General features: G+C 35.1%; 17 protein-coding genes across 35 annotated transcripts; 12 read left to right on the forward strand and 5 right to left on the reverse strand.

The window, feature by feature from the left end:
• The first annotated feature begins 36,117 nt into the window (after positions 1-36,117).
• Positions 36,118-37,240, forward strand: LOC101889445 (cytochrome c oxidase subunit 7C, mitochondrial). Its single transcript, XM_005190946.4, has 3 exons — positions 36,118-36,291; positions 36,436-36,569; positions 37,035-37,240. Exons 1-2 carry the CDS (start codon positions 36,205-36,207, stop codon positions 36,550-36,552), a joined length of 204 nt encoding a protein of 67 aa, XP_005191003.1. The 5' UTR covers positions 36,118-36,204; the 3' UTR covers positions 36,553-36,569; positions 37,035-37,240.
• Positions 37,241-37,444: 204 nt separating this feature from the next.
• LOC105262397 (cytochrome c oxidase subunit 7C, mitochondrial) lies at positions 37,445-37,860 on the forward strand. Its single transcript, XM_011297350.3, has 2 exons — positions 37,445-37,600; positions 37,663-37,860. Exons 1-2 carry the CDS (start codon positions 37,502-37,504, stop codon positions 37,789-37,791), a joined length of 228 nt encoding a protein of 75 aa, XP_011295652.1. The 5' UTR covers positions 37,445-37,501; the 3' UTR covers positions 37,792-37,860.
• A 2,432-nt stretch (positions 37,861-40,292) lies between these two features.
• On the forward strand, positions 40,293-86,804 carry LOC101889781 (paired amphipathic helix protein Sin3a). 6 transcript variants are annotated; one of them, XM_059125721.1, is made up of 13 exons: positions 40,294-41,185; positions 59,748-60,930; positions 61,000-62,198; positions 62,268-63,997; positions 65,853-66,165; positions 66,229-66,372; positions 66,438-66,672; positions 71,427-72,370; positions 74,477-75,013; positions 75,091-75,375; positions 82,739-83,146; positions 84,821-85,534; positions 85,697-86,804. In XM_059125721.1, exons 2-13 carry the CDS (start codon positions 60,429-60,431, stop codon positions 85,703-85,705), a joined length of 7,020 nt encoding a protein of 2,339 aa, XP_058981704.1. In that variant the 5' UTR covers positions 40,294-41,185; positions 59,748-60,428; the 3' UTR covers positions 85,706-86,804. The 6 variants fall into 6 exon arrangements, with proteins under 6 accessions (XP_011295651.1, XP_058981704.1, XP_011295645.1 ...); XM_011297343.3 differs by having other exon boundaries at positions 84,821-86,804; XM_011297348.3 differs by having other exon boundaries at positions 71,445-72,370; positions 84,821-86,804.
• Positions 86,805-88,082: 1,278 nt separating this feature from the next.
• LOC101889272 (H(+)/Cl(-) exchange transporter 7) lies at positions 88,083-92,228 on the reverse strand. The gene is made up of 11 exons (XM_005190945.4): positions 91,877-92,228; positions 91,627-91,815; positions 91,360-91,561; positions 90,877-91,145; positions 90,205-90,813; positions 90,052-90,145; positions 89,820-89,989; positions 89,370-89,756; positions 89,137-89,295; positions 88,983-89,066; positions 88,083-88,911 (listed from the first exon to the last, which is right to left on the reverse strand). The coding sequence occupies exons 1-11, from the start codon at positions 92,144-92,146 to the stop codon at positions 88,789-88,791; spliced, it is 2,556 nt and encodes an 851-aa protein (XP_005191002.3). The 5' UTR covers positions 92,147-92,228; the 3' UTR covers positions 88,083-88,788.
• A 716-nt stretch (positions 92,229-92,944) lies between these two features.
• Positions 92,945-97,141, reverse strand: LOC101889612 (putative uncharacterized protein DDB_G0277255). Its single transcript, XM_005190947.4, has 4 exons — positions 96,247-97,141; positions 94,580-94,900; positions 94,200-94,361; positions 92,945-94,125 (listed from the first exon to the last, which is right to left on the reverse strand). Exons 1-4 carry the CDS (start codon positions 96,838-96,840, stop codon positions 93,406-93,408), a joined length of 1,797 nt encoding a protein of 598 aa, XP_005191004.2. The 5' UTR covers positions 96,841-97,141; the 3' UTR covers positions 92,945-93,405.
• A 2,874-nt stretch (positions 97,142-100,015) lies between these two features.
• On the forward strand, positions 100,016-100,834 carry LOC101889095 (putative ATP synthase subunit f, mitochondrial). The gene is made up of 3 exons (XM_005190944.4): positions 100,016-100,158; positions 100,236-100,322; positions 100,398-100,834. Exons 2-3 carry the CDS (start codon positions 100,244-100,246, stop codon positions 100,640-100,642), a joined length of 324 nt encoding a protein of 107 aa, XP_005191001.2. The 5' UTR covers positions 100,016-100,158; positions 100,236-100,243; the 3' UTR covers positions 100,643-100,834.
• Positions 100,835-100,933: 99 nt separating this feature from the next.
• LOC101897382 (protein lethal(2)k10201) lies at positions 100,934-102,035 on the forward strand. The gene has a single exon (XM_005174933.4). The coding sequence runs from the start codon at positions 101,065-101,067 to the stop codon at positions 101,812-101,814; it is 750 nt and encodes a 249-aa protein (XP_005174990.1). The 5' UTR covers positions 100,934-101,064; the 3' UTR covers positions 101,815-102,035.
• Positions 101,861-103,911, reverse strand: LOC101897545 (dolichyl-diphosphooligosaccharide--protein glycosyltransferase subunit 4). Of its 2 annotated transcripts, none has more exons than XM_005174935.4 (3): positions 103,731-103,911; positions 103,468-103,592; positions 101,861-101,997 (listed from the first exon to the last, which is right to left on the reverse strand). In XM_005174935.4, exons 2-3 carry the CDS (start codon positions 103,569-103,571, stop codon positions 101,976-101,978), a joined length of 126 nt encoding a protein of 41 aa, XP_005174992.1. In that variant the 5' UTR covers positions 103,572-103,592; positions 103,731-103,911; the 3' UTR covers positions 101,861-101,975. The 2 variants fall into 2 exon arrangements, with proteins under 2 accessions (XP_005174992.1, XP_005174991.1); XM_005174934.4 differs by having other exon boundaries at positions 103,735-103,891.
• Positions 103,912-108,689: 4,778 nt separating this feature from the next.
• On the reverse strand, positions 108,690-126,674 carry LOC101892553 (transcription factor grauzone). Of its 2 annotated transcripts, none has more exons than XM_005179312.4 (5): positions 126,536-126,674; positions 110,592-110,751; positions 109,596-110,536; positions 109,070-109,442; positions 108,690-108,896 (listed from the first exon to the last, which is right to left on the reverse strand). In XM_005179312.4, the coding sequence occupies exons 2-5, from the start codon at positions 110,700-110,702 to the stop codon at positions 108,750-108,752; spliced, it is 1,572 nt and encodes a 523-aa protein (XP_005179369.1). In that variant the 5' UTR covers positions 110,703-110,751; positions 126,536-126,674; the 3' UTR covers positions 108,690-108,749. The 2 variants fall into 2 exon arrangements, with proteins under 2 accessions (XP_005179369.1, XP_058981779.1); XM_059125796.1 differs by lacking the exon at positions 126,536-126,674 and adding an exon at positions 110,831-110,978.
• Positions 112,599-114,726, forward strand: LOC101892381 (transcription factor grauzone). Its single transcript, XM_005179311.4, has 5 exons — positions 112,599-112,779; positions 112,839-113,560; positions 113,680-113,889; positions 113,951-114,323; positions 114,390-114,726. Exons 1-5 carry the CDS (start codon positions 112,669-112,671, stop codon positions 114,534-114,536), a joined length of 1,563 nt encoding a protein of 520 aa, XP_005179368.1. The 5' UTR covers positions 112,599-112,668; the 3' UTR covers positions 114,537-114,726.
• LOC101892214 (transcription factor grauzone) lies at positions 115,419-117,749 on the forward strand. Its single transcript, XM_005179310.4, has 5 exons — positions 115,419-115,675; positions 115,744-116,576; positions 116,805-117,014; positions 117,078-117,453; positions 117,512-117,749. Exons 1-5 carry the CDS (start codon positions 115,565-115,567, stop codon positions 117,698-117,700), a joined length of 1,719 nt encoding a protein of 572 aa, XP_005179367.1. The 5' UTR covers positions 115,419-115,564; the 3' UTR covers positions 117,701-117,749.
• Positions 118,813-120,936, forward strand: LOC101892040 (transcription factor grauzone). 2 transcript variants are annotated; one of them, XM_011292525.3, is made up of 5 exons: positions 118,813-119,013; positions 119,081-119,904; positions 119,960-120,398; positions 120,463-120,609; positions 120,678-120,936. In XM_011292525.3, exons 1-5 carry the CDS (start codon positions 118,903-118,905, stop codon positions 120,864-120,866), a joined length of 1,710 nt encoding a protein of 569 aa, XP_011290827.1. In that variant the 5' UTR covers positions 118,813-118,902; the 3' UTR covers positions 120,867-120,936. The 2 variants fall into 2 exon arrangements, with proteins under 2 accessions (XP_011290827.1, XP_019890889.1); XM_020035330.2 differs by having other exon boundaries at positions 118,875-119,013; positions 119,085-119,904.
• Positions 122,181-126,793, forward strand: LOC101891697 (WD repeat-containing protein 35). Its single transcript, XM_005179307.4, has 11 exons — positions 122,181-122,466; positions 122,537-122,648; positions 122,707-122,994; positions 123,071-123,216; positions 123,282-123,444; positions 123,545-123,915; positions 123,991-124,174; positions 124,236-124,339; positions 124,401-124,693; positions 124,762-126,471; positions 126,531-126,793. Exons 1-11 carry the CDS (start codon positions 122,443-122,445, stop codon positions 126,721-126,723), a joined length of 3,588 nt encoding a protein of 1,195 aa, XP_005179364.1. The 5' UTR covers positions 122,181-122,442; the 3' UTR covers positions 126,724-126,793.
• A 1,999-nt stretch (positions 126,794-128,792) lies between these two features.
• LOC101891393 (U2 snRNP-associated SURP motif-containing protein) lies at positions 128,793-132,679 on the forward strand. Its single transcript, XM_005179305.4, has 12 exons — positions 128,793-128,922; positions 128,987-129,103; positions 129,175-129,268; positions 129,323-129,693; positions 129,749-130,138; positions 130,200-130,243; positions 130,312-130,644; positions 130,701-130,943; positions 131,006-131,442; positions 131,513-131,898; positions 131,955-132,307; positions 132,456-132,679. Exons 1-12 carry the CDS (start codon positions 128,917-128,919, stop codon positions 132,568-132,570), a joined length of 2,889 nt encoding a protein of 962 aa, XP_005179362.1. The 5' UTR covers positions 128,793-128,916; the 3' UTR covers positions 132,571-132,679.
• Positions 132,680-132,737: 58 nt separating this feature from the next.
• Positions 132,738-134,696, reverse strand: LOC101891218 (cyclin-Q). Of its 2 annotated transcripts, XM_059125797.1 has the most exons (6): positions 134,674-134,691; positions 134,428-134,606; positions 134,211-134,355; positions 133,448-133,666; positions 133,157-133,390; positions 132,738-133,090 (listed from the first exon to the last, which is right to left on the reverse strand). In XM_059125797.1, exons 2-6 carry the CDS (start codon positions 134,511-134,513, stop codon positions 132,995-132,997), a joined length of 780 nt encoding a protein of 259 aa, XP_058981780.1. In that variant the 5' UTR covers positions 134,514-134,606; positions 134,674-134,691; the 3' UTR covers positions 132,738-132,994. The 2 variants fall into 2 exon arrangements, with proteins under 2 accessions (XP_058981780.1, XP_011290824.1); XM_011292522.3 differs by having other exon boundaries at positions 134,428-134,696.
• A 2,279-nt stretch (positions 134,697-136,975) lies between these two features.
• LOC101890476 (resistance to inhibitors of cholinesterase protein 3) lies at positions 136,976-164,811 on the forward strand. Of its 10 annotated transcripts, none has more exons than XM_059125704.1 (12): positions 136,976-136,994; positions 143,918-144,429; positions 146,930-147,070; positions 147,647-147,801; positions 151,783-151,926; positions 153,848-153,974; positions 154,224-154,244; positions 154,850-155,127; positions 160,578-160,769; positions 162,810-162,902; positions 163,701-163,850; positions 163,921-164,811. In XM_059125704.1, exons 2-12 carry the CDS (start codon positions 144,180-144,182, stop codon positions 164,053-164,055), a joined length of 1,686 nt encoding a protein of 561 aa, XP_058981687.1. In that variant the 5' UTR covers positions 136,976-136,994; positions 143,918-144,179; the 3' UTR covers positions 164,056-164,811. The 10 variants fall into 10 exon arrangements, with proteins under 10 accessions (XP_058981687.1, XP_058981689.1, XP_058981690.1 ...); XM_020035328.2 differs by lacking the exon at positions 136,976-136,994 and adding an exon at positions 140,605-140,761; XM_059125709.1 differs by lacking the exons at positions 136,976-136,994; positions 154,850-155,127 and adding exons at positions 140,605-140,761; positions 160,208-160,302.
• Positions 164,812-166,999: 2,188 nt separating this feature from the next.
• Positions 167,000-169,748, forward strand: LOC101890304 (NADH dehydrogenase [ubiquinone] 1 alpha subcomplex subunit 11). The gene is made up of 4 exons (XM_005179297.4): positions 167,000-167,129; positions 167,407-167,668; positions 169,210-169,304; positions 169,373-169,748. Exons 2-4 carry the CDS (start codon positions 167,412-167,414, stop codon positions 169,510-169,512), a joined length of 492 nt encoding a protein of 163 aa, XP_005179354.1. The 5' UTR covers positions 167,000-167,129; positions 167,407-167,411; the 3' UTR covers positions 169,513-169,748.
• Positions 169,749-288,358: the final 118,610 nt, after the last annotated feature.

The following is a 288,358-nucleotide window of genomic DNA, read 5'->3' on the forward strand; positions in this document are numbered from 1 at the left end:
AAAACGCTCATAACTCCTTAAATATTGACATTTCGGGGTTTTTAGCATCGTTCTGATTGACGATTTTTAAAGAGGAAAAATAGCCTATTTTAAAACGCTCATAACTCCTTAAATATTGACATTTCGGGGTTTTTAGCATCGTTTTGATTGACGATTTTTAAAGAGGAAAAATAGCCTATTTTAAAACCCTCATAACTCCTTAAATATTGACATTTCGGGGTTTTTAGCATCGTTTTGATTGCAGTTTCTTAAAGAGGAAAAATAGCCTATTTTAAAACGCTCATAACTCCTTAAATATTGACATTTCGGGGTTTTTAGCATCGTTTTGATTGCAGTTTCTTAAAGAGGAAAAATTGTAATGTACACTGGCCTAAATTGGCTGAGCAACTGAGATTAATGTATAAATATGTATTTTGGTCTAGATGACATAGACAAAGGATGTTAGTTGCTTTGGGTAAGATGTTATTACCACTCAGTTTGTTTCAGAAGGACTGCGGGAGCCTTTGTACGCTAACTTCAGTCGGGTGGGGGGTTCGTGTCCTTCCATTACAAATCTGCAGGAGTACAGAAAAATATTATAGACTCCCTGAATGTTGTTAAATCGAATGATATGAAGTGTATGAAAAGTCCCACAAATTTACTATCTATTGCTCATATATTTGATATTCCCCATTTTACTATATCTCAGGTGGTGTGAGATATACGCCTCTTAACCCTCCCTAACCATAGTTCTGTTAGACGGAATTTGATACAGAACCCCATAACTCGTGTTACCTAGTTACGCCTTACCACTTCATGAAAACACGTTAGCTTCCTTAGTAATCCATTTCTTTAATTAGATAAACGCTCAAATATATGACATTATGAATCAAATTTTTATGCTATAATTATATGTAGTGAATAATTAAAATATTATAGGAAACATTATACTTAATCTAGAAAACAATATATGCTTAAAAATTACATTAACAAAAAAAAAAAAAAAAAAAGGAAATCTCAAAAAAATATTAGTAAATATATACGTGACACCCTAATATATAAATGACGTAATAAGTCTTATTGAATGAAACATGAAACATTACAATTGTAATATTTGTTGTTTCTTTGTTCTACTTTTCGAGAACGTAAAAAGAGATCAATGAATGAATCAAACAATAGCTTGTGTGATAAGTAGATGACAAAAAAAAACTCAAAATAAAGAAACAAAAATCACTCAAAGTACTCACCAACTCCGTTTTACGCTGAACTTGTTGGAGGCCTCGAAGAAGTTCGTCGTTGCGGTGTTATTCGTTGTGTTGTTGTTATTATATGTGAAATTCAATTGATGATAATGATCATAGTAATGTTTTCTCTACCTCATTCACAAATTTGTTTGTTCTTCTTCATTCATTAAGATATCATTACGTGCGTATGTTTGATTATAACAGGGTGAACCTAAATTATGTCTATAAATTCAGAAACAAAATATAACTTACACTAAAAAAATATATAAAAGTGTGAATGTAAATTTAACAATTTACATAATACTTATCTAATTTTTATAAAGATTTTGATGGTCTTAGAATTGCCCTGCTTAAGGTACGGACATTCTATTTTATTGGTGGATGGGTTTTTAGTGACAGAATGGTGGTTTGTCCGGTAGAGGATTAATATGATGATTTTAGGTTTGATGTATTTTCTGCGAGATCATATTTTATCTAACTGGAACACTATTATTGTCTGGAGGCTGGTTGTGGTGGATTCGATAGAGGCTGCAAATCAATCTAACCCTAATATAATGTTTTGGGTTTCTTATGATGAATTCTGTGGTTATTTAGCAATCCAGCCGGAGAAGTATTTTGTTGGAAATTTGGTTGAATGTAGCAAGTGATCGCAGTGGATGCTGAAGCTTTCGTAGTGGCAATGGTGGTGTGATGAATGATTTTAATATTAAGGCTTCAAATTTTTTTAGTGCAATTTTTCACAATATTTGACGGAATGTTGGATTTTGTTCATTACAAATCATGCGGGGGTTAATTGGTTGATAGAAGATGGTATTAAAATGCACTGGTTATACTTGACATCGCACATGTTGGCCCCCGACATAACCAAACAAAATTCGTCTTCACAGTTTGAGCCACGTGAAGAAAAATGTCGGGGGTTATTCTTTTCTTAATTATAGTTGCCTTTGTCACTATATACCACTTTTATTGAATTTTTCCAACTGAGTAGGCTGAATTTCAATGATTATACAATTTTTTAAGAAATTGTATTCTTTGCCTAGGAAAAATACACAATTTTTTTATAAAAACGCCACTAAAACTCTTTAACATTATATTTTATTACCTTGGCAAATTTAGGTTTATTTGCTAATAATTTCCTTATTTAAAATATGGAATTTGTCAATTTTTTAATTATCAAAATTATTTATCAAGTTTTTTTCAAAATTCTTTAACTTTTCAATTTAGGTTTTTGTGTTCTGTACTTCTTGAAAGGCGAGTTGTAAAAGGCCTGTTGCAAATTCTCTTTTCTATACGAAAGCTCTGTACTAAAATTATAGTTGTATAGTAAGGGAATTGCAATTGTCGATAGAGTTGCTTTTGATCTAAGGCAAAGAACGATAGTACGTTTTTAGCGTTGCCACTTAGTTTCAATCGATAAATGTGATGAGTAATTTTGGTCGAATCGTATATTACAAACCAAGTAATATTTTCCTCATAGGAAACAATATTAATTGGAGATCATTAATTGGCAGATTTTGGTCTAAGGACGTATGTCCTTGGCATGGAAAGTGCCCACGGTCTTACCATCACTATCTTCCAGGATATAATAGTTTTGCCCTAGCTTTTCTTTGATCTTAGATTTGATAAAAAGGGGAGATAATTTGGCATTAAAAGCTTTTTCGCCGGAACTTTGAGCGAAATTTCGTCGATAAACTTCTTGGCCAATTTCAAAGGAAATTGGTCGGGCTCTCAAGTTATATTGGTTTTGATTCCTTTTATATGCCTCGGATATATGTCGACGTAAATTATTGCGAATTAAAGCTAAATTGTCATCTCTGTGCAAAATAGCAGATGGTTCACCTAAAAGTTCTAACTTCCGCAACAGTTTGTAAGACGTACCATGGGTAACCATATTAAACCCGAAAAGAGCATGATAAGGGGAATATTTGGTAGCTTGGTGCACAGAGTTTCTCAGGGCACAACTTATGAGACTTAAGTTTTCATTCCATAACCGATGATCTTTCTTCAAAAATGTGCGAATGCCTGCTATTATAGAGCGGTTTACGCGCTCAGAAGCATTCGACTGAGGCGAATATATGGCTGTATAAATATGGATTACTCCATGGGAGGTCAAAAATGCATTAAATTCATTTGATTTGAACTGGGAGCCGTTATCACTTATCAAAGTTTCAGGGACCCCATAAACGTGAAAAATTTGTTTAAGAAGATAATCTTGTATAACTGAAGTTGTAAATTTTTTTAGGGGACAGAGCCAATGAAACTTTGACATGTGATCCAGCACTATCAATAGGCCTATATTTCCATTTTTGCTCCTCGGGTACGGACCCAATATATCAATATATATCCTCTGAAATGGGCGATACGATATTGTTTCCTTACCCATTTCAGGTTTTAAAATTTGATTTGGTGCTTTGGTGCACTTACATACATCACATGACCTAATGTAATCCCTCACATCTTTTACCAAATTAGGCCAAAAGAAATGTCTTCTTATGAGTTCAATGGTTTTAAACATTCCCCCATGACAAGCGATAGCAGAGTTATGGAACCTGAAGATTATATCTTTACGGAGCTGTTGTGGTATCCACAGTTTCCATGCTCTGGATTCTTGTTCACTATCCCCTGTATAATGGTCAGTTCTAATATAGACGTAGTTATCCACTATCTTCATGTCCGGGAATTGGGATTCATTTTTTAATATTTTATCTTTCAGAAATTTGTAGTCTGAGTCGAAAAAATGAGGGGAGTCTAGATCCACTTCCGGTTCTGAGAGCTCAATGGCTGAAATTTCGTTACAATGAATTCTCGACAATGCGTCAGGGACGACATTGTCTTTACCTTTCCTGTGGCTAAATGTGAATTTATATCCTTGCAACTTAAAGACCCATCTTGCAAGGCGGCCAGTTAAATCTTGCTGTTTCATTAGCCACACCAAGCTAGAATGGTCTGTTATGATTTCGAACTCTTGAAGTTCGACATAACACCGAAATTTCTTTATGGCTTCTACAGCCGCTAAACACTCTCTTTCGGTGACACTATAATTCCGCTGTGCGGAATTTAACTTTCTAGACATATACGCGATAGGCCTCTCGTCACCATTTTCGTCCACCTGTACTAATACAGCACCGATTCCATAATCGCTTGCATCACAATGGATGTAAAACTTTTTGGAGAAATCGGGGTTGATTAGAACAGGGGCGGTCGTTAAGAGATGTTTGATGGTGTTAAACGCATCATTAGCCTCATTTGTCCAAACAAATTTCTTTTTTGTGGACAGAAGTTCAGTAATTGGGAAAACTTTTGAAGAAAAGTTGTCGATAAATCGACGATACCAGCCCGACAAGCCGAGAAAACCTCGTACTTGCTTAAGGCTTTTCGGTACTGGCCAGGAAAGAATGGAGTCTATTTTTTCAGGGTCGGTTTTAAGACCTCCATGTCCAATAACGTATCCCAAGTACTTTACTTCTGTCACACAAAATTTACTTTTTGAGACGTTTATGGTCAAATTAGCTTTTCTGAACTCATCAGAAATTCTAATTAATATAGCTAAATGAGTAGGGAAATCTTCCGACACGATGATTAGGTCATCTAAGTAACCAAAGACACATTTTTTTAGATCGGCTGGGATTAGTTCGTCCATGAGACGGCACATTGTTTGTGGGGCGTTACACAGTCCGAATGGCATTACCACAAACTGGTAAAGTGGCCTACCCGGGACTGTGAACGCCGTAAGTGCTTTTGCCTCCTCAGCCAGACCGATCTGCCAAAATGCATCCTTTAAGTCAAGCTTAGATATTATGTTGGCTTTTGGAAGGCGGGCAAAGATTCCCTCAATGCTAGGGAGCGGATACGCGTCTTTCTTTGTGACAGCGTTTAATTTACGAGCGTCTAAACATAAGCGGACTTTGTTCGGTTTCAAAACTAACCGCATGGGTGAACTCCATGGAGAAACGGACGGTTCAATAACACCAAGTGCCAACATTCTGTCAATTTCTTTGTACATAAGATCTTCCACTGCAGGGGAAACGGGATAGAATCTTTGTTTGACGGGCTTAGAATTGCAAACATCGATTTCGTGTTTTATTAGGCTGGTTCGGCCAAGACCTTGTTTCTCAAAGTCTGGGAATAAAGCTTTAACTGCTTCTAATTGTTGAAGTTGGACTGATGTTAAAGGATATTGAACTTCGGACGATTCCTTAATCGGACAAATATCGGACGTTTCTATCTTCGGACGAATATCGGACTCAAAAGCGGACAACGTAGACGCAATTTTATTAGTTTCCTCATTATCAGACGGACTTGTTAAACAAATAGAATCGAAAATATCAGGTGCTAAATTAAATGCCTTCCAAAAGTCCAAGCCTAGTATTAAGCGTTGACTTAAAGATGGTACTATAAGAATTCGGAGGTGTTGATAACGATTTCTAAACTTAATTTCCACATCGAGATAACCACGAACCTTTTGACGTTTGCCATCTGCGGTTTTAACGCATGATTTAAAATCGTGGAATTCCTTATAAGAGGAAAAATCATACAATGCCAAATCGCCGCCTAAGCAACTTACGTTTGCTCCGGTATCGAGCAAACCTCGCTCTACAAAATTTAAAAACGAAACCTTTGCATATAGTCTCTGATCCTGTGGATCATTGACGATGCTTGAAATTAAATATTTTGAACAAATTTTTCTTTGTCTATAGTATCGTCGTAGACGAATTGTAGATCGTTTAGATCTTTTGACAGGATATGTAGAAATATCCGATATTTCAAAAATAGCATTTCTTTTTTGCAAATATTCAGCCCATCGTTGATGATAGGGACGTATGGGGAAAAGTATTGGCCTGTGAACATTATAATTATCTGAACCATTTCGTTGCAAAATTTGTACATATTTATCATCATATTGTTGTGGAAATTCGTGTATATTTTGAGGTGATTCTAAAACAGTAGCGGATGTATCACTACTGTTGTGAATTAGTGGTTTTTTGAATTTGATTGTTGGACAGGAGTTTTGTGAGGATTAAGCTTTATATTAGCACATTTTTCACAGTTGGGTTTATAAGTGTTTTTCGCACCACATCCATAACAAAATATGGATCTGTCTTTAAGACAGTCAACCCATAGATGACCTGGCTCATCGCAATTCCAGCATTTTGGTACTGCAGAAGGAATTTTGATGGCATCGACAGATATGTGATTATCTATATCAGAATCTTCACATAATGGAAATTCTAATTCGGCTATATTTTTTCGTGGGTATGATGTGGTCATAGTTTTGTTTATGACATGTCTTCGACAAGCATCATCATTAAACAAATTCTCTCTCATTTGAATAAGTTTTCTCAAATGAGCCATTGAAAATATCGGTACATACAATAATTCATGCCTTATTTCAGGACGCAAATTCCTTTTAATAATCTCTATCAGTTCTAACTCCTCAATTGGAGTTGTAAGACGATCTAATATCGTGGAAACAGAATCAAAGAATAACTCAAAGCTTTCGCCTGGCTTTTGTTTTCTACTACGAAGTTCTTCACGTATATCGGCATCTGTTTTGAAATCTTTATATTGATAGCGCAATGCCGCACAAAAGTCTTCCCAAACAATAGTTTGCACTTGCTTTCTGTAGCGCCAAAACCATTCTCTGGCTTTTCCAGATAGAAGAATATGTAAGTTTTTGCATATAGCAGAGTAGTCATTATCGAAATTATCAGCTGTTAACGATTTAAGGCGATATATAAATTCTTCAACATCTAAGCCTTTTGCTGACCCATCGAATTGCAAATTCCAATTTCTTATAATGGATGTGATTTTGTCAGTACCGACATAAGAATGACTGCTGATATTTGAAGCCATATGTCTACTACTGTTGGGAACATCACTGTTATTGACATGTTGCTGAACTTGAGTAATATGGTCTATATCAGGCCTATTTTGATTTATAGCAGTATTGTTCGTGCTTAAATTCTGAAAATTCTCGTTACGCTTAATTCAATCATTTGACTAATTCTATCATAATCAACAATATTATTTTCTACATTCAGTCTTCGTTGTGGAGTATTTTGATTTCGAGTTGGTACTCTACTGGTATTTGGATTAATTGGAGTCATGTTGCCTCCAGTCTGATCATCCGCATTTTCAACGGAATCTCCTTGGTGATGTAAGTCAGGAAGTAAATTCCTAATTGTACTTCGGGTATTGTAATGTTTGGCAGTTGTACCACGCCCTCTACCACGAATAGTATTCTTGGACTTTTGATTAGCTTGGTTTGTACTTCTTACATCAATTCCTTCATGGAGGGAAATTTGCGAGTTTTCATTTTGGGTATGTAAGTTTCGTAGTTCCGATAACTCACACGGTCGTTTACATGTTGGACACTCAGAGGAAGAATAATGCTAGGAACACAATTGGAGCGAACGACGAATTTCGCCCTACGCGGCGACAAAATGAGCCACGAAAATTCGTCGTATGGAACACAATACCGATGAAATTATAAAACAGCTGATCAAGTTGTTTACTTTTTGCTCATTTGTTGACTACAATGAAAATTATACAAGAACTCATAATTCTTTATTATTTCAGTTATGTCCATCTTCTCTATTATAAATTCACTGATATCCATCTTCACTCAGGCGCAAGTGCACAAATAAATAAACAAATTATTTATGTTTTTTATACGAATAACAGATAGTAGAGTGACCATAACAAATTCTAAAGTAAAAAGTAACTTTATTTACTAAAACACATAAAATTCGTACAAGTATGGCCACCTTGTACTGTTTTGTCGCCGTTCGCCGGCGTATGAAATAGAAATAAAGCTAATTGAGTTCGCGGCGACCGACGAAATTTTCGCCGGCGCCGTGATTGTGTGCACTTCCATATACACATATGTTTTTTATTTTTGACGACGAACATACGCCGCGAAAAAATTCGTCGTTCGCTCCAATTGTGTTTCTAGCATAAAGATGTTTTTCTATGCAAGCACGATGGAACGAGTGAGCGCATTGTGAAATTATTAAGCAATCTTGATCTTCCAATAATAATTCTTTGCATATAGAACATTGTAATGATGATTCACACGCTGCTGATGCAGAAGGTGTGGGAGATCTTAACAGAGACATGTTGATTTTGAAACAAAATAAATGTATTGTTTTTAACTAAAACCTTACTCTTCAATATTCTAAACTTTTCTTTTTTTTTTTTATAAAACTGTAGTTTATTCATAACAAATTGTGTTTTCATATTCAGTGGTGGCACTAGGATTTATAGGGGAATTATCGAATATAAATGGAAACAAATCAACTGGGCTATGGAAATGTTATAAAAAAATAAGATATTTAGGATTATGGCAAACCGGATATGAAACATGCTCATTTGAATTAATGGTTTCTCTTGACGCTTAATGGACACTAACCACAATCAGCAAGATAATGTATATTCCTATTAACCGTCAAGTACCGATAACTAAGCCTCTAATCAGATATCCTAAAATTTATATAACACTATGAAACGAGTTGTTTAGAAAATTTGTAATCAAAAGTAATCTGTGGAAAGGCATTAGAGATTACTAATCGGTCAATCTACTCGATTGTTAGTCCTCAAATAGTCGAATTCCAGAAAAGTTCTGCAATGTATTCCAAAGAATTATTTTGGCTACAAAATTTTCAACAACAGCTCATTTCTTGAAATCTACATATGCTATGTTTTTAAAGTAGGGCGTAACTGAACAGTTTCCTGCACAAATTCAGCCCCACGTTGGGCGCCATTTCTGTAATGTACACTGGCCTAAATTGGCTGAGCAACTGAGATTAATGTATAAATATGTATTTTGGTCTAGATGACATAGACAAAGGATGTTAGTTGCTTTGGGTAAGATGTTATTACCACTCAGTTTGTTTCAGAAGGACTGCGGGAGCCTTTGTACGCTAACTTCAGTCGGGTGGGGGGTTCGTGTCCTTCCATTACAAATCTGCAGGAGTACAGAAAAATATTATAGACTCCCTGAATGTTGTTAAATCGAATGATATGAAGTGTATGAAAAGTCCCACAAATTTACTATCTATTGCTCATATATTTGATATTCCCCATTTTACTATATCTCAGGTGGTGTGAGATATACGCCTCTTAACCCTCCCTAACCATAGTTCTGTTAGACGGAATTTGATACAGAACCCCATAACTCGTGTTACCTAGTTACGCCTTACCACTTCATGAAAACACGTTAGCTTCCTTAGTAATCCATTTCTTTAATTAGATAAACGCTCAAATATATGACATTATGAATCAAATTTTTATGCTATAATTATATGTAGTGAATAATTAAAATATTATAGGAAACATTATACTTAATCTAGAAAACAATATATGCTTAAAAATTACATTAACAAAAAAAAAAAAAAAGGAAATCTCAAAAAATATTAGTAAATATATACGTGACACCCTAATATATAAATGACGTAATAAGTCTTATTGAATGAAACATGAAACATTACAATTGTAATATTTGTTGTTTCTTTGTTCTACTTTTCGAGAACGTAAAAAGAGATCAATGAATGAATCAAACAATAGCTTGTGTGATAAGTAGATGACAAAAAAAAAACTCAAAATAAAGAAACAAAAATCACTCAAAGTACTCACCAACTCCGTTTTACGCTGAACTTGTTGGAGGCCTCGAAGAAGTTCGTCGTTGCGGTGTTATTCGTTGTGTTGTTGTTATTATATGTGAAATTCAATTGATGATAATGATCATAGTAATGTTTTCTCTACCTCATTCACAAATTTGTTTGTTCTTCTTCATTCATTAAGATATCATTACGTGCGTATGTTTGATTATAACAGGGTGAACCTAAATTATGTCTATAAATTCAGAAACAAAATATAACTTACACTAAAAAAATATATAAAAGTGTGAATGTAAATTTAACAATTTACATAATACTTATCTAATTTTTATAAAGATTTTGATGGTCTTAGAATTGCCCTGCTTAAGGTACGGACATTCTATTTTATTGGTGGATGGGTTTTTAGTGACAGAATGGTGGTTTGTCCGGTAGAGGATTAATATGATGATTTTAGGTTTGATGTATTTTCTGCGAGATCATATTTTATCTAACTGGAACACTATTATTGTCTGGAGGCTGGTTGTGGTGGATTCGATAGAGGCTGCAAATCAATCTAACCCTAATATAATGTTTTGGGTTTCTTATGATGAATTCTGTGGTTATTTAGCAATCCAGCCGGAGAAGTATTTTGTTGGAAATTTGGTTGAATGTAGCAAGTGATCGCAGTGGATGCTGAAGCTTTCGTAGTGGCAATGGTGGTGTGATGAATGATTTTAATATTAAGGCTTCAAATTTTTTTAGTGCAATTTTTCACAATATTTGACGGAATGTTGGATTTTGTTCATTACAAATCATGCGGGGGTTAATTGGTTGATAGAAGATGGTATTAAAATGCACTGGTTATACTTGACATCGCACATGTTGGCCCCCGACATAACCAAACAAAATTCGTCTTCACAGTTTGAGCCACGTGAAGAAAAATGTCGGGGGTTATTCTTTTCTTAATTATAGTTGCCTTTGTCACTATATACCACTTTTATTGAATTTTTCCAACTGAGTAGGCTGAATTTCAATGATTATACAATTTTTTAAGAAATTGTATTCTTTGCCTAGGAAAAATACACAATTTTTTTATAAAAACGCCACTAAAACTCTTTAACATTATATTTTATTACCTTGGCAAATTTAGGTTTATTTGCTAATAATTTCCTTATTTAAAATATGGAATTTGTCAATTTTTTAATTATCAAAATTATTTATCAAGTTTTTTTCAAAATTCTTTAACTTTTCAATTTAGGTTTTTGTGTTCTGTACTTCTTGAAAGGCGAGTTGTAAAAGGCCTGTTGCAAATTCTCTTTTCTATACGAAAGCTCTGTACTAAAATTATAGTTGTATAGTAAGGGAATTGCAATTGTCGATAGAGTTGCTTTTGATCTAAGGCAAAGAACGATAGTACGTTTTTAGCGTTGCCACTTAGTTTCAATCGATAAATGTGATGAGTAATTTTGGTCGAATCGTATATTACAAACCAAGTAATATTTTCCTCATAGGAAACAATATTAATTGGAGATCATTAATTGGCAGATTTTGGTCTAAGGACGTATGTCCTTGGCATGGAAAGTGCCCACGGTCTTACCATCACTATCTTCCAGGATATAATAGTTTTGCCCTAGCTTTTCTTTGATCTTAGATTTGATAAAAAGGGGAGATAATTTGGCATTAAAAGCTTTTTCGCCGGAACTTTGAGCGAAATTTCGTCGATAAACTTCTTGGCCAATTTCAAAGGAAATTGGTCGGGCTCTCAAGTTATATTGGTTTTGATTCCTTTTATATGCCTCGGATATATGTCGACGTAAATTATTGCGAATTAAAGCTAAATTGTCATCTCTGTGCAAAATAGCAGATGGTTCACCTAAAAGTTCTAACTTCCGCAACAGTTTGTAAGACGTACCATGGGTAACCATATTAAACCCGAAAAGAGCATGATAAGGGGAATATTTGGTAGCTTGGTGCACAGAGTTTCTCAGGGCACAACTTATGAGACTTAAGTTTTCATCCCATAACCGATGATCTTTCTTCAAAAATGTGCGAATGCCTGCTATTATAGAGCGGTTTACGCGCTCAGAAGCATTCGACTGAGGCGAATATATGGCTGTATAAATATGGATTACTCCATGGGAGGTCAAAAATGCATTAAATTCATTTGATTTGAACTGGGAGCCGTTATCACTTATCAAAGTTTCAGGGACCCCATAAACGTGAAAAATTTGTTTAAGAAGATAATCTTGTATAACTGAAGTTGTAAATTTTTTTAGGGGACAGAGCCAATGAAACTTTGACATGTGATCCAGCACTATCAATAGGCCTATATTTCCATTTTTGCTCCTCGGGTACGGACCCAATATATCAATATATATCCTCTGAAATGGGCGATACGATATTGTTTCCTTACCCATTTCAGGTTTTAAAATTTGATTTGGTGCTTTGGTGCACTTACATACATCACATGACCTAATGTAATCCCTCACATCTTTTACCAAATTAGGCCAAAAGAAATGTCTTCTTATGAGTTCAATGGTTTTAAACATTCCCCCATGACAAGCGATAGCAGAGTTATGGAACCTGAAGATTATATCTTTACGGAGCTGTTGTGGTATCCACAGTTTCCATGCTCTGGATTCTTGTTCACTATCCCCTGTATAATGGTCAGTTCTAATATAGACGTAGTTATCCACTATCTTCATGTCCGGGAATTGGGATTCATTTTTTAATATTTTATCTTTCAGAAATTTGTAGTCTGAGTCGAAAAAATGAGGGGAGTCTAGATCCACTTCCGGTTCTGAGAGCTCAATGGCTGAAATTTCGTTACAATGAATTCTCGACAATGCGTCAGGGACGACATTGTCTTTACCTTTCCTGTGGCTAAATGTGAATTTATATCCTTGCAACTTAAAGACCCATCTTGCAAGGCGGCCAGTTAAATCTTGCTGTTTCATTAGCCACACCAAGCTAGAATGGTCTGTTATGATTTCGAACTCTTGAAGTTCGACATAACACCGAAATTTCTTTATGGCTTCTACAGCCGCTAAACACTCTCTTTCGGTGACACTATAATTCCGCTGTGCGGAATTTAACTTTCTAGACATATACGCGATAGGCCTCTCGTCACCATTTTCGTCCACCTGTACTAATACAGCACCGATTCCATAATCGCTTGCATCACAATGGATGTAAAACTTTTTGGAGAAATCGGGGTTGATTAGAACAGGGGCGGTCGTTAAGAGATGTTTGATGGTGTTAAACGCATCATTAGCCTCATTTGTCCAAACAAATTTCTTTTTTGTGGACAGAAGTTCAGTAATTGGGAAAACTTTTGAAGAAAAGTTGTCGATAAATCGACGATACCAGCCCGACAAGCCGAGAAAACCTCGTACTTGCTTAAGGCTTTTCGGTACTGGCCAGGAAAGAATGGAGTCTATTTTTTCAGGGTCGGTTTTAAGACCTCCATGTCCAATAACGTATCCCAAGTACTTTACTTCTGTCACACAAAATTTACTTTTTGAGACGTTTATGGTCAAATTAGCTTTTCTGAACTCATCAGAAATTCTAATTAATATAGCTAAATGAGTAGGGAAATCTTCCGACACGATGATTAGGTCATCTAAGTAACCAAAGACACATTTTTTTAGATCGGCTGGGATTAGTTCGTCCATGAGACGGCACATTGTTTGTGGGGCGTTACACAGTCCGAATGGCATTACCACAAACTGGTAAAGTGGCCTACCCGGGACTGTGAACGCCGTAAGTGCTTTTGCCTCCTCAGCCAGACCGATCTGCCAAAATGCATCCTTTAAGTCAAGCTTAGATATTATGTTGGCTTTTGGAAGGCGGGCAAAGATTCCCTCAATGCTAGGGAGCGGATACGCGTCTTTCTTTGTGACAGCGTTTAATTTACGAGCGTCTAAACATAAGCGGACTTTGTTCGGTTTCAAAACTAACCGCATGGGTGAACTCCATGGAGAAACGGACGGTTCAATAACACCAAGTGCCAACATTCTGTCAATTTCTTTGTACATAAGATCTTCCACTGCAGGGGAAACGGGATAGAATCTTTGTTTGACGGGCTTAGAATTGCAAACATCGATTTCGTGTTTTATTAGGCTGGTTCGGCCAAGACCTTGTTTCTCAAAGTCTGGGAATAAAGCTTTAACTGCTTCTAATTGTTGAAGTTGGACTGATGTTAAAGGATATTGAACTTCGGACGATTCCTTAATCGGACAAATATCGGACGTTTCTATCTTCGGACGAATATCGGACTCAAAAGCGGACAACGTAGACGCAATTTTATTAGTTTCCTCATTATCAGACGGACTTGTTAAACAAATAGAATCGAAAATATCAGGTGCTAAATTAAATGCCTTCCAAAAGTCCAAGCCTAGTATTAAGCGTTGACTTAAAGATGGTACTATAAGAATTCGGAGGTGTTGATAACGATTTCTAAACTTAATTTCCACATCGAGATAACCACGAACCTTTTGACGTTTGCCATCTGCGGTTTTAACGCATGATTTAAAATCGTGGAATTCCTTATAAGAGGAAAAATCATACAATGCCAAATCGCCGCCTAAGCAACTTACGTTTGCTCCGGTATCGAGCAAACCTCGCTCTACAAAATTTAAAAACGAAACCTTTGCATATAGTCTCTGATCCTGTGGATCATTGACGATGCTTGAAATTAAATATTTTGAACAAATTTTTCTTTGTCTATAGTATCGTCGTAGACGAATTGTAGATCGTTTAGATCTTTTGACAGGATATGTAGAAATATCCGATATTTCAAAAATAGCATTTCTTTTTTGCAAATATTCAGCCCATCGTTGATGATAGGGACGTATGGGGAAAAGTATTGGCCTGTGAACATTATAATTATCTGAACCATTTCGTTGCAAAATTTGTACATATTTATCATCATATTGTTGTGGAAATTCGTGTATATTTTGAGGTGATTCTAAAACAGTAGCGGATGTATCACTACTGTTGTGAATTAGTGGTTTTTTGAATTTGATTGTTGGACAGGAGTTTTGTGAGGATTAAGCTTTATATTAGCACATTTTTCACAGTTGGGTTTATAAGTGTTTTTCGCACCACATCCATAACAAAATATGGATCTGTCTTTAAGACAGTCAACCCATAGATGACCTGGCTCATCGCAATTCCAGCATTTTGGTACTGCAGAAGGAATTTTGATGGCATCGACAGATATGTGATTATCTATATCAGAATCTTCACATAATGGAAATTCTAATTCGGCTATATTTTTTCGTGGGTATGATGTGGTCATAGTTTTGTTTATGACATGTCTTCGACAAGCATCATCATTAAACAAATTCTCTCTCATTTGAATAAGTTTTCTCAAATGAGCCATTGAAAATATCGGTACATACAATAATTCATGCCTTATTTCAGGACGCAAATTCCTTTTAATAATCTCTATCAGTTCTAACTCCTCAATTGGAGTTGTAAGACGATCTAATATCGTGGAAACAGAATCAAAGAATAACTCAAAGCTTTCGCCTGGCTTTTGTTTTCTACTACGAAGTTCTTCACGTATATCGGCATCTGTTTTGAAATCTTTATATTGATAGCGCAATGCCGCACAAAAGTCTTCCCAAACAATAGTTTGCACTTGCTTTCTGTAGCGCCAAAACCATTCTCTGGCTTTTCCAGATAGAAGAATATGTAAGTTTTTGCATATAGCAGAGTAGTCATTATCGAAATTATCAGCTGTTAACGATTTAAGGCGATATATAAATTCTTCAACATCTAAGCCTTTTGCTGACCCATCGAATTGCAAATTCCAATTTCTTATAATGGATGTGATTTTGTCAGTACCGACATAAGAATGACTGCTGATATTTGAAGCCATATGTCTACTACTGTTGGGAACATCACTGTTATTGACATGTTGCTGAACTTGAGTAATATGGTCTATATCAGGCCTATTTTGATTTATAGCAGTATTGTTCGTGCTTAAATTCTGAAAAATTCTCGTTACGCTTAATTCAATCATTTGACTAATTCTATCATAATCAACAATATTATTTTCTACATTCAGTCTTCGTTGTGGAGTATTTTGATTTCGAGTTGGTACTCTACTGGTATTTGGATTAATTGGAGTCATGTTGCCTCCAGTCTGATCATCCGCATTTTCAACGGAATCTCCTTGGTGATGTAAGTCAGGAAGTAAATTCCTAATTGTACTTCGGGTATTGTAATGTTTGGCAGTTGTACCACGCCCTCTACCACGAATAGTATTCTTGGACTTTTGATTAGCTTGGTTTGTACTTCTTACATCAATTCCTTCATGGAGGGAAATTTGCGAGTTTTCATTTTGGGTATGTAAGTTTCGTAGTTCCGATAACTCACACGGTCGTTTACATGTTGGACACTCAGAGGAAGAATAAAGATGTTTTTCTATGCAAGCACGATGGAACGAGTGAGCGCATTGTGAAATTATTAAGCAATCTTGATCTTCCAATAATAATTCTTTGCATATAGAACATTGTAATGATGATTCACACGCTGCTGATGCAGAAGGTGTGGGAGATCTTAACAGAGACATGTTGATTTTGAAACAAAATAAATGTATTGTTTTTAACTAAAACCTTACTCTTCAATATTCTAAACTTTTCTTTTTTTTTTTATAAAACTGTAGTTTATTCATAACAAATTGTGTTTTCATATTCAGTGGTGGCACTAGGATTTATAGGGGAATTATCGAATATAAATGGAAACAAATCAACTGGGCTATGGAAATGTTATAAAAAAATAAGATATTTAGGATTATGGCAAACCGGATATGAAACATGCTCATTTGAATTAATGGTTTCTCTTGACGCTTAATGGACACTAACCACAATCAGCAAGATAATGTATATTCCTATTAACCGTCAAGTACCGATAACTAAGCCTCTAATCAGATATCCTAAAATTTATATAACACTATGAAACGAGTTGTTTAGAAAATTTGTAATCAAAAGTAATCTGTGGAAAGGCATTAGAGATTACTAATCGGTCAATCTACTCGATTGTTAGTCCTCAAATAGTCGAATTCCAGAAAAGTTCTGCAATGTATTCCAAAGAATTATTTTGGCTACAAAATTTTCAACAACAGCTCATTTCTTGAAATCTACATATGCTATGTTTTTAAAGTAGGGCGTAACTGAACAGTTTCCTGCACAAATTCAGCCCCACGTTGGGCGCCATTTCTGTAATGTACACTGGCCTAAATTGGCTGAGCAACTGAGATTAATGTATAAATATGTATTTTGGTCTAGATGACATAGACAAAGGATGTTAGTTGCTTTGGGTAAGATGTTATTACCACTCAGTTTGTTTCAGAAGGACTGCGGGAGCCTTTGTACGCTAACTTCAGTCGGGTGGGGGGTTCGTGTCCTTCCATTACAAATCTGCAGGAGTACAGAAAAATATTATAGACTCCCTGAATGTTGTTAAATCGAATGATATGAAGTGTATGAAAAGTCCCACAAATTTACTATCTATTGCTCATATATTTGATATTCCCCATTTTACTATATCTCAGGTGGTGTGAGATATACGCCTCTTAACCCTCCCTAACCATAGTTCTGTTAGACGGAATTTGATACAGAACCCCATAACTCGTGTTACCTAGTTACGCCTTACCACTTCATGAAAACACGTTAGCTTCCTTAGTAATCCATTTCTTTAATTAGATAAACGCTCAAATATATGACATTATGAATCAAATTTTTATGCTATAATTATATGTAGTGAATAATTAAAATATTATAGGAAACATTATACTTAATCTAGAAAACAATATATGCTTAAAAATTACATTAACAAAAAAAAAAAAAGGAAATCTCAAAAAATATTAGTAAATATATACGTGACACCCTAATATATAAATGACGTAATAAGTCTTATTGAATGAAACATGAAACATTACAATTGTAATATTTGTTGTTTCTTTGTTCTACTTTTCGAGAACGTAAAAAGAGATCAATGAATGAATCAAACAATAGCTTGTGTGATAAGTAGATGACAAAAAAAAAACTCAAAATAAAGAAACAAAAATCACTCAAAGTACTCACCAACTCCGTTTTACGCTGAACTTGTTGGAGGCCTCGAAGAAGTTCGTCGTTGCGGTGTTATTCGTTGTGTTGTTGTTATTATATGTGAAATTCAATTGATGATAATGATCATAGTAATGTTTTCTCTACCTCATTCACAAATTTGTTTGTTCTTCTTCATTCATTAAGATATCATTACGTGCGTATGTTTGATTATAACAGGGTGAACCTAAATTATGTCTATAAATTCAGAAACAAAATATAACTTACACTAAAAAAATATATAAAAGTGTGAATGTAAATTTAACAATTTACATAATACTTATCTAATTTTTATAAAGATTTTGATGGTCTTAGAATTGCCCTGCTTAAGGTACGGACATTCTATTTTATTGGTGGATGGGTTTTTAGTGACAGAATGGTGGTTTGTCCGGTAGAGGATTAATATGATGATTTTAGGTTTGATGTATTTTCTGCGAGATCATATTTTATCTAACTGGAACACTATTATTGTCTGGAGGCTGGTTGTGGTGGATTCGATAGAGGCTGCAAATCAATCTAACCCTAATATAATGTTTTGGGTTTCTTATGATGAATTCTGTGGTTATTTAGCAATCCAGCCGGAGAAGTATTTTGTTGGAAATTTGGTTGAATGTAGCAAGTGATCGCAGTGGATGCTGAAGCTTTCGTAGTGGCAATGGTGGTGTGATGAATGATTTTAATATTAAGGCTTCAAATTTTTTTAGTGCAATTTTTCACAATATTTGACGGAATGTTGGATTTTGTTCATTACAAATCATGCGGGGGATAATTGGTTGATAGAAGATGGTATTAAAATGCACTGGTTATACTTGACATCGCACATGTTGGCCCCCGACATAACCAAACAAAATTCGTCTTCACAGTTTGAGCCACGTGAAGAAAAATGTCGGGGGTTATTCTTTTCTTAATTATAGTTGCCTTTGTCACTATATACCACTTTTATTGAATTTTTCCAACTGAGTAGGCTGAATTTCAATGATTATACAATTTTTTAAGAAATTGTATTCTTTGCCTAGGAAAAATACACAATTTTTTTATAAAAACGCCACTAAAACTCTTTAACATTATATTTTATTACCTTGGCAAATTTAGGTTTATTTGCTAATAATTTCCTTATTTAAAATATGGAATTTGTCAATTTTTTAATTATCAAAATTATTTATCAAGTTTTTTTCAAAATTCTTTAACTTTTCAATTTAGGTTTTTGTGTTCTGTACTTCTTGAAAGGCGAGTTGTAAAAGGCCTGTTGCAAATTCTCTTTTCTATACGAAAGCTCTGTACTAAAATTATAGTTGTATAGTAAGGGAATTGCAATTGTCGATAGAGTTGCTTTTGATCTAAGGCAAAGAACGATAGTACGTTTTTAGCGTTGCCACTTAGTTTCAATCGATAAATGTGATGAGTAATTTTGGTCGAATCGTATATTACAAAATAGCCTATTTTAAAACGCTCATAACTCCTTAAATATTGACATTTCGGGGTTTTTAGCATCGTTTTGATTGACGATTTTTAAAGAGGAAAAATAGCCTATTTTAAAACCCTCATAACTCCTTAAATATTGACATTTCGGGGTTTTTAGCATCGTTTTGATTGCAGTTTCTTAAAGAGGAAAAATAGCCTATTTTAAAACGCTCATAACTCCTTAAATATTGACATTTCGGCGTTTTTAGCATCGTTTTGATTGCAGTTTCTTAAAGAGGAAAAATAGCCTATTTTAAAACGCTCATAACTCCTTAAATATTGACATTTCGGGGTTTTTAGCATCGTTTTGATTGACGATTTTTAAAGAGGAAAAATAGCCTATTTTAAAACGCTCATAACTCCTTAAATATTGACATTTCGGGGTTTTTAGCATCGTTTTGATTGCAGTTTCTTAAAGAGGAAAAATAGCCTATTTTAAAACGCTCATAACTCCTTAAATATTGACATTTCGGGGTTTTTAGCATCGTTTTGATTGACGATTTTTAAAGAGGAAAAATAGCCTATTTTAAAACGCTCATAACTCCTTAAATATTGACATTTCGGGGTTTTTAGCATCGTTTTGATTGCAGTTTCTTAAAGAGGAAAAATAGCCTATTTTAAAACGCTCATAACTCTTTAAATATTGACATTTCGGGGTTTTTAGCATCATTTTGATTGAAGATTTTTAAAGAGGAAAAATAGCCTATTTTAAAACGCTCATAACTCCTTAAATATTGACATTTCGGGGTTTTTAGCATCATTTTGATTGAAGATTTTTAAAGAGGAAAAATAGCCTATTTTAAAACGCTCATAACTCCTTAAATATTGACATTTCGGGGTTTTTAGCATCGTTTTGATTGCAGTTTCTTAAAGAGGAAAAATAGCCTATTTTAAAACGCTCATAACTCCTTAAATATTGACATCTCGGGGTTTTTAGCATCGTTTTGATTGACGATTTTTAAAGAGGAAAAATAGCCTATTTTAAAACGCTCATAACTCCTTAAATATTGACATTTCGGGGTTTTTAGCATCGTTTTGATTGCAGTTTCTTAAAGAGGAAAAATAGCCTATTTTAAAACGCTCATAACTCCTTAAATATTGACATTTCGGGGTTTTTAGCATCGTTTTGATTGCAGTTTCTTAAAGAGGAAAAATAGCCTATTTTAAAACGCTCATAACTCCTTAAATATTGACATTTCGGGGTTTTTAGCATCGTTTTGATTGCAGTTTCTTAAAGAGGAAAAATAGCCTATTTTAAAACGCTCATAACTCCTTAAATATTGACATTTCGGGGTTTTTAGCATCGTTTTGATTGCAGTTTCTTAAAGAGGAAAAATAGCCTATTTTAAAACGCTCATAACTCCTTAAATATTGACATTTCGGGGTTTTTAGCATCGTTTTGATTGACGATTTTTAAAGAGGAAAAATAGCCTATTTTAAAACGCTCATAACTCCTTAAATATTGACATTTCGGGGTTTTTAGCATCGTTTTGATTGACGATTTTTAAAGAGGAAAAATAGCCTATTTTAAAACGCTCATAACTCCTTAAATATTGACATTTCGGGGTTTTTAGCATCGTTTTGATTGCAGTTTCTTAAAGAGGAAAAATAGCCTATTTTAAAACGCTCATAACTCCTTAAATATTGACATTTCGGGGTTTTTAGCATCGTTTTGATTGACGATTTTTAAAGAGGAAAAATAGCCTATTTTAAAACGCTCATAACTCCTTAAATATTGACATTTCGGGGTTTTTAGCATCGTTTTGATTGCAGTTTCTTAAAGAGGAAAAATAGCCTATTTTAAAACGCTCATAACTCCTTAAATATTGACATTTCGGGGTTTTTAGCATCGTTTTGATTGACGATTTTTAAAGAGGAAAAATAGCCTATTTTAAAACGCTCATAACTCCTTAAATATTGACATTTCGGGGTTTTTAGCATCGTTTTGATTGACGATTTTTAAAGAGGAAAAATAGCCTATTTTAAAACGCTCATAACTCCTTAAATATTGACATTTCGGGGTTTTTAGCATCGTTTTGATTGCAGTTTCTTAAAGAGGAAAAATAGCCTATTTTAAAACGCTCATAACTCCTTAAATATTGACATTTCGGGGTTTTTAGCATCGTTTTGATTGACGATTTTTAAAGAGGAAAAATAGCCTATTTTAAAACGCTCATAACTCCTTAAATATTGACATTTCGGGGTTTTTAGCATCGTTTTGATTGCAGTTTCTTAAAGAGGAAAAATAGCCTATTTTAAAACGCTTATAACTCTTTAAATATTGACATTTCGGGGTTTTTAGCATCGTTTTGATTGCAGTTTCTTAAAGAGGAAAAATAGCCTATTTTAAAACGCTCATAACTCCTTAAATATTGACATTTCGGGGTTTTTAGCATCGTTTTGATTGACGATTTTTAAAGAGGAAAAATAGCCTATTTTAAAACGCTCTTAACTCCTTAAATATTGACATTTCGGGGTTTTTAGCATTGTTTTGATTGCAGTTTCTTAAAGAGGAAAAATAGCCTATTTTAAAACGCTCATAACTCCTTAAATATTGACATTTCGGGGTTTTTAGCATCGTTTTGATTGACGATTTTTAAAGAGGAAAAATAGCCTATTTTAAAACGCTCATAACTCCTTAAATATTGACATTTCGGGGTTTTTAGCATCGTTTTGATTGCAGTTTCTTAAAGAGGAAAAATAGCCTATTTTAAAACGCTCATAACTCCTTAAATATTGACATTTCGGGGTTTTTAGCATCGTTTTGATTGACGATTTTTAAAGAGGAAAAATAGCCTATTTTAAAACGCTCATAACTCCTTAAATATTGACATTTCGGGGTTTTTAGCATCGTTTTGATTGCAGTTTCTTAAAGAGGAAAAATAGCCTATTTTAAAACGCTTATAACTCTTTAAATATTGACATTTCGGGGTTTTTAGCATCGTTTTGATTGCAGTTTCTTAAAGAGGAAAAATAGCCTATTTTAAAACGCTCATAACTCCTTAAATATTGACATTTCGGGGTTTTTAGCATCGTTTTGATTGACGATTTTTAAAGAGGAAAAATAGCCTATTTTAAAACGCTCTTAACTCCTTAAATATTGACATTTCGGGGTTTTTAGCATTGTTTTGATTGCAGTTTCTTAAAGAGGAAAAATAGCCTATTTTAAAACGCTCATAACTCCTTAAATATTGACATTTCGGGGTTTTTAGCATCGTTTTGATTGACGATTTTTAAAGAGGAAAAATAGCCTATTTTAAAACGCTCATAACTCCTTAAATATTGACATTTCGGGGTTTTTAGCATCGTTTTGATTGCAGTTTCTTAAAGAGGAAAAATAGCCTATTTTAAAACGCTCATAACTCCTTAAATATTGACATTTCGGGGTTTTTAGCATCGTTTTGATTGACGATTTTTAAAGAGGAAAAATAGCCTATTTTAAAACGCTCATAACTCCTTAAATATTGACATTTCGGGGTTTTTAGCATCGTTTTGATTGCAGTTTCTTAAAGAGGAAAAATAGCCTATTTTAAAACGCTTATAACTCTTTAAATATTGACATTTCGGGGTTTTTAGCATCGTTTTGATTGCAGTTTCTTAAAGAGGAAAAATAGCCTATTTTAAAACGCTCATAACTCCTTAAATATTGACATTTCGGGGTTTTTAGCATCGTTTTGATTGACGATTTTTAAAGAGGAAAAATAGCCTATTTTAAAACGCTCATAACTCCTTAAATATTGACATTTCGGGGTTTTTAGCATCGTTTTGATGGACGATTTTTAAAGAGGAAAAATAGCCTATTTTAAAACGCTCATAACTCCTTAAATATTGACATTTCGGGGTTTTTAGCATCGTTTTGATTGACGATTTTTAAAGAGGAAAAATAGCCTATTTTAAAACGCTCTTAACTCCTTAAATATTGACATTTCGGGGTTTTTAGCATTGTTTTGATTGCAGTTTCTTAAAGAGGAAAAATAGCCTATTTTAAAACGCTCATAACTCCTTAAATATTGACATTTCGGGGTTTTTAGCATCGTTTTGATTGACGATTTTTAAAGAGGAAAAATAGCCTATTTTAAAACGCTCATAACTCCTTAAATATTGACATTTCGGGGTTTTTAGCATCGTTTTGATTGCAGTTTCTTAAAGAGGAAAAATAGCCTATTTTAAAACGCTCATAACTCCTTAAATATTGACATTTCGGGGTTTTTAGCATCGTTTTGATTGACGATTTTTAAAGAGGAAAAATAGCCTATTTTAAAACGCTCATAACTCCTTAAATATTGACATTTCGGGGTTTTTAGCATCGTTTTGATTGCAGTTTCTTAAAGAGGAAAAATAGCCTATTTTAAAACGCTCATAACTCTTTAAATATTGACATTTCGGGGTTTTTAGCATCATTTTGATTGAAGATTTTTAAAGAGGAAAAATAGCCTATTTTAAAACGCTCATAACTCCTTAAATATTGACATTTCGGGGTTTTTAGCATCATTTTGATTGAAGATTTTTAAAGAGGAAAAATAGCCTATTTTAAAACGCTCATAACTCCTTAAATATTGACATTTCGGGGTTTTTAGCATCGTTTTGATTGCAGTTTCTTAAAGAGGAAAAATAGCCTATTTTAAAACGCTCATAACTCCTTAAATATTGACATTTCGGGGTTTTTAGCATCGTTTTGATTGCAGTTTCTTAAAGAGGAAAAATAGCCTATTTTAAAACGCTCATAACTCCTTAAATATTGACATTTCGGGGTTTTTAGCATCGTTTTGATTGCAGTTTCTTAAAGAGGAAAAATAGCCTATTTTAAAACGCTCATAACTCCTTAAATATTGACATTTCGGGGTTTTTAGCATCGTTTTGATTGCAGTTTCTTAAAGAGGAAAAATAGCCTATTTTAAAACGCTCATAACTCCTTAAATATTGACATTTCGGGGTTTTTAGCATCGTTTTGATTGACGATTTTTAAAGAGGAAAAATAGCCTATTTTAAAACGCTCATAACTCCTTAAATATTGACATTTCGGGGTTTTTAGCATCGTTTTGATTGACGATTTTTAAAGAGGAAAAATAGCCTATTTTAAAACGCTCATAACTCCTTAAATATTGACATTTCGGGGTTTTTAGCATCGTTTTGATTGCAGTTTCTTAAAGAGGAAAAATAGCCTATTTTAAAACGCTCATAACTCCTTAAATATTGACATTTCGGGGTTTTTAGCATCGTTTTGATTGACGATTTTTAAAGAGGAAAAATAGCCTATTTTAAAACGCTCATAACTCCTTAAATATTGACATTTCGGGGTTTTTAGCATCGTTTTGATTGACGATTTTTAAAGAGGAAAAATAGCCTATTTTAAAACGCTCATAACTCCTTAAATATTGACATTTCGGGGTTTTTAGCATCGTTTTGATTGCAGTTTCTTAAAGAGGAAAAATAGCCTATTTTAAAACGCTCATAACTCCTTAAATATTGACATTTCGGGGTTTTTAGCATCGTTTTGATTGACGATTTTTAAAGAGGAAAAATAGCCTATTTTAAAACGCTCATAACTCCTTAAATATTGACATTTCGGGGTTTTTAGCATCGTTTTGATTGCAGTTTCTTAAAGAGGAAAAATAGCCTATTTTAAAACGCTCATAACTCCTTAAATATTGACATTTCGGGGTTTTTAGCATCGTTTTGATTGACGATTTTTAAAGAGGAAAAATAGCCTATTTTAAAACGCTCATAACTCCTTAAATATTGACATTTCGGGGTTTTTAGCATCGTTTTGATTGACGATTTTTAAAGAGGAAAAATAGCCTATTTTAAAACGCTCATAACTCCTTAAATATTGACATTTCGGGGTTTTTAGCATCGTTTTGATTGCAGTTTCTTAAAGAGGAAAAATAGCCTATTTTAAAACGCTCATAACTCCTTAAATATTGACATTTCGGGGTTTTTAGCATCGTTTTGATTGACGATTTTTAAAGAGGAAAAATAGCCTATTTTAAAACGCTCATAACTCCTTAAATATTGACATTTCGGGGTTTTTAGCATCGTTTTGATTGCAGTTTCTTAAAGAGGAAAAATAGCCTATTTTAAAACGCTCATAACTCCTTAAATATTGACATTTCGGGGTTTTTAGCATCGTTTTGATTGACGATTTTTAAAGAGGAAAAATAGCCTATTTTAAAACGCTCATAACTCCTTAAATATTGACATTTCGGGGTTTTTAGCATCGTTTTGATTGACGATTTTTAAAGAGGAAAAATAGCCTATTTTAAAACGCTCATAACTCCTTAAATATTGACATTTCGGGGTTTTTAGCATCGTTTTGATTGCAGTTTCTTAAAGAGGAAAAATAGCCTATTTTAAAACGCTCATAACTCCTTAAATATTGACATTTCGGGGTTTTTAGCATCGTTTTGATTGACGATTTTTAAAGAGGAAAAATAGCCTATTTTAAAACGCTCATAACTCCTTAAATATTGACATTTCGGGGTTTTTAGCATCGTTTTGATTGCAGTTTCTTAAAGAGGAAAAATAGCCTATTTTAAAACGCTCATAACTCCTTAAATATTGACATTTCGGGGTTTTTAGCATCGTTTTGATTGACGATTTTTAAAGAGGAAAAATAGCCTATTTTAAAACGCTCATAACTCCTTAAATATTGACATTTCGGGGTTTTTAGCATCGTTTTGATTGCAGTTTCTTAAAGAGGAAAAATAGCCTATTTTAAAACGCTCATAACTCCTTAAATATTGACATTTCGGGGTTTTTAGCATCGTTTTGATTGACGATTTTTAAAGAGGAAAAATAGCCTATTTTAAAACGCTCATAACTCCTTAAATATTGACATTTCGGGGTTTTTAGCATCGTTTTGATTGCAGTTTCTTAAAGAGGAAAAATAGCCTATTTTAAAACGCTCATAACTCCTTAAATATTGACATTTCGGGGTTTTTAGCATCGTTTTGATTGACGATTTTTAAAGAGGAAAAATAGCCTATTTTAAAACGCTCATAACTCCTTAAATATTGACATTTCGGGGTTTTTAGCATCGTTTTGATTGCAGTTTCTTAAAGAGGAAAAATAGCCTATTTTAAAACGCTCATAACTCCTTAAATATTGACATTTCGGGGTTTTTAGCATCGTTTTGATTGACGATTTTTAAAGAGGAAAAATAGCCTATTTTAAAACGCTCATAACTCCTTAAATATTGACATTTCGGGGTTTTTAGCATCGTTTTGATTGCAGTTTCTTAAAGAGGAAAAATAGCCTATTTTAAAACGCTCATAACTCCTTAAATATTGACATTTCGGGGTTTTTAGCATCGTTTTGATTGACGATTTTTAAAGAGGAAAAATAGCCTATTTTAAAACGCTCATAACTCCTTAAATATTGACATTTCGGGGTTTTTAGCATCGTTTTGATTGCAGTTTCTTAAAGAGGAAAAATAGCCTATTTTAAAACGCTCATAACTCCTTAAATATTGACATTTCGGGGTTTTTAGCATCGTTTTGATTGACGATTTTTAAAGAGGAAAAATAGCCTATTTTAAAACGCTCATAACTCCTTAAATATTGACATTTCGGGGTTTTTAGCATCGTTTTGATTGCAGTTTCTTAAAGAGGAAAAATAGCCTATTTTAAAACGCTCATAACTCCTTAAATATTGACATTTCGGGGTTTTTAGCATCGTTTTGATTGACGATTTTTAAAGAGGAAAAATAGCCTATTTTAAAACGCTCATAACTCCTTAAATATTGACATTTCGGGGTTTTTAGCATCGTTTTGATTGCAGTTTCTTAAAGAGGAAAAATAGCCTATTTTAAAACGCTCATAACTCCTTAAATATTGACATTTCGGGGTTTTTAGCATCGTTTTGATTGACGATTTTTAAAGAGGAAAAATAGCCTATTTTAAAACGCTCATAACTCCTTAAATATTGACATTTCGGGGTTTTTAGCATCGTTTTGATTGCAGTTTCTTAAAGAGGAAAAATAGCCTATTTTAAAACGCTCATAACTCCTTAAATATTGACATTTCGGGGTTTTTAGCATCGTTTTGATTGACGATTTTTAAAGAGGAAAAATAGCCTATTTTAAAACGCTCATAACTCCTTAAATATTGACATTTCGGGGTTTTTAGCATCGTTTTGATTGCAGTTTCTTAAAGAGGAAAAATAGCCTATTTTAAAACGCTCATAACTCCTTAAATATTGACATTTCGGGGTTTTTAGCATCGTTTTGATTGACGATTTTTAAAGAGGAAAAATAGCCTATTTTAAAACGCTCATAACTCCTTAAATATTGACATTTCGGGGTTTTTAGCATCGTTTTGATTGACGATTTTTAAAGAGGAAAAATAGCCTATTTTAAAACGCTCATAACTCCTTAAATATTGACATTTCGGGGTTTTTAGCATCGTTTTGATTGACGATTTTTAAAGAGGAAAAATAGCCTATTTTAAAACGCTCATAACTCCTTAAATATTGACATTTCGGGGTTTTTAGCATCGTTTTGATTGACGATTTTTAAAGAGGAAAAATAGCCTATTTTAAAACGCTCATAACTCCTTAAATATTGACATTTCGGGGTTTTTAGCATCGTTTTGATTGCAGTTTCTTAAAGAGGAAAAATAGCCTATTTTAAAACGCTCATAACTCCTTAAATATTGACATTTCGGGGTTTTTAGCATCGTTTTGATTGACGATTTTTAAAGAGGAAAAATAGCCTATTTTAAAACGCTCATAACTCCTTAAATATTGACATTTCGGGGTTTTTAGCATCGTTTTGATTGACGATTTTTAAAGAGGAAAAATAGCCTATTTTAAAACGCTCATAACTCCTTAAATATTGACATTTCGGGGTTTTTAGCATCGTTTTGATTGCAGTTTCTTAAAGAGGAAAAATAGCCTATTTTAAAACGCTCATAACTCCTTAAATATTGACATTTCGGGGTTTTTAGCATCGTTTTGATTGACGATTTTTAAAGAGGAAAAATAGCCTATTTTAAAACGCTCATAACTCCTTAAATATTGACATTTCGGGGTTTTTAGCATCGTTTTGATTGACGATTTTTAAAGAGGAAAAATAGCCTATTTTAAAACGCTCATAACTCCTTAAATATTGACATTTCGGGGTTTTTAGCATCGTTTTGATTGCAGTTTCTTAAAGAGGAAAAATAGCCTATTTTAAAACGCTCATAACTCCTTAAATATTGACATTTCGGGGTTTTTAGCATCGTTTTGATTGACGATTTTTAAAGAGGAAAAATAGCCTATTTTAAAACGCTCATAACTCCTTAAATATTGACATTTCGGGGTTTTTAGCATCGTTTTGATTGACGATTTTTAAAGAGGAAAAATAGCCTATTTTAAAACGCTCATAACTCCTTAAATATTGACATTTCGGGGTTTTTAGCATCGTTTTGATTGCAGTTTCTTAAAGAGGAAAAATAGCCTATTTTAAAACGCTCATAACTCCTTAAATATTGACATTTCGGGGTTTTTAGCATCGTTTTGATTGACGATTTTTAAAGAGGAAAAATAGCCTATTTTAAAACGCTCATAACTCCTTAAATATTGACATTTCGGGGTTTTTAGCATCGTTTTGATTGCAGTTTCTTAAAGAGGAAAAATAGCCTATTTTAAAACGCTTATAACTCTTTAAATATTGACATTTCGGGGTTTTTAGCATCGTTTTGATTGCAGTTTCTTAAAGAGGAAAAATAGCCTATTTTAAAACGCTCATAACTCCTTAAATATTGACATTTCGGGGTTTTTAGCATCGTTTTGATTGCAGTTTCTTAAAGAGGAAAAATAGCCTATTTTAAAACGCTCATAACTCCTTAAATATTGACATTTCGGGGTTTTTAGCATCGTTTTGATTGACGATTTTTAAAGAGGAGAAATAGTCTATTTTAAAACGCTCATAACTCCTTAAATATTGACATTTCGGGGTTTTTAGCATCGTTTTGATTGACGATTTTTAAAGAGGAAAAATAGCCTATTTTAAAACGCTCATAACTCCTTAAATATTGACATTTCGGGGTTTTTAGCATCATTTTGATTGACGATTTTTAAAGAGGAAAAATAGCCTATTTTAAAACGCTTATAACTCCTTAAATATTGACATTTCGGGGTTTTTAGCATCGTTTTGATTGACGATTTTTAAAGAGGAAAAATAGCCTTTTTTTAAACGCTCATAACTCCTTAAATATTGACATTTCGGGGTTTTTAGCATCGTTTTGATTGACGATTTTTAAAGAGGAAAAATAGCCTATTTTAAAACGCTCATAACTCCTTAAATATTGACATTTCGGGGTTTTTAGCATCGTTTTGATTGCAGTTTCTTAAAGAGGAAAAATAGCCTATTTTAAAACGCTCATAACTCCTTAAATATTGACATTTCGGGGTTTTTAGCATCGTTTTGATTGAAGATTTTTAAAGAGGAAAAATAGCCTATTTTAAAACGCTCATAACTCCTTAAATATTGACATTTCGGGGTTTTTAGCATCGTTTTGATTGACGATTTTTAAAGAGGAAAAATAGCCTATTTTAAAACGCTCATAACTCCTTAAATATTGACATTTCGGGGTTTTTAGCATCGTTTTGATTGCAGTTTCTTAAAGAGGAAAAATAGCCTATTTTAAAACGCTCATAACTCCTTAAATATTGACATTTCGGGGTTTTTAGCATCGTTTTGATTGACGATTTTTAAAGAGGAAAAATAGCCTATTTTAAAACGCTTATAACTCCTTAAATATTGACATTTCGGGGTTTTTAGCATCGTTTTGATTGACGATTTTTAAAGAGGAAAACTAGCCTATTTTAAAACGCTCATAACTCCTTAAATATTGACATTTCGGGGTTTTTAGCATCGTTTTGATTGACGATTTTTAAAGAGGAAAAATAGCCTATTTTAAAACGCTCATAACTCCTTAAATATTGACATTTCGGGGTTTTCAGCATCGTTTTGATTGCAGTTTCTTAAAGAGGAAAAATAGCCTATTTTAAAACGCTCATAACTCTTTAAATATTGACATTTCGGGGTTTTTAGCATCGTTTTGATTGCAGTTTCTTAAAGAGGAAAAATAGCCTATTTTAAAACGCTCATAACTCCTTAAATATTGACATTTCGGGGTTTTTAGCATCGTTTTGATTGAAGATTTTTAAAGAGGAAAAATAGCCTATTTTAAAACGCTCATAACTCCTTAAATATTGACATTTCGGGGTTTTTAGCATCGTTTTGATTGACGATTTTTAAAGAGGAAAAATAGCCTATTTTAAAACGCTCATAACTCCTTAAATATTGACATTTCGGGGTTTTTAGCATCGTTTTGATTGCAGTTTCTTAAAGAGGAAAAATAGCCTATTTTAAAACGCTCATAACTCCTTAAATATTGACATTTCGGGGTTTTTAGCATCGTTTTGATTGCAGTTTCTTAAAGAGGAAAAATAGCCTATTTTAAAACGCTCTTAACTCCTTAAATATTGACATTTCGGGGTTTTTAGCATCGTTTTGATTGAAGATTTTTAAAGAGGAAAAATAGCCTATTTTAAAACGCTCATAACTCCTTAATTATTGACATTTCGGGGTTTTTAGCATCGTTTTGATTGAAGATTTTTAAGGAGGAAAAATAGCCTATTTTAAAACGCTCATAACTCCTTAAATATTGACATTTCGGGGTTTTTAACATCGTTTTGATTGACGTTTTTTAAAGAGGAAAAATAGCCTATTTTAAAACGCTCATAACTCCTTAAATATTGACATTTCGGGGTTTTTAGCACCGTTTTGATTGCAGTTTCTTAAAGAGGAAAAATAGCCTATTTTAAAACGCTCATAACTCCTTAAATATTGACATTTCGGGGTTTTTAGCATCGTTTTGATTGCAGTTTCTTAAAGAGGAAAAATAGCCTATTTTAAAACGCTCATAACTCCTTAAATATTGACATTTCGGGGTTTTTAGCATCGTTTTGATTGAAGATTTTTAAGGAGGAAAAATAGCCTATTTTAAAACGCTCATAACTCCTTAAATATTGACATTTCGGGGTTTTTAGCATCGTTTTGATTGCAGTTTCTTAAAGAGGAAAAATAGCCTATTTTAAAACGCTCATAACTCCTTAAATATTGACATTTCGGGGTTTTTAGCATCGTTTTGATTGCAGTTTCTTAAAGAGGAAAAATAGCCTATTTTAAAACGCTCATAACTCCTTAAATATTGACATTTCGGGGTTTTTAGCATCGTTTTGATTGCAGTTTCTTAAAGAGGAAAACTAGCCTATTTTAAAACGCTCATAACTCCTTAAATATTGACATTTCGGGGTTTTCAGCATCGTTTTGATTGCAGTTTCTTAAAGAGGAAAAATAGCCTATTTTAAAACGCTCATAACTCCTTAAATATTGACATTTCGGGGTTTTTAGCATCGTTTTGATTGACGATTTTTAAAGAGGAAAAATAGCCTATTTTAAAACGCTCATAACTCCTTAAATATTGACATTTCGGGGTTTTTAGCATCGTTTTGATTGACGATTTTTAAAGAGGAAAAATAGCCTATTTTAAAACGCCCATAACTCCTTAAATATTGACATTTCGGGGTTTTTAGCATCGTTTTGATTGCAGTTTCTTAAAGAGGAAAAATAGCCTATTTTAAAACGCTCATAACTCCTTAAATATTGACATTTCGAGGTTTTTAGAATCGTTTTGATTTACGATTTTTAAAGAGGAAAAATAGCCTATTTTAAAACGCTCATAACTCCTTAAATATTGACATTTCGGGGTTTTTAGCATCGTTTTGATTGCAGTTTCTTAAAGAGGAAAAATAGCCTATTTTAAAACGCTCATAACTCCTTAAATATTGACATTTCGGGGTTTTTAGCATCGTTTTGATTGACGATTTTTAAAGAGGAAAAATAGCCTATTTTAAAACGCTCATAACTCCTTAAATATTGACATTTCGGGGTTTTTAGCATCGTTTTGATTGCAGTTTCTTAAAGAGGAAAAATAGCCTATTTTAAAACGCTCATAACTCTTTAAATATTGACATTTCGGGGTTTTTAGCATCGTTTTGATTGCAGTTTCATAAAGAGGAAAAATAGCCTATTTTAAAACGCTCATAAATCCTTAAATATTGACATTTCGGGGTTTGTAGCATCGTTTTGATTGCAGTTTCATAAAGAGGAAAAATAGCCTATTTTAAAACGCTCATAACTCCTTAAATATTGACATTTCGGGGTTTTTAGCATCGTTTTGATTGCAGTTTCTTAAAGAGGAAAAATAGCCTATTTTAAAACGCTCATAACTCTTTAAATATTGACATTTCCGGGTTTTTAGCATCGTTTTGATTGCAGTTTCTTAAAGAGGAAAAATAGCCTATTTAAAACGCTCATAACTCCTTAAATATTGACATTTCGGGGTTTTTAGGATCGTTTTGATTGCAGTTTCTTAAAGAGGAAAAATAGCCTATTTTAAAACGCTCATAACTCCTTAAATATTGACATTTCGAGGTTTTTAGCATCGTTTTGATTGCAGTTTCTTAAGGAGGAAAAGTAGCCTATTTTAAAACGCTCATAAATCCTTAAATATTGACATTTCGGGGTTTTTAGCATCGTTTTGATTGCAGTTTCTTAAAGAGGAAAAATAGCCTATTTTAAAACGCTCATAACTCCTTAAATATTGACATTTCGGGGTTTTTAGCATCGTTTTGATTGCAGTTTCTTAAAGAGGAAAAATAGCCTATTTTAAAACGCTCATAACTCTTTAAATATTGACATTTCGGGGTTTTTAGCATCGTTTTGATTGCAGTTTCTTAAAGAGGAAAAATAGCCTATTTTAAAACGCTCATAACTCCTTAAATATTGACATTTCGGGGTTTTTAGCATCGTTTTGATTGCAGTTTCTTAAAGAGGAAAAATAGCCTATTTTAAAACGCTCATAAGTCCTTAAATATTGACATTTCGGGGTTTTTAGCATCGTTTTGATTGCAGTTTCTTAAAGAGGAAAAATAGCCTATTTTAAAACGCTCATAACTCCTTAAATATTGACATTTCGGGGTTTTTAGCATCGTTTTGATTGCAGTTTCTTAAAGAGGAAAAATAGCCTATTTTAAAACGCTCATAACTCTTTAAATATTGACATTTCGGGGTTTTTAGCATCGTTTTGATTGCAGTTTCTTAAAGAGGAAAAATAGCCTATTTTAAAACGCTCATAACTCCTTAAATATTGACATTTCGGGGTTTTCAGAATCGTTTTGATTGCAGTTTCTTAAAGAGGAAAAATAGCCTATTTTAAAACGCTCATAACTCCTTAAATATTGACATTTCGGGGTTTTTAGCATCGTTTTGATTGCAGTTTCTTAAAGAGGAAAAATAGCCTATTTTAAAACGCTCATAACTCTTTAAATATTGACATTTCGGGGTTTTTAGCATCGTTTTGATTGAGGATTTTTAAAGAGGAAAAATAGCCTATTTTAAAACGCTCATAACTCCTTAAATATTGACATTTCGGGGTTTTTAGCATCGTTTTGATTGCAGTTTCTTAAAGAGGAAAAATAGCCTATTTTAAAACGCTCATAACTCCTTAAATATTGACATTTCGGGGTTTTTAGCATCGTTTTGATTGACGATTTTTAAAGAGGAAAAATAGCCTATTTTAAAACGCTCATAACTCCTTAAATATTGACATTTCGGGGTTTTTAGCATCGTTTTGATTGCCGATTTTTAAAGAGGAAAAATAGCCTATTTTAAAACGCTCATAACTCCTTAAATATTGACATTTCGGGGTTTTTAGCATCGTTTTGATTGCCGATTTTTAAAGAGGAAAAATAGCCTATTTTAAAACGCTCATAACTCCTTAAATATTGACATTTCGGGGTTTTTAGCATCGTTTTGATTGCAGTTTCTTAAAGAGGAAAAATAGCCTATTTTAAAACGCTTATAACTCCTTAAATATTGACATTTCGGGGTTTTTAGCATCGTTTTGATTGCAGTTTCTGAAAGAGGAAAAATAGCCTATTTTAAAACGCTCATAACTCCTTAAATATTGACATTTCGGGGTTTTTAGCATCGTTTTGATTGACGATTTTTAAAGAGGAAAAATAGCCTATTTTAAAACGCTCATAACTCCTTAAATATTGACATTTCGGGGTTTTTAGCATCGTTTTGATTGACGATTTTTAGAGAGGAAAAATAGCCTATTTTAAAACGCTCATAACTCCTTAAATATTGACATTTCGGGGTTTTTAGCATCGTTTTGATTGCAGTTTCTTAAAGAGGAAAAATAGCCTATTTTAAAACGTTCATAACTCCTTAAATATTGACATTTCGGGGTTTTTAGCATCGTTTTGATTGACGATTTTTAAAGAGGAAAAATAGCCTATTTTAAAACGCTCATAACTCCTTAAATATTGACATTTCGGGGTTTTTAGCATCGTTTTGATTGCCGATTTTTAAAGAGGAAAAATAGCCTATTTTAAAACGCTCATAACTCCTTAAATATTGACATTTCGGGGTTTTTAGTATCGTTTTGATTGCAGTTTCTTAAAGAGGAAAAATAGCCTATTTTAAAACGCTTATAACTCCTTAAATATTGACATTTCGGGGTTTTAAAAAAATGTTTACAAATTCGAAAATAATTATATACTACACCACAAGGTGGTCAGGGTATTATGTTTTTGTGCATTTGTTTGTTACAGGCAAAAGGAAACAAGATAGACCCATAGTTCCTTTTGATGATCTGCATAGAATCTTATTCTTAGTCGATTTTTACATGTCCGTCCGTCCGTCTGTCCATGTATTTTTGTAAACAAAGTACAGTTCGCATTTATTACCCTATCCAGATGAACACAAATACTTTGCTTGGCCCAAAGACGAACCCTATTGAAATTGGAGATAATCGGTCAAAATTTAGATATAGCTCCCGTATATATCTTCGTCCGATATGCCTTTTATTGTTCAGATATAGCCATAGCTCCCATATGTATAGTTCATCCGATTTGTTATTTTTGTCCTCCGCAGCCGTAATATACACTCTATAACAACAATATTTGGGGAAATATATCAAATACAGCTCAGAAAGACATTTGATAAGTTTTATCGAGGTCGGTTCAGATTTGGGTATAGCTCCCATATATAACTTCGTCCGATTTACCTTTTATTGTGCACCAAACGTCTAATATTTGTCCCAATGGGATGGAATTTGGCTCTTACTACCGAATTGAGTCTAGAAGCTTGTGTTGAAGATCGGTTCAGATATAGCTATAGCTCCCATATATACTGTTCATTCGATTTGTTATATTTGTTACCCACAGCCGTAATATGCACTCCGTAACAACATTATTTAGGGAAATATATGAAGTACAGCTCAAAAATATCTTTGCCAAATTTTATCAAGATCGGTCCCGATTTGGATATAGCTCCCATATATATCTATATCCGATTTCAAATTAATTGTGCACCAAATGGGCAATACAAGTCCGAATTTAAAAGATACAAATGTTTCTGCATATTTAGTCCATTGAACTTTGTAATTATAATCAAATTGGATTGACCACAATCATTGTTCATTGTCCCAGCAGCTGTGTCGATGCGATTGCCTGTATTCTTCTACCATGATGTGTACTCTGTCTTAAGAAGAACTCGCAAATTGTACGATATATCTTACCCTAGTTTCCAATCATGTCATAACGGCGTTAAAAACATTTCGCATAGCCCATGGCATATTTCAACGGCGTTTGAATTTGTCATCGAAATACTCTGTTTTCGTTTTGGCAACTTGAAAGGGTTTTCTCATCTGCTCGTGTTAAGAAATCTAAATTTTGTGGTGCAAAATGTTGAACGCTTCCCAATTATTGTTGGCCCGTAACATTTCCAAGGCTATGGTTAGATTCCACAGCCATGGTGGCATTCCCGGAGAGGTATGTTAATTAAAGAAAAAAAATGAATACAAAAAAATATGTTAGTACATGAGATGAGAGGTTTCATGTGGTTACATAATTTGTGAAAAATATTACCCCAAAGGAACCTGTGATTTAATTGGTGTTCTCCTTTTCTTATTCCAGAACTTGCCCTTCAGCTTGAAGAACCGCTACAAGCTTACAGCCATTTTCACCACATTCACTGTTTTGGGTTTCGGCTCACCCTTCTTGATTGTCAGACATCAATTGTTGAAGGCCTAAACGGAGAGTAATTTTAGGTTAGTATCTAGCGGGGAAAAATAGTGGAAAGTTATGATAGGCACAGGTATATGATGAAAACAATTCGATTTGAAAATTCATAAAATAGTAGTAAAATATTTCGAATATGCTTTAAATTCCTTATTGGTCTGCTCCAGAACCTGCAAGAATCTACTAGTTTTGTAATTTTCTCCGATAACATAAAGAGAAAATCGGTTATCGTAGTAAAAACTTTTACATTCTTGCAGTTCTGGAACAGACCATATATTGGGAACACAAGTCGAGTTGATTTTCATTTTATACCTGAAACGAAATAATTGTTGGAAGTGTAGACTAGGGTACACCCACTTCACAAACATGCAATAATTACTTAGAATTAAATCTTTTATTCAAGAAATTAATCGAACTACTTCATAACTTTTCTTTCGAGGAGAATATTTTATAAATGTAAAATGACCAACCATTTTTATTTCTTCCATTTACAGATTATTTGTTTGGTGTTAAGACAAAAGTGATGTCAAATCATTTTCCAAAAAAATCGAAAATGGTTTATAAGATGTAAAGTTAAATCAATTAACGTGAAATATAAGTGAAAATAAACCAAAAAATGATGTGTTTTTTATTTCAATATAATTAATCCTGGGACAAATAAATTCGACTTTAAACGCAGGCGAATTACCGAAAAATGTAATATGTACATTTTCCAAGATTTTACTAATTTTGAACCTCACTTAGAACAAAGAAAAAGTGGAGAAACCATAGAATATTTTTTTAAGAGTTGTAGCAGTTGGGGATATCACTACAGAAATTCTACTCCATATTTAGACTACCACTTAACATTCGCCATGGAATTTCTTGATAAACCAAGTAACCCTTTTGTAATATTTCATAACTACAATTTCATTTATTTTACACAAACAGTATCGATATTTGAAAATAGAAAAACTGAAAAATGTTAAATATTACAAAGAATTTTTTGCGCATCTATCCTAAACCAATTTTGGGTCAGAATTACGTTATTCGCCACTATAAAGGTGGTGTGCCGGGATGTGTAAGTACATGCCGTCATTGCTATCATAAAATCGCGCATAATTATTGCCTTTCTTCCTCAAGAATTTGCCATTTAAGTTGGACAAACCATATCGATTTACGGTGTTTTATTTGGTGGCCGGTGTCATTGGTTTTGGTGCCCCATGGTTGGTGGTCATGCATCAAATGCTGAGACCTTATGATTATGAATAAATGAATTATCTAAATGATACTTTAATACACGGTTTAATATAAAAAACGAACGACTGATTTAAAATCAAATTGATTCGTAGCTTGTTTTCGTTTCTCTTGCGCTCAGCTTATGTATGTGCTGTTTCACCAAAGTCAAGACATAAATGAAGAAAACACTGAAGTTGGTACAACTTGCGCTCGCACGCACCAACAGTTGGCCCAACTTACGAAATTATCAAAAATTTTTGATATTTCCAACCAACCTCAACCAACTTTCGAAAAAGTTGTACAACTAGCCCTCAGACGCACCAATAGTTGTACCAACTTGTCAGAAGTTGGGTCAAGTGTTGGTGTATCTAAGGGCAGCTTTATAGAAGTTGGGAAATTCTTGTTAACTCATATTTCCGAGAATACTACACCTTTGGTATAGACTATCACGCATGGTAGAAGAATACAGGTAGATGCATCAACGCTTGGGAACATTGATATGTCAAAAAAATTTAAAAGTTTTTTCTTCTACCATGCTATCACGATATTAAGCTTTATAGAGATCTGTTTTCAAAAAGATATCTACATTTACATCGAAGATCTAATGTGTGGCCGGGAGGCCTTAAAGTAGAGTACACATTATCAATATTAATTATCAGAAGAATACAGTTAGACACATCGACACAGCTGCCGGGACAATGAACTGTCAAACCAATTTTGAAATTGAAAATGTTGAATGAAAAATTATTTGAATTTGCAAAAATTGTTGAAAAATGCATATCATAACCACCTCCAAATGGCATAGTATAAGAAAACATATAAAAATCTACTTATTTTTGAAGACATTTTTTTGACATATCAATGTTCCTAAGCGTTGATGCATCCACCTGTATTCTTCTACCACGAGACAGACAAACTCAGCAAATTGTATGTATTCATTATGCATTAATTTGCTTAAAATGAATATATTCAACTAGATTTTCAATACAACAAGTAAAAAAGCAGTAAATTCGGTCTGGAGGATTTTTGAATACCCTCCACAATTTGGAACGAATTTGGCAATTTAAAAAGATCCGTTAAAAATTTTGTTAAAATCCTAAAAATACAGAATGTAGTCATTATATTAGGGTCTATACGACGTCGTGGACCTGCATAGACAATTTTTGTAATAAGACATTACAATATTCAAATGCGATACTTGAAAAAGGAAATTCAGTGAATAATGTAGTTAAAATCATCAAAATACCGAATATAGGGAGCTGCCGTTATATAAGGGCTTTACGAAGACGTGGAACTGCACAGACAATTTTCTGTCGTAGATTGTAGTATTCATTACGAACTTCAAACACCAAATTTGAAACAATTCCGGTGAATAATGAAGCTAAAAGCATCAAAATACCGAATACGAAGACCTGGACCCACATGACCCATTTTCGATACCAAAAGTCCTGCAGACATAATACACATTTGAGTAAAATTTTATCAACCTACTTCATTTCTTTCGGAAGCTAGAGTGATTTCCACAGACATCGCTAAATCGATTTAGAATTTTGTGCCGACCGACAATATATATACTTTGTGGGGTCTAAAATATATATTTCGAGGTGTTGCAAACGGAATGACAATCTTAATATACCCTCCATACTATGGTGGAGGGTATAAAAAGAGCTCATCTCACGACCGGATATATTTTAAATTCGATGCGGTATCTACATACTAGCAGAAAACATCTCTGGGCAAGGCACTACTGATGTGAATGAATACTTATTTTTCAACATCAATTGTCAGTTATTAGCCTTTTTAATCACAATTTTTGGTTATTTTTTGAATTCTTTTTTAAACAAACATAATTAGATCAGCATTTATATTCTCCTAAGTGTGTATCTAAACACACAAGTTTAACCTAACGCCCAAATGTTTGCCTTAAATACTGCATAAATTTTCTGAATTTGATGTGTGGCCCCTCTTCTTTATATTGAATATGCATCGCGCTTATATACAACTTTTATCAAGCCTGCAGTATTCAATTGTTGGATTGATGCTTGTTACAATAAGAAGTAAAACTGTGGTGTCATGGTACAATAAGAAGGTAGAACAGTTTATTTATTTGATATTTTTCCTTATTTTTAAAATATGCAAATAGCGCGAAAAATGAAGAATATACTTGGAATGACTTTCAATCTTTCGATTCCATGGCAAAACTTGTTAATATCTTTAATACACGCCCCGCAGTACACTTTTGCCCCAATCATTGATTTTGAATATATTTTGTTTATTTTTTACAAAACAATAAATATGGAAAATTGGCAGAATTTGGCACAAAAAACTGTCTCTCCGACCTTTTCTAAAATGTATATGGCAATTCGTGTCAACACTGGACATAAAGTTAGCTTGAACCAAAGAATTGGATGTGTGACTCGCAACCTTTAAAATGTATACAAAGTGAACGATTGTACTAGTTTTATCAACTCTGAAGTACGACATTATTCTTGTTTTTGTGTTGTGTTTCGTTCAGTCATACGCGCGCCATATTGCAAAAGTTCGTTCAGTCAAAGATCCGTGTCGTCAGCTGGCGTTTAATTTCTCTATTCATATCGTGTCGCTAGTTTTTCAAGTTTTTTTCAGAGGAAAAAGGAGAAAAATTAAAATTCCTTATAAAAAGAAAAATTGTTAAAAAACGAATGCAGTTGTACGGTTGAAAAGTTTGCCTCGAAAAGAAAATCTTTAAAACTTTGTAGTTCTATTGGAAAAATACATAATTTTCGAATTAAAACTCGAAAAGGTGTTGCTTAACAAAATGGCGAAAGTGACAAAAAATTCAAGTGTATTAGGAAGACGACTACATTAGTTTTTTTTTTTTGGTTTGGTTTTGGTGTATGAGAGTGCCAACACAAATATTCTTGGGAATTTGTAGTTGTCGAGGATTTTTGCACAATAAAGTAAATTAACTACACCAAACAACAATTTCCTTTCTAAAAACGTGGACGTTTTTTCTGCCACGAGTTAGAAGAAGGCAAACGGAAAAAGAAGCACGGTCCGTCCCGTCCGATTCATCCAGAGCTGTTGTGAGCGGGCCAGCAGCAGCACACGTCGAACCGCCGCCAACCAGCCATTGAATAGTAGAAGTAAATGTGAGTGACGTAGAGGACAACCCCATACGGTTTTCTTAATGAGAAAAAAATGTCTTGGTCATTGGTTTTCTGTAAGGGGATTTCGGAAATATTTCCTAAAACGTAATAGAAATTTATATTCCGTGCACAAAAAAATATATATCAAAACAAGTGGTGAAGAATCTTGAGAAAAAAAAAAACTGAAAAATTCTACATATATACGTCGGGTAAAAGTGCAGCTGTGTTGGAAAAACATACGAAAGAAGGTTGTGCTATTTGTTTGCAGATCTGCGGCATTGAATTTGTTAAACAATATGGTGAGTTTTTGTAAATATTTCTTAGACATATGGACAATAAAGCTGTGACTTTAGACGAGGCATAAAAGTCTCGATTGAAAGACAAATGTTGATGAAAAATATCATAACCTCAATTATGGGGGTTTCTATTCGAATAATGAAAATAAAATTAATTTTCCGGTATAATCATATTAATTACTTCGGTTTTTATTTGGTAAAATAAAGTTATGGGGACCAATAAAAATGTTTGCCATTTGTGGTATTTAGCTTTGTTTGATTAATTTTCATTGCATTTTTTTTTTGCTATCACTGCATTTTTACTCCTTCAATACAATTGTCTCACTATACCCTCCTCCTGTTGTGCTCCCTTGTTTGTTCGGGTTTTTGAGGTTATAATTCTCATGTCTATTTAAAAAAGTATTATCAATATATAACACTGCTTGTGTATGCTGGTCGACTGACTCTTTTTGCTAAAGAGAGGAGAAGACACCACAAGCAAGCGCCGTAAAAACATAATATTCTTTTTTGGTTTGGTTTCGTCGTTGCCGCTGTCGTCGTCGGCCGTGTCTAATGCTTGAAAATAAAGCCAAAGACGTGACCTCCTTTTGTTGTTGTTTTTCTCTATTAAAATTGCCGCAGAAATATATGATTTTTTCGAGACGATACCTACCAACATTTGTTCTTGCTTCAACTATTTGAAGATGAAAGTTTTTTTCTTTTGTTAATTAAACAACTGCAAATTTACAATCCAGTGAAAAAAGTTTTGTTAAAGCAAAATTTTCTTTGAATTATTAACAGAATTCAACAAGGTTCTTTTTGTTTTTATTCTTTTGTTGTTTTCCACCATATATATTACAATTACAATGTATACCTATTGGCCATGTATGCGTGTGAGTGTGTGTGACAAAAGCCTATCGGTGTTGTTGTTGTTTTCTCTGTGGTATTGCATAGTTCTGTCTTTGTCACTCTCCTAGCAGAACTAGGCAATGTACTCATTACACTGTAGCCACTTTTCTTTTGAATTTGTTCTCTGTTTTGTTTGTTTTTTTTTTTTCTGTCGGGTTACAATAACTAACGTCACGCCACGGAGTTGCCAATAGTTGTTAAGAATCTCTCTCTCACATAAAAGTGGAAGACAACAAATAGCAGTTATGTCAACTCTGTTATTTGAGGTAGATAAGTTTTGCAAATCATTTGTAAAATGTTCACTAAAACCTTATTTCTTTTCATTATAAATGAAGAAAAATGAAATACAGAGAATAAATCAAGAAATATTGTTTTATTATGGTAAATCAGTGAGGAGAATAATAAATTATTGAAGATTAAATGAGTGTGTAATTAATCAGTTAGTGGCGGTGGCATGTGACGGAAATCAAATTGTTTGGCTGAAGAAGAAATATTGCCAGCGGAACATGACAGCCACTTGGAATCTAGCAAACAAGGTGTAATAGAATAAAAGCAAGGATATGCAATTACCATGCAATGGTCCTTGGTATTTAGGTTTGATATAAAACAAAGTTGTCGGTGTCTGTAATTTAATAGTCCAGGATATCTGCAGATAGAATACCTATCTGAATTCCAATGAAAGGAAAAATATCAACGGGAGTTCTTATCTAAAATTTATTAAGATAATGGCGGAAATAGATTCCTTAACGTAGAGTCATTGTTCGGAGTGGTTTAGTTTGATTCAGTGCTTTGACTGTCGCATCGATCAATCTTGATCCAATCGGGGTAACTCATTCATTCCCTAAGCCAAAGACTAGGAACCCAAAATAGTTTTGCTAAGCATTGTAATATCTCTTAACTGCATGGAACTACCTCTGAATGCTTTAAGATTCGCTGACCCACCCATACTGGTACTGTCATTCTGTTTCCATGTCTCCATTCGTGTTGCTGTGGCGTTGAAATGCTTGTGCTCGGCCTTGTGAATAGAAGGATTTTTGTCTTCGTTGGGGTTTATATCACATGGTAGATATAACCATAATTTTTATTAACAAATTTTTGAATTTGTTAGTCGATGTGAGAGAGGTAAGGTAATGATACCAAAACACAATTGCTAATAATATTAACTTCTTTTGTTTTTCATAGTGCTCAGCTGGATTGCCACTGCTGTTGTGAACAATTTGAAGGCCGAGAAGATCAGCACTCGAATTGCCTTTTTTTGGAATACAAATTGTACACTTGTCTCAAGTTAAATTGATTGGTGTCAATCTGTGCGATTTCCATCCAGAATAGGTATACTCTAAAACCTGTTGTGCCAATAAACAGGTTAAAGACATGTCTTCATTCTCGCTACACGGGACCATAATTTGGCCTGAACGTAAACGTATCCTAAACATTCCATAGCAATTCAAAATTGATCAGCTTTTGTATTTTACAGGAGAACTAAACCACAGCTTTGTAGCTTGACCGTAAACGTTGTACGTATAAGCGCGCGCAATTGAAATATGTAGCTCCTTAAATACTATGACAACTTATACTAGGCACTAATTTACGACTCGGAAAACAGATCTCTGGCATAATTTCCCAAACCCTACTGATTATGTAGCTGTTGTTCAAGTTATAAGCATCTACGTAGATTGTTGTTGTTATTGAAGCAGATTCGCTGAGGTGACAGAACTTGATGGAGTAAAACTCCGATCGTTCTAGATTGTTGACGTTTTGTGAATAATCTGCATAAAATGTTTCGTGTTCCTGAGCTTCAGAGAACTTCTCGTTGCTAAAAACAGTAGAATTTTTAATTTGCTCCAGTTATAAGATCTAAATGGTTTGTATATGTTTAATCTAGGGTTAGCCACTAAACCCGATACCCATAGGTTGAGGGGGGTGGGTGCCTATCACAGCCCCATTCGATCAATATTCGATCTATTTGTGGTCAGATACCACCTACAATTATTTTGTGTTAGTACAAATACCAATCTTGAGTTCATATTAAATGTACAGGGTGAGATAAAAAAAAAACTGCAACAAAGTGCAATGGTGCTGAGTTCTGTTGGAATGTCCAAGGTCTGCGGCCCAAATGTTTGCGTGACCAGGGCTTTAATACAGAATATTTTCGAGATAACATTCGGCATTTATTCTAGTGCCACGGCCGATTAATACGAGCGGAGAGCGACCATCGGCTGTTATGGCGGCCCACACTATCACCGTGACCGGCACCTGAGGTCTGAGAGCCAAACGAAGGTGCACATTTTCAGCTGACCTCTTTGGCAAGTTAACACGATAATTTTGTTTGTTTACAAGCTGCTGGACAACTAATGTTTTCTCATCGGAGAACATTACCCCGAACACATTTTTCAATATTTGCCGAATGGAATATTGCGCTACGTTCAGCTCACGAGCCATTTTTGAACCACTGCGAGGCGGGTTTCGATCAAGTCGCTTCTTCACTTTTCGAACCATTTTTGTTGATTTTGCTGTTTTCTTCCTTGATGTCGGGCTACGCTACCTAAGAGTATCACGGTAAGGAACGATGGTACGAGAAAAAAGATTTATTCACATTTAAATACTGCAGTGCTATAACGACAGCCACTTGTGGTCTTCCAGCCAAAGAAATCACACCATCACGCTTGAATCCCATAACGAATAACTTTTTTTCTGGAAAATTCTCACCAAAATGCTTTTCAACGCTTGTAAACAATATAATGAGCTGTCACTGGAATCATTTTAACAGCTGTCGGACGAGTGGCTTAGAATTGAAATCAGTCTGAAATTGATTGCAGTTTTTTCATCTCACCCTGTATTATCTCTTTGCTACCCACATTTTTTTCTGTTGGCAATTTTCGGGTTAATTTTCTGCTAAAATTAGAAAATACTTGTCTTTAATTCAATTTAAATGTATAGAGCCGTCAGGGCACTCTTTAAATTTTATTTTTTTTTAAGACGATGTCTGCGATTCCTATCTTGTACACCATTTGTTATGGATATTGTTCGATTTTTTACATAAAATATATCTTAGGATAGGTCAGGGTCTTGTCGTAATATCCTTAGGAATTTATTCTTTTTCTATTAGATATGGGTGGTGCATTTTGACACAAGCGTTTTCAAACTTTTTAAAATACGAGTACATAGATTTTTTCTGTTCAACTCTCGTAGGCAAGATTTTTTCGTTGTGATATATTTTTAGGGATTTAATGATAATATTGCCGCATGTATAGAATTGTTTTTTTTTTATTTGCTAAAAATATACCACATTCAACTAAAATTAAACAGAGAAAAAAACATAATGACCGGCACATACCATCGAATGATGATGGCTGGCTGGTGGCTGTTCGCCTGGTTGGCTAGCAGACGTGATGAGTAACCAAAATCAATTCACATTGAAAATAGAAACCATGGCAATACAACAACAATTGCAAAATAACTTATTATTAATACTTTTATTAAGAAAATGGTGGTGGTGCTGTTTGTATCGTCTGCCTCTTGCATTCGTAGCAGCCGCAGCAACAACTTTCGAATTTTGCTGCTGTGATTTAGTTTCGTTTATTTATTTAATTTGTTTCTTGTTAAATAAAAGCCTAGCTATCTTTTTAATGCGATTGTAATACATACAATATGGGGATATCTATCAAACAATATTTGGAGAGTACCTGTAAAATAATGCACCACATTTCGACCATCTCGTAATCGAATTGAGAAGAAAGAAAAGAAAAATAACAATACACTTTTGGTTGTCCGCCGCCACAAAAAATGCGATAAAAGCGACCATACAGAGTGAGATGAAAAAACTGCAACCAACTTAGGACTGCTGTCATTTTAAGCCACTCGTCCGACAGCTCTTAAAATCATTCCGGTGACAGCTCATTATATTGTTTACAAGCGTACAAAAGCATTTTGTTGCAGTTTTTATCTCACCCTGTAATAGCGATTCTCTTTTGGTTGTCCATCGACACAACACCGCCACCAAAAAAAAAAAAAACTGCGATTAAAGCGATTCAGACCAACATACATACCTCCTCCAGCCAAGAATCACAAAAAATATTTTTTTTTTTCTGTGGCGAGGGGAACTTGTTTAACAAGTTTGACATCTTTTTTTTTTTTTTATTTTGTATGTGCGTGTGGCAGCAGCTTTGTACGTTTTGTTTGTCATTCCTCCATTTTTTATGGAGTTTTTCTTAATATTCTAATAATATCGAACTGTTGGGATTAAAACAAAAAAACATCCAACGGAATTTTAAATATTTATCTTAAAACTATTCCATTGATTTGCATGCAATCGCAAGTGCAGGATGTTAAATGCCAAACATAGCTCCACATAACAGATGTAGACTAAATTTAACACTTGCCATCGACGGACGCCTTGATTGTGGCGTTTGGCATCATTTTCAAGTGACCTGGCCACACAATATTTTTTTAAGTTTTTAAATAAAAAAATTTTTTTATTCAAAATTATAAAATATTTCTTTGTCACACGAACCCCAATGAGCAGTACCAGAGTCAGAGATCTGACTAGGATGGTTGTCAAGTGACACGTGAGGCACTATTCTTGTTTATAAAACAAATTGGAAACGCAAGCATTTTTGATTTATTTTAAATCAGGTTTGGAACCTGCATACCTAATCTAACCGTTAAATTTTTCTTGTTTCAGAGTTGCCAACTTAAAAATTAATTCTATATAACTTAGTTTACTTTGATAAAGTGACATGGCCACATAACATTTTTTGCATCTGCATGAATCAATGTGCTGTTTACAATCAGAGAATATAACTTGATATTTTTGGAGAGTTTAGCTGGAAACTCAAAGCTTGAGAATATTGATACGCCAACATTTTTAAAATATGTTGATAAAAATAAGTAAATTTTTAATGTTTTTATATATGACACAAATCGGGGGTTGGTATGATATGCATTTTTCAACAATTTTTGCAAATTTAAAAAATTATTATTCCAATTTTTAATGGCAATTTTTTTGGCAGTTTATTGTCTCTGAGGCTTTGTCGATGCAACTACCTGTATTATTCTACCATAGTTACTAGGAAACTTTTTCTTTGTTTCAGAGTTGCCAACTTAAAAATGAATTCTATCCAACTTAGTTTACTTTTGATAAAGTGATATGGCCACACAACAATTTCTTTCTTCATTTGCATGAAAAAATGTGCTGTTCACAATCAGAGAATATAAACTGATATTTTTAGGAAATTTAGCTTGCAAATCTATTTTATTGGGGGTTGGGCCACATTGAAATGGTTTCGAACAACGTTTCTGGCTACGTCGATGATCAACATATAAAAGTACCTGCCAATATGCCGTATTTTGAAGATTTTAGCTCCACTTTTTTAAAACAATATAACGGCACCTTTCCAATTCGGTATTTTGAAGATTTTAGCCACATTTTCTATGGGATTTACTTCGCAATTTGAAATTCACTATAAGGGTTTACTCCTCCTGTAACATGTTCATTTTTATATAGGTCAACGTTTTTCTATCCCCTGACTCTCTTCTAAGCTTTTTTAACTGATTCACACTGCCGAATTATTTACATTGTTTATACCCTTCGCCATACATAGTATGGAGGGTATATTATGTTCGTCATTTCCGTTTGTAACTCATCGAAATAATTTTAGACCCAACAAAGTATATATATTCTTGATCAGCGTAAAAGTCTAAGATTTAGCCCTGTCCGTCTGTCGTAATTTCGCTTGAGTCAAAAAGATAGGAAGCTAAATCTTTGCACATATCAATCTATATATGGGCTATATCAGTGCACGATATCGTATAGACCCCTTATAACCGAACCCTCTTGAAAGATATTTGTCTACATAGGTCCACAATATCGTATATCCCCCATATATCGGTACCTTCCGAAATTCGGTATTTTTACGAATTTAACAGAATTTTTAATGGATTTCATTATTATTGTTATTATTTATTTATTTATTTATTTTTTTTTTTTTTTTTGAAAATTTCCTAATTAGTTCCAAATTGTGGAGGGTATTTTTACTTTACTTGTTCAATTTTATATGTGGCCATATAGCAACAGTCACTTTTAATGTATTACTTGCCAGGACAATATATTACTTGCCATTATAATATTTTTTTTTTTTTTTTATGTGTTATTTTCTTCTGCATTCGTGTTTTCAATCGCCTCCCTTCAATGTCGTCGCGTCACTGTACAAGTTGAATGGACTTTGTAAATACTCGGTTATTTTTCATTTTTAGGTTCAGCTCTGTTCTGTTTGTTCTTCACTTTCCTTTCTCCCTTTCCGCCGATTAGTAAACGTTTTCAGTTCGATGTGTCGCCAGACCACTATGCAATTTGTGATCCCTATATAAACAGTAATTTTTTCCCTTATGGACGCTAACGAAATTACTACTGCAATTTTCTTTAATTCCCTTCACACAAAGACGAGGATTACTGAACTATGTTGTGATACCTGATGTGTGGTGTTCTGTTTTATTCGGCTTCGTCGTGTATTAAATATCGTTTCCGCATATTTAGTGTTTTTTTTTTTTTTCTTGAGATGTCCACTCTTAGATGATTGGTGCAAAAAACAAAAGTAACAATAAAACAAAAACATGCGCCTTTCTAACTTGAACTTTAAACTACACCACCTATGTTGTTGTTGTTTTTATTTCTTGCTGGAATGTTTTTGCAAATTTTTGAATTGTTGTTTTTGTTTTGTTATTACTTGTCTCTCCCGGACGAGAATATTAAGGCTAACTGAATGTTATGAATGTTTGAGGCTGTTGCTAGTTTCTCTCCAATACGTTTACTGTTCCACATCCTCTCATTTTTTTTCTCTCTCTGTGTGGGCAAATTTCATTGAACTTTTCGGAGAGTAATTACTGCCGTCAACAACGTTGTTTCAGAGTTGTCATCGTGTAAATTTACTGATGGGGGGTAATACCATGGTCAACCTGGAGTAGTACCACTAACACAACCACTGTGTTGGTAGTATGGTGACACTCTGTTTTTAGCAGGTTCTTTTCTCTTAACACCCTCAGTTTTCTTTCTTTAATTTTCTTGCAGAGAAAATCAATAACTGGGGTTAACAATTTTTTTTCTAAATGCAAATTGGTTGGTTTAGTCGGGAGACAAAAAAAGTCTCCCAGGAAAATAGGAAATTTATTTTATATCTACTACTCCACAATTTCACAATCAGATGTTAACAATTTATTAGTTGCATTTCTTTGTTGTTGGTTTCGGCAAATATTTTTGCTTTATTGTTGATATTTCTCTCCCATTCAACTCTATGGAGGTATCCATTGGCATTAGACATATGTGTGAAACTTATATTTTTATTGTTTCGACCTTATCATCATTTATCTCTCATCGATAATGGGAGATTTAACAGGATTTCCTTCGCCCCCACATTCCTTTATGCCAGGATTAATTTTACAAAGAAATATTACAATATCTTATATTTTTCTTCTTCGTTTGCACTACATGAAACCGTTTCACGTTAAATTGTCAGCAAGCTTCTGCTGGTGGTCGGGAGATTTTGCAAAAATTTGGAGCGCGCTCAATTTTTGTACTCAAATAATTTTTCAAAAGAGTAGCAGCCGTGCTGCATAATTAAGGTTGACTTTCTCTCTGTGTACATTGTCTCTCTGGTGTTTTGTGCATATCTCAGTGATGTTGTTTTTGTCATGAAATGTCAGTTCCAGTGCGGCCAATTTAGAGGTTTTTTTTGTACATTTTGGCATTTGATATCAAAAAAAAAGCTAGATCGAAACCTTATTTTGTAGTTTCAATAAAAACATTTCATTTTTTATTGCTACAAAGAGAACAAGTGAACTTTTGATACCTATACCATTGGCGGCAGACAGACAAAGTGAGGACCTGTATCAACAATTTTTGGTAAGGCCGTTAGACTTCAAATAGAAACTTCAAAGTCAAAATTTCAGACAATTGCCTCGAAAAAAACAAGGGGTATGGAATCAGAATTTGAAATGTTGAGTGGTATCGTTGCAGAGTGAGATAAAAAAAAAACCGCAACAAAGTCAAACGCCATAATTTTAACATTTTTAATTTTATTGAATGAAAGCAAAATATGTTGGAAATATCATTAAATTTTAGAATAAGTTAAGATTTGTGCGAATTTGCCTCCTTTGGCACTAATTATGGCCATCAAACGGCCAATAAAACCGTAACACGCTGCCTGAATGTTGCTCTGCGGTATTTTGGCCCATTCCCGGCGAAGCGCCTGCTTGAGATGATCGACACTATGGTATTTTTTAGTGCCAATCTTGCTTTCCAAAATACTCCAGACACATAGGCCAACGGATTGGTATCCAGAGATTTTGGTGGCCATTGTGCGCTGGAAATGAAGCGAGGAACCTCATTTTGTAACCATTCTTGGGTGGCGAGCGTGATGGTGCTGAGTCCTCTTGGAATGTCCAAGGTCTGCGGCCAAAATGTTTGGGTGCCCAAGGCTTCAATACACCCTCCAGAATATTTTCGCGATAATATTCGGCATTTATTCTGATGCCACGGTCGATTAATATTAGCGGATAGCGACCACCGGTGTTATGGCGGCCCACACCATCATCACGGCCGACGCTTGGATTCTGGTGGCCAACAGAAGGTGCACATTTTCATCTGACCTCTTTGGCATGTAAGCACGATTATTTTGTTTGTTTACAAACTGCTGGCCAACGAATGTTTTCTCATCGCAGAAAACCAAATTTGGCAGTTCACCACTTTTGGCCAAGCAACTCGGTAGTTCTTTTGAGTCTATTTTCCTTCTGTTGCGGTGTAAATTCTTGCACTTTTTGGAATTTCAATGGCTTTTCCCCGAGCTCATTTTTCAATTTATTTTTTCAAAAATTTTCAAGCCATTTTTCGGCCACTGCGACGCGGGTTTCGATCAAGACGATTCTTTACTTTTCGAACCATTTCTGCTGATGTTGCTGTTTTCCTCCGTCCACTTCGTTGACGTTGGGCTACGCTACCGATATCACGGTAACGAGCGATGGTACAAGACACAAAAAATTTATTCACATTTAAATGCTGGAGTGCCCTCACGATAGCCACTTGTGGTTTTCCAGCCAAATATAATGAAATCACACTATCACCCTTGAAATCCATCACGAATAACTTTTTTTTCTGGAAAATTCTCACCAAAATGCATTTGTAAACTTGTAAGCAATATAATGAGCTGTCACGAGTGGCTTAGAAATGACAGCCGTCTGAAGTTGGTGCTAGTTTTTTCATCTCACCCTATGGTTTTCCTGGTCGACCTTTTGTAGGTCTTGTTGCACAAGATTACGAATCTGGAGGTTAATTGGGGTTCGTGTGACAAAATAATATTTTGAAACCTTTAACAATATATATATATATCTTTGAATCTAGTCAAGAATTTGTTGGCTGGCCAGGTAATTTTTCCAGCTCTAACAAATTGTAATTTTGTAGTTTCTAGCAAAAAATGTACACTTTAAGCTGGCCATGTGTATGATATGATGATCATCATCAACCCCACAAAAAATGGCCTAAAGGTGTTAAATCGCACTATTCTATGCGGCCAATTGACCGGTCCTTAAAATACCGTTGAGATTAATAAGATTTTCTTAATCCAAACTCCGTTTAAATCCGTTTAAACTATTCTATTATTGTAACCAGTCTAACTATTTAAATGAGGCAGCATTATTTTTTCGCCATAGCAATAAATTTTGATGATAGCATGGTACAATGAAGAGAAGGTAGGTCAACTTTGAAAAAATTGCAAGTATAGAGGTCTACCTGTTTGGCTTGTAATGTCAGAAATAGTATCAAAACAATAAAAAATCAAACAACTTGTTGCATTTATTTTGAATAAATAATTGAAAACCGCGAAAACTGAATGAAAGGTCAACACTTCTTTTCAAAACCAGGTTCTATATATCTCTAAAGGATTATTTCACTACAAAAACTCTAGATTTTGTCGATGCATACGATGAAATAAACATTTTGAAAACATCCGAATTTGAATGTTTTCTGAACAATTTTTTTGTTACTGAAAAGAAAACACATACATAAACAAATAAAGATGACATATTAAGCCAAGAAAATAAAAAAATTGAAATCATATGGTATCATAGCCCTACCTTGATATCATTGTACCATGGATGATAGTAATATCATTTTCATCAATCCGCCCCTGTTTTTACTATTTTTTTTTTGTACTTCATACATTGTCAGGTATGTTAGTGGAACACGCTGTGTTCATTCATAGTGCTAGTGTCTCAACTATGCACATAGGCCATTTTAATCCTCATAAATTCCTCGATTTTCCCCCAATCGTCGTTGAACAAAATCCTTACTCTGTCAAAATCGAATTACGACAAGTTGACATCACTGTTTTGATGAGCACTAACCTGATTAAAGGAGTCCCTCGAAAATGCTTCTCGTTTAGATGCATAACAACAACATGTAAATACCTCTACGCGCGATTTATTCTCTCTCATTTCACCCATCTTTTCGCTCTATCTCAGATTTTTGCTCTTGTTTACAACAAAAAATTGTATATTCTCTTTGCTCGCTCTCCCTCTCTCTAATTGAATTGAGTATATAGTTTGTTATTGTTGCTTTGGTCTGCTGCGTATGCCTTTGTAAATGTAGTCGTCGTCGTTGTTGTTGGTGTTTTTATATATTTTCAGTAAATACATCCAAACACACATACGCTCATGTACGTCGTTCATGAATGTTGGTATTGCTTGCTCTGCTGCTTCTCTTGCTTTTGCTTGTGCCTGCCTGCTCTTGATTGTATACAACTTGGGTTGCCGAAAGTCATTTATATACACACAGAGTCGGTCGACTGTTTCTTGAATGCTTCGTGTGTATTCGTTAGTGGATTTTTAAGGTTTTGCATATGTCGTCAGCAGCAGCGGCCGTATACGTTTTTTAATCGAAATTATTAGCGGTAGTAGTCAGATGTATACGTTTGTTTCCTCTCGCTCGCCAAAATAAAAATTTAAAAAAAAATTGTGAAAAAGCCATTGGAAAATTTGTTTAAATAAAATCAAAGAAAATCATTCAAAGTCGAGAGATAACAGATGCCACAAATGAAAAATATCAAAAGTGTCAAGAAAATGTAACAAAATACAGTTTAGTTTTCTCCCTTGTGCGTTGTGAGAGTATTTTAAGCAAAACAGAAAATGTGTAATGGTCTCTGGAGAAGCTTTGAAGTGAAAGAAAAAATTGTTAAATAAATAATAAATATACCTAATAATTTTTCTGTGTAAAAGAAGAACACAAGAATCAGCAGTGTTGGCCAGTGCATTCATTCGGTGTGTCTGTCTGCCAGCCTGCCTTGCCCCGACGTCCTTCATACAGCACCACTACTCCATAGTATCTTTTTGGGAACATTATGATGGTGGGTACTGTTTGTTACTGCTGCTGCTGATGTAAGTGAAATTTTCCTGCATAAATTACAGTTTTATTGAAAATTGCAATAAATACTACTCGAGAAAATCATCGATTTTATTTTACAAAATTGTGCAATGAAATAATAAATGTTCGCGTTGTGTTTCACATTCGCGTAGAATTGTTGAAGAAGCAAAAAATAAAACTAAAATACATATTTTTAGGTTAGGTCATTTTTTTCAATTGGTTAATATACGTCGTTTCGTTTTTAGTAGTCGTTCGTCGTTGTCGTCTTTCTTTTTTCTTGTTGTCCGCAGTGGTCCCCCCCGCCCATTCCCCCGTTTTATTTCGTTGTGTGCCCAGAGCCACCTACCAATAATAAAAACACATACATGAGCACATCTCTTGTTTTGTTGTTGTTGGGTGCTTTGGTTAGCTGGCTGGCTATGGTCGTGTCGTATATAAACATTTTGGTGCATAACACTTTGAGAGAGAACAAACCCAGCCGTAACTGAGTGAATTTCAGAGAGAGAGAGAGATAGATAGAGACAACATTTACTCTCTCCAGTGCCTGCCATTGTGCTGTAAATTGTGCGCTCAGTTCATAATAATTCCCTTGCAAAGCGCAGCACCACCTCTTCAATTGTCGTTATTTTTGAACCCCAAAATACCTGATTGCTTTTCTTTTGGTGGTTAAAAAAGAGTTATATCCGTTTCATTATTAGTGTTTTTTCAAACTGTTGCAAGTCTTATATATTATATTTTTTCCTCTTAATTTGTATTATTTTCAAAGTCCTGAGTTTATAGTTATTTTTGCATATTGTTTTGTTATGGACTTGTCAGAATAATTTGAAAGTGCAATGAATTTCTTCTCTTTTGTGTTACTGCTACTTCCCCTTTACAATACCCCCTATGTAAAAACTTCTTCACGAATGGCCGTTATTAGTTGTTCTTTAGTCAAGTTTTCTCACCTTGTATCTGCAGCGCTCTCTGAATGTATTAGGGTGTTTCATTTCAAAGTGTTAAAATACAGATGTTTTTGCCAGAAATGTAAGATATTATAACAGAATATAGAGTGAAGATCAAATTTTTCATAGATAGCCATCATGCGGTTAAATATCTTCAACTTAAAAAGAGAATATCAAGAGGTCTCCAATGAGTTGTTATATTGAAAAAAATAATATTTTGAAAAAAGTGGCTATATTTATATGTTATTGGCGGAACATGAATTTATCAGAATTCTGAGAGAAACGGGTAAAATGTTCAGAAAGGTATAAAAACTCACAATATCGGAGGAATCTTGTTTCGCTACTGGCTACATCGTTGGGCTTCACTATTGTAAAGAAAAGCAATGTTAGAATATTAAACAGTTTATAGACAATTAAGTGACTCCATTGAGTTGGACACTATTAAAGTTATCTTTTTAATAAAAAAATCCCATTTTTCGTTAACCTCGACAACATTTGGTTTTAGAGCAGTTATAGTTTGGTTTCAGAGGGAACTAATATATATGAGGCATATCCAATTCTGAATCGAATCTAAATCTTTTAATAAAAAATAACAATGCTATAGAGTGCATGATATCACTTTGAAAATATATCGGAGCCGAGTTCCACAAAATGGAATCGTACGTCCTGAAATTCACTCCATATGGGCTAATATTAGCCATTATTTTGCACAATAAACCTGAAATCGGATTAAGGATATATATGGAAGCTATATCCAAGTTTTAGCCGATCTGTAGTACTGGTTTCTAGGATAAATTCAGTCGTGCACCATAAACCTTATATCAGATAAAGATATATATGGGAGCTATGTATATCTTAATCTTAACCGACTCGATAAAATTTTTCAGAGGTATTTTCGAGCAGTATCTGATGTCCGGTACCAAATATCATTCTTGCGGTGGGCATATCACGCATGTGAGGGACTTAAAACCCCAAAACGTATGAAACATATATATGGGAGCTATAGCTATATCTGAGCCGATTTTCTCCAAATTTGATGTATTTGCTTCTAGACTGAATTCGGTGGGATGTACCAAAATTCAGTTCATTTGACACAGAACAGAAAATAGACTTAAAAGAGCGAAAGAGTTGCTTCGCTTGGCCGAAAGTGGCGAACTGCCGAATTTGGTATTCTACGATGAGATAACATTCGTTGTCCATCAATTTTTAAACAAACAAAATGTGTTACTTGCTAAATAGGTCAGCTGAAAATGCGTACATTCGGTTGGCCACCAGAACTCAAGCGCCGTCCATGGTGATGGTGTGGGCCGCCATAACAGCCGATGGTCGCTCTCCGCTTGTATTAATCGACCGTGGCATCAGAATAAATGCTGAATATTATCGCGAAAATATTCTGGAGGGTGTATTAAAGCCTTGGGCACGCAAACATTTTGACCGCAGACCTTGGACATTCCATACACCATCGCACTCAGCACGCGCCACTTTACAAAACTTTATTTTTGTCAGAGATGGTTGAATTATTGCTTAATTTCTTAGATATAATGATCAGCACGTGTCTGTAAAGTTTAATCGTGACAAATAATCAATTTATGATTCTTTCGTTCACGCATAGTGTACTTTTACGATTATAGCCATGTTTTTCTGCCGCTTATCAATCACTTGAACTGATTCCTCGTCATTCCATAATATTGTTTATAAAAATTAAGGTTTTTTTTGAAGTTGTCAATTTTATTAGGTATAGCCGTATTAACACAGCTGGTGGTACAACAAACTGCCAAAATTCAAATTTGGAATTAAAATTTTTGAATGAAATTACATTTAAATTTTTCAATTTGCAGGAAAAATAATTTCTTAACAACCTCTGAGCGGCATAGTACAAAAAAAAACAATATATTTTAGCAGATTTTTTTATGTTTTTGTCACACCAGTCTTCTACCATTCCTGTAGACCCATACCTGATAAGTTAAATTACACTTTCTTACGAAGATTCGTCATATATTTAGACACGTACTCAATAGATTTGACAGTCTAAAACATTTTCGGTGTAATTTAGTTTGAAAACTCAAATGTAAATTGGTTATTAAACAGACACTTTACAAAACTATCAAATGATTTTGGCAAACTTATAATTCAAAACCTTTCTCAATTGAGTATATTAAATTCAAATTTAAGACCACCCTATTTCTTTATTATTGTTATTGTTTCTCTTTTTGCAAATCTAATTCCCTTCTCTCTTTCTCACTCTCTCTCTCTCTCTCTGTATATATATACAATCGAATAGAGAGAATCAAGTTTATTCTCACTTCTCAGCTAACTCTTGTTAGCTCTCCTTCACGTTCTTTGTTGTTGTTGCTGCTGCTGTCGTGGGCCCCGACAGACAGCCGGACTAAAAATTAACGAACGAACATAAAAATTTTCCTGCCACAGTCAGTGTACATTGCTCGCGAACGCTTAGCAGCATTATTGTGTGTAGCTGCTGCCACCCAATCAGACACAGACATACCTTTGCCGTTGGTGTGGTACAGTTTACAAAAACAAAAAACTTCTGAGAAACAACAAAAACAATATTGACAGAACGAAGTAAAAGAAAACACGACTCACGAATAAATAAAAGATAACTAACAAGATTTTCTTTTACAAAATAAAAAGCAAAAATATATATATGGGGGAGTGTGTTATAATTTTGGGGGTTTTAATGCCTAATATGCACAAATTCAATGGATGAGATGGATTCCAAGTACATTTGGTGTTTTCGTTAAATTCCCACCTATTCTCAAAATGATTTTAACGTGTAGAGAGCAGCAGGCAGATTACTGTCAAATCTAATAACAATGCACGTTTTTGTTAAATTTTTCCAATACCTTGGTATTTATTTTTTTACTGTTTTGCCTTGAATCTGAAGAGATATTTTGAACATGGTATGCTTTGTGCCTGCCTCTCCTCCCCCTCTTGCTTCTTGATTAAACCGACAAATCTTACATATCTACATATGTGTACAAATACAATCGCATCAAACCAGTTGGTCGTGTATCAGCCCGCGATTCCCAGTCAACAAGACGTGTATACGAAGGGGGCAGAGGGCATATTGAGGGAGGAGTATACCCCGATGAGGAATAAAGTCATGTAGTAGACATTTATTTAGTCATACTTTAGCGCGCTTTTTTCATTTGCTATGTATTGGTGTGGCTAAGATTTGTATTTGTGCTGCCTGCTCGCCTGTCTGACGATTTGCTGCCTTCCTTCCTGTTGTCTTTATCTCCCTTTCTCTTCCACACACCTTCAATTAAGTTCATTGGTATGGTCGTTATTTTGATTTTGTTGTTTGTTTTTGTATTGTTTTCTTAATTTATATTTTTATGTGGTTGCATTATTTCATATGTAGTGGGAGGCAGGGGCGGGGGTGTCGGGGGACCTACATGCTGCCTGTTGTTTCAATAAAAGAATGTTTAATTATTTTGGATTTGATGCTAAAAATAACTACTAAGAAGTTTTTTTTGTCACAGATACCTCGCTTATCCTCCATAGACATTGAGCCTACTAACGCACACCAACCTGTCACCCATACACCCGCGTAATACATTTTTTTTTACTGATACAGATAATCATCCCACCACTTGTAATTTACAAACCATTAAAAAAAAGCATTTTAATTACATATTGAACTAACTTATTTAATGTGAAGTTTTGCTCCTTTCATAAACCTATTGACAGTGTGCCCCCCTCCCTCACAAATATTCAGTTCTTCAATGTTCCTTGCCATAATAGATGAATCTTAGTGTGATTCTCTCATTTTATCATTGCAATAATTTTTTGTCCGGAGTTTTGTTGCTCATTCCATAGCAAGTTATTTACTTTGTTTCATTTTCTTTAATACTTCCTATTTTGAAAAGAAATAGAGCTCCACTAGTGTTCAATGCAGCCCTGCTCAAAACCGTGTTCTAGAACATGAGCCGAAAAAATATATAATTAAAGAGAAAATTAAAATTCTCTTTTTCTTTATATTTTACGATTCCATTTAATTGTTGTTTTTATAAAAATTTTTATAAATGATGACTTAACACTGTTGTGTTCTTGATTTAAATAAGCAAAGAGAAATTTGACTGGAAAGAGATATTTTTTCTTGAGTAGCGCTGGTTCGATGTAAACATGAGTATACTGCGCGAAAAATAAAGGGGGTCGCCATTGAAAGGAGAAAAACAATAGAAATGAAAATTATACTGTAACAACTCTTTATAGTTAAACATTGCTTTAATTGTGTCAATTTAAATTGTGCGTTTACATTAAATGTGTTTAAATTTAAAGACTTAAAAATGTGACGGAAACTTGTCTTGTCATTGATTTCATGTTAGTTTCTCCATTTAAATGTCATCTTGCAGTAAAAGAATAGCAAAAATGAATTTTATAGCAAAAATCAGGACCTTTTATATGATCCGGCATTAAGCCTATCAGGCTTCTTCTTAATAATTAATTAATAAAAAACATGTTACGTCGTTATTTATATAAAATGGGATGATTTATAGGTCTTTACTCCATTTATATGTATCATTTTGTAGTGAATGACAAGCAGAGGAAGAAGTTGACTTTTTTTGCATTTGGAAGCAAATTTTGTTGCTTATTAATTTAATTAACATTGAAAACTTAACATGAAATTTATAGCAAAAAGATCAGGATCTTTGTATATGTATAAATAAAAACATTACATTTTTACTTGGTTATTTATATAAAATGGTTACTTTACTCCGTTTATATGTATCATTTTGCAGTGAATGACGAAGGAGGAAGAAGTTGACTTCTTTTACATTTGGAAGCAAATAAAGTTGCTTATTAATTTATTTATTTAACATTGTTTATAAACTGATTGATTTAAATTTAAATATCAATCATATTGCAGTGAATTGTCATGCCATATTTCAAGGGAATGAAGAGACTGTTTCCTGTTGTATATTGAGGCTGGAAATGGTTTGTTCAAATCAAAGGAAATAAAAAGCTATTAACGAAAGAAGGTGATTTTTAAAATTAGTTTTAATAGTGGATTATTAGGAATATGCTGTTGGGATCAGGATGAAGTAAGGAATGCATATCTACAGATTGCATTGAATATGAACATTTTATTTAACATAGATCTACAAGCTTAAAACCCACCCATATACATATATTCCTCAGATGTAAAGAATTCTTAACAATTCTTGTCAGGTTCTGGAACAACATTTATGTCACATTAATTTTGTTTCAATTGAAACTGATAGTGGACAAATTTTTATATTTAAGAACACAGTAAATTTTATTATTCAATTTAAAAACAATTTTAATAAATTCCGTTTTTTCATTTCAGTGTTAACAAGGAGTCATTCCTTTAATATAAAACGGAGCATTCAACAAATAACCTTCTCATCATTATCGTCCATCGTTACAACAAAACATCAATTGGTGAATGCGAAACAGAGACACTCAAAACATAGTACGAGTCTCCAGCGCCCATAAATCTGCTACAGATTATTGCCAAATTCAAAGAAAGAAACTATACAAAAAATACACTAAAAAAGGTGTAAAATGCATAAAAATCCAATGAGAAAACGGCGTAATTATAATTTACACAAACTAAAAGTCTACCAGTATCAGCAGCTTCAAGAAGAGCAACTACTATTAGACGAGAAAACGTTAAAAGTAATTCGGATTAAATTTGACAAACGATACAAACGTTAGAAGAGTAGAAGAACACTTTGTGCTATATTAAGTCTTAACACTAACTTCAATAATTGGATAAACAAAACACAATATCCAAAATCAATCATTCATCGGAAATCATCAAAACTAATTTACTGACATTCATCCATCCAAAAGATTACATCGATTGGTAAAAAAAGATTACATCGATTTTTATTATTGTTGTTGCAAAGCGTCGCGCCGCCTCCCTACTGCAACAACGCTACATTGAGAAGGCAAATTTGCACACAAATTTGGTTTTCAACGTCCCCGGGTTTTAAGTAAATCTACAAAAGTGAAACCATTAAAAATGATGAAACGTACTCGCGAAGAAGTACAATATGGTGCACGTCCGGGTCCGGGTGGAGTCGGGGGTAGTGGCGGTGGAGGAGGGGGAGGTAGTGGCGTTACAGCCGTTGGCAATGTGGTTACCGGTGGCACAGCCAGTGTAACCACAGGTGCCATTAACATAGGCACCGTTGTGCCCGGCACAGGCAATATAACGACGGCCGGTTCCATTGCTCATCATCGTATCTTAACACCGCAACATGGCGGTGGCCAAACCATAACCTATTTACCCTCCAACACTCCGGTAACGGCAACCAATCTAAAGACATCTGCGGGTGGAATTGTGGCCGACAGCAGCGGTGGCAATACGGATGGTAGTGCTACCACCGTTACTGGTGGCATTGGTGGTCGCATAACACAAATTGGTGGCAATACTGTGGTCTCAACTGGCAGTGGTCCGGTGGGTACTGGGAGCGGTAATCCCAACACAGTTGTTCAACAGCAAACTGTACAATATTCAACTTGTAAGTTATTGTGAATTGTATATGGACAAAATTCCAAAACAGCTAATGGTTCTCTTTTTTTTCTTATAGCCTATAATGTAGCTTCCATACCAGCCGGTGGTACACTTAAAACTGGACCAGATGGTGCGGTACAAATTCATGTAACGGGCGGTGCAGCCGGCGCCGTACCTATTGTTGCCAATCCCACAGTGCCACAGACAACAAATTCGGTGCGGCAACGTACCATAAGTGGTACAACCCAAAGTAGTAACATCTCATCTTCGTCACAGACAATGGTGCAACAAACTTCGGCACAAAGTGGTAGTGGCGGCGGCAGCGGTTCACAAATATCAACGGGGCCATCTTCTGCACCTCAACCCGGACAACCGGGTGCACCACCGCGTCTAAAAGTAGAAGATGCTCTCAGCTATTTGGACCAAGTTAAATATCAGTATACCGATCAACCACAAATCTACAATAATTTCCTTGACATCATGAAAGAATTCAAATCACATTGCATCGATACTCCCGGCGTTATACAAAGGGTATCCACACTCTTCAAGGGTCACACCGAGTTGATATATGGATTCAATATGTTCTTGCCTCCAGGCTATAAAATTGAAATACATTCAGATGAGTTGGGCTGTTCGGTTCCGGTGGTATCGATGCCTTCACCGCCAGGTTCAGCACCTGGAAGTGGCACCACAGTGCACGCTGTTTCAGGCACCGCCATGACAATTGGTCATAAAATCGGCAGCAATGCTGCCAATCCAACAGTACATCAAATGCAAACTGCCACAACTGCTGGTGCAGTCAATCTGATGACCCACGGTGGTACGTCACTGTCGCAGACAACAATTCATGCCTTACAGCCTCCGTCAGCGACACAACAATCTCCAAATCCAGCTGCAGCTGGTGGTGGTCATACGCCCTCTCATGTTCCGCCACATGCCAGTGCATCGCCAGCACCGGCACAAGTGACCGTGGCATCAGTAAATGCCGGAGCACCACCGTCGAATATGCCACAGAACTATTCACGAGATAGAGATCGGGGTGGTGTGACAATGTCAGCAGCGAACCTACCACCCGCGGCAGGTGGCATGGTTGTTGGTGGGCCGCCTACACCGAATTCCCTAAACGATTTAAGTGTACAGGGCCATCACAATCTGCATCATATATCCCAGGCACATCAATCAATGTTGATGGGTGAAACGGCACCTACACCCGGGGCAGCGCCTCAGCAACCAGTCGAATTCAATCATGCCATAACCTATGTTAACAAGATAAAGGTATGTTTAGTTGTTGCTTTACCTCTTGGTGACAATGCTAACATTTTCTTTTTCTCTTTTCATTTTCAGAATCGTTTCCAAAACCAACCCGAAAAGTACAAAAAATTCCTCGAAATCCTACACACCTATCAGAAGGAGCAGAAAGTCATCAAAGAAGGCTCGACGGGCGTTAATCAGGGAAAAACTCTTACTGAACAAGAAGTCTACACCCAAGTGGCTAAACTCTTCGGACAAGATGAAGATTTGTTACGAGAATTTGGCCAGTTCTTACCGGATGCCACGAATCATCAAGCTCAACAGTACATGACGAAGTCGCACAATGATCATAAAAGGGCCACAACAACGGCCTTAAGTGGTGGAGCACACATAACAATGTCACCGGCCGGAGGTGGTGTACCAGCTGCTGGTTCGCCTCTACATTTGAATAGCGGTGCCACATTGTCACAAATCAGTACAACAGCCCATGCTGCCGCCCTGGCTGCTGTCAACACCAGTGTTAGCCTGAAAACTGCCTACAATAATTCCCAACAAAATCATGTATTAAGCAGCGCTGCAGGTGTTGGAGGACGTGGAATTGATCCTGGCAGTATAGGCCCAGGTAGTGTGGGTTCCAGTGCTGGGGGTGATATTCTCCTTGAGAAAGATTATCGCTCAAATGTACATGTTAATGTACATCATCAAGGTGCAGGCGGTGGTGGTGTCGGCGGTCCACATCATCTGCCCGGCGGCAATACAGCATCGTGTAATATTCGAGGAACTTACGATTCTAAAGACTCACATCGTAGCAATCATCATGCTTCAGTGGTGACGGGTTCACAGAAATATCTTTCGCACCACCATCATGGCCACAACCAGGCGGGCCAGGCAAACATGAGTGGTGGCGTCGCCGGGGGCGTTCACAATATGAGTAATATGGGCAGCAATGTGTCGAAGAAATCACCAAGTTATGGTGGTCTGGCATCGGGTATGCCGCCGGGTAGTGGCATACCTCCACATCTTCAAGGTGGCTCAACAAATGTCTCCAGTTTAAATTATGTTTCCTCACCAGGCAACACCTATCACAATCAAATGTCTCATACAGCCGGATCCCGCAGGCATGCCGACGATATGAGTGGCGGCGGTGTGGGTGGAGGTTTGGGCGTACCACCAACAAAACGTCACAAACCCATATACAGGGATATTTCATTTTCGGAGGCATCGCGCAAGTGCAGCATACAAGATGCTGCCTTCTTTGATAAAGTGCGGAAATCACTGCGCAATCCCGAAGTCTATGACAACTTTTTGCGTTGTCTCACCCTGTACACACAAGAAATTGTTTCCAAGACTGAACTCTTAACGTTGGTTACCCCGTTCCTTAGCAAATTTCCGGAACTGTTTCGTTGGTTTACGGACTTTTTGGGTCCGCCTATATCACAGGTTACTGGAGCGAATTGTGGTCTCACCGGCGGCAGTCATTCCGAAGGTATTCCTCTGCAAGCCGCCCAACGACATGGTGGTGGCACCGGTGTAAATAGTAGTTCCGGCCTGACAAAGCACGACGGCGGCAGTGGCCTAAGCGAACGTCAAAATAATTTGCAAAATACCGACCATCATCAAGAGATCGATTTGTCATCGTGTAAACGTCTGGGTGCTTCCTATTGCGCCCTGCCGCAATCGACAATACCGAAAAAATGCTCGGGCCGGACGCCTCTGTGTCGTGAAGTGCTCAATGATAAATGGGTGTCGTTCCCAACGTGGGCCAGTGAGGATTCTACATTTGTTACATCGCGTAAAACGCAATTTGAGGAGACTATTTACAGGTTTGTTAAAATTAATTTTTTATTATTTATTTTAGATTCTTCCTTTTTCCATTCTCGTTTGGTTTAAGTGATTATTGTTTTTTGCTTTTTAAACCGAGCTAATAATGGGACTAAAGTTGGGGAAGTTTTTTTTTATAGAAATGTTGAAAAGATATTATTTTCCTAGAAAATATGAGCTCAGGTAAATTATCTTAGACGAAAGTTCATACAGCAATGAATTTTCTTACGGAAAATTCCATCTGGATGGAGATGGAATGTATGAATGTCCTTAAAGAAGAGTTCATTCGGAATGAATGAAAAAAAGTTATTTAAGGAAAGGTGTGTTGATGATGAACAATACATTTGGGATGAATTTTGTAATGGAATAAATTTCCTTGTGGAATGTTTTAGAGAATGTTTTAGAGAAAAGTTATTCCAGGATAAATTTTCTTATAGAAAAATTCAAAACTTCATTTGGAATGAATTTTATAAAGGTTCATAGGGGCGAGATTTCTTATAGAAAAATTCATTGGAAAGAGTTTTCTTGGTTTCTATTCTTATAGAAAAATTAATCAAGGCAACTGTGGGATGAGAACTACGATGAATATTTTTACAGAGAAATATCTAAAGAATGCTTCTCTGGGTGATTTCTATTATACAGGGTGAGATAAAAAAACTGCAACAAAGTCAACAACCATAATTTTTACATTTTTTTTAAATTTTATTGTTGAAAGCAAAAAATTTAGGAAAAATCATCAAGTTTTAGAATAAGTCTAGATTTGTTCGAACTGGTGGACCTTTGGCACGAATTAAGGCCTTCAAACGGCAAATAAAAACGTCACACGCTGCCCAAATGTTGTTCTGCGGTGTTTTGGCCCATTCCCGGCGAAGCGCTTGCCAACCTTTTGCCTTGCTTTCTAAAATACTCCAGACGCAATAGTCCAACGGATTGGTATCCGGAGATTTTGTGTGGCCATTGTGCGCTGGAAATGAAGCGAGGAACCTGATTTTATAACAATTCTTGGGTGGCGCGTGCTGAGTGCGATGGTGCTGAGTCCTGGACATCGAATGTTTTCTCACCGGAGAAAACCAAATTCGGCAGTTCACCACTTTCGGCTAAGCGAAGCAACTCTTTAGCTCTTTTGAGTCTATTTTATTTCTGTTGCGGTGTAAGCCTTTCCACTTTTTGGAATTTCAATGGCTCACCCCGATCTCATATTTCAATATTTGCCGAATGGGATATTGCGATATGTTCAGCTCACGAGCCATTTTTTGGCCACTGCGACGCGGTTTTCGATCAAGTCGCTTCTTTACTTTTCGAACCATTTCTGCTGATGTTACAGTTTTCTTCCGTCCACTTCCTTGACGTCGGGCTACGAAGCTACCAGTATCACGGTAACGAACACAAAAGATTTATTCACATTTAAATGCTGGAGTGCTCTAACGATAGCCACTTGTGGTTTTCCAGCTTGAATTCCATCACGAATAACTTTTTTTCTGGAAAATTCTCACCAAAATGCTTTTGTACGCTTTTAAACAATATAATGATCTGTTACTGGAATTATTTTAACAGCTGGCGGACGAGTGGCTTAGAAACGACAGCAGTCTGAAGTTGATTGCAGTTTTTTCATCTCACCCTGTAGAGGAAAACTCCTTCCTGAATAAATTTAAATATTTTATTTTTTCCAAACTCTATTTTGATCAAAACCCATATTTGGTTATGTTTTTATGTAGGAAAAGAACCAAATCTAAGTAGATTCCATCCACCACCTAGCACATCTAAGTAGACAGTAGCTGCTGCTGCTATCATTTCTTATCAATAACATTTTATAATTTCTTTTAATAAATCATTAAAACCAAAAATTCTAAATGAAAGGAATATTCACAGAACTGAGGATGAACGTTTCGAACTGGATGTGGTCATCGAAACGAACAGTGCAACAATACGTGTCCTGGAAGGTGTTCAAAAGAAAATGTCACGCATGTCTCCCGAAGATTTGGCCCGCTATCATTTGGACGACTATTTGGGTGGAACTTCGCAAACCATACATCAGCGAGCCATATATCGAATATATGGCGAGAAGGCAGGCGAAATAATACAAGGTTTGAAAAAGAATCCCTCGGTTGCAGTGCCCATTGTGCTCAAGAGATTGAAAGTCAAAGAGGAAGAATGGCGGAAAGCTCAAAAGGTAGGTGGAAAAGAGAACAAGGAGAGAAAACAATTCGCTGACAATTGCTTATTTTCATTTCAGAATTTCAACATTCAGTGGCGAGAACAAAACGAAAAGTATTATCTGAAATCTTTGGATCATCAATCGATTAATTTCAAGCCGAATGACATGAAAGCTCTGCGTTCGAAAAGTCTTTTCAATGAAATTGAAACGCTTTACGATGAGGTTGGTTCTATTGAATAACGTCATTACATTTGTTATAAATTAATTTCCATTTAATTGCAATTTAGCGCCATGATCAGGAAGATGAAAATGGTGAACCCATCACAGGCCCACATTTGATCCTACCCTATAAGGATAAAACCATATTAGATGATGCAGCTAATTTGCTAATACATCATGTGAAACGTCAGACGGGCATTCAAAAACAGGAGAAAACCAAAATCAAACACATTCTGAGACAATTTGTGCCCGATTTGTTCTTTTCCACAAGACAGCCGTTAAGTGATGATGAACGTGAAGATGGTAAGTGTCGGAGATGAAATGCATTGTTTTATCCATTGTTTTTATTTTGTTTTCATATTTTTTTATTTATTAACTAACAAACAGTTGAGGTTGGGCGTATGTGTGTGTGTGTGAAAAGTGTATTCCGCCAACTGCTTTAGGGCATATTTATTACTTGGTAGAAAACCTAAAATTGCATAGTTTTATAATGGATGAATGCTGTTTTGTTAAAAAAGAAATTCACCCTTTTAGTGGGTGTTCAATGGTTCTCATTAAAGGTTTACATCTAGATAACACTTCTTTTAGTAACACGAATTTTAATGTTTTTTATACATACCTCCACCATAACAAGGAGGGTATATTAAGTTTGCCATTCCGATGTAAACATTTTAGACGGCCTTAATTCTTCCAAGCCATTTCCATCAGTTTGTCTATCCTTCTGTTGCAATCACGCTATCTTCCGAAGGAATTGAGATAGGGTAAAATTTGGTTACACAAGAGTTTTGGGTCTGAAGACGGGCTATATCGGACAACTTTTTCGTTTAGCCCTCATATAGCGGTACTACCTCATTTTTAACATTTCGACGACTTTGTGCACATTCCAATACTTTTTATCAGTTTTAGATGAAGTGTGATACCTCGGTCCACGTCTCTCACATTTTAACATTTTCTAAGAAAAATGTAACATATCTCAAATACAGGGTGAGATAAAACAACTGCAACAAAATTTTTAAATTTTATTGAATGAAAGCTAAAATGTCGGAAATAGCATCAAATTTTAGAATAAGTTTAGATTTGTTCGGATTGGCCACCTTTGGCACGAATTGTGGCCTTCAAACTGCCAATGAAACCGTCCCACGCTGCCCGAATGTTGCTCTGTTGCGGTGTAAGTTTTGAACTTTTTGGAAATTCAATGGCTTCATCCCGAGCTATTTTTCCAATTTTTGCCGAATAGAATATTGCGATATGTTTAGCTCACGAGCCATTTTTCGGCCACTGCGACGCGGGTTTCGATCAAATCACCTCTTCTTTACTTTTCGAACCATTTCTGCTGCTGCTGATATTTTCTCCCGTCCACTTCGTTGGCATCGGGCTACGCTACCAGTATCACGGTAACGAGCGATTGTACGAGACACAAATGCATTTGTACGAGACACGATAGCCACTTGTGGTTTTCCAGCCAAATATAAGGAAATCACACTATCAGGCTTGAATTGCATCACAAATAACTTTTTTTCTGGAAAATTCTCTTCAAAATGCTTTGTACGCTTGTAAACAATATACATAATTTTAACAGCAAAAATAAATATTTCTAACAGCTGTCGGACGAGTGGCTTGGAAATGACAACAGTCTGAACTTGGTTGCATTTTCTTCATCTCACCCTGTAAAGTGAAGTAAGAAGCAGTCGATCTGCCACATTATAATATTTTTTGTGTCAGTCAGATACATAGGGACAAAACGGACCTGCTCCTTCGAAACCTGTCCCAAAATGTTTGAATAATCATAGTCAAAGTATATTTATATAAGCTGGCATTGGTTGAGGGTTTGATAGAGAATTGTTTGATACTTTGTAACCTGTTTTTTTTTTTTTTTAAGAAAGATTCCTCTGCAGTAAGTTTTCTTGTAGAAAAACATCCTATGGGAATTCCTATAACATTTTTTATACCCTAAATCTATTTGTTGGGGTTATTATAATTTGGGTTGGGCCAAAAATTATGTAACACCTCGAAATATGAATGAATATGAGAATGAATATGGATCTTCCTATCTCGCCGGGCTGAGTTGATCTAGCTATGTATATCCGTCCGTCTGTCCATGTCAATTCGTAATCACGATTCAGGTCGCAATAATTGCTCGATTCTCACGAAAATTTTCATAAAGGTTTAGTGTTTTCATTTCATTTATTTCATTTCATTTATTTATTTATATGTTGCAATGAAAAAGCCATTAGGCCAATAAGTATCACAACTATCAAAACTACAAAAGTGTACTCCAAAATAAAAAAAAAACATCTTAAAAATATTACATAGTGTATCTTAAAGTAACCTAAGAAATCATATGTAAAATATGGACAAAAAGGCTCCCCAGCCAATGAAAATAAATTTAAGTCTATTGCTGGTAATAAAAAAAAAAAACAATATTTAATCAAACGATACAGTATCGTCAATATCATTAAAAAAACAAATTGTTAACCTCCATTTGCCTCTACAAAGTTTTCAAACATGCGGCGAAAAACACCGCGGGAAAACGAGAATTGTCGTAGCTCAGCTGGAAGCTGATTCCAGATTCGTGCGGAACGAACTATGAAAGATCTTTCATATAGAGACGTAGAAAAATGAGGGAAAATTATTTGCGTATTCCTAGTAGACCGAGAGAACACTAGCCGATCTCGCTGAAAACCAGGAAGATTTAAACAGATACATTTATATAGAAATGAAACCACGCGTTGTTTAACAAAAGTAGAGAATGACACTCCTAAAAAGAGGACTGCATGCGCAGAAATATGGTCAAAACGACGCAAATTATAAACATATCTTACAATGATGTTAAAAAGTTTTTCTAATTTCATTAAATACTCATGTGTTGTACCAGAAATCACTTCAATACAGTAGGAAATTACCGAAAATAACATAGAATGAGCAAGATTTCTCTTTACAAATAAGGGCAAATAGAAATCAGTTGAGTGTAATTTTCGGAGCATATTTATAACTTTGGGGTACAGTGCATCAATATGCAAAGAAAAATCAAGCTTGGCATCAAGAACAACACCTAAACAATTTATGCGGTCAACAAAATCCACCGCTACACCATTAACCTGTATATTAATACCGCTATTCAGTCGGCAAGGTGAACCAAATGTCATTGCTTTTGTCTTAGAAACATTTACTACTAGATTATTATTTCTCAACCAACGTGAAATATTACCTAATGTTGTATTTATGGTATTCTCTAGTTGAAAGTCTGATTGACCTTTAAAAAATAAATGAATGTCGTCCGCATACATAAACGGATGACAGTCGCAATTAGTTAGAATGCTACTAATGTCATTGACATATAAAACAAAAAGAAGCGGACCTAAAATTGAACCTTGAGGTACCCCGCTGTAAATATTACGTAAGCTGGATGCCTCGCCATTATATGAAACATATTGAGAACGTCCAGATAAATACGAAGCAATTAATTTACAAGAATTACTGTCAAATGCATATAATGAGAACAGTTTCTCAATCAGCATTGAATGATCCACACAATCGAATGCTTTCGAAATATCCAGCGCAACAAGAACACCACTATCACGTCCATCAATTGTCTCTCTAATCAAGTCAGTTAAGTCTACTAAAAGTGAAGTAGTGCTGAGACCACGCCTAAATCCATATTGATAATTAATCAAAAATTTATTGTCATCTATAAATGATTGAATCTGCAGCCTTATGAGATGTTCGGCAACTTTAGTGTTAGGCTATTGTTTTTAAAGATGTCCGCAATATATGGTTGGGGATGAAATGGACCAACAACTAAAAATATTCCTGTTTTTGCAGCTAATCCTGCAAATATCGTAGACAAGCAAGTCATATAGATGAGACTTAACTTGGAGATATAGAGGGGGCCTCTTGGTTTTGGAGATGATCGCAAAATATGTAGGGGTTCAAATGAACAAAAGTCAGTAAAACTTTGTTGATCACACAATTGAAACCAATCGACACGGAATTTCGCATGAGAAGAGAGTTGAAGGCATAGAAGAAGTCTAGCATATTAAATGACCCTTGGATTATATTTAGCTGTAAAATGGACCACAGCAACTAAAATATTAAATATTGGGAAAATGTCCCTGGTCAAAAAGCAAAGGGGGGTAATATCTGGACAGTGCTCCGTGACATAATTTCAAAATCGAAATCTTCCAAAACAGATTTGGACATAAGGGGGCTTCTAACATATTGTAGTGTTGTAGGGTATCACATGGTCGGCCCCGTACGACTATGCTTACTTGTTTACATATAGCGAAATTCATCCCACTTTGCAAATATAAGTACTACTTAAAACTTTTGTATGTATATGCCATTAGATTTCGATATATTTTTCAAACACAACACACACCCCCGCCAAACAAACATGCTGACTTGTATTATGATAAATTATTTACTTTCAATACATTTATTATATAATAATAAACGTTAATGTTCTTGTTAGTAATTTAGTATTTTTGTTTTTGTTCTTTTTTAATTTTTTTACAAAAAAAAAAAAACTATATCACCAACACACCATTCCCGCTTATCCTTCCAAAACCAAAAAATTACCTAAACTGGATTATGTATGGCGCTGCGCTTCTATTTTGTTTTGAAATGTGTTATACAAAATATATATGTATCAAATATAATGTGTACTACTACTACAACATACATACTCACCGTTTCGTTCGTCTCCCGTCAACCATACATACACGCACACCTTCTTTGCCCAACTGTTGGTCGGTGGGTCGGCTGTTCGTTTGTTCGGGTGCTTTTATGTTTTTATATTTTTGTTTATAATCCTGCTCCTCCTATACCCACCTACCCACCCACTGCTGCGTATTATGTGCTGCGCGCGTATGACATTTTCCTGACCTACATTCGTTTGAATTGCATGCCTGCCTGCCTGTCGTTTGCCCGCCCGTCCACCTTATCTTCATACTATCGGTCTTTTTCTCTTCCTTTCTCTTTTTCTCTCTCTCGCTATATATACCTCTTTCTCTTCTGTTTCCCTGCTGTCTGCCTGGCTTTATTTTTTATCTCTCAAGTATTCCCGTTTTTAATAGATGATAACGACAAAATGGACGTTGATTCGGCAACGCCAACTTGCAAACAAGAAAATAGGAATAAGACAAATGTTACAACGTCGTCGTCGTCGTCAACGACCATAACATCGTCAAGCTCAGTCTCGTCCGCCGCCGCCTACTCTTCCTGCACGTCAGCAGCAGCGTCTACAGGGGCAACATCTTTAACATCCACAACGGCCGCAGCAACAGCCACAACAACATCATCAGCAACACTGTCCGGTTTGCCTGCCATTAAAACTGAAACAGAAGCCATGGACACTAAAGAGAATCTTGTACCTCCTTCAACTGTAATAAATAATAATGCATTGGCCTCGACTGTGGAACCCTCTGCTGCTGCAGCAGCAACCAGTTCTTCCATTACATCGTCGTCTACGCTGGCGATATCCACAGCGGCGATTATAAGTAGTGATAAAAACCCCGAGTCCAAAGGTGGTGGTGATACATCCAAAGAGTCCAATAATGCTGCCTCCAATATGTCAGCAAGTACTGCAACTACAGCAGGAGGTGATACAATCCCAACATCCAGTACATCATCAATAAAGGCGACGACGACGCCATCAGAATTGAGTACAAATTTTGCAAATTGTGATTCCAAGACTAATACAACAACAGAAACAACATCATCAGCTGTAGCAACACCATCGGCGTCCACCAGCAGCAGCAGCAGTGGCATATCAACAATAACAACAACTGCTGCTGCATCAATGGCCACAGCAACAGCAATCACAACAAATCCTCCTCCGTCATCTTTGTCGTCACCAGCGACAACAGAGAATTTGACAAATGCCACCAACACAACTACCGTCGTCTCTGTAGACGGCATTAAAACTGAAATCAAAATGGAGGATGAGGAAATGCCCTCATCGGATATCCCAGTACCACCGCATGCAATTAGCAAACATATGGTAAGTTTATGATTCTATATTTTTATCATCAAAAAAAAAAAAAAAATCCGGAAATTAGATTTTGGTATTGAAAATCGAATATATCGATCCACTTTTGGGAGGTATACAGGCATGTCACAGAAGTTTTACGAAATCGATTTAATTCACCTTTTCCAAATCGTTACGATTTGCTTTTGCTTCTTCAGCACTCGTACGTTTTGACTAATCCGGAAAAAAATCATTTCACATTTTTGAAATAAAAATATGGTAACTCCATGAAAAAAAAGTCGTAAACAAATTATTGACAATTAAAAAAGGAGTTTAAATTGTTTTTTATAATATAAACACCAAAAGTAAAAATGCCAGGGGCTTCAATACTTGCTGTAATGGATGAAGAAATAAATCAGCGGTCTACTGAAAAAATTCGTCGCCGGACATTGAGGAACGCATCAGATCCTTTATCTCACTCAAATGCAGAGTAAGGATCCACCAGCAATGAGTTATTTTCAAATTTATTTTAATAATAAATTATCTCTACAGATTTATAACTTATTATCGACAGCAAAGCTGTCAATTCCGTCCTTTTACATAGTCCTTTACCTTTTACATAGCCCCTGGCAATATCGTGATGTTTATCCATAAAATTGATAAAAATTTTGTCCTGTTTAACGTTTCGGTGTTTGCCCCTAAAGTATAAAATAAATTAAATAAACAGTTTTTGACGAAAATTTAGAAATATGTATGTAAATACTTACATTTTTGCCCGATTGACTGAAGCGCTCTGTCTCAAACCCAACAATTAATTGTATTTTTGTTTTTCCCCTTTCTTGCTTTTTGGTCTGTCAGTTGTACATTTCTACACCTTCTTCTTCAACACATATGGCAATAATTCAACAATACAAGTCTGCCGTTCATTTCTGCATATTTTTTTGCGTTTTCATCATGGATTAGAAAAATAATAGATTTTTTGTAAAATAAATTCCAAAAACATGTTCATTCTAAGAGAATTTGGTTAATACAATATTTTCTGTTAAATGTATGTGTCTTCTGTTTATTTTTTACGTTAAAATCACTAAACATTTCAATTTCACCCTGCTTTTTGAAAGTGATATCAAAACGCAAAATGTTTGCATTTTCCGTTTTTTAGAGAAGCTAAAACCGTTTTCGTTTTCACTCTTGAACGATTTTACATTCTGTGACATGCCTGATAGTTTCCCTTTCTTCTCTTTTATATTGCCTCCTGAATTTCGATATTTTGAATGTCTTGACGGTACAACAGCCGGAGCTGAAGTTCCATCAACTGTTCTCCACGATGCCCTTATCCAAGGGTGCGACCGTGAGCGGGCCCGTCCTCTTGATAAGATCGACCAGGAGATAGGCAAGATTCTTATCAAGTGAACACTTAGGCAGTAGCGGAGTGTACTTTTCGAACTTCCTCATTGCCTTCAGGTTTGCCCTGATAAGGGTCTTTTCCCTTTCCGTCACCTGAGAGGGGTCAGGGTCAATGAATTTTTTACAATACTTCACAGATCTTTTGTAACCCCTTCCGGCCTTTGCCTACTTTGAGCCGGAGTCACTGCGGTTGATAGGGATGTTGGAGGGTGTACTATCCACTTCATCACCTTCTACAGTGGCATCCTGCATCTGGAGGTTAACCGCATCGGTGCATGCCGATGGTTCCTCCTCCTCGAGTTTTGACCTCACCGTAGAGGCAGGTTGGGTGTTTCTGGTGGATTTTAGGAATGACTCAGCTCTCTGAGTTGAGGATCTGACAGTGACGTCTAAATCCACATCAGCGAGAGGTGAGTCTTTCCCAAAGCCAGATGGAACACTTTCCTGACTGAGCCTCAGAGTTTTGGTTGTTATCGAGGAGGGCGGACATCTTTTCACTTTGTTTCTGGATGCTTTCACATACTACGTCACCAGCATTTGAGATTATGTCCGTGTTTGTTGCAATAGTCGACGCCTCCGACGAGGCGGTTGAAGAATTGTCGTTGTTTGGGTTTGTTTTTTTTATCAAGTTTTATTTCGTTTTCCATAATATGTTTAGACAGTGGGTATTTTTGGATTTTTCCCTCTGCGATTTTCTCTTGATTTTAATTTTTTTCTTTTATATTTTTTTCCCAGGACGAAGCCTACACCCTCTTTTATGCTAACAACAATTGGTATTTATTCTTCCGTCTGCATGCCATACTCTGCGAACGTTTACGCACCATGTATGAACGTGCTCAAATTATTGCCGCCGAAGAAGAGAAATACAAACAGAATCGTCGCGAAAACATCGCACAAGCCCTAAGACTGAAACCGAAATCTGAAGTAGCCGTCGAAGACTACTATCCAACGTTTCTCGACATGCTGAAGAATGTTTTGGATGGCAACATGGATTCGAATACATTTGAAGATCAGATGCGTGAAATGTTCGGCATACATGCCTACATCTCGTTTACCCTCGACAAGGTGGTATCGAATGCTGTGCGCCAACTGCAGAATTGTGTCACGGAACGTATTGCCTTGGATTGTGTTGAGTTGTTCCATCATGAACAGAAGAAGGGTGCGGCCGGTGGTCTGTGTCGCAATGCGAATAAATCGTTCAATGCTGAAATGCATTATCAGCGCAAGGCCGAAGAGATTTTGCATGAGGAGAATTGCTTTAAAATATATATTGTAAGTTGCTGTGGGATTTCCAACCATACATACATCCCGCATATATAACTAATGTTGTTTTGTTTTTTTAATTGTAGTATAAGATTGACTGTCGTGTGACAATCGAGTTATTGGACACGGACAGCGATGATGTGGCCGAACGTGAAAAACCTGTAAATAAAGTTAAATCATGGTCGAAATATGTCGATCGTCTGACCAATCCAACATCGGCCAATAGCAGCCACAGCAATACTAATGCCAATTCGCCAAATTCATCCAGCAACAACAACAATAACAACAACAATTCATCATCGAACCTAGATGCGAGCAACAATCTAACAAACAACGAAATTAAAACCGAAAGATGGGACGAAGATGGTTTGGTAAGTCTAGTTTATTGAAGTTGAAATTATTTCTACTCATATAATAAGAAAAATTCGATATCTGAGTACAGATTTGGATATAAAAAATATACATTTCCAATAAATCACAAGGAAGGAATTTTACTAACTAATCTTAAGATGTAATGGGGTTTCAAATAAAACATTTTTTTTTTACTCGGAATACATAAAATTTAAATTTGTGGTAATATAAGAAAAATATATTTTCTTGAAAGAACCTTGATTGTCCTTCAAATATTTGGAAAATATATCTAGATGCCATTACAGCTTCAGTCTAATCTTATAAATGACATATGGAATGTAGTAAATCCAAAATTATTAAATGTGTGTGTGGAATTTTTCGGTCGGAGTTGTTGGAAGAAATACACTCACTACTATCTGTGGACATATACATTATGGATGTATTTCCCATTCAAATTGGCTAGAAAACTCGAACTTAGCATGTTGGGTCCATATATGTTTGGATTTCTAAAGCTCCTTTGTTATCTTAAAATTGCTTTGCTTTAATGTCTTACAAATCTTATCCTAATAATTCACAAAGGCCGCAGGTTTAAAGAAAGAGAAGAGTAGCGTAAAGATTGTAACTCATCCGTATCCTCACGCCGAGCCATCTCTGAACTTTTCAGTGGTGTAAATAAATAGTTTATGGTCTTTTCTCGATTATTTTAATTAGGTTATGGTATTTCGGTCCTTTGTTACCTCTCCGATTCGTGTTTCAAAAAAGCGGTTCAAGTGTTAGAACATAACACATTTAAATTTCAATATTTTTCAACTATAGACAATTTTTGATTCTCTAGTTCTGTACATTCACACATAGTCTGCAGTAGTCTGGGTTAAAATCGGATGATGTACAGAAAGAAACAGCTTCGGCGTCGTGAATGTCTTGTACGTTTTTCAAACGGTTTTTAACTCTCATCTTCATTTATACAGCATCAAAGGAGGGTACTTCTTAAGACAGTCGATATTGTGTTGTTATGACTTTTTGATCAAGAACACTTAACTGGTCCACGTATCCCAAGACATGAATTCCTTTCGTAGTTTTTCAGTACATTTTTTATATAATCATGGCTCTTCCTGCGCAATTTAATTCCAGTATTTTTTGTCAACTCGATTGCATTCTCAACAGCCAAAGGACTTGAAACTATACCATATCGTTAGTATATACGATTTGTTTGTAGCCTATCAACTTGGAACTCATTCATTCTCATTATCAGATCCTGAGTACAGCGAAATTTTAAAGAAGAACATCGAACAGTTCATGAGGGCTTAGAATGCTTTAGGATAAGTAGAAATAGAAATCAAATACTTCTATAGACAATGAAAGACGTGAAGGTCTTCAAAGAAAGAAAGAATAAAATTCAGTGCCATTTGTTTGTTATAAGTTGGTGTTGTGTCAATCTAGTTCATAGTTCAGTTCACCAGTTTCTAAACGTATGATTGATATCATATATGTATTTCATATCACTCATACGGAGAACTGGATAAGGAACTAGTTGTTATTATTATTGTTGCAGCAATAGTACATGTGAGTGTTCGCATTATGCTAATCTGGTTCAAGCTCTATGTTAAAAAATTCGCTACTTGAACTGCCTGTAGGCAGAGATCTTTTGGAGTGAGTTGATAGGTAGGTTTGATTGAGACGACTACACCATCCTGAACCTAATTGCGCCAAAATTACCCTGGTTTGTCTAGACAGCTAGCGTTCTTCAGCTGCAATGGATGGGGGTTGACTCCGAGGTGTCATGAAGAGGCACCCTGTCGCAGTTCTCAGGGCAGCATTCTGGCAGGTCTGCATCTGCTTCCACTGTGTAACACCAGTATTCACAGACCACATTATAGCTACATAGCTGACCACAGCACGACATATTGCATTGTAAGAGGTCAACAAGGTTTCCTTGTACGCACCCCAAGGGCCGACGGCTAGCCCCTAGATTAGCACAATTCTGGTATTAATATCAAACAGCAGCAATTTGGTACCACCACTAGAATAAGGTTAAGAGTACCTGGATTTTAATTGTCAATTCCCTCTAAAATATCAACATGCTATAAAAATGGATAGGTACCACAATAACATCCATTAAATCTAGAGTCATTCGTGGACTGTAAGAAAGCCCTTCTTGAAATACGTGCATTTCCAAAACAAAGATTTTTTAAAATCATCGAAAAGTGAAGAAGAAGAAAGTGAAAGCTATAAGTTCGGCCCGGTCCTCCAATATTTGGAACGAATTTGGCAATTAAAAAAAAATGTTAAGAATTCTGTTAAAAGTCTTTAAAATACCAAATGAAGCCTTCATATTATGAACATAACGACGACGTCAACTTTGTCATAAGCCATTACAATTTTCAAATGAGAAACTTGAAAAAAATCGGTTAATAATGCAGCTAAAATTATCAATATAGGGAGGTACTATTATATGGGGGCTATACGAAGACATGAACCTGCACAGACAATTTTCTGCCTTAAGGCTGCAGTATCCATTACGAACTTCAAATACCAAATTTGGAACACTTCCGGTGAATAATGTCGCTTAGATCATCAAAATACCGCATATCGGGAGGTACCGATATATGGGGGCTATACGATGACTTGGACCTGCACATATAACTTTTTGTCTTAGACTGTAGTATTCATTACGAACTTCAAATACCAAATTTGAAACAATTCCGGTGAATAATGTTGCTAAAATCATCAAAATGCCGCATATCGGGAGGTACCGTTATATGGAGACTATAACGAAACGTGGACATACATCACCCATTTTCAAGACCAAAAGACCTGCAGACGTAACACACATTTGAGTAAAATTTTAAGAACTAAATTTAAGAAGCTAAATCGACATAGAATTTGATGCTGATCAAGAATATATATATATATTGTGGGGTCTAAAATGTATATTTCGAAGTGTTACAAACGGAATGACAAACATAATATACCCTCCATACTATGGTAGAGGGTATGAAAATTTACCAACAATCTTTCAATTAAATCTCTCTCTGTCTCTCTTGTGCAAAAAGTCTGTGTTAAGATACGACTTGTAGCAACAATTGTTATAAATTTTAGGGTAACACCAGGCAAATATATTATGTGCTTCAGAATATCGGCATACATCCTTCAGGAATACATGGAGAGAACAATAGTGTATTTTTTAATCCATATCTGTGTGACAGAATAACGAAAGACACGTTGTATCAAAAACAATAAATATAATTAATACAAATTTAATATTCTATCTTCTTTTGGAATTGGGAATGTTGTCTTTTTTTGTTAGATTTAGTTTCCAGCTTCTTTTTCATTCTTGTTTGTTTTGTTCTTGTTCTCTTGATCCTTATACATATCCCTATCATATTGTATTTTTTATCAAAATATAACTTGGTAATTTTGCTGCACACTTGCAATAGTTTTTTTTCTTCAATTTTTACGTTTTTTTTTTAATTATAAAATTGAATGCTTTCATCTTCTTCTACTTAGAATTGTTCTTAGTTTTGTTTTGTTGTTGTTTTGTAAGCAAATTTTATAATTCTTCAAATCCAAACGAAAATTTAAATCTCACTAATTAATGCTTTTTGTGCATTTCTCTAATATTTTTTTCTTTTTTCGATTCTTTCTCCGTACCAGGTCAAACCCAAGGCTTAAATTTAATTAAAAAAAAAAGATATTGAAAAAGAAATACTAAAATGAAAAAAGCAAATATGCAAATAAAACTAACTGCTAAAATTACAAGTAGTGAAAATCTCAATATTTTCTTAATCTCAACATCATATGTATGATATGATTTATGAGAAAGACGCAAAAAAAAAAACAAAACAGAGATTGAAGCAATTATAGAATTTTGACTCAAAATGCTCGTCTTATGCAAAAATCGAACAAAAACAAAAGCAATGACAAAACTAATCCTCGAATCATGTGCTAATATCACACACACCCACACTCACTGGTACACAGAATTGCAACTTTATATCAATAACAACCACCACCGCTACCACAACCAACACCACCACCCAATCACCATCATCCTCCATTCAAACAACACCTCCAATCCATCACCAACAACACCCCACCCTCCCATTTTTGTATTATGTATAGTTTTCTTTTACCCCTGCCCCCTGTCCACTAAGAAATTTGTTTTAATATTTTAACAAACAAAAACTACCCTCTATATGCATACTAAATTATATATTAATTAATATATACATATATCATATATATATATATAGAAATTTAATTGTAATATTGTAAAGTTTTAATTTCATTTTGTCACATAAACGTCAAACGATCTGCGGCATCATTATCTTAGAAGAACAAAACAAAAAAATAAAAAAATCGAATTTTAGTTATAGAAAAATACGCATCGCGTCGTTAGACACATTTTTTATAAAAAAAAAATAAAAAACAAAACCATAACTTAAAGGTTTTTAGTAATATTTGTAAATAAATGATTTCCCCTTAATTTTTTCTATTAAACTTTATACAAAAAGAAAATCACACAACAATCAAACTGAAATACTTTTCTAAATTAAGATGAGCGAAGAAGAAATATTTAAAGTCACACTCATTCCCTCAGTCTTTTTCTAAATAAATAAGTTGTAAAAGATGGATAGATCTATTGACAAAAAATACAACATTTTTAAACCAAACGATGATTATGAAAACCAAGTTATTTATTTATTTTTTTTTTAAACAAAAGCGAAAAGAAAAAATAATAAAATGAACAAAGTTATTTTACACATATACAAATGAACAAATGCCTTGTTGTTCAGTGTTTCGTATTGTAAATGGCGGGGGTTGAGTAGCACGATTTTTTTTAGGTATTTTCAAATTTTAGAAACTGCTAGTATTGACAACGATTAAAAAAAAAAACTAAACAATATAAATAATAACTAGAAGAGGTAAGTTGAAAATAGGAGAGAAATTTAAATTCTTCAAAACAACTTTGAGCCTTCCGCTCACACATACATGGCTTATTTCCAGGAAGGGGGCGGTACAAGCAGAGACAGACTCCAAAACCATTTGGTTTATGATTACATTGGTCAAGAGAATATATCAGCCCAAGTGTTGCTATTGACAAAGGGGAGTTCAGGTGACGGTCATTGAACGAGAGAGAAAATCTGACATATCTCGTCAAGGTTCCTTCATGATGGCTAACGGCTCTTTTTTATTTTCCTTCCCCTTTTGGGTCTTTTTATAACCACCAACATACATACCATTTTTACCATGACTCCTCGAAATAATTATACCCTCAGCCATATGGGTAGAGGAGAGGGTATATATCATTTGGTAATGTAACGGGTTTGGACAAAATCCGTTTCAGGATATTTGGATTCGATCTAGCGATGTCCGTCCGTCTGTCTGGCTGGTGCGCACGATTCATCTCGAAGGGAGTATCCGATTTGATCCAAACTTGGTACATCGTAATATTATTGCCAAACTTAGATCGAGTTCGGAGATGGGCAATATTGGTCCACTCCTTCTGGTACCTCCCACACAAAATGCCAATATTTTCGAAGAAAATAATTTACTGTACAGAAAGAGAAAGGATAAACCGATTATGCTCCAACTTTGCGAATCCTAATATTTTCATTAGTGCTAGGTCAGGTGCGAAAATTGACAATATCAGTCTACTCCATAAAGTACCTCCCCCCCCAATGGGTCAACATTTTGAATAAATATAACCTTTACAAAATGTGATGTGGTAGTCCGATTATCTAAAATTTCATTCATCACAATATTATTTTAACCCAAAGTCTGGTGTGAATATATCGGCCCACTCCTTCTGGTACTTCCCCCACAACGGGTCAATTTTTTTATTATCCATGAAGCCATTCAGATTCCATTTAGACTTGGCACATTTCAATATTTCCATAACAACAAGATCTGTTATAAAGATGGTAGAGATCGGACCATTCTTTCTGGTACCCTCCCCCCACAAAGGATTAAAGTTTTAAATAATCAAAACGATCATAAAATCCGAAAAAGCATCCGCATTCTCTTCAAAGTACACACATGAAATTGAAATTGGGATATATCAGTCCATTCCTTCTGGTACCTCTCCGCCTCTGGTACCTCTCATCCTAACCACCATATGGTGGAAAGAACTCCCCCACCCAGACGTGTCTGGAAGGACCTGCATAATCTAGAGAGAGAGGTCAAGCGATATAAGAGAGAGCACCTAGATCATGAAGCCTATTAAGCGGGTCTGAATATCATTCATACTGATGCAGTCGCTAAGGTAGTAATCAATTAAAGTATGAATGCCATCCTCGGAGTCCACCCCCATGCATGCTGCCTATGCAAACCAGGGTAGTTTTGGCCCAATTATTTTCAGGATGGTGCAGCCGTCTCAATTCATATTGGGCACGAATTGATGAAGATGTGCCCAGCGTGTGATACAGGCCCGCACAATACGCAGCCCATAAAGGTAGCAGAATTCCTAAACCTGGACATCGAGGAAAGTCCGAATTAATCAGTCAACAAACAACGGAGCACTGCTACAACAACAACCACTTCAACGGCTTGGTAAAACTATTTTAACGGCTCCAAAGCCGAACGTACACATCTTGAATGCTTAAAAGTTGAGGCTTGAATTCAGGGCAGATTCATAAGTACTCCTAGGAGTTCTGCACTGCATTTGGAAATTGGAAATTAAAAACATTTTATTTATGTTATTCTGTGGTCTTGACTTTCGACCTGTGGATTCAGATTGGAACTATGGACATTTCATGAGGGAATCGATTCCAAGGCCACTTTTTCAAAAGCTAACACTGTTGCGAGTGAGGCCTTCAACTATCTATTATCTTCTGATGTAGGCGATCTTCCTATGTAAAACAATTTAAAATAAAATATTATATAGAATATAATTTAAAAAGAAATAAATTGTCTCTCAGTCATTGAAGATCACTAAAATATACTCGATTTCACAAATCAAATCGCGCTTTCCACCACACACCAGTATGTCAATATTTTGGTAATGTCTGCCAAGCAAAAATGGATTATCTAGCTTAGAACTCAAAACAACGAGGACATTTTTTACAGACAACTTTTTTTGTTTGGTGGGAAATATTATTTTCTGTCTTGCTATGGTCATATGTATGCATTATCATCGTTTTGCTTGAAAAAAAAAAAAACATCCTTAATTCATTTATGCTGTTATCTTTTGTTAAATTTTAGTTTTAACAAATGACCTGGTACGCTTTTTAAACGAACCAATTTCATTTTCTTAATTTAATTTATCCTTAATTTTCTATTAGTTTAATAAACAAGGTTATAATTTTAGTATTTTTTTCTTAATAAGTTTATATACAATAAATATGTAATTTAAAAACCTCTCTTATTTTCTTCCATCCACAGGACATGCATGCACCACGAAAACCAAGATTTTTGAAACGTAACAAGCGTTTGGCCTATTTGAAAGCAGCAAATCATTTGAACATGTTGAGGGAAACTCCACCAAATACTGGAGCAGGAGGAGGTGGAGTGGTGGCAAGTGGCTCAAATGCTGTACCAGGTGGTGTCATTTCCTCCTCTTCCTCGTCGGCAAACGAAAATATTTCCACCAGCAATAGCAACGATGTGCTGAACAGCAGCTTCTGGAGTAAACGACCCCCCGAACGTTTGGGCAATCTGCGACTGCCAAGCGAAAAATATTTCATAAATGATCGTGATGAGATCAAATTGAATGCCTCGGGTCGTCAAGTTTTTGTCATCAATAAGAATCTCAAATTTTTCAAATTGGATTCTGTGAGAAAAGCAAAAATGGTAAGTGGCAGCGGGATATTTTGTTTTATTTGTTTGTTCTCATTGTGTCAAGTGTTATGTGGTAAACCATTGAATTGTTGTAGTTTGTTTGCAGACAGGGCTAGTTCAAAAACTGGTCGGTCGTTGCAATTCCATGTAAACAACAAGTAAAACATATATCAGTTGGTTTTACCGACAGATGTATACCCCCAGACTTCAGTTATGATTATTCAAACCCTTTATGGGAGAGAGGTCCCAAACAGTTGGACTATATTGACCAATTCGAAAATATTTAATTTGTTCTAAGACTGATAAAAAATATTAAAACGTGCCAGATTTGGACTATATCCACTACTTCCTATACTTTATGAGATATGTCGAAATTTTTGAAAAATGTGGAAGAGATAAAAACCCTGCAATAAAGTCAAACGCCATAGTTTTGACATTTTTTTTTTTTAATTTTATTAAATGAAAGAAAAAATGTCGGAAATAGCATCAAATTTTAAAATAAAATAAGATTTATTCGAATTGGTCACCTTTGGCACGAATTATGGCCTTCAAACGGCATGACACCGTCACACGCTGCTCGAATGTTGCTTTGCGGTATTTTGGCCCATTCCCGGCGAAGCGTTTGTTTGCTTGAGGTGATGACACTTTGGTCTTTTTTTGTGCCAAACTTGCTTTTCAAAATACTTCAGACACAATAGTCCAACGGATTGGTATCCGGAGATTTTGGGTGGCCATTGTACGCTGAAAATGAATCGAGGAACCTAATTTTGTAACCATTCTTGGGTGGGGCGTGCTGAGTGCGATGGTGCTGAGTCCTGTTGGAATGTCCCAGATCTGCGGCGAAAATGTTTGCGTGCCCAAGGCTTTAATATACCCTCGAGAATATTTTCGCGATAATATTCGTCATTTATTCTGATGCCACGGTCGATAATACAAGCAGAGAGCGACCATCGGCTGTTATGGCGGCTCACACATTCACCATGGCCGGTGCTTAAGTTCTGGTGGCCAACAGAAGGTGCACTGACAGCTAACATCTTTGGCAAGTAAATATATCATTTTGTTTGTTTACAAACTGCTGGACAACGAATGTTTTCTCATCAGAGACCACAGAGTTCACCACTTTCGGCCAAGCGAAGCAACTCTTTAGGGTTTTTTGAGTCTATTTTCTTTCTGTTGCGGTGTAAATTCTTGCACTTTCAATGGCTTTGCCTCGAGCTCATTTTTTAATACTTGCCGAATAGAATATTGCGATATGTTCAGGTCACGAGCCATTTTTCGGTTACTGTGACGCGGGTTTCAATCAAATCAGTTTTTGGACAGTGCTTGCATATTTCCAATGCAAGACAGATGCGCATTCTAACACATGACAGTCTAACAGGAACTCTCTGATCTAAGAATCACGGTAGGCAAACTGATAAGGATAACAGTGCGATGTGATAACATTATTCCCGACTACTGTAGACTATATACATGTCCCATGTTATCCAAAAAGAGACATTGGCGGTCTCTTACTAAAAGGCGGGAGATAGAAAACCAAACGTAGATCCCATCATCATCTACAAGTTTGCCAAAAACTTTCGCTATATATCTGGTTCTCTTGAAGAATTTATTTTTCTGCATAAACAAATTTATTATGTATCATTATTTAATAATTCTAATTTTTGTATTTTCTTGTTTTATTTTCAGTGTCACATGCGTGTCACCCAATCCAAATATAAACGTTTCCAACAGTTTGCCCAAAATTGGCTAAACACCAATGTCAGCGGAGACCAGCAGCAGCAGTGCAACGAATGGCTATTGGGCAATTCCAACAACATCAACACTTCTGCTGCTTCCAACAACAATAGCATGTCTATTCCAAAAACCCTAATGATAATACAAAACGATTTGAAAAAGACACCATATCATCCATATCATCGGTATAAGGTATTAAATGTGACAACTGGAACAACGCCGGGCAGTATTGCTGCAGCAGTGGCTGCCATTGGCGCTGCCGGTGGTATATCTACAAATATCATAACCACATCATCATCCTACAATACAACAATAACAAATGCAATTAGTGCAAATTCATCGTTGGCCCCGACAGCGGCTTCGACGGCGGCTGTGACATCAATGGCTGGTGGCAACATCATGGCTGGCAGTGCTGCAGGTGTTAATCTGACAACATTGGCCAATGTAACGACCCTTAATGTGGTGGGCACCGGCGTGCCATCAACGGTTACAATTAATGATGGTAGTGGTGGTGGGGGTGGTACCACCATTACATCCTCCTCATCTTCGACAACCCCCATTTTATTGGCAACTACAAATTACAATAGTGTGGATGGCATCATACAATCAACATCTGTGTCGGCGGCTGCCGCGGCATCAGCATCATCCCAAGAACAACCTGCCCAGGTTAGACCCTTGGAAAGCTAGAAGAAATAAATTAGTGAAATAAACACCCTATCCAAATTGTTAATGTAAACTTGTAAATAGATTGTAATTGCATTTTGAATCCCAAACATTATTTTAAGCGAAAAAAAATATTTTGAAGCTCAATATTCTGTTGTTTTTTAGAAAACCTAGCAAAATTGAAATGGGAATTTCAATCTACTATAATTTCAAACCTCAAACAACAATCGCAATAGAATCACCACACAATCTGCTGGACAAAAAGTTGTTAATAAATTAACTATGAATATAAGCGTTTTTATACCCAACACGAACTCCACCACCACCAGCTCCACCAGACACCCAAGTAGTGTGCAGGCTAGATTTACTTGTTTCTTTCGTCGTGTAAAAAGTCACTAAATAATAAAAATTATAAATAAATATTATTCAAAATGTTGTTAATGCAAAGAAAAATATTTAATTTTCTTTTCAATATGATTTTTTAGATTCCTTCCTTTGTAGATCTTAAATGTACTTGTAAAAAATTATGCATACATTCAAAAAACTTATATAATATACTAACTACCACAAGCCGAAGTGGGCCACATATGTTGATATGTACACATAGGCGGCCCCACTTTGCTCTTCTCTTCTTTTTAGCTATCATAGAAATTAGACTTAGGTGTTTTTATATGAAATGAAATTGATGAAAAACAATCAAATCCTCTGCTCCAAGAAAAACAAGAAAAGGAAAAGAACCACCACCCCACACACCCAGACAAAAAAAGTAACTATAAATAATTCTTAGCATAAGTTTTATTTAAGGAAAGATTAGGATATATGATTTCCTTTCTTTGCAAAAATAAAATTGTTAGGTATTACAAATAAATAATCGTTTATAGAGTATTTCAGAGTAATAAACACAATAACAATAAACACAAGAAAACCTTCAATCTACCACTTACTTGTAGCTATTATATTATATAGTTCTAATTACATTGTTTTTTTTTTCTTTCATTAAGTTTAATTCTTATTTGTATTGCTATTTACTATTATCATTAATCTAATTAATCTAATATATTACTCTTGTAAATGTTATCATTAATTCCTTAGAATTGAAATAAGGATATGATTATAAATTTATATATATACATATTATGTATATGTTATTTCATATATAAATATAATAAAAATATATATTGAGAAAAATGAGATAAACAACAATTATAGTTTAAAGAAATAAAAACAAAACTACACACACAAAATAAACATTTTAACATTTTTGTAAAAAAAATATGAAACTTGTTTTAATTTACAAATTGCATCAGAATTCGGAAGAAAAAATGGATTTTACTATCTGAGGATTTTACTATCTTATCAGCTTTCAAACTCTATGAAATAAGTCACCACCCCACCATCTGTAACCATGTGTCGACTATTTTGGATTTCTTGAAAGAGACATCTACTGCGGTCCCAAACTAAATATGCAGTGAACCCTTTCCCATCTTGGAGCATGGAAGCAGAGATTATCCTTTTGATATTTTTATACCCTCAGCCATATTTTTTTTAAATTTTATTGAATGAAAGCAAAAAAAAAAATAGCGGAATAGCATCAAATTTTAGAATAAGTTTAGATTTGTTCGAATTGGTCACCTTTTGCACGAATTATGGCCTTCAAACGGCCAATGAAACCGTCACACACTGCCCGAATGTTGCTCTGCGGTATTTTGGATCATTCCCGGCGAAGCGCTTGCTTGAGGTTATCGACACTTTGGTATTTTTTAGTCCCAACCTTGCTTTCCAAAATACTCCAGACACAATAGTCCAACGGATTGGTATCCTGAGATTTTGGTGGCCATTGTGCGCTGAAAATGAAGAGAGGAACCTTATTTTGTAACAATTCTTGGGTGGCTCATGCTGAGGGCGATGGTGCTGAGTCATGTTGGAATGTCCAAGGTCTGCGGCCTAAATGTTTGCGTACCCAAGGCTTTAATATACCCTCGAGAATATTTTCGCGATAATATTCGGCATTTATTGTAATGCCACCACGGTCGATTAATACGAGCGGAGAGAGACCATCGGCTGTTATAGCCGGCGCTTGAGTTCTGATGGCCAACCGAAGGGGCACGTTTTTAGCTGACCTCTTTGGCAAGTAAACACCATCATTTTGTATGTTTATAAACTGCTGGACAACGAATGTTTTCTCATCGGAGACGGAGAAAACTAAATTCGGCAGTTCACCACTTTCGGCCAAGCGAAGCAACTCTTGAGCTCTTTTGAGTCTATTTTCTTTCTGGTGCCCTTTTTGTAATTTCAATGGCTTACCCCGAGTTCATTTTTCAATATTTGCCGAATGGAATGTTGCGATATGTTCAGCTCACGAGTCATTTTTCGGGCACTGCGACGCGGGTTTCGATCAAGTCGCTTCTTAATTTTCGAACCATCTCTGCTGATGTTGCTGTTTTCTTCCGTCCACTTCCTTGACTTCGGGCTAAGATGCTACCAGTATCGCGGTAACGGGCGATACATTCTCACCAAAATGCTTTGTACGCTTTTGAACAATATAATGAGCTATCACTGGAATAATTTTAACACCTGTCGGACGAGAGGCTTAGAAATGACAGCAGTCCACGTGTTTCAAGAAGGGTTTTTTAGAGTCAAGAGTGACACTTGATCTAAAGGCCCTTTACATGCTAGCATTAAGGGCCTTCTGACTATAAACATATATTGTCACTAGTCCTCTTATGCTATTGCATAGTTCTTTTACCATCTTGACTGCCTTTTCAATTTCAAGGATCTCCGAATGAAAAACGCTGCAGTGGTCATTAAGCTTATATGAGTGTTTTCTCAATGGGTTAGGGCAGAATACGCCAGCATCGGTGACTTCGCCCATCTTGGAAACGTGGAACCGCCAGACCATACTTTCATCCTGTAGCTGCTGAATAATGGCATAAGACTGGTTATTCCTTAAAGATATTCCATCTGGGCGCCATCTGCTCAAGCTCTTAAGATGTTTCCATTCAAACAAACGTCGGTTTAATCCAAAACCCATATCCCACTAAGATATGAGTTCTTCAACGAATGCAACAAAGTATGTGTATTTATATAAAAATGAAGTTTTTAAAAATGTTTATTTATAACAAATAAAATTATATTGAAAAATCTATATACATAAATGGTTGATATTGTAAAATATTTCATGTAAAGTTAAATGAGATAAATGTATGTACTTTTGTATTAAATTTTGAATATAAAAACAAATTTAAAAATAAAAATAATCACTTATATAAAAAGTCTTTACGAGTTATAATACCGCTAACACGATTTTCCTTATCGACGACAATTAAATGACGCAAGCCGAGGGCACGAAATTTATTGAAAATTTTCTGTACAGAATCGTGCTGGAAACAAAAGAAATAAAAAAGACAAACAACATTTAGAAAACAACAAGTCAGATGTGAAAATTGCCTACCTCTCTGGAGCAAACAGGCGATGGATTCATAAATATATCCAAGTTCACTGTATAATTCACCTTATCATCATGCATTCGGACATTCTAGGAATTGCATATAGGCATTAAATAAAATTGTAAAATAACATTTATAAAGAGAAAATAAATTTCTTACATCGATGGATGGATAACGTGGATAAACATCCCGAAACGTTTGTATCGAGGTCTCATTGATCCAAAAACGTTTTTTCTCTTCATAAAGAGATTTCAGTAGAATAACAATCAATTGGGAACGTAATATAATGCCACAGACACGTCCCTTGGAGCGATCATTCTATGACACAAAAAAAAAATATATAAATTAGTTATATTGCAATATAGCCTAGATTTTGCAATACTGCTACTTACACCTTCCACATCATCGACAACTGGGAAACCATTGTGTTTGTATCTATTCAAAATGTCATAGATATATTTGGATTTATCCCTTAGTTTGATGCACACCACCGGTGAACTCATAATATTCGAGGCTTTCAAACCCATGTAATGGGGTAATGGTTCCCAGGGTAGCATTGGTACATGATTAACCTTTACCTGGATATCATAGATGCCCTCATTGAAATAATCACCCACCCATTTGGCACTGATCAAAGTTATGATGAGCGGAAAGAAGAATGAGGTTTCAATGCCGGTCGTTTCCATTAAAATAACTGTCAAACTAATTGTCATGCGTAGAACGCCACCAAGATTAGCTGCTGCTCCAATTAAGGCATACTTGCCAGGATTTAGGAAGGCCTGAAAGTGTACCCTTTATCAATTTCATACACATTCGTTATTAAAAAAAAAAGAAAAACATACTGCCGTTGGAAATACATAATACGCCACCATGGCCACCAAACGTCCCCAGGCCGCACCCACCAAGGCAGTGGGTATAAACACGCCCAGACTTACATTCAGGCCAAATGTAAAGCAGGACAACAGGAAATAAATCAGTGTAAACAACGTCAAGCTTAAGATTTTGTGGGATCCTTAATATTTTGCAAAAATAAAGGCTAAATTAATTCATTAAAAAATGTTTGATGAAAAATACCTGGAGGATCATGAAACAATGATCGCACCGTGGCCTCAGGTGTTTGGAACCACAAGGCAGCCACGGCATTATATTCATTGTCCTCGCAAAACAGCTACAATAAAAGTGGAAACAAATAAAAGAACTAGACATGCTTTACAAGTCCCCCCTTACCTGTGTTGGATAATCGGTGGGGTCATTGCCCAAGGGACGACAATCGTTTATAAAATAAATCATGGTGCAAGCCAACGATACACCTATTAAAGCAACCAGCACAGCTTCCATAACTTTACCGAATTTGAACTTGATAAATCTGGAGCGAAATTTATTAATTTTTGTGTTCAGCATATTCCATAGAGCGCCCAGCAGGCCACCGGTTATGCCAAATATCATAAAAATTGGCAGCTCATAATATTCGAATGTTAGAGGCTGTTCAAATTTGCCCAAATTGAAGAGGCCGGTGAATGTGAAATCACCCAGCCCATGATAGGCTGACAAAACAATATTCAAGGTAAACGAACTGATGATGGATGCCACCAATGTTCGCCATATGAGATTTTGATTCCAAAAGCTGGCCGCTTCCTCTAATGAGAACAGCATACCACCGATGGGTGAGCCAAAGGCAGCGGCAACACCCGCTGCTGCACCTCCCAAAACAAAGTCGCGTTTTTCGTGATCATCGCGAAATGCCTTGAAAATACGGAAATCCTTAACGAATGTTGTGCTCTTTCCCTGTGAAATGCCAGCGGCAACTACAGCGCCAGCATGTATCATTGGACCTTCCTAAATAGAAATGATGTGGGTGTCATGTAGATAGATATTATATATCATGCCAATGTCACTTACTTTTCCGCCTGCAAGTCCACCAACAACCGAAGTAATGACGCCAATACTTTTTACCGCCAACGTCTTGATGCGCACTATTCGTGGCACTTTGACGCCATTCAAATAACTTTTCACCTGGGGTATGCCACTGCCAGCAGTGATGGGTTCAATATAAGTGACCATTGCGGCACCCAGCGCCACGGGAAGCATACTCAAACCCAACCAATATAAATACGGTATGGCTAAGTCACCAACGGGATTGTCCTGATGAGGAACATTGATGTCAACAGCTGGAATTGGACAAGATGTAAATATTTATTTTCATACAATTCCACATACTTAAATATAAACCCATTAGATTGATGGATTTGGTACAATGAAGACCAGACATGGTATACGCGTCATAAAATACATGGTATACAATTGCAAATGCATTTTTATGGCACTGTCAAAATGCGTTCTAAGTGTAAATCTTATCGCAAAGAATTCAGAATTGTTACTCACAGTGTTTTAGGAATTCATATTTCAATGACGACAACTCTTCTATTACAATATCGATGGCACAGGCAATCAATGCTGTTATAATTCCAATTTGTATGAAAATGATCCAACGCAGGATATCTTTGCGAAGCGAAAATCTAGTGCTACTAATGCGTTCTTGTTCCTTTTGAAACAGGACATTTTCGCAGACATCATAATCTAAGCTCTGCAAAGAGAGGGATGTGAAACGAATAGTTAATAGCTATGATACAGGTACCTCGTGTCACTTACCTCGAAGTTTTCACTTTGGCTGGCTAAATGTTCATTAATTGCCGCCGTACGAGAACGTATGCGAAATGTAGGATTCTGCTGCTGCTGCGGCAATGAAGCGGATAAAGTGGATGCTACTGTTTGGGCAGGTGCTTGTGATGTTCCAGGTAAATTATCTGTACTTACACTTGGCTCTGCATTTTCAGAATTCTGTAAATAATGAATGGTATTGCACATAATCGTTTGATGTGACTCATTAGTTAAACATTACCCTGCTTGAACCACCGCTCGCAGCGCTGTTCTGATGAGTCTCTTCTATTGATAAGTTGTTTAGCTTTTCCTTTGTTGGATTAGTTTTATAGAAATTGTTATCCAAATTCTTATCAATGCTAACAGAGAGTAATTGCTCGTCATCATCATCATCTACAGCAGAAGCTAAAGCTCCTGTATTAGGAATATTCACATTATTTGTGGGATTTGATGCAGTATCACTACTTTCTTCCAATACGATAAGCGGTTTTTCGTCACTTTTCGGCTTCATTATCAATTAATTACATTAAAATGGTGAGCATCAAGTGATGTCTAGCTCGCAGCAGTCCCAGACCCGTAGATTTCAAAATAAAGGTAAAGTGGGACTTTACACAAGCAGACAACGAAGCGTAACGATTTTTTCGGCGACGGCGGGTTATATGAAAACCGATCGGCGGCGATGCGCTGTTCTATCTATGTAAGGAGGATGCAACACGCCGAATACGTATAGAATGTATGGAACATATGGAACATGGTAGAAAAATACAGGTAGATGCATCAACGCTTGGGAGCATTGATATGTCAAAATTTTTAAAATTTATTTTCAAATATAAGTAGCTTTTTATATGTTTTCTTATACGACGTCATTCGGAGGTTATTGTAAATTGCCATTTTCAACAATTTTTACAAATAAAAAAATTTTCATTCAACATTTTCAATTCCAAAATTGATTTGACATTTCATTGTCCCAGCAGCTGCGTCGATGCGTCTACCTATATTCTTCTACCATGGGTTATCATTTTACGATGATTAGCAAACAATTTGCTATCGATTCTTTGTGATTAGCAGAGACCACCATGCATTGTGACTTTCAAACGGTGTTCACTTAATATTTGAATTTTGTAACGGAATTTAGTAGAACAGTAGTGGAATTTTTCAATTTTTTTGCCATTACCGAAAAAAATCGGTAAATCTCAAATGACGAATTTTTTACTACGATAACCGAAAAAATTGCTAAACTAGAAGTTTTTTTGTAGGTTCTGTTACAGATTCTATCGTTTTTATCGTTTTTAACCGTAACGACTATTAGTATTTGGTTAATTACAGATATTAAAGCAAACTATAGACAAAATTGCATTCATATCGAATTCAACTATGAAGAAGCCTGTGCGAGTATTTCCAGACTTTAATAATATAACATGAAAACTCTTGAAATCGAAAAACCCGTACCAACCTTATTTTCTGTTTCCATAGACAGTTAGCTATAAAACTACAGGATTGAGATTGATTTGTCATGGCCATTGAAATTATCACCCTAATACGAATTTAAATGGTATAGTATTTAATAGCTAAGCCTTATTTCTGCAAAAATTGGTAACTGCATTACATTTTCACATATATTTTACAATTTTTAATGTATGTATGTATGTAAATTAAAAAAAAAAATTGTGAAAAATAAAACATATTCGTTTTCCAAATTATTCTACGCAATGGAGAAACAAAAATAATATGTATTAAATGTTTGTTTGTACATTTGTTGTTTGAGATCAACTACCAATTAAATTGAAAACCAGGATTCAAAAATTTAAACTTTGCTATATCCAAAAACATACGATTCGACTCAATCTGATTACGTATATTCATTTCATGTTGTATGTCACGCAGTGACGTCTCCACTTGTACAAGCAATTCCTGCCATTTTTGAGCAATAAAATCATGACCCAAAATACCTGTCGGCGGATGGTTTGTTGTTGGCGAAGCGTATGATGAAGACCTATGATTATTATGATGAGAACCAGCTCTGTTATCATGTGGTGTTCTAGTCACAGTTGAAGTAGTTTGGGATACATTTATGCTAGTACTGGAAAATATACCCGAATCTGTGTTCAATGTCAAATCAATTGCCTGCTGTTCGGGTGGGGCTATCAATAGATTTTCGGGCTTAACGATGGACAATGTTTGTTGCGGCTGAATGTATGGCTGATATGTGGATGATGGCACTGTTTCCATGATATATTGTTGATTATTGCTGCTGTTGTTGTTGTGGTTGATTGAAGAAAAAGAACTTAAAACACTTGGCGATATAGATGATGCCTGTGTATTGGTAGACGACAAATTCCCATTAGCATTGTTATAATCATTGTGCAAATTACTGTCGTAGAGGTATTCATTGTTGGTACTGATGCTTCCATAATCGTTGCCAATTTGCTGACCAGATGTAATGATATTGTTTATATCATTTGTTGGTGGTGTGGAAGTCTTTTCAGAACTCTTGGGGAAAACAATAAAGAAGAAAGAAAATGTTGATCTAAATGACTAAAAAATGCAATTTTACTAGTATTTACCGGCTGTTGTTGTAGGGATGCCACTTGAGAAGATGAATGGGTTGTTTCTGTAGTCTTCAGGCTGTAATTAATGGGACCTTCAGCCTGTTCATTTGGTGTCGATGAGGGTTTTCCACCTCCCACTCCCTCTATGGGCATTACAACATAATCCACATCATTCCACTGAGATTAGAAAAAGTTTTGAAATAAAAAGAAAGAAATATAAGGAAAAAGAGGGGGATGGTTTGAATGTGGGTTTGGATAAAACATTTAATAAATTTAAAGGAAGTCAATTTACTCGTTCTAAGGAAAATGAATGAATGTATTAAAAAATGCCGAATTTATTATTAAATATAAGTATTAATAAAAACGAATTAAAAGTGTTTTTCTCCAGAACTTACATTGCGCATTTCAGCAGCCTCCCGTTGTTGCATTTGATGTCGTTGAAACACAGTTTTGATCTTCAATTTATGTGTATGCAACATGCCAAGCTCTGAGACAGGATTCAACGAAAGTGTGGTGGCATCATGAATATTCATTTTATTCGATTCATCCTTGTTTGAGATGGGTGTTGATGACGCCACCACCAGACCTGGTGAGTGTAGTCTATTGCGATTACTGCGTGAAGTCATCTTACGATTACGCATCAAGCGATCACGTCGCTCCAATAAGGCATTGACTTTCATGTCGTGCAATTTCTCCAACAGATCCGGATGGCGGCGCTATAAAAAAATAAAATTTCAAAAATTTTTTTTCATAATAAATACTCTACCAAAGTAGGACAGGTGGACAGGAAGATGTATTTATTTGGTCAAAATTTAATTTGATTTTAATTTTTTTTTTTAATTTGAATGAATTTCAATATTATTTTGGGCTTTTGGGTTATATTTTGGAAATTAATAAAAAAACTAATATAATTAATTATTTTCAAAACGTTTCGTCGAATTTCTTTCAACTTCTTCAGGGGTCTTTATTCTAATTTCTATACAAATACAGGGCGAAAAAAAATGCAACCAACTTTAGACTGCTGTCTTTTCGAAGCCACTCGTCCGACAGCTATTGAAATTATTCCAGTGACATCTCATTATATTGTTTACAAGCGTACAAAAGCATTTTGGTTAGAATTTTCTGGAAAAAAAAAGGTATTCGAGATAGAATTCAAGCGTGTTAGTGTGATTTCTTTATATTTGGCTGGAAAACCACAGGTGACTATCGTTAGAGCACTCCAGCATTTAAATGTGAATAAATCTTTTGTGTCTCACGTGATACTGGTAGCGTAGCCCGTTGAGAAAACATTCGTAATCCAGCAGTTTGTAAACAAACAAAATTTTCGTCTTTATTTGCCAAAAGGTCCGCTGAAAATGTGCACCTTCGGTTGGCCACCAGAACTTAAGCGCTGGACATGGTGATGGTGTGGGCCGCCATAACAGCCAATGGTCACTCTCCGCTCGTATTATCGGGAAAATATTCTGGAGGCTGTATTAAAGCCTTGGGCACGCAAACATTTTGGCCGCAGAACTTAGGCATTCCAACAGGACTCACCAAAAAAATTTAAAAATTATGGCGTTTGACTTTGTTGCAGTTTTTTATCTCACCCTGTATAATTGTTATTATACATCTACAATTCATTTTTCTGTAGAAAAAGATTTTTAATTATAGGCTTACTTATTTGCAAAGAAAATTCGAATAAAGCCCCCTAAAGAAGTCGAAAGAAAATCGACGAGACGTGGTTTTAATTAGTTTTTATTCATTTCCAAGATGTGGCAAAAAATATTGAGTAAATTTTATTTTAATTTTTAATAAATTGCTCTATCCAATTGCAAAGAATTTGCAGAAAAATGTGGTTCGAATTCAAAATGGCGATAGCTTATAAAATTAATGTAGCCCCTATATTGAGGCATATAGTTTTACGTCCAGCTTTCTGCAGATAATCGGTGTCATAATCATTATGTAGGTGAAAATGTAAACTATGGCAAATTACCAAATTTATTCCGAAATGTTATTCCTCTATAAAATTTTGATCTTCCTAATTGCTAATAAAATCCATTATATTTATTTAATTAGTTACCTTAATGTGCATATGAAAATTTCCCGTTGAACGCACACTCCCGCGGTACACACGATCGGGGGGACAGTGACAACATTTTACAGTTACATTTTCACCATCCTGAGTTTGAATTTGATACAGCTCTCCATTTAATATGTACGGTATGTGAACATGACGCAATTGTGGCTGCTGCTGTTGTTGTTGTTGTTGGAGGTGGTGGTGATGCTGTTGCTGCGGTAGTTTATTGGAATCTTCCACCGTCGTTGCAATATTAGAATATCCTTGATTAAGCATAATGATGTTGCTGTTACTGCTGGATGAAGTATTATTGTTGTGGCCAATAGCAGTTAGAGGTGGTAAATCAACGGGTTGCGAATGTCGTTCATCGCTACTTGAATTCATGTGATATGATTGTTGTTGTCGATGCATTTGAATTTGCTGTTCCTTGCTCTTCAACAATCCACTGCCATTGATATTTGGGCCAACAGCAATGGATGACGAGGACGTTGTAGTAGTCATAATCTGAGACTGCTGCATTACCTCTGCCGATTTTAATAATTCCGAAATCATTGTTGTCTCATTTGAAGTTTCTTCCGACTCCTCAATGGTATCCATGTAGAACTCTAATGATGATTTGCGCCAAAATACCACACTCCTCAATGAACAATGATCTAACAACAAGTGTCATCCGAATAATAATTCAAAAGATGTGACTCGTGATCCTATGTTGCTAGGCTCCGTTGCCGAAACACGAAGAACAACAAAAATATCACTCACACACAGCGCACCATTCCCAACCTTGCTGTTGTCTAGTTAGATTGGGAGAATTGCAATTTCTTTTGTTTTCGAAATTCTCAGCCATCTCATCGATTTTTTACTCACATAGCAGCAGCAGCAACAAGAACAACATGATGTGCATCCAATAGGCACGCTAAAACCGTTAAATTGCAAAAGAATAAAAACATTAGGGGTGCTCCTGTCAACAAGAAGAAATTTATATTACATTTTAAATTCGAATTGTTTTCATTGAAATTCGAATTTATCCATTTGCTATTCGAAATAATCAATTTAAAATTTGAAACAAAAAGATTACAAAAAAAATTGTATTGACTTCATAAATGTACCAGTATTCGGAACTTTTGGGATTTTCGCTCCTTCAATCATTTGCCATTGTAATTAGAATTTTTCAGTTATAACATGGCATAATTACAGAAGGTCAAGGTCAATAAGGTAAATTCATTCAATCATACGTTTACAATTTTTTCAAAAATTATTCATTTGACAACATCTCATTGTCAAAATTTGTATTTATACATACACAAATCAGAGATGGGTACCTGTTTGTATGGAGTAAAAGTTGAGAAGGTAAATTATAGAAAATGCAGAGAAGGGTATGCTTATTTTTAAAATGAGTTATATAGCGCGAAAAATGAATGAAATGCCTGGATTTTCTTTCTCTCTCTCAAAAATATGACCCAAACTGTCCAATCATACAATTTCATGGCTAAACTGGTTAATAGCTTTAAAGCACGAGCCGCGATGTACTTCCGATCATTGGTTTTGAAAATATTTTGTTTTTATTTTTTTTAAACAATAAATACATACACAAAATTGGCAGAAGTCAGGCACACTTAGAAACAAATATATATAGAATATGATATTGAAAAGAAATTTTGACCTTTTATTCAGTTTTTGCGGTTTTCAATTATTCATTCAAAATCAACAAGTTGTTTGGTTTGTTTTTTTTTTTTTTTTTTTTGATTGTTGTTAATTGAAAACAACAAAACAGAATGAAAATTCAATATTTTTTTTTTCAAAATTATGTTTTATATAAACAAGGGAACTGATAAGGATTGGTGGCTCTTTCCCAAATCTAAGTATTCCCTGCCTTACCCCCTGGAAAACATTACCATCGTTCTCCACTAATAAACAAACGTTATTTTTATAAAAACAACAATAAAGGGATTAAGCCTGACAATTTTGCAACATTTTGAATTTGAATATTTTCTGAACATTTTTGAATTATTGAAAAGAATACACACAAAGTTTTTCAATTTTTGTTAGTTTTAATGTCCAAATGCAGGTTTTCCACCCACATGCCGACTTTTGAGCAAATCCTTACATTTTTGTGTTTCAGAAGGCGGCATCATAAAAAACTGCATAATTATCATCGCAGTAAAAACTTTAAATTCTTGCAGGTTCTAGAATAGCACTATTCTTTTCTTTAATCAAATGGAAATAAAATCCTTAAAAATCAAAACAATTGCTTTGTTTCAGAACTGCAAGAATGTGACAATTGTTAATAATAATATCTAGCTCTGCATATTTCTGTAATTTACCTTATCAAATTTAACTGGATTGAAACAGGTTCCAGTCTTTAATTTGTATACATCTCAACAAATTTACATATATTTCTCTGTTTCAGAAGTTAAAAGAATGTAAATAATGTAATTACAATAACCGATTTCTTCTTTATGATATCGAAATTATAGGTTTTGGTACAGATCATGGTAAAAGAATACAGGAAGATGCATCAACGCTCGGGAATATTGATATGTCAAAAATTTAAAAACGTTTTTTTCTAAAATAAATAGATTTTTATCTGTTTTCTTATACGACGCAAATCAGAGGTTGCTATAAAATGCATTTTTCAACAATTTTTACAAATTTCAATAATTTTTTCTTCAATATTTTCAATTTTAAAATCGGTTTGACAGTTCATTCATTTCATGGTACAATAAGGAAGTAGAACAGCTTCATAAAACTGAAGAAATACAGCCCTGAGGCTATGCCCGCTTCCTGTCAGAATTATTCAAAATTATAGGCAACAAGTTGTTTTAATTTATTTGATATTTTTCGTTCATTTCTAAAACGAGTCAAATAAGGCGAAAGATGAATGAAATACCTGGATGTTCTCCCAAAAATATGATCCTAAGTGTTCAATCTTTCAATCCCATGCTAAATCTCGGTTATATTATTAATGCGCGTCCCGCAATTTAAGTTTCTTCCAATCATTGATTTTGAAAATATTTTCTTTTTATTTTCCAAAACAACAAATACATACCCCAAATTGGCAGAAGTCGGGCACACTTAGAAAAAAAATTGTAATCAGCTGGGAGCTCTAACTTACCTTTTTATTGTACCATGATTCATTTATCTTAGCAGCTGTGTCGATGCGACTACCTATACTCTTCTACCATGGTACTGGTACTGGTAGTCGCATCGACACAGCTGCTGGGACAATGAACTGTCAACCCGGTTTTTGGAATTGAAAATGTTGAATGAAAATTATTAACATTTGTAAAAACTGTCGAAAAATGCATTTTATAATAACATTTGATTTGCGTCGAATAAAAAACATTAAAAATCCACTTATTTTTCATAAAACATTTTAAAAATTTTGACACATCAATGTTCCCAAGCGTTGATGCATCTACCTATATTCTTCTATCATGTATGGTAAAGATCATGGTAGAAGAATATAGGTAGACGCATCGACACAGCTGCTGAGACAATGAAGTGTCAAGCCAATTTTGGAATTGCAAATGTTGAATGAAAAATTATTTGAATTTGTAAAAATTGTTGAAAAACGCGAATCTTAATAACATCCGAATGACGTCTTATAAGAAAACATTTAAAAATCTACTTATATTTGAAAAAACATTTAAATTATTTTGACATATCAATGCTGCCAAGGGTTGATGCATCTACCTGTATTTTTCTGCCATGGTAAAGATCATATATAAACTGTTATTCAAAAATGATCATCTGTACCCTACTTAGCGACAATTTTCGGAGCTAATTGAATCGATTATTTGAACAAAGCAAGCAAATCGAAAAAAAGTCGACTACATGTAAACTAAAGTCAAAAGTCGATAGTCGATTTACAGATCCCTATTCGGTGCTGACAGTTTTTGGAAGAACTCGTAAAAGGTAGTGATTTTTTTACCGAAGTCTCCGAAATTATTTAGAATTTTTAATAATTAAATAAATATTGAAATATTTTTTAGATTTCAACATGGCTTTTGGTGATTATCCCGCTGAATACAACCCCAAGGTACATGGTCCTTATGACCCAGCTCGCTATTATGGCAAAGGTAAGATTATGATGGACATTTTCATTACGTAATGTATAACTAAGAGAATATATTTTTTTGATACACTTTTTGCAGCTGATGTTCCCTTCGGTCAAGTAAAATTGGGTGAATTGGGAGCCTGGTTCGGTCGTCGCAACAAGACCCCCAGTGCCATTGCTGGTGCCTTCAGTCGTGCCTGGTGGCGTTGGAATCACAAGTACGTTCAACCCAAACGTGCTGGAATTGCTCCATTCTTCCAACTCACTGCCGCCGCTATGACATTCTTCTATGCCATCAACTACGGCAAGATGAGACACCACAGAAATTACAAATACCATTAAACTGGACGTCGAGAACTTTGCAACACAACTTTTCCCACGTTTGACATGGGATAAAGTGAGTTCTGAATTCGTATTGCATTGTGTTATTCCGAATAACTGTCATCAGCTGATGTTTTTATCGTATTCAAATGTTTAAAAAATAAATCATAAAATTCTTATAGAAGAAAAATAATTAAAAAACTAAAATAAAAATGAATAGTTTTTTTGTTATATGGTGATATTTATATAAAGCCCATTACCGGACTGGGAAAATGAATTTTGCAAGAAAATATAAACATAACCTAAAAAAATTAGCAAAGATAATTAGTATTTAGCAGAAGGTTACCGGTTACTTAACCACAACGTACTTTATTTGACAAAACATTTGCGAGCTTTCTGGTGTTCAGTGAGATTTGTGCAAGATTTTTTTTGTTTAAATAAACATGTTAAAAGTTCGTGACATTGAAAATTTATTGCAAAATATTCCCAACGGGTATCTAAAGCCAGATGATAATTTGTTTGCAAAAACCAATGCCGCCATCATATTGCCGTATAAAAAACTGGGGGCAATAAACAGTGTCGACATAGACAAGAAGCTGGATGAACCCGATAAAAACCAACAGAATTCTTCCGAAATATTTTGCAATGTTTTTAATTGTAAAATGGTTTTCGATAATACTGCCTCCTACACCTTGCACTACAACAGTATGCACCGATTCATTTGCCAGGAATGTAAAAAATCCCTACCAACAGAACACTTGTTGGATTTACACTTATCGGAAATACATGATTCCTATTTTAAGGCGCGTCTGGACAGAGGTGAAAAGCTATATAAATGTTATGTAGAGGAGTGCAAGGAAATATTTGCCAATGCCATCGAGAGAAAGAAACACTGCATTGAAGAGCACAAATTTCCGGCTAATTTTAGATTTGGACAGGTTGTACCAACAAAGCACAACAAGGAAGAATCGAAAAATAATTGCGGAAGTACCGGCATGGAACTGGAGACACATACGGATACAGAGTCAGTTGCAACAACAAACGAGACTTCAATAAAAAACTTTTCCTTTGGTCATCAAAGAGAGAAAACGTTTCAGCTGAAACCCGAACCGAAAACCAAAAGCGGACAGGGCAAGGGTCTGGAGAGTTTTAGTTTATTGAAAGATGCTTTAGATATGGATGTATCTAAGTAGTGAAATCAGAATTGCCTGCCGTCTTAAACATTTAGAAGAAAATGAATTGTTTTATTGGAATTATTTATTAAATATTGGAATACATAGAAAACATGTTTTTAAAGGAGTTGTAAATAGGTTGCATTACGTTATAAGGCCCAAGAGCACTGAGCGCTTCCAGCTCATTTGTTTTTGGAAATGGATCTGAAAAGAGAATACATATGAAAAGTTATTATTGGTTATTTTCTGATTTTTCTAATTGTGATTAGGCAAATCTTAAAGTGAATGTAAAAAACGGTAATAATTCTTGTCGTTCTTTGCCAGGGACATAGAAAGGCCAAAAAAAAAGGAAATAATAATTTGGTTGAACTGTCAATCGTTGGTATTTGAATATTTGAGTCTATTTAGCCATATTCGCACTACTGCTAAATTCATGATTGGACCTGCAATATTTGGCATAGAGTCTGCAAAGATCTCGGACTGCAGACGGATAAGCTAGAGTCCTAATCAGCTACCATTGAAGTTGAACACTAGGTCAAACCAACCCTGTGTCACTTTTTACAGGTAATTCGTATACACTACTCTAAGACAAAAATGGCTGGACGAAAGGAGATGTAGCATATTCAAAAGAATCTGGCCCATTCTCTCGGAGAAGAGAACAAAGTCGCTACTGTCCTTGTCGAAACCTGATTTGAAATTGGTGGTGGTTATCATCACGGGTCACTGTAAGGTAAGGGCAATTACATCGAAATGGGGCAGCAATGATATTGACTACTGTAGAATCTGTCAAGACGAACAAGAATTTAAGAGATCGACCACTGGATCTGTCGCGGTTCAGCACTCCTTAACGTGAGACACAGGTTGGTGGGGGAACAAGTGTCACGTGATTTGTCTTCGTTTTCTAGCACTATACCTTATAACTCCATCTCCTATCAGTAATATCTTCACTCTTTCCATCAATCTTTTCTTTCTTCATTTAGGATGAACACAATGGACCAGCAGGTATCCGAGTGAAGCGGTTACCATGCGGCAACAACGAGTCCTTTCACCTAAGGCATGGCGGATATTTGGTATTGTTTGGTCTGAAATTTATTTCGTGTTCTCTTCTTTTATAATAGTTTTCTGCGAAAAAAATCAATATAACTCCCATATAGTGGATCGCAGGTATTCTGAAATATTTAGATGATTTTTGTAACCAAATCGAGTGAAGCTCCGAGAGGATATGATCACTTAATGTGGGTCCATAAGTTGGTATAGACTCCATATAGCAGTAACACCAATTTCAACTACTTCGACATCTTCAGCTTCAATTTCCATTAGAACTGGCTGTAATTCCACATTTTTCGTTCTCGGTGGACAAGATTGTTCAATAATGGCTCACAGCCATTTCCCAAGCTAAGTAACAGCGATGTTCCATGTTTCGAAGGGTAAAACACATTTACATTTCTAGATAAGATCCAAACGACCAGCACCATTTTTCAACATTAAGTTTTACAGGCAGTTCGTGATGGATAGGTATTTTGCAAAAATAGTTACTATATTGAAGATTTGCAATATGGCTCTTCAAGTCGCGGAAATGAAATATTGCTTTATTGATAAGGCAACATTCGGAGCTACTGGCAAAGCTACAAATACGACAAATACGTATATATTAGAATTGAAGTGTATACATACTTGCTGCTAGAATTTGCATTGATATAGTGATAAAGAACCACCAGAAGGAATAGGAAAACTCCTAGAACATTGGAGAATATAGCCAATTGTACATCGGTAATCATGATGCTCGCTCAACAACAGATCTGCAAAAGAATGGACACGTCATAACATTATGGAAACTTCAGTGTATTGTTTTATAAATATATTCATTGGAAACATATTGCACTCATATTGAATATTTAAAACTACATCTTCAATTATATGCAAGATATATTACTTACTTACTTTTCAGCTTTAATTTATTAGTAATTAACAAAGTTCTTGATTTCTGGCCGGCAATCAATAAAAAGGTACTTTTAGGGCGAATTCTTCATTACAATTTGTTTTGACATTTAATGGTGCTGATGCGATTACCTAGTACATGGCTGATGCGATTACCTAGTACATCTACGTTGCAAGTACGTATGTTGGGGAGCGTCTGAAAAAGAAGAAGCATATATGTCGGTTATTAATTCTGAATCCACACAGGGTCCATCGAGTGGATGCTCGAAAATTTGAAATAAAAAATATTTCCTTTATGAAAGCCCAGGAGAATCCACGAGTAAGTTTTTCGCCAGAGCCTCTTTAGCGAAAACAGGGGCCACCATGTGTGGGCGAGGTTGACATTTGGAAAGGAGAGGCTTTGTGTACAAAAGTTTTGTATTCGCTTCACTTTCCCATATAACCCCCATCTATAACTAGAAAATAAATATATGTATTAAAAACATTAAAACAGTAAAAATTCTAATTACTACAACTGCGGCTATATATACAAAAGTACAAAAAAAAATAAGTTTCAAACCATTGTTACGTTTCGTATATTTCTGATTATCTGCTCTATTGTGACTTATTTAAAAGATTTTAAAAAAAATATTCCAATAAGCCAACAGAGAGCCCCTAATCATCATTTTGTAGGTAAACGCAACTCGAAAACAAGCAGCAAAAGCTCAATATGCACGATAAACCAAATATCAGACAGACGTGAACGGAACAACCAAACCAAACGTATCAATCGGACAAATAAAGGCTAATGAGTGGCAAAAGAAGATACTATTATACGTTAGACATTTTAATGTATTAACAAGAAAAAAGCGCAAAGCGAGGCTTCTAACGTGCGTCTTGTTTTTGTATCAAATGAAAACAAATCAAGTGGCTTGTATTAATAAAAAAGACGTTACGCGTTAAAGCACTTTTCGGACCAAAATAATGTTCTGTCAATAGATCTGGTTAGTTTAATAACACAATCGGATCTAGATTTAACATTAATAAGATCATTAAAAGCAGGTCTACCACCGCAACGTTTCCTAATTTCTGCAAAGTCATACTCTATGCCATCATTGACACAGTGTTTAGGTTTAATCCCTTCATACTCCAGCAATAGAGACGTCATTGTTTCCAATGATTGCTGAAGCATAAAAGGTATGTTGCCGCACTCAACAAATTGCAAAAAAAATATGGATCTATAAGCTATTGCGCACGCCTCATTTTTATCATTATTTATGAAATTGTTCGTGCAAAGCTCTACAATTGGTATTATACCAGCAAATAATTTTTTGGTCGCCTCTACCATTACTTGCTCGGTTTCCGAAAATATATCACTGTCAAGAGCGGCAAGCACGTTTCTGTTAAAAATAGCTGTCGCTCTATCCATTGGCTTATTTTCGTATGAATACGATTTGTAGTACCTTGTTGCAAAATGAGTTTTTTGCAATTGCGAACAAGTAATATTACTAGCATCTAAATCGTTTTTAGACTCAAAAATTTTGAAAATTAGTGCGGGAGAAGCGACATCTATCTGTTTGCCCAACCTGCTTTTAATAAAAACTTGATTGTCTAAAAAGTAATTTAATAAATTAGTTAGCAAGTGGGGAATATCGAACATACAATGTAAAGTATCTTCTGAATTTGGAGGAAAGCACAGACGATTTGGTCCAAGGTAGCCGCGATATTGCTGGAAGAATTGAACATGAACACTATGTCTATCGCAAATTAGTGAAACTATTTTCAATGATAGTCCCTTTAGCCCAACGAGTACTTCTCGAAGTACACCTTCCAGTACCGAAATGCTATATTCCCGTGTTAGTAAAAAGCCCAATAGTATCCTCCACTCGTTACATAACCCACTAAGCTGCAGTCCTAAAGAATATGTAACGACATTACTGTCCGTGTCAGTAACTTTTAATGAATCAAATTGGATTGCACACGTACGTTCCTGTTCAGTCATCCCTTCAATAATAGTGTGCAAAGTTTCTTTAACATCATCGTCAAATCCCACGAGAGTTGGTTTCGTTTGCCAACTTAGAACACTTTCGGTACTGGGGAGAGCAAATTTAAACTTATCTATCATGTATTCATAATTTTCTTTTGATAGAAGTTGAAGGTGTTGTACTACATCTAACTGCTCAGGTGTGTACGGGGGTGTTGAGTCATTTGTGATGACGCGAGCAAATGCAATACTGGCTTTACTTGCCTCCTTCCCTGGGAAAATTCCATTTGCTAGGAGAAACTCAACTTTTTCTTCAAGTGCCGCCACTTTCGCAAGTAAAAGTTCATTTTCTCTTTGCAAACAGATATCTTTGTTTATACTTGATTCTTCTTCTTCTACTACACTACTTATATTATTATTAATTTCTAAATTTTCTACATTTACTTCACATTTGAACTCATCAATATCTAACCTCTCATTAGAAACGATTCCCTCAACATTGTTTCCAAAATTAACACCTATAAATTATATAAATTGTTATAACAGTTAGTACAGTTAGTGATAAATAAGAAACATGCAACGGTATACATTATTGTTAAATATAGGTGTTATATATACAATTATACATCATATGAAATATTCATAGCGTCGCACAGAGCGATGAAATCACAAAATTTAATTGAAAAATAAAATTGATTAATTGAAATAAATAAATAAATACTTTTAAAATAAATTTGGAATAAATACTTTTAAAAATTTCAAAGTCATACCAAAGACCTTAAATATGGTAAAGACTAGACAAATTGCATTGCGAGCAAATGGTTTGTGTCTACAATACAAGAGTAACAGCTCATTACAGAGGCAGGCATGTTAATATTGTTAATATATCATAACAACAGACGTATTTTTACAGGGTTATTCATATTGTCTCTGTCTTGTCCTATCTTTGGCCATACGTTGTTTAGTTTTACAGTGACAAAGTTTAGAAATATTTCACTTCATCACAAGAAGAAGTATTTTATATCGTATTTTTATTTTATTATTTTAATTGGGACGTATCATATAATTAATTTCTATACCCCCAACCATATGTATATCCTATATGATCCTACCTTTAAGACCTTAAAACATAACTTTAAATGCAAATATTTTTTGATAACCTTTCAGACATTCCTTGGCAAAGCGTTGCTTATGTTGATTGCTAGTAGTATTTTATAATTCAGTCATAATTTAGAATAGCTAGAAGAGCTAGTTATGCAACACTGTCTAAAAAGAACTTACCTTCATCAGCTATCAATGTGGGCAAATACAAAACTGGCATTGCATAAGATGAAAGCTGTACCGGATATGTTCTTCTAGAAAACATATTCTGCTCAAAATGCCTACCGCATATTCGAGACGTCTTTTTTGTTGGTATTCCATGCCTTTCTAATAACATTGTCCTCCATGAATCTTTTATGCCATGCATACTTATTTCCTGGGGGCAAAATCTAATGAGAGAGTTCTCACACCCAGGGACGCAGCACTGTCGAATTCTAGACATAATGGAACATCTAAAATGGAAAAACAAAACAACCAGTAATTTATATTAAAACCTAATAATATTTTCATTTTGGAAAATATGGAAATATGGAGATAACACATTTACAAATCGATTTGTATCAAGGTGTGCTTGCAGATCCGGGTATACACGGCAAGGATTAATTAATTAATTAAGATAATGCACTTAATTGAATCACTTCCCAGGCATAGCCTGAGTGTAAACCGAAACCGGCAGAAGAGGCAGATGGACTGGATTGGCACTGCGCAATTTCTTCCTTTTATTTTCTAACTTAATATACTTTCTTATTACACTTCCACTTCAATTGGTGGGTCTAATTGGACCTTTGACCACAAACTCCACCAATTAGATATTGGGGATATTTGGTATTGATTTAATGTCTCTGTCTCTGTCAATATACATACATACATACACGCTAGGATTATTATAATTATTATAATTATTATAATTCTAAAGACTATATATGCGGAAGCATTTGTATCTTTTAAATTCGGACTTGTATTGCCCATTTGATATATATGGGAGCTATATCCAAATCGGAACCGATCTCGATAAAATTTGAATATCGTTGTTACGGAGTGCATATTACGGCTGTGGGTAACAAATGACAAATCGGATGAACAATATATGGGAGCTAAAGCTATATCTAAATCGATCTTCACCAAATTTGACGTACTTGTTTGTGGGAGTTATTTAGTCGGAATCGGTTGAAGATATATATGGGAAGTACAACTAAATTTGCAAGATTTGGTTTTTTGGATTTGGTTTCAATAACTTAAAACTTAAACCTTTGTGCTACATTTTAAAGCTCTTGACTAAATAAAGTGGACTTTATCGCGAACATAGCTAAATCGTACAATAACTTTTTTCTGATCAGGAATATATATATGGACTGATATTACACGTTTGATGTACAATAAAAGGCAAATCGGACGAGGATATATATGGGAGCTATATCTAAATTTTGACAGATTATCTCCAACAATTTCAATAGGGTTCGTCCTTGGGTCAAACAAACGATTTGAGCAAAATTTCATCTGGATAGGGCAACAAATGCGAACTGTACTTTGTTTACAAAAATATATGAACAGACGGACGGACGGACATACATGACTCAGAATGTTGGGTATTCTCGTTTGTTCCTTTCGCCTGTTAACGCAAATTACCCTTCTCCTTCACAAATTTCCAATTTCCGATATTTGAAATCAAATGTGCTGATGGTATTGCGTATTCATGTATCCAATGCGATAGGAAATACATTTGCTCTGGAACAGAACCTGAAGATCCGGTTCTAACCCGGGACTTAAACCCGTCGTTTGGGGCGTTTGGAGTCAATATCCGTGCCCGGGAATCCGTCCCCCAAGAAAAAATACTTTCACAGTATAGACTGTGATGTACTACGGTTTAAATTTATATCATTTTTAATTAAAAATAAAACCCAAGTCTGGACTTTTTCTTTTGGTGGGAATACATTTTATTTATAGGTTCACTGATTTACTTAGAGCCTATAACTTTCAACTGTTTCCACTCTACTGGATGAGCTTTCTTTTTATGAGAATACATGTTTGCCTTGGAATTAAATTTTCTACTACAAAATGGGCAATTATACAGTGGTTCTCCCGCATGTCCAGCCATGTGTTCCTTAAAATGAAAAAGAAAAACTTCGTTTAAAATATATTTATGCATACATTTAAATAATGTAAATAAATCTCATTCTAGTTAATAATACGTAATCTTGTGTGTAACCAATTAATTGCATAACAAAAATTCATTTTTAATAAGAAAAATTATGATTTATTAAATGTTTAGAATACCCTTAGTGTTTGTTGGCTCTTAAAGTTCTTATGGCACTCTTCGCACGTGTACTCCTGGGTGTTGTGGGTAAAGTTCAAATGGCAAGTCAAGGAATGTTTATTTTTGCATATTCGTTCGCACTGCGGACATTTATATTGTTTCGTGTCGTGAAATCTTCTTAAATGCTGTCTCAAATTGTCTTTGTCCTTTAGCCATCGTTCACAGCCCTCACGCGGACATTTTATCCTTGGTCCACTGGTTTCAAAATGTGATCGAACATGTTTTTCAAATGCTTGCTTGTCGTGTATCTCCTTGGCGCACACATGGCATACATTGACAGGTTTATAGTGACGATTTTTCACATGAATTTGTAATATGTATTCGGTGGCAAAGCTGAAAAAAAGAATTTCAAATCCTAATGTAAATCAGGAAAATCTTCATATTTCATAGGCATTCTACGTGGGCAACAAACGTCATTATTAAAGCTCCGTTAATTTATATTTTAAATAATTAGTTGTTATCCAGTCAAAAGAGACCTTTACTTACGCTTTTCTGGGTACACAAATATCACAGAAATGTGACCTTTCTGTTACCGGTACATGTTTTGACTTGTGATGTTCCAATAGATGTTTACGGGCAAATTTTCTAGGACATTGGTCACATTTATGAGTGAAATTTGTCTCTGGAGCATGTTGCCTTCTATAGTGATCTTTTAGGGATGAATTGTTTTTATAGCTCCTTCCACATTCGTTGCACTTGAAATAGTTGGGATCTTCATGATAATAGGCATGTTGTAAGACATCCGAGGGACAATCCAGCTTTCGATCACAACATATAATGTGTGGTTTAGTGTCCGTATGTTTTGCTTTATAATGTGCAATAACATTTTTAAAATCATCACAGATATAATTGCATATTTGACATAGCATATGTATGTGCTTTTTAATAAGTTGCTCGTTCTGCTCAAGAAGTAGATGACACTTTCGTTGCTTGGGGGTATTCTTGCGCGTCAAACGCTTTTCCCTTATTTGTATAACTTCAGATTGTTTTGTGTTATTTTCTTGCAGTTCTCTTGATACATTTGCTAGAGGTTTTGAGTCCTCGCTGTCATCTGATTCTGTATCTGCTGCCCAGCAGTGTGTGGTGCTGTTTTCACTTTCAATGTCCTTTTCGTCCTGCTCTTGCCTTCCATTTTCAGTCAGCTGTTCTTTTACCCCGTGTGTGTCATGGCTGGGCAAATCAATGCTTAAAAAAGGATCACCCGTCAACATATCCTCCGTCCCGATAACGTTGCTAATGCTGTTATTAGGCGATATAACCTGAAACTCCTCTTTAACGATAATACTATCATGGCCATGATCTTTACTTTTCGTTGATATAGTCTCCAGTTGCTCATGCGCCGTCCTTACGTTTTCATAGTATTCATGGAAGTCAGTTAATTTATTCCAGCAATCAACACATATTTCACTACCGTCCATTGAATAGGGCTAGATTGTATCAGAACATTATTATTAGAAATTAAATATATAATGAATTTTATACCTTCAAATTTAAGTGTTTATCTATCATATCCGAAATGTTGTATTCCAAAACATCTTTTCCGTATATAGGCAGTGTCTCCTTGTTGTCCAGCAAACATACGAAACAATGCATTCTTTGAGTTTTTATTTCAGATTTCTAAGTGACTCCAGACTCTCAGACTCTAAAGGGATGAGAATGGCAATCTCTAGGGCAATTGAAGACAGAATTTTAAAAAATATATATTAGGTGTGTCTGGTTACTTTTTCTTCAAACATTGTCCAGCAACATCTATCTGAGAGAGTAAGGTTTATTCTCTTTTGCAAGGAAATGCGAAAAGTAAACAGACGGTATTCCTGCAGAAGCTAGCAACTAATCAGCTGATTTGTCAAAACAAACCAATTTGTCCCCCATAAGGAGAATTAAAACAAAGGAAGCAATACTAATTTTACAAGTTTTTTAAATAAAAATGTTGAAAATAGTGTTTTATTTTCTTATTACATATTAACATTTACGTTTCTCACATTTTGTAAAGTTGTTCTCCAAAAACTATTAGTCTTGTTAATTCCAAAATAATATTTTCAAATTAAAAACACAAAAGGAAATAAATAAGCAATAGAAAACATCTGATTGAATGTCGATGAATGAGAAGAAGAAGAGCTGCAAGAGATTGCAAGAAGAAATTTGTCCAGCAAGAATTTGCAAACTCTCACTGAAAGAACTGTCAAAATTTCTCTCTCCAACCGCTCTCTTTTGCAAAACTTTTGGGTTAACAGACGACTTCCAGTAACAATTTGTAACAATTGTTACAAACTTTAGGGTAACCAGACGCACCTATTATTTTTGTTTACATTCAATTCTATTTCTTTTGTTTATATTTTGTTCTTTGTTTTTATTTTCCAGGTCAGCTGATTGCCAGAAATGCACTATTGTGATTGAATTTACAGTACAAAAAAAATAAATAAACAAACTTTTGACATACAGACAGCAGAGTTGTCAAATGCATGGTAGAAGAATATAGGTAGACGCGTCGACACAGCTGCTGGGACAATGAACTGTCAAACCAATTATGGGATTGAAAATGTTGAATGAAAAATTATTCAAATTCGGTAAAATTGTTGAAAAACGCGAATTATAATAGCCTCCGACTAATGTAGTATAATAAAACATATAAAAATCTACTTATATTTGAAAAAAACATTAAAAATTTTTTGACATATCAATGCTCCCAAGCGTTGATGCATCTACCTGTATTCTTCTTCCATGGTCAAATGTTTAATAGCATGTTTCCATTGGAAACCGAACAACGTTGTTCGCTCTCAGAATTAGGTACACGAATTAACCCGTTCATACGGCACGATTCGTAATTCATAGTAAATAATTCCTTTTTTCAAAAATTTTGTTTCTTGATTTTAATGGGAATTTATACTAAAATACATTAAATTCTCACTAATATGAATAAAAGAAATGATTGTTTTTCTCCCAAATATGTATTATATCAATAATTTTATAATTTTCATTCACGTTTTCAACTTTTTGTGTAAATCTTGACATTTTGAACATATTTTTGTGTTTTTCCATTTTTAAATTCTACTGGAGAGACATTTGTCAAACATTTTTTCTGCCAATAGAAACATTTTGAAAATATTGCCTCTTTTGTTTGCAGTTTTCTGTGGAAATTTCATCTCGTGGACCAAATGCGTACTTCGAATGAGAGAGAAAACAAAATTTACTTTCGTTTGAATGTACATACGCCATTCAACATTGTAGTTTTCATACATAATTTTCAGTCTTCCCAAAAATTTTTTAAATTTTCATTAAATTTTTCTATTTTTAATTTTAAATGTCATAATTTATTTTTTCGATAAATGCTCTCATTTGTTAGGGATGGGACATATTTTTTCGTTGTTCTGAGAGTGATTTGAATTGAACAACGTACAAATATGAGTGTTCGCTCAGGAAATTTTGTGTGAAGAATTAGGTAGTTTTTTCATAGTTAAAGGTCAAACAACGAATAGAGAGCGAATCAAGTGCAGTGGAAACGCCACATAATTTGTTTATAATTAAAGGATTGAGGGGTAAAGATTAAACAATAACAAATATGTTATGCTGTGTATGTGTTCTGGATGTTGTTGATGCCGTCGATGTTTTTGGAGACATTGGAACTCAACTAAATATTGCAAATAAAGTCGATAAACATCTGTGGTTTAAGGTAAGTTCCAATCATCCATTACATTCCACTTCAATTAATGATTGTTTTTCCTTTACTAGCCCAAGCCCAATGATCGGATATGTGATAAATGTTGGAATATCATCAAGGAGTTTCATGAATTTTATCAAAATGCCGAAAAAGCTCATCAAAAGTTGCAGCAGGAGGCATCTGCAATAAAAGAGGAACAATCCATCGAGGTGTCACCCATCAAAGAGGAATTTCTGGACACATATGAAGAGAAGCCAACTCAGCTTGAAGTTGAGATTGAAACAAATATAAGCAGTGTAATACCGGCTGATGATTTTGAAAGGAATCCTTTAGAAGATGGTGATGACTATGATGATTCACAGCTTGATAGTGTATGTGATGTAGACGATGACTATATTGCTTCACCAGCGACTTCATCATTTTCAAGTTCAGCAGATGAAGATCAATTAACCAAAATAGCTTTGGAAAAAGAGAAGAAACCAAAAGTGAGAAGAAAGAAAAGATTGGAAAAAACATCCACACAATCCAAAAAAGACGATGAAGAGGCAGGTGTAATCCGCAAGAAACGCAAAAGATTGGATCCCAAATTAACGGAAGAAATGATACAGAAGCATATTTCAATGATATGCAACCTATGCAACGTTGATTGCAAAACCTTTATTGAGGTTGGCAAACACTTCAAAGACTGTCATCCCAAAATAAAGCCCTACATAATGTGTTGCAACAAGAGATTTACCAGGCGACATTATATAGCACAACATGCGCTGCAACATGAGGATCCCAATTGTTTTAGGTATGTGTGATAATAAAACTTGAAATATTTCTTATCTTGTCCGTTGTATTAAGTTTACGACTTTGAATATATCTCAAACTTCGTTGTAGGTAATATATTTTTATTTATTGCTTATTCAGGTGTGAGGAATGCAACAAATCTTTCAAAACCACATATAACCTACATACGCACAATCTTTCATTCCACCAACAAGAAGAAGATGGTGTACATGTCTGCGAATTTTGTCCACAAAAATTCCCCCGGCGCAAGTTGTTGGAGTTCCATAGGCCATCTCACATACCCAAGGAGCAGTGGTCATTCTTATGTATGAAATGCCCCACACCAAGACCGTATGTTGTCCTTAATCATTCAAAATTTTTGACAGTATATTATTAATAGGTTTCATTTCAGTTTCGCCAGTGAATATCTACTGAAGACCCACGAAAGTGTTCATAAGCGAGAAACAAATATATGTCATGTATGCGCCAAAGAAATAAAAGATAAGTATTTGTTTGAAAAACATGTGCGCCTACATTTCGAAGATAGTGGGCCTCGGGTAAAATGTCCCTATCCGGACTGTGAAAGTTGGCTTAAAGATGAATACAATCTAAAGGATCATTTAAGGAGGCACAACAGCGAGGGTATCATCTATAAATGTCCGGAATGTGAAAAGGTGTGTAAGAATCGCAAAGCATTATCCCAACACAAACGCAACAATCATTCCAATCGACAATATAAATGTTCACAGTGTGAAAAGGTTTTCAAAAAGGCAATAACTTTGAAGGTTGGTTGGTTGGTTATTATGCAGATTGTATTTTATATACATAGTGATTACTTTTTATTGTTTCAGGAACATATGGCTCACCATACTGGAGAAAGTCTTTATAAATGCCCCTTCTGCCCGAGAACATTTAATTCCAATGCCAATATGTATTCGCACAAAAAGAAACAGCATACGATAAATGGTAAAAATAAGAGTGAAAATACAACTTTTTGATTTTAATCATTTTTACAGTATTTAAAAGTTTTAATTTCTTGGCTTAACACTTGCCAAGCACCATGACTTTTTTTATTTAATATACATATTTCAATTATTTGAAATACCTAGTATTTATTTTAATTTAAGTGAAAAGATTTTCAACCCAAAATCCACACAAACAAATAAAGATACAACATGAAATTGGGTAGATTTTAGTATTTTATTTAACTATTTTTTAATAACAGAGGTCCCCAAAGATCTTCAATACGGCAAAGTGTTCTATAATGATTAATTAGGTAAAAATGGGCAAAGCATACGTCAATAAACCATGATAGATCAATCACTAATAAAAATTAGTTACCTCCTTACTACTTCAGTCAAAAATTGTTTACAATAGAACATATATACGGGGAGACGGGATTACCAGAATGCAACTATACAAGTAAGGGTCAGCCCAGCTGACGGAACCAAAATTAGTTGTTATAATTTTGTTGTTTGAATACAAAAGACAATTAAAAAAAAATAAAATTTAAAAATTGTTTATAACTGAAATTATGTTGAAAAAGCGGCTTAAACTTACGTTTTGACGTTTCATGATACCAAAACATTTGTAACAAATTTCTGAGCGAATACCTAATACATCAGCCTTGAGAAAGGCCATTTTTTATTACAAACCTATGTTTTTCTTATTTTATTTTATTCATATTCAGCATTTTCCTTATGTTTTACTCGCATCCTTAATGCACTCATCAATAATTTCTTTACACATTTGTGAATAACAAAACAGATATATTATAAAATAGAAAATTAAAAAAATATATATGATTTTTTTCGGAAAAATTGAAAATTAAAATAAAATATATATTTTTTTATAATGTATCTAGTTCACTTAGTTCGGTTCAGTGAATATTTGGCGTTGAACTGTGGCAGTGTAGTTAAGTTGGATCAACATACACTCACCTCCTAACAAGAAGGATATTGGAATTGGACACATTGGTTGGGCAGGATTATATAGAGAAATAAAAAAATAAGAAGGACATTTGAAAATGTTATGCTGTGTATGTCTGTTGGAAAACACCAATGCCATGGGCATTTATGAGGAAGATGGGCAGAAATTAAAGATGCCACAAATCATCCAGAAGCATTTGTGGTTTAAGGTAATCTGAGAATACAACAAGTTATTTCTGATTCAATTGGAATGACTCCTATGTTATTTTCATTGTAGCCCATGGAAAACGATGAATTGAGATCGCACATTTGTCTAGTATGTTGGGAAAGAATCCATGATTTCCATGAATTCTATGAACAGGCGGAAAGAATCCATGCCGAATATCAATCAAGCAGAAAACACAAAGTGAATATTAAACAAGAGGAATTGCCAACCAGTACAAATTCCATTAAGGAAGAAAATGAGGAAGTGTTTAGTGATATGCTGCAGTTGGAAATAGAGATTGGAGAAACGCCAAAAACACGAGATGTAGATGAAAAACCAGAAAAGAATCCTCTGGAAGATCTACAGAAGGATTTGGAGGATGAAATTGGTGCCAATTTAGAAGAGGAAGATGTCCAAGTACTGGACATTTGGCAAAGCAATCCTTTGGATGATGAACTTAAATCTCATGGAACAGATAGTGAATCTGATAATGGATCTAATTCGGAGGATTATGAACAATCCGAATACAGTGATGAAGAGTCAAACTCTCCAGAGGAGGAAGAAGTCGCCAAGGGAGAACAGAAAAATAAAGATACTGCGAAAACTGAAAGAAGAAAGAGGAAACCAAAAACTTCAACAAAGCAAACGACAGATGCTGTCAAGAAAAAACGGAAAGTGCAATATAGATTTGATCATAACCATACAGAGGAAATGATACAGAAGCATATACCAATGGGATGTAATTTATGTGTTTTTGTCGGCAAATCATTTGCCGACATTGTGGGACATTTCAAAGTATGCCACCCAAAGACGCGACCGTATATCATGTGTTGTGATAAGAAGTTCACAAAACGTTTTTATGTTGCTCAGCATGCTCTCAAACATGAGGATCCAAATTGCTTTAAGTAAGTACCAATACCAAACTTTGCAGTCAAACACAAAGAAAGGTATGGAATGATAGGAAAACTGTGTTTTCTGTAGAGACAGAGAAAGAACAAGCAACAAGTTCTTCAGATTTATTTGTTTTTATTCATAATCAAATTAACGGTGACTGCCTCTCGAGTTATGCAGGGAAATGTTTGGAATCATGTAAAAATTAGTATGTAGATTCATATTCCAATTTGACTTTTCAGATGCAACGAATGCAACAAATCGTTCACAACAACTTGTGGCTTGAGAACGCATAACTTGAATTATCATGCACCCGAAGAAGAACGTACCTATGCATGTGATTTGTGTCCCAAAAAGTTTGCAAGGCAAAATCTGCTGGAATTACACAAACCCTCACACATACCCAGGGAACAGTGGCAATTCTTCTGTGACAAATGTCCAGGACCAAAAGCGTAAACGCACACTGCAAGTAGACAACTTTAACAAATGATTAATGATTTTTTTTTTAATTTTAGATTTGCTAGTCTATACTTATTAAATGTCCACACTAGTATGCAACATAAAAGAGCTAAACATGTATGTCATGTGTGTGCCAAAGAGATACGCGATAAACATTCTTTCGAAAAGCATGTCCGTTTACATTTTGAACAGAGTGGACCTCGGGTACCATGTCCTTATCCCGATTGTGATAGTTGGTTAAAAGATGAGGATAACTTAAAGCAACATCTAAAACGCCACAATCCAGAGGGCATTATCTATAAGTGTCCAGAATGTGACAAAGTGGTTAAGAATCGTAGAGCTCTAACAAACCATAAACGTTACAGCCATTCCAATGCCACATTTCAGTGTGAACAGTGTGATAAGACTTTCAAGAAAGCAATATCACTGCGGGTTAGTATGGTCTTGTAAAATAAATAAATAAAGGTTTTCAATGATTGCATTTGTTTAGGAGCACATGACCCAACATACCGGAGAAACGCTGTACAAATGTCCATTCTGCCCACGAACTTTTAATTCTAACGCCAATATGCATGCCCATAAAAAACGAGCCCATCCCATTGAATGGGAGGAATGGCGAAGAAACAAAACGGGAAGTGCTCAAGTTTTAATAAAGAATCAACATTTAAATTCTTTGTAAATATGTTTACTGTATTTAATTAATTGCTATAATTATATATTTTATTATTAAATTATTAATTAGTTCTAATTTAGAGAATTAATAATAAATTTTTAATGGTTTTAAGGAAGTAGTGTTTACGAATTGTTTTTATTTAAAATTTTCTCCGTTCATTACAGACTTTTCATGAATTTATTTTCCGTAAGTAATCAATATTTTGCACAAAATAGTACAAAATAACACAAAAGTCCATTATATGAGAGCAAGATTGAAATCCCACTGCATTGTGGCCGATGCAAAAATGTTTACAAATTTCAGGCAAACATATACAAATTCTATTATTATTGCTTTTTTAATTTCGCGTTTTCCCATTTAATATTGTTGGACTGTTCCAGAACCTGAACGATTCTACTAGTTCTGTAATTTCTTTCGATATCATAAAGGAAAAATCGTTTATTGTAGTAAAAAGTTTTACATTCTTGCCGTTGTGTGACAGAGCATGTTTTATACCATAAAATTAAATATTTCTTAACTACCAAAATTTCAAAATTTTATTTCATTTTCTCGATAATTTAAAAGTGTAACGCATTCATTATCCGAAATAGCCGTTTTCTTGCAAGATTTTACTGAATGTTGTTCGATAACTGTTTGAAAAATTTGCAAGCGAGAATAGAATTTCTTTCAGAATAGAATTTCTTTCTTTTTTCACATTTTGTAAAGTTGTTCTCCAAAAACAATTAGTCTTGCTAATTCCAAAACAATATTTTCAAATTAAAATCACAAAAAGAAATAAATAAACAATAGAAAACATCTGATTGAATGTCGATGAATGAGAAGAAGAGTTGCAAGAGATTGCAAGAAGAAATTTGTCCAGCAAGAATTTGCAAACTCTCACTGAAAGAACTGTCAAAATTTCTCTCTCCAACCGCTCTCTTTTGCAGAACTTTCGGGTTAACAGACGGCTTCCAGTAACAATTTGTAATAATTGTTACAAATTTTAGGTTAACCAGACACACCTATTATTTACGGTGCCATGGATCCCTCATCCGGCTGATATTATTTAGGGATGTGTAATATTAATCGTCGACCTATGTATCCCTAAATTGTTTTGTTGTCAACGTACCAATCTAACTTACATTTACAAATCAACTTCTTCCTGCGCTAATTGAAATAAAACTCGTAATTTTAAATAAAGTATTCACAAAATATATTAAATTGTGAACATGTTATGCTGTGTCTGTTTGCTGGAGAACACCGGCACCATGGGCATATATGAACCAGATGGAATCGAGTTAAAAATTGAGCAAATAATCCAGCAGCATTTGTGGTTTCAGGTAATAAAATCTAAAATAACTATCCATGGAAACAGTAAATATACCATTTTTTGTTATTTTATTAAAGCCAGAAACTGATAATCCAATTAGATCACACATTTGCTTTGTATGTTGGGGAACATTGTTGGATTTTCACACATTTTATGAACAAGCCAAAAAAATACACCATCAATATGAAACAGAAGAAAAAGGGAAACTTATCAAGGAGGAGGAAACACCAATAAGTTCCAATTTCATTGATCAAGCAAATGACGAACTATTTGAAAACATACTGGAAATGAACATAGAAATAGGTGACAACTTAAAGAAAATATGTGAAGTTGAAAGTGATTCAATATCAGCAGATAATCCCTTGGAGGACACACAAAATGATTTGGTTTCTAAACCCAATTGGAGTGACACCAAAAATGAAATGCATACCCTACAAATTAATTCCCCTGGGAAACCGCAAGATGTTGAGGAGGGTTCTGACAATGAATGCTCCGAAGATTATGATCCCTCAGCCAGCAGCGATGAAAAAGAATCCATATCATCAGAAGATGATTGTCTAAGCACACTAACCAAAAAGAATAGAAAGAAGACTTATAAAACAGGCGGAACAGCAAATAAGAACCGTACACCTATCGAACAGAGCATCTACGAAATAAGAAAGAAACGAAAAGAACTGTACAAGATTGATGAGAAACATGCCGACGAAATGATATTAAAATATGTTCCAATGGGCTGTGATTTGTGTGTGTTTGTTGGTAAAACTTTTCCCGACATTGTGGAACATTTCAAAGAAGCTCATCCTAGAACCCGGCCTTATGTCACATGCTGTGATAAGCAGTTCACTAAGAGATGCCATTTAGCTCAACATGCCCTAATGCATGAAGACCCTAATTGTTTTAAGTCAGTATAGCTTCATAGCGCACAAATCATAAGAATAACTGTTATTTTCTTCTAGATGTCACGAGTGCAATAAGAAATTTACCAGTAAACGTGGTCTAAGATCACACGATCTGAATTACCACGCCACGGAGGAGGAGCGAATATTTGCCTGCGATATGTGCCCAAAAAAGTTTGCAGCACGTAATTTCTTGGAATTACACAAACCATCTCATATACCCCGCGAACAGTGGGAGTTCTTCTGTCCAAAATGTCCCTCGTCCAGGTTTGCCAGTTCATATTTATTGAAAGTGCACACAAGTATGCAACATAAGAGAAGTAAACATGTATGCCATGTGTGTGCCAAAGAGATACGTGACAAAACCACATTTGAAAAACATGTACGTTCGCATTTCGGCGAAACAGCACCTCGTGTTCCATGTCCCTATCCTGGCTGTGATAGTTGGCTGAAAGATGAAGATAATTTAAGGAAGCATATGAAAAGGCACAATTTAGAGGTAGTTCGTTGTTTTCCACAAAGATTTGAATAAATTATTTAAATTGTGTGTTCTCTTTCCCAAGGGCATAACATATCGCTGTGAAATATGTGACAAAGTCTATAAGAATCGTGTGGGCCTAACCAATCACAAACGTTATAGTCATACAATGAGCGCCAACTTCAAATGTGAACAATGTGATAGATCCTTCAAGAAAGCAATATCCTTAAGGGTATGTATAATAAAACAAATGCAGAATGAATTTAAAATTGACTTGTAATTCTTCGCTCTTTCCTCTAGGAACACATGACCCAACATACCGGAGAAACGCTTTACAAGTGTCCATTTTGTACAAGAACTTTCAATTCTAATGCCAATATGCATGCCCATAAAAAGCGCGCCCATCCCATTGAATGGGAGGAGTGGCGAAGAACTAAAACGGGGAGTGCTCAAGTTGTAATAAAACAACAAACTTCGAATTCTTTGTAAAAAAATATCTTATACAATATTCTAAAATGTGGAGAAATAAAATAATATGGCCTTTGTAGTTAATTAATAAGATTGTTTGAACTTTGTGGGGCCTTGAAGTGTATTCAATTTTAAATCGGTCGTTCTCATTGATACCATTGCTTTTTTTGCTGAAAATCGGTGTTAAGGGTTATTCTGCCATCCGAACGCAACGCTCGTAATAATTCTGCAGCAATTTTTTGAAAAGCTCCGAGATTGGAGAAAACATGAATGAAACAAATCCATAAAATATGTAACAATATCACAATTCCCTGAAAAATGGTTAACCTCATTGCTAAGAGCATTTTTGGGCAATATTTTGTTGATATTCCAACAGATCGAATAGGTTGTAAACTATGAGCACATTACAATATTAAATAAATTCTAGCCTGCTGAACATATCTTCCTCTCTGATTTGTTCTACATTTATTTTATAGTGCTTCCTGGTTGCCACTATGGCGAGGACGACAAAGCTTAGCCTTCAATTGTTCGTAAAACAAAATTTTTCTTGCTTGAATAAATTCATAACACCGTTAGATTTTTTTAAAAAAATGTAACGATATTCTCTTCTTATGTTGGCCGAAAAAAAATAAAGGGGTCGCTTAAGCAAAATCGTGTACGTGTGCTTGACGTTTTCAGCGCACACGGTTCATGCATTCGTTTTGCTGGACGATACATTTTTGGCGATGTTGGCCGGAAAATGAAAACAGTAAGAGAAATAAAGGATCACTCATGAAAAATTATTAGTTGAATTAAGAGTGTTATCGGCAAACCATTCTAAAATTTTTTTAAGAATGGATAGCTCCACTTGCGGGGAATTAATAAGCCTGATTGAGTGTCTAATAAGTTTTTCGGTATTTCGGCATCAATACTTCATATTAATATGCTGTAATAACCCGATTGTTTTTCACATTTAACAACAGCTGCCAACGACCCGTAAACTTCCAACAACTTAAAAACATTTTTGTTTTGTCAGTATCCGACATATCTATGCAACACTTCGCTTTGAAAAAATGTCACAAATGAGAACATGCATGATCTCTCCACCACACACACGTCAAAATCGAACGTCACGCACGAGAAAAATCAAAAAATTCAGCTTCATGCATCGTAAGTGTGACGCATTCCATGCATTTTGACCGTGTATGGTGCACTTAAACTTTCTGTTTTTTCTCTTAAGCAATTTCTTTTTACGAATTTGCTCAGCTCTGTTTTAATCTCTCTTCTGCTCTTTTTCAAAATCACAATGAGAAAAAAATCTCTTCTAAAGTATGATAGTTTCTCTTCATGGGATATCCAATTAGTCATGCTAAAGAAAGACCTGTTGAATTGAATTCATCTGCGACAGCTGTGTGTTTTTGTTTTGGTCAACAAGGAAAATAAGAAACACAACGCAACAATTGGTGGCAATTAAACCATGGTTAAAAAGAAAAAACTAGGCTGCTATGGAAACGAGTTTTCTTTTTTTCTCTATACAACAAATGCTTGACCACAGGAAAAAAGTAAGAACAACTACCTATTTAGTGTTGTATTTAGTGTGAAAGTAGTTGCGGAAAAAATGTTTGTTTATTTAAGCAAAAAGGTAAAAAATATAAAAAATATAAAAAATATAAAAATAAAAAATAATCGAATTTAATGTTATGTATTTATAGATTGCAATACCCAATAATGTGCAATTAAATTGCATATCCTGGAACAAGGAACATGGTTATATAGCAGTGGCTGGTACTGAGGGACTGCTAAAGGTTTTGAAATTGGAACAAGGTAAGTTATTCCATGAATTACATTTACAATAAAGTTTCCTAAGTTTATTGTATTGTAGCAACAAATGGCCAAAATAAAGGAGGCTTGGCTGCAGTCTCAAATCTATCCATGAATCAGACATTAGATGGCCACAAAAATGCCGTAAAAGTTGTTGTGTGGAATAATGCCCAACAAAAGTTAACATCTTCGGATGTAGATGGAGTCATTATGGTGTGGATGTTGTACAAGGGCTCATGGTATGAAGAAATGACAAATGATCGTAAAAAGTCCACGGTCAATGGCATGCACTGGACATCGGATGGTACGAAAATTTGTATTGTTTATGCAGATGGTGCAATTATTGTGGGTGCGTAAAAAAAGTCCGTTATCTAAAGGGACTGATATGTGATACAACTTATTTGCTCTGATTTTTACTAAAATAGGTTCCGTTGATGGTAATCGGATTTGGGGCAAAGAATTGAAAAACACCCATCTTAGTGGTGTCCAATGGAGTCCCGACAATCGTTTGATACTTTTCTCACTGGCAAATGGGGAATGTCATTTATATGATAATCAAGGGAATTTCGCTGTAAGTATGACCTTAAAATTGGACGTAATTAATTTACATCTATATTCCGTCGTTTACATTTACAGATGAAACTGAATATTAAATGCACAGCTCCGAATAACACAAGTCGCACAAATCATGTTTCAGCCTTGAATTGGTTTAGTGGAAAAACTACAGGTAACAGACCTGTTTTGGCCATATGCTATGCCAATGGAAAAGCCCAGCTGATGATAGACGAAAATGACGACAGTGAGTTAAAAAAAAGATTAATTTTATATTAAAATATGCCAAAAGCGGGTTGAAAGGAAAAACCACAATTTTTACATCTTATAAAATCCCTTTCTTTTAGATCCGATTATAATAAGAACACCAATGCATATTACCGATGCCAAATGGAATCATGATGGTTCGGTTTTGGCCATATGTGGTCGCCTTGATGATGTCTCATCCACAAAAGAGTTGAATCAAGTGAGTTTCTATTCACCGCATGGACAGCTATATCGGTCCCTTAAAGTTCCGGGTAATAAAATAACATCCATATCATGGGAGGGCAAGTCACTGCGCATTGCCATGGCCGTTGATTCGTTTATATATTTTGCAAATATAAGACCCGATTATGTGTGGTGTTATTTTGAGAAAACCGTTGTATTCATCAATTCGAATCACTCGAAAACGAATAATTTAAATGTAATTACATTTTGGAATACAACATCGAATCAGGTAAAATTTATGAAATATCCTCATTTTTTATTAAATATCCTTTTTTAAAATATTGTATTTTTTTAATATTTCTAGAGTTTTCTTAAAGAAGTCGAACCCTGTCTAGCGATGGCTGCTTGCAATGAACACTGTGTACTGGCAGTGGAATGTGTTAGTGGCAACATTAAAGATCTGGCTCTAACATCTGTGGAACGTAAAAATTCGGACGATAAATTGTATCAATTGCTCCTCTGCAACTCCATTGGGACAACTGTTGATTGTAAGCCGCACAAAGTTAACAGAATCTAAACATTTTAATTTTTTATTTTTTACTTTCTCAGCTAAATACACAGAGGTGTGTCCCGATTTTGTTGGCATTAATTCGAATTACGTGGCCATCGCCTCAAAAGATGAAATTCTATTGTGGCACTATCACACACCCAAGGTTCATTCTAAAACTCTTTACAAAAACTTAATAATACGTAGATAATTTATTTAATTTTCAGAGTGCATCACAGTTACATAATGTCAAATCGCGTAAAGAAAAGCGTTTTCATATCGATGACACACCGACAGGAGTGGATTTGGCAAAAGATTTGCAAATTCCTAAAGTAAAGCCAGAGGATAGAGATAAGAGCAATGGCGATCCCATTTGCTCGATGGCTTTGTCGGAAAAACTATTGTTGGTAGCACGTGAATCGGGCATTATAAACGAGTACAGTGTGCCAAATGTGGCGCTTAGAAATCGCCACAAAGTTGGTGTGAAAATAATTAAAATGGCCATTAATTCGAATTCAACGTAAGCAGGAAAATACTTCAGTATATAGTCAAGTTTTAAATCGTATTTTATTGAATTTCATTTGGTAGCCGTGCTGCTCTCATTGATTATAATGGTGTTATGACCCTTTTGGATTTGGATGATGCTCGTGAGACCCAACTAAATTTTAGTCGTGTCGAACGTAAAGATGTCTGGGCAATTTGCTGGGCCAAAGACAATCCCCTGCTATTGGCGTTGATGGAAAAGACACGCATGTATATTTTTCGCGGCAACGATCCTGAGGAGCCAATTGCATGTTCGGGCTACATTTGTACCTTTGAAGATTTAGAAATCACAAGTGTTCTTTTGGATGACATTATAAGCGGCGAAGAAACTCAAAATCCCATAAGTCATATACTGCAACTGAAAGTTAAATCTTTACGCGACACCGATGATCTGTTACAGCATGTTGGTCTGGAAGATGCCAAGCAATTCATAGAGGACAATCCCCATCCACGTTTGTGGCGTCTATTGGCCGAAGCTGCATTGAAAAAGCTAGAGCTTGATGTGGCCGAGAATGCATTCGTAAGGTGTGCCAATTATCAGGGTATACAACTTATAAAAAATCTACGCAACATTCCCTCAGAGTTATTGCAAAAAGCAGAAATAGCTGCATTCTATGGTGAATATGAGGAAGCTGAGAAGTTATATATTGATGGTGATCGTCGAGATTTGGCCATAAATTTACGTATTTCCCTGTGCGATTGGTTCAGAGTTGTACAGCTGTATCGCATGGGCTCCGGTATATCAGATCAACAAATGGAACTGGCTTGGCGTCAGATTGGTCACCATTTTGCCAATTTACGGTCATGGGAAAGTGCCAAAGAGTACTATGAAAAATCTCATGACATTGAGGGATTAATGAATGCCCTTTATAATTTGGAACAGTTTGAGGAGTTGGAGAAATGCATAGATAAATTGCCGGAAAAAAGTCCCCTGTTGGCAAAAATCGCTGAAATGCTCTCGTCTGTGGGCATGTGCAGTGAAGCTGTGAATGCATTTTTAAAATTTGGCGATCCCAAATCTGCCGTAAACACATGTGTAAATCTACGACAGTGGGGTCAAGCAGTGGAATTGGCCCAGAAATTCCAAATGCCACAAGTAACAACATTATTGAGCAAACATGCTGCTGAGTTGTTGAAGGAAAATCGCCTACCCGAAGCAATCGAATTACAACGAAAAGCGGGACGTTATTTGGATGCAGCACGCCTGATGTGCAAACTAGCAGAAAAAGAAACCGAAAAGGGGTCCAATATGTTGCGCATTAAGAAATTATACGTTTTGGCTGGACTTTTGGCTGAACAACACCTTAAAAGTTTAGTTGCCAAGACGGAAGACACCCCAAACTACAATCTCGATCGCATTAGCATAATGGATACATTGAGCCTGGAAGATTCGGCTACGATTGAAAGAATATGGCACTGTGCGGAGGGATATCATTTCATGCTCCTAGCACAAAGGCAATTACGTTTTGGGATTGTTCATAGTGCCGTCATAACGGCCCTACGTTTAAGGGACTACGATGATGTTTTGAAACCCGAAGATATTTACAGTCTTTTAGCTTTGGCTAGTTGTGCTGATCGTTCTTTTGGCACGTGCTCCAGGGCTTTTATTAAATTGGAATCACTCAGTGAGTTACCAGAGGAAACTCTAAAGGAATTTGAAGACTTGGCAATAAATATATTTTCTAAAAATGAGCCAATCGACAACAAGGAAGATTTTATAACATGTTATGCTTGTAAAGCATCAGTATCGGACAGGTAGGTCAATTTTCCTTTTATTAATTTCAAATAGTTTTCAATATTAAAATTTCTTATAGCTTACCCGCTTGTAACAGTTGTGGTGCTCGCTTTCCGCCCTGTATATCTTCGGGAAAACCCATAACACAACCAACAGCAAACATCTGGATCTGTGGTACATGTCATCATTGTGCAGCGCCAATGGAAATAACTCGTCATCGAACGTGTCCTCTGTGTCATGCCTTAATATTATCAATGACACTGGAAGTTTAATTGGAAATTAAATTTATACAATTTATGGTCTCATTAGCAAGTTAATAAAAATCTAATAAAACGCTTTAAACTTTGAGTATAATTTCTATAATTTCTGACGTTTTCCACAGTTCAAATTAAAGGCGTAATTCGAATTAGGAAACAATTCTCCTATTTAGTTCAATTCTTACCGTGTCTATGCCCGCTTTTTCTCAAAATTGGATGCAACAAGTTGTAGTAGAGCTTAACAATTAAAAGTTTTTATGGGAGAGTTCAATCATACACGCTATGATTATAATTATAATTTAAAGTTCAAATTATCTTTTAAATTCGGACTTGTCCATTGCCCATTTGCGATATATATGGGAGCTATATCCAAATCTGAACCGATTTTGATAAAATTTGGCAAAGATATTTCTGAGCTGCATTTGATATATTTCCCTTATTTCCCTTAATATCGTTGGTTACGGAGAGCATATTACGGCTGTGGGTAACAAATATAACAAATCGGATGAACAATATATATATATATGGGAGCTATGGCTATATCTGAATCGATCTTCACCAAATTTGACGTACTTGTTTCTAGGAGTAATTTAGTCGGAATCGGTTGAAGATATATATATGGGAACTACAACTAAATTTGAACCGATTTATATGGGGGACCTGAATCGAAGATTTCCAAGATTTGGTTGTTTGGACTTGGTTAAACTACATTTCAAAGCTCTTAACTAAATAAGGTGGACTTTATCGTGATTTCCACAGACAGATAGACAGACAGACGATCATCGCTATCGTACAATAACTTTTTTCTGATCAGGATATATATATGAGCTACTATTACACGTTTGATGCACAATAAAAGGCAAATCGGAGGAGGATATATATGAGAGCTATATCTAAATTTTGACAGATTATCTCCAACAATTTCAATAGTGTTCGTCCTTGGGTCAAACAAACGATTTGAGCAAAATTTCATCTGGATAGGGCAACAAATGCGAACTGTACTTTGTTTACGGACGGACATACATACATCGACTCAGAATGTGTGTGATTCTATGCAGATCGAATTATGGGTCTTCTCGTTTGTTCCTTTTGCCAGTTACCCTTCTCCTTCACAAATTTCCAATTTCCTATATTTGAATTCAAATGTGCGTGCCGTGCTGATGGTATTGCGTATTCATGTATCCAATGTATTGCTCTGGAAAACTCCCGTCCTTTGGGGCGTTTGGAGTCAATATCCGTGCCAGGGAATCCGTCCTCCAAGAAAAAATACTTTCCTGGAATCAGGGTACAAATAAATACAGCTGGAAAAATATTCTCGAGTTGCTGGAGACACATATATGGCTTTTCTATCCATGGACCATTAATTGGAGGTTATGTTGGCGGTCGGGTTTTGTTTATTGTTTTTTTAGTTTTTTAAATCACGCACAATCTCAAATCACACATATACACATTTGTTCTATTTGTTTCTAAATTATTTATATATAAATTTTTATACGAAATTAAATAATTAATTAATAAATTAAAATCAATTGAATGAATTACCAACCGACGCCACCGAGAAAAGAAAAAGAAGTAACGAACAAAGGACACTACAATATGGCAACACTGAAAAGAAAGACAGCACAGAGAGAAAATCGAAATAAAGATGGAATCAAAAGGGAAAGGCGGACAACACAAAAGGAATCAAAACAAAACGGCCGACAACACAAAAGGAATCAAAACAAAACGGCCGACAACACTGGAACAGATGTTTAAGATATGGGTTATCATTTTACGATGATTAGCAAACAATTTGCTATCGATTCTTTGTGATTAGCAGAGACCATCAGGCATTGATAGCACACATGAACCTCGTTTTACTAAGTGTGCGTCACTATAGTAATTTTGAAGAAATAGAACTGGTTTGAATTTGACTGTTGTCAGAATCTGTGTTATCATTTTCATGTGATTAGCATAATGTTCTTCTCCTATCTATGTTACACATCCCTATAATTTAAAATTCATAAATATTATAGAACAGCTGTTGCGGTGTGTTGCCTCTTCCACTTTCTATACAATCTCTGTATTCGACTTCTTCCTTCATTCGCAACTGTATGTTGATTGTGTTGGTGTACACTTTTGTCGCCGCCGATTGATTTACATCGTCGCCGTCGTCAGCGAAAAAAATTGATTGGTCTCGTTGTCTCCAGATGAGTTAAAAGAAAAAAAATGAAGGTAATTTAATGAATTAAAAGCCAAAAATTCTGCGAGAATTTTTAATAAATATTTTTAATTATAGCGCATTAGTGAAAAGAAGTTGGAGGCCTTCAATGTGGGCACAATGGCCAAGCGCCAGCTGTCCAAAAAGGAGATTGAGGAACAAAAGAAAAAGGACGATGAGGAAGCGGCCGCACATGTAAGTTTGGAAAAACTTATTCCGTATATAAAATTACAGGAATATATACAAATAACTTTTATTACCGACAGGTCTTCAAAGAGTTTGTGGAAACATTTCAAGAGGTGCCTTCGGCATCCTCCAAAGTTTGGGTTAAGGCCGGCACTTATGATGCTGGTTCTCGAAGTAAGTTTAATGGGTATTTTTAGAGAAAATTGTCACTAAATTGCCTTTCCACAGGGGAGGACAACCGAGAAAAGGGAAAGCTCTACAAACCATCTTCTAAAGTTGACGACAAATCCGCCACAGAAAAAGCCCAAGAATTTGCTAAATTTTTGGCTTCCGACTTAAAGAAAGATTCTCTGAAAAAGAAGAGCCAGGAGAAGAAGAAAAGTAACTTGGAGTTGTTTAAAGAGGAATTGAGGCAAATACAGGAGGAACGTGAAGAACGGCACAAATATAAACATATGGTGCAATCCAATTTAATTACTCCCAAGGAACCGAAAGATCATGGATCGTCGGATCATCATGAGGTGGTTGAACGATCAGGTTCGCATGACACTGGCGATCCAAATACCACAAACTTGTATTTGGGAAATCTATGTCCCAAGGTATGTTGGCCTTAAAGCTGTGTAAGATTTTGTTTAACCTATTTATTGTAAACAGTTGACGGAACAACAATTGATGGAGATATTTGGACGTTATGGACCATTGGCTAGTATAAAAATCATGTGGCCAAGATCGGAGGAGGAGAAATCACGAGGACGTAATTGTGGTTTTGTGGCCTATATGAGTCGTAAAGATGCTGAGCGTGCCTTGAGGACACTTAATGGACGCTTTATAATGGGTTATGAAATGCGTTTGGGTTGGGGTAAAGCTGTACCCATAATGAATCAACCCATATTTATTCCACCTCCATTGCTGGAGCTGACCATGCCTCCGCCAGCATCTGGTTTGCCATTTAATGCCCAACCGCCAACAACTGAACGGGCAAATCTACCATCTAAAAATTACAAAGAATATACAACAGATGAAGAGAAAGAAAACATGGAAAAGGTGAGAAACCTTGAAGGTGCCAAAAATAAAATAATAATACAATTTTTTTGTTTTGTTAAAGATCCTCCAAAAATCGGTGGTCAAAGTTATAATTCCAACGGAGAAGTAGGTTTTTAAATCTCACATTAAATTTGATTTCCTTACACTCAATTTTTTATACTTATTTTTTCTAGAACTGTACTTCATATCATCCATCGCATGATAGAATTTGTAATACGCGAAGGTCCAATGTTTGAGGCCTTGATTATGAGCAGAGAAATTGAAAATCCAGCATTTTCTTTTTTATTCGACAATGAGAGTCCAGCCCATATATACTATCGCTGGAAGTTATTCTCGTTGTTGCAGGGCGATACTCCAAATGAATGGAACGAAAAGGAATTTCGCATGTTTAAAGGTGGCCCCATTTGGAAACCACCAATGGTGAATTTTTATACCCAAGGTATGCCTGACGAGTTGGTTGTGGATCCAGATGCTCCAGAAGTTCACAAGGGGGCCTTGTCAACTGCGTAAGTAATGGCATAGCTATCATCTTACTCTTTTAATTTGATTGTTTCTTCATTAGGCAACGTGATCGTTTGGAGGATCTCATACATTATTTAACACCGGAACGTTCTCGCATTGGTGATGCTATGATATTTTGTATAGAACATGCCGATGCTGCTGATGAAATATGTGAATGTATTGCCGAGTCCTTGGCTAATCCATCTACTTTAGCTTCCAGAAAAATTGCACGTTTGTATTTAGTTTCGGATATCTTACACAATTGCACGGTAAAAGTGGCCAAGGCATCATTCTTCAGAAAATCGTATGTTCTTAAGTCTCTTGAAGTGAAAATCAAAATTGATAATAATTTTTCTTTTTTGGTAGCATTGAAAAACATTTGACGGATATATTTGAAAACTTGCATGCATTTTATAACAGCATAGAGAGTCGTCTTAAGGCGGAGGGTTTTAAAAACCGAGTTTTAAATGTCTTAAATGCCTGGGATGATTGGGCCGTCTATTCGAAGGAGTGTTTGTTGCAATTGAAATGCACGTTTCTGGGAAAACAAATGAGCGTCATTGAATCGCCACCACCCGAAGAGGTAAAGGAGGTGGAAGAAGAAGACATTGATGGTGCACCCCTGTCTGGCGACGAAAGAGATGACGAAGATTTGGATGGTGTGCCATTGGATGGAGCCGCTCTACTGAAGGGTGTATTAATGAGAACTTTGCCTGAAACTGCACAAAAAAGTAATTCCATCAAAAGGAGTCAAGAGGTTAGTCGGGATGCAGATTACAATGATGATATCGATGGTGTACCACGTATGTAAAAAAAAACGGATTCAAATTTTTATGGGAATTAAAAAAACTTCAATTTCAATTTTTATTTTAGTTTATGATGACATTGATGGGGTACCCTTGGAAAAAGATACATCCGATGAAATGATGTCTTCTGATGCAATGATGGGCGGTAGATCAACTTCATCCAAAGCCCCGGCATTTATATCTTCCAAATGGGAAACTATTGATCCTGAACAAGTGGCCGAACAAGCTGTGACTACTAGCAAATGGGAATCCTTGGATCCCCCCGATCCACCCAAATATGATGGAGGAGACAGTGGTGAAGACTATGATGAAATAAAGCGTATAAAACTGCGAGAACTCGAGGTTAGGACAATGCAGTATCAAGATTCCTTGGAGACAGGTGAAACCGAACTCAAACCAGGTTGGACCATAAGTGAACAAGTTGAACAATATCGTAAAAAATTATTAAAAATGGTAAGATTTTAAACGAAAGAATGTATTTTGTTTACATATTTTTTTTTCTATTTTAGTCCTCGGATTCTGTGGACTCACCACTGAGTTATATGTTTAGCAAAGATGCAAGTCCTGAACGTTCGAGAAACTATAAACGTTCTCCTTCACCGGCCCAACATTCAAGGGGCAGTTCACGTTCCAGTCCAACAAGGGGTAGCCGTAAACGTTCATTGTCACCCTATAAAAGTGGCAGCAGCAGCAGTAGGCGGGAAAAGTCACCATCATCGACCAGTCGGGACAGTAGCAAATATAGTAAACGTCATCGCTCACGTAGTATATCACCATCACCCCCACATCCTCTGGATAGAACTTCCTATCCGACAAAATCTTCACGTTATGCAAGCCCTGTTGCTTCATCCCGATCAAAAAGGTAGGCATGGAAAATATATGGTACCTTGTGCATATTTCAACGTTTTACCAAAAGTATCACATGTCTCATAAAATGTAAAGGAAATAGTCGATATATGTCGGACTTTTCAATATTTCTAAAAATAAACTTAAACTATTTTTGATTTTAGGTCGCCATCACCCTCATATTCCCGTTCATCAAAACGTGATGATCGTGATGTATATTCCAACAGTTCGACGCGAAGAGATGAAAGAAGCAAATCATCCAACAGAAGTAAATACTAACAAGAATATCTTTCTTTCGGATATTTATCAACAATTCACAAATAGTGATGTAGAGAGTTTGAAGATAAAATAAAACATTTTATTACAACAAAATTCATCTTTAAATAAAGTTTAATTCGTAAAATAGTTATGGAGTGGTGAGGAAACTATGAATAATACAATTTCAATGGTTTTATGATTTTCATGCTATGTATGGTAATATTTCACGTTGTGGTAAAAATAAAATTATAAATTCTAATTCATATTATTTTCTTTATCCTTTGTAACAGAAAATAGATTTGCATTGTTTTCAAAGTATCGCTTCAAGTTATCCATTTCGCTAATGTTTCACGACTGAGTGGCATTTTGTTGCAACACATATCACAAATTATACCGCCTGAAAAATGTCCGGATACACATTCGGCATTCGATGTGGCATCTACATTTACATGTTATTAATGTCCGATTCCTGTTTGTACACCTCGATTATATCCTCAATTATTTCCCAGTGTTTGTCCTTGGTTATGTCGGAAACAAAGGGCTAGAAAGGCAATATATTTTGTGGTTTTGAAAGAATACTATAAAATATATAATATCGCATACTCACAGTATACCACTGCGATTGATCATCCGATTCATCTGTTAGAGGTACTTGTACACCATAGGTTTGTAGGGCCAACGAGAGGCAACATACGGCAATATGTGTAGCCTTGTGATTCAAAATCTTGGAACTGTGATGGAAATCTTGTAGGAATGATGCTGCAGTCTTGGCAATTGGAACAGAGGACCAAACATCTGCACCCAACCAGTCTTGTAGAGTTTTCATGTAGTAAAGTAAATACTGAACACATCATTTTCTTATTTTTGTTGTCATGAAATTGTTTTCCTATATAAATACCTTATGTGGATGCTCCATGTTAAGATCAAATTTGAGAGTACGAGCAATTAAAAGCTCGGCTTGGACAATGGCATCACGCATAGACCAATATTCATCGCCCAATTCAAGAGGCAAAGAGCCTCTGTTTAATGTTATGTTAGCCACATTGATAACATCGCGAATTTTTACCGGATCATCTTTAATTTTTCCAGCCAAGTACAATGAGGATGCAGCTATGACCTGTGAGGGAAATAAATTTCAATTTTACAGTCAGTCACACATGCTAGGAATAACTTTCACTACATTCCCCTAGAATTATCTTTGACAGTAGTTTTAATATGTGACTGATCTAAAAATAGTGAACTTTTGCCCTAAATTAACTCAATGCCCTAAATAAACATGTCTTGGAAGTCAGACAGACCTTCTATACCGCACGAGTCGAGTTTTTGTATAATGAGCAATTTTTTAAATTTCGTTTTTTATTTTTGTATAATCCCAGTTTCCCAGTTTAAAGTTGTACGTTCATTGACTTTTTCAAATGACACACATACACAATGGACGACATCCCGTTTGGACATATTTACATTGGGGGTAATGTGCAAGCAAACACAACAAACTGCAGCTACCACGTCCCCTTAAAGCAATTTGTATAAAAAAGAAACACAATCACTTGCATGCATGTGTACAACGACGAACCGTCACCACATTTTGTGTACCCGAAAAGTCACAACACCACACCACACTTTTTGTGATTTGGGGAAATGTAGATATATTATATACTCACATATTCATCATAATCCGTTGATTCCATTTCTCGATAGAATCTGTGGAATATTATTGCGGCACTAGCCGAGGTCAATGGTTTGATTTGTAATTTTATGGCACATTCGAAAAGAAATCTCGGAACAATTCCAGGCCTTTCAATTTTTCTGCCATTAGAAAGATGGACATTAAAACAACAACAACAGTGACAAAGTGTAATGACATTAACCACAAATTACCTGTAGTCGGTTGGCTTAACCTTTTGTAATTTATTTTCCTGTGTCTTATTCTGCAGGGACAACACGTCGACAATATTGTTTTTCATCTTAGCTTTTTAATATTGTGGAGATCACGGGTCACGGGTCAAGGGATTTAAGGAATGTGCGTGTGTGTTGCAAGGCCAAATGTAACAGTGACTCTAATATACAAATTCCTATTTGAAACTTTCCTTTTTATCAGAAAAAAATTCAGACCGGTTAACTTACCTCTCCCCTATTTGTTTACTTGCAGCATAAACATTGTTGGCAACGCAACAGTGTTGACGAAGAGTTGGTAACGCAGCAGGGGATATGTCGATTTCATTTGATACAGCGATTAATCGAAGTGGGATAATAAATAATACCATGTTCAGACTAGCGATGATCACTTTCATTCTTTTGGGTTCAAGAAATAAAAAGTTGTCAATTCTTTTGCCAAAAATTATCTTTAAAGAAAAATGGCGATCTCTTCTAATATATTAATGTGTTCTTTAAAAACTTATAACACCACAAATTCAGACATTCGTCTGAAAGCACTGGAACAGAAAAGTAGCTACACTGAGCAAAACCGTCAAAATCGTGACGACACCAAACGGCCGAAGAAAATAAAATGAAAAAGTTGAAATATTTGTTTGTTTGCACATTTTTGGTTCTATTAGAAACATAAGATACCACGTGGAATTGAATGAAATGTCAATTTCGCTGTTTTTCGAGTTTACTCGCCCCAATTTTAGCGATGTCCGTCTGTCTGTTAAAATCACGCTATCTTTCGAACGAATTGCAATAGAAGGCTAAAATTTTGCATGCATATATAGTTTACCAATAGGCAGGTCCATATAACTGTACCTCCCGATGTTCGATATGTTGATGATTTCAGCAACATTATTTACCGGAATCGTTTCAAACTTCGTATTTAAAGATCTTAATGGGTACTACAACCTATGAAAAAAAAATCGTATGCAGGTCCACGTCTTCCTATAGCCCCCATATGACTGTACCTCCCGATACTTGACATTTTCATGATCTTTGCGACATTATTCACTGGAACTATTTCAAATTTCGTATTTGAAATTCGTAATGGGTACTACAGTCTATGACAAAAAAAAACGTACACGTCTTCGTATGGTCCCCATATAACGGGTTTCATTTAAGTGGTAGGTTTTGTTCCTTCCAAATGGTGGAGGGTATTAAAAGTTCGCCCCGGCCGAATTTAGCTTAATTTTTACTAGTTTTACTTTCATGCAGTTCTGAAACAGACCATGTGTGTTCCATGGCAGGAAATGTCATTTGCCAAATCACCAATGGTAACATTTTTATACCCTACACCACTTAGTGGTCAGGGTATTATGTCTTTGTGCATTTGTTTATAACAGGCAAACGGAAAAGAGATAGACCAATAGTTTCTTTTGATGATTTGCATAGAATCACATTCTGAGTCGATTTATGCATGTCCGTCCGTCTGTCCATGTATTTTTGTAAACAATGTGCAGGTCGCATTTCTTGACCGATCCGAATGAAAGTTTTCACAAATCATTTGTTTGACTCAAGGAACCCTGTTGAAATTGGAGATAATCGGTCAAAATTTATATAAGGCTCCCATATATATCTTCATCCGATTTGCCTTTTTTAGTGCACCAAACATGTAATCTCAGCTCAAATAGCATGGAATTTTGCACATACGACCAAATTAGGCATGAAAATAAGCATTTGATCGAAATTGTTGTGAATAATGCTATAGCTCCCATATATATTGTTCATCCGATTTGTTATTTTTGTCCTTCGCAGCTGTATTATGCATCAGATTCAGGTCAGAAATACCTTTGCTTAATTTTATTGAGATCGGTTCAGATTTTTTATAGCTCCTATATATATCTTCGTCCGATTTGCTTTTATTGTGAACCAAACGTGTAAAATATTATACGGCTATAACAATAGGTGGTATGATTTAATTGTCACATATTCCCCGTAAAAACTTTTATTTGTTATGTGAAACTCTACTAAATATGCAAAGTGGTGCAGGGTATCATAAAGTCGTCCCGCCCGACTTTCTTTACTGATTCGTAGTTGAATATCTTTATTATTTTATAATATATGTAACATTTATTCCAAAATTATTTTGAATACTGATAAGAATTTAGAATAACTATTTCTAACAATCAACCTATAAAAAATAAAAAATGGGGGTCGACTCCAAGAAATAATTTTTTGAATTAAAAAAATATGAGTTTATTCATGATTTTAAAACAAGTCTAAAGTCATCGTTCTATGGTTTTACCTGTGTAAATACGGTGTTAGGGCAATAACCTCTCTATCTATTTTCAATGTGTTGGCAACTCCGTTACAGGATATTCAAAACACAGAAAGGGCACAATTGGCAAATACAAATAACAGTACATTCGTTGGCTGTCTTCTATTGATTTATACAATACCGTAACAATAACAACAAAAACTGCTTTCATTTGCTGCACTACAAAGTGTTCACATAATTTTGTTCATAACTTATACAAATAAATAAATCTAAACAAATATACAAAATAAACACAAACAATGTAAGTGTAAGAAACAAAGTGGTGTATATTTCTAAAACATATTCTCTATCCAAAATCCAATAATCGTGGATAAAGCAAGTGGGCTCACGCGAAAATTGTTACATTTTATATTCTTCGTTAATGACCATGAACTTTCTTATGAAAATGAAATATTTAATTTTCTTAATTTATGTTGATGGCCAACAAAAAACAAATATATATATATATATTTTGCCAAACAAAATAGTTCGAATGTATTGGGGGTAGTTTTAAAATATGTGAATGTAACATAGCTACGTACATACATTTTGCATTGCTATATACATATTTTGTGTGTGCGACTGTTTGTGCTTGCGGCAGGGATGAGAGTTGTGATTTGACAGATTTGTGTCCAAGAGCATGCATTAATTGCTAATGGCAAACGAATGGAATAATATTTTTGCTCTCATCATTGAAAAATATTAAAAACCAAAATATTGATGTACGATAATCAATGTGCTTGAAAGATTTTCCAGAAAACGGACTAAAATATGATATGAACATTATCGGAATCGAATTTCCAGAACCTTCTGTATAAATTTGAACAATAAATAAGATGTGTAGGAGACATGGTGAGACAGGGAGACAGGGTGAGATAAAAACACTGCAACAAAGTCAAACGCCAAAATTTTTACATTTTTTTTTTTTAATTTTATCTAATGAAAGCCAAAAATGTCGGAAATAGCATAAAATTTTAGAATAAGAGTAGATTTGTTCGAATTGTTCCTTTGGCACGAATTATGGCCTTCAAACGGCCAATGAAACCGTCACACGTTGCCCGAATGTTGCTCTGCTTAATTTTGGCCAAAATTTTTACATTTTTTTTTAATTTTATCTAATGAAAGCCAACAATGTCGGAAATAGCATAAAATTTTAGAATAAGCGTAAATTTGTTCGAATTGGTCACCTTTGGCACCAGAGGGCTGCAATGAGTATGATTGAGTAGGCTTGATCACACACAGTGGAAATACAATCAAGCTCAATCAGTCGGTCAGATGCAACATGTTCATTCGAGTCACTCAAGCCTAACGAAAAAGTTGTGATCAAACATGTATTGATCGAAGTTTTGTGATCGCAATCAAACAGCTCACATGAGTTATTTGTTTACGAACTTATGATGAATTGTTCATAACGGGTCGATCATCTATAATGAGTCTGATCGGTTTTATTTATCCTAGTTAAGTGAGTGATTTGATTTGATTAAAACACAAATGTTCGAATTTGAGCGAAATCATGATTGTAAATTTACTAAGGATGTCATAACTAAAAGATGTCCCCATTAAAGAAATTGGTACAAATTATATTTAATAAGCTTACAATTTTTCATTTTATTTGGGTTTTTGGTATGCTAGACTTCAGTAACTTATTTGGAAAAAAAAAAACAAAATTAATTTTTTTAATAAAGAAACACATCATTGGTATTTAGAAAACTAAAAATGTTTAAATATATTTTTTTTAATTTTACAATATTGGTCAAGATTTTTCACAAACTTCGACCTTTTCGTTTACCTACACCTGTGTCCTGTGTAGTTTCTACTTGCAACAATTTCGGTCGCACTATCACAATATTCTTCCATTTCAGATATCAAAAAATGTCAAAATAAACTGTCCCAACTTGATTAAATGGTTGAATGAACAATGACGCTGAGCGAACTCGATTCAAAGAAGACAATCACGGTTGTGATTGCTCATTTACATTCATGTGTTCGATCAACTCATGCTGCTGAACACATCAAACCGTCTCGAACGCTCATGTTTGATTGTGAGTGAAGTGATTCAAACTGAGCGTTCGATTCGATCAGAAGCGAAAACAATCATTTCATTCAGATCAAACTAAACGACTGCATCAACAAAAATCATGTAAGAAACCGAGTATGCTTGAATTTTTGCATACTCGTTGCAGCCCCCTGTTTGGCACGAAGTATGGCCTTGAAACCGTCACACGTTGCCTGAATGTTGCTATGCTGTATTTTGGCCCATTCCCGGCGAAGCGCTTGCTTGAAGTGATCGACACAACATTGCTTTCCAAAATACTCCAGACACAAGAGTCCGACGGATTGGTATCCGGAGATTTTGGTGGCCATTGTGCGCTGGAACTGAAGCGAGGAACCTCATTTTGTAACCATTCTTGGATGGCGCGTGCTGAATCCTGTTGGAATATCCAAGGTCTGCGGCCATAATGTTTTCGTGCCCAAGGCTTTAATACACTCTCGGCATTTATTCTGATGCCACGGTCGATTAATAGAAGCGGAGAGCGACCATTGGCTGTTATGGCGGCCCACACCATCACCATGGCCGGCGCTTGAGTTCTTGTTCTTGGTGCACATTTTCAGCTGACCTTTTTGGCAAGTAAACACGATAATTTTGTTTGTTTACAAACTGCTGGACAACGAATGTTTTCTCATCGGAGAAAACCAAATTCGGCAGTTCATTTTTGGCCCTAGGCTCCCTTGTTCATTTGCGAAGAAGCCAGCCAGATAAGCGCTTTATGTATTCCCACCTTAAAGCTGGGAATACATAAAGCGCTTATTTGGCTGGCTTAAGTCATCGGCTGGCTTCTTCGGAAATGAACAAAGGAGCCTAGAGTCAAAATCGAACTAAGTCAACCTAAAACTCCTTTGTTCCTCTACGAAGAAGCCAGCCAATGAGTTAAGCCAGTCAAATAAGCGCTTTATGTATTCCCAGTTTAAGTCATCGGCTGGCTTCTTCGTTGAGGAACAAAGCAAAGACCTCAAATGGTAAAGACTAGACAAAATGCATTCTGAGCAAATGGTTTGTGTCTATACTGTCTAGATAACAGCTCATGACAGGACAATGTTAATATAAAAAACACATTTATAGAAAAAAAAATTACAAGCAAAAGTTTGAAAAATTCAAAAATTGGCTTTCAGAGTTATATTCTATAGACTTTCCCAATTATTGCATATTTCCTAAGCTATTTTAATCGCTGAACATTGCTAACTATGTTGTTACGATATCATAACAACAGAGGTATTTTTACAGGGTTGCCATATCTTTACTCTGGCTTGTCCCATCTTTATACTTCTATGTCTTTGAACAAAGGAGTTTTAGGTTGACTTAGTTCGATTTTGGTCCTAGGCTCCCTTGTTCATTTCCGAAGAAGCCAGCCGATGACTTAAGCCAGTCAGAAAAGCTCTTTATGTACTCCCACCTTAAGTCAGTCGAAAAAGCGTTTTATGCTTTCCCACCTTTAATTCTGCACTGTTTAACCCACTACCATGGTTAATATTGTAAACGTTGTTTGAGACGTATATTTCCATACGCTTTACGTCAAATTTGTCATCATACAATGTAAACATGTTATTAGATTTTTTTCGTTTACCATTCCATGCGATTTTATATTCCCACATTTTTTTTTGCCACAAAACACTGTGTATTGGCCAAAATAAAAAAGAAATGAACATTTTCATGGTTCTATGGGCTTTCCAAATTACCTCAGCTACGAAGATGATGTGGACGAATTCGTTGATGATGATCGCCATGAAGGCGAATATAAATATTTTCTTGTTAAAGCGTGGTTGTTGTTATTGTTGATCATTTTTTTTTTTTGGTATTTGTCGTGATGAGTGTGGCTGGCGGACTTGCTTATGGCCGAAAGGCAGGGACGGACGCATAGAAATGGACTTGCCAGTTTGACAGAGTGTTCGTTTTAAGAGATAACCGTAGTTGCTGAAATTCGCTTGCCTTGGCCACTTCGAACGGTTTTTTGAAATGCAAAAATGTTTTGCGTAAGATTTCGTTTCAAAATTTGTTAATGTCTTGCAAACAAAAAAAAAAAAAAAAAAAAAAAACAGAGGAATATATGAATATTTGAAAATATCAAAAAATAATTGTGAAATAATAATTTATATGGAAATATTTGCGTTTGTGTGAGCAAAAAGAAAAACGAATGGAAATTAATTGCATTTAATGCGAAACAAATAAACATTAATAAGAAGAAATGAAATGTTGGAAAACCTATAAAAAAATGATGTCTAAAAATAAAAATATTCATACGGGACATCTATTTATGTAATAATATTTCTTCAAGCCAAAAAAAAAAAAAAAAAAAAAAAAAAACAAAAACAAAAATGCAAAAAAACATACATATTGATGTTTATATTTGTGATCACATACAGATATATGTACAGTAGATTGTGATTATAACGACGAGTGGCTTCTGAAATTTATCAGTTGCATGGAACATAATTATTGGCCCCAGTGGATCAAAATACATTCATAGAATATCCATAAAAAATGCCACAAGAGAAATAATTTGTGTCCGTCATAACTAAGTTTTACTGTATCAAATATCATGGTTTTGTGCGTTTTTAAGTGTTTTAAAAAAATATCTAACATTTTGTTTTGCAAAAAAATAAACTTTTATTTCGCAATTAAATTAAAGAAATAAATAAAAAGTGGTCGCATAATGGCTTGCAAATGTCGTGTAAATTGTAAAGATTTTTTTTCGGCTCTTTTTCTGAGTGATAATTTTTTGTGGCAACTAAATATGTACCTAATTATGTGCCAGACTAACACGACCAGCCAACTGATTCAAAATGACCAAGGGTTTGAAGTGAACGGAAATATCTACCTTACATAGCCGCAAAAATGTCCAATTGTGATATTACACAAATATTTAGAGCAGAGGAAAACCAAAGTTCTAAAAATATATATGAGGAAAACAAGTGAAATGTTGTGAAGAAAAATAAAATAATGAATTCTAGTATTAATTGCTAGTAAAGAGTATAATAATAAATATTTGGCATATGTTCAGTGAAAGTGAAATGTATTTTTTCAATATGTTCTATGTAAACGTTATTTTAATAACAAGTAAAAACGCAGTAACTTCAGCCTTTGAAAACCATCCACTATATGGAACAAATTTGGAAATTTTCAAAAAAAAAAAAAAATAAATAAATAAATAAAATTCGTTAAAGATTCTGTGAAAATTTTAAAAATACTGAATTTAGCTTTTGGAGTCTATACGAAGACGTGGACCTGCATAGCCAAATTTTATCATAAGTCATTACTATATTGAAATACGAATTCCGTTGAATAATGTAGTTAAAATCATCAAAATACCGAATATAGGGAGGTACCGTTATATCGGGGCTATACGAAGACCTGGACCTGCATATGCAAGTTTCTGTCAATACTGTAGTTCTCATTACGAACCCTTAAGCTGGGAATACATAAAGCGCTTATTTGGCTGGCTTAAGTCATCGTCTGGCTTCTTCGGAAATGAACAAAGGAGACTAGGGCCAAAATCGAACTAGGTCAACCTAAAACTCCTTTGTTCATCTACGAAGTAGCCAGCCGATGACATAAGCCAGCCAAATAAGCGCTTTATGTATTCCCAGCTTAAGGGAACTGTAATTTAATAACGCATTTATGCTATTGAAGATTAACCCACTTGGTTTAATAGTTACAGTATTTACATACACCTTAGAAGGATATATATGCTGATCAGTTGATGTTTTTTTTAAGTATACATACACACCCAAATAATAAAGCAAAAAGGTGATATCAATAACACTGCCTTTAAACGGTGGCATTTTTATCAATTCTCTTTTAAAATTTCTACGTAAATCTTCGCACCTTTACACGGTGGCATTTTACGATATTAGTGCTTGGCATTTTACGATATTAGTGCTTGGCATTTTTTCTGACATTTTATTTAGTATTTCGTATAGAGCTGTATTGTTGTGCTAATTGTTTGTAACAGATATTTATAAAGAAGTGATTTAAAATTAAATGTGTGAATCTAAAGAAGAAATGATGGATAAAGTTATTGAGGTGTTAAATGTTGTTAAGTGTTGCATTGGAAAGCTCAGATTTCAGTAATGAGCTTGATGTCGGCATTGTTTTGGGGCTATTTGGGGCATGCTGCCCATACAGCACCAACATGAGCTCTATTGTCGATCTGATTCACATATTTATTAAAACTATTAACTTTTATTTTAACTTTCTTTTTTTACTTTTTAAAACTTCCAATTAATTTTCATATAATTCAATATACAATTCAATCACTAAACACATCACACCACACTAAAAGAAACGCATCAAAAATTACAATAAAGAAAATATATGAAATGTCAAAATCATAAAAAATTCAGAAGAAGCAAAAAAAGAAATGCGAAGAAAATGGCATGTAACACCGTGCGGTGGCTTATCGTGCCATTTTGTCTTCTATCCTTGTCACCGTGTAAAGGCAGTGTAAATCAATAGAGACATAAAAAACAGTTTGTAGGTTTGTAAATTCAGTGGATTCAAATTCAGTGGAAAATGACCAATTCCATTGCACATAAGTCAAATAAATCCTCAGAAATTCGACAAATGACATCTAATGTAAACCTACTATTACTAATAGTATATAGAAAAAACATATTTGGAACTGAAAATCCGTGGTTGCTTCGATCGACTCTGTCTTTGTTTTCCGTTATGTCTCTTAACTAGAACTCTTGTGGATAAAAAATTGCACTTTTTTGTAATTGTAATTTAAATGCGTTTGTAAATCAGAGATGCATTTTCAGTAAATTAGTCGCGTGTTAACGCTATGTTAGTTGAGTTAAGTTCTTTTCTTTACATCATATAATTTCTTAGATGTCAATGTGAGAATTTCTGTGTAAATTTATAAATCTTAACAATATTTAATTAGAAATTAAAAAATTACTCTGTTCCAGTATCTGCACGAATCTTCTAGTTTTGTAATTTTCTACGAAATCATAAAGGGAAAATCAGTTATCGTAGTAAACAATTTTACATTGTTGCAGTTCTGGAACAGAACTATTATTTTGATATGTTTCCCAGAAAATGCTATTTGTTTCAATAGAATATTATATACATTCATATAATAACACCATTAATCTTAAAAAAATCATATTCTCTTATTTTAATTTTAGATTTGATTAAACCAAGACGACATAAGAAAACCCCCACTCAAAAATCGTAACAATAATAATGCAAGTGATTATAAAAAATAAACAACGGTACAATTAACCCTAATTAATAATTAAGAAAGAGGACGAAGGAGAGAAAAAAAAACTAAACAAATTACTAAAAATTCTAAGTAAAACCAACAAAAACTAACTAACACTAACACATACAGTTATAAAAAAAAACAAACAAACGTCAAAGTCTATAAATAACGCTCAAGAGAGAACTATGCCTGCTCAGACATCAACAAGAATGCCGACCCGGCAGGAACAACAACATCAACAGCAGCAGAGAAAGCCGTCACATCCGATTTATGCCAATGAAGGTCTAAGTCCCAAGAAAACAGCTTTAATTATTGTAACAGTTGTCGGTTGCATTGCCATATTATGGCCGAAGGTTTTCTATCCCATGATGTTCGGTGGAAGTGCAGTGGCCACAAATAAGGCCAATATGAAAGAACCACATCGTGGACCTGGAGGTGAGTTGAAGTTACATGTTATTCTTTTAGTTTTTATTTTGTGTGGAGAGGTCAAAGGTGTTTGGTGGAATAATTGAAGAATAATGTGCTTGCATTAACGCGTTTTGTGTATACGTAGACTTTATTTGACGTATGACCAAAGGAATTGACAATTGAATGACAACATTTTATCTGAGTTTAAAAAATACAAGATAATTGAATTCGGAGAACGATCTTTTCAAACAATTGACAAAAAATTCTAAAACATGTATGTTAAATTTGGAATCCTCTTAATGTACCTATCGCATTTGTCGTGGTGAATTCAGAGGCTAGTTTAAAGGAACTATAAGAAATTTGTAAAAATTCTTGATAATTGCATATTGTAAAAACTTCCGATCGGTGCCGTAAAAATGTATACAAATCTACTTATTTTTGTCAATACATTTAAAAAATGTTTGACATATCAATATTTCCAAGCGTTGATGCATCTAACCTGTATTCTTCTACCATGGTACATATGTACTTTTTCGATCACAGCGAGCCCTATTATCATAAACAAAAACTAATTTAATCAAAAGTGTTGTGTGAAAATCTATGGAATTAAATTTGCGGTAAAAATCATCCATTAAATATTGAGATTTTTTTTATAAAATACAATATAATCACAATGTAATCAAAGGAAATATAAAAACATGTGCAAGTGTGTGATAGCAATAATTGTGAGTCATATGTAAAATGACAATTTTGGCGTACATACAGAAATACACATGGATAACAAATGTAAATAATATAATAGTAGTTTAAAGGATCTATCGGAACTATATTCAGAAGGAGTACAGGCTGAGATAAAAACTGCAACAAAGTCGAATGCCATAATTTTTACATTTTTTTTAATTTTATTGAATAAAAGCAAAAAATGTCGGGAAAAGCATCCAATATTAGAATAAGTTTAGATTTATCGAATTGGTCACCTTTGTCACGAAACGGCCAATGAAACCTTCATACGCTGACCAAATGCTGCTCTGCGGTATTTTGGCCCATTCCCGGCGAAGCGCTTGCTTGAGATGATCAACAATTTGCAATTTTTTATTGCCTTGCTTTCCAAAATACTCCAGACACAGTAGTCCAACAGATTAGTAGTATATATGGAGATTTTAGTGGCCATTATGCGCTGGAAATGAAGTGAGGAACCTCATTTTGTGACAATTCTTGGATGGCGCGTGCTGAGTGTGATGGTGCTGAGTCCTGCTGGAATGTCCAAGGCCTGCGGCGAAAATATTTGCGTGCCAAGGCTTTAATATGCCCTCCAGAATATTGTGCGCGATAATATTAGGCATTTATCCTGATGCCACAGTCGATTAATATGAGCGGATAGCGACTATCGGCTGTTATGACGGCCCACACCATCCCCATGGCCGGCGCTTGAGTTCTGGTGGCCAACCGAAGGTGCACATTTTCAGCTGACCTCTTTGGCAAGTAAACACGATCATTTTGTTTGTTTACAAACTGTCGCACAACGAATGTTTTCTCATCGGAGATCAGAGAAAACCAAACTCGGCAGTTCACCACTTTCGGCCAAGCGTAGCAACTCTTTAGCTCTTTTGAGTCTATTTTCCTTCTGTTGCGGTTTAAGTTCTTGCACTTTTTGGGGATTTCAATGGCTTTACTCCGAGCTCATTTTTCAATATTTGCCGAATGGAATATTGCGATATGTTCAGCTCACGAGCCATTTTTCGGCCACTGCGACGCGGGTTTCGATCAAGTCGCTTCTTTACTTTTCAAACAATTTCTGCTGATGTTGCTGTTTTCTTCCGTCCACTTCGTTGACGTCGGGCTACGCGAGCCGAAAACGAGCTATAATACGAGACACAAAATGTTTATTCACATTTAAATGCTGGAGTGCTCTACTCTACTTTTGGTTTTCAAGCCAAATATAAAGAAATTACACTATCACGCTTGAATTCCATCACGGATAACTTTTTTTGTGGAAAATTCTTACCAAAATTCTTTTGTACGCTTGTAAACAATATAATGAGCTATCACTGGAATAATTTTAACAGCTGTCGGATGATTGGCTTAGAAATGACAGCAGTCTGAAGTTGGTTGCGATTTTTTCATCTCACCCTGTATGCAATGGATTTGTACACATAAATTTTGACAACATCCTAGTTGTCAAATGAATAATTTTGAAAAAAAAAATTAAACATATGACTGCACGACCTGCTTAATTCTACCATGCGTTTTAAGGACCCGAGCTTATTAAAATCGTTTGACAATTCAGAAGTCTTTGCGGATGGTAAAAACCGGAATCATCATTTCGCGTATTAAACATAAAAATTCTCGTAATGCAATAATCTATATATTCAGCCAACACCTTCTACCTTTTTTCATTTAAATATGCTATTCAAAAATATTCTATTTTTAATTTTGTATTATTATTTTTCATTTGTTTGTTGTGTTTGTGTTGTGTCGATCGATGGTATTATATGAATTATTGTCGAATTGAAAAACAAAATAACAGGTTGTTGTGACGTGGTACTTAACAGGGAGGAATTTTTCAATGTTACCTCGACGAAAACTAAAAAGCCAGCAACGGAAGATCCCGTTGTCTTTGGACCACAGCTATATCGTAAAAGTCTAAATATTTACACCGGCGAAATAAGTATGTCCGCAATTCGAAATTAAAATTTGTTAAGCATGGGTTTCAAATAAAAATTTCAGATATTACAAAACAAAGTTTTATAACAAATTACGCATAATATGACCTTGACTAACATTGAAAACACAAATGCAAATAATTCGAAAGAAAATTCCACCTTCTTTTATGTATTAATTTTTTCACGAATGGTTAAATTGAAAACTCAATTAAGCCATTCTCCTGAATCATGCAATTGGAAAATGTGGTTTCAGCTTCGTGATTAAAAAAATAAACATCTTCAAAGAGTGGTCATGGTATTTGATTTTTATCTAACAAAATTTCATTTAACAAATTGCTTTATATAATTAACCTTGAGTTGCATTTTGGTTTGTTGTACAATAATTGTTGTTGCATTTTTTATTTTTGTTGAAATTATTACTTTTTCTCGTGAGTTTTTCTTTTGTGATATCATTTTTTTCTGTTTTATTTCAAATTTCACTTTTCCTTTCGTTTGTTAATTATTTTTGTTTGATGCATGGATTTTATTGGTTTCATTTGGAAAGATTTGTTTTTATTTATATTGTTTTTTCTTTGCTATAGGTATACGACAGGAACGTCCGGCTCATTTGCATCCTGACTCGGTTTATCAGGCTATGCGAGAACGTGGCCGCGCCATACCAGCCACACCAACAATACCCATTGTTGAGCGTAAAACATCGCCAAGTAATCCACCACCACGCATTGTTGAAGGCAGGGTAAGTAACAAATGTTTCTGACGCACTGCATCCCCTAGTTATATCTGAAGTGGTATTTGTGTATGTCAAAATTTATATTTTACATGCGACTCATAATCTACAGGGTGAGATAAAATACTGAAACAAAGTCAAACGTCATAATTTTTTCATTTTTTTAATTTCATTGAATGAAAGCAAAAATGTCGGAAATAGCATAAAATTTCACAATAAGTTTTGATTTGTTCGAATTTGTCACCTTTGGCAGGAATTATGGCCTTCGAACGGCCAATGAAACCGTCACACGCTGCCGAATATCGCTTTGCGGTATTTTGGCCCATTCCCGGCGAAGCGCTTGCTTGAGGTGATTGACACTTTGGTATTTTTTAGTGCCAACCTTGCTTTCCAAAACACTCCAGACACAATAGTCCAACGGATTGGTATACGGAGATTTTGGTGGCCATTGTGCGCTGGAAATGAAGCGAGGAACCTCATTTTGTAACCATTCTTTCTGATTCATTCATTCTTTTGGAATGTCCAAAGTCTGCGGCCAAAATGTTTGCCTGCCCAAGGCTTTAATACAACCTCCAGAATATGTTCGCAATAATATTCGGCATTTATTCTGATGCCACGGTCGATTAATATGAGCGAAGAGCGACCATCGGCTGTTATGGCGGCCCACACCATCACCTTGGCCTGCGCTTGAGTTCTGGTGTCTTTGGCAAGTGAACACGATTATTTTCTTTGTTTACACACTGCTGGACAACGAATGTTTTCTCATCGGAGATCAGAGAAAACCAAATTCGGCAATTCACCACTTTCGTCCAAGCGAAGCAACTCTTTAGTCTATTTTCTTTCTGTTGCGGTGTAAGTTCTTGCCCTTTTTGGAATGTCAATGGCTTTACCCCAAGCTCATTTTTTAAAATCTTTCCTAATGGAATATTGAGATAAATTTAGCTCACGAGTGGCTTAGAAATGACAGCAGTCGGAAGTTGGTTGAAGTTTTTTCGTCACACCCTGTATTTTCTTGTGTATGTCAAAATTGACATGTTACACGCGACTCATAATCTAATTGCTATCACACACGTGCATATGTTTTTTAATTTCCATTGATTACATTGTGATTATATTGTATTTTATAAAATATCTCAATATTTAATGGATGAATTTTAACCGCAAATTTAATTTCATACATTTTCGCACAACAAACAAACAACACTTTTGATTAAATTATATATTTCCAATAAAAATAGGGTTCGCTGTGATCGAAAAAGTACAAATGTTCTTTACTCATGTATTTCATCAACTTCTACGTATGAAAAATTTGACATTACATATGTAAAAAACTTAGAGCATTTTTTGATATATATTTTTTGAGATTCCCTTTCACATAAATTAAGCCAAACAGTTTTTCTTTTTTTTTAATTCCATTGCGAGAAGAATCTGAATTTTGTTTGGTGCCAGCACATCATGCAATATTTTCATAATTTTACTGACCGTGAAAAATCCGCTCTCTCGCCTTGTTTTATTTATTTTATCTAGCGTTTATTTTCATTTCGTTCCGTTATTGGCTTCAATATCCAAAAATAGCCGATTGTATGGAAGAAAATTATTCAATGTGAAAAATGTTTGGTCGCAATGTGTGTATTAGATGGGGCTAAAGTAGATTACAGACATGGTAAAATAAAAAGGCAAGGTAGAACTACTATATGATTAAATTTTGTTTTCTATAGGTGAGAGTACATAAAAGGCTCTTTTGACTTCCTGAAGGTGAGAATACATAAAACGTTTTTTTGATTGACAGACTTCTTCGAAAAAAAAAACAAATGAGCGTTTGACCAAAATCGAACTAAGTCAACCTGTTTCTTTGTTTCTCTACCATGGTAGAAGAATACAGGTAGATGCATCAACGCTTGGGAACATTGTTATGTCAAAAATTTTTAATTTTTTTTCAAATATAGGTAGATTTTTATATGTTTTCTTATGCGACGTCATTCGGAGGTTATTATATACGCATTTTTCAAAAATTTTTACAAATTTAATAATTTTTCAATTCCAAATTTGGTTTGACACTTCATTGTCCCATCAATTGTGTCGATGCGTCTACCTATATTCTTCTAACATGTCGTCTACGAAAAAGCCAGGCCCACATCATCACCATGGCCGGCGCTGGAGTTCTGGTGGCCAACCGAAGGTGCACATTTTCAGCTGACCTCTTTGGCAGTAAACACATCATTTTGTTTGCTTACAATATGCTGGACAACGTATGTTTTCTCATCGGAAAAAAACAAATTCGGCAGTTCACCACTTTCGGCCAAGCGAAGTAACTCTTTAGATCTTTTGAGTCTATTTTCTTTCTGTTGCGGTGTAAGTTCTTGCACTTTTTGGAATATCAATGGCTTTACCCCGAGCTCATGTTTCAATATTTACCGAATGGAATATTGCGATATGTTTTGCTCACGAGTCACTGCTGCTGATGTTGCGGTTTTTTTCGTCCACTTCCTTGACGTCGGGCTACGCTACCAGTATCACGGTAACGAGCGATTTTACGAGACACAAAAGATTTATTCACATTTTCACATTCACATTTAAATGCTGGAGTGCTCTAACGATAGACCCATGGTAGAAGAATACAGGTAGTCGCATCGACACAGCTGCTGGGACAATGAACTGTCAAACCGATTTTGAAATTGAAAATTTTGAATGAAAAATTATTGAAATTTGTACAAATTGTTGAAAAATACATATCATAACAACCTCCGATTCGCGTCGGATATGAAATCATAAAAAATTATACTTATTTTTTACAAAACATTTAAAAAATTTTGACAAATCAATGTTCCCAAGCGTTGATGCAGCTACCTATATTCTTCTACCATGCGATAGACCCTTGTGGTTTTCCAAAGAAATCACACTATCACACTTGAATTCCATTACGAAAAGCTTTTTTTTGGAAAATGCTTTTGTGAGCTTGTAAACAATAAAATGTGCTGTCACTGGAATAAATTTAACAGCTGTCGGACGAGTGGCTTAGAAATGACAGCAGTCTGAAGTTGGTTGCAGTTTTTTAATCCACCCTGAAAATTTTTTATAAAAAAATTTAATCCGGCAAAAAAGTTCTGATGTAAACATACTATAATATTGTTAATGTGGAAATCATTTGTTTATTTGTATTACGTTAATGGCTCTGAATTCTGTTGTCAAAAACAACCGCATGAAGGCAATTAACGTCACAAATGTAAACAAATTTTAAATTGGAAATGTAGAACAACACGAATATAAATTTGCTTGATAAAATAATACAGGTAGCCGCATTGGAATTAAAGTTTTTCAAATAAAAACAATTCAAATTTGTTAAAATTTTTAAAAATGTATAAAAAATATTTGAAAAATCGACTTAATTTTGAACAAACTTTTTTTGATGCATTTACCTGTATACTTCTACCATGATGCATTATGATTAATCCATATATGCATATATGATTAATTTTTTGATTGAATTGATTGATGACTTATGTCCATTTAAGAGCAATGATGCAACATGCAATAAATGGAATAGTCATTCATGGCCATTCTGCTGTATTTTGGGTAATGAAAATTGTTCTTAAAAAAGAAGAAAGAAAGTGATGTTTCCATTTTCATTTCGGTTTCTATTTCTATTTCGAATTCCATGACATTGCCTCTTTCTTATTCTGTTTGGTTTTGTTTTCATTTGCTCTCTTCGTCGGCTGTTGTTCTCATTGTGTTTCACTTGAGAGCAAATGAGCATAAACACGAATATTAACTCATTTATATAGCATGTGTATGAAGATAATTTAATACATATGTATGTACGAATCTTAAGATAAACATACATATATTTATAGAAAATAAAATAGCGAATAGAACATTTCAGTTGTCGAAACAACTAATTTGACATGAATCATCTTGTTATTGTTTTATCTATATACAATATGTTTTGCCAAAATTAATTAATGTTGGATATGTATTTTTTTTTCTTTTCAGCCTGGCCCAATACCTGGCATGCGTCCACCCATGGGTGCGGGTGCAATGCATCAGCCACAAGCGAAAGGCAACCAAAGTGTGGGTATTCTAATGCCACTGTACACCATAGGCATTGTTATATTCTTCGGTTATACTATCGTTAAGGTGGGTGGACAATTTTTGGAAAAATATTTCAAGTCCGGTTTAATCTCAAAATGACCATGGTAGAATTAAGAGTGTAAAGTCATGCAATCACATGTTTACAATTTTTTCAAAGTTATCCATTTAACATCTCATTGTCAAAATGTATATTTATAAATCCATTGTACATAAAAAAGGACGTACAGAAATCAGAGTTTTCATATAGCCTCCTGTACAAAATACTCCGTACATACTTTTAATTGCGATTGAGTGGCTTGGAAAATCTAACAATAAACAATAAATATTCAAGAATTACATACTTCCCAACCGCCATAAAATACCACATGTGAACAATTCGGTAATCTTGTGCGCTGACGCATTCGATAATGTGAGAGATAATAAAGGTTATGACCCACACGCACAGACATCGGTGCGATCAGAAGATGTAGAAGACCACTTGAATGAAATATGAAGCAGCCCTTCAATGTTCTCCATTCAATATTAGAATAGATAAGAATAATAAGATTAGTTTCAGTTTCTTCTTAAGGAACATATTTTTAAGTAAACATTAGATTTGAAAACTACATCCAAAGAATAAGGTTATTCTTTCTTTTATCATCGCCGATCCAGAGAATAGAATTGACAAACGAAGAGGGAGATTGACTTCCATTCTTATTTAACATTGGTCCTTCGAGCCGGATCGAGAATTTAATATACACACAAGCCAAGCGGTTGTATTCCTTTCTCACTAAACATTAATCCAGTCGAGCCGAATAGAGTTGACAATCGAAGATGGAGATTGGACTCTATTCTCATTATTAAAAACATTGATGCTCCGAGCAGGATCCAGAATAGAATTGACAATCGAAGAGGGGGTTGGATTATTTTCTCAAACACCCCCATATAACGGTACCTCCAATACCAATAGCCAGTATTTTTATGATTTTAGCTACAATATTAACCGGAATTGTTTCAAATTTCGTAGTTGAAGTTCGTAATAGGTACTACGATGTATGACAAAAAAGTATCTATGCAGGTCCATGTCTTCGTATAGCCCCATATAACGATGTCTCCCAATATTTGGTATTTTGACGATTTTAACAATGTTTATTGCCGGAATTATTACAAATTTCGTATTTAAAGTTCGTAATGGGTACAACAACCTATAACTGAAAATACCGTATACAGATCCACGTTGTAGTATAGCCCCCATATAACGGTACCTCCCGATATTCGGTATTTTGATTATTTAGCGACAATATTAACCGCAATCGTTTCAAATTCGTAGTTGAAGTTCGTAATGGGTACTACGATGTGTGACAAAAAAGTGTCTATGCAGGTCCACGTCTTTGTATATTACGGTACCTCCCAATATTCGATATTTTTATGATTTTAGCGAAATTTTTTATCGGAATTATTTTAAATTCCGTAATTGAAGTTCGTAATTGGTACTACAATGTATGATCAAAAATGTATATACGATACCTTCCCCTATCTTCGGTATTTTGATGATTTTAGCGGTATTATTTACCAGAATTTCAAATTTCGTAACTGAAGTTTTTAATTTGTTGTTCCCATCTCTGATTATCTGCAATGGATTTATTCATTTTCACAATGAGATGTTATTGAATTATTTATTAAAAAAAATTAAATTGTAAAAAATGATTGCATGACTTTACCTTTTTAATTCTACCATGATGGTTCTTAAGGTGGGAATACATAAGTCATCGGCTGGCTCCTTCGTAGAGGAGCAAAGGAGTTTTAGGTTGACTGGTCTACACTCCTTTGTTTATTTCCGAAGAAGTCAGCTGATAAATTAAGCCAGCCAAATAAGCGCTTTATGTATTCCCACCTTAAAAAAAAAAACTATTTTTAAAAACTTTGATTCAAAATTTATTAGTACTTTCACTTTCTAAAAATTTGCTTGTATTTTCCTGGAGTGTAGATAGTCTTCAAGAAGCCAGTACCAAATGCACCCTATGGCCCGGCACCTTCAGATCCCAATTTCAGAAAAGATGTATTCGGACATGAAAATGGTAGACATGTTGAGGATTTGAATGGATCTAAACTGGGTAAGTTGCAAACGGTTCCAAGAATACTTCTCAAAATATCAATTATAAATGAGTTTCAATGATAGTAGTTTGTTGTACAAAATATCGTCAAACATTTACATTATAAATAATTAAATATCCAAAAAACAAATTGTTCCCCAATTTTCTTTTATATATTCATTCATTGATCAAAAATAAAAAAAACTATGAATGTTTTCACTTGAATGCCAACGTAATATTTATCATAATCCTGTGATCCTCCTGGTACAGGATGGCGAGAACATCAAACAAGTAAGATACATTCCTTCTAATGAATTTCTTTGAGATTCCTAAAAACGTTTCAAATTGTTTTTGTAGAAATCTTGAAATTTTTGTTTTAGATTTTTTGGTTCCAATCTATTTTATTATTTTAGACTTTGTTGTTGTTCTTCTTCTTCTTACTATTATGGCAAACATTTTTTAGAATATGTCCTCCGGTTTAAAATCGAAATCTTTTGAAATGTCACAATTTCGAAGAATAGACAAAGCTGCTTTTAATGTTTTCTTTGAGTAACCTATAACTATTTGATTTGGTTTAATATGTAAATAGATATATATTTGGTGTCCTTGATATCCTCCAAAAAGAAGATTTTTTGTTTTATTTTTTTTTTTGTTTGGTATTAAATGTTGTCATTAGTTGTTAACCTCATCCAGCGATCTCCATTTGCCATATTCATTACCGTTTTGTTTTCACATTCCAACATATATCCACTTTTGTTGTTATTTTTTGTTAATATTTGTTGTTTGTTACAATTCCAAATAAAAAAAAAACAAGAAATCGAATATTAGTGATTTTGAACCCCAATACTCTTGTTACAAGAAACAAATCTACCCTAAAACTTAATACAAATTTCTAGGAACTAAATATCCTGATAGCTTACATCAGCAACAACAACATCGTAATAAGGCCAGCGATTTGTATAATGCCACCCTGTCGGGCCAAGCAGCTGCCACTAATCTATCGTCATCTCTGAAACACCAACACCAAATTCAGGCCCCACCACAAATTACTACCGCATCTAAGGATACGGAAAAATTAATGGAAATCGAGAAACTGCGTAAGAAGTTGGAGGATACCGAAAAGGCCATGGCCAAGTTAATTGCCGAAATGAATTCCGATCAATATGAAGCTAAGGTTAGATTTGGCAAAAGGTGTTCATGTTCAAAATATTTCTTTATTCTTTTGGTTCATTTAGTTTCATTTTAGTTTTTATTTTTTTATTAAGTTGTAAGATATTTTAGTTAAATTTTAGTTCTACGAACTATCAACATACACACCCATACATATATAAAACATATGTTTACATCGAAATGTTCAGGGCACAACATGGCAGAACATGGCATGACATCGACACAGCTGCTGGGACAATGAACTGTCAAATCAATCATGGAATTGACATTTTTGAATCAAAAACTATTCCATTTTGTAAAAATTGTCGAAAAACGCATTTTATAATAACCTCCGATTGACGTCGTATAAGAAAATATATAAAAATCTTCTTAAATCTTTTAAATATTTTGACATATTAATGTTCCCAAGCGTTGATGCATCTACCTGTATTCTTCTACCTTGAAGCAGTACACACATACTAAATTTTAGTTAAGGATCGATTTGGGAGGAAATGGTTTCCACAAATTACACACATCAAAATATTTTCACTAACCCAAGGTCTGGTGTGAAAATAGAATGTATCGGTCCACTCCTTCTGGTACCTACCCCACAAAGGGTCCAAAAATGATCACATATCTCATATAAAGTATGGGAAGTAGTCGAAATAGTCCACAACTGGCACGCTATAATACAGGGTGATATAAAAAACTGCAACAAAGACAAACGTCATAATTTTAACATTTTTTTTTTAAATTTTTCTTTTAATGAAAGCAAAAAATTGCGGAAATAGCATCCAATTTTAAAATAAGTTTAGATTTGTTCGAATTGATCAGCTTTGGGATGAATTATGACCTTCAAACGGCCAATGAAATCGTCACACGCTGCCCGAATGTTGCTCTGCGGTATTTTGGCCCTTTCCCGGCGATGTGCTAACCTTGCTTTCCAAAATACTCCAGACACAATAGTCCAACGGATTGGTATCCGGAGATTTTGGTGGCCATTGTGCGCTGGAAATGAAACGAGGAACCTCATTTTGTAACCATTCTTGGGTGGCGTGTGCTGAGTGCGATGGTGCTGAGTCCTGTTGGAATGCCCAAGGTTTGCGGCCAAAATGTTTACGTGCCCAAGGCTTTTATACACCTTCCATAATGTTTTCGTGATAATATTCGGCATTTATTCTGAGGCCACAGTCAATTAATACGAGCGGAGAGCGACCATCGTTTGTTTTGGCGGCCCACACCATCACCATGGGCGGCGCTTGAGTTCTGGTAGCCAACCGAAGGTGCACATTTTCAGCTGACCTCTTTGGCAAGTAGACACGATCATTTTGTTTGTTTACAAACGGCTGGACAACGAGTGTTTTCTCATCGGATAAAACCAAATTCGGCAATACACCACTTTCAGCCAAGCGAAGCAACTCTTTAGCTCTTTTGAGTATATTTTCTTTCTGTTACGGTGTAAGTTGCACTAGCACTTTTTGGAATATCAATGGCTTTACCCCGAGCTCATTTTTCAGTATTTGCCGAATGGAATATTGCGATATGTTCAGCTCACGAGCCATTTTTTCGGCCACTGCGACGCGGGTTGCGAACCATTTTTGCTGATGTTGTGTTTTCTTCCGTCCACTTCCTTGACGTCGGGATACGCTACCAGTATCACGGTAACGAGCGATGGTACGAGACACTAAAGATTTATTCACATTTAAGTGCTCTAACGATAGCCACTTACGGTTTCCAGCAAAATATAAAGAAATCACACTATCACGCTTGAATTCCATCACGAATAACTTTTTCCTGGAAAATTCTCACCGAAATGCTTTTGTACGCTTGTAAACAATATAATGAGCTGTCACTGGAATAATTTTAACAGCTGTCGGACGAGTGGCTTAGAAATGACAGCAATCTGAAGTTGGTTGCAGTTTTTTTCATCTCATCCTGTATTTATATCCGTCTTAGGTCAGATACGAATTGGTCAATATTGGCCAACTGCTTCGGAACCTCCCCCATAAAGGGTCAACAGTTTGAACAATCATAACTCAAGGCTGGATGTTTAGATATGAAATTAATACTTATTTGCCGTATTCGATTTACAAAATGAGTCTACCTCTATTATTGTGCCATGACATAAATATAAGAAAATTAATATTGCATATCCAAACCGTCAAAACTTTATACACTTATACAAATAGAATATCATTTTATGTTCGTTATTTTCACCATGTATTTTGTTTTATTTCACTTTCAAGATGGTCGCCATAAATTTTCTCAAACGTCAGCAATTTCATTCTTAAGAGAAATAAACAAAAATTTAAACGATACCAAAACAAAACAATGCACTCATCTTTATCAATTGCATCATAAGTAATTGCAAATTTTCTATTTTATTTACCTACTTTAAAATTAGAGTAATTAATAAAGAAACTGTTTCTTTATATTAATACTAACAAATCCTACCCATTTATAATAAAACACAACATCATTAGAAATTGGCATGAATGAAAGTTTTCCAACGTTCGTCCATAAAAAAAAAACTGAAATAACATTTGTAAACAAATAATGTTTATTAGGTTAAATACTAACAATTAATGGTTTGTGTTTGTCTTGTTATTAACGAATATCCCGAGCGTAAACCAACCCCATGAAATTGTTCTTGAACATTTCCATTATTTTGTGGCATGTTGAGCGAATAAAAACAACAGAATATACTGGTTTACTCACAAAATGTAGATCTCTACTTCTCTCTCTCTTTTCTTATTATGTCTCTCTCCTACTCTCTCTCGATCACAATTAATACAAATTCTTCCTTTTCTTCCGAAAAATAAATAGAATTGAATGTGGCTATTTGCATGCTGATTTTATCAAGGCGTTGCGTATACTGTCCGCATTCGTAACGTATTGACTAATCACAGTTAGAGCCAAATGTCACATGAAGTATCGTAATGTCATACTAACACATATTTTCCTTATTGATAGTGAACAGCAGCATTCATTTCCTTTGCAAAAATTAAATAAACAAAAACAAGTGGGGACATATTTCTAAAAATGATTTGTTTTTTTCTCTCCTCTCTGAGATAATTTTGTATGCAACATTATTGAAATATATTTTATTTAATTCATCACATTAGTCCACAGATTCATTTGTGTTTCCTTATAATGGCGCCTGGGTTGAAATAACGACGAAATGGAAAAATATTATAATTCTAAAGAAATACTGGAGTCGCGGGAGCAATTTTTTCTTGGCATTTAAGGATAATAATTGTCGAATGAAGTAAAATAGAACTCTGATCCAAAACAATTTGTCTTATTTAAACGCTAGGTTAGAAAATTTAAGAACGCAACAACATATCGACAGATCAGTAAAAGCAATGGAAGGCAAATACCAAAAGGCAACGGTATTTCGCTGAATGCAAATAATGACATTTTATAATGACAAATTACAGAAACTATTATTCGATTATGAAAATAATAATTTCGTTTGTAGTTTCACTTGCAGAATGAGCATCGACGCAGCTACTGGGACAATGAACTGTCAAACTAATTTTTGAATTAAAAATGTTGAATGAAAAATTATTTAAATTTGTAAAATTTGTTGAAAACGCGAATTATAATAACCTCCGAATAACGTCGTAAAAGAAAACATGTAAAAATCTACTTATATTTAAAAAGCATTTAAAATTTTTTGACATATCAATGTTCCCAATCGTTGATGAATCTACCTGTCTTCTACCAAGATCACAATATTGAATTCCTTTGCTTTCACACGACCTTTCTAATGGACCCTGGCCATACAACGGATATTTTCAACATGACATGACACAAAAAAAAAAAAAATTATTCATCAACATCAGCTGAATGAAAAACAGCTGTTTTGTGGCCGATGCCACATTTTCATTTTTTATCAACAGTGCAGCACATACTTTTTCCGATATATTTCGATATTACTGAGTCAATAATATTTTGCAAAAATTCGCATGCGAGAGAGAAATTTCTCTCTTACTGAGTAATGTTTACTAGAAAAGTTATCGTACATACCTAATGTCATCAATCATACAGCTCATTTAGATTGTTATTAGACGGGTTTTACACATGTGCTTTCACTTTTATTATCTATGTGTATTTCCTCGTGAATTTCAAAATTGCAATTTTGCATATGACTCATAATTCTAGCTATCACACACTTGCATATGTTTTTTTATCTCTTTTGGTTGCATTGTGTATTTTCTTAAAATATGATAATCGTTTATGGATGACTTTTTCACACAACAAACAATATGTTTGTTTAGATTACCACCAAAGACCTAAAATGGTAAAGACTAGACAAAATGCATTCTGAGCAAATGGTTTGTGTCTATACTGTCTGGGTAACAGCTTATGGCAGGACCATGTTAATATAAAAAAAATATATTTATAGAAAAAAATGACAAACAAAAGTTTGAAAAATCCAAAAATTGGGTTTCAAAATTCTATTCCATAGACTTTCCAAATTAATTGCATATTGCCTAAGCGGTTTAAATCGCATAACATTTCTAACTATGTTGTTACGATATCATAACAACAGAGGTATTTTCACAGGGTTGCCATATCTTGACTCTGTCTTGTCCCATCTTTATACTTCTATGTCTTTGTTACTACTGAAAGTAGGGCCTTAATGTATAACACGATGTGTGCATCTTCTACATATGGTAAATTTGACATTACATATGTAAAAAACATATCGTCTGATAGAGCCTATACTTAATATGACTGGAGATATATAAAATTACTTCATATAAAGCGGCATCGAAACAATTCCATAAAATTTCCATAATTTTTTTCAATTCACTGTATATTTATTTTAGAAAAAAATCAGTAAGTGCCGTTTTGATTTTGCGAATAAAAATTTAAGATATCTATATATTTCGACAAATCTCAGGTCCATTCTCGTTACTTTTTCCCAAGAGCCATTAAACATTCATCACCATCCATTGCAAAAAATTAAAATTCATTTTCAGTAATTTGATATTGTATTTTTCAAACATCTTTCTCGATAACGAAAACAAAAAATAATAAATAAATTTCGATGAAAAACGAAAAAAAAACATAACCTATAAAATTACGTAACGTAGTAGTAACAGCTATACAAGGTTTAATTGATGCTGCTGACGAAGAATTAAAATTACGAGAGACTACTTCGACCACCACTACCAACGATCCAAACAAGGTTAGCTTAGATTTTCAAATGATTATCAGATGTAAAAAATGAAACACACATACGCCTCTAACTACTCTGCCGAATAACACTACTAATATGTATATTTTGATTTTTGATTAACCAGCTAACAGCTGTTTTTACTATTTTTACTAATGTTTTGTTTATGTTTCACTTTTAATATTCAAATATCCTTGGTTTTTTCTTGACTAATTTGTGTTTTTGTTGTTGTTTTTTTTTAACATCTGTGTGCATAAAGATTTTAACAAATATTCTTTTGTAAATAGAAAAATTCCAACGAAAATTCGACCACGAACCAACAACAAAAAGAAAACATTTCCAATGGGCATGCAAACATTCAGGAGACAACATCAACTGGAGACGATAGTAAGGTAGACGAAACAGAGCATAAGAAATCGGAAGAGGCAACGGACGATAAGCGTAAGAAGAGAGAAGGAAGTGCTGATCGAACAGTTTCGGTAAGTATTTCGGGTGTATTTTTAGGCATTAGGTAGGCATATTTGTTGCCTATCATATGATCAATGTTCGCTAATATTCAATCCTAATTGCAATTTGAAGCTGAAGTATTTCATATAACAGGAATTGTATTATAAGAACTAGTCTGTGTAAATATGAGCTTAGAGTTGCCAAGTAAAAGACCGTCTTCATAAAAATTGCAACCATGCTAGAAGAATACAGGTAGTCGCATCAACACAGCTGCTGGGACAATGAACTGTCAAAAACCAATTTTTGGAATTGAAAATGTTGAATGAAAAATAATTTAAATTTGTAAAAATTGTTGAAAAACGCGAATTATAACGACCTCCGAATAACGTCGTATAAGAAAACATATAAAAACCTACTTATATTTGTAAAAACGTTTAAATTTTTTTTTGACATATCACTGTTCCTAAGCGTTGATGCATTTACCAGAATTCTTCAGCCTTGGTAGCAACCATGGCCATGGAATGATAAGGTGTCGCACCCATCAGATTAAATGTCAAAATTTGTTTACGCTTTGTTTATCTTTCGTATTCACAATAAATGTTTTGACAACGATTCTAGATGATCAGCTGAGCTAGTTCCAGTTATAACGACCTCCGAATAACGTCGTATAAGAAAACATATAAAAACCTACTTATATTTGTAAAAACGTTTAAAATTTTTTTGACATATCACTGTTCCTAAGTGTTGATGCATTTACCAGAACTCTTCAGCCTTGGTAGCAACCATGGCCATGGAATGATAAGGTGTCGCACCCATCAGATTAAATGTCAAAATTTGTTTACGCTTTGTTTATCTTTTGTATTAACAATAAATGTTTTGACAACGATTCTAGATGATCAGCTGAGCTAGTTCCAGTTATAACGACCTCCGAATAACGTCGTATAAGAAAACATATAAAAACCTACTTATATTTGTAAAAACGTTTAAAATTTTTTTGACATATCACTGTTCCTAAGCGTTGATGCATTTACCAGAACTCTTCAGCCTTGGTAGCAACCATGGCCATGGAATGATAAGGTGTCGCACCCATCAGATTAAATGTCAAAATTTGTTTACGCTTTGTTTATCTTTTGTATTAACAATAAATGTTTTGACAACGATTCTAGATGATCAGCTGAGCTAATTCCAGTACCTATTAGCTATGCCGTGGTTGCAACACTGCGAACTTAAGAGCACATTCAAATCGTGTCGATTTTAACTGTCACTGCCATTAGCTATACGTCAAATAAAATCGACTCTCAAATCAAGTGGATTTCATTTGACGTATACACAATGCAATTGACAGTTAAAACCCACTGGATTTGTATACGGCATCTAGGATATTATTTATACCGAACATGTATTCATACAACACATTATTTCGATTGTCAATCACATTGATCAAACGTCAAAAAAGTGGCATATCTTCGTAAATTAGCCTTTATAAATAATAGAAAAAAAAAAAACATTTGTATACCCTGACAGACCTACAAAGTATATATATTCTGGATCAGCGTAAAATCCTAAGACGATTTAGTGATGTCCGTCCGTCTGTCTTTCTTTCTTTCGAACGAATTGATATAGAAAACTAAAATTTTGCATACATGCATATTTTCTCAGTAGGCAGGTTAAGTTCGTAAATGAGCCATGTCGGGCCACGTTTTCGTATAGCTCCCATATAACGGTACCCCCGATATTCGATATTTTCATGATTATAGCGATAGTATTTACCAGAATTATTTTAAATTTCGTATTTGAAGTTCGTAACGAGTACTGCCAGCCTATGACAAAAAGTTGCAGGTTGCAGGTCCACGTCGTCGTATAGTCGCCATATAACAGTTTTCATTCAAGTGGTAGTTTTCGAATTTTTTTTTTTTTTGAAAATTTGCAAGTTCCTTCCAAATGGTGGAGGGTATTAAAAGTTCGGCCCGGGCGAACTTAGCTGCTTTTTTACTTGTTACTTTTTGTTTTATTCTACATACTTTTCGACATCTGTATATGTTTTTCTTTAATTTTTATTCTTTGGTTTTAAGGTTCTTGGAATGGAAGTAACAGCCAGTGTTGAGGGAGGCCACAAATGGTCTGGTCGTCCTCCAACTCCGGTACTGTCACACCATCATGAACATGTAAGTTTTTGTTTTATTTTATTTTTGTTTACGTTTATATTAGAGTACCGACCTGATTGATATCATGGTAAAATTAAGAAGGTAAAGTTATTTCAAAAAGGCATTCCCATCTTTGCATTTTCTGTAACTTATCTTGTCACATTTCAATGTATAGAATTTACGTTCCCATCTCTGATTTGTGTATGCACAATGGATTTGTAAATAAACATTTTGACAATGACACGTTGTCAAATGAAAAATTTTGAACAAAAATTATAAACATATGATTGCATGACTTTACATTCTTAATTCTACCATGGATTGATATATGTTTTTATACACGAAATATAAACAAGACCTTACAGTGCAGTTACAAAAAAATCGTTTTCTAATGGCTAAAGTCATCGGCCGAAATTGACCTAAGTCAACCTAAAATGACTTTGTTCTTTTATGAAGAAGCCAGCTTATGGTAAAAGAATACGGGAAATCGCATCTACACAGCTGCTGGGACAATAAGCTGTCAAACCAATTTTGAAATTGAAACTTTTGAATGGAAAATTATTCAAATTTGTAAAAATTCTTGAAAAATGTATATCATAACAACCTCCGATTGGTGTCGGAAAAGAAAACATGTAAATATTTACATCTTAAAAAATTTTTGACATTTCAATGTTCCCAAGCGTGTATTCTTCTACCATGAGCCAGTGTGTATTCATCTCATTTAATTTCACAACCAATACACTTAAATATTTCAATTTACACTCATGTTTTTGATTTTAAAACTTCCCTTTTTAAACCATCGTTTTCCTACTCTTTCAGTCCAAGTCTGAGGATGACAAGCCAGAACCCCAGTCAATATATTTGGAAGGCTCCTTGGCGCACGATTCTCAAATCTTGGTTTCCGATTCGGAAATCAAACAGGAAGAAGTTTATGATGCTGAACTTAATGGATCGGCCGAAGAACCAGCTGTAAGGAGCTACCTAAGAAAAGTTATCTTCAAATGAAAATGTTTTTTCAAAATTTGTTTTTGTTTTTCAGGTTATACTGAGTAGTAAAATGACATTGTCGCTGATCAATCTGGATAATAAAACTGAGCTGAAAAAACCAACTAGTCCCGAGGTAGAAAGTCCTTTGGCTGATGATATTGAAATAATTGGTCATGACCTTAACTAAATATCGCAATGGTTGAAATGTGTGAAATGGTTTTTAACAAAGAACAACAAAAAATATATAACCCCTGGACATGATGATGTTATCTGGAAATTAGGAAAAGAAAACAGAAAACGATTTAAAACACAATGACTGATTTATGAAAAATTAATTGCAAAACAAAAATTATGTTGGCCTCCTTTTTTACTATTTTCACACAGTTATATTCGTAGAAAATGAGAAAAAAAACAAATATCCAGTACTTCCGTTATAAGGAACTTGTGTAAATGTTGCCAAATGTTTTTTACTCTGTTTTTTTATTATTTTTATTTCATTGCAAAGATCCTGTATGCAGGGTACAATTGCGAAGGTAAACATGTTTCAGGGTTGACGTTATGATATCCCCAATAATTTGCCACTTGTCGCCCGCCAAACCTTTTGGTGTATCCACAAAACGAGGTTGCCATATATTATTTCTCCAAGAAAAGAGTTTACCTTCTTAATTGTATCATGTTTCTATGCATTTTTTAAATAGTTTGTAGAATTTTGTTTTTTTTTTTTTTAATTTTTATTCATCAGACTCTGTGTATGCTCAAAAAATCTATAAAACTTTAATCTATCGACCCAGAAATTATTTCTAAAAGAAAATGAATTGTATGCCAAATATTCTTAGTATTCAACGAGAATTAAAATACAAATTTTATAAAAAAAACCAAAACTCGTAAATAAAAATGATTATATTCTTTATTGTCCCACTTCCATTATTTTGTGCAAAAATTATTATTTTTTTTGGATTTCATGAAAATACATTTGCTGCAATTGTATCTAATTTTAATTAAATGTGTGTGTAATTTGAAATGAATTAAAAAATATTTTAGATTTTAATAAAACAAACATTGAGAAGATTATGAAATAAAAGCAACATGAACAAGAACATAGCATTATTAATGGGTTACCATTTTTCTCTAAGTGTAGTAATGGGTTATCAAATTTCTTTAAGGTTATATTACAACAATTCAAAATGAGTCTTCCTGTAGGTGTATTTTTGGAACACCCTGTATAAGAAAATTAGCTATGACACATACCATATAACGTGTAAATACGCCCAAAATTATTACCGACCCACCTCAATAGTTCACACCCATGGTAGAAGAATATAGGTAGACGCGTCGACACAGCTGCTGGGACAATGAACTGTCAAACCAATTTTGGAATTGAAAATGTTGAATGAAAAATAATTTAAATTTGCAAAAATTTTTGAAAAACGCGAATTATAATAGCCTCCTTCTGACTTAGAATAAGAAAACATATAAAAATCTACTTATATTTTAAAAAACATTTCAATATTTTTGACATATCAATGCTCCCAAACGTTGATGCATCTACCTGTATTCTTCTGCCATGTTCAGACCTGAGTGAAGTTAGCAACATTTGATGTGTTCCGGACCTGCAAGAATGTACAAGTTTTTTTTCTTTATGATATCGAAAAAAAATGGAAAACTAGTAGTTTCTTACAGGTTCTGGAACAGAGTGATTGATAATAATTGTTTACACGGAGTTCTAAAACCACAGGGTGACTCAGAACATCGTAATTTCACATTAAATCCTCTGCAACTAATTTGAAAACAAATGCTCTGTTCCAGAACCAGAAGAATCTGCTTGCACTTCAATTTTTTTCGATATCGTAAAGGAAAATTCGGTAATCGAAATTAAATATTTGTACGTTCTTGCAGTTCAGGAATTTAAAAAATTTACTCTGTAACGGAACCTGCAAGAATTTACGATTTTTGAATTTTTTCGATATCATAAAAGGAAAATCGTTTATCGAGGTAAAAAAGTGTTACATTCTTGCAGTTCTGGAACAGACAAATCTCGAATGAAAACGTCCATAAAATATAGAGGTTAGACATAAGCATAATCACGGAACATTAAACAGCAACAATTTTCCGATATTCCACTGGTGGCCAGGACAGAATTCTGGTTCTGGAAGTCTCTATATAAACTGTGAACGCCAAATTAAAGAGGGAGTCCTTACCGCCATTGTAATATATAAAATAATTTCCAAATCAGTTTTTGGCAAAAAAAACTTTCAAATTTGCTTGAAGTCTTCGCATGTCATATATTGTGACATATCATAAAGGGATGCCAGAGCCGCACTCAAATCTTGCCGTCGTTGTTCTCTATAATTTGACATTAAAATGCAAAGCCATGATTGTAAGCTGCGTATGTACCCTCACCTTAACTTTTGTCAAAGGTATCGAATGTGAATAATTTTTCAAATTAGAAAACGATTATGGAAAATAACCAGTAAAGACAGGCCAAAATCGGGTTAAGATATATATGGTAGCTATATCCAAATCTGAATCGATCACCATAAACTTTAGCAGAGCTATTTCTATGCTGTGTCTGATAGCTGGCACCAAATATCGTTACTTTGGAGGGAGTATTTTACCGGTGTGATACAAAATTGGATGAAACATATATGTGTGATCTTAACCGATTTTCACCAAATTTTATACATTTTCTTCCAGGCTACATTCGTTAGTATGTGCCAAAATCCATTCAATTATTAACCATTTGGTGCACAATAAACTTGAAATCGCGTAAATATATATATATGGGAGCTATATTAAAATCTGAACCGATCTCGATACAATTTGGCAAATTACTTTGGATTCTGTGAGCCTCATATTGAAATTCTACATATTGGTTGGAGAGAACTATATGGGAAAAAGGAAAAATAAAATCCCAAAATTGATTTAATCCAATAAGAATCTTATTGGAGGACTTTGTAAGAAGCCTTAAAGTTCATTTACATAGGATTATAAGGATTAATTATAATTGAACAACCACATTTTTTGTGTGTTTTCTGTAGTTCAATTAATTCTGTTAATTACCTGCGTTAACCCTTTTATATATCTCCACCTATGGGCTTTGTTACGTGCTACATTACGTGTCCACTAATTCTCATTAGAAAAGCATTGCCTCATGAACATTTTGAAATACAAAAATAAAAAGTGCTCCAACAGCTGTCGTTTGACATTTTGACAATTGGCTAAATTACTGTTTTGTAGAAAATTACGTAAAATTAGCAGCAGGTTAGTGGTTTTAGTGATTTCTTTTAAATATTTCAATAAATTGCAATCAATACTTTGTTGTAAAATATTACAAAATGCAACAAGTGGCATCTGTAGTAAATATATTTCAAACAAAAGCTTTGGCGGAGCGAAAAATGCGAACATAAACATGTGAAAATCATCATCACAACGACTGGGCTTTTGGTAGATTTTTTTTTAAATAAACTCTGGACAACAACATAACAAATAATATTTAATTGATGATAAGTTTTCTAATTGTCTGTCTTTTCTTTTGCAGTCGAAATGGCTCTGTCCAAGACCGGTTACTATGATAAACCCGAGGGTAAAGATTTGTTTGGCAAAATGATGGCTACCAACACGATGGCAGCCACAGCCGGCTTGGCTTGGTCCACCGTCGATGTGTTGATGTTGTCTCATCCCAAGGGTTACTTGCCAACATTGGCACGTTTCGCCTATAACACTGGACCAATGATGGGCATTGCCTCAGCATTCACATTGGCCACATATTTGTCCACAAATGTCCGTGGCAAGGATGACAGGTAAGTGCGATGAGTATGATTATTTAATAATTGTTATGACATTTTGATTGGGAAGGAATATTTTAAGATAAAGGCAGCTTGTGACGTTTAAATGGAAATATTCAGAGTTGCGGAGGCGGCATTTATTTGTAATGAAAATACAGAGAGTGTGACTTAGTCAGTTAGTCAGAGTCAGTTGAAATTGTTGAATATTAAAAACCCTACTTACCGATTTCTGTCTCGCAAATTTCGACTCAACATGAGCTGTGTCGTATTCCTATTAAAGCATTTTGTCCGGTCATTTCTCCACCTTACGACTTTTGTGCGACATTTCAAACATACTAAAATGTCCCTCAAACTGTTTAAATCAAGTGGACCTATACATACATTGTTTCCCCACCGGAGCTAGAACCCTTTATGACCTACAAATACCAATTTCTAGACAAATCTGTGGAAAATATGGCAAAAATCATCAAAATACCGAATATCAGGAGGTACCGTTTTATGGAGGCTATACAAAAAAAAAAAAAAAAAACGCGGACCTATACATACAATGTTTCGCCACCGGAGCCAGAACCCATTATGACCAACAAATACCAATTTCTCGATAAATCTGTGAAAAATCTGGCAAAAATCATCAAAATGTCGAATATTGTGATGTACCTTATATTGCGACTATACCAAAACGTGGACCGATAGATCTCGTTTTCAATATCAGCCATGCTAGACACAATACAAATAGTTGTGCCAAATTTTGAAGGCTTTATCGTGATTTCAACAGACGGACATCGTTATATCGACATAGTGTTATGTTTAATTTGGTTGATGCTGAAAGTGAGTCATGTTGGTACAACTTTGGCATAGCCGACCTAATCTAGGTGCGGACCTTCTCTAGCTATCTTGCAGCTTTAAATTTCATGCGATTTTATTGTACGTTTTTTCTTTGGTTCTCAGTGGATACAATTCTCTGGGAATTTATTCTATTAAGACCCTGGTTTTGCCGCGACCCCATATAAATGTAACCTCTACCTTTACACTCTCTAAATCTTTTGTATGCAATTGATTACATGCTCCATCACAAGATATTAAGTTTGCCTAACCGTTTGAAACACCACTAAATATTCGTCTGAGTCCCCATAACACTTAAATACAAATACAGTTTGGGTAGAACCTTAAATGCTGGGAAAAGTTTAAATTCTGTGTAGGATTGAAAATGGACCCTTCTAAGATATACACCTGATATATTGGTGTCTCATACTTCTTGTTATTTTTAAAGTGTCATCTAAAATTTTTAACAGAAATTAAAAATGACCTGTCAATTTGACATTAAGGACTTCATGGGTAGAACCTCTTTCTGCTAAAAATTTCAGTATTGACTCACTATTTGGCTAACTTATTTCCCAATCTCAGTTGCGTTTGTAAGGCTGGTTCGAAACTATATTTCGTATTTTTTCTTATTTCTGTAGTATCAGAATTTAATTCAAAATCCAAATATAATAGACTGCATATATTTCTATTTTTAATTATTCCATAATCAAAATATTTCCCCTCTCTCATTTCAGATGGAACTACTTTGTTGGTGGTTTTGCTGCCGGTGGTGTCTTTGGTGCCTGGAGACGTAGCCATGTTGCTGGTCTTGTAATGGGTCTTTTCTTCGGTACGTTTAACGCCATCATTTTCTTAACTTAGCTTTTATCTAATATTGAATTTCTTTCTTTCTTTCAGGTATTGCCGGTGTGGTTAAGAAGACCTCCATCATTGAAGGTTGGGAATTTTTCCCACCTCTCAACCATCATGCCCATATGGGTGTTAGACAAATCGATAATTCTTTAATGGCTGATCCCACTAAGGTCAATAAAAATTAAAAGCAACAAATCTGTGTTTTTAGTCAATAGTCAATAATAAAAGAAAAAGCAAATAATAAAAGAAAAAATAATTCGCTTCAAATGTTTTGTTAAGAAGCGAAAAGAAATCGATGTGAAAATATGATGTAAAATAAAGTTGTTTATGAATGGAGCCAAAAGATCCTTGGAGAAATGCGATTGATCATAGTTTTGAGCATTTCGCTTTGGCAGAGAATTAACGATGGATTAAATAGAAATGTAAGAAGTGTATTTATTTCGGATTGGAGGTAATTAAATTGAGTTTTTTTTTTATTCGAAAATATGTTTATATTTCATATTTGTAGTATCTATATAAAGACAAAGTCTTCAGAAAATTTAATTTCAAGGATTTTGTCAAAACAAATTTGTCCATTTTGGAAGTAGCCCTTACTCTTTTCGATCATTATTCTCAAAAAAGTAGTCGAGTATACTTTAGAAACACAGACAACAGGTCTTCCCCCAGGCCTCCTTCTAACCTTGGGGAACTAAATTTGTGTTCTATGAAGAATAATTGTAGTGGATGAAATTTTGCAGGACTATAAGAAATATTTGCCTAATATCTATAATTATTGGACGCTGATCATGAATGTGCCTAAGCACCTAAATATCCTTCTACTTCTTCTGGAAAATATTGAAACCCAGGACAAAAATGTAATATAAAATTTATTATTATCTTTTTTATTTTTTAAATTATACAGTATCCTAACCGTTATGGTTATAGACGGTTCCAAAAACGTTCATATTCCTTAAAACTTATTTTCTAAATATTTATTTATTTTTATTTCTAGTATGCTGTATATACAGGGTTAGATAAAAAAACTGCAACAAAGCCAAACGCCATATTTTTTTCATTTTTTTTATATTTTGTTGAATGAAAGCAAACAATGCATCAAATTTTAGAACAAGTTTAGATTTGTTCGAATTGGTTACTTTTGGCACGAATTATGGCCTTCGAACGGCCAATGAAACCGTCACACGCTGACCGAATGTTGCTTTGCGTTATTTTGGCCCATTCCCGGCGAAGCGCTTGCTTGAGGTGATCTACACTTTGGTATTTTTTAGTGCCAACCTTGCTATCCAAAATACCCCAGACACTATAGTCCAAAGGATTGGTATCCGGAGATTTTGGTGGCCATTGTGCGCTGGAAATGAAGCGAAGTAACCATTCTTGGGTGGCGCGTGCTGAGTGCCATGGTGCCGAGTCCTGTTGGAATGTCCAAGGTGTGCGGCCAAAATGTTTGCGTGCCAAAGGTTTTAATATACCCTCCAGAATATTTTCGCGATAATATTCGGCATTTATTCTGAAGCCACGGTCGATTAATTCGAGCGGAGAGCGACCATCGGCTGTTATGGCGGCCCACACAATCACCATGGCCGGCACTTGAGTTCTGGTGGCCAACCGAAGGTGCACATTTTCAGCTGACCTCGTTGGCAAGTAAAAACGATCATCGGTTTTCTCATCGGAGAAAACCAAATTCGGCTGTTCACCACTTTCGGCCAAGCGAAGCAACTCTTTAGCTCTTTTGAGTCCATTTTCTTTCTGTTACGGTGTAAGTTCTTGCACTTTTTGGAATTTCAATGGCTTTACCCCGAGCTCATTTTTCAATATTTGCCGAATGGAATATTGCGATATGTTCAGCCCACGAGCCATTTTTTGGCCACTGCGATGCGGGTTTAGATCTTTTTTACTTTTCGAACCATTTCTTCTGATGTTGCTGTTTTCTTCCGTCCACTTCCTTGACGTAGGGCTACGCTACCAGTATCACGGCAACGAGCGATGGCACGAGACACAAAAGATTTATTCGCATTTAAATGCTGGAGTGCTCTAAAGATAGTGACTTGTGGTTTTTCCCGCCAAATATAAAGAAATCACACTATCACGCTTGAATTCCATCACGAATAACTTTTTTTCTGGAAAATTCTCACCAAAATGCTTTTTACGCTTGTAAACAATATAATGAGCTGTCACTGGAATAATTTTAACAGCTGTCGGACAAGTGGCTTAGAAATGACAGCAGTCTGAAGTTGGTTGGTTATTCTAAGACCTGTAGTAAAAAAATGATGGAGTCAACGCTCAATCTTTGGTTGGACTAGACCTAAACTAGACTAAAACCTTGTCATTCTGAAATTAGTTAAGGCAAGAATTTGAAAGGTTTTTGAAATTTTTTTTTGAATAAACACTCTTGAAAAGGATCTTCCAGGATTGCCGGCCTGAAGGTTTCTGAGCTATTATGTTATTTTGACTTAATTTGCTCTAGAAGGAGATACATAAACTTCCGTCATTCTGAAGTTAGTAAAGGACAATCATTTGGACAAGCTAATCTCCCAGGACTTTTGAATTATAAAAAAGAAGTTTTTTTTCATTCAATACCTCCGAACCAAACATGTTTATTCTTATGTATTCCATACGTGCCGAACGTTTTTGCGTAATGTACTTTCCCCCGATAATAACTTAATTTACATACATCATTTAAATTTACATTTATTGTTTGTTTTGTATTCTCATGATGATAAATGCAAATTGAAAGAAGAGAAAACAAAGAACTTTTCTTACCTCATTGTTTTTGAACGAATGCATATCTTTTTCTTTTATAAAACTATTTCATTATCTTAAGAAAGTGCATATGAATCAGAGACGACGACTTCATTTAACTAAGGCCAACAGCATAAGCGACCCCGAGCCCAACAAACAATGGCTTCGAATATCAGCCAAAGATAGTAGATAATCAAAACCGCATAACAGATTGACAAACAAAGAGACACGAGAACACACTCTCGAAACTGTGGTTTTTGTGTCACTCACTGTTTAGATGTTGCTTCAATCACTTACTTTATTTTGTTGGTTTCCAACTTCTTCTTCCAAGGAATTGAAAATTCATGCAAAATTCGCCAGTTGATGGAGTTGTGAAAGCGTCGCAGTAGCAACAAGAAACCCTTGCCATAGCCAGTTTGAAGAAACTTTTTTTCTGTATGACGACCTCAACAACAGAAGAAGGCGATGAGGAAGCAGTAGCAGCTGCGGTTTTCAAGTATTACGAAAGCAAAGATTTCTTGAAAAACAATTTCAGCGAATATTCTGTGAAAAAGGTGAAACGGCGAAGGTTTACTACAAACGTAGACACATACAAATTGCATGTTTATGTTGTGCCCGCTTCAAAGGTATTTCCTGTCTTTTGACCAAAGGAAGAAAAGGAAATATTTTCAGAGCAGATGCTAGGTTCAAAATAACAAAGAAATATTTGAAAATTAATAAACAGCCTCTAAGAATTTCTACTAGAAAAGGAATGCAAAGAGTTACTTATATGAGAAATCATGGGAAATAAAGGGGAGATGTATGATCTGGTTTTATGGGGGATCCAAACGTGGATTTCTAGGAAATTAAAAACATGATTTTTTGATATTTTCAACGCATGACTACACTGGAATAGGTTGAAGACATACCTACAAAAATAAACTTTTTAAGAGTTTTAGAAGCATCCAAGGTCAGTTATAAATTTCGATATTTATACCCTACAACACTATGTGTTGGGGGTATTATAAGTTTGATTGGCCCAAAAATTATGTAACACCTCGAAATATTGGTTTCCCATATAGGTAAGTATATATGGATCTTCCTAGCTCGCCGAGATGAGTCGATCTAGCTATGTATGTCCGTCCGTCCGTCTGTCCATGTTAATTTGTAATCACGCTACAGGTCGCAATTATGGCCCGATCCTTACGAAATTTTGCACGAAGGTGGGGTTAGGGTCACAATAGAAGCCTATTTCTTTTGAAGATGATCGCCAAATGTTTAGGGGTTGAAATGGACCAAATACTGAAAATATGTCGGATTTTGCAGTAGCTATACAGCTCGCAATTATAGACCAATCGACGCGGAATTTCGTATGTAGCTAGAGTTTAGGGCGAGGAAGAAGCCTATCAATTTGGGTGGTCATCGGATAATATTTAGCGGGTAAAATAGACCATATCTTTTGTGTTGAAAAAATTCAAAATTTTTCATTAAACCGCGAATATTTTACATCCCGGCAAAATCACAAAGCCATGACAAGGTTACTTCTGATCTTTACATTGATGTTAACATCCAACAAAACGGATATATAGCAAAATATGTGCGATATATATGTCTATCAAAGAAGATATGCTTGAAAGATATCTTATATGTCGAGAATGGCTGAACTGATTTCGACAGTTCTCATTAATTCAGAATGGCCTCTTGGCAGGAAAGAAATAACGTCTTAAAAAACGCATTCAAATATCTCTCTAAAGATGAAAATATTGATTTTGTAAAATTTTCTCATATTTTTTCAATTTTGTCATATTTTTGGCATATTTTCATTTTGAATTAAACATTTGGTAATATTTCTACAGCTAACAAAACTAAGTAGTTAGGATATCAGGATATCATATACAGATCGTATTTATGGCCCGATCCTTACGAAATTTTGCATGGGGATAAGATGAGGGTCAGAATAGAAGCCTACTCTTTTTGGAGATGATCGCCATATATTTTGGGGTTGAAATAGACCAAAAAACTGCAAAATTGTCAGCAGGCCGTAATTATCGCCCGATCCTCACGCACATTTGAATGGGGGTTACCGGAGATTGCAAAAGCCAAGCAGTTTTGGATGGCCATCCAAAAATATTCAATGTGTGAAATAGTTTGCCAACTTTTGTAGACAAAATACGAAAATGTCCATTCCAGTGACTTTTTGGAGAATTCACAAATACAGGAAAGACGCACTTCTGACTATTTCGTTAAGGCTGATTTCGTTGAAGAACATAGTCAAATGTCTGTATCTCATATATATATGCGTTTTAGTCAAAAACCAATAATAAATGTTAATCTTTTGCCACTTCTGAGAGATTATGGGTCTTTGGGAAATATTGGTTCCAGATCGAGGAAGACCATTTACGTGCAACATCTACCAATAAATTGGAAATGAGCAAATTAGTTCAAGTTTCTATTATTCGAAAATTAGAGAACGAAACCTGATGGTTTTCTTTTATTATTTGTCACAATTTCTTGTGGAATTCTTTCGAGTATCTGGCCTATATAAACTGTATCATTTACTATAGTGTTGTAGGGTATTCAACGGTCGGCCCCGCTCGACTGTAGCCTTTGCTTACTTGTTTTTATTAAATTTTTAGTTGGATCCAAACATGGATTTTGTGAAAGGTTCTAAGAGGATTGAATAAATGCCATTAGCATGATTTTTTTTAGGGGAATCTAGGAGAGGATGGTGTTTTGAGTGGTCCTGGACATGACAACCAAGGTTGGCTAAAAATGTGGCATTTTTCAACGTTTCTACAAAGTTTTCTGAGAGCATCCAATATTGTGTTTGATCGTGGATTTTTTTTAAGATTTCTAGATGGTCCTAAATATGGCTATTAAAAATGATTTATTTAAGAACTCAGGAGCATTCAAGATCGACTATAAACGTGGATTTTTAAGAAGATATAGGAGATCCAAGCTACGGCTATAAGAATATGGAATATGGATTGTAAATTCATAAGTTTTTAAAGATTTATAGGAGGACTTTATCAAGGCTATAAACGTGGATTTTTAAGGATTTCTCGGAGTATTCAAGACCGAGTATAAAAGTGGATTTTTAAAGATTTCTAAGAGTATCCAAGGTTGGCTGCAAACGTGAATTTTTTTTAACGATTTCTAGTAGCATCTACGGCGGACTATAAATGTAGATTTTTAAGATTCAAACAAGGCTATACCCGTGGATATTTCAAAGATTTCTAGGGGCTTCAAAGGTTTATTATAAATGTAGAATTTTTCAGATTTGTGAGAGGGTCCAATCAAGGGTTTTTGTTAAGATTTCTAGGAGGATACAATCATGGATTCAAACGTAGGATACAATCAGGATACAATCATGGATTCAAACATGGTATTGTTGAAGATTTCTAGTAACCTCCAACTTGGCTATAAATTTGGATTCCTTAAAAATTTGCAGGAGCATCCAAGATTGTCCACAAACGTGGATTTAAACGCGGATTTTCAAAAGATTTCTAGGCTCTAAACGTGGTATTGTTGAAGATTTCTAGGAGCATCCAAGGTCGATTATGAGCGTGGATTTCTTAAAGATTTCTAGGAGCATCCCAGATTGACTAAAAACGTGGATTTTTTTTAAGATTTCTGGAAGAATCCAAGGTCGAATATAAAGTTGGATTTTTTAATTATTTCTAGGAGCATCCAAAATCGACTACAGGGTGAGATAAAAAAACTGCAACAAAGTCAAACGGCATAATTTTTACTTTTTTTTAATTTTATTTAATGAAAGGAAAAAATATATCGGAAATAGCATCAAATTTTAGAATAAGTTTCGATTTGTTCGAATTGGTCACCTTTGGCACGAATTATGGCCTTCAAACCACCAATGAAACCATCACACGCTGCCCGAATGTTGCTTTGCGGTATTTTGGTCCATTCCCAGCGAAGCGTTTGCTTGAGGTGATCGACACTTTTGTATTTTTTAGTGCTAACCTTGCTTTCCAAAATACTCCAGACACAATAGTCCAACGGATTGGTATCCGGAGATTTTGGTGGCCATTGTGCGCTGGAAATGAAGCGAGGAATCTCATTTTGTAACCATTCTTGGGTGGCGTGTGCTGAGTGCGATGGTGCTGAGTCCAGTTGGAATGTCCAAGATACACGGTCAAAATGTTTGCGTGCCCAAGGCTTTAATACACCCTCCAGAATATTTTTGCGATAATATTCGGCTTTTTTCTGATGCCACGGTCGATTAATACGTGGCATCAGAATAACATGGGCGGATCTTGAGTTCTGGTGGCCAACCGAAGGTGGACATTTTCAGCTGACCTCTTTGGCAAGTAAACACGATAATTTTGTTTGTTTACAAACTGCTGGACAATGAATGTTTTCTCATCAGATTCGGCAGTTTACAACTTTCGGCCAAGCGAAGCAAATCTATCGCTCCTTCTGTTGCGGTGTAAGTTCTTGCACTTTTTTGAATTTCAATGGATTTACCCCGAGCTCATTTTTGGCTTAGAAATGACAGCAGTGGCTGAAGTTGGTTTCAGTTTTTTCAACTCACCCTTTATACGTAGATTGCTTTACGAATTCTAGTAGTATCCAATCCTGGATTCTATTAAGAAATCTAAGAGCTTTCAAGATCGACAATAAACATGGAGTTTTTTAAGATTTCTAGGAGCATCCAAGCCTGGCTATAAAATGTATGTCATTTATTTTAGGCTTGGCTTTAAAGAAGCTTTTTTTCAAGATTACTAGGACCATCCAAAGTAGATAATAAGATTGTGTTTTTAAAATTTTGAGTCTAGGAGGATCCAATAATTGCTTTCTTTTCTGATATGTTTACCTACCTCCAATCACTAAACGAATTTCATTCTCTTTCAGCTTTCAGCATTTCTTTTTTTTGACTTCATGCAACACTCTATGGCCACAGCTCTTCTTTTTTTTCCATTCCCACTATTATATTAATCATAAAATTTCCACCGACATTCCAGGCCGCATGAATCACTATGTGGTCAACATAAATGTTGTTACCACAACCAACAACAGCAACAACACATCAAAGAATTCATTGGCCAAAAGACAGGCCAACAGCCACTTAAGCCACAACACATCGCCGCACAAGACGGACTTAGCTAGCCACCATCTAAGAAGAACTGTTAAAGAAGAAAAGACAATTAACCGAAACCATTATGACAAATAAACCTAAAAAAATAAAAAAATAAATAAAAGATTTACAAAATAAAAAGTGGGAAACAACGAATTAGGTACCTCGAAAAAAAGAGAGTGCCTTTTCACAGTTAAAATGTGGGGCCAGTCCAGCATTTGACCAACGGGTGCCCAGCAGTGGTGTTACCATTTAACCAACACATTTGGGCCAAAAATGCAAAACTGCTGTTGTTGGTGGTTCGGAGTGATTTGTTGGTAAATGGAATGTTTTCATATCTGAAAGGTATGTGTGTTATTACTTATGGGTGTAATGGAGGGGTATGGGTGTGGGGAGACAGTTATGCAGGGATGGCAAGTTGCAATTGAAGAAAATATCATAGGAGGCAGAAAATCATAACAAGTTAAAAAGCGGTAAGTTCGGCCGGGCCGAACTTTGAATACCCTCCACCATTTGGAACGAATTGGAAATTTTCAAAAAATAAAATCCGTTAAAAATTCTGTTTAAATCTTAAAAATACCGAATATTGTCATTATATTGGGGTCTCTAGGACGTGAACCTACATAGGCTTTGTTTGTCATAAGCCATTACCATATTCAAATTCAAAACTTGAAAAAACTGTGAATAATGTAGCTAAAATCATCGAAATACCGTATATAGAGAGGTACCGTTATATCGGAGCTATACGAAGACATAGACCTGCATAGACAATTTTCTATCACAGGCTGTAGCATCCATTACGAACTTCAAATACGACATCTTAAACAATGTCGGTGATTATTGTATCTAATATCGTCAAAATACCGAATATAGGGAGGAACTCATATATGGGGCTTATACGAAGACCTGGACCTGTATACACAATATTCTGTCACAGACTGTAGTTCTCATAACGAACTCTGAGTACGTAATTCGAAACTACTCCGGTGAATAATGTCGCTGAAATCATCAAAATACCGAATATCGGGAGGTACCGATATTTGGGGGGCTATACGAAGACCTGGACCTGTACAGACAATTTTCTGTCACAGCCTGTAGTATCCATTATGAACGTCAAATACCAAAGTTGAAATAATTCCGGTCAATAATGTCGATTAATTCATCAAGATACCGAATATCCGGAAGTACCGTCATATGGGGGCTATATGAAACCGTGGGCCTACATGGCCCATTTACGAAACTAACCTGCCTATTGGAAAAATAAATATGTGTGCAAAATTTTAGCCTTCTATCTCACTTCGTTCGTAAGATAGCGTGATTACAACAGACAGACAGACGGACATCGCTAAGAATCGACTTAGAATTTAACGCTGATCAAGAATATATATACTTTCTTGGGTCTGACATGAGTATTTCGAGGAGTTACAAACGGAATGACAAATATACCCTCCATAGTATGGTGGAGGGTATAAAAAGATAGGTTGATGGAATTTTAAGTACTTAAGGATATAATGGTGAGCTTAAATTAGACCTCCGAAGAATTTGCTCGAATTTGAACAAAGTGTGAACTCACTCGCATTCGAGCGGTTGTACTTCTGGTAGTGGAAGTGAACATGTTTTTCCTCCTTTTTGAGTGGGAGCAAAATTCTTTCGAAATCGAACCGGATTCTACTCTTGCCGAGCACTTTTGCGGATTTTGTCACACCGTTATTGTAATTCTATGCATGTGAATATTTTCCGGACAAGATCAAACCCCTTTCTTCCTCTACAGGGTGAGATGAAAAAAACTGAAACCAACTTCAGACTGCTGTCATTTCTAAGCCACTCGTCCGACAGCTGTTAAAATTATTCCAGTGACAGCTCATTATATTGTTTACAATCGTACAAAAGCATTTGGGTGAAAATTTTCCAGAAAAAAAGTTATGGAATTCAAGCTTGATAGGGTGATTTCTTTGTATTTGAATGGAAAACCACAAGTGAATATCGTTAGAGCACTCCAGCATTTAAATGTGAATAAATCTTTTGTGTCTCGTACCAGCTCGTTACCGCGATACTGGTAGCGTAGCCCGACGTCAAGGAAGTGGACTGAAGAAAACAGCAACATCAGCAGAAATGGTTCGAAAAGTAAAAAAGCCACTAGATCGAAACCCACGTCGCAATGGCCGAAAAATGGCTCGTGAGCTGAACATATAGCAATATTCTATTCTGCAAATATTGAAAAATGAGCTCGGGGTAAAGCCATTGAAATTCCAAAAAGTGAAAAAACTTACTCCGCAACAGAAAGAAAATAGACTCAAAAGAGCTAAAGAGTTACTTCGCTTGGCCGAAAGTTATGAACTGCCGAATTTGGTGTTCTCCGATGAGAAATCATTCGTTGACCAGCAGTTTGTAAACAAACAAAATGATCGTGTTTACATGCCAAAGAGGTCAGCTGAAAATGTGCACCTTCAGTTGGCCACCAGAACTCAAGCGCCGGCCATGGTGATGGTTCGGGCCGCCATAATGGTTCGGGCCGCTCGTATTAATCGATCCTGGCATCAGTATAAATGCCAAATATTATCGCGAAAATATTCTGGAGGGTGTATTAAAGCCTTGGACAAGCACACATTTTGGCCGCACACCTTGGTCATTCCAACAGGACTCAGCACGCGCCACACAATAATTTTTACAAAATAAGGTTCCTCGCTTCATTTCCAGTGCACAATGGCCACCGGAAATCTCCGGATACCAATTCGTTGGACTATTGTGTCTGGAGTATTTTGGAAAGCAAGGTTGGCACTTAAAAATACCAAAGTGTCGATCACCTCAAGCAAGCGATTCGACGAGAATGGGCCAAAATACCGCAGAGCTATATTCGGGCAGCGTTTGACGGTTACGTTGGCCGTTTGAAGGTCATAATTCGTGCCAAAGGTGACCAATTCGTACAAATCTAAACCTATTCTAAAATTTGATGGTATTTTCGACATTTTTGTTTTCATTCAAATAAATTTAAAAAAATCTGAAAATTATGGCATTTGACTTTGTTGCAATTTTTTTATCTCACCCTGTATTGCCAATTACTTCTTCTTTTTCTATTTCCAATTAACTTCTATTAGGAAACAGGGTAGAATTCCATAAACTAAACCTCACATTGCCTTCCAGTGTAATTTGATTCTATTTGATTCTAATAGGGCACTTACCCTCTGCCTAGGCTTACATTCCGAAAAGTATTTGCTGTATTTTCTGATGATTTGTCAATTTCTTCACAGGAAGCAATCCCAGGGTTCCGTAAAATAAGTTTGCTCCAGATTTTGCCGTTAGATTTCCCATCTCTGTCTGGTTACCCACCACATCCATATACATATATTTGTTAGTCACTGGCCGCCGCCGTTGACCGGCATACTAACTGACCAGCCAGTCATCCAGACAACTTTTGTTGGGCTTTGCTTTTTTCGAAACGCTTAGTAGTTTTATTGTGGGTCTTAAAGTTAAGTTTTTTCCGTTTTGTTTTGATTTTTAAGTTTTATTTTTATTTTATTGTAAATTTTACGGTTGCCTTACCTTTGCACAATATGCGGGATTTACATGGTGGAATGGGGTACAGTAATGCAAGAGGTGGAAAGGGGATTTGTTTAGCGGACAAAGGGGCCCTTTTGAAATAAAGGCAAAAAAATATTTTTTTAAAAAAATGTCACCATGTTTTGGGTCATGTGAAAAAAGTAATAAAAATCGCTATTATAATAATCCCACAGAACAAAAGGCCGGGAAGGGGCTGCTTGCTAATCCCTATGCGCTATTGCTCTGTGTAATAGCAATGGAGTCTCCTTTTTTGTTTGGGGGAGTGGGTGATTGTTAAATGGTCCTGTGACAATACCAGTTGTATAGTCAAGTAGGTGCTCCTGGAAATCTTAAAAAAATGTGATGCTTCTAATCTTTAGTTTTTAGACCACCTTGGAGGCTCGTAGAAATCTTTAAAAAATCAAGTTTTTGGCAAATATTTGATGCCCCCACTCATCTTTAAAAAAATCCACATTTAGATCCAAATTTGCATTCTTCCGAAAATCTTTAAAAACGGTTTTCCGAAATCTGGGATGCTCCTATAAATCTTTAACGTATCAATTTTTAGATAAGGTATCTTTATATGGAGGCTATACGAAAACGTGGACCTATAAAAACAACGTTCCGTCACCGAATCTAGAACCAATTATGACCTAAAAATACCAATTTTTAGACAAATCCGGTAAAAACGGTTTTCCGAAATCTGGGATGCCCCTATAAATCTTTAACGTATCAATTTTTAGAGAAGGTATCTTTATATGGAGGCTATACGAAAACGTGGACCTATAAAAACAACGTTCCGTCACCGAATCTAGAACCCATTATGACCTAAAAATACCAATTTTTAGACAAATCCGTGGAAAAATGTGGGAAAAATGGTCAAAATACCTAATATCGAGAGGTACAGTTATATGGGGCTATACGTAAACATGGATCTGTACATACAATATTCCCTCAACGAAGCTAGAACCTATTATTACCTACAAATACCAATTGTTAGACAAATCCGTAAAAAAGTGTGGGAAAAATGGTCAAAATACCTAATATCGAGAGGTACAGTTATATGGGGCTATATGAAAACGTGGACCTATACATTGTATATGTTTCGCCACTGGAGCTAGAACACCCTAGGAACAACAAATACCAATTTTTAGACAAATCCGTGGAAAAATGTGGGGAAAATGGTCAAAATACCGAATATCGGGAGGTACAGTTATATGGGGCTATACGTAAACATGGACCGGTACATACAATGTTCCCTCAACGGAGCTAGAACCCATTATTACCTACAAATACCAGTTTTTAGACAAATCCGTAAAAAATGTGGCAAAAATCAACAAAATACCGAATATCGGGAGGTACCGTTATATGGCGGCTATATCAAAACGTGGACCTATACTACAATGTTTCGCCACTGGAGCTAGAACACTCTAGGAACAACAAATACCAATTTTTAGACAAATCCGTGAAAAAATGTGAGAAAAATGGTCAAAATACCGAATATCGGGAGGTACAGTTATATAGGGCTATACGTAAACATGGACCTGTACATACAATGTTCCCTCAACGGAGCTAGAACCCATTATTACCTACAAATACTAGTTTTTAGACAAATCCGTAAAAAATGTGGCAAAAATCATCAAAATACCGAATATCGGGATGTACCGTTATATGGCGGCTATATCAAAACGTGGACCGATATATCTCATTTTCAATACCAACCATTCTAGACTTAATTCTATTTATTTAGGGATGTTACAAACGGAAGGACAAAGTTAATATACCCTCCTTTTCAAGGTGGAGGGTAAAAAAATTCAAGTTTTAAGACAACATTGAATGTTTTACGAAATTTTCAAAAAATCCAGGTTTATACCCATCCTTGGATGCTTCTAGAAATCTCTGAAAAAAACCCAATATTCCAGCCAAGCCTAAGGTTTATATGTTTTCCTTATGATATCGCTGCTCTCCAAACCTGGCATCTGTAATAAAAAAATATTTTTTTTCTCTTAAATTAAAATTTCTTGGTCCAGAAAATACTTTTTTAAATCCTCATTTCATTTAGTAGTCTGGTCCTCGAACCGGTTGGAATTTTATGTCATATTGAGCTCCTATAATGTCTTTGGTATACTGGACTAAAGAAGTGTTGGGAAAATCATCTCACTTTGAGCTGTGAACAAAAATAGCCACCATCCACTTTATAATAACAGGCTCAAATCCAAGGTGGATAGTGCTGGGTCATTGATATCCACATGTTTGGGTTTTAAGGAGGAAGTGGACTTTTTGCATACGAGTATTCGAAAGTTATATTGAAATATAAATCTGATATGGACCAACCTCTCTCTTCGGATTTATGCTATTTCAGTATATACCTCAAAGATACTTATCATTTTCCATTTTATAAAGCATCTATTCTCCCCACTTGTTGCTAAACTAATAATTATCCTCCTTGGGTATGGAATGCCTCGATTCTAGAAAGCTGTTTCCTTGCTTGCCACAGAAATAATGATGATTCTCCTCAGCCACAATTGACTTGCACGATTGTTCTTGGACATCACTGGGGACGTCCTTTAATAGAGTTTCCGGCATCCCTAAAACCGTGTCAGCCAGACAGTTTCCTCATGATGTTTTGGACGAACATCGCTAGATCGACTTTAAATGTCCTGAAACGGATTTGGTCCAAAGATATCTAGGATCTAAAACCGTTATTTCGATTAGGCACGTTTTGGCCGTATCAACTGATATATACCGTCTGTAGCCATATGACTGAGGGTATAACAATTCAAAAAATCTTATCGGGGCCTTGCCTTACCGGACTTGCCGGTCTTAGCTCCGCCCCTGCTTCAACCCATGCCATGGATGCTTTTACCCACAGCAAACATTTGTCTGTATGTCTGATGATATATGACCGGTAAAGCTGAGGCGATTACAACTTAAGCCTTTGATGTCATTGTTGATTTTTGTTGTTGTTTTTTTTTTCATTATTGAGAAGCCCATTTAAAAAAAATAATGTTTTCTCTTTTGGAGTCCCACTTTTTATAGAAATTGTTTTTATTTCGATAATTTTTTATAGACTTCTGCAGAGAACCCAGATATGTTTATGGGTCTCTTATAAATAAAAAATTGTCTATAGGTCCCTTCCATTTTTCCCATATCTCTTTCCCTTAACCCTCTTTTCAACAAACGAGGAATTGCTCCCAGAAAACATGGCTAATATAAATTCGGACTGAAAAAAAAAATGGATTGACATGAACCACTCACTATCTGTTGCCCCTTTGTATGTAAGGTTATATCAAGGTAATATCAAAACCTCAAAAAAATTTGGCCTAAAAACCTAAACTCTTGTAAAGTTTTGATCTACAAACTAGTACTATTACGTCCACTTGGAATTTTCCACAATCCAGACTGGCCATTGGACAGTGAAATTAGGAGAAAAATTGCAGTAAAGGTAGAGAAAGTGCTAAATAAAGGGTGAGATGGAAAAAACTGCAACCAATTTTAGACTGCTGTCATTTCTAAGCCTCTCGTCCGACGACTGCTAAAATTATTCCAGTGACAGGTCATTATATTGTTTACAAGCGTAGAAGAGTATTTTGGTGAGAGTTATCCAGAAAAAAAGTTATTCGTGATTGAATTCAAGCGTGATAGTGTGATTTCTTTATATTTGGCTGGAAAACCACAAGTGGCTATCGTTAGCAGAGAGCACTCCAGCATTTAAATGTGAATAAATCTTTTGTGTCTCGTACCATCGCTCGTTACCGTGATACTGGTAGCGTAGCCTGACGTCAAGGAGGTGGACGGAAGAAAACAGCAACATCCGCAGAAATGGTTCGAAACGTAAAGAAGCGACAAGACCGAAACCCAAGTCGCAGTGGCCGAAAAATGGCTCGTGAGCTGAACATATCACAATATTCCATTCGGAAAATATTTAAAAATGAGCTCCATTGAAATTCCAAAAAGTGCAAGAACTTACACCGCAACAGAAAGAAAACAGACTAAGAAGAGCTAAAGAGTTGCTTCGCTAAGCCGAAAGTGGTGAACTGCCGAATTTGGTTTTCTCCGATGAGAAACAAAGAGGTCGGCTGAAAATGTGCACCTTCGGCTGGCCACCAGAACTCAAGCGCCAGCCATGGTGATGGTGTGGGCCGCCATAACAGCCGATGGTCACGCTCCGCTCGTACTAATCGATCGTGGCATCAGAATAAATGCCGAATATTATGGCAAAAATATTCTGGAGGGTGTATTAAAGCCTTGGGCGGGCAAACATTTTGGCCGCAGACCTTGGACATTCCAACAGGACTCAGCACGCGCCATTCAAGAATGGTTACAAAATGAGGTTTCTCGCTTTATTTCCAGCGCAGAATGACCACCAAAATCTCCGGATACCAATCCGTTGGGCTATTGTGTCTGGAGTATTTTGGAAAGCAAGATTGGCACTAAAAATACCAAAGCGTCGATCACCTGAAGCAAGCGCTTCGGGCAGCGTGTGATTTCATTGGTCGTTTGGCCATAATTCGTGACGAAGGTGATCAATTCGAACAAATCTAAACTTATTCTATCATTTGATTATATTTCCAAAATTTTTTGCTTTCATTCAATAAAATTAAAAAAAAAACTTAATCTAAAAAATATAGGCTTCCAAAATTGAAATAAAATTGGATGCTGTTTTGAATTGAATTTTTGACCTTTTGTGAGAGAAGTGTCAGAACGAGTGGACCAAGATATCCCATATCCGAACTCGATCTATATTTGACAATAATATTACGATGTATCAAGTTTGGATCGTAGCAAATACTCCCTTCGAGAGTTAACGTGCGTACCAGACAGATAGACAGACGGATGGACGAACACCCTTGTATCGACTCCAAATGTCCTGAAACGGATTTTTCCTAAAGGACCTAGGGTCTAAAACCATTATTTTGCTGAGGCATGTTTTGGCCGCATCAAGGTATACATCATCCTCTGTAGCCATTATAGATTATAGTCGGTATTCTGTCATTAATTAGTTAGAGAATCGCTATAGGTGATAAAAAAAAGGCAAGTGCGGAAAGGGCTGCCAAGACCACCTAGGGAAAGTCATCTTTTGATGGTGATTTTTTTGCTGAGTTTTTTAAGAGGACAAAACTTGGTGATCTTGTTTAGTGCTTTTATATGGTTAGAAATCTCCCTAAAGGGATTATATTGTGTGAAGACTCCATGTGCTCCATGTGAAAATAAGATCTCTTATAGGTATTCTGTGGAAACCAGACCTTATACATGTCTACTATTGCTAGAAGATAGTTAATCTATGACCTTTTGCAGGTCTCCCATGGCTAGGAGGAATTTTTACAGCTCTTCTATGGCGACAGAAGGCCCCCAACAGCTCTTCTGTTTCGGAAATGTAATTTCACACCCCTTTTCCTTTCCAAAGACTATTCCTGGAGACTAATCATTCAAACTTTATTGACTGGCGTATTATCTGAAACAATACAAAAGCAAAATGCTAGCTGGCTGGCTTGCTTGCTGACTAAGTACTCGTTTCTGAATCAAGCTTAAGCACAGCTGGCGATTTTATGAAAAAAAAAGAAAAAAAAAAATAAAGATAATTCAAAAGCCGCCAATCTGTCGGATAAAGGCTGACATATGCATAAGCATACATGTACATATACATACAAACATACACATGTATGTACATGTGTTTCAATGTATCGTTTTTTATTGCTACTCCATTCACCTTGATCTCTAATCGGCCAATGGAGAGGAAAGAGATAGACTCCAATAACACTTATCATTGTTCGAAATGTTCGAACAAAATATTTTGCAACTCAGTTTTAAAACTGAAGATCAGATTTTGGTCATTCTTCAGAATCACAATTTGTCATAGCTTAAAGGAAGAAATGTGAAAACCAGATAATAAATCACAAAAGATGTATGACCTTTTTCGAAATGTTATTTTCAGACTCCACCCTATTACACACTTTTAAGTTTGTTTTTCAAATTGATTTCAGAAAAAAAAAGTTATCACAATATGTTGTTATTTTAAAAGCATTAATGTGTGAGCAGCTTCTATGATTTATGATTGAAATTCTGTACTTCATAAACCAACAGCAGCGACAACATGTGTCTTCCAAATACGAAGTGTGAGGAGCCTCTCACCGATCGTTCGTTTGCTGGTAGCAAAACTAATAAATTTATGACATCATCAATATTCGCAGCATAACACCACGACGACGACTGTCATCATAAATTTTCGCCAAACTGGGGAGGGGGGCCAGGGGTATGTTTTGATCGAAACTCAGCGTAATTGGATTTGAATTTAATTAGAAAATACTTTTTTTAAAAAAATATATATTTTTTTGGCGAAGAAAAATATCTAATTCAAAGATTTCCATAGAGCATTAAATTGCCTTTATAAGTCTAAGTGTAAGCTATCGAACTATTCTGATTTGACTCCCTATGATTTGAAACTGAAAGGGAGTCAAATCCCACAAGGGCAAAATGTACTGGTTTATCGTCAAATGTTTGTGAAAAAATGGTCCTCTTGGCCGATCTTGGTCAAAACCATTAAATTCTTCCAATGTGACAAATATATTGTTAACAATTTTTTTGAATGACATTTAGAAAAATTGTTTTGAATTTTGAATTTTTTTTTCAAAAATCTTTAAAAACTATAACTGTGGAGTTAGAACAATATTTATTCAAAGTCGAGAATTAAAAAATTTCATGATTTGATCGTGGATTTATCAAAAAATCGCATACTTTTCAAAAAACAATTTTCAAGGATTTAAATTTTTGTAATCGTGGATTCTTAAAGATTTTTAAAGGGATTTCAAGGCTATATTCGCGGTAATTCGAAGTTAATTTTTTAAGATTTCCAAGAACTTTATCGTGGATTTTTAAAAGATTTTCGTTTTCAGGACCGTTGCCTTGGATTTTTTAAAAGTTTTTTTTTTTCAAGGACTTTCAAGACCCTAATCATGGATTTTTAAAGGCTCTTCAGTGCTATAATAGTGGATTTTTAAAGTTTTTTTCTAGGACTTCCAAGGCCCTGATTGTAGATCTTTAAAGAATTTTTTAAATGCATTCGAGGCCTATAACCCTGGATTTTTGATGATTTTTTTAAAGGACCTCCAATGCAATGAGCACGGATTTTTTAAGAGTTTGTTTTCCGAGGAATTCCTAGGGCTTATTCGTGGATATTTTAAAGACTTTTTTAAGGACCTCCAAGGACCTGATCCAGGATTTTTATACCCTACAACACTATGTGTTGGGGGTATTATAAGTTTGATTGGGCCAAAAATTATGTAACACCACGAAATATTGATTTCCCACATAGGAAAGTATATATGGATCTTCCTATCTTGCCGAGCTGAGTCGATCTAGCTATGTATGTCCGTCCGTCCGTCTGTCCGTCTGTCCATGTTAATTTGTAATCACTCTACAGGTCGCAATTATGGCCCGATCTTCACGAAATTTAGAATGGAGGTGGGGCTAGGGTCAGAATAGAACCCTATTTCTTTTGGAGATGATCGACAAATGTTTAGGGGTTGAAATGGACCAAATACTGAAAAAATTTCGGATTTTGCAGTAGCTATTATAGACCAATCGACGCGGAATTTCGCATGTAGCTAGATTTCAGGGCGGGGAAGAAGCCTACCAATTTGGGTGGTCATCGGATAATATTTAGCGGGTAAAATAGACCATATCTTTTTTGTTGAAAAAATTCAAAATTTTCCATTACACCGCGAATATTTTAAATCCCGGCGAAATCTCAAAGCCATGACAAGGTTACTTCTGATCTTTACATTGATGTTAAGATTCAAAAAATGTAATATATAGCAAATATATGCGATATATATGCCTATCAAAGAAGATATGCTCGAAAGATCTCATATATGTCGAGAACGGCTGAACTGATTTCGACAGTTCTTATTAATTCAGAATGGCCTCTTGGCAGGAAAGAAAAAACGTCTAAAAAATCGCATAAAAATATCTCTCTAAAGATGAAAATATTGATTTTGTAAAATTTTCTCATATTTTTTCAATTTTGTCATATTTTTGGCACATTTTCATTTTGAATTAAACATTTGGTAATATTTCTACAGCTAACAAAACTAAGTAGTTAGGATATCAGGATATCATATACAGATCGCATTTATAGCCCGATCCTTACGAAATTTTGCATGGAGATAAGATGTGGGTCAGAATAAAAGCCTATTCTTTTTGGAGATGATCACCATATATTTAGGGGTTGAAATGGACCAAAAAACTGCAAAATTGTCAGCAGGTCGTAATTATCGCCCGATCTTCACGCACATTTGAATGGGGGTTACCGGACATTGCAAAAGCCAAGCAGTTTTGGATGGCCATCCAAAAATATTCAATGTGTGAAGGAGTTTGCCAACTTTTGTAGACAAAATACGAAAATGTCCATTCCAGTGACTTTTTGGAGAATTCACTTCTGACTATTTCGTTAACGCTGATTTCGTTGAAGAATATAGTCAAATGTCTGTATCTCATATAAATGCGTTTCAGTCAAAAACCAATAATAAATGTTAATCTTTTGCCACTTCTGAGAGATTATAGGTCTTTGGGAAATATTGATTCCAGATCTAGGAAGACCATTTACGTGCAACATCTTCCAATAAATTGGAAATGAGCAAATTAGTTAAAGTTGCTATTATTCGAAAATTAGAGAACGAAACCTGATGGTTTTCTTTTATTATTTGTTACAATATCTTGTGGAATTCTTTCGAGTATCTCGCCTATATAAACTGTATCGTTTATTATAGTGTTGTAGGGTATTCAACGGTCGGCCCCGTTCGACTGTAGCCTTTGCTTACTTGTTTTTAAGATTTTTTTGGATTTTTTTAAGGACTTTCAAGGCCGCAATCGTGGATTTTTAAAAGATTTTTTCAAGGACTTCCTCATATATGGCTTCCAAGGCCGTGATTTTTTAAAGAGTTTTTTTCAAAGAATTCTAAGACCGTAATGGCGGATTTTATTTTAAAGAATTTGAATCAAGAACTTGCAAGGCTATAATCGTGAATTTTTTTTAAAGACTCTTCAGGCTCGTAAAGAATTTTTGAGGGATTTTTAAAAAATTTTTTCTATGACTTCCAAGGCCCTGATCGTGGATTTTTAAAAGAATTTTTTTTCAAGGACTTCCAGGCCATAATCGTGGTTTCTAAACGATTTTTTTTCAAGGACTTCCAGGCCATAATCGTGGTTCCTAAAAGATTTTTTTTCAAGGACTTCCGAGGCCAAACTTCGTGCCAAAGGTGACCAATTCGAACAAATCTAAACATATTCTAAAATTTGATGCTATTTCATACTTTTTTTTTGCTTTCATTAATTCAATAAATTTTAATTAAAATTAAAAAAAAAATTATAAAAATTATGGCCTATGACTTTTGATTTTAAAAAAATATTTTAAATCTCTTTTGAATAAAAAGTCTTTTTAATTTCAATTATTTTTATTATATTCATAACTTTTATTTGACCCCCAAAAAATGCGCTTAGCTTCCCAAGAAGTTTTCAAGTTCTCCCTATTTTGTTCAATACCAGCAGCAATAATAATAAAAGCTTTTAATCTTCGGACCATTCAAACATCTGAAGTTGAAGAACATAAATATTGTGACTCTTTTTTACAAAACTTTTTAATTTCAAAAGAAATTAATTGAATTAAAAAAAAAGTTCAAGTCCAAGAAGTCAAATTTTTCACTCAACTCTCAAGTGCCCGTTTATACTGTGGCCAAACAGGCATCAAACATCAGCCGAACAACACCAACAATGAAGTCACATTGTATTTATTGTTGTTGCTGCTGCTGCTGATGCTTTGATTCATCCCCTCAATAGTCCATATTAATTAAAATGAAATGAATCGAATGGTAAGGGCATCAATCACAGCTCTTTCCCGCCGACCTACAGACAAACAAACACACACACATACATAATTACTCACATGATTCTGAGTTGGCTTGAAATTTGTTTAAAACCCAACCAAAAAGTCAAGTTCGACTCAAGTTGTGCACCGAAAACCAAAACATTATTCGCTCCCTTTCGATATGCAAATGCTTAATAATGTAATTTGAAGAGGGGTGGGGAGGGGAGTAAGTAATAGGCAAGTAAATCTATTGAAGTGGAGTATAAGCAAACACAAAAAAGAAACATTCAAAAGAAGTTGAGAGAGGGGTTGCAAGAGGGGTGGCCACGAATCAACGTCTCAAGTACTTAATAACTTTTTATTGTACCAGCCCCGCTCGCCACTAATGCTAATAGCGTTTGACACTGCTTTCGATTTGGGCCTGGGCTAGGCTCTTGTTTGCGGTCAACACATTGATCATGGATGTGGTAAAGTGGCATAAACCGGTTCCCAGATTACACTGTTTCCCAAAGGGAAATCATCAGAGCCAAGAACGTGGATTTTTTAGAAAATCCAGGACCTTCAGAGCCAAGTACGTGAATTTTTTAAAGAATCAAGGAACTTCAGAACAAATAACGTGGATTTTTTAAGCAATCAAGTACCTTCAGAGCCAAGAACGTGGCTTTTTTAAAGAATCAAGGACCTTCAGAACGTTGACTTCTTAAAGAATCAAGGACCTTCAGAACCAAAAACGTGATTTTTTTAAAGACTCAAGGACCTTCAAAACCAAAACTTGGATTTCTTTTAAAGAATCAAGGATCTTCAGAGGACTCGTGGGTTTTTAAATTAATTTTTTAAGGACTCGTCGATTTTTTTTAAATGTTCAAGGAATCGTGGATTTTTTTTTAAAAAACTTTTCAAGGACTCGTGGATTTTTTAAAGAATTTTTCAAAGAATCGTGGATTTTTTGAAGAACTATTCAGAAGTCGTGGTTGTTTAAAGATTTTTTCAGAACTCATGGATTTTTTTAAAAAACTTTTCAAGGACTCGTGGATTTTTTTAAAATAATTTTTCAAGGAATCGTGGATTTTTTTAAAGAATTTTTCAAGGACTTGTGGATTTTTTAAAGATTTTTTCAGAACTCATGGATTTTTTTTTAATTTTTCAAGGACTCATGGATTTTTAAAGGATTTTTCGAGGAATCGTGGATTTTTTAAAGAATTTTTCAAAGAATCGTGGATTTTTTGAAGAACTTTTCAAGAAATCGTGGATTTTTTAAAAAAATAATTTTCAAGGAATCGTGGATTTTTTAAAAAATAATTTTCAAGGAATCGTGGATTTTTTAAAAAATAATTTTCAAGGAATCGTGGATTTTTTAAAAAATAATTTTCAAGGAATCGTGGATTTTTTAAAAAATAATTTTCAAGGAATCGTGGATTTTTAAAAAATAATTTTCAAGGAATCGTGGATTTTTTAAAAAATAATTTTCAAGAATTTTTCAAAGAATTGTGGATTTTTTAAATAACCTTTCAAGGAATCGTGGATTTTTCAAAGAATTTTTCAAGGCCTTGACTCGTGGATATTTTAAATAATTTTTCAAAGAATCGTGGATTTTTTGAAGAACTTTTCAGAAGTCGTGGTTGTTTAAAGATTTTTTCAGAACTCGTGGATTTTTTTAAAAAACTTTTCAAGGACTCGTGGATTTTTTTAAAATAATTTTTCAAGGAATCGTAGATTCTTTTTAAGAATTTTTCAAGGACTTGTGGATTTTTTAAAGATTTTTTCAGAACTCATGGATTTTTTTTTAATTTTTCAAGGACTCATGGATTTTTTAAAGAAATTTTCAAGGACTCGTGGAATTTTTAAAGAAATTTTCAAGGACTCGTGGAATTTTTAAAGAAATTTTCAAAGATTCTTAAATTTTTAAGGAACATTTCAAGGACTTGTGGATTTAAAAAAAAATCAAGGGCTCGTAACTCTTTTAATGATTTTTTTAGGGACTTGTTTTTGGATCAATTTTTCAAGGATTCATTGACTTTTAAGGAATTTTCAAGGACTCGTGGATCCTTTAAAGATTATTTTTAAGAACCGGTGATGTTTTTTGAAAAATTGTTTATGGACTACTGACTCTTTTAAAGATTGTTTAAGAACTCGTTTTTAAAGGGATTTTTCAAGGATGACTTTTAAGGAATTTTTCAAGGATTTATTAAAGAATATTTTTAAGGACCTGTGTTTTTTTTTTGAAGATTTTTTCTGGGACTTGTGGACTTTTTAAAACATTTTTTCAAGGACTCGTGTTTTTCCTGAAGTCCTTCCAACTTTTTCCCCTGTAAAGATCTACTCGCTCTGCAAGATGTTGAAAAATGGAAATGGTGTACCCCCTCGCAGCCAATCCTCTTCATGGGTCATTCTCCATTGCATGCATATAAATAATTTTCTTTTAATATAATGCCTTGAAAACTAACGCCTTTCGGTAATTAATCTTCTTCTTAAGAATGCGGTGGAAGGTAGGAAGGCAGAGAATTGCCATGGAAGCCATAGGGCTCCATTGCCCATGCCTATCTCGTATGTAATCCTTTTAAATAGAAAGGCATTGTTGCAGTGTTGCTATTGTTGTTGTTGTTTGTTTGTCATCCATGGCTCATGTCAAGATCCAGATCGTTGCTGAGGAGGCTCCTTCTTTTTCGCTAGCTACTTGGTTGACTGGGGTGACAGACTCCAAGTACTGTCAATTAATCACTTAATTCATTCACTTCATCTGCTGGTCGTCCGAAGATCTTGAGGCAGAAAACTCGACACACACACACGTTTACAGAAACAGAGAAGTGCTCTGGCGACACAATACCATCAATACAACTTCAATGGTTGTTTTTTACTTCTTCCGAAGATCATGGCTATGCATGAAGAAGTACATACATATGTAAGTTTGTATACACTTATATATGTACATATACATACATCCCTGAGGAATGCCATTATATTTTGCTTTTGCCTTTCGTACGCCGAGCTGGCCTTGTTTTCAGCCTCCAACCACACTCCACCCAATTGTAATGTTTACCCCTCTCCCTCTCCATAAAAAATGGGAGATTCATGTAAAATGCACAAAGTTTATGGTACAATGTCCGCCCAGCTGCAACAGATTTATTTTTCACTGCAGACTCCGCTTTAAGAGTTCATTCGCTGTTGTTGTTTTTGTTAAGTATGTCAAGAGAAGAAAAATATTTTTTTGTCGATAATGTGTCTTAAACAAAACAAAAGCTAAAGAAAAAACCCTGTGGTAGTCCTCTATATATGGAAGACCCATGAAAGGTATTCTAGACAAAGATGTTATTTAGAGATCTTCTCTCTTCGGAATAATCACAGCCTAGAAGGGCTTTAGAAAGGTTCTTAGGTTGATATTTTTTTCTATAAAGGTAATTTGTGTGTATTCGTTAATGCATATCAAGGATTCGTGGATTTTTTAAATAACTTTTCAAGGACTCGCGGATTTTTGAAAAAAACTTTTCAAGAACTCGTGGATTTTTTAAATAACTTTTCAAGGACTCGCGGATTTTTGAAAAAAACTTTTCAAGAACTCGTGGATTTTTTAAAGAAACTTTCAAGGACTCGTAAAAAAATCCACGAACTCTTTAAGGACTCGTGGATTTTTTAAGGAAATGTTCAAGGACTCGTGAAAAAATCCACGAACTTTTCAAGGACTCGTGAAAAAATCCACGAACTTTTCAAGGACTCGTGAAAAAATCCACGAACTTTTCAAGGACTCGTGGATTTTTTAAGGAAATGTTCAAGATCTCGTGGATTTTTTTAAGGAAATTTTCAAGGACTCGTGGATTTTTTAAATAAATTTTCAAGACCTCGTGGATTTTTTTAAAGAAATTTTCAAGACCTCGTGAATTTTTTAAAGATCATTTCAAACACCAGTGGATTTTTTTAAAGAAAAATTTTAAATTAATTTTCCAAGGACATGTATATTTTTTAAAGAATTTTCAAGGATTCGTGGATTTTTTAAATTGAATTTTCAAGAACTCGTGGATTTTTTAAATTAATTTTTCAAGGTCTCGGGGGCTTTTTAAGGAATTTTCCAAGACTCGTAGATTTTTTTTAAAGAACTTTGAAAGATTGTTGGATTTCTTAAAGAATATTCAAGGACTCGTGGATTTTAAAAAGAATTTTTTCTAGATCTCGTGGATTTTGTATTATGAGTAAAGCTTTCGCATTGATGACCTAAAGTCCTTTTCCCATGTAAAGAAGATTTATACTGGAGAGGACCTAGAGGACTTCCTATATATGTATACCGGAGTTCTTCGATGTTTGAAAGGGCTATAAAAGGGTTTTTGTCTATTTAACTCTGTACGACAAAATTCATAATTTTCAATAAATACAGGGAACCCAGCAAATTAACCGACAAAGGACCTTCAAGGCCGTAATAGTGGATTATTTAAAGATCTTTTTTCAAGGACTTTCAGACTATTATATAAATTTTTTGATAGAAAAGTTTATAATCGTGGCATTTCTAAATTTATTTTTCAAGGACTTCCAAGGATTTTATCTTTGTTATACCCTCAGCCATATGGCTAGAGAGGGTATATATCATTTGATACGGCCACAAGGTACCTCATCGTAATAACGGTTTTAGATCCTAGGTCACTTTGGACCAAATCTGTTTCGGGACATTTGTAGTCGATCTAGCGATATCCGTCTGTATGGTGCGCACGATAACTATCGAAGGGAGTGTCCGATTTCGTCCAAACTTGGCACAACGTAATATTATTATCAAACTTAGATCGAGTTCGTAGATGGGCAATTTTGGTCCACTCCTTCTGGTACCTCCACCACAAAACGTTGAATTTTTCAAACAAAATATTTGACTGCACAGAAAGTGAAAGGATCATTCAATTTTGCTTCAACTTTGCAAATCTCAATACTTGCATCAGTTCTAGGTCAGTTGCGAAAATTGACAATATCGGTCCACTCAAGTACCTCCCGCACAAAGGGTCGAAATTTTGAATATCCATAAAGTTCATTAAACGCGAAATTAACATGCGACTCCATTAAGACTTGGCATATCTCAATATTTCTATCAACACAAGATCTGTTATAAAGATAGTTGAGATCGGACCATATCTTCTGGTATCTCCCCCACAAAGGATCAACATTTTGAATAACCAAAACGATTATAAAATCCGAAATAAGCATTCTCAATTTCTCTTCATATTTTACACATCTCATTATTTCCACTAACAAAAGATCTGCTGTAAAGAAGGGATACCTCCCCGATCAAGGGTACCGGCCCTTTAAAGGTTCAGAATTTGGAATAGTCATGATGCTGGTAAAACTAGAAATAAGCCTCTGATTATCTTCAAATTTCACACTTCTCAATACTTCTACGAACAAAAGATCGGTTATAAAGATGGTAGAGCTCCGACCATTCCCTCTGCACCTCCCCACAAAGGGGCAAAATTTTGAATATTCATGAAGCTCATAATCGCGAAATTAACATCCGATTCCATTTAGACTTGGCACATGTCAATATTTCTATCAATACAAGATCTGTTATAAAGATGGTAGAGATCGCACCATTTCTTCTGGTACCTCCCCCACATAGGATTCCCTGTTATAATTTTTGGTTTTGCACAGTGTAATACACCTATAGAAGGCCTTTCTTCTATAGAAAACCTTAAGAAACTCTGCTAGCCAATGAAGACCCGTATTTTTCAAACATAATAACATCTTATCCTATAAAAGGTGTCAATTTCCGACTTAATGCACTTAGTTTTACATCTATGAACTCTTTCGATAAAGAACATCAATATACGGGAACTTCAAACATGCTAGCATCCAACCGATATGTAAATAATAGAAGCTACTCGACACAGTTTGATGGATAACAAAAAGGAGAACTCTCTCTCCCTTTGTGGTCTGTGCTGTGTTGTCGGTTCCTATTTATGGTCCATGGTTTATCGGCGAACAACAACAACAGGAAAATTGGCTCCAACATGCATACATGCATGTGTAGATACGTTGGAGTAATGAAAGCTCGGCAACTATAACTGAGATGCTTTTATGAGGTGAGAGGTGCGGCAGGAGGGGAAGAGATGAGTTTTTTGCTGCGATATGCATCAAGTTCAATGTAACTGAAAAACTATCAGTTGTTGTTGCCGGTCCTGTGTTCCATTGCTGACGTCCGCCTAGAGGCACAATGCAAGTAAGGAAGACAATATTGAAGATATGGAAAAAATGTCAAAGAAATAAACATAAACAATACAGAGATAAACAACAGCAGAGAAGGAAAGTGCGATAATTAGGAAAATAATTGCAAGTATTCTTTATGTTGCTCATTTGAGGTTATATCTATATATATATATATGTTTGGAGACTTTTTTGAGTTTACGGTCTATGCTCGGATTGACCTGAAATTTTTATAACAAGGAGGTATTTTATACCCCACACCAGACTGTGGTCGGAGTATCTTTATAGAATCACTTTCAGAGCCGATTTAAGCATGTCCGTTCGTCCGTCTGTCAATGTATTCTTGTGAACAAAATGCAGGTCACATTTATTATTATGAAATTGTCCAAACAATATTTGGCCCAAGGACGAACCCTATTGAAATTGTTGAGCATCTGTCCATCTATTTAGATATAGCTCCCATATATATCTTTAACCGATTTCGGGTTAATTTTGCACCAAATGGCCAATATCAGTCCAAATGCACTGAATATTGGCTAATCCGATCGAATGTAGCTCAGAAGCAAGTGATATCAAATTTGGCCGAAATTGGTTCAGATATAGCTCTAGCTCCCATATATATGTTTTATCCGATTTGGGCTTTTAAGTGCCTCACTTTCGTAATATGCGTTCCACAAGAAAGATATTTGGTACCAGATAACTCATGGAGCTCAAAAATACCTCTGTCAAATTTTATCGAGTTCGGATCAGATTTAGATATATCTCCCATATATATCTTCAACCGATTTTGGGTTAATTGTTCACCAAATAGTAAATATCAGCCCAAATGAACTGAATATTTTATTCATTCCAGAAACAAGTATTTCAAATTTGGTGAAAATCGGTCCCTCACATGCGTAATATGCACTCCACAACAATGATCATTGGTACCTGATATCAGATACTGCCCAGAAATAACTCTGTCAAATTTTATGGGGATCGCATCAGATTTGGATATAGCTCCCATATATATCTTCGATCGATTTCGGGTTGATTGTGTACCAAATGGCCAATATCAGTCCAAATGACCTTCATTTGGATATAGCTACCATATACAGGGTTGCCCATATTCGACGGACCTTTGGGCACTTTGGGCCCATTCCAATGGACGAGGCTTGTCCGCAGGCAACATTCTTTGCGTCAATTGAATTTTGTACGGGAACAAATGCAAATCAATGCGAATAATCCGTTGTAAAGTGGACCGAGCCATGCCCAACTGCTGAGAACGGCGTTTTTGGTATGGTCTTGGGGACCTCTCAACACTGGTTGGTAGGGCAGTGATATTCTCGGCCGATCGCCTTGGTCGACTTTTATATGACCTCTTCGGATTAGAAAGATCCTTACCAGTCGAAAATTTTTCGTATAAACGCTTAAATTTCAACGATTTTAGAGCGCTCGCGTGGCGTGTATTGGTTCCTGGTAAAAATCTGCTTGGACTGACGCTTCAAACGCGGTATGTCATTAAGCGATGTGACATCTTTGTCAAAAGTTATGGCGTTGCCAGATGGGTCCGTCGAATATGGGCAACCCTGTGTATGTTTATCCGATTTCAGGTTTTTGTGCTGAAAATGTAAATATCAGCCCAAATGGACTGAATTTTAGTACTTATGGAAAGCGAAGAGTGTAGGCTATAATTTCGTATGTAGATCTTAACAACCCAGAATGGGGTAAATTTTCGAATTTTTAAGGGATTTTCAAACAGTTCAGGTATTTTCTTGTATTACTCCGGAACAGGTATTTCTCACACGAAAAAATTAATTAGCCGTAAACAGATTTAAAAATACCAACCTGAGATAAAAATTTAAGGTTAATCCTAGCATAACCCCTAAACTTAACCTAAGCCTTTTATTTTCCTTTCGTCAAGAACTTTTTTTCCACGCCATCGAATTCAACAAAAATTTAAAAAATCTAATTTTAAAATATTAGATAATTTGGATATATTTTTAAGAAATAGTGTTCAATTTTTTTTTAAAAAGTTAAAAAGTATCAGTCGGTATTGCCGCCAGATATATACCCCCAGCCCATGTTCGATTATCTAAATATATTTTGACTAGTGTTAAGATTATTCAAACGTTTGACTCTCTATGGAACAGATTCCGAAGGAATGGGCCAATATCGCCCATTTCCTATCGGACCTAAAAATATGATATAAATATTTCGACAGATGTGCCAAGTCTAAATGGAATCGGATGTTAATTTGGCGTTGTATGAGCTTCATGGATACTCAAAATTTCAGTATTTTGTGGGGGAGGTACCAGAAGGAGTGGATCGATGTATTCCCCCTTCACACCAGACCATGGGTTAATACAAATATTAGGATGTGTGAAATTTGAAGACAATCGGACTTTTACATCACATTTAATGATATTGTATTGTTTTTTTTTTGTAATTTTTACCATTTGTGGGGGAGGTACTTGATGGAGTGGACCGATATTGTCCATTTCCACACCTGACCTAGTAGTGACGCAAATTTTAGGATATGCAAAGTTGGAGCAGAATCGGATTATTCTTTCTCGTTCTGTGCAAAAAATATATTTTTTGAACATTTCGACCTTTTGTGGGGGAGGTACCAGAAGGAGTGGACCGATATTGTTAATCTTAACACCAGACCTTGGGTTAATATAAATATTGGGATGTGTGAAATTTGAAGACAATCGGACTCTTACATCACATTTTAGGAGAGTTGTAATTATTCAAAATTTTGACCATTTGTGGGGGAGGTACTTGATGGAGTGGACCGATATTGTCCATTTTCACACCTGACCTAGCGCTGACGCAAATATTAGGATTTGCAAAGTTGGAGCAGAATCGGATTATTATTTCTCGTTCTGTGCAAAAAATATATTTTTTGAACATTTCGACCTTTTGTGGGGGAGGTACCAGAAGGAGTAGACCGATATTGCCCATCTCCGAACTCGATCTAAGTTTGACAAAAATATTACGATGTAGCCAATTTGGACCAAATCGGATACTTCCTTCGAGAGTTATCGTGCGCACCAGCCAGCCAGACAGACAGACGGACGGACGGACGGACGGACGGACATCGCTAGATCGCTAGATGTTCTGAAACGGATTTGGTCCAAAGAGACATAGGGTTTAAAACCGTTATTTCGACTAGTCACGTTTTGGCCGTATCAAATGATATATACCCTCTGTAGCCATATGGCTGAGGGTATAAAAATACCTTTTCATCTATTTCATTATGGGGTATATTTTGTAATATACAATGCCGGCTGTTTATTTTAACTTGCCTCTGACATTTCAATGCGAAAATAGTCGATAACAAGCAGCAGATTACATTTCCACTGAATCATTTTCATGATCATTTATATCACTTGAAAAGAAGAAGAAGACGACTACGGAGACGTAGCAGAAGCAGCAAATAAAGATGCAACCGCTCATGATGACTACCGAAAAACATAACACCCCCTTTCCCCTTAGCCACCATCAGTATAATATAATTCCTCCTTGACTTATCTCAAGTGTCCCCTCACAGCCATTCTAATTGAAAAAAAAAAATGCCAGACAAAATATAAGGGCTACTGGTCTAGAGTAGCACGAATATCATCTTCAGCCATCATCTTCAAGTGCTCTCAGTGTTGGAGTGGAGTGCTGCATCTGGGGGTAATGCAAGCAACAAGTGAATGATCCACAAAGAAGTGGAGACTCTCATGTCTGCTCCTCATGGGAGAAGCCTAGCGATGAAGAGACATCTCTAATCACAAATATTTAACATAGTTCTGTTTGTTGTTGCAGTTGTTAATTTGAACAATTTAGCAATGCTAAAATTGGCGACTCTATGGAGTAGCCTTGACAGTCTCCGGCAGTCACAGACATTATGGGCCAGGGGCAAAAATTACAAGGTGTTTTTTGTCCCTTAGGATGTCACTAATTTGCTGCAAATCTGGCATGTCGAAGCTAAGAAGAAGTCATAACATTCCGCAAAACAGCAACAACAACAAGTCTACGTAAATATTTTCTCGCAAACATAACAATAAATGGCCTTAGGATAATTAACCAGGGCAATTTACCCGTAATACACTTGAAAAAAAATGGCAGTGGAAGAACATATATTTTTATACCCTACAACACTATGTGTTGGGGGTATTATAAGTTTGATTGGGCCAAAAATTATGTAACACCACGAAATATTGATTTCCCACATAGGAAAGTATATATGGATCTTCCTATCTTGCCGAGCTGAGTCGATCTAGCTATGTATGTCCGTCCGTCCGTCTGTCCGTCTGTCCATGTTAATTTGTAATCACTCTACAGGTCGCAATTATTTAATTTAGAATGGAGGTGGGGCTAGGGTCAGAATAGAACCTTATTTCTTTTGGAGATGATCGCCAAATGTTTAGGGGTTGAAATGGACCAAATACTGAAAAAATGTCGGATTTTGCAGTAGCTATACAGGTCGCAATTATAGACCAATCGACGCGGAATTTCGCATGTAGCTAGAGTTTAGGGCGGGGAAAAAGCCTACCAATTTGGGTGCTCATCGGATAATATTTAGCGGGTAAAATAGACCATATATTTGTGTTGAAAAAATTCAAAAATTTTCATTAAACCGCGAATATTTTAAATCCTGGCGAAATCACGAAGCCATGACAAGGTTACTTCTGATCTTTACATTGATGTTAACATCCAACAAATCGGATATATAGCAAAATATGTGCGATATATATGTCTATCAAAGAAGATATGCTTGAAAGATCTCATATATGTCGAGAACGGCTGAACTGAATTTCGACAGTTCTCATTAATTCAGAATGGCCTCTTGGCAGGAAAGAAAAAACGTCTAACAAAATCGCATAAAAATATCTCTCTAAAGATGAAAATATTGATTTTGTAAAATTTTCTCATATTTTTTCAATTTTGTCATATTTTTGGCATATTTTCATTTTGAATTAAACATTTGGTAATATTTCTACAGCTAACAAAACTAAGTAGTTAGGATTTCAGGATATCATATACAGATCGCATTTATGGCCCGATCCTTACGAAATTTCGCATGGGGATAAGATGAGGGTCAGAATTGTAGCCTACTCTTTTTGGAGATGATCGGGGTTGAAATGGACCAAAAACTGCAAAATTGTCAGCAGGTCGTATTTATCGCCAGATCCTCACTCGCATTTGAATGGGGGTTACCGAACATTGCAAAAGCCAAGCAGTTTTGGATGGCCATCCAAAAATATTCATTGTGTGAAATAATTTGCCAACTTTTGTAGACAAAATACGAAAATTTCCATTCCAGTGACTTTTTGGAGAATTCACAAATACAGGAAAGACACACTTCTGACTATTTTTTTTAACGCTGATTTCGTTGAAGAATATAGTCAAATGTCTGTATCTCATATAGATGGGTTTCAGTCAAAAACCAATAATAAATGTTAATCTTTTGCCACTTCTGAGAGATTAGGGGTCTTTGGGAAATATTGGTTCCAGAACTAGGAAGACCATTTAAGTGCAACATCTACCAATAAATTGGAAATGAGCATACTAGTTTAAGTTGCTTTTATTCGAAAATTAGAGAATGAAACCTGATGGTTTTCTTTAATTATTTGTCACAATATCTTGTGGAATTCTCTCGAGTATTTCGTTTATTATAGTGTTGTAGGGTATTCAACGGTCGGCCCCGCTCGACTGTAGCCTTTGCTTACTTGTTTAAACATTGCCATGATTTAGAAGAAATGAGAAAGATGGAGCCGTTGGGATAAATATTTAGATATAGCAAGTTCTACAGAATCCCTGACTTGTTCCGCAAGTTATGACAGATAAAAGTTTTGAAAATTGTAACCCTTTGAAGGTGAGGTACCGGAAGGAGTTCGTTTTGATGTGTGAAATTTAAAATGTTGAGATGTCTATAAGTCTGAATGTAATCGGATGTTAATTTCACGTTTTATTAGCTTCATGGATATTCTGAATTTTGCGCCTTTATGGGACAGGTACCAGAAGGAGTGGACTGATATATCCCACATTACATCTTATGTTAGTGAAAATAAAGGGATGTGTGAAATATGAAGAGCATCGAATGCTTATTTCGGATTTTATGATCGTCTTTGTTATTCAAAACCATTTGTGGGGGAGGTACCAGAAGAAATGGTCCGAACTGTACCATCTTTATAACAGATCTTGTTTTGCAAATATTGAGATGTACGAAGTCTGAATGTAATGGGATTTTTGCGTTTTATGAACTTTATGAATATTCTAAATTTTGACCCTTTGTGGGGGAGGTACCAGAAGGAGTGGACCGATATATTTCATCTTAACGCCAGGCTTTGGGTTAATAAAAATATTGCAATGTAATTTGGAGACAATTGGACGCTTAAATCACATTTTATAACAGTTATAATTATTCAAAAATTGGACCTTTTGTGGGGAAGGTACTTGATGGATTGGACCGATATTTTCCATTTTCTCACCTGATCTAGGATTGATGCAAATATTAGGATTTGAAAAGTTGGAGTAAAATCGGATTATCCTTTACCTTTTTGTGCAGTAAAATATATTTTTTGAACATTATGACCTCCTTGGGGGGAGGTACCAGAAGGAGTGGGTCGATATTGCTCATCTTCGAACTCGATCTAAGTTTGTTAATAATATTACAATGTGCCAAGTTTGGACCAAATCGTATACTCCATTCAGAGTTATAATGCGCAACATCCAGTCATCCAGGCAAAGATCGACTCCCAATGTCTTGAAACGGATTTGGTTCAAAGAGACTTAGGTTCTAAAACTGTTATTTCTGTGAGACATGTTTTGGCCGTATCATATGATATATACCTCCTGTAGCCATATGTCTGAGGGTATAAAAATCGTTGCCGCTATAATTCTAAAAATTCAGATTATCAAGTGTTACAGTTTATCAAAATACCGATAATATATTGGAAGTTACCATTATATGAGGGCAATACGAAGGCGTGGATCTGTACGGAATGTACATATGTGGTCGTCGCCATTGCGAACTGCAAATAGCAAAACTGAAACAATTCCGGTGAAAACTATGACACAAATCATCAAAATACCAAATAACTGGGGGGGGGAAGAGTTATATATGCCAAAACTTGGACCCATATGTACAGTTCACTGTTTTTCATCATACTGGGAACACATTCTCCCAATTTATAACATATTCGCTTTGAAATTGTGACCAGAATACCCAAAAAACCATAAATCTGTCGATACATTTATATGGAACCCATATAAAAATACCAAAAGTCAGAGTAAAAGTACGGTCCGTCCGTCGCTACACCGACATAGAATTTTATGGTGATCAAGAAACCTAGGTATTCTCTGCTTTACCCCCAGGTAAACGTTACCATCGTTCTCCACTAAAACATAAACAACAATAATGGAATAATGGGATCCTGACCATTTTCCACAACAAAATACCATTTTATCCCGAACAAACATGCCGAGACTGTTCTGATCCAGAATATATTTACTTAATAAGGGAATAAAATGTATAACTTGTGGAATGAAAACTTTATATACCCTCTATACTATGGTGGAGGTTATAATAAATACCTCAAAAGCGACTTCAATGGAGAGATTTAAACAAAGAGGTGTTCCTTATACAGAGAGCTTTTAAAAGAGTTTCTATTGGAAAGAGCTTTTCAAAAGACCTTTCCTGAATCTTTGAAATAATGTTCAATTTGTTTCAACAATTTTCATAACCCTATTATTTCAATATTGAATTTCCTTAATATACTCTGACCCATTTAAGTATAATTCCCTAAAATTGGAAACATGAGAATTACATCATTTTGGAATTATCTACAGTGATACAACTCCCTAATCTCTTATGTTTCCCCAAATCCTCAAAAACATTTTCCCAATCTTCGTCTCGATTTTTTTTTTTTGGCAAATTACAACTGCATCTGGGGCGTGCATAATTTTCACGGAGATTTTTTCATCACGCGGGGAAGAACAAAGACATCTTCCGATGTTGCCACTGAAGTTGTATCCATGAAGATTACATGGCAATGTTCCGATGATAAGTCACCGTGACACACGTCTCTCAAAAGAAATTGAAAATTCTTCTTTGTTCCATTCCCAGCATGTGTGAGTATGAAGATTATTTTCAATCATTCAAAATTCAAACAAATCACAATACTTTTTCGAGGTCACAGCTGTTTGTTTTATTTATAATGAATGCAACGTTTGTTTTGGTTTATTGAACTTCGTTCCCCTTCGCCCACCAGCTTCACATTTTAAATATCCCAATGCGCTGTTCTTCTTTTTCCATTTCTCGGTTGGCTTTTGTTTGATGTCTTCTAATATTTGTGATGATTTCATGTGACACAAGACATGCGTTCTTAATTTCAATTCATTTATGTTGAATAAATAGAAAATATTGAAAAAAAAATTAAAACAAACACAGGCACAGCGATAGAAAGAGAAAGAGAGAGCGAGAGACCGGGCGGCATGAAGTCCAAGTTGTAAGCTGTTTTTACTCGCATGTTGACATAATATGACTGGGAAAATGTTGCAGATATCCATGACAAATGGTGGACCATGGAAAAATGTCTGGTTAATTTCCCTTTCGGCGAATATATGTTTTTTTTCTCTTCCAAAGAAACAATGATAATAGTTCTATAATAACAGCCTCCAATTAGCGACGTGGTTGCCACAAGATTTAATTACACTGTGCGACAAAATTCATTTTTTTGCACAAATTAGGGGGGAAATCCAGCAGTTTATAACTAAAACAAGCTAAAACGAATCAGTAGATTTTGCCGGCAGATGTATACCCGCAGCCAATGTTCGATTATTTAAAAATATTTTGACTTCTATTATGATTATTCAAATTGTTGACCCTCTATGGTGTAAGTTCCGAAGGAATGGGCTAATAAGTATTCCATTTTCCAATTTTATGTGGAATCATAAGTTCCATATTCATTTCTGGTTTCTGGTTGGGAGAAATATTTAAAAATAGCGAGTTGTAAAGAATCACTGACTGGTTAAACAAGTTACGACAGATGAATGTATTAAAAATTGTGACTCTAGGTGGGTGAGGTATCAGAAGGGGCGAGGTACCAGAAGAAATGGTTCGATCTCTACTATCTTTATAACAGATCTTGTGTTGATGGAAATATTGAGTTATGGAATCGGGAATTATTTTCGCGTTTTATGAGTTTCATGGATATTCGAAATGTTGACCTTTTGTGGGGGAGGTTCGAGAAGGAATGAACCGATATATCCCATATCCACAGCACATCATATGCTAGTAGAAATAATGGGATGCGGGAAAAATGAAGAGAACCGGATGCTTATTTCGGATTTTATAATCGTTTTGGATATTCAAAATGTTGACCCTTCGTGGGGGAGGTACCAAGAGGAATGGTCCTCAGATCTTTACCACCTTTATAATAGATCTTGTATTGATAGAAATACTGAGATGTGCCAAGTCTGAATGGAATGCGATGTTAATTTCGGGATGTTGACCCTTTTGTGGGGGAGGTACTGGAAGTAGTGAACCGATATATTCCATCTTCATACCAGACCTTGGGTTGACAAAAATATTACGATGTGTGTAATTTGAAGACAATCGGACTCTTACATCACATTTTATAAGAGTTATAATGTTGACCCTTTGTATGGGAGGTACTTGATGGAGTGGACCGAATTGTCCATCGGTTGATCCGTTCTCTTTATGTGCAGTAAAATATTTTTTTTGGAAATTTCTAACTTTTGTGGGGTAGGTACCAGAAGGAGTGGACCGATATTGCCCTTCTCCGAACTCGATCTAAGGTTGATAATAATATTGCGATGTACCAAGTTTGGACCAAATCTGATCCGATCTCGATAAAATTTGGCAGAGGTATTTGCAAGCAGTATCTGATGCCCGGCATCGAATCGGGACAAATGAAGGACTATATATGGGAGCTATAGCTATATCTGAATCTATTTTAACCAAAATTTGAAGCCCTTGCTTTTAGGCTGAATTCCGTTGGACGTGGTAAAACTCAGTTCATTTGGGCTGATATTAGCCATTTGGTGGATAATAAATCTGATATCAGCTAAAGATATTTATGGGAGCTATATCCTAATCTGATCCGATCTCTATAAAATTTGGCAGTGGTATTTGTGGGCTGTGTATGATATCTGGTACCAAATATCATTTTTGTGGAGTGCTTATTACGCTTGTGAGGGACTTTAAAATCCAAATCGGATAAAACATATATATGGGAGCTATAGCTATATCTGAGCCGATTTACACCAAATTTGAAGTACTGATTTATAGGATGAATTCAGTCGTAATTGCCAAAATTCAGTCAATTTGGATTGATGCACAATAAACCTGACTTCGGATAAATATACACATAGGAGCTATCGGAACCGATCTTGGCAGAAGTACTTCTGAAATGTATCTGATATCGGCTGCCAAATATCATTGCTGTGAAGTGCGTATTACGCATGTGAGGGATTTTAACAACAAATCGGATGAAACATATATATGAGAGCTCTAGCTATATTTGAACCAATTTTCACTAAATTTAATGTACCTGCTTCTAGACTGAGTTCGGTGGGATGTGCGAACATTAAGATCATTTGGACTGATATTGTCCATTTGGTGCACAATTAACCCGAAATCGGTTGAAGTTATATACGGGAACTACATCTAAACTTGCACTAAACTAAACTTGCACTCGCACCAATTTCAATAGGGTTCGTCCTTGGGCCAAACAAATATTGTTTGAAAAATTTCATTTTAATCTGATAATAAATGCGATCTGCATTTCGTAGGCGGACTGACATGCACCAACCGTGTAATATTATCCCGATTTTTATGGAATTTTGCACATACAACCAACTTAGGCCTGTAAATAAGTATGCCAAATTTGATCGAAATCGGTTTAGATATAGCTATAGCTCCCATATATATATTGTTCATCCGATTTGTTATTTTTGTCCTCCGCAGCCGTAATATGCGCTCTGTAACAACAATATTTGGGGAAATATATCAAACGCAGCTCCGAAATACATTTGCTAAATTTTATCAAGATCGGTTCGGATTTGGATATATCTCCCATATATAACTTCGTCCGATTTACCTTTTATTGTGCACCAAACGTCTAATATTTGTCCAAATGGGATGGAATTTGGCACTTACGACCGAATTGAGTCTAGAAGGTAGTATGGCAAATTTGGTGAATATCGGTTCAGATATAGCTATAGCTCTCATATATATTGTTCATCCGATTTGTTGTATTTGTTCCCCACAGCCGTATTATGCACTCCGTAACAACGATATTCAGGGAAATATATAATATCTTTGCCAAATTTTATGAAATGGGTAATACAAGTCCGAATGTAAGTTCGAAATTTAAATTATAATTATAACCATAGTGTGTATGATTGAATTCTCCCATAAAAACTTTTAATTGTAATGTGGAGCTCTACTAAATTGGCAAAGTGGTGTAGGGTATCATAAAGTCGGCCCCGCCCGACTCTAGGACTTTCTTTAATGGTTTTATATTAGAAAATGAATTTATTTAATATTATTTTTCAATATTGTATTCAATACAAATGATGACTTTGGCTCTGGAATTTCAATGCAACAACACCAAAAAGCACCAAACAATAATCACAAAGAAAAAGAATCCACTAATTTAATGACTCCATTCAAATTACTGCGGAGGGAGGAGGGGAAAATTGTAATTCCTGCTGACCAAAGCCCAAAATCACAGAAAATATAAAAATAATCATAAAAAATAAATAAATTTATGATTTTCATAAAACTGTTGCCCATTTTTTTATTGGAATATAAGTTTTGATTTTTTTTATGAATATTGCCACCACAATGGGCTTCATTATGCTGGTGCCATAAAAGTGGCTGGCAGCTAATGAACACATTAAAATGGGAGGAATGGGGGGAGGGAGTGATGGAATTGAATTAAAGAAAAATGTATGGTCATAAAAAGCCATGCATTTAAAGTTCAAGTAAGAAATTCTTTTGTTTAAATGCATTTGCATTTCTTGGTGACTTCTTTGGATGTAAAGTTCTGAGGCCAAAGAGGAATTTTTATATTTAAAAAAAACCATCTTTGGTCACAAAAAAATCTTAAAAATCCCAAAACTAAAACTGACAATAAAGATCTTATTAAAATTGATGAAAATCGTTTCCAATTTAGATATAGCTCCCATAAATATCCACAACCGATTTCGGGTTTATTGTGTGCTAAATGACCAATATCAGTCCAAATGACCTGAAATTTAGCACTTCCGAAGGAATTCAGCATAGGAGCAAGTACATCAAGTTTTGGTTCAGATGTAGCTATAGCTCTCATTTATATGGTGTTTCCGATTTGGTGTTTAAGTCCCTCACATTCGTAATATGCACACCACAAGAATGATATTTGGTAGCAGATATCAGATATAGCCCAGAAATACCTCCGACAAATTGTAACCCCCAAAAATCCAAGTTGATGACTCTTATGGTCCCTAGAGATATATTATTTTAGCAACCTGGGATTTCTTGTCTGAATGTCCATAAAAAACAATTCTTAAAATAAAATGCGATACTCCTCCACTCGTCCCTGAAATAAAATATTTTTAAAAATCTACGATTTCGGATTTTTTTTTTTTTAAATCAACAATTTATGTTAGAGGATCCCTGGAATAATATTCTATAAAAATTAACGATTTCCTATACGAGTTTCCTTGAAATAAAAAGTTCACGTTTGCAAATGTCCGGAAAAGTAAAGAACCTATAATAATATTTTTTTAAAAAAAATCCTAGATTTCTCGTAAGGGGTCCTTGAAAAATATTCTCTAAAAACTTACGATTTCTTGTCTGCGGATTGTAAAAAAAAATATTCTTTAAAAGTCCAAGATGTCTTTTCAGGGGTCTCTGGAAACATTTGCTTGTCCGAGGGTGCTGAATAAAGTATTCTTTAATATTCCACGACGTTTTTTCGGGGAGTCTCTGAAAAAAATATGTTTGTCCGAGGGTGCTGAAAAAATCTTTTCAGGAGGTCTCTGGAAAAATATGATTGTCCGAGGGTGCTGAATAAAATATTCTTTAAAAATCCACGATGTCTTTTCGGGGAGTCTCTGGAAAAATATGCTTGCCCGACGGTGCTAAAAAAATTTTTTTCAGGGGGTCTCTGGAAAAATATGATTGCACGAGGGTGCTGAATAAAATATTCTTTAATAATCAAAGACGTCTTTTCAGGTAGTCTCTGGAAAAATATGCTTGCCCGGGGTGCTGAAAAAATCTTTTTAGGGGGTCACTGGAAAAATATGATTGCCCGAGGGTGCTGAATAAAATATTCTTTAATAATCCAAGACGTCTTTTCAGGGAGTCTCTGGAAAAATATGCTTGCCCGGGGTGCTGAATAAAGTATTCTTTAATAATCCACGACGTTTTTTGGGGAGTCTCTGAAAAAATATGCTTGCCCGACGGTGGTGAAAAAAATATTTTCAGGAGGTCTCTGGAAAAATATGATTGCCTGAGGGTGCTGAATAAAATATTCTTTAATAATCCACGACGTCTTTTCGGGGAGTCTCTGAAAAAAATATGCTTGTCCGAGGGTGCTGAAAAAAATCTTTTCAGGGGTCTCTGGAAAAATATCCTTGCCCGAGGATCCCTGAAAAAAATATCTTAAAAATCCATGATTTTTTCTCTGAAAATCGCTGAAAAAATATTCTTTAAAATCTTATTTGAGGATCTTTGAAAAATATTCTTTAAAAATCCAAAATTTTCATAACGAGGGGTCCTTGAAAAATATTCTCTAGAAATCTATGATTTCTTGCCCTTAAAAAAATATTTGGAAAAAAATCAAGCATTTCTTGTCTGAGGTTACTTAAATATATTTTTAAGAAATATTTTAAGATCCCGTATTATTTTTAAATCTACAATTTCTAGACTGAGGCTCCCTGAAAAATATTCTTTAAAATATCCACATCTAAAAATCCTGCCAAGCATTTTGGGTTGGTTGGTTCATGTTAGTGTGCGTAATTTATAGTATGTGTTCTCCCCTCTCCTTGAGAAACTTTAAGACCATTCAGTATTCCAATGGAATTATTTCATGGCCATTAATTGCTGCGTATGCGGGTTCTTAAGATTTTTGTCTGGAGCAGGGGAGAGTTGTAGATGTTGTTGTTGTCATTGAAAGCATTTTGAACGGTCGATGTTGAATGAGAAAAATCTCTTCATACACAACAACAATTACGCATTCAAATTTCCAACAAACAACAAGTTTGATTCATACGAGTGGTGTAATTCAATTAAAAAAAATTGAATAATTAAAAGCTTTAATGGGGGGTGGAGAGAAAATGAAGGGGAATAATTTTTTAATGCCATCTGCTGCCAGAAACTCAATCTCTCGAAATAGGGTAGAAATAGTTTTTTTTCCCCGGGTACCTCAGTAACATTCAAAAATTTACGACCAGAGAAGAGATTTTGAAAATTCCAAAAATTTTCATATTATCCTCGTTATGTTTGAAGTTAAATTACCCTTGTCTTGATTAGTTTTTCTTGTTAATAATTTAATTAAACTAGTCACAAGAACGCACACCATCAACTAATACATATATCAACTAGTTCTTCAAATGGGATTTCAAAATGTTTTAAGTTTTGGGACCACTAATTGTTTGTTTTTCTTCCCGCTGCCCTTCAAATTGATTAGCCATATAGAATTGACTTTTGTGGGTCTTTATTTTTTGTGTATTTCGAAAAGTTTCTCCAACCTTAAATTTAAGAGAAAAAAATTCCAAACTTTTAAGCGGATTAATTTTGAAAGATGAGTGTAAGTAAGGTTTATGTTCGGATCAAAAATTACACTCAAGAAAAATTGTCTATCAAAGTAGTGGATTTTTTTTTTGAAGAATTTTCGAGGACCATCTGTAATGTGGATTGTTCGAATAATAGTTTTTAAGGATAAAAACCGTGTTGGCTTGTTGGTTCGGGATACCATAGTATTTTGTTGTGGCAAAATGGTCGGGCTTAATCCCTTTATTGTTGTTTTTATAAAAACAACGTTTGTTTATTAGTGGAGAACGATAGTAATGTTTACCAGGTGGTAGGATTGGTGGCTCTTTCCGAAACCTAGGTATTCCCTGCCTTTCCCCCTGGTAAACATTAACATCGCTCTTCACTAATAAATAAAGGATTAAGCCGTTTTTAAGGATTTCATAACTGATGACTTATAATTTTTTCAAGGTCCATCAGAGCCATAAACGTGGATATTTTAGAGATATTTTATAATTTTTCAAGAATATTTTTCAATGACCATCACCTCAAAATGGTAGATTTTTGAGAAGTTTTTCAAAGACGCTCTGAGCTATACACTTGCATTGTTAGGGAATATTAATTCCAAGCCCATCACAGGCATAAACCTTAATTTTTTAGTCATAATTTTAAGTACAGCGTGAGAAAAAAAACTGCAACAAAGTCTAGCTCCATAATTTCAACATTTTTTTTAATTTTATTGAATGAAAGCAAAAATGTCGGAATAGCATACAGTTTTAGAATAAGTATAGATTTGTTCGAATTGGTCACCTTTGGCACGAATTATGGCCTTCAAACGGACAATGAAACCGTCACACGCTGCTCGAATGTTGCTCTGCGGTATTTTGGCCCATTCCCGGCGAAGCGCTTGCTTAAGGTGATAGTCACTTTGGTATTTTTTAGTACCAACCTTGCTTTCCAAAATACTCCAGACACAATAGTCCAACGATTGATATCCGGCGATTTTGGTGGCCATTGTGCCCTGGAAATGAAACGAGGAACCTCATTTTGTAACCATTCATGGGTGGCGCGTGCAATGGAATGTCCAAGGTCTGCGGCCAAAATGTTTGCGTGCCCAAGGCTTTAATACACCCTCCAGAATATTTTCGCGACAATATTCGGCATTTATTCTGAGAAAACCAAATTCGGCGGTTCACCACTTTCGGCCAAGCAAACCCACTCTTAAGCTCTATTGAGTCTATTTTCTTTCTGTTGCGGTTCAAGTTCTTGCATTTTTTGGATTTTCAATGGCTTTACTCCGAGCTCATTTTTCAATATTTTCCAAAGACCATCGGAGCAACATACGTAGATTTTTTAAGGAACATTTTTCCAAGAACCAATATACCTAAATATTTTATGGAATATTTTTCCAAGGATCATCAGAACAACATACCTAGACTTTTTATGGAATATTTTCCAAGGACTATCAGAGCAATGGACGTGGATTTTTTAAGGAATATTTTTCCAAGGACTGTTGTACCAATAGACGTGTATTTTTTAAGGAATATTTTTCCAAGGACTGTTGTACCAATAGACGTGGATTTTTTAAGGAAATTTTTTCCAAGGATCATCAGGGCAATAATCGTGAAGTTTTTAAAGAATATTTTTCCAAGGACTATCAGAGCAGTAGACATGGATTTTTTGAAGAATATTTTTCCGAAGAGTATCAGAGCAATAGAGTTGGTTTTTTTAAAGGAATATTTTTCCAAGGACCATCCGAACAATAGACGTGGATTTTTTAAAGAATAATTTTCCAAGGACTATCAGAGCAATGGACGTGGATTTTTTAAGGAATATTTTTCCAAGGAATATCAGAGCAATGGATGTGGGTTTTATAAGGAATATTTTTCCAAGGACTATCAGAGCAATGGACGTGGATTTTTTAAGGAATATTTTTCCAAGGACTATCAGAGCAATGGACGTGGATTTTTGTAAGGAATATTTTTCCAAGGATTTTTTAAGGAATATTTTTTCCAAGGACTATCAGAGCAATGGACGTGGATTTTTTAAGGAATAGTTTTCAAAGGACTATCAGAGCAATGGACGTGGATTTTTTAAGGAATATTTTTCCAAGGACCATCGGAGCAATAGACTTGGAGTTTTTAAGGAATATTTTTCCAAGGACCATCGGAGCAATAGACTTGGAGTTTTTAAGGTACATTTTTCCAAGGACCATCATAGCTATAGACGTGGATTTTTTAAGGAATATTTTTCCAAGGACTATCAGAGCAATGGACGTGGATTTTTTAAGGAATATTTTTCCAAGGACTATCGGAGCAATGGACGTGGATTTTTTAAGGAATATTTTTCCAAGGACCATCGGAGCAATAGACGTAGATTTTTTTAAGGAAAATTTTTCCAAGGACCATCGGAGCAATAGACGTGGATTTTTTAACGAATATTTTTCCAAGGACTATCAGAGCAATGGACGCGGATTTTTTAAGGAATTTTTTTTCCAATGACCATTGGAGCAATAGACGTGGATTTTTTAAGGAATATTTTTCCAAAGACCATCGGAGCAATGGATTTGGATTTTTTAAGGTACATTTTTCCAAGGGTAATCACAGCAATAGACGTGGATTTTTTAAGGAATATTTTTCCAAGGACTATCAGAGCAATGGACATGGATTTTTTAAAGAATATTTTTCCAATTATCATAAGAGCATTAGAAGTGGACTTTTTGAGGAATATTTTTTCGAGCTCATTCAGAGCAATAGACTCGAATTTTTTGAGGAATATTTTTTCAGAACCATCAGAGCAAAAGACGATTTTTTGAGAAATATTTTTTCAGAGCAATAGACGTGGATTGTTTAAGGAATATTTAACCAGGACCATACGAGCGATAGACATGTTTTTTAGGGAATTTTTTCCAAGGACCTTCAGAGCAATAGACGTGGATGTTTAAAGAATATTTTTTAGGCATCAGCCTTAAACATTGACTTTTTAAGTATTTTTTTTTGCCAAGGACCATCAGAGCATAGACGTTGGTTTTTTATGGAACATTTTTTCAAAATTTTTGAGTTTTATGAAATCATCATCTCAGCTTTAAACTTGGAATATTTTTTTCGGAAACATCCAGTCTTAAACATGGAAACAAGAATATTTTGTCCAGGTATCATCATAACCTAAAGTTTTTTTTTAAGTTTTTTTCCAAAGAGATAAGTAGTTATTTTTGGAATTTTTAAATTAGTTTTTTTTAGTTTCCTCGAGTGTTTTGGCATACCCTAAGTCCAAAATCGTTTACATAATGAAAATAGATTATTCATCATCCACCGTTCTCCGTCCACCACCGCCAGCATCAACTTCAATTCATGATTTTTTTTGTTAATGACGGCTTATAATTGGTGTTTGACAATGTGATGGCCAACAATAATTGAGGTCATGTTCAAGAGCATTAACATCCCGAAAAAAAACAGTAACAGATTATTTCACACAATGGATGGGGTAAAGAAAGCCCTTTTAGATTATTGAGAATAAAAGGGAAAAATGAAAAACATGTAAATGGTATTGAAATTTTATCCATTAAAGGTTCTCTACTGTCATATCTGTGACGTTCAAACATAAGGGTGATTCTATTATATTCATAATGTTGTAACAATTGAAAATCTGTGTTGGAAATTCAATTAAGTAATTTGTTTCAATTGAGAAACAAAAGCCGAGTTTTGAATTTCAAAAAAAAAAAAAAAAAAAAAAAGATAATCATAATTTAACACCCGTAAAACAAAGAATCGTCCAACATGTTCAAACAATCGGTAAGTTGAGGAGGGGTTAGGAGGGTAAATCAATTATAATTTAACTAAGACCTGGAAGGTCTTTTGTTTACATAAGACTTCAGGAAAGTGTTCTAATAATGGAATATACTTTGAACACCATTTAAAAGGATTTCCGTCTAAAGAAGGCCGTTGGAAATGTATGCACAAAAATCCTACAATTTCTTCTCTAAAGGTACATAAAAACTTTTGGAAAACTCCACGATTTGTTTTGTCTGAGGGTCCCTGAAAAAAAATATTGAAAAGAGGGTCCCGGAAAAAAATAAAAACTTGACGATTTTTTTTTGTCTGAGGGTCCCTCCAAAAGGGTCCTCAAAAAAACTTCAACGTCTAGTTTTAGGGTTCCTAAATTTTTTTTTTTTAATTCACGATTTTAATACTGAGTATTTTGGAAAAAAATATTCTAAAAATCCACGAGTTCTTGTCGGAGGTCCTTTAATAAATATACTATTTCCCGCCTGAGCATCTATGAAAAATATTTTGTTTCTAAATTCCAAGATTTTTGCCTGAGGGTCTTTGAAAAAATATTCCTAATAAATCTACGATTTCTTCTTTGAAGCCCCTTCAATAATATTCTTTTACAATTCTCAATTTCCTGTCTGAGAATCCCCTAAAGAAAATATTCTTCAAAAGTACGATTTCTTCATTAAAAATTATTTTAACATCACTTTGGACGCTCTTAATATCTCTGAGAAATAAACTATTTCTAGTCTGAATTGCCCAAGGGTCCCCAGAAACATATTCTTTAAACATTTAAAATTAATTGTTTGAGAGTCCCTTGCAAAATATTTATTATAAACATGAGTTAGTCTCTGACGATCCCCGATTTCTTGTCTGTGGGTCTCCGGAAAAATATACTCTTAAAATAAGAAATAATTTTTACAATGGTTTCTGAAAAATATTCTCGATTTCTCATTCAGTTGTGCCTAAAATAGTCTTTAAAAATCCACAATTTTTCGTCTGAGAATCCCATCAAGAAAATATGGTTAAAAATCCACAATCAGTTGTCCCTAAAAAAAATATTATTTAAATATCCACATTTTTTTTCACAGAGGACCCCTGCAAATATTCTTTAGAAATCTGTGGTCTGAGGGTCACTGAATAAAGTTTTTTGAAACCTATCCATCCATCTGATCATCCCGGGGTTGTGGCAAACATATTTTTTAAATGTTCTCGATTTCTAATTTGAGGGTCTTTGAAAAATATTCCTAAAAAGCCTACGATCTCTGTGGTCTGAGAATCCCTGAAATAATATTTTTTAATATTCTTAAAAAATTGAAAATATATTCATTAAAAACCGCGTTTAATTCACAGAAAATACTTAAAAAATATTTTTTAAAAATTAGAGATTTTAAGTCAAAGGATCCCAGATTTTTTTTAATGCTGATTGATGGTCTGAGGGTCTCTGAAAAAAATTCTAAAAATCTCTGTCGGTCCCTGAATAAAAGTCCCCTAAAAATCCTCGTTTTTTTGTCTGTTTTTTATTTAGGAGTCTTGAAAAATATTCTTTAAAAACTGACAATTTCGAGAGTCCCTTTAAAAATATTTCCTATAAAATTCACGATTTCTGCGCATCCAAACAAAAAAAATGTTTTCAAAAATTCGTCCAAGAATATCTGAAAAAAATTATTTAAAAATGTCGATCGGTTCCCGAAAAAAATCCTTTAAAAAATTCCCCATTTTTTGTCTGTCGGCCACTTTGTCAATTAAAAAATTCGTGGTCTGAAGGTCTGTTAAAATAAGTTCTTAAAAAAAAGTATGGTTTTTTGGCTTCAATGATCCTTGAAAAATATTCTTTAAAAAATAGTTTTATCTGAGGTATCTCCATATTTTTTGAGAAATTTGCATAGAGGAGACCTTCGGCAGATCCTTTTTCAATAGCAGACCTTGGGAGGGTCTTTTTATACCCTCCACCATACAAAGTATGGGAGGTATATTAAGTTCGTCATTCCGTTTGTAACTCGTCGAAATAATAATTTAAGACCTAAAAAAGTATATTCATGATCAGCGTGAAATTCTAAGACGATTTAGCCCTGTTCGTCCATCCATTTGTCCGTCTGTTGTAATCAATTAAGATAGGAAGTTAACATCTGTCTTTTGTCTGCAGAGAGGTAAAGTTCGAATATGGGCTATATCGACCACAATATCGTATTACTCCCATTCTTCAATGGAATTATTAGAAATTGTACACAAGTAGTTCTTTGTGAGCGTATTACCCCATGAAAGAGAATTGTTTAGATAGGTCCACGATACAATATATTTCCCATATGACGGTACCTCCCGATATTCGGTATTTTGAAGATTTTAGCCATGTTTTTCAAGAAATTGTCTCAAAATCCACATCAGGAGTTCGTTCTGAGTACTTTACCCACTGAAAGAGAATTTTTTATATAGGTCCTGATATCGTATATCCCTCATATATCGCTTTTCATTTAAGTGGTATTTTTCGACGGATTTTTTGAAAAATTTCAAGATCCTTGAAAATGGTGGAGGACATTAAAATTTCGGAACTTAGCTGCTTTTTTACTTGTTTTTTATTAGACCTTTCGAAGGACTCCAGTCAATAGAGTACTTTTGGAAAGTCTTCTGCATCCTCTAGAGGCTCTTTTGCACATAGGAGGCCTTAAAAAGACGCTGTTTTTATAGGAAACCATTTTAAGGTCTCCTGTCGCTAGGTTATCTTCAGAGTGTCTCCTGTTTTGAAAAAAAACCTAAGGAAGGACTCTGGTCACTAGAAATCCTATGGAAGGTAGGTCCACTGTCTATGGTATTCTATCTGAAGGAGATATTTTGTGTTAAGGAGATGTGTAGAAAGTCTCCTTTTTATAGGAGACCTGTAGAACATGTCCGGGCCATTGATGAATGTTGGTAATCTCTTGTCGTAAAGAAGCTCTGTAAATGGCCCTCTGTGTAAAGGGTACCTTAATTGGGCCCCCTCTTAGAGAAGCCCGGTCAATAGAAAATATTTTGCTCTTTCGTCCATTGAAGACCTATGGATGGTCTTCTGTCCATTGGAGACTATTGAATAATTTCCTAAAAGTTTCTTACCTATTGGAGACCTGAGGGTGGTTGTCTGCCTTTAGGAGACTTTTTGAAAGTCTCCTTTTAACAGGCGACCATCTCTAGGAGAATTTAAACAAATCTTCGATCTCTGGGAGATTTTTAGGAAGACCTTGGCAAGGTCTTCTGTTCATCGAGGGCTTTTAAAAGGTTTTATATTTGCAGGAGAGCTTAAGAAGGTCTTTTACCTCTAACATAGATCTATAAGTTCTTCTTCCATTTCCAGAAGAGGAAAATATCTGCTGTCTATGGTTATTATGTATAGGTTCTCCCGTCTTTAGGAGAATATCCTCTGTCTAAAACAGACATTTAAAAGTTTTTCTGTCCTAGAGAGACCTTTGGAAGGTCAGCTGACAGTGGGAGACTTTTGAAAGGTTTCCTGTTGCTGGGAGAGCATTTCTGTTTCTGGGAGGACTCTAACAGAGTCATATAAGGTCTTCCATTTCCAGAAGGGGAGAAAATCTGCGGTCTATGTTAAACATGAATAGGGCTGCCTGTCTTTAGGAGACCTCTATCTTCCCAAGGGTATGGAAACCCCATCCAAAATTCATTTAAAAACTTCCATTCCCAATTTTTATTTTGGCTCTTCAGTTTGTCGAACAGCTCTTAGTTTGACGGTCATTGAACCACGCCATCTCACCACCACCACCTCCTCCCCCGCGGCCTGGATTTGGCCGGCCCAAGAGCTACCGCTTTTGTTCGTCGTTAATTTGTTATAATTCCTTATTTACTTGAGGCTTGACTTCTTAAACTAAATCTTGTGGAATGACATGGAATGATGGCAAAAGACGGTGACAATGGCAAATAGACAACAACAACAAAGTAAGGCACCAGAAGCAGCAGCAGCCGCAGCAGAAGAAGAGTAAGAAGTGTGCGTGTAAGTTGGTCATTAGCAAGTAGTGGGGCTGAAGACAAACAATAACCAGAACAAGTACACAAACAAATAAAATACCGAAAATAAAAGACAACATGAAACATGTCTTATCGAGATTCTACACCTCCAAAAAAAGTGAAGAAAATAAATAAAAGCTAAGTAGCAGAGAAAACAATGAATGCGAAGTGGTGCGAGGAGCCACTTGTCACCGGTGGACGGAAGGAGGGACGAAGGAACGTTCGAACGGTGACAATAAGTACAAATAACGTCTTTTGTTTCTTCAAATAAACCAAGCGACAATTTTGCATTAGTGGGACAGGTTAAGAGATAAAGAGAAACGGGGTAAAGGGAGGTGGAATGCCGGTTAGCTGATTTAAGTTACATTAAGGTTACACATAGATACGGGAAAATTTGGTATGAATATATTCTGCTAAAGATCTGGTTAGGGGTATGGGGGAATAGATAAGTTTGGAAATTTTGACAAGAGTGTAGCCTAATTTTGGGGTTTAAAAATGAGGGAAAGGAAACCTAGTTCGAGTATTGAAATACCTTTATTTTTCTATTTAATGTTCTCTACCGCAACAGTCCTTATTTTAGCTTGACTATTCAACAATGTAGTTCATTCATAGCTGCCATGTCGTGAATTTCGTTTTAATTTTATTTCACTTAGCCCAGTACAATAACGGTATCAATTTCAATATCTTTGTAAACATGCGACATTTCGTTTTTTCTGCTTCTATTTCCCTTCTTTCGAAAAGAAAAGAAGAAAACAAAAACAGAAAACTGCGTAACCGATCGACCCAAAAGAAATATGGTTTTGAGTGGCACACAAAGCAATAGCCATGGAATAGAACTCCCTCCATTGTTGGCGGAGTTCATTTCAAATTGATTTGAAAACGAAAACTAAAATTCAATAGAAAGTCTGAGCCTCTCGCGGTTGTTGAATGGAACAAGGAAGCTATGATTTTCTTTTCTTCAATTGAATGCAGTTCAAAATGCCATCAACGTCAGTTACAGCAATTGGAATAGAATGACATCGACCGGGAGATCCATTGATGGGTAGGGAGGGGGACGAAAGGGAAATAACAAGGGAAGCGGAGATTCTACGATACAGCCATTGAACAATAGATTTATATTTCCAGCTCTACCTCTACCACAAATACAAAAAAAAAAAAAAACAAGTAAAAAAGCAGTAAGTTCGGCCCTCCACCAGTTAGAACGAATTTGAAAATTTTCGAAAAAGATAACATTCGCCAAAAATTCTGTTAACATTTTAAAAATACCGAATATAGCCGTTATATTAGGGCCTGTACGACGTGCACATACATAGGCATTGTTTATCACAAGCCATTTTCGCCATTCGAAACTTGAAATAAACGGTGAATAATGTAGCCAAAATCATCAAATACCGTATATAGGGAGGTACCGTTATATAGGAGCTATATGAAGACCTGGACTTGCATAGGCAATTTTCTGTCACAGGCTGTAGCTTCCATTACGAACTTCAAATACGACATCTCAAACAATTTCGGAGAGTATTGTACCTAAACTCGTCAAAATACCGAATATAAGTAGGTACTGATATATGGGGCCTATAGGAAGACCTGGACCGGCATAGGCAATTTTCTGTCACAGACTTTAGTTCCCATTACGAACTCTAAATACGTAATTTGAAACTACTACGGTGAATAATGACGCTAAAATCATCAAAATACCAAATATTGGGAGGTACTTTATATGGGGACTCAATGAAGAAGTGGACCTGCATAGACAATTTTCTGCCTTAGGCTGTAGTATCCATTTCGAACTTCAAACACCAAATTTGAAACAATTCCGGTGAATAATGTCGCTAAAATCATCAGGTACCGCCACTCGTCCGAAAGCTGTTAAAATTATTCCAGTGGTAGCTCATTATATTGTGTATTACAAGCGTACAAAAGCATTTTGGTTTGGAGAATTTTCCAGAAAAAAAGCTAAAAGCGTGATGGAATTCAAGCGTGTTAGTGTGATTTCTTTATATTTGGCTGGAAAACCGCCAGTGGCTATCGTTAGAGCACTCCAGCATTTAAATGTGAAAAAATCTTTTGTGTCTCATACTACCGCTCGTTACCGTGATACTGGTAGCGTAGCCCGACGTCAAGGAAGTGGACGGAAGAAAACAGCAAGATCAGCAGAAATGGTTCGAAAAGCAAGGAATCGACTTGATCGAAACCCACGTCACAGTGGTCGAAAAATGGCTCGTGAGCTGAACATATTGCAATATTCCATTCGGCAAATATTGAAAAATGAGCTCAGGGTAAAGCCATTGAAATTCCAAAAAGTTCAAAAACTTACACCGCAACAGAAAGAAAATAGACTCAAAAGAGCTAAAGAGTTGCTTCGCTTGGCCGAAAGTGGTTAACTGCCGAATTTGATTTTCTCCGATAGAAAACAGTCGTTGTCCAGCCATTTGTAAACAAACAAGATGATCGTGTTTACTTGCCCAAGGGGTCAGCTGAAAATGTGCACCTTCGGTTGGCCACCAGAACTCAAGCGCCGGCCATGGTGATGGTGTGGGCCGTCATAACAGCCCATGCTCACTCTCTCCTCGTATTAATCGACCGTGGCATCAGAGTTGGACTATTGTGTCTGCAGTATTTTGAAAAGCAAGGTTGGCACTAAAAAATAGCAAAGTGTCGATCACCTCAAGGAAGCACTTCGCCGGGAATATACCAAAATACCGCAGAGCAACATTCGGGCTGCATGTGACAGTTTCATTGGCCGTTTGAAGGCCATAATTCGAGCCAAAGGTGACCAATTCGAACAAATCTAAACTTATTCTAAAATTTGATGCTATTTCCGATATTTTTTGCTTTCATTCAATAAAATTTAAAAAAAAATGCAAAAATTATGGCGTTGAGGTCTTTTTTTCTCACCCTGTATCTTATCCACAGACCCCAACAATGACACCTACATTAAATTTCAAGATTTCAGCTCTATATTTAACCTCGTACCAAATTTAGTACTTTTTGTACAATTATAGTTCACATTTACAAAACCTCCGTTATATCGCAATTGCATATACCAACATAGACCTCAATATCAATTTTGAGGATTCCAGCCTTATTCCTTCACTTCCAAAACTATCTACATCTCTTTATCCTACACTCCAACAGTGATCCATAATTAGTACCATGTAGTACTTTTCGAGCAATTAAAGTACGCATTTCCAAACCCACCTTCAAATTTCAACCTTAGACACCAATGTTCAGCTTAATATCAAATTTCAAGTTTTCAGCCCTATTCCTTAACCCAATACAATATTTAGTACTATTTAATACTTTGTGTACAATATAGTACCATTCAGTACTTTTCGTACAATTATAGTAGATATTTTCGAAATCATCACCATATATCCAGGCTACACATAAACATTAAGCCTAATTCCAAATTTAAGATTTCAAGAATCACCAGAGACCTCAATATAATATTTCGAAATTCCAGCTCTATACATTCACTCAATATCGAATTTATTAACATTTAGTACCTTTCGTATAGTTTTAGTACTTATTTGCAAAACCGTTTCATATTTCAATCCTAGACACCAACAGTTATCACAATATCAAATTTTAGAATTTCAATTTCACAATGTGAAATTTGAGGATTGCAGCTCTATGCTTACCCTATTTGGTACCATTTAGTACATTTCGTACAAATATAGGACGCACTTAGAAACCACCGCCCAATCTCAAACACAGATACCATTAGTAATCTTAAAATTAAATTTTACAATTCTATCTCTATCTCTTTATCCAATACCAAATATAGTACCATTCGTACAATTATAGTACACATTTCCGAAAACATCACCATATGTCCAGGCTACACATGAACATTGAGCCTAATATCAAATTTCAGATTTCAAGCACTTTTTGTTCATCCAATATCAAATCGTAACAAATATACTTCTATTAAGTACTTTTCGTGCACTAGTGGTACACATTTCCGAAACCATCTCTTTATCACAAACCAACTACCAACGGGGACCCCCAAATACAAAATTTCAAAATCCCAACTTCATCCGTTCACTCTAAATTACATTGTTGCAAATTGAATACCATTTGGTACAGTTCATATACTTAGTACACATTTTTAAGACCCCCTTCATATATCAAACTTACTTTACATCCTTGATTCCCATACCAAATTTAAAGTTTTAGCTCTATCCGTTCACATAATACCAAATGATACTATTTTAGAAGTCTAGTATCATTTTAGAACTTTTCGAACCTTTAAAGTTTCAATTTCCAAAAACCCCTTGGTACATCAGTGACTCTCGTTCCAAATTTCTAGCTCATTCCCTGTGTCCAATACAACGCATTCTATTTTTTGTACAATTTTATAGCCTACGCACACTTTTAGTACGAATTTCCGAAAACCCAGCCTTATCATGAATTCCCGGCCTTTAGGTAGGATTTAGACTTTTGACGTCTTCTAGGATCTATAGCAGAATTTTGTGAACTATATTGATTTGGTACGATCTACGTTTAAGGGGAGTTTTTAACCATATTCTCAAAAATACCACATTATTGACTCGCGTTAGGGTTAACATTTTCAATCAAAATAATACTCGTGTTTTTGTCGGCAATATTATAAACCTAAAATCAACGGATTCCAAGGAAACTTAATCTGACAAGTCCATGACATGTGATGAGAGGGGAGAATTTGTCCCCCCCAGTTAGTCTATCTTCAAATGCAAATTTTCAAAACGCCGATACACGTGTCTTTTAGTTTTATTTCTACTTTCCTACAATGCGGGATTTTACCTGTAATTATTGAAAAAATTAATTTTGTCGCACTGTGTACTTATTATTTTTAATTTTCTTTTTATAATTTATTAAATATTTTTTATAATTTATTTGTTATTACTTATTAATACCTGATGGTCTCCTTTATTCTCTTCGCTTTTTATGCACCTTTTTTGTTAAAGAAAATTAAAAAAAAATATTTTTTTCATTCAAATTCAAATTCAATATTTCCTCTTCACATAACGGAACCTGAGAGAGTCAACGAGTAGCTAATTGCGGTTTTGTCATTATGCCACCGCCTCTATTGAGGCCACATCACCGAAATGACTTGGAAATTCAACTCAAAACCAATTCAGCATTTAATTCTTGGTTATGTCATTTGATATTTTGAGGTTGTTTATTGAGACGCAAGAGCTAGAAAAAAATATTCGAAAAAAAGAAAAACAAGTCAAACAAGCAAGCAAAGGCTACAGTCGAGCGGGGCCGACAGTTGAATACCCTACAACACTATAATAAACGATACAGTTTATATAGGCGAGATACTCGAAAGAATTCCACAAGACATTGTGACAAATAATAAACGAAAACCATCAGGTTTCGTTTTCTAATTTTAAAATATTAGCAACTTATACTAATTTGCTCATTTCCAATTTATTGGTAGATGTTGCACGTAAATGGTCTTCCTAGATCTGGAACCAATATTCAACGAAATAGTCAGAAGTGCGTCTTTCCTGTATTTGTGAATTCTCCAAAAAGTCACTGGAATGGACATTTTCGTATTTTGTCTACAAAAGTTGGCAAACTATTTCACACATTGGATATTTTTGGATGGCCATCCAAAACTGGTTGGCTTTTGCAATGTCCGGTAACCCCCATTCAAATATGCGTGAAGATCGGGCGATAATTACGACCTGCTGACAATTTTGCAGTTTTTTGGTCCATTTCAACCCCTAAATATATGACGATCATCTCTTAAAAGAGTACTGAGTACTATTCTGACCCTCATCTTATCCCCATGCAAAATTTCGTAACGATCGGGCTATAAATGCGATCTGTATATGATATCCTGACATCCTAACTACTTAATTTTGTTAGCTGTAGAAATATTACCAAATGTTGAATTCAAAATAAAAATATGCCAAAAAAATATGACCAAATTGAAAAAATATGAGAAAATGTTATAAAATCAATATTTTCACCATTAGAGAAATATTTTTATGCGATTTTTTTAGACTTTTTTTCTTTTATGCCAAGAGGCCATTCTGAATTAATGAGAACTGTCGAAATCAATTCAGCCGTTCTCGACATATAAGAGATTTTTCAAGTATATCTTCTTTGATAAACATATATATCGCACATATTTTGCTATATATCCGATTTGTTGGATCTTAACATCAATGTAAAGATCAGAAGTAATCTTGTCATGGCTTTGTGATTTCGCCGGAATTTAAAATATTCGCGATTTAATGAAAAATTTTGAATTTTTTCAACACAAAAGATATGGTCTATTTTACCCGCTAAATATTATGCGATGACCACCCAAATTGGTAGGCTTCTTCCCCGCTTTAAACTCTAACTACATGCGAAATTCCCCGTCGATTGGTCTATAATTGCGACCGTATAGCTACTGCAAAATCCGTCATTTTTTCAGATGTTGGTCCATTTCAAAACCTAAACACCTTCGTGCAAAATTTCGTAAGGATCGGGACATAATTGCGACCTATAGAGTGATTACAAATTAACATGAACGGACGGACGGACGGACATACATAGCTAGATCGACTTAGCTCGGCGAGCTAGGAAGATCCATATATACTTTCCTATATGGGAAACCAATATTTCGAGGTGTTACATAAATTCTGGCCCAATCAAACTTATAATACCCCCAACACATAGTGTTGTAGGGTATAAAAAGCAGTAAGTTTGGCCGGGTCAAACTTTGAATACCCTATACCATACGGAAGGAATTTGGAAATTTTTGAGAAAGAAAGGAGTGGGCAAAATTAAAAAGGAAATCGAAATTTATATCCAATTTTATGCGAATTCATAGATTCCATATTCATCTCAGGTTTCTGGTAGAGAGAACTATTTAGATATAGCATGTTGTAAAGAATCATTGACTTGCTTCGCAAGTTATGACAGAAAAAATTTTGAAAATTGAGACGCTTTGTGATTTAGGTAGGGGTTTAGGAAGGGGTTCGCAGATATATATCATCTTCACAAAATATCTTATGTTAGCATGTTAGACTTAAAGAAAGTTGGATTTTTTTTCCGCTTTTTTTGGGTGTTGGAACTGCCAGAAGGAATGAACCGAAATATTCCATCTTCACACCATACCTTGCGCTAATTGTTGTTTGTGTAATTTAAAGATAATCGGACTGATATATCACATTTTATAAAGGTTATAATTCTGACCCTTTGTTGGGCAGGTACTTGATGGAGTGAACTTATACGTCCATTTTCGCACCTTACTGAGCAAATATTCGACCTTCTGTGAGGGAGGTACCGGAAGGGGTGGGCCGCTATTGATCTAAGTGTGATAAAAGTTTGAACCAAATCGGACACTCCTTTCCAGAGTTATCGTGCGCCAGTCAGACATATAGACGTATGGGTATCGCTAGATCGACTCCAAATATCCTGAAACGGATTTGATCCAAAGAGTCCTATGGTCTAAAACTGTTATTTCGTTGAGGTACGTTTTGGCCGTATCAAATGATATATACCCACACTAACCATGTGGCGGAGGGTATACAAAATGTTGAAAGAAACTGTTAAAGTCATCAAATTACCGAATATAGGGAAGTGCTTTTTTATGGGGGCTATACGAAGACAGGCACCAGTATGGCACAGGCTGTAGTATCCGCTACGAACTGCAAATACGAAATTTGTCGCAAAATTCATCAAAATACGGAATATAGGGAGGTAGAGTTATATGAGCGCCATACGAAGACCTGTAATTGCATAGACAATTTCATGCCACAGGCTGTAGTATCCGCTTCCGGTGAATGATGTCGCTAAAATCATCAAAATACCGAATATTGGAAGGTACCGCTTTTGTGGAGGCTATGCAGAAACGTGGGTCTGCATACGTAACTTTTTGTCATAGGCTTTAGTACCCATTACGAACTGTAAATACGATATTTTAAACAATTCCGGTGAATAATGTTTCTAAAATGATCAAAATACGGAATATCTGGGGATACCGTTATAGACAATTCTCTTGCAGGGGGTAAACTACTTAAAAACAAGTAAAAAACATTAAGTTCGGCCGGACCAAACTTTTAATACCCTCCACCTTAGGGTAAAGTAAACATTAGAAAAAATGTGGCAAAACCATTAAAATGCCGAATATCGGCAGGTATTGTTATATTGGGGCTATACCAAATCGTGGACCTACACATACAATGTTTCGCCAAAGGAGCTAGAACCAATTATGACCTACAAATACCAATTTTCAGACAAATCCCTGAAAAAATGTGGCAAATATCATCAAATTAGCGAATATCGGGAGGTACCGTTATATGGGGGCTATACCAAAACGTGGACCTATAATTACAATGGCTCGCCACACGAACAACGACCCATTATGATCTACAACTACCAATTTTCAGAGAAATTTTTGAAAAAATGTGTCAAAAATCATCAAAATACCGAATGTTGGAAGGTACCGTTATATGGGGATTATATCAAAATGTGGACCTATACATGCAATGTTTTGCCACACGCACAGGGACCCGTTATGACCTACAAATACCAATTTTCAGACAAATCCGTGAAAAAATGTGGCATAAATCATCAAAATACCGAATATAGGGAGGTACCGTTATATGGACCGATACCAGAACGTGGACCGATATATCTCATTTTCAATACCAACCATCCCAGACACAATACAAGTTGCTCTGCTAAATTTTGGCGCTCTACGTCAAATAATGTGGGCTGTATCGTGATTTCAACAGACAGACGGACATACAAACAGACGGATAGACAGACAGACAGACGGACATCGTTAAATCGACTAAGAATTTTATGCTGATTATGAATATATATACTTTATGGGGTCTACGACGAATATTTAAGGATGTTACAAATGGAATGACAAAGTTAATATACCCTCCTTTCCAAGGTGGAGGGTATAATAACTGCTCGTGGGGATTTCCAGAAAATTTCATTGAAACATTTGACTACAGTCATCAAAATACCGAAAATCGGGGGTATCGTTATGTGGGGGCTATATGTTATTTTGGACCGATATAGCTCATCTTCGAACTTGATCTGCCTGCAGACGAATCTGTGCAAAAGTTTAGGTTCCTATCTTAATTCGTTTTGACTCTAGCGTGACTACAACAGACGGACAGACGGACGGACAGGGCTAAATCGTCTTAGAATTTTGCGTTGATCAAGAATATATACACTTTGATGGGTCTAAAATTATTATTTCGCTAAGTTACAAACGGAATGACGAACTTAATATACTCTCCATACTAAGTATGGTGGAGGGTATAAAAAATATTTGAAATAAACGCCGTAATAAAATAACGTAACAAAATGTAATATGAACTGGGTCCCTTTTTGGATTTTCTTGTTATTTTTGCTTTTTCTTCTTATTTTATTACCTCACTTTAAGGTTACCTCTGTGTGACAGGCAATAAAGAAATTCATAGAAAAAAATATCAACAACTTTGAGTTACTTCGAAAGTTGATTATGGCTTTTGCAAGATTTGACGTTGCTTTCCCGGGGGTTAGGTTTTACCACAAAAAATCATTAATGGAAAAAAAATGTCATTTTCAATTTAGGTTCTGAATGCGGCGAAGCACAAACCACAAAAGCGATTATGAAAATTTTGCATACAACTTAATAGATAAAAGAACAATAGCTGTGTTTTATTTATAAGAAGCACAATTTGGTTGTTTCGGAAACGAATACATGTAAATCTTCCAAGGCGTTTTCCATCAACAGCGAATTCCTACTAGAGAAGGCCTTCAAAAGCAATTCATTCCCCAGATGACCTTCAAAAGGACTTCATTTTCCAGATGACTTAAAAAAGGTTTTCAACCTCAATAAGACTCCGATAGGACTTCCGTCTATAGAAGACCTCCAGAAGGTCTACTATTTGTAGAAAACCTCCAAAACCAAATTCTTTTCAGGGCATTTGGAGTCGATCTAGCGATGTCTGTCTGTCTGTCGTCTGGTGCGCACGACAACTCTCCAAAATAGTATCCGACATCGTACATCGTAATATTATTATCAAATTTAAATCGAGTTCGGAGATGGGAAATATCGGTCCACTCCTTCTGGTACCTACCCCATAAAAAGTCGAAATTTTCAAAAAAAAAAAAAAAAACAAAGAGAGAGATAGGATAATCCCGTTTGGTTCCAACTTTACAAATACTAATATTCTATCATCAGTGCTAGGTCAGGTGCAAAAATGAACCATATCGTTTCACTCCATCCAGTACCTCCTCCACAAAGGATCAAAATTTTTAATAAATTTGGCTCTCCTACAATGCGAAATAAGCATTCGATTGTCTTCAAATTACACACATCACAATATTTTTATTAACCCAAGGTCTGGTGTGCATATGGTATGTATCGTTCTTCTCCTTCTGGTACCTACCCCACAAAGGTTAAAAATTTTGAATAACCAAAACTATTATAAAATCCGAAATAAGCATGCGGTTCTCTTCATATTTCACACACCCCATTATTTCAACTACCACAAGATATGCTGTGAAGATGGGGCATATCGGTTCACTCCTTCCGGTACCTCCCCCACAAAGGGTCAAAATTTTGAATATCATTGATGTATAAAAAACGAGAAATTAACTTCCGATTACATTCAGACTTGGTACATCTCAATACTTCCATCAACACAAGATCTGCTATAAAAATGGTTGGGATCGAACCATTTTTTCTGGTACCTCCCCCACAAAGGGTCAAAAGTTTTGAATAACCAAAACGATTATAAAATCCGAAATAATCATTCTGTTATCTTCATATTTCACACATCCCATTATTTATACAAACAAAAGATATGCTGTGAAAATTGAATGCATCGGTCCACTCCTTCCGGTACCTCCCCCACAAAGGGTCAACATTTTGAATATCCAATGAATGTTTAGAAAACGAGAAATTAACTTCCGATTACATTCAGACTTGGTAGATCTCAATATTTCCATCAACACAAGATCTGTTATAAAAATGGTTGGGATCGAACCATTCTTTCTGGTACCTCCCCCACAAAGGTTCAAAGTTTTGAATAACCAATACGATTGTAAAATCCGAAATTAGCATCGGGTTCTCTTCATATTTCACACATCACTATATTTTTTACCAACACAAGATCTGCTGTGAAGATGGGATATAACGATCCACTCCTTCTGGTACCTCCCCCACAAAGGGTCAAAATTTTGAATATCCATGATGCTTAGAAAACGAGAAATTAACTTCCGATTACATTCAGACTTGGTACATCTCAATATTTCCATCAACACAAGATCTGTTATAAAAATGGTTGGGATCGAACCATTCTTTCTGGTACCTTCCCACAAAGGGTCAACGTTTTGAATAACCGATTGTAAAATCCGAAATAAGCATCCGATTCTCTTCATATTTCACAAATCGCATTATTTATACCCACACTAGATCTGATGTGAAGATGGGATATAACGATCCACTCTTTCTGGTATCCCCCGCCAAAGGGTCAAAATTTTGAATATCCATGAAGCTCATAAAACGCGAAGTTATCATCGGACTTCATTCAGACTTGGTACATATTTCCATCAACACAAGATCTGTTATAAAAATGGTTGGGATCGGACCATTTCTTCTGGTACTTCCCCCACATAGGGTTCAAGATTTTAAAGAACAAAACGCTCGAAGAAAGCGATATAAGCATCCAATCAGCGATTCTTTACAACTTCCTATAATTAAATATTTCTCTTAGCCAAAAATCTGATATGAATATGGAATTTATCGAAATTTATGATTTCGCATAAAATTTAATATAAATGTTCGATTTCCTTTAAAATTTGCTCATACCAATATAATTATACCCTACAACACTATGTGTTGGGGTCGCAATTATGGTCCGATCTTCACGAAATTTTGCACGAAGATGGGGTTTGGGTCAGAATAGAAGCCTATTTCTTTTGGAGATGATCGCCAAATGTTTAGGGGTTGAAATGGACCAAATAATGAAAAAATGTCGGATTTTGCAGTAGCTATACAGGTCGCAATTATAGACCAATCGGAATTTCGCATGTAGCTAGATTTTAGGGCAGGGAAGAAGCCTACCAATTTGGGTGGTCATCGGATAAAAAAAAAATAGACCATATCTTTTGTGTTGAAAAAATTCAAAATTTTTCATTAAACCGCGAATATTTTAAATCCCGGCGAAATCACAAAGCCATGACAAGGTTACTTCTGATCTTTACATTGATGTTAACATCCAACAAATCGGATATATAGCAAAATATGTGCGATATATATGTCTATCAAAGAAGATATGCTTGAAAGATCTCTTATATGTCGAGAACGGCTGACCTGATTTCGACAGTTCTCATTAATTCAGAATGGCCTCTTGGCAGGAAAGAAAAAACGTCTAAAAAAATCGCATAAAAATATCTCTCTAAAGATGAAAATATTGATTCTGTAAAATTTTCTCATATTTTTTCAATTTTGTCATATTTTTGGCACATTTTCATTTTGAATTAAACATTTGGTAATATTTCTACAGCTAACAAAACTAAGTAGTTAGGATATCAGGATATCATATACAGATCGCATTTATGGCCCGATCCTTACGTAATTTTGAATGGGGATAAGATGAGGGTCAGAATAGAAGCCTACTCTTTTTGGAGATGATCGCCATATATTTAGGGGTTGAAATGGACCAAAAAATGCAAAATTGTCGGCAGGTCGTAATTATCGCCCGACCCTCACGCACAACTTTTGTAGACAAAATACGAAAATGTCCATTCCAGTGACTTTTTGGAGAATTCACAAATACAGGAAAGACGCACTTCTGACTATTTCGTTAACGTCAAATGTCTGTATCTCATATAGATGCGTTTCAGTCAAAAACCAATAATAAATGTTAATCTTTTGCCACTTCTGAGAGATTATAGGTCTTGGGAAATATTGGTTCCAGATCTAGGAAGACCATTTATGTGCAACATCTACCAATAAATTGGAAATGAGCAAATTAGTTAAAGTTGCTATTATTCGAAAATTAGAGAACGAAACCTGATGGTTTTCCTTTATTATTTGTCACAAAATCTTGTGAAATTCTTTCGAGTATCTCGCCTATATAAACTGTATCACTTATTATAGTGTTGTAGGGTATTCAACGGTCGGTCCCGCTCGACTGTAGCCTTTGCTTACTTGTTATTATTATATATTTTACTTGTATCATATTTATTTAGGTCTGATACGAAATGGACAATATTGGCCCATTACTTCGGAACCTACTACACAGAGGCTCAACAATTTGAATAATCATAGCAGAAGTGAAAATATATTTAAATAGTCGAACATTGGCTGAGGTTTTACATCTCTCGGCAAAACCGACTTATACTTTTTAAATTGTTTTTTTTTTTTTTCAATTAAAAACTAATTCATCCGGTTTCATTGGCATCACAGCTGCCGTAAAGTTCCTCTCCGAAATAACTTTACAATTACATTTGTCTCCATTGCCCTACATCAGTGACCAAATGCCCCTGATGGGCACTGGTCACAATTCATTCAATGATAGCGGAACTCCTCGACCACAACAATGTGATCATAAAAGTCTGCCTTTGTGTGTGTGTGCGTGGAGGCACCCTTAAAACGGAAGTTGATGATTATCTTGTTTGTCGTTAAGTGTGTCCGGGTCTGTGCTTTAATTTTGTAGCCATTAAAAAAGCTGGGGTATAAAGTGCAACATGTGGAACAGTTTTTTCTGTCTGACTTTTATAGCATTTGTTGTTGTTGTAGCATTTGTTGTTGCAAGAAGTTGACAGTTGACACTTAAGGGCCGATGAGCGTGCGTTTTTTTTTTGTGCAAACTTTATGACGCATTTAAATAAAATTCAGACAATTTATGCATTTTTTGTGTCGCATGGGATATTACCGAAAACAAATATGTAGTTCAAGCATAAACATGAGGGTGGGACGAAAAAAAACTTGTACAAAAAAACTCGTTTATAATCCCTGAACAATCCACATAAAGATCTTAACAAAATCTTTATTACCGGTCTTCGTAAAAAAACTGAAAAACTCCTTAATTCTAGTCCTGGAGGAATCCTCCTAAACATAATCCTAATATGTAGTCATTAAGGAATTATTTTGAAAGATCTTAAATAATTCCAATACACAGTCCTTAAGAAATTTTCTTAAACATTTTTACAAAAAAACCCCGCCAATAAGGACTATTGGAAATATAAGAATGCTAAAATAACTCATTTGTAGTCCTTAAGAAATCTTGACTTATTTTCTTTTTAAGTCCTTGAATCGAACATAAATTATTTGCAATGTTTTGTCCTTTAGAAATTATTTTGAAAATACTTAGAGATTCTCATATTTTGTCCTTGATAATTACGCCTAAAAATCTTTTAAAAATCCTCATTAATAGTCCTTAAGAAATCCTTCTAAAACCGTTATGAAATTTTTATTTATAGTCCTTGAGGAATAATTTTAAAAAAACTTTCAAAAATTCTGAATTTTAGCCCCTGAGGAATTATTTAAAAAAAAATTAAAAAAAACTTCAAAGTCAGTTTGGGAAAAAAAATTGAAAAAAAAATTGGGGAAAAAAATTTTAAATATTTATAAAATCCGTATTTATTGCATCAGGAAAGCAACCTAAACTATATCCAAATTTGAGCTTATCTCGATAAAATTTGGAAAAGGTATTTTTGAGATCTATAAGATATCTGATACCAAATATCATTGTTGTGGAGTGCATATTTGAACTTAGAGGCCAAATTTGATGAAACATATATATGGGAGCTATATCTGAACAGATTTTCAGCAAATTTGATGTACCTGCTTCGAGACTGAATTCGGTCGGATTTTCCAAAATTCAGGTAATTTGGACTAATATTGACCACTTGGTGCACAATTAAGCTGAAATCGGTATATATGTGATGGATATATGTGGGATTTATATCCAAATCTGAAACGTTATTGATAACATTTGGCAGAGGTATTTCTGGGCTGTATCTGATATTTGGTACCAAATAATATTCTTGTGAAGTGCGGAAGTGAGGGAAAATCCCAAATCGGAAAAAATCTAGAAAAGTTATTGTTTTAATTATTGAAAAATTGTTGTTTATAGACCTTAAGAAAATTCTAAAAAAATCATTTTAATACCCTCACATATAGCCTTTTAAGAATCCTCTTAAAAATCTGCATAAAATTCTTTTTTATAATTGGGAGCAATCTTCTAAAAGCCATTCCCAAAAAACTCTCATCTAGTCCTCGTGAAACTCTATAAAAAAATATTTAACTCTTGTGATTCATAAATCCCCCTAATAATAGTGAAAAATGCATATTTGAAGTCTCTAATATTTCTAAAAATTCTGACGAAGCCCTATTTCTAACTTGGAGGCCCCTTTACAAAATCATTAACTTGAATTCTTGAGGAGACATCCTAAAACTTGATTTTAATGCTTATTTATGGTCCTTGAGAAATCCTTTAAAATCCTCATTAATGGCCGTGGAAGGATATTTCTATAATCTTGGCAAAATAGTCTTTTAAAATCCTAAAGGGTTCTTCCTACTTTTTTTCAAGAATACAAGTTTTCACTCCGCCAAAAATTTAACCTATAAATTTCTACAAAAATCCTCCTTTAATGGCCTTAGGGAATCCCTCAGTAAAATCAATGCAAAATCGTTTTATTAACAGTGAAGATTCCATCTATTTTATTGTTATTTATTGTTCTTTGGGCTCCTCCTTAAATGGTCTAAAAAGCCTTGTTCATATCCCTGAGAAATTCTTCTAAAATTCATTTTAATATCCCCATTTGTAGTCGTTAAGAAATCATGTTAAAATTCATTAAAAATATAATATATAATTATAGTTCTTAAGGACTCCCCTTTCAATTTTAAAAAAAAAATCTACGTTTTCCATCAAAAAATGCACGTTTATTGTCCTCGATGACTCCTCTTAAAATTCTTTCTAAAATTCTTTTATGATCCTTGAGAGATCCACCTTGCTTTCTTTAAAAATTCACATTTTTGTCTTTGAGAATTCCTTAATCCTTTTAAAAATCTACGATTTTATTCATTGCGGACTCTTAAAAAAATCTCATTTAATGTCTATAAGACTCCTCCTGAAATTCATTAAAAATCGATGTTTATGTTTAGGTTCCCCCTAAAATTTATTTGAAACCCCACATATGTGGTTCTTATTTTTCTTCCCAAAAATCATTAAAAACTTTACGTTTTTGTTCCTTGAGGACTCTTCCTAACATTCAGTTAAAACTCCACGTTTATGGTCCTGAAAAAATCCTTATAAAACTCATTAAAAAAGTCATCAGATGAGGTCCTTAAAAAGTTGTTCCATGCTGTTAATACTGAGGACCACTCCTAAAAACTTTAAAAAATATTTTTTGACCTCAAAGTTTTCTCATAAAAATCATTTTAATATCCACCTTAATGACCCTTGAGGTCTTCTGCAAGAATTCATTTTTAAATCCCCTTTTGGTCCTCAAGGACTCTCCTCTTAAAATTCATTAAAAAAAAAATCCCCTTGCAATTTAGTCCATGTTTATAGGTAATTGTCCTCTTGAACTGTCTCTTAAAATCCTATTAAAAATACATATTCATAGGGTCCTTCTAAAATTCGTTGAAAAATCCAAATTATAGTCATTGAGTCATTATATATATCCTTAATAAAATTCTATTGTATAGTCTTCGAGAACTCATACGAAAATTTACCAAAAAAATCCATTTTTATTGACCTTGAGGACATCTCCGAATATTTATTTAAAATCCATGTTTTTGTCGTAAGCTTCTCTTAAAATTCTTGTGAAAATGCTCCTCCTTGAGAGGTCCTTTTTAAATACTTTTAAACACCACTCCTATGGTAAAATTTATTAAAATCACAGGTTTATGGTCCTTGAGGTATTCTTTTAAAATTCATTTGATAATCCACGTTTATTGTACTTTGAGAATTCCTTCAAAAAATTATTAAAAGTCAATACTGTTCATTCAGTTTAGAATTTTTAAATCCACGTCAATAGTCCTTGAGGTCTCCATTTAAAATTCATTTAAAAATTTGAAGGTTTTTATTCATGAGGACTTCGTTTAAAATAAATTAAGAATCCACGGTCATAGTCCTTGAGGACTTCTTCTAAATTTAAAAAAAAACACTTTATTGTCCTTGAGAATTCCTCCTAAAAATCATTAATAGTCAACGTTGTTTATCCTTATCCTAAAATTCATTTTCAAATCCACGTTAATAGTCCTTGAGGCCTCCATTTAAAAATCCAAGTTTTTCATAAGGGCTTCTTCTAAAATCAATTAAGAATCTACGTTTTTAATCGTTGGGGACTTCTTCTAAAATTCTTTAAAAAACTCGTAATCGTCCTTAACAACCGACCCGAAATAATAAAATTAATACAATTCCATTTTTTAGTCCTTCGGCAAAAAAACACAAGTTTATTGACCTTAAATTTAAAAATTAATTAAAAATTCTTTAAATTCATTTGAAAATTCTCTTCCTAAAATTTACAACCAAAAAACCCACGTTTTTGGTCCTTATAATTCCTCCTGAAAAAATATGACATACCCCAATACCCATTGATCCAGCATATGGACATTCTCATCATGAGCATATGCTTCATTCCATTTCAGTTAACATAAATTACAAAAAAAAAACTCTTCAATAAAAAATTGGTGTCAAAAACAAAGGATATTCGTTACGTGTATTTATTTAATGTCCTGTTCTCTTTTTTTTTTTTTGAAGCGATATCATGTGTGCGGTATGTGTAAACATCATCCATTATCGACATCTGTTACATTACGCACGCCTTTTCGTGAGTGTCAAGAATCCGCACAAAATCCTCCACCATGCATGTACTTTGAATCCTGTCTGAGGATTTTAGCATGTCATGCATGTCACGAATAATATTCAAACACTTGATTTTTATCACTTGGGCAATCGAGAAATCCTCCAAAAAAAAGAACAACCATTATCCTTCGACCACCCACCAACCCCCGCTTGCCAAATTGATTTCAATTTTTTGATAACCTATCAAAATGTTCGAATCGCAGTTAAGCAATTTGTAATGCACGCCTTGCAAAATATCCAATGTCAGATAGTTGGCCATCAAACGAGTGGCCATTCCCACCACCCACCAGTCATCGTCATCATCAAGACCATAAATATGGCCAAATGGGTAATTGTATCCTTAGGAAAAGGACACATTTTCTATGGTAAAGGAGGGAAGGAAGAATATTTTCGGCTAGTCAAAATGCGGCATTACATTTGGTAATGACTGAAAATGATTTGTTTTTGTATTTGTTATGGTCACGCCACCCAGCCCCCTCATAATGGGCCGAATGATGGGGTGGGTTTGTGAATACCTCATGTCCTGGTGGTTGTTGCAATGAATGCAGTTGCGTTTTAATTCCTTTCAGGATTTTATTGATGAAAGCACTTAAATATTTTTTTTGTTTTGAAGACTTACCAAAAATTATTAATGGAATAATAATTCAAAGGACAATGACAGGAGTAAATCCTTAACAATTATTGAAATTTGAAACCATTGATCCTTGAAAGTGTAACGAATTTAGTTAAGAGAGATAAATCAAGGATCATAAAAGTGGTTTCTTAAAAGAATTTTTGAAGGTGATATGAAGGATCAATGTCTTGGATTCTTAAGGATTTCTGGTTTTTTTAATTGAATTTAAAAAGAAAAAATCAAGGACTAAAGACGTGTATTTCAAAATAAGTTTTAGGAGAAGGAGAGAGGCGTCCTCAAGGACTAAAAATTAAAATGACTTTTAAAGGGAGACCAGAAAGACTATATACTTGGACTTTAAATGAATTTTTGCAGGACTTCTCCAGGACTATAAAAGTGGATTCTAAGAAGAGACTTGTAGGACAATAGACGTAGATTTTTAAATGAGTTTTAAAAAGAGACCTCAATAATAATAGATATATTTTTTAAATTAATTTAAAGAGAAAACTTCAAGGACTAAAGACGTGAATTTTTAAACGTGTTTCAGGAGAAGGATTTGTAAATGAATTTTGGGAGGAGTCCTCAAGGACTAAAAACCTGGGGTTTAAATGAATTTCAAAAGGAGACCTGAAAGACAATTAACTTGGACTTTGAAAGAATTTTTGCAGGAATTTTAAAGGACTAAAATGTGGATTTTAGAAAGATACCTGTAGGACAATAGTGTTTTAAAAGGAGATCTCAAGGACGGTAGACTTATGTTTTTAATTGATTTAAAAGGAGACCTCAAGGACTAAGGACGTGAATTTTTAAATGAGTTTCAGGAGAAGGATTTGTAAATGAATTTTGGGAGAAATCCTCAAGGACAAAACTGGGGGTTTTAAATGAATTTTAAAAGAAGACCCCAAATAATATAAACTTGGATTTTGAAATGAATTTTTGCAGGACTTCTAAAAAGTGGATTTTAAGAAGAGACCTAAAGGACAATAGACTTGGATTTTGAAATGAATTTTTAAAGGAGACCTCAAGGATGATAGATTTATTTTTTAAATTTATTTAAAATGGCGACCTCAAGGACTGAGGACTACAGACGAAGGAGATCTCAAGGACTATAAGCGTGGATTTTAAAATTAATTTTAAAAGGAGATCTTAAGGACTACAAACGTGGATTTTCAGATGAATTTTTAAATGGAGATCTCAAGGACTATAAACGTGGATTTTAAAATTAATTTTAAAAGGAGATCTTAAGGACTACAAACGTGGATTTTCATATGAATTTTTAAATGGAGATCTCAAGGACTATAAACGTGGATTTTCAAATGAATTTTAGAGGAAGGCCTCAAGGAACAGAAAAGTGGATTTTTTGAAAAGTTTTAGAAGGTCCTTTCAAGGACTATATCTGTGGATTTTTTTAAATGATTTTTAGGAGGATTTTCAAGGACTATAAATGTGAATTTTTAAATTGATTTTAAAAGGAGACCTCAAGGAGTATAAACTTTGATTTTTAAATAAATTTCAAGAGGATTCCTTAAGGACTGTAAAATTGGGATTATTAAAATAATTTAAAAAGGGGACATAAGGGACTACTAAAGTGTATTTTGCAATGAATTTTTGCAGGGCTTCTCAAGGACTATTTTCTAGGATTTTTAAATGAATTTTAGCAGGCTTCTCAAGGACTACAAACCTGAACTTTTAAATGAATTTTAGCAGGATTTCTCAAGGATAACAAAACGCGGATTTTTAAATGAATTTCAGCAGGACTTTTTAAGGACTATAAGCGTGGATTTTTAAATGCATTTTAGCAGGACTTCTCAAGGACTAAAAGCGTAAATTTTTAAGTATTATTAAAAAGAGATCTTAAGGACGATAAAAGGGTAATTTTGAATAAAGTTAAGAGGAATCTTTGAGAACTGCAAAGGTGGATTTTTTTATGTATGAATTTTGTATGAATTTTAGCAGGACTTTTCAAGGACTACAAACTTGTGATTTTTGTATGAATTTTAGCAGGACTTCTCAAGGACTAAAAACCTGGATTTTTAAATGAATTTTAGCAGGACTTTTCAAGGACTATAAGTGTGGATTTTTTAATGCGTTTTTACCAGGACTTCTCAAGGACTATAAGCGTGGATTTTTAAGTATTTTTAAAGGGAGACCTTAAGGACGATAAATGGGGCATTTTGAATAAAATTTAAGAGGAGTCCTTGAGGAGTACAAAAGTGGACTTTTTAATGAATTTTAGCAGGACCTCTTATGGACTATAAACGTGATCATTTGAATGAATTTTAGCAGGACTTCTCCAGGTTGAATTTCAAAGGGAAGCCTCAAGGACTATAAATAGATTTTTACATGTATTTTAGAAGGACACTTGAAGGTGTATTAACGTCCTCAACAGTCCTCAGAGATTTTTGCAGGGGATTTTCAAATGAATTTGAAAAGAGACTCCAAAGACAAAAAAGTGGATTTTTAAATGAATTTTAAAAGGAGTTTTAGTTTTTTTTACATCGACCTTTGGAGGACTACAAAAGTTGATTTTTTTACGAATTTTAGGAGGATAATTTAAGGGCTATGATCTTGGTTTTTCAAATGAATTTTAACAGGACTCCTCGAGGACTATTAAAGTGAATTGTTAAGGAACTGTAGCAGGTCCCGTTTGGGACTACACATGAGGATGTTTTAATGAATTTTGGAGTGAGTCTTCAAGGATTATAAATGTGGATTATTAATTGCATTTAAGAAGGAGTTCTCAAGGACCACAAATGATATTTTTAGTGAATTCTCAAGGACTTTAAAAGTGGATTTATTTTTTTTTTTTCAAATTTTACCAGGACTCCTAAAGGGATTTTTTCAAATGCATTTGAGCAGCAGTCCTCAAGTGCCATAAACGTGGATTTTTTTGATAATTTTAACAGCACTTCTCAGAGACCATTAGCATGGATTTTCAATGAATTCAAAGAGGATTCTTCAAAGACTTTAAACTTGGATTATTAAACGAATTTTGGGAGAAGCTCTTAGGGACTTGTAGCGGCGATTTTCGAATGATTTTTGTGGGGACTTTAAATGAGGATTTTTTTAACGAATTTTTGAAGAAGTTCTACAGGGATTTTTTAAAGAATTTTAGGAGAACTCTTACAGGACTTTTTTAGGAGGAATTTTGTGGTCTTTACACATAGGGACTCTATACTGAACTTTGAGGACATCTTAAGAATAATAAACATGGGTTTTAAAGGTACTATTAAATTAAATTTTTGTAGGTTTTCTTGAGGACTATAAATGTGGATTTTTTTAATATTTAAGAAGGACTTTTCAAGGACTATAGACTTGGATTTGAATGACTTTTTGTGGGAATTTTCCGAGACCTTCAAAATTGATTTTTAAATGAATTTTAGAGGATTTTTCAGGGACTAAAAACGTGCATTTTGAATAAAATTTTGAAAGGAAACCTCAAGACATTCAAATGGAATTTTTATGTAAATTTCTGGAGGATTTCTTTTAAAATTTTCAATGGGACTAAATAAGGATTTAAAACGTGTTTTGATAGATTTTTAGTGGGACCATTTAAGGACATTAAACGTAGATTTTATAAAGATTTTAGGTGTAGTTCTCAAGGGCCTTGAACATGGTTTTTTAATGACTTTAAGGAGGATTTCCTAAAGGATTTTTAAATGCACTTGAGAAGAAGTCCTCAAGGGACATTTAAAATAATTTTTACAGCGGTTCTTAAAGGCCATAATGAATAGATGTTTTAATGAATTCAAAGAGAATTCGTCAAGGACTTTAAACGTCGATTTTTAAACGAATTTTAGGAGAAGTCCTTAAGGACTTCTAGGGGAGATTTTCGAATGATTTCTATTGTGGTTCCTAAAGGACCATAAATTTGGGTTTTTTAACAAGGACTATAAACGTGATTCGTTAAGTATTTTCGGCTGCCTCTTGCCGATTTTTGTTTCTTCGTTTTTCTATTGCATCTCGTATGCATCACAAAGAATCTGTTATTTTGATTAGCCATTTTGTTTACAATCTGTTGTTTTTATTTATTTGTTTTGTTGCTGTTGTTGTTTTTTTTTGTTTGCCGCTTTTTAGCAAAATTTCAAATTTCCAATTTAAAAAAACCGGCTGCAGGGAGTTCTGTATTGGACGCGATTTTAATTATTGATAAGTCGGCGAACTTGTTTCCCTTTGCAAAGACCCCGCCTCTCCGTCACTTCCTCTGGCTAAATAGCCCGTCACACAAAAGCTTCTGTCTTCCACACATTCACATGAGATTTGTAACAGTTGCAAAAAAGACGAGAGGCCAACAAGCAAACATTATGTAATGAACATATGTTGCAATTTGCCCTGGTTCGAAGTAAACATGCCGCAAGTTCGCTCGGGGGGTAATGGGTGTTGCGTCTAATCTAATTTCGCTTCCTTTCGTTTGTTTTTTACGCAGTAGAAGTTTTTGGTTTGGAAGGAGGATTTTCAGTCGAAAAATATTTCTTGTTTTTAAAATCGGTGAAAAAAGGGGGAGGAGTTCCCCTTTCTGTGACCCTTTTTTAAGTCCACTCTTGTATTCCCTTTTGTGTTGCCATGGGTTTTCAAAATCCTCCCAGACAATGGCAAAGGCCAATAAATTGGATTTGACTGTGAAAAACAAATAGTCTGACTTTGTTTGATAACATCAACAGGATGTCCTGTTTGGGGATGTTCGCTTGGTTGCTTGGTTGGTTGATGCTGTCGAGAGAACGGCAACGTGTGTGAGCTAACTTTTATGACCCATGCCTGTGGCTGTGCTAAACCATGGGGTGGTGAAGCTTGGCATTGTCATGGCCAAAGCTAACACCATTGTTGGCTGGTATTCAGTGCTGTTGCTCGGACTGCTGTCGTTGCAGCTGATTATAAAGCCCTAAGGGAACGCCGCATGTTTATAGCCGGCAAATGGCAGTTAATGTAATTTGGTAATGTTCGAAAAATAGAACGGACACACACACCGACACACATGGCAAAACAATAGAAGAATATCCAAATAAATCCAATCCAAATGTCGATGTAATGTTGATTTCATTGCAATTCGCCATACCCTCTTTATCACCATCACAAAGAACAACCAGAAACAATAGCAACAACAACAGCAACAACATCAAACTTTGATTGGAATAAATACTGAAGTGGCAATCACATCACATTTGAGAAAAAAAATATTATGGTTGGTATTTTATGGGCTATCCACTCCCCCCCCCCCCCCCCCCCCCCTCTAACACCCCTTGTCATTTAGAATTACGGCTCTGCTCTATCATCATCGTCGTCGTCGTGGATTTGTCAAGACCTCATTTATGAGCATTTAAGCCCTTAAATAAACCTTGAATTGTCGACGACATATCGCCACTGCCATCATCAGAATTTCTGATGAAAACAACCCCGAATGAGAGTCTCTTTAAAATTGGATGGTTTGGGGGGGGGGACCAAACAATCCCAAATAAACATCTTCGATCCGTTTATTTTTCAGCTTAACTTTGAAAATCATCTAAATATTTATGTCGAAACAAGCTTCGTTAATATTTTTTCGGTTTATTTGAGCTGTTCGGTCGTTGTTATCTCTTCAAAACATTGCAAATACTGCAAATTAATGTTTATTGAAATTTTTTGTAAATGAGAAATAGTAGCCATTGGACAGGGGGGGTTTGGTATGATAAGTGCAGGAAAATGCAATTTTTAAATTTTGGGAGGATCTTTGAAGGACTCTAAATGTGGATTTTTTTAAAGATTCCTAAAAGGACTCTTTATGGACAGTAAACATGCAATAGACTAAAATCGTGGACTTGAAAACTGGATTTTTCTAGAATTTTAGGAGAAGTCCTACAGGACTTTTAACGTTGATTTTTTAAAGAACTTTAGTGGGACTTTTCAAAGACTATAAACTTGAATTCTTTAAAAATTTGTATGATAAGTCCTACAGGACTTTAAAACGTGGATTATTTTAGAATTTTAGTAGAAGTCCTACTGGACTTTCAAAGTGAATTTTTTCAAGAATTTGTGGAGAAGTCTTACAGGACTTTAAACGTGATTTTTTAAAGAATTTTTCAATAAGTCCTACAGGACTTTAAACGTGGATTTTTTTAGAATTTTAGGACAAGTCCAAAAGGACTTTAAACGAGCATTTTTTTAAGAATTTTAGATGTAGTCCTACAGGACTTTAAACTTGGATCTTTTAAAGGATTTTAGGAGAAGTTTTTATAGGACTTTAAACTGGATTTTTTCAAGAATTTTGGAATAAGTCCTACAGGACTTTAAACGTTGATTCTTTTTAAAATTATAGGAGAAGTCCTACAGGATTTTAAACTTGGATTTTTTAAATAATTTTTGGAGAATTCCTACAGGACTTTGAACGTGGACTTTTTAAATAATTTTAGGAGAAGTCCTACCAAACTTAAGACGAGAATTTATTTTAAAATATTTAAAAAGGACTTTTAAGGACTATAAACCATGATTATTTAAAGAATTTTTAAAAATGTTTAAAAAGGACTTTTCAAGGACAGTAAACGTGGATTTTTTAAAATATATATATTTTTTTAATATTTAGGAAGGACTTTCCAAGGACTATAAACTTGATTTTTTTTAAAATATTTTAAAATTACTTCTCAAGGACTATAAATGGATTTTTTAAAATATTTAAGAAAGACTTTTCAAGGCTTATAAACGTGGATTTTTTAAATACTTAAGAAGGACTTATCAAGGACTATAAACATGATTTTTTTAAAATATTTAAGAAGGACTTTTCAAGGACTATAAACGTAAACGGATTTTAAAAGAATTTTAGTGTGAATTTTCAAAGACTTTAACAATTGATTTTTAAATGCAATTTACAGGACTTTTCAAGGACTAAAAAAGTGGATTTTTAAATGAATTTTTTCAAAGAAACCTTAAGACTATCAACGTAATTTTTTATGTGAATTTCTGGTTGTTTTAAGTTTTTTTTTGACGGACTACTTAGGAAAATTTAATACGCAAGTTAAGGGTTTGTAGGAGGACTATTAGGTACTATAAACGTGAATTTTGTAAAGATTTTTTGGAGAATCTTTCAAAGACCATAAAAGTGGACTTTTCAAAGAAGTCCTAGAGGACTTAAACGTGGATTTAAAAAAACATTAGAAGTCCTACAGGAGAATCCTACGTTAGAAGAATGATACGTGGATTAAAAAAAAAAAACATTAGGAGAAGTCCTACAGGAATTGGAATGTGGATTTTTTAAAGAATTTTATGCAAACGTGGATTTTTTTAGAATTTTAGGAAAGCCCTACAGGAATTTAAACGTGGATGTTTTAAAGAATTTTAAACGAAGTCCTACAGGACTTTAAATTTGTATTTTTTTAAAGAATTTAAAAGAAGTCCTACTGTAATTTAAACGCGTTATTTTTAAAGAATTTTAGGAAAAGTTCTACAGGACTTTAAATTTGTATTTTTTTAAAGAATTTAAAAGAAGTCCTACTGTAATTTAAACGCGTTATTTTTAAAGAATTTTAGGAGAAGTTCTACAGGACTTTAAACGTGGATATTTAAAAGAATTTTAGGAAAAGTCCTACAGGACTTTTAAAGGAGGATAAAGACTACAGGATTTTAACCTTGGTTGTTTTAGTTTTAGAAGAAGCCCTACAGGACTTTAAAACATGGATCTTTTTAAAGAATTTTAGGAGAAGTTTTACGGGAATTTAAACGCCGATTTTTTAATAAAATTTTAAAGGAAGTCCTACAGGACTTTAAATGTGGATTTTTTAAAGAATTTTAGTTGAAGACCTACAAAACTTTAAGCGTCAATTTTTAAAGAGTTTGAAGAGAAGTCCTACAGGACTTTTTACAGTATATTTTAAAGAACTTTAGGAGAAGTCCTACAGTACTTTAAGCGGAGATTTTTTAAAGAATTTTAGAAGAAGTCCTACAGGAATTTCAACCTGGTCTTTTTTAGAATTTAAGGAGAAGTCCTACAGGACTTTAAATGGGGATTTTTTAAATAATTTCAGGAGAATGCCTACATGACTTTAAATGTGGATTTTTTCAATTATTTTTGGAGAATTCCTACAGGACTTTGAACGTAGACTATTCAAATAATTTTAGGAGAAGTCCTACAAGACTGAAGACGTGAATTTTTTTAAAAGGACTTAAGAAGGACTTTTCAAGGACTATAAACGTGGATTTTTTTTTAAATATTTAAGAAGGACTTTTCAAAGACTATAAACGTGGTTTTATTTTAAATATTTAAGAAGGACTTTTCAAAGACTATAAACGTGGATTTTGTAAAATATTTAAGAAAGACTTTTCAAGTACTGTAAACGTGGATTTGTTTTTAATATTTAAGAAGGACTTTTCAAGGACTATAAACGTGGATTGTAAATAAATTTTAGTGTGAATTTTCAAAGACTTTAACAATTGATTTTTAAATGCATTTTACAGGACTTTTCAAGGACTAAAAACTTGGATTTTTTGAATGATTTTTTTAAGTGAATTTTTGGAGGTCGTTTTTTTTATAAATTTTGGATGGGACTTTTTAGTAGGATCATTTAAGGACATTAAAGGTGGATTTGTTAAGGATTTTAGGCCGACTATTCTATGACATTAAATGCGAATTTTATATAACATATAGAAGGGGTATTCAAGGATTTTTATTAGTGTGGATTTTTAAATAACATTTAAAAGGAACACTTAAGGGCTATTAGCGTGGATTTTTAAATTAATTTTAAAAGGTCACTTCAAGGGTAATAAAGCTACGTCCAGGCCTAATATAGCTGTTTATTTACTTGTTTCATTATATATAGATTCTTCAGGGACAACATCGTGGATATTTTACTTTTGTTAAAAATTTTCGAAGGATACTTCAAGTACAACATGGTGGATTTTTAATATATGTTGGAGTAATTTTTTGCATTCTTCAAGGACTGCAACCTGAACATCTCAAAGATTTGGGAGTATTTTTTTAAAATATTCTTCAACGAACTTCAAGTGGATTTTTTTTATGATTTGAAGGAATCCATTATGGTTTAGATTTTCCAAGGACTATAACGTATATTTTAAAATATTTTTTTTTATATTTAAAAAATGACTCTTTATGGACTAAAAACGTATATTTTTTAATGATTTAAGGATCCTTTACAATGTGAAATTTTTAAGAAAATTGGAGGATTCTTCACAGTGTACAAGGATGAAAAAATTTTAATGATTTAAAAAAGGACTCTTCAGGGATCGTAGTTTTTTATGGTTTACTTATGGGGTGTATAATTGTAGATTTTTAGAAATTTTTCCTAGGACCTAAATATGAATTTTTTGAAGATTTTAAATGGCAATATTTTAATACTACAAAAAAAAATAGATGCCATAATAAGGACTATAGCCATGTGGTTTTTGTCGTTTATGTAACCAGAAAGTAATCACCATAATCCTTTTTATGCGTGCTATGCAACCCTCGTTGTATCTCTCTCACCATTTTTGTTTACTTTTTGAAGATGACATAAATATTCTTTACGATGTTTACTTGTGTCTGCCGTATTAGAAATGTCAACCTTTTTTATAAAATATTGCCCATTCGAACGACTTCTTATTAAAAATGCATATCTGCAAGTAAACATTCAACCGTGAAAATGAGAGGCAATTAAAGTCCTTTGGTGGTGGTTAGGCATTTTTAAATAAATATTTTATAGTCTGCAGTTGATCCCGCTTTGAATTCTTTGCTTGAAATGTAACCATGAATGGGGAGTAGAAATCAAGGACTGGCTGTATTTTTTATTTATGGAGAAAGTTTTGATTTTTGCCACTTATTTTGTTTTTTCAAATGTCCTGGGAAATTCGAGTTCATATTTTCTAACTAGGATTATTAGGGATTTCAAAGATTGGAGTGGGAAATAGAAGTTGTCAGAACAACTTCTCTGGAGACAAGGGTGTTGCACTCAAATTGGTGGAATTGTTTTCATAAAGTCACAGGGGAAATTAAAAGTAAAAAATGGAAAATCTTAAAGGAAAATTGGAGAAAAAGTTTAATAAAGCATACTGTTTCTTGTTACTGTCCTTGGGGTGGTTTTGACTGTCTGAAAATCGAGACATTATGTGAGGGATAAAAGTATATTTTGCCATTTTACAAACCAGTAAGGAAAAGTCAAAAGTCGGCCGGGCCAACTTAGGGTCTTCCTATGGGAAAAAACTATCCAGAATTCTTTTATGGAACAACATATTCTAGAGGCCTTCTAAAGACGTTTAAAGTGAAAGATTCTTCAGAGTTCTCCTAAGATGGAAACCCTTTAAGGCACACCTTCATGAGTTTCTCCACAAAGAGGTCTTCTCTTCCCTATTAGGTTATCTGCCAAGTATAGCCATAGATAAATGTTTGGTGTTTATTCCTGTAGCTTAGATCCCTCTGACTCTCTGGCGAATACATTCTTTAAATGTTTTTTGGACAACAATAAAAAAGATATTATCTTCATAAGCTTATACCAAGACAGAGACCCCATAAACTATGTTTTTAATCTGTGAATATGTTGTTGCATATGTTAGTACATACGTACATACATACGTACATACATATGTAAACAAAACGAGGTTCTTAAAATTTATGAACTTATTATTATTAAAACGACGTTCCTTTGTTTCATTCTTGGGTCGTGTGACTTCTCGAAAGCAACGACATCAGCGACACGAATAATATGTGGAATTTATCATCACCAACAGCAGCAGCAGAAACAACAAAAACAACCACTGCAAAAACAATTCCAGGGACTCCCACGCAAAAAAATAGCACCAGCACGATTTTTTTTTCAGATTGGCCTTAACGCTCCTCAGAGACCCCTCGTTGACATTGCGGACGGGGGGTGAGGCAAATTTGCATATTTTTTGTGTGTCTTTCAATTTCAGGTTTTCTTTTCTTCTGCTAAAAAGAATTTTGAAACCAAGTGTTAAAAAGAAACAACAAACACAGGGGCAAATACAACCACAAAACAAGGTTTTCATGCAATCCAACTTCCAGTTACCAAAACTTATGCAAAAAAGACATGGTGAAATAACGTGTTTTGTACGCCACATACAGTGGGCTATTTTTGGCTATAAATTAAGGAGAAACAAATAATAATACTGTGGAACTCAAAATTAAAAAAAAAAAAAACAGTAGATTATGAAAGACGAGCCAAAACAGAAGATATATGCATCGGGCGTTTTGAAGTTTACATCCCAATTTAACCTAAATAGAGGAGGCAAGTACGCCCCTCTTCCACATTTTTTGGAATTTTCGGATTAAGATTCCTTGGAATCCCTTGATTTCAGGAATACAGTATATTCGGCAATATTGCAGACAACAATGCGATGATTATTTTGATCGAAAATGTAAACCCTCCAGGGTCTATTCCTACCTTTTTTCGAAATATGCTTAAAACCCCTTCAAACGGGATCATAACAAGTCAAAGTATTCTACAAAATTTTTTGTTATAAGATTCTATTATAGGTCCCAGAAGATATCAAAAGTCTAAGTCTTACCAAAACGCTAGGAATTCATAATTAGTAAAAAAACATTTTGGGGTCAAACTCCGAAACTCAAGCAAAACTTCATTTTTATACCCTCAGCCATATGGCCAGAGAAAGTATACGGGGTGAGATGAAAAAACTGCAACCAATTTCAGACCGCTTTCATTTCTAAGCCACTTGTCCGACAGCTGTTAAAATTATTCCAGTGACAGCTCATTATATTGTTTACAGGCGTACAAAAGTATTGTGATGAGAATTTCCCAGGAAAAAAAAGTTATTCATAATGGAATTCAAGCGTGATAGTGTGCTTTTTATATTTGGCTGGAAAACCACAAGTGGCTATCATTAGAGAACTCCAGCAGTTAAATGTGAATAAATCTTTTGTGTCTCTTACGATCGCTCGTTACCTGGTAACGTAGCCCGATGTCAAGGAAGTAGACGGAAGAAAACAGCAACATCAGCAGAAATGGTTCGAAAAGTAAGGGAGCGACTTGATCGAAACCTGCGTCGCAGTGGCCGGAAAATGGCACGTGAGCTGAACATTTCGCAATATTCCATTCGGCAAATATTGAAAATTGAGCTTGGGGTAAAGCCATTGAAATTCCAAAAAGTTCAAGAACTTACACATCAAAGAGTTGCTTCGCTTGGCCGAAAGTGGTGAACTGCCGAATTTGGTTTTCTCCGATGAGAAAACATTCGTTGTGCTGTAAACAAACAAAATAATCGTGCTTACTTGCCAAAGAGGTCAGATAAAATGTTCACCTTCAGTTGGCCACCAGAACTCAAGCGCCGGCCATCGTGATGGTTTGGGCCGTCATAAGAGCCGATGGTCGCTCTCCGCTTGTAACATTTTGGCCGCAGACCTTGGACATTGCAATAGGATTCAGCACCATCGCACTCAGCACGCGCCAACCGAGAATAGTTACAAAATGAGATTCCTCGCTTCATTTCCAGCTCACACCAAAATCTCCGGATACCAATCCGTTGCACTATTGTGTCTGGAGTATTTCGGAAAGTAAGGTTGGCACTAAAAAATACCAAAGTGTCGATCACCTCAAGCAGGCGCTTCGCCGGGAATGGGCCAAAATACCGCAGAGCAACATTCGGGCAGCGTGTGACGGTTTCGTTGGCCTTTTGAAGGCCACAATTCGTCCCAATCGTGACCAATTCGAACAAATCTAAACTTATTCTAAAATTTGATGCTATTTCCGACATTTTTGGCTTTCATTCAATAAAATTTAAAATAAAAATGTACAAATTATGGCGTTTGACTTTGTTGCGGTTTTTTTATCTCACCCTGTATATAATTGGATACGGCCAAAATGTGCCTCATCGAAATAACGATGCCCTTTACGGGACATTTGGAGTCGATGTCCATCCGTCCGTCAGTCTGCCTGATGCACACTATAACTCTCGAAGGAGGTTTTCAGTTTGGTCCAAGCTTGGTGCATAGTAATATAATTGTCAAACTTCGATGGAATTCAGAGATGGGAAACTTAGGTCCACCCTTTTCTGGAACCACAAAGTTTTCAAGTAAAATAATTTACCTCATTGAAAAGGAAAGGATCATTAGATTTTGTGCAAACTTTTCAAATCCCATTATTTTTCTCAGTGCTAGGGTAGGTGCGAAAATGACATATCGGTCCAATCCATAAACTACCCCCTCCCCCACAAGAGTTCAATATTTTGAGTATATATTTATAACTATTATAAAATTTGATGTAAGAGTCCGATTGTCTCCAAATTACACAGATCACAATATTTTTTATTAACACAAGATCTGGTGTGAAGGCAGGAAATATCAGTCTACTTTTTCTTTAAATCTCCCACAAAATTTTAATCAACAAAGCGTAAAGCGGAATATACCACTACTTCTGTTACCTCCTTCAAAATATTTGAATAAATTTAACTCTTATCAAATGAGAAATTAGAATCTGCTCTCCTCTTCATTTCGCATATCATAATACCAACACAAGATCTGGTGTGAAGACGGTCAAAATTTGAAATAATTATAAATGCGAAATAAGAGTCCGATTGTCTTTATACATTCCAATATTTTTATTGGCACAAGATGTGGTGTGAATTTAGGATATATCGGTGATCTCTTTCTGGCACCTCCCCTACAACGTGTCAAAATTCTTGAATAGCCATTATGTTTGTAAAACGTGCAATGAGCATCCGATTTTTTTTTTTAAATCGGCACATCTCAATATATCTATCAACGCAAAACCTGCTAAGAGGATGAAATATGTCGGACCACTCCTTCTGGTACCTCCTCACAAAGGGTCAACATTTTTGAATAATTTTATTTCTCATAAAATGCGAAATAAGCATCAGATTCTTTTCAAATTTCATATATCCCAATGTTTTTATAACGACAACTTCCGATGTAAAAATGATAGATATCGGCTTACCCCTTCTTGTGCCTTCCCCACAAAGGGTCATAATTTTCAATACTTATACCTCTCTAATAGCTTGCGAAAAAAATCAGCGATTCTTTTCAAACTTGATATATTTCTATATTTTTCTCAACCAGAGATATGAAGTAAATATTGAATTTTTTGGATTATTCCTTATCGTAAAATTATGCTTAAAAATATTTCCCAAAACAATTGGTTATAGATGTCTGATTTTCTTCAAATTTTGCACACCCCAATATTTGTATTAGCATTAGATGATATGGAATGCTTTGGTCCATTATATCGGGCAACTCACATATATATATTTCAATCTTTTCCAAAAATTATCACACATAAATTGAAGGAAGTAACCAATATAGTCCTAACCCGGCACATCGCAATATTTGTATCATATTTATTTAGGTCCGATAAGAAATGGACAATATGGGCCCATTCCTTTGGAACCTACTCCATGAAGGGTCAACATTTTGAATAATCATAAAATAAGTCAAAATATATTTAAATAATCGAACATTGGCTGAGGTCATACATCTGTCGACACAACTGACGGATAATTTTTAACATGTTTTTTACTTTTTTAAGGAAAAAAATGCATGTAATCCGCGCCGAATACTATGGTTTACTAGATACATTGGCTAACTACTAAATTTTTAAATTTAATCAGGCCTCTAAAATCGGTTCTTCCATTTTCAGCCCTTTCCTACCCTTATCTTCTTCCCAAAGATTGATTTGGAAAAATACCCTGCTAAAAGGTTTTTTTCTCATTCTTACGTGTCGTGAGACATCAATAAAGAATTCGCCCAGTCGCGTGTCCCTCAACAATAGCCATATGTTGAATATTTTCGAAAATTAAGACAAAAAAATTGAAAGTCAATTTAAATTGAACAGACCTTCCCCTTTCAATACGCCATACAAAGAAATCCAATTCACAAGTTAATCCTTTGCCATTAACGGTGAATGCAATGCCATTTTGACTTTAATCCTCCGGTCACGTGTCCACTCGAATTTCGGCAAGGAAATACGTGTTATCTTGACGGCGTTTCCGTGCTATGGGGATGAAGGTTTCGGCACATTCATGGCCCTCACGACACGTTAATGGTATTTCAATATCTCAACTAAATGTTTTCCCACTTTGTCACATTTTATGAAGCAGTTAGTGGCCTTTAAAAATCCTGAGAATGGACACCCTCTACAGAAAGGTAACAACAACAAGGGATATCTGATAATGTCAACGTTGATGAATGTAGTTTGGAATTGCAAAGACATTTGGGCGCCAGTTGCACTCTCTGTGGCTGCAATGAGTCATAAAATTTGACAGGGCTTGGTATTTAAAATTGGTCAAGTTTGATAGATGTGGCCGGTTTAATCATGCCTTGAGTCATAATTCAAGCCTTTGAGCCATCCATGAAAGTAACAAGGATTCGAATAGAAGGAATGAGAATTTCTTCCAACTTCAAGGAATTTTACTTCAGAGTCTGAGTAATAATATTTATACCCTCAGCCATATCGCTATATTATTTGCTACGGCCAAACGTGCCTCATCGAAATAACGGTTGTAGACCCTAGGTCTCTTTTGACCAAATCCGTTTCAGGACATTTGGAGTCGATTTAGCGATGTCCGTCCGTATGTCTGTCTGGCTGGTGCACACGATAACTCTCGAAGGGAGTATCCGATTTCGGCCAAACTTGGTACATCGTAATATTATTATCAAACTTAGATCGACTTCGGAGATGGGCAATATCGGTCCACTCCTGCTAGTACCTCCCTTACAAAGGGTCGAAATTTTCACCAAAAATATTTTAGTGCACAGAAAGAGAACGGATAATCCGATTTTGCTCCAACATTGCGAATCCTAATATTTGTATCAGTTCCAGGTCTTGTGCGGATATGGACAATACTGGTCCACTCCATCAAGTACCTCCCCCACAAAGGGTTAACATTTTGAATAATTATAACTTTTACAAAATTTGATGTAAGAGTGCGATTGTCATCAAATTACAAAAGTCGAGTTATTTTTATTAACCCAAGGTCTGGCGTGAAGGTGGAATTTATCGGTCCACACCTTCAGGTACTTCCCCCACATCAAATATCAAATATTGTGAATAATCAAACCGATCACAAAATCCCAAATAAGCATCCGGTTCTCTTCATATTTCACACATCCCATTATTTCTACTGGCAAAATATCTGGTGTGAAGATGGGACATATCGGTGCACTCCTTCGGGTACCTACCTCACAAAGGGTCAAAATTTTGAATAATTATAACTCTTAAAAAATGTGATGTTAGTGTCCGATTGTCTTCAAACTACACACATCAGAATATATTTATTAACCCAAGGTTTGGCGTGAGGTTGGTGTATATCGGTTCACTCCTTCTGGTACCTCCTCCAAAAAGGGTCAAATTTTTGAATATCAGTGAAGCTCATAAAACGCGAAATTAACATTTGATTCTATTCAGACTTGGCACATTTCAATATTTTCATCCACAAAAATCTGTTATAGAAATGGTAGAAATCGGACAATTCGTTCTGGTGCCTTCCCCACAAAGGGCCAAAGTTTTGAATAACCAAAACGATTATAAAATCCGAAATAAGCATCGAGTTCTATTCATATTTCAAACATCACTATATTTTTTACCAACACAAGATCTGCTGTGAAGATGGGGTATATCGGTCCACTCCTTTTGGAACCTCCCCCAAAAAGGGTTAAAATTTTGAATATCCATGAAGTTCATAAAACGCAAAATTAACATCCGATTTCATTCAGACTTGGTACATCTCAATATTTCCATCAACACAAGATCTGTTATTAGGATGGAAGAGATCGAACCATTTCTTCTGGTACCTCTTCCACATAGGGTTCAAGATCAAAACAAAACGCTCAAAGAAAGCGGAATGAGCACCCGACTCTCTTCAAAATTCACAGATACAAACATTTTTGCTGGCAAAAGATCTGTTTTGAAGAGTACATATATGTGCGAACCCCTTTTGGTATCTCACCCACAACGGGTCACAATTCTTTTATTTTTCATAACTTGCGAAACAAGTCAGAGATTCTTTACAACTTGCTATATCTACATATTTCTCTCAACCAGAAACCTGAGATGAATATGGTAATTATGATTTCAAATAAAATTGGATATAAATGTCCGATTTTCTTGTAATTTTTGTTTTGGAATACTTCGGTACCTCACGCATATTTTAACATATTCTAAAAATTATTACATATCTCTTATAAAGGAAGAAGTAGATATAGTCCAAAGCTGGCACGTCGCAATACAGGGTTGCCCATATTCGACGGACCCATGACCCATTCCAATCGACGAGGCTTGTCCGCAGGCAACATTCTTTGCGTCAATTGAATTTTGTACAGGAACAAATGCAAATCAATGCGAATAATCCGTTGTAAAGTGGACCGAGTCATGCCCAACTGCTGAAAACGGCGTTTTTGGCATGTTCTTGGGGACCTCTCAACACTGGCTCGTACGGGAGCGATATTCTCGGCCGATCGCCTTGGTCGACTTTTATATGGCCTCTCCGGATTAGAAAGAGCCTTACCAGTCGAAAATTTTTCGTATAAACGTTTAATGGTGTTCTTAGAAGGCGCACTTCTCGCATTTTTTAATGTTTTAAAAGCACGTTGAGTTTTCAAAATTTTTTAATTTGTTTTTTTAATATTTGAATTTCGTTAAAGATTTATAAGAATTCCCACTCAAACCGAACTTCCTTTTGCCACTTCTCATTTCAATTTCCTAAGATATTATATTTCTCTGTTCTTCATTGCAGTGACGACAGCTGAAACATGATTTGAGAACAGCTTGCCAAACTTGTTTTCTACAGCGAAAACGAAGTAAATGTTGCAATGCCACAACAGTCAGGCAGCCAGCCAGCCTTCAGTCAGTTAGATCGTCCGTCCATTGTTCCATTCTACAACAATCTAAATTGGAGCGCACTTTTAACTGTTTTGGGTCAAATAATTTATAGCAGCAGCATTTGTTTACTACCTTTTTTTTGTTTTGCTTCGGACTCGACAAGCGAATGTCTTTTCAACAAAAAATGCAAGTTGACCATCACTCCATTTCAGCTGACTTATTTTTTTGTTGCAATTTGTTTGGCAACTTAACCTCCTGTTGCAATTTTAACGGATTATCTGAACCCGAAAAAGGAAACCAGTTCTTGTAGTTATTACCGATCCAAGCACGCGCCAAATAAGCCAAGGAGAGATGGATAGGCAGGTAGGGAGATGAGGTACCCAAACTTAAAATGACAATAAATTGGTGTCTATGTGTACTTGAAAAGTATTGCAATTTTCGACCATAGAGTGGGTAGGGTTAATAAATTTGAAAAAGAGAAATGAAGTCTCTGAGTCTATCAGAGAACATTTAGTATTTTTTGTACAATTGTACTATCATTTCCGAAGTCAACTCCATATTTTAACCACAGGCAGCAACAGTGACATCCATATCAAATTTCCAGATTTTAGCTCCCTTCGTTCAATACCAAATTTATTACTATTTTGTACTTTTGTACAAATATGGGACGCATTTCTTAAACCCACCTCCAAATCTCCAACTCAGATACCAAAAGTACTCTAACCATTAAGTTTCTGAATTTTATTTCCACCACTTCACCAATATAGTACCATTCAGTACTTTTCGTACAAACAAAATACACATTTCCGCAATAACTTCCATGTGTCCAGGCTACACATGAACAGCGATCTTAATGCCAAATTTCAGATTTCATGCACTACCAATCCACCCAAAGACAAATTGTACCAAACATAGTACGATTTAGTACTTTTCGTGCACTTTTAGTACACATTTATAACTTTTTGTACACATTCCTACTTCCAACAGGGACCCTAATACAAAAATTCAACTTCATCCGTTCACACTAAACCGAACTGTTCCAAATTCAGTACCATTTAGTACAGTTCGTACACATTTCCAAAACCACCTTCATATATCAAACTGACTATCGAACCTTAATTCTCATCCAAAAATTTCAAGTTTTTAACTTTATCTGCTTACATAATAGCAAATGGTACCATTTTAGGAGCTTAGTACAATTTTAGAACTTTTCCTAACCACAAATTTCGAATCTCCAAAAATCCTTTACTACATCTATCCTGCACTCCATCAGTGACTGTCATTCTAAATTTGAGAATTCCAGCTCCATCGCTTTATCACAACTCCAAACTAGTACACACATGTACGAATTTCTAAAGCTTTCTACATATTACAATTCTACACTCCCACAGTACTCGTAATCCAAATTCGAAATTTCAGGATTCTAGAACTATCGGTCCACCTAAATCCAAATTGTACCAAATTTAGTACATTTTAGTACATATAAGTACAAATTTCCAAAACAACCTATATAATATTGCCCAATAGAAATCTTATTTTCATATTTCAGGATTCTAACTCTACCGGTTCACCCAAAATTTAAATTGTACCAAGTTTAGTACCATTTAGTACACATAAGCACGAATTTCCAAAACTATCTACAAACCTGAGTCCTACAATACAATAGTAATATTTTTTCCTAATTCAGGATGGTATCTCTCTTGGTTGTCCCAAAATTTAAATTGTACCTAATTTAGTAGCCTTTAGTACATATAAGTGCGAATTTCCAAAACTACCTATAATCATCAGTCCTAGAATGCCAAAGTAATCTTATTTCTAAATGTCAGAATTACAGCTCCATCGGTTCATCACAATTCCAATTTGTACCAAATTTAGTACCACATAGTACAAATGAGTGTGAATTTCCAAAGCTTCCTACCTAACCCAATCCTACACTTCCACAGTAATCCCAATCCCAAATTTTAGTATTCCACCCCTGTTGGTTCGCCTAAATATAAATTGTACTTTATTAAGTACATTTTAGTACTTATAAGTACAAATGTCCGAAACTACCTACATATCCCAATCCTACACTTCAGCGGCAATCATGAAACCTGCACCCAAAATTTAAATAGTACCAAATTTAGTACCATTTTGTACCCATAAGTACGAATTTCAAAATTACTAAAATTTCTTAGTCCTAGAATGGAATAGTAATCATGTTTCTAAAATTCAGAATTCCAGCTCTATCGGTTCACCCAAATCTAAGTTGTACCAAATTTAGTACTATTAAGTACTTTTCGTACAATTATGATAAGGATTTCCAAAAAAACCCTTGATGCATCTATCCTGCCCTCATTCCGTTTATCCAATACAAAATATTCAATTTTTAGTACATTTTCGAACCCTTTCAGTACAAATTTCCAAAAACCCAGCCTTATCACATGCCTACGCACCAACACTGAACCTCGTGCAGTATCACGTTTCCAGCTTCAACCGTATCGTCTGGACGTTGATTCTCGATTTATTATACCCTCAGCCAAATGTCTACAATGGATAAATATCATCTGATACAGCCAAAACGTCCTCATCGGAATAAGGGTTTTAGACGTTGGCCTCATTGGCCCAAATCTGTTTCAGGACATTTAAAGTCGATCTAACGATGTCCGTTTGTCTGGCTGGTGCGCACGATAACTCTTGAAGGGAGTATCCAGTTTGGTCCAATTTCGATATATCGTAATATTATTATCAAACTTTGATCGAGTTCGGAGATGGGCAATATCGGTCCACCTCCCCCACAGAAGGTCAAAATTTTCAAAAAAAAAAAAAAAGTTTTCAACTCCACAGAAAGATAAAGGATGATCCGATTTTGCTCCAACTTTACAAATTCTAATATTGGCATCAGTGCTAGGTCAGGTGAGAAAATGGACAATATCGGTCCACTCCATCAATTACCTCCCCCCAAAAAAGGTCAAAATTTTGAATAATTATAACTCTTATAAAATGTGATGTAAGAGTCCGATTTTCTTCAAATTACACACATCACAATAGTTTTATTAACCCAAGATCTGGTGTGAAGATGAAATATATCGGTCCACTCCTTGTGGTAACTCTCCCACAATGGGTCAAAATTTTAAATATCCATGAAGGTAATAAAACGCGAAATTAACATACGATTCCAGATCCAGACTTAATATTTCTCTCATCGCAAGGTATGTTATAACGATGATAGAGATCGGACCATTTCTTCTGGTACCTCCCCCACAAAGGGTCAAAGTTTTGAATAAACAAAGCGCCTATAAAATCCCACATAGGCATCCGGTTCCCTTCATATTTTACACATCCCATTAATTCTACTAACGCAAGATCTGCTGTGAAGATGGGATATGTATGTATATATGATATGTCGGTCCACTCCTTCTGGTACCTTCCCCACAAAGGGGAATAATTATAATTCTTATAAAATGTGATTTAAGAGTCCGTTTATCTTCGAATTACACACATCACACTATTTTTATTAACCCAAGGTCTGGTGTGAAGATGGGATATATCTGCGCACTTTTTCTGATACCTTCCCCATAAAGGGTCAAAATTTTGAATCTCCATTTAGGTCGAAATTACCATACGGTTCAGACTTGGTACATTTCAATATTTTCATCAACACAAGATCTGTTGTAAAAATGGTAGAGATCCGACCATTTCTTCTAGTACTGCCCCCACACCATTTCCCCTGGTACTGCCCCCAAACCTGGGACGTCGCAATATTTATATCATATTTATTTAGGACCGATACGAAATGAAATATATTGGCTCATTCCTTCGGAACCTACTCCTACACAAGTCAAAAAATATTTAAATAATCAAAAATTGGCAGGGTTGCCATATTCGACGGACCTTTGGGCCCATTCCAATCGACGAGGCTTGTCCGCCGGCAACATTCTTTGCGTCAATTGAATTTTGTACGGGAACAAATGCAAATCAATGCGAATAATCCGTTGTAAAGTGGACCGAGCCATGCCCAACTGCGTTTTTGGGATGTTCTTGGGGACCTCTCAACACTGGCTCGTACGGCAGCGATATTCTCGGCCGATCGCCTTGGTCGACTTTTATATGGCCTCTTCGGATTAGAAAGAGCCTTACCAGTCGAAAATTTTTCGTATAAACGCCTAATGGTGTTCTTAGAAGGCTCACTTCTCATATTTTTTAATGGTTTAAAAGCACGTTAAGTTTTCACAATTGAATTCTTCTGTTGAATGTAAATCTGCTTGGACTGACGCTTCAAACGCGGTATGTCATTAAGCGATGTGACATCTCTGTCAAAAGTTATGGCGTTGGCAGATGGGTCCGTCGAATATGGGCAACCCTGTACATCTGTCGGCTAAACCGACTGATACTTTTTAACACGTTTTTTTGTATCGACCCACTCTAAGGCACAGATATTTTTGCCCACAAAACTTCTTAGCTTACAATATGTTTGTATGCATTTTAGAGTTCCGCAAAAAAATAGTTAGCCATAATCGTGATTAAGTTCAGTGTGAGTATAATACTTCCATAAATTACTCATTGATATCTGATCATTCCAGTTGGAACGTCGATTTGTTTGTTTTGTGGGTTTTGGCTCAATTCATTGTGGCCTGTGGTTGGTTGTTTGATAGGTGAGCTGAGGTGTGGGTTACGTTTTAATGGCTGCTGTTATGGTTTCACCATCACCATTACGGGACCAGCATCAAATGGAATAGATTCCAAAGTATTAAAGCCATTACTCGTTGAGCCACGAGTTGTATTTTGAAACGACGGACGGACAGCTTACCCAAAATAGAGATACCATGTACTTGAGTTATTCAGTGCCCGGGTTTCATTTTCACTGGAAGTGGATTATAATTCCAGTCCAGTTTAAATTTACATAAAATTTAATGCAAATTGTTGAAATTATAGCCATGTATGCATTAATTTTTTTTCTTTTTTCCCGACCAAGACCGGTTAACCAACAGCAGCAAAAGGAGGAAAGATAGAAAGAAAAAAACTAATTGGCATTTCCCCCTTAAGTTCATTATTTTTGAGTAGTTTTAGTTGAATGTTTCTCGGTTTCGATGAAAACAATGTGGTTAATTATATCAATTTCAAATCTGTTTAGTTTGCATATACCCATACATACAGACAGGCATGTGTATGTAATTGGGTGCAATGTTACTGAATTCGCAGAGACGTGGTAGAGGGAGCTTTCGCATGCAGCAAAGAAGTTCTCTTTTTTGTGGAAGACCAGTGTACAAAATCCTTTACTCCTGATTTGAAGGTGTCAGATAAGGCTGGATTTTTAGAAATCCGTATTAGAATGGTACGAAAAGTACTAAAAGTTACTAAATATGCTACACATTGTATTTGGCGGATCAGTGGAGCTAGAACTCTTAAATTTGGAATTTATGATAGAGGTACCAAAGGGTTTTTTGGAAATTTGCCCTACATGTCTACGAAAAGTACTAGAGTGTACTACATTTGTGAGGAGGTAGTTTTGGAACTGTGTATACGAAAGTACTAAAGTATACGAAAAGTACTAAATTGTACTAAATTTTGTACAATTTGAATTTAGAGTAATTTGAATTCAGAAATGCGTTCTATATTTGTACGAAAAGTACCAAATGGTACTAAATTGTTATTATTAGGTGAAGGGATAAAGCTGGAATTCCGAAACTTGGTAGCGTTGTTTCTGTTGGTATCTAGGATTGAGAAATAGAGGAAAAGTGCCAAATGGTACTAAACTTTTTATTAGGTGATAGGATAAAGTTGGAATTATGAAATTTGGCTGTGAGGTCTCTGTTGGTATCTGAGATTGAGAAATAGAGGTTTTGATTTTGGAAATGTGTACTATAATTTGACGAAATTTAGTACCATTTGGTACTTTTCGTATAAATATGGGACACATTTCCCAACCACCGCCAGATCTCAAACTCAGCATCAGCATCAGCAATCTAAATATCAAATTTAACAATCGAATCTCTATCCCTTCAACCAATACCAAATATTGTAACGATCAGTACTTTTCGTACAATTATAGTACACATTTCCGAAACCATCTGCAGGTGTAGGCCATAGGCTATGAGTGAACGGCGGCCCCAATACCAAATTTCAATTACTATCAGTTCACCCTATACCAATTTGTACCAAATATAGTACTATTAAGTACTTTTCGTGCACTTGTAGTACACATTTCCAAAACCACTGTTTCATCACAAACCAAGCACCAACAGGACCTCAACACAGTATAGACATCACTTAAAACTGTCAAAACAGCAGTCGGACAACAGAATGAAAAAACTCTATAGTTCCGATCATACTTTTCACAGGATAGTTCATTTGAACTAATGTTCTGGAATGTTGTAGATGAACTCCACCATTCTGCGGCTTTTAATAAAAAGAGTTTCCGTTTTGTGTTCAACCAATTTTATTCCTGCAGAACCACCTCCAAATCTCAACGCTACATACAAACGGTGATTCTAATGCCAAATTTCAGATTTCAAGCAGTTCACGCAATATCAAATTTCGCACCATTCAGTTCTTTTGGTGCATATAAGTACAAATTTCCAAAACTTACTACATATCCCGCGTCCAACCCTCCAACAGTAATCTTAATTTCAAATTTCAGGACTCCAGCTCTATGGGTTCGCCTAAATCCAAATTGCACCAAAATTAGTGCCATTTAGTACACACAAGTACAAATGTCCATAATTACCTACATGGCTTTGGAAAATGCAATAGTAATCTTAGCATTACAGCTCTACCCAAATCCAAATTGTACTAAATTCAGTACCATTTAGTGCTTTTCGAGCACTATCGGTTCACCCAAGTCCAAATTGCACCAGATTCAGTAACATTTACGAGTACACATTTCGAAAACTACCTCTATATCCCAATCCCTTTGCCCAAAGCTAAATTTAGTAACATTTAGTATACATATTCACCTCTGTCTACATCTCTCCATCCTGGACACTAACAGTGATCCCAAAAAATTAGTGACATTTAGTACTTTTCGAAAAATTTTAGTATGCATTTGAAAAATCAACCCCCAGATACCAACAGAGACTTCAATAAAAAAAATTTCAGCTCTATCTCTCCACCCAATAATAAATTAGTACCATTTAGAACATTACGTACAAATATTGGATATATTTCGAAAACCACCTCCATATCCTAACCAGAGACACCAACAGTGACCTCAATATCAAATTTCGGGTTTTCAGCTCCATTCCTTCACCCAATACTCACATTAGTTCCACTATGGAGGTGGTTTTGGAAATGTGTACTACATTTGTACGAAAAGTACTAAATGGTACTTAATTTGGTACAATTTTAATTAAGAGTAATTTGAATTCAGAAATGCGTTCTATATTTGTACGAAAAGTACCAAATGGTACTAAACTTATTATTAGGTGATGGGATAAGGCTGGAATTCTGAAATTTGGTAGTGAGGTCTCTGTTGGTATCTGGGATTGAGAAATAGAAGTTTTGGTTTTGGAACTGTGTACTATAATTTTACGAAAAGACCTCACTATCAAATTTGAGGATTCCAGTCCCATATCTTTACCCAATACGAAATTTAGTACCATTTGGTACTTTTCGTATAAATATGGGACACATTTCCCAACCACAGATCTCAAACTCAGCATCAACATCAGCAATCTGAATATCAAATTTAACAATCGAATCTCTATCCCTTCAACCAATACCAAATATTGTACCGATCAGTACTTTTCGTACAATTATAGTACACATTTCCGAAACCATCTGCAGGTGTAGGCCATAGGCTATGCGTGAACCATACCAAATTTCAGATTTCAATTACTATCAGCTCACCCAATACCAATTTGTACCAAATATAGAACTATTAAGTACGTTTCGTACACTTGTAGTACACATTTCCAAAACCACTGTTTTATCACAAACCAAGCACCAACAGGACCTCAACAAAGTACAGTACACTTAAAACTGTCAAAACAGCTGTCAGACAACAAAATGAAAAAACCCTATAGTTCCGATCATACTTTTCACAGGATAGTTCATTTGAATTAACGTTCTGGAATGTTGTAGATGATCTCTACCATTCGGGATTTCAGCTCTATTCCTTCACCCAATACCGAAATTAGTTCCACTATGGAGGTGGTTTTGGAAATGTGTACTACATTTGTACGAAAAGTACTAAGTGGAACTAATTTGAGTATTGGTAGAATTATGAAATTTAATATTTCGATTACTGATGGTATCTTTGTTGGAGATTTGGCTGTTGTTTGGAAATGCGTTCTATGTTTGTAGGAAAAGTACCAAATGGTACTAAATTTATTATTGGGTGAAGGAAATTTATTATTGGGTGAAGCTGGAATCCCGAAATTTGATATTTAGATCTCTGTATCTGGGATTGAGATATAAAGGTGATTTTGGAAATTTGTCCTCTAATTCTTCGAAAGTACTAAATAGTACGAAATTTGGTATTGGATGAAGTAATGGAGCTGATATCCTGAAATTTGATACTGAGGTCACTGTTGATGTCTGTGGTTAAGATTTAAAGGTGATTTTCGAAATGCGTCCTATATCTGTACGAAAATTACTGTTATCTTTTAAGGAAAGTTAAAAAAATTCCCAAATTTTTAATTATACCCTACACCACAAGGTGGTCAGGGTATTATGTCTTTGTGCATTTGTTTATAACAGGCAAAAGGAAACGAGATAGACCCATAATTCCTTTTGATGATCTGCATAGAATCACATTCTGAGTGGATTTATGCATGTCCGTCCGTCCGTCCGTCCGTCTGTCCATGTATTTTTGTAAACAAAGTACAGTTCGTAATTATTACCCTATCTAGATGAGATTTTGCACAAATCATGTGTTTGGCCCAAGGACGAACCCTACTGAAATTGGAGATAATCCGTAAAAAATTAGATATAGCTCCCATATATATCTTCGTCCGATTTGCCTTTTATTGCGCACCAAACGTGTATTATCAGCCCGAATAGTATGGAATTTTGCACGTACGATCAGATTGGACCTGAAAATAAGTATGCCAAATTTTATCGAAATCGGTTCAGATATAGCTATATCTCCCATATATATTGTTCATCCGATTTGTTATTTTTGTCCTCCGCAGCTGTAATATGCTCTCTATAACAACAATATTTGGGGAAATATATGAAATACAGCTCAGAAATACACTTGCTAAATTTTATCGAGATCGGTTCAGATTTGGATATAGCTCCCATATATAACTTCGTCCGATTTACCTTTGATTTTGCACCAAACGTCTAATATTTGGATGAAATGGGAGAAAATTTGGCACTTACGACCGAATTGAGTCTAGAAGCTAGTATGTCAAATTTGGTGAAGATCGGTTCAGATATAGATATAGCTCCCATATATACTGTTCATCCGATTTGTCATATTTGTTACCCACAGTCGTAATATGCATTCCGTAACAACGATAATCAGGGAAATATATCAAATACAGCTCAGAAATATCTTTGCCAAATTTTATGGAGATCGGTTCAGATTTGCATATAGCTCCCATATATATCTTTATCCGATTTCAAATTAATTGTGCACCAAATAGGCAATACAAGTCCGAATTTAAAAGATACAAATGCTTCGGCATATTTAGTCCTTTGAACTTTAAATTACAATTGTAATCATAGCGTGTATGATTGAATTCTCCCATAAATACTTTTAATTGTTATGCGCAGCTCTACTAAATTAGCAAAGTGGTGTAGGGTATCATAAAGTCACCCCCGCCCGACTTTAAAACTTTCTTTACTGGTTTTGTATTAATTTCTTGAGTTTTTAGGAATTTTGCGGATGAATTTGATTTAAATGAGGGGTAAGTTTTTCAACAACTAGTCCTTGATTTTTATAACTCTATAGGTTTGAAAATGGGATTTTTTTAATCTCTAAAAATACTTATATAATGAACTTTAGTTGCACCTAATCTCTCCCCTGCTACCTACCGTCCTGCTCTTCATTACAAACCAAATAATCTCACTTTGAAATTCATACTCTTGTAACAAAAAAATACAAACGGTGTGGCGACTGTGACTATTGTTTTCACCTCAAAAACAATTCATGGTAAAGAGTCGTCTGCGGTCTAGTTTTTTTTTCTTTTTTTTTTTTTGCATTTTATCTGAATTAATTTATATATGAAAATGTTAATTTATCAACTTTTATTACACAAAAGCAAAAAAAAAAAAAGAAAACAAAACACACAAACAACAACAATTGGAATTCATCAAAAAAAGGGAAAAAAAAAAACAATCGAAAGCGCCGCCATGAGATCACGTCATTTTTTGGGCGTTTTATTTCACACGATTTATGAGTGTTATTGCGGCGAGCGAACGACTAAACGAACACCAGTAGCTGCAGTTACAGAAATTATTACATACCGATGTGTCTTGGCGGTCGTCATCGTCGTCGCCTTACTTCCACTTCATCGTAACCAGATTGTGGAAAAACTGGAAATATGAAAGGTATGTAATCAGCGTCAGTAACCATGTAGTTTATCCACTACTTTATTTTTTCGAAGTCTGAACTGGGGTAAAGTTTAGTAACAGAAATTTCGATACAATTGTATGAGAGACAGAAAGAAATAAGATTTTTTTTTCAGTTATTCAATAACACTGTTCAAAAAAAAAAAACAGTAAAGAAAGTCTTAAAGTCGGGCGGGGCCGACTTTATGATACCCTACACCACTTTGCTAATTTAGTAGAGCTCCACATAACAATTAAAAGTTTTTATGGGAGAATTCAATCATACACGCTATGATTATAATTATAATTTAAAGTTCAAAGGACTAAATATTCCGAAGCATTTGTATCTTTTAAATTCGGAATTGTATTGCCCATTTGGTGCACAATTAATTTGAAATCGGAAAAAGATATATATGGGAGCTATATCCAGATCTCAACCGATCTCAATAAAATTTGGCGTAGATATTTCTGAGCTGTATTTGATATATTTCCTTGAATATCGTTGTTACGGAGTGCATATTACGGTTGTGGGTAACAAATATAACAAATCGGATGAATAATATATATGGAAGCTATATCTGAACCGATCTTCACCAAATTTGATATACTAGCTTCTAGACGGAATTCGGTCGTAAGTGCCAAATCCCATTTAGACAAATATTAGACGTTTGGTGCACAATCAAAGGTAAATCCGACGAAGTTATATATGGGAGCTATATCCAAATCTGAACCGATCTCGATAAAATTTAGCAAATGTATTCTGAGCTGTATTTGATATATTTCCCCAAATATTGTTGTTACAGAGTGCATATTACGGTTGCAGAGGACAAAAATAACAAATCGGATGAACAATATATATGGGAGCTATAGCTACATCTGAACCGATTTCGATCAAATTTGGCATACTTATTTTCAGCTCGTACGTGCAAAATTCCATACTATTCGGACTGATATTACACGTTTGGTGCACAATAAAAGGCAAATCGGACGAAGATATATATGGGAGCTATGTCTAAATTTTTACCGATTATCTGCAATTTCAATAGGGTTCGTCATTGGGCCAAACAAATAATTTATGCAAAATTTCATCTGGATAGGGTAATAAATGCGAACTGTACTTTGTTTACAAAAATACATGGACAGACGGACGGACGGACATGCATAAATCGACTCAGAATGTGATTCTATGCAGATCATCAAAAGGTACTATGGGTCTATCTCGTTTCCTTTTAACTGTTACAAACAAATGCACAAAGACATAATACCCTGACCACCTTGTGTTGTAGGGTATAAATACCAGTCGATTTCGGCGACAGACGTATATCCTCAGCTAATGTTCGATTATTGATGTTTGACCCTCTATGGAACAGGTTTCGAAGGAATGGGCCAATATTGTCCACTTCGTATCGGACCAAAATTAATATGATATAAATATTGCGACATTCCAAGTTTTGGACTAGATTGGTTATATGAGATATTCAAAACTTTAACCCTTTGTGGGGAAGGTACCAGAAGGGATGGTCCGACCTCTACCATATTTATAACAGATCTTTTGCTGATGGAAATATTGAGATTTGACAAGTTTGTATGGAATTGGACGTTAATTTCGCGTTTCATGAGTTTCATGGATATTCAAATATTGACCCTTTGTGGAGTGAGTACCAGAAGGAGTGGACCGATATTTCTCATCATCATACCAGACCTTGGGTTAAAAAAAATATTGTGATGTGTGAAATATGAAGAGAATCGAATACTTATTTCCGATTTTATGATCATTTTGGTTATTCAAAACTTTGACCCTTTGTGGGGGAGGTACCAACATAAATTGTCCGATCTCTACCATCTTTCTAACAGATCTTGTGCTGATGGAAATATTGAGATGAATCAAGCCTGAATGGAATCGAATGTTCATTTCGTGTTTTATGAGCTTCATGGGTATTCACAATTTTGTTCATTTGTGGGGTAGGTACCAGAAGCAGTAGACCGATATATTCCACCTTCCCACCAGACCTTGGTTTAATAAAAATATTGTGATCTGTGTAATTTGAAGAGAACCGGATGCTTATTTCAGATTTTATGATCGTTTTGGTTATTCAAAACATTGACCCTTTGCTGAGGAGGTACCAGAAGAAATGGTCGGATATCTACCATCTTTTGAAATATTGAGATGTACCAAGTCTGAATGGATTCGGATGTTAATGAGCTCTAAAGGGGATTTAAAATTTTGACACTCTGTCGGGGAGGTACCACAAGGAGTGGACCGAATCGGACTCTTACATCACGTTTTATAAGTTTTATATTTATTCAAAATTTTAACCCATTGGGAGGGAGGTACTTGATAAAGTGAACCGATATTGTCCATTTTCTCACCTGACCTAGGACTGATGCAAATATTAGGTTTGGCAAAGTTAGAGCCAAATCGTATTATCCTTTATCTCTCTGTGCAGATTTTTTTTTAATTTCAAGCTTGTTTGGGAGGGAGGTACGAGAAGGTGTGGCCCGATATTGCCCATCTCCGAATTCGATCTAAGTTTGATAATAATATTACGATGAAGCAAGTTTGGTTCAAATCAGATACTCCCTTCTAGAGTTATCTGGCGCACCAGCCAGGCGGACAGACAGACGGGCAGACATCGCTAGATCGACTCCAAATGTTGTGAAACGGATTTGGTCCAAAGATTCTTAGGGTCTAAAGTCGTTATTTCAATTAGGCACGTTTTGGCCTTATCAAATGGTATTCAGGGTGAGATGAAAAAACTGCAACAAAGTCAAACGCTATAATTTTCACATTTTTTTAAACTTCATTGAATGAAAGCAAAAAATGTCGGAAATAGCATCAAATTTTAGTATAAGTTTAGATTCGTTCGAATTGGTCACCTTTGGCACGAATTATGTTCTTCAAGCGGCCAATGAAACCACCACACGCTGCCCGAATTTTGCTCTGCGCTAATTTGGCCCATTACCGGCGAAACGTTTGCTTGAGGTGATAGGCACTTTGGAATTTTTTTAGTTCCAACCTTGCTTTCCACAATACTCCAGACACAATATTCCAACGGATTGGTATCCGGAGATTTTGGTGGTCATATTGAAACCATATAATGAGCTGTCACTGGAATAATTTTAACAGCTTTCGGACGAGTGGTTTAGAAATGATAGCAGTCTTAAGTTACTTGCAGTTTTTTCATCTCACCCTCTATATTAAATATGTACTATTTTTTGACTACCTCCTATGTTCAGTCCTTTGAAGGTTGAGCCACAATGTCGAATAAAATTGGCGTAATGTTGTAATTTTAAGTTTACAGAGGTATATCTTCGGACCCAACACCCCTATTTAAGCCTGACTTGGCTGTTCCCATATTAAATTACGGAAAAAAATTGGGATCTTGGACTTCTCTCCTGGCATGGACTGTATGCAAAATCGTGGCATTTCACTTGGACGTGTAATATTAAATATATCGCATTCAAACCCGAGTTTCAAACACTCAAATAAACGTTACTTTTGTAACACTCTTGCTTTGTGGCACAAAGACAACTTGACAGCCAAAGAGAAGAAACGGACAAAAAAATCAAATTAATTAACACATGATTGAAATGCCTGAGAAAAAAAACTATTTTTGTGAAGTGAAACTCACTTTGCTTGCTCCGAAAAAAATCCGGTCGATTTGCAATGGCCGTTATAAAGACGAGTGCAGACGGTGATGCAGCTATTCATTCATTCCCAACGCCATTCAATTCGAAACGAAACGAAGACAAATTTGAGTTATGAATTGTTGGCTTTGTCTTTACAGATTATGATGGAAATAATGTTGGGCAATGAAAATGAAAAAAAAAAAACACAGCTATGTTGCTTTTGATATCTGCCTCTCAAAAAAGAAGAAGAAGAAAAAAGAAAAAAAAAATACTTAAGATTATGGTCGTAATGTAAACATTTATTGTCGTTCTTTGAACTTTATTGTTTGAGTGTTGATGTTTTCTTTAACTTTGTTGTATTTGGAATTCCATTGCACTCATTCAGTTTTGAAACCATTCTTCTCTAGGCTATTGCATAGGTTGCCCACTTTTTATCTCAGAGGCGAGGAAAAAATTAACGAAATTGTATCATATCTTATCAGCGAACACTGATATTTGTTTTCTTCCCTTTTTGTTTGTTTGCGACAATGAATGGCAGACCGGGTTGTCACACATGGTTTGATGTTGCATCAACGTTGATTTTTTTAAGAATTTTTAGAAGGTGTTCTCAGGAACCAACAACTTGGATTTTTAAGGAACTTTTAAATGAGTCCTCAAATACCATAAATGTGTATTTTTTTGAAAAAATATTGAAGGTGTCAAACAGTAGGGTAACCTGAGTTTTTCTAAAAGTTTCTTCAAGGACTACAAACGTGCATTTTTTGAAGAATTTTTTTAAGGAGTTTTTAAGGACCATAAACATGGATTTTTATAAAGTTTTAAAAGAACCCTTAAGAATTATAGACTTAGATTTTTTAAAGAATTTTTTAAGGAGTTCTCAAGGATCATAAGTTTGGATTTTGTAAAGACATTTTAAAATAACCTTTAAAGATCATAGATTTAGATTTTTCAAAGAATCTTTTAAGGAGTTCTCAATAACCAAAAGCTTGGTGTTTTTAAAAAAAAATTCTAAATTAGTCTTTAAGGTTCATAGACGTGGATTTATTAGAGAAATTTTAAAGAAGCCTTCAAGGATTATATAATTGAATTTTTTTTAAACATTTAGGGAGTCCTCAAGGACCTTAGCTTGGAATTTGTAAGGAAATTCTAAAGGAGGATCATGATTAACAAGTAAGCAAAGGCTATAGTCGTGCGGGGCCGACCATGTGATACCCTACAACACTACAATATGTTCGAAGTCCCCTTATATCCAAATCCATTTTGGAAGTTTTCGTTTTTGAAATAATGTCAAAGAGCCACGCCCAGAGATTACCCTTAGTTTTTGACCCGGAGAATTTGGCCAATATTTACGCACTCCGTAGTGTTGTTAAGTATTCAAAACAATTTTATACGAAAGTTGTGGTCTATTTTACAGCTAAATAAAATCCAATGGTCATACAAAATGGTAGACTTCTTCCCTGTCCTTAACTCTCTTCTGATGCGAAATTCCGCGTCGATTAGTTTTCAATTGTGGCCTATAGAGCGACTACAAAATTTAAAAAAAAATATTTTTTTTTAGTCCATTTGCGCCTCTAAATGTACATCTTAAGAACAATGGGCTTTTTTTCTGACCCTAACCCTACCCCCATGCAAAATTTCGTGAGGATCAGACGATAATTGCGATATTCTGATCCCCATCTTATCCCCATGCAAAATTCCGTAAGGATCGGGCCATAAATGCGATCTGTATAAGATATCCTGATATCCTAACTACTTAGTTTTGTTAGCTGTAGAAGTATTACCGAATGTTTAATTCAAAATGAAAATATGCCAAAAATATGACAAAATTGAAAAAATATGAGAAAATTTTACAAAATCAATATTTTCATCTTTAGAGAGATATTTTTATGCGATTTTTTAGACGTTTTATTTTATGTAAAGATCAGAAGTAACCTCGTCATGGCTTTATGATTTCGCCGGGATTTAAAATATTTGCGGTTTAATGAAAAATTTTGATTTTTTTCAACACAAAATATATGGTCTATTTTACCCGCTAAATATTATCCGATGACCACCCAAATTGGTAGGCTTCTTCCCCTCCCTAAACTCCAGCTACATGCGAAATTCCGCGTCGATTGGTCTATAATTGCGACCTGTATAGCTACTGCAAAATCCGACATTTTTTCAGTATTTGGTCCATTTCAACCCCTAAACATTTGGCGATCATCTCCAAAAACAATAGGGTTCTATTCTGGTCCAAGCCCCACCTACATTCTAAATTTTGTGAAGATCGGACCATAATTGCGACCTGTAGAGTGATTACAAATTAACATGGACAGACGGACAGACGGACGGGCGGACATACATAGCTAGATCGACTCAGCTCGGCGAGCTAGGAAGATCCATATATACTTTCCTATGTGGGAAACCAATATTTCGAGGTGTTACATAAATTCTGGCCCAATCAAACTTATAATACCCCCAACACATAGTGTTGTAGGGTATAATTAAAGATTTTTTGCAAGGAATCCCTAAACTAGAAACTTGGATTTTTAAAAAGTCCCCAAGGTCCACAAACTTGAATTTTTTAAACTAATTTGAAAGGATCCTTCAAGGTTCATAGAAGTGGATTTTTAAGGAAATTTTATAGGATCATAGACCTGGATTTTTAAAGAAATTTTAAAGGTGTCTTTAAGGATCATATACGTGGATTTTTAAAATTATTTTCAAGGATTCTATAAGGATCATAGACGTGAATATAAGGATCACAGACGTCAAGGATTTCAAAAGGATCATAAACGTAGATTTCTTTAAAATATTTTTCAAGGATTCTATAAGGATGATAGACGTGGTTTTTTAAAAATAGTTTTTCAACGATTCTATAAGGATCATAGACGTGGATTTTTTTTAAATAATTTTCAAGGATTCTATAAGGATTCAAAGGAAATTTTAAAGGAGTTTTGAGAAATTTTAAAGGAGTCTTCAAAGATCATAGACGAATAATTTCGAAGGAGTTTTCAAGGATCATCGACTCGAATTTTTTAAAATAACTTCAAAGGAGTCTTCAAGTATTATATGTGTATTTTATAAAGGTGTTCAAGAATCATAGACGCGGATTTTTTAAAATAATATCAAAGAAGTCTTCAAGGATCATAGAAGTGGATTTTTTAAGAAATTTTAAAGGAGCCTTCAAGGATCATAGACATGGCTTTTATATTGGATTGGATTGGATTTTTAAAATAAATTTTAAGGAGTCCTCAGGGATAATAAAAGTGGATTTTTTTTTTAAAGATTTATTATATTGGAGTACACAAAAACAGGAACTTTCTAAACGATATTTAAAGGGGTCCTCACGGATAGAAAACTTGAATCTTTTAAAGAAATTTTAAAGGAGTTCCCAAGGACCAAAATCTTGAAGCTTTTAAATAATTTTTTACAGGAGTCATCGAAGACCTTTTTTAAAACCACAAGCAGAATTTTTTCAAAGTTTATCAAAAAGAAGTCCACAAGGATGCCTAGAAGGCCATCTCTCTTCCTAAGTACTTTGGTACTGCGTGAACAGATAGTAATTGAAATCTGAAATTTTGAATCTGGATCGCTCCTCATATGTCGAATTGACAAATGGAGGTGGTTTCGAAAATGTGTACCATAATTGTACGAAAAGTACTAAATGGTACTAAATTTGGTTCTGGGTGAGGATATAGAGCTGAAATCGTGAAATTGTATGTAGTCTTTGGATAAGATTTGGAGATGATTTTGGAAATGGTAACTATATTTTAGCGAGCGGTACTAAATTTGGTATTGGGTGAAATTTGATATAGATGACACTGTTGGTATCTGTGGTTAAGACATAGAGGTGGTTTTGGAAATTTGTATCATAATTGTTTGAAAATTACTAAGTGGTACTAAAGTGAGTATTGGTTGAAGGGATAGGGCTGGAATCCCGAAATTTCATATTGAGGTCTTTGTTGGTGCATGGAATTGAGATATAAAGTTGGTTTTCGAAACATGCACTGTAATTGTGCGAAAAGTACTTGTTAGTACTAAATTTGGTATAGAATGAATGTATCGACTTGGAATCCAGAAATTTGATATTGAGGTGTCTGTTGATATTGGTGTCTAGGAGGGAAAGATGTAGACTGTTTTGGATATGTGTGGTATATGATACTAAATTTGGTATTGGAAATTTGATATTGAGGTCTCACTGTTGGTTTCGGGGTTTTACAAAGGAGACGTTGAAATAGTATTGGACAGAAAAATTGGATGTGGGTCCCTGGTGCAGTGTTTTTACTAATATCCTATTCGCTAAACTTCAAAATAAAAGTTTTGAAGATTTTTTGGTGTAAACGGTAAACAAACGCCTTTTATTCGTCCGGAAAAAGGAAAACCTTTAAAAACATAAAACCTTGAAAGTCTGAAAATTTAGAACAAATAGTTTTGTTTAAAAAATCTTGTCAAATTGAACAAATTGTTCATTTCGTGTTCTAACGATTTAAAAAAGCAGCTAAGTTCGGCCGAACTTTTAAAACTCTCCACCATTTAGAATGAAACTCGAAAAAGCTGAAAAAAGTTCATCGAAAAATACCGCTGAAATGAAAACCGGGACTACACGAAGGCGAAAACCTGCCTAGGAAATTTGTTGGTCATAGTTCCGATTCCGGACTTCAAATACGACATTTTAAAAAATTCCAAACAATAATGTCTTTAAAATCACCAAGAAACTGAAAATTGGTAGGTACCGTCATACGGGGGCTACACGAAAACGTGGCCCATTTACGAACTTAACCTGCCTACTGGTAAAATACAAGTGTGGGCAAAATTTAAGTCCTCTACCTCAATTCGTTCCAAAGATAGCGTGATTACAACAGACAGACAGAAGGACAGATCGACAGACAGACGGCCATCGATAAATCGACATAGAATTTTAGGCTGATCAAGAAAATATATATATATATTTTTGAGTCTAACATTAGTATTTCGCTGCCGAAGTAGCGGCCACTTGCTAGAATATGATATTTTTCTCTCAATCACTTCCTCTCTCTCTCCTTCCAATCTTTTCTGCGATATAAATTTTCGTAATTAAATTTCAAAACAAAAAAAAATCCCTTCCCTAAACGTTTTGGAATCACATTTTTTCTTTCAATTTTCGTAGCGCATCACTGTTCCACATGGAATTCAAATTTATGGTTGACAGTTACACGATAATGTCGCCTTCATTTCTTCCCAATTTCCCCACGCACTCCATGTGGAGAACTTCGTTTGCCCACTGCTAGGCGGTTGAATGTCTTTCGCATCGCTGATTGTCTGGGCAACTGCATTCCAATATGCGTTCAGTGCAGTTCCGAAGAGACAGTCTCCGCAAATCACTGCCTAGGCAATGCCTTGCTTTACTACGAAACGATTAAATATTTTATGCAATTAATTTTGAGAAAAAAAAAAAAAAAAACAACAACAAAAAACATTTAAATATTTAAGTAGGTTGATTCCCAAACCACAGAAATAAAATCGAAATTTCACAAAATGTTTATTTCTTTTTTTTTTTTTTTTTTTTTTTTTTTGAAAATAAGACAAAGAGATAAATACGGAATTCCAAGGCGTTAAATTAAAGAGATTTATGGAAAAGTGAGATGGGCCACAGTGATATGTGTAGGTGATTAATGGAAGCCGTTAAAGAAGGCGAAATAATGGAAGATTGAAAAAAAAAAAGAATGAGTATAGCCTTGACATTTGAAATTGTGGTAATATTAGCAAAATAAACGGATTAAAGTCATTATTTTACGAAAGAGAGGTGTTTAAGTGATCTTCTGTATATAGATATTCTCATATGGGAAGCAGCATCTTCAGAAGAAAGCATCACAGTTTCGAATAACCAAAACGATTCTACAATCCGATATAAGCATCCGCATCTCTTCTACTAACACAAAATCCGCTCTGAAGATGAGATAATATGGTAGAGAGAGGACCATTTCTTCTGGTACTCCCCCAAAAAAACGCTTAAAGAAAGCGAAATAAGCCTCCAACTCTCTTCAAATTTTACACATACAAAAATGTTTGCTGACACAAGATCTATAATGAAGATTATACAGGGTGAGATGAAAAAATGTTACTCGTGATGGAACTCAAGCGTGATAGTGTGATTTCTTTATATTTGGCTGGAAATCCACAAGTGACTATCGTTAGCTGCAGTGCTCCAGCATTTAAATGTGAATAAATCTTTAATGTCTCGTACCATCGCTCGTTATCGTGATACTGGTAGCGTAGCCTGACGTCAAGGAAATGGACGGAAGAAAACAGCAACATCAGCAAAAATGGTTCGAAAAGTAAAGAAGCGACTTGATCGAAACCCGCGTCGCAGTGGCCGAAAAATGGCTCGTGAGCTGAACATATCGCAATATTCCATTCGGCAAATATTAAAAAATGAGCTCGAGGTAAAGCCATTGAAATTCCAAAAAGTGCAAGAACTTACACCGCAATAGAAAGAAAATAGACTCAATAGAGCTAAAGAGTTGCTTTGCTTGGCCGAAAGTGGTGAACTACCGAATTTGGTTTTCTCCGTCGTTGACCATCAGTTTGTAAACAAAAAAAAAATGATCGTGTTCACTTGGTCAGCTGAAAATGTGCACCTTCGGTTGGCCACCAGACACCAGAACTCAAGCGCCTGCCATGGTGATGGTGTGGCCCGCCATAACGGCCGATGGTCGATCTCAACTTGTATTAACCGACCGTGGCATAAGAATAAATGTCGAATATTATCGCGAAAATATTCTGGAGGGCATATTAAAGCCTTGGACATGCAAACATTTTGGCTGCAGACCTTGGAGATTCCATCAGGACTCAGCACCATTGCACTCAGCACGCGCCATCCTAGAATGGTTACAACATGAGGTTCCTCGCTTCATTTTCAGCGCACAATGGCCACCAAAATCTCCGGATACCAATTCGGTGGACTATTGTATCTTGAGTATTTTGGAAAGCAAGGTTGGCACTAAAAAAATACCAAAGTGTCGATCACCTCAAGCAAGCGCTTCGCCGGAAATGGGCAAAAATACAGCAGGGCAAAAATACAGCAGGGCAAAATTTGGGCAGCGTGTGACGGTTTCATTGGCCGTTTGGAGGCCATGATTCGTGTCAAAGGTGACCAATTCGAACAAATCTAAACTTATTCTAAAATTTTAAGCTATTTCCAACATTATGACGTTTGACTTTGATCACACTGTTATATCTAAATATTTCTCTCAACCGGAAACCTGAGATGAATATGTAATTTATGATCTCGCATAAAATATTCAATATTCTTGTAATTTTGCACATACCAATATTTTTATCTGTATTAGATGAAGTATGAAAATGGAATACTTCGGTCGACTACATATATCTGGTACCTTACGCATATTTTACCATTTTCAAAAAATGTTCACATATCATATATGGTCCAAACCTGGCACGTCGCAATATTCATATCATATTTATTTAGGTCAAATACGAAATAGACAATATTGGCCCATTCCTTCGGAACCTACTCCATTGTGGGTTAACAGTTTGAATAATTATAACAGAAGTCAAAATATATTTAGATAATCGAACATTAGCTGAGGGTATACATAAGCCGACTGAACCGACTGATACTTTTTAGCTTGCTTTGATAAGTATTACATGACTTGGATACTTGGTTCCACCATCTATGGTACCTCACATATATTTCAACATTTTACAAAACTTATCACATATCTCAAAAAATCTGAAAGAAAGTAGTCTATATAGTCGAAATCTGGCACGTTATAATATTTATATCGGACTTGAGGTGAGAAACGAAATTGACAATATTGGCGCACTCCTTCGAAACCCTCTCCCAAAAATGGTCAACAGTTTGAAAAATCATAAGGTGATTGATACTTTTTGACTTGTTAACTTGTTTTTATATGTGCCGAAGGTCTTCCACCACTCCTTTAGGAGCAGAGAAAAATTTATGAACAAACTGGTAAAAAAGAAAATATTTCAGAGTTCGTCTATAAATATAAAAGAAGGCCATCCAGAGGTGTTCTACTAACAGTAGGAGCAATATCTTCGGGTATGCTGCTATGGGTAGAAGGCTCTTCGAATGTTGCTTTTGATGGAAAATCTTGTTGGAGCAATTCTTTAGGTGATTATCTGTAGAGAATAAATTTTCTGAATAATTCTATTGTGAAAAAATCCGTCCAGAGCCATAGGATCTCAAGTGATTTTCATTAGACCTCTCCCTCTTGTGCGTTGGTTTGTACAAAGAGTGCTATTGAAAGGATTTATTTTTAAGATAAAACCCTTCCAGCGTTTTTTTTTATACAGAGTTTGTCTGCTATATAAGAGATATTAACAGCAGAATACCTTCTAGAACTCTTCTGTATATATGTAGAACAGAATACAAACTCATAAGCTGGTAGCTCAAAAGTCGCATTTAAATAAAAAAAATGTTCACATCTATGGAAATAAGACATTTTTAATTTGTAAGATTTTATCAAAGCGAGCACAAGGTAGAGCGGCTTGTAATTGTCGTCTAAATATAAAATATCTTCTGTACATCTACTCTATCTGATGGACCTTTTAAAGGTCGCTAAAATATATATTACATAAATTTGTAACTTTTCAAAAGTTTTCTGTGAAAAGAAGACCTTATATATATATATTCAAATCCTTCCAGATAGGAGACCTTCCCTACGTCTTCTATAGAGAAAAGGCATTTCACAGATTTTCTGCAGATAATGGGTTAGGATGAAAATCCCAGTGGACCCAGGACTTCTACAGACGGAAGTCTTTTATAGGTCTTCTCTACATAGAAGGCCTTCCAAATTTCCAATCACTAAAATCCTATAGAAAACACCTCTATTGCCGTTAATTGTCTGTGTCCACTTCTCAATCATTTCCAACTCCTGTAGCTCGAGTGACTCTATTAATTTCACAAAAAAAAAAAAAATAAATAAACAACAACAACCAAACAGACAGCCGCCATAATTCACACGTTTTAATGATCCTCTGATGTTTTACAAACGAGCGAATGTAGATTTGTCGATTGTCTGGGCGGTTGTCGCAGCCCATTCATTTGCCTGTCTGCCCACATTAATGCCCGACAACGCGTCCAATGACATTGGTGTTTGTCAGTTTTTCCTAGGCCTATGCGGCGTTGTCATTTCTGCCATTCATTCAATTTGAGAAACCAAAAAAAATCGGGGACGTCCAATCACTTTATTTTTGGGAAATGAGCGTCGCTCTTTATTTGACACGTACCATAAGTAGCTGCATCGATATTTCCCCCCGTTTTGTTTTTCTTTCTGTCACGTTTTCCTCCTGTTTTCGTGCTTTGGATCTCTGTAGCTAGGGATCTGTTGGCTTCTCTAATATTTTTGTTTTTAAATTAGCCTTTGGGGGATATTTATGAGAGTTCTTTACTTTTTTGCCCATTTCGGGAAAATAAGTTTTCTTTCTCAAAGAGAGTTGTTGTAATTTATGGACATTCAAATTTATTTTTTTTTAAACTTTAAGTGAGAGAATTTATGATTGCCGCTCACTTTGTGTTTATTTTTTAAATAAGCAAATGATCAACTTTACAAATATTGTTAAATCGATTAGGATCCGAATTTGGTCTGTAATAATTTTTTTCTTCTTTTTCTCTTATATGGCAATGCACTGTGGTCCTAGTGTAGAACAATTTTAGTGATATAATGCTGTTTATTGGAAAATTGACTATGTAAAATATTTATAAAATTACCTTTATTTCAAAAAGAATACAAAGCGGAAGAAAAAATTGAACCTTCGCGATTTTTTTTTTTACAAAACCCCTGGGTTTCTGAAAGACCTATTGAGATTTGTTTGTAATGGTGAACCATCTGCAGACCACCATTGAAAGCTGGGTATATTAAATTTATCATTCCGTTTGTAACACCTTCAAATATTCGTCGAGGACCCCATAAAATATATATATGTATGTATATATATATATATATATATATATATATATATATATATATATATATATATATATATATATATATATATATATATATATATATATATATATATTATGGGGTCCTTAATATTATTGGTCGATTTAATGATGTCCGTCTGTCTATTGAAATCCAGATCCAGTCCGTATAATTTGACGTTGAGCTTAAATTGTGGGTTGATTGTGGGTCTTCTTAGAAGACCTGGAAGTCTTCTTTATGGAAAACCCGGAGGCCTTGTTCATAAAATAACTGAAAAGGTTTTCTTCACAGAAATCCTGGCCGTCTCCTTCATAGAAAACCGCGAACTCTTCGTAGAAGACCTGAAGAAGTCTTCTTCATAGAAGACCTGAAGAAGTCTTCTTCATAGAAGACCTAAAGAGGTCTTCTTCTTAGAAGACCTGAGGAAGTCTTCTTCATAGAAGACCTGAGGAGGTCTTCTTCATAGAAGACCTAAAGAGGCATTCTTCATAGAAGACCTAAAGAGGTCTTCTTCATAGAAGACCTAGAAAGGTCTTCTTCATAGAAGACCTGGAAAGGTTTTCTTCATAGAATACTTAGACTTCTTCATAGAATACTTAGACTTCTTCATAGAAGACCTGGAGAGGTTTTCTTCATAGAAGACCTGGAGAGGTTTTCTTCATAGAAGACCTGGAGAGATTTTCTTCATAGAAGACCTGGAGTTTTTCTTCATAGAAGACTTAGACTTCTTCATATAAGACCTGGAGAGGTCTTCATCATAGAAGACCTGAAGAGATCTTCTTCATAGAAGTCCTAGAGAGGTCTTCTTCATAGAAGACCTGAAGAGATCTTCTTCATAGAAGTCCTAGAGAGGTCTTCTTCATAGAAGACCTGGAGAGGTCTTCTTCATAGAAGACCTGGAGAGGTCTTCTTCATAGAAGACCTAGAGAGGTCTTCTTCATAGAACCCCTGGAGTGGTCTTCTTCATAGAAGACCTGGAGAGGTCTTCTTCATAGAAGACGTGGAAACTTTCAGAGAAGACCTGGAGGTCTTTTCCATAGAAGACCTGGTGTTTTTATGTATAGAAGGACTTCTTCATGGAGGACTTCTTTATAGAAGATCTGAAGGTATTCTTCACAGAAGATCTGAAGGTCTCTTTCGTAAAAGATGTGAAGGTCTTCTTCATAGAACACGTGAAGTTCATCTTCATCTGAAGAGGTCTCCTGAAGAGGTCTCCTGAAGAGGTATTCATAGATGACCTGGAGAGGTCTTTTTTATGGAAGACCTGGGGAAGTCTTCTTTAGAGAAGACCTGGAGTAGTCTGTTTTAGAGAAGACCTGGAAAGATCTTCCTCAAAGAAAACCTGGAAGTCTTCTACGTAGACCAGTTAGTCTCACTTGCTCGATAAATATCGGTCTGCGAAATGTCTGTTCTTTCTGTAGAAGTAGTAGGTCCTGAATATTTTATATAGCTGGTACTTTTTGTATTTTATCCAGAAAGAATTATAAAAAAAATTCGAAACTTGTAGAGAATCAGGAATAGATTTTCTTGGGAATACATATAGAGGGTCGTCCTTTTATAGATTTTCTCTTTTAGGCTTACAATATGTTGTAGGAAAACAGAATCCAATTAAAGGCCTTATATATAAATTAAAATATCCACTTTCCATTTTTGATGGTTTTCAGAAGGTCTCTTTAGATGTTAACTGCACCACAATGCATTTTTTTCAGCCTACCACCATATAGATGAAGTGGAGGCCTCTGCTCCAAATCACATTCACACACCAATGCCAATCGTCATCCAGCTTTGAATTACAGATCCGGAGGTGTTTTTTGCCAATCATTTTTAATTCAATACCGGATTGCATACAATGTTGCACCCAATGTGACAAGATGTACCGACATTGTCAAACATAAATCCATGCCTATACAGAGACACATATGTAATACATTTGAATGTAGACATGACGATTCTGTCAGATTGCAAACCCCTCCAGCTGTTGAATTCGCAGCTGGATATCAATTCAATTGAATGTAAAAAATTAGGGTTAGGGTTCTCTCTGGCCATCGGCCAACATGCAACCCAAGCCAGCAAATGCAACTGCGACACCCTGTTGCATTCGCCTCTCAAAAGTGTGTTAATCATTATCCCTCAGGGTTGTGCCCGAAATTGCAAAGGCATAACGAGATCAGCCAACATGTCATGAATTTAGATTCCCTACAGTTCTCAATTTACTGCTTCTTTCTCTTGTGCTATCATTAATTCTGAAGTTATTTACAGAAGAGAGAACGAGAGAGATCTCTGTTGAAAGTGTAATTTTTGTTATTTGGACGAGAGTGCAAAAATTAGACCCCTTTCCAATTGCCAACAAATCCACGTTCTTCATGCATGCAGTTGGGTATGGACATCAAGTTCCGTTGATGTGTGCTGTATTTAACTTCCAAGTTTCCAGCTGCTACAATTTGAAAGGGAACCAGTCTGCACGATTTTGTTGTTGTTGGTGCTGTGGTTGATGTTGCTGCCTGGGTCATTTATGGTGTGAGCACGAGTCGGTGCGGACATTTGCTGCACCCAAAAATTGCCTTGTGATCTCAACAACTGTAACGGGAACACAATGCGGAGCTAACCAACGCCCTCTTTGACTTGCGGCTCAAGTTTTTGGATAAAAAGTGGGACAGTGGTAAAAAGTGGATTTTTTTATTGAAGAGGTAAATTGTTCCTTTATAGACAATCACAAGGCCTTCTTCCCACTTCTATATAAAATATCAGGAGATCAATTTTTTCGAAGATAAAATGGGCACATGGTTTTCTATCCATCCATCCAGGTCTTCTATCCATACATTTTTTCAGAAATATTGAAGGTCTTCTGTGGGATGACGATAACAATTTATTTACAAAAGCATCCCAGTTGGTCTGCTTTATAGAATGTCACAAGTTTTTCCTCTCAGAAACCCAGTAAGTCTTCCTCATCAAATACCAGAAGGTCATGTCTACAGAAAACGACATTTTTTTCTTTATAAGAGACTGTGAGGTCTCCCTCATAGAAAGACCCAAAGAAGACTGACTTCTTCTACTCAGAGAAGAAGAGAAAGTCTTCTTCTCCACTGAATAGAAGACCTAGATCATAGAAGACCTAGAGCTCTTTTTCTTCTCATACAAGACCAGGAGCTTCTCTGTATCCCATACAAGACCAGGAGCTTCTCTGTATCTCATAAAAGACCAGGAGGACTTCGTCATCTCAGAAAAAAGAACACCTTCTTCTCATAGAAGACCAGAAGGCCTTCTTCTTTTCATGGAAGAACAGGATATCTTCTTCTTTCGCCAAAGAAGACCAAGAGTCTGTTTTCCTCTCCTAGATCACAAGGAAATCTCCTTCTTCTCATGAAAGAAAGAAGACCAGATGGTCTTCTCCATAGAAGACCTGATGATGGTCTTCTCCATAGAAGACCTGATGACGGTCTTCTCCATAGAAGACCTGATGATGGTCTTCTCCATAGAAGACCTGATGATGGTCATCTCCATAGAAGACCTGATGATGGTCTTCTCCATAGAAGACCTGATGATGGTCTTCTCCATAGAAGACCTGATGATGGTCTTCTCCATAGAAGACCTGATGATGGTCTTCTCCATAGAAGACCTGATGATGGTCTTCTCCATAGAAGACCTGATGATGGTCTTCTCCATAGAAGACCTGATGATGGTCTTCTCCATAGAAGACCTGATGATGGTCTTCTCCATAGAAGACCTGATGATGGTCTTCTCCATAGAAGACCTGATGATGGTCTTCTCCATAGAAGACCTGATGATGGTCTTCTCCATAGAAGACCTGATGATGGTCTTCTCCATAGAAGACCTGATGATGGTCTTCTCCATAGAAGACCTGATGATGGTCTTCTCCATAGAAGACCTGATGATGGTCTGCTCCATAGAAGACCTGATGATGGTCTGCTCCATATAAGACCTGATGATGGTCTTCTCCATAGAAGATCCCGATCGTTTTCTCCATAGAAGACCTGGTAGTCTTCTCCATAAAAGTCCTGATGGTATTCTCCATAGAAGACCTGATCGTCTTTTCCATAGAAGACCTGATCGTCTTCTCCATAGAACACCCGATCGACTTCTCCATAGAAGACCTGATCGTCTTCTCCATAGAATACCTAATCGTCTTCACCATAGAAGACCTGTTAGTGTCTTCTCCATGGAAGACCTGATGGTCTTCTCCATAGAAGACCTGATGGTCTTCACCATAGAAGACCTGATGGTCTTCACCATAGAAGACCTGATGGTCTTCACCATAGAAGACCTGATGGTCTTCACCATAGAAGACCTGATCGTCTTCTCCATAGAAGACCTGATGGTTTTCTCCATAGAAGACCTGATGGTGGTTTTCGTCATAGAAGACCTGATGGTGGTCTTCGTCATAGAAGACCTGATGGTGGTCTTCGTCATAGAAGACCTGATGGTCTTCTCCATAGAAGACCTAATGGTGGTCTTCGTCATAGATGAACTGATCGTCTTCTCTATGGAAAACCTGATCGTCTTCTCCATAGAAGACCTCAGGGTTTTTTCATATGTCACTTCGCATTTTCCATAGAAGATCGCTTAGGCAGACCGGAACATCTTTCCAATCTTTTTTCATACCGTAGCCATATCTCCCTTAATCACTGTACACCTCCATTCCAACTTCAATAAACAATTGATGGCGATTGTAAACCGGTTCGTGTTTCGTTTTGTTTTTCGGAAATTAAAAATTTCATGTCCAATTTGCCAGTTGTTTTGTTTTTGTTTTTTTTTCGCCTCTCTCTCTCTGTCCATCTACATTCGGTCATTGTATCTAACAAAATGGTTTTGAAACTTTTGTTGCTGTTCGTTCTTGTTTGAAACAATAAACGTTCGCACTGCACTCGGCCGCAAATTCTTCATGCACTGAATATTCGTTTTGCAGCATTTCGGATTTGAAATGCTCTCGTCATTCAAATATGTAATTCATCTGCATGATTTTTATGTGTTTTTGAAATGCAACGGAAGATGTCCCTCCGCTCGTCAGTTTGGAATGAGAGGTGTGGTGCGGCCTCTTAGTTCCGATTTTACCTTCAAGGGATTGGTAATTTAACACACACCCGGTATCTTTTTGGTGAAGTGTTGTTTTTTTGCATGACGTGTGTTTGCCTGTGTGTGTGTGTTTGTGTCTGATATTTACGCATTTGCGCAGCTGCAACATGGGTCGGTCTGTCGGCCGTACAGACGATCTATTGTTTTGTGCGGATAATTGTTGCCGATTTCGCCATTACCACGTCAATTTCCAATGAGAGACTAGACGACCGAAAGGGCGTCTGAGCGAAATAACATTAACATACACATACATGCGTATGTACAAACATATGGATGTCTGGTGTGTTGCGGATATTTGTGCTGGCTGGCTGGCCAACGAGAATGAATTGCTGATTTTATGCGATTTGCGGCTGATTTTGTCGTTTAAGATTTAATTGCGTGTGTGTGTGTCCGATGTTGTTATTGTCTGGTGCGTGCATCAATTCACTTTTCAAGTGGCGGCTCATATTTCCAAGAGAGGGTTCTCATTAGGGATTAGACCGGCGAGTATTTACAATTTGCAATATGTGTCCATGGCCTTTTGTTTTGATAGGAAAGAGGAATAAGTATTGAGTGTCTGTGGTTATAAGAAACCAATTTAGAGGTGATTTTAGTGGAAAGTATTGATCTAATGGATCTTTTAACAACTTTTAAATTGAAGGACATTCCCACAGGAAAACAACGAACATTTGGCTTATTTTATTGATGGGATTGTTTTTCCTGAGGAACATTTCAATTTTTTATCCCCTTCGTAAAGATAAAAATTTCAAGAAAAAATGTCTGGTTCCTCCCCACAAAGGGTAAAATTTTCAAAGAATAAGTTAAAAAGTATCAGTCGCGTTTGCCGACAAATGTATACCCCCAGCATTGAGCTATGATTATTGACCCTTTATGGGGAAGGTTCCGAAGTAGGAACCGAAATGTTCCACTTCATCTAATACAGATAAAAAATATTGGGCAAAATTACAAGAAAATCGAACATATATATCAAATTTTATACGAAATCATAAATTCCGATAAATTCCATCTTCATCTCAGGTTTCTGTTTGAGAGAAATATTTAGATGTAGGAAGTTGTAAAAAATGGCTGAATTGTTTCGCAAGTTAGGACAGGTATAAATATTGGAAAAGTGACCCCTTGTGGGAGAGAGAAGTGGTTGGCAGATATCTACAATCTTCACAACAGATTTTGAGTTAGCAAAAACATTTGGATGTATGAAATTTGAAGAGAGTTGGATACTTATTTCGTTTTTCAAAAATGTGAACCCTTTGTAGTAGTCCTCCCAGAAGAAGTGCGCCGATATATCCCATTTTCACACCAGATCCTATGGTATTAAAACTAATGGAATGGTTACATTTGTAGAGAACCGGATGATTATTTCGGATTTTATAATCGTTTTGGATATTGAAAAATCTGACCCTTTGTGGGGAGGACCAGAATGAATGGTCCGATCTCTACCACCTTTATAAGAGATCTTGTGTTGATGGTAGTATTAAGATGTGCCAAGTTTGAATGTAATCGAATGTTAATTTCGCGTTTTATGAGCTTCGAGAATATTCCAAATGTTGACCCTTTGTTGGAGGAGGTACTAGAAGAAGTGGACCGATGCATTCCATTTTCACAGCAGATCTTATGTTAGTAAAAATAATGGCATTTGTAGAGAACCGGATGTTTATTTCGGATTTTATAATCGTTTTGGTTATTCAAAACTTTGACCCTTTGTGGGAAAGGTGCCAGAAGGAATAGTCCGATCCGTATCATCATTATAAGAAATCTTGTGTTGATGGAAATATTGAGATCTACCAAGTGTGAATGGAATCGGATGTTTATTTTGCATTTTATGAGCTTCATTCAAAATTTCGACCCTTAATGGGGGAGGTACCGAAAGGAGTGGGCCGATATAACCCACCTTCACATGATATGTTGTTTTAGTAGAAATAATGGGATGTGTGAAATATAAAGAGAACCGGATGCTTATTTCGGATTTTATGATCATTTTGGTTATTCAAAACGTTGACCCTCTGTGGGGGAGGCACCAGAAGGAATGGTCCGATCTCTAATACCTTTATAAGAGATCTTGTGTTGATGGAAATATTGAGATGTACCAAGTTTGAATGGAATCGGATGTTAATTTCGAGTTATAAAAGCTTCATGGATATTAAAAATGTTGTCCCTCCGTGTGGAAGGTACCAGAAGGAGTGATCCGGTATTCTCCATCTTCACACCAGACCTTAGGTTAATAAAACTATTGTGATGTGTGTAATTTGAAGACAATCGGACTCTTACATCAGATTATTCAAAATTTTTACACTTTGTGGGGAAGGTACTTGATGGAGTGGACCGATGTTTTCCATTTTCGCACCTCACCTAGCACCGATGCAAATATTAGGATTTGCAAAATTGGAGTAAAATTCTTCTTTCTCTTTTTTGTAGTAAATGATTTTCTTTGAGAATATTAACATTTTGTGGGGGAGGTACCGAACGGAGTAGAACGATATTGCCCATCTCCGAACTCGATCTAAATTTGACAATAATATTACGATGTACCAAGTTTGGACCAAATCGGATACTCGCTTCGAGCGTTATAGTGCACACCAGCCAGCCATACAGACGGACGGACGGATATCGCTAGATCGACCCCAAATATCCTGAAATGGATTTGGTCCACGATTTGATACGGCACGTTTTGGCAGTATCAAATGATAGATACCCTCTCTAGCCATATAGCTGCGGATATAAATTCTTTCCTGGTCTTCCTCCGAATAAGGATACAAGAGCAAGCTTGAAAATGAAGTCTATCTGTCCACGCTTTCCGGTATCAAAAACCAAATAAAATCAGTAAGGAAAAATTAAAAGTTGGATATGATATCCAACCCCACTATGCATATTTAGTAGAGCTGCCGTAACAAACGAATTTATTTGAAGTAGATTATACCACCTATCAACCTTTGGCTTTAGGGCAGTTATCATTTGGTTTTAGAGGGAACTAATATATGGGAGGTATATCCAATTCTGAATCGATTTTAACTAAATTTGACGGAGACATGTTTATCTTTTATACCAAATAACATTGCTATAGAGTGCATGATATAACTTCTAGAAGGATTATATTAAGAAAATATATATCGCAGCCGAGTTCCGCCAAATGGAAGAGTACGTCCTGAAATTCACTGCATTTTGGCAGATATTTGCCATTATTTACGGATTAAGGGTATTTATGGGAGCTATATCCAGATCTGAATCGATATCTCTTTATGGGAGCTCTCTCTATAAGATATCTGGTCCCAAATATCATTGTTGGGGAGTTCATATTTGGACTTAAAGATCAAATCGGATGAAACATATATATGAGATATATTTTATGTACTTGCTTATAGACTGAATTTGGTCGAATGTGCCAAAATTTAGGTCCTTTGGACTGATATTGGACATTTGGTGCACAATTAACCCGAAATCGGTTGAATATATATAGGAAAGATATCCAAATCTGAACCGATTTCGATAAAATTTGGAAGAGGTATTTCTGAACTGCATCTGATATCTGGTGCCAAATATAATGATTGTGGAGTGCATATTACGAATGCGAGGGACTTAAACACCAAATCGGATGAAACACATATATGGGAGCTATAGCTATGTCTGAACCGATTTTCAAATTTGATGTACTTGCTCCAAGACTGAATTCGGTCAGATGTGCCAAAACTCAGGTCATTTGGACTGATATTGGCCATTTGGTGCACAATTAAAGCGAAATCGGTGGAGAATATATGTAGGAGCTATATCCAATCGGGTAACAAATTTGACCTGCATTTTGTTTACAGGAATACACTGACAGACGTACTGACA

The sequence above is a fragment of the Musca domestica genome, unplaced genomic scaffold (assembly GCF_030504385.1).
Source record: "Musca domestica strain aabys unplaced genomic scaffold, Musca_domestica.polishedcontigs.V.1.1 35, whole genome shotgun sequence".
In the NCBI taxonomy this organism is placed as follows: Eukaryota; Metazoa; Arthropoda; class Insecta; order Diptera; family Muscidae; genus Musca; species Musca domestica.

Bases quoted from the DNA above. Each gene is read 5' to 3' on its own strand.
- LOC101889445 (XM_005190946.4), top strand. From the start codon at position 36,205: ATGTTGAACGCTTCCCAATTATTGTTGGCCCGTAACATTTCCAAGGCT. The intron at 36,292-36,435 runs GTATGTTAATTA...TTCTTATTCCAG, and splicing joins ATGGTGGCATTCCCGGAGAG to AACTTGCCCTTCAGCTTGAA.
- LOC105262397 (XM_011297350.3), top strand. From the start codon at position 37,502: ATGTTAAATATTACAAAGAATTTTTTGCGCATCTATCCTAAACCAATT. The intron at 37,601-37,662 runs GTAAGTACATGC...TTCTTCCTCAAG, and splicing joins AAGGTGGTGTGCCGGGATGT to AATTTGCCATTTAAGTTGGA.
- LOC101889781 (XM_011297343.3), top strand. From the start codon at position 60,429: ATGATGAAACGTACTCGCGAAGAAGTACAATATGGTGCACGTCCGGGT. The intron at 60,931-60,999 runs GTAAGTTATTGT...TTTTTCTTATAG, and splicing joins AACTGTACAATATTCAACTT to CCTATAATGTAGCTTCCATA. The intron at 66,166-66,228 runs GTAGGTGGAAAA...TTTTCATTTCAG, and splicing joins AATGGCGGAAAGCTCAAAAG to AATTTCAACATTCAGTGGCG.
- LOC101889272 (XM_005190945.4), bottom strand. From the start codon at position 92,146: ATGAAGCCGAAAAGTGACGAAAAACCGCTTATCGTATTGGAAGAAAGT. The intron at 91,562-91,626 runs GTAAGTGACACG...CTCTCTTTGCAG, and splicing joins GCCAAAGTGAAAACTTCGAG to AGCTTAGATTATGATGTCTG. The intron at 89,296-89,369 runs GTAAGTAGCAGT...TTTGTGTCATAG, and splicing joins TTGTCGATGATGTGGAAGGT to AATGATCGCTCCAAGGGACG.
- LOC101889612 (XM_005190947.4), bottom strand. From the start codon at position 96,840: ATGGATACCATTGAGGAGTCGGAAGAAACTTCAAATGAGACAACAATG. The intron at 94,362-94,579 runs GTAAGTTCTGGA...TTCTAATCTCAG, and splicing joins AGGCTGCTGAAATGCGCAAT to TGGAATGATGTGGATTATGT. The intron at 94,126-94,199 runs GTAAATACTAGT...GTTTTCCCCAAG, and splicing joins CATCCCTACAACAACAGCCG to AGTTCTGAAAAGACTTCCAC.
- LOC101889095 (XM_005190944.4), top strand. From the start codon at position 100,244: ATGGCTTTTGGTGATTATCCCGCTGAATACAACCCCAAGGTACATGGT. The intron at 100,323-100,397 runs GTAAGATTATGA...CACTTTTTGCAG, and splicing joins AGCTCGCTATTATGGCAAAG to CTGATGTTCCCTTCGGTCAA.
- LOC101897382 (XM_005174933.4), top strand. From the start codon at position 101,065: ATGTTAAAAGTTCGTGACATTGAAAATTTATTGCAAAATATTCCCAAC.
- LOC101897545 (XM_005174935.4), bottom strand. From the start codon at position 103,571: ATGATTACCGATGTACAATTGGCTATATTCTCCAATGTTCTAGGAGTT. The intron at 101,998-103,467 runs GTATGTATACAC...TTCTCTTTTCAG, and splicing joins AATGCAAATTCTAGCAGCAA to ATCCATTTCCAAAAACAAAT.
- LOC101892553 (XM_005179312.4), bottom strand. From the start codon at position 110,702: ATGCATTGTTTCGTATGTTTGCTGGACAACAAGGAGACACTGCCTATA. The intron at 110,537-110,591 runs GTATAAAATTCA...GATACAATCTAG, and splicing joins ATAAACACTTAAATTTGAAG to CCCTATTCAATGGACGGTAG. The intron at 109,443-109,595 runs GTAAGTAAAGGT...TCTTTTTTTCAG, and splicing joins ATTTGTGTACCCAGAAAAGC to CTTTGCCACCGAATACATAT.
- LOC101892381 (XM_005179311.4), top strand. From the start codon at position 112,669: ATGTTATGCTGTGTATGTGTTCTGGATGTTGTTGATGCCGTCGATGTT. The intron at 112,780-112,838 runs GTAAGTTCCAAT...TTCCTTTACTAG, and splicing joins ATAAACATCTGTGGTTTAAG to CCCAAGCCCAATGATCGGAT. The intron at 113,561-113,679 runs GTATGTGTGATA...TTGCTTATTCAG, and splicing joins GAGGATCCCAATTGTTTTAG to GTGTGAGGAATGCAACAAAT.
- LOC101892214 (XM_005179310.4), top strand. From the start codon at position 115,565: ATGTTATGCTGTGTATGTCTGTTGGAAAACACCAATGCCATGGGCATT. The intron at 117,015-117,077 runs GTAAACGCACAC...TTTTAATTTTAG, and splicing joins AAATGTCCAGGACCAAAAGC to ATTTGCTAGTCTATACTTAT. The intron at 117,454-117,511 runs GTTAGTATGGTC...GCATTTGTTTAG, and splicing joins AGAAAGCAATATCACTGCGG to GAGCACATGACCCAACATAC.
- LOC101892040 (XM_011292525.3), top strand. From the start codon at position 118,903: ATGTTATGCTGTGTCTGTTTGCTGGAGAACACCGGCACCATGGGCATA. The intron at 119,905-119,959 runs GTCAGTATAGCT...ATTTTCTTCTAG, and splicing joins GAAGACCCTAATTGTTTTAA to ATGTCACGAGTGCAATAAGA. The intron at 120,610-120,677 runs GTATGTATAATA...TCTTTCCTCTAG, and splicing joins AGAAAGCAATATCCTTAAGG to GAACACATGACCCAACATAC.
- LOC101891697 (XM_005179307.4), top strand. From the start codon at position 122,443: ATGTTTGTTTATTTAAGCAAAAAG. The intron at 122,995-123,070 runs GTGCGTAAAAAA...TTACTAAAATAG, and splicing joins AGATGGTGCAATTATTGTGG to GTTCCGTTGATGGTAATCGG. The intron at 124,340-124,400 runs GTTCATTCTAAA...TTTAATTTTCAG, and splicing joins GGCACTATCACACACCCAAG to AGTGCATCACAGTTACATAA.
- LOC101891393 (XM_005179305.4), top strand. The intron at 130,244-130,311 runs GTAGGTTTTTAA...TATTTTTTCTAG, and splicing joins GTTATAATTCCAACGGAGAA to AACTGTACTTCATATCATCC. The intron at 130,645-130,700 runs GTAAGTAATGGC...TTTCTTCATTAG, and splicing joins AAGGGGGCCTTGTCAACTGC to GCAACGTGATCGTTTGGAGG.
- LOC101891218 (XM_011292522.3), bottom strand. From the start codon at position 134,513: ATGAAAAACAATATTGTCGACGTGTTGTCCCTGCAGAATAAGACACAG. The intron at 133,667-134,210 runs GTGAGTATATAA...TTTCCCTCACAG, and splicing joins CAACGGATTATGATGAATAT to GTCATAGCTGCATCCTCATT. The intron at 133,391-133,447 runs GTATTTATATAG...TGATGTGTTCAG, and splicing joins ACATGGAGCATCCACATAAG to TATTTACTTTACTACATGAA.
- LOC101890476 (XM_059125704.1), top strand. From the start codon at position 144,180: ATGCCTGCTCAGACATCAACAAGAATGCCGACCCGGCAGGAACAACAA. The intron at 144,430-146,929 runs GTGAGTTGAAGT...ACAAAATAACAG, and splicing joins ACCACATCGTGGACCTGGAG to GTTGTTGTGACGTGGTACTT. The intron at 154,245-154,849 runs GTAAGATACATT...ACAAATTTCTAG, and splicing joins ATGGCGAGAACATCAAACAA to GAACTAAATATCCTGATAGC.
- LOC101890304 (XM_005179297.4), top strand. From the start codon at position 167,412: ATGGCTCTGTCCAAGACCGGTTACTATGATAAACCCGAGGGTAAAGAT. The intron at 167,669-169,209 runs GTAAGTGCGATG...CTCTCATTTCAG, and splicing joins GTCCGTGGCAAGGATGACAG to ATGGAACTACTTTGTTGGTG. The intron at 169,305-169,372 runs GTACGTTTAACG...TCTTTCTTTCAG, and splicing joins TGTAATGGGTCTTTTCTTCG to GTATTGCCGGTGTGGTTAAG.